General features: G+C 40.8%; 3 protein-coding genes across 18 annotated transcripts; 2 read left to right on the top strand and 1 right to left on the bottom strand.

Moving 5' to 3' along the window:
• Positions 1-53682: 53682 nt before the first annotated feature.
• On the bottom strand, positions 53683-232699 carry CYSLTR2 (cysteinyl leukotriene receptor 2). Of its 11 annotated transcripts, none has more exons than XM_073014107.1 (11): positions 232408-232699; positions 228984-229078; positions 215726-215848; positions 212652-212793; positions 209054-209253; positions 148090-148197; positions 132293-132421; positions 99542-106577; positions 66083-66172; positions 63862-63934; positions 53683-55078 (listed from the first exon to the last, which is right to left on the bottom strand). In XM_073014107.1, exons 10-11 carry the CDS (start codon positions 63876-63878, stop codon positions 54097-54099), a joined length of 999 nt encoding a protein of 332 aa, XP_072870208.1. In that variant the 5' UTR covers positions 63879-63934; positions 66083-66172; positions 99542-106577; positions 132293-132421; positions 148090-148197; positions 209054-209253; positions 212652-212793; positions 215726-215848; positions 228984-229078; positions 232408-232699; the 3' UTR covers positions 53683-54096. The 11 variants fall into 11 exon arrangements, 10 of the variants coding, with proteins under 10 accessions (XP_072870208.1, XP_072870225.1, XP_072870231.1 ...); XM_073014124.1 differs by lacking the exon at positions 215726-215848 and adding an exon at positions 60491-60591; XM_073014130.1 differs by lacking the exon at positions 215726-215848 and adding an exon at positions 60491-60591 and having other exon boundaries at positions 66106-66172.
• RCBTB2 (RCC1 and BTB domain containing protein 2) lies at positions 232112-276952 on the top strand. Of its 6 annotated transcripts, none has more exons than XM_007960386.3 (15): positions 232112-232250; positions 240723-240821; positions 243079-243174; positions 243520-243584; positions 249772-249927; positions 250183-250333; positions 252618-252784; positions 253650-253808; positions 253945-254052; positions 255077-255219; positions 262905-263095; positions 263950-264076; positions 266061-266200; positions 269392-269522; positions 275669-276952. In XM_007960386.3, exons 4-15 carry the CDS (start codon positions 243543-243545, stop codon positions 275807-275809), a joined length of 1656 nt encoding a protein of 551 aa, XP_007958577.1. In that variant the 5' UTR covers positions 232112-232250; positions 240723-240821; positions 243079-243174; positions 243520-243542; the 3' UTR covers positions 275810-276952. The 6 variants fall into 6 exon arrangements, with proteins under 6 accessions (XP_007958577.1, XP_072870170.1, XP_072870181.1 ...); XM_073014069.1 differs by lacking the exon at positions 243520-243584 and adding an exon at positions 238764-238874; XM_073014080.1 differs by lacking the exon at positions 243520-243584 and adding an exon at positions 238759-238874.
• LOC103214410 (uncharacterized) lies at positions 255226-262898 on the top strand. Its single transcript, XM_073014148.1, is given in 2 exon segments — positions 255226-259720; positions 259722-262898. Coding segments are annotated over 2 exon segments (690 nt in total). The 5' UTR covers positions 255226-259081; the 3' UTR covers positions 259773-262898.
• Positions 276953-283429: the final 6477 nt, after the last annotated feature.

Below are 283429 nucleotides of genomic sequence, written 5' to 3'. Positions count from 1 at the left end.
GACTCATCCCATCCACAGAAGCACCAAAGGGAATGGGCAGGAAGGATGAACAGAAACAAGATTCTGTTTTACATAATTCTTATTTTTATGCAAAAAGGTGCTCAAATAGCACATGAAATTGGCCAGCAATGTACCTCACTATTTACCTCACTATTTACAATGTCAGACAAAGTGCAGGAGAGTTTGCTAGATAAGAATTATGACAGTTTGTCAATTAAAAGACTGTCATATATCATATCCTACCATCCAGAACACCACAGTGTAAGGTTCTTGTATCGGTTTGAACCCCAACAGGCTGCCAACAGATAACAGGAAGCAGTGTGGAGTGACATGCTGTTTTAAGGAGCACCTGGGTGCAGGGGGGTTGAGACCTAAGATGGCATCAGCCCCAAGTGAGGACAGGGCAAAGGTTTTAGAGTCTCTTGTAAACGGGAAGTGTCCTAGTCTGACGTAACTGCTACGTTGTAATCGAATGGCCTCTTTTTCTATCTTCAGGAGTACATGTCTTCCGGCCAGGGTAGGTGTCTTCTGGCAGTTCTTTTCCTGCTTCTGCTATCTTGCTGGGGCACGCTACTGGTACAAGTAGCCTTGCAGCTTGGGACTGGGCGTGAGAAGGGAGGAGTTATTTATCTCTTTAAGCTGTCAGGCTCATGGGAAAATCTTACACACGAGCCTGTATCAAAGTCCCTTTGGGAAGAGTGATGCATAAGCATCTACTAGTTGCAGCAGAGACCTGCTCAAATGACTTCCAAAAAGGGGGAAAGGACTATCAGTGATTTTCAAACTTGGTGATACATTGACCTCACCTGAGAATTTTTTAAAAAACTACTGAGATCCAGTTGTCACCCCAGAGATTCTGAATTAACTGTCTGGAATGTGACTTGGAAATCAAGACTTTTGAAAACATTCCATGCAATTCTAATGCCCAGCAAAGTTTAGCCACTGATAGAGATATATAGCAATTGGAACTGGAACAGAAAGATGCCAGGAAGCAAGCCAGTCAGGGCTACTGCATTGCACTGCTTCAGAGAATGCCAGTCACAGGTGTCCTATGTGAATGGTGCCCCCCTGCAGCACGACTCCAGATGTGCAACCCTGTGGCACTGTTGATGACTGCTATTCTCTCCAACTCCTTCCACTGGGGCAACTCACAGATTGTTACTTAAATCTTAAATGCTGCCGTGTACCCTTTCATTATAGCTACATTCCTAACCATCCAAGTGTCTTGATTTCCCAAGTTCAAATTCTCGAGAGAAGAATTTAATAGATCCAGCTCATCTTTTTGAGAGATATGACAAAAATCATCTGTAGATGATTATGAATGGGTATACCTGAGGTCGGTGGCCATTGGTTTGGGGGACTTAAGGTCCTGGCCATCAAGGGATAATAGCACTCAGCATGGCATATCTCCTCAGGAAGTGTGAGTAGGAAGGTGATATGGTTTGGATTTGTGTCCCTGCCCAAATCTCATGTTGAATTGTAATCCCCAGTGTTGGGGGAAGGGCCTGGTAGAAGGTGATTGGATCATGGGGGCAGACATCCCTCTTGCTGTTCTCATGGTAGTGAGTGAGTTCTCATGAGATGTGGTTGTTTAAAAGTGTGTAGCACTTCCCCCAACTCACTCTCTTTTTCCCCTTCTCCAGCCATGTAAGAAGTGCCTGCCTCCTCTTTGCCTTCCGCCATGGTTGTAAGCTTCCTGAGGCCTCCCCAGTCATGCCTCCTATACAGCCTGCAAAACGGTCAGCCAATTAAACCACTTTTCTTTAAAAATTTACCCAGTCTCAGGTATTTCTTTATAGCAGTACAAGAACAAACTAACACAGAAGGTGATGACTGACATCTTAAACACAATGAGTTTGGCAAAAGGCTGACCAAATTCATTAACTGAAGTGACCGTAGAATTAATTGTCCAAATCAGGACATTTATGAGAGTGAGAAGTGGACTATTAATAAGAGCATTAGGACAGAAGGTGCAAACTGGAACAGTCCCAGGCCAAGCGGCACATATGACCACCCTGGTTCAGCTTGAAATTTGATAGAAAAAGAGAAAAAAGGGCCTAGGTGAATTTCATAACCTGATGACATGAAAATTAATCATGTGTTACAGATATGGACAGAAGAACCATAGTGAAAAGGGGCTTTGAAGAAATGCACTCAGGTAACTTCTCCTACATAGGATAGAAGTCCATGGAGATGAGAGTTCCCTTGTCCTGGCAGTTCTACATATGCAAATTGCCAGCCTAAGATAAGTGTATTTCTTTCCTGGGGTTTCTATAACAAATTACCACAAACTTGGTGATTTAAAACAACAGAATTTTTTCTATCACAGTTCTGGAAGCTAGAAGTCCAAAAATCAAAGTGTCCTTCAGGCCACACTCTCTCCTTCCATCTCTTGCATCTTTTGGAGGCTGCAGGCATTCCTTAGGTCATGGCTGCATAAGTATAATACCTATCTCCATTTTCATACAGACTTCCTCTCTTTTCATCCATGTCTTAACCTCTTCTGTCTCTTATAGGACATTCATCGTTGGATTTAGGGCTCATCTGGTTCATTCCACATGATTTCATCTTAATTACTTAATTAGCTCTGCAAAGACCCTTTTTTCCAAAGAAGGTCATATTCACAGGTTTTGGGTAGACATATCTTTTGGTGAATACTATTCAACCCATTTTAATAGGGAAAAACCTTAGAACCAGCTTAACTTAGAACAATATAACCTGAAGAAGAGGAGGTGCTCAAGAATCCACTTTTAGGTCCTGTGTGTTAGACTGTATGTTACAAATAACAGAAAACCTAAACTCTAAATAATAGAGGAAATGGATAGGTTCATAAGAAGTTAAGATACTGATCTAGCTTTAAGTAAGGCTTGAGCCAGCAGCTTAAGCATGTCACCAAGAATCAGATCCACTCTAGCCTCCACTGTGACCTCCATATTGTTTCACTTATGGTCCTACACTGGCAGCCTGTGGGCTGCAAATATTATTGATCATGACCTCTAGGGAAAGAGTCTACTTGCCAATGATGCAAACTGAACCAATGAAATCAAAACTATTGTCTCTCATTGGTCTGACTTGGCCATAGGGAAAGGATACTATGGTGGGTTTAAGTCAGTTGGAACTCACTTTCAGAGCTGGTGTGGAGTCAATCCAACCCAAACCACATGCCTAGGATTTAAGATACTATCAAGAAACAAAGTGATGAGTATGCTAGAGACACAACCAACATGAGAGAAACACTACAGCTATCATCCAATAATGAAAATGAGAGACAAATACTAGAAGTAATATTAAGACAGAGTGTCCATCGTGCACCTTGTACTATGCATCTTACATGTTTGCAGCAGCTATAAGTCATACTGTGATTATACCATTTTACAGATCAGGAAGCAGAGACACAAGATGTTAAATAGTTTACCAAAGACATACAGCTAGTAAGTGGAGTATCTGGGATTTAATTTGAACAATTTTTTTTTGTACTCCTAAGACTATACTAACGTGTGTGTGTGTCTGATGGAGGCGGCAGCAGTGTTTGGGGAGAAGGAGTGAGGAAGGGAGAAACATGGTTCAGGGAAATAGTGGATAGTTGAGTGTGATTAGAACAAAGAGGATGCTGAGAAACCAAGCTCAAGGCTGGAGAGGTGAGCTGCAGGGTGGGAGTCAAGAAAGACAAATATATTAACAAATCACTGTATTATTCTAAGGGTAATGAGGACTGTCACAATCAAAATTATTTTAGAAATTTCATTCTAGCAATACCATGGAGAAAGAATCAGAAGAGAACAGGAGTACTGCCCAGAGGCCAGTAATTGAGATGAGCACTGAAGAGGACCTGAGCCCAGGCATGGGCAGCAGGGATGGGGAGAAGTAACAGGAGTGAGAAATATCAAGGAAGTAGAATCAGTGGGCTTGGTGACTGCATAAGGAAGAACAATATAGAAATCAATGATGAGCCCCAGGTCTCCCACTTGAATGACTCAGCTCATTAATTGCCATTAACTAAAATTGCAGTAATAGCTTGCCTTTGCAGAGTACTTGCTTTCTACCAAGCACTTCACAGGGACGTGGTCACTTAATCTGCACAATATCTTTATAATGCTACATAGGAAACAACCACAAAAATCTCAGTAGTACTCATCAATAAGGATTTATTTAGCTAGTGTGCATGGGCAACTGGGAGGCAGAGGTCAGCTGAGGAGGGCTGGCTCTGTCCCACACGTCTCTCATACTCCTCTTGAAACCAGTAGGAAAAAGAGACCTGCCTTACGGATAACAACACTTCTTGCAAAGATGCATCTAATTTAAGAAAATGTGCTATTGGCTGAGGGATAGATAAATAAATCAGTGGAATTTTTCCCCTGAAAAGGTTGGTGAGCATATTAGTTCATTTTCATGCTGCTGAGAAAGACATACCCAAGACTGGGTAACTTATAAAGAAAAAGAGGTTTAATGGACTCACAGTTCCACATGGCTGGGAACTCATCACAATCATGGTGGAAGGTGAAAGCCACATCTCACATGGTGGCAAACAAAAGAAGAGAATGTGTGCAGGGAAACTCTCCTTTATAAAACCATCAGATCTCATGAGATTTATTCACTATCATGAGAACAGCATGGGAAAGACCTGCCCCCATGATTCAATTACCTCCCACTAGGTCCCTCCCACAACATGTGGGAATTATGGGAATTACAATTCAAGTTGAGATTTGGGTGGGGACACAGCCAAACTATATCATTCTGCTCATGGACCCTCCCAAATCTCATGTCCTCACATTTCAAAACCAATCATGCCTTCTCAACAGTCCCCAAAATCTTAACTCATTTCAGCATTAATTCAAAAATTCACAGTCCAAAGTCTCATCTGAGACAAGGCAAGTCCCTTCTGCCTATGAGCCTGTAAAATCAAAAGCAAGTTAGCTACTTCCTAGATACAATGGGGGTACAGACAGACATTGGGTAAATACAGCCATTCCAAATGGGAAAAATTGGCCAAAACAATGGGGTTACAGGTCCCATGCAAGTCCAAAATACAGAAGGGCAGTCAAATCTTAAAGGTCCAAAATGATCTCCTTTGACTCTGTGTCACATCCAGGTCACACTGATGCAAGAGGTGGGTTTCTATGGTCTTGGGCACCTCCACCCCTGTGGGTTTGCAGGGTACAGCCTCCCTCCTGGCTGCTTTCATGGGCTGTCATTGTCTGCGGCTTTTCCAGGTGCATGGTGCAAGCTGTCTGTGGAGCTACCATTCTGGGGTCTGGAGGACACTGGTCCTCTTCTCACAGCTCCACTAGGCAGTGCCTCAGTGGGGACTCTGTGTAGGGGCTTCAATCCCACATTTCCCTTCCACACTGCCTTAGCAGAGGTTCTCCATGAGTGCCCCACCCCTGCAGCACACTTCTGCCTGAACATCAAGGCATTTCCATAAATCCTCTGAAATCTACGTGGAGGTTCCCAAACCTTAATTCTTGACTTCTGTGCACCTGCAAGCTCCACACAATGTGGAAGCTGCCAAGGCTTGGGGCTTGCACCCTCTGAAGCCACAGCCTGAGCTGTACTTTGGCCCTTTTTAGTCACAGCTGGAGCAGCTGAGATGCAGGGTACCAAGTCCCTAGACTGCACATAGCAGAGGGACCCTGGGTCTGGCCCAGAAAACCATTTTTTCCTCCTGGGCCCCAGGATCTGTGATGGGAGGGGCTACTGTGAAGACTTGACATGCCCTGGGGACATTTTCCCCATCGTCTTGGGGCTTAACATTTGGCTCTTTGTTACTTATGCAAATTTCTGCAGCCAGCTTGAATTTCTCCTCAGAAAATGGGATTTTCCTTTCTATGGCATTGTCAGGCTGCAAATTTTCTGAACTTTTATGTTCTGCTTCCCTTATAAAACTGAATGCCTTTAACAGCACCCAAGTCACCTCTTGAATGCTTTGCTGCTTAGAAATTTCTTCTGCCAGATATCCTAAATCATCTCTCTCAAGTTCAAAGTTCCACAAATCTCTAAGGCAGGGGCAAAATGCCACCAGTCTCTTTGCTAAAACATAACAAGAATCACTTTTGCTTCAGTTCCCAATAAGTTCATCATTTCCATCTGAGACCACCTCAACCTGGATTTTATTGTCCATATCATTATCAGCATTTTGGTCAAAGCCATTCAACAAGTCTCTAGGGAGTTCCAAACTTTCCCACATTTTCTGTCTCCTTCTGAGCCCTCCAAACTGTTCCGACCTGTGCCTGTTACCCAGTTCTAAAGTCACTTCTGCATTTTCAGATATCTTTTCAGCAGCACCTCACTCTACTGGTACCAATTTACTGTATTAGTCCGTTTTCATGCTGTTGATAAAGACATACCCAAGACTGGATAATTTATAAGGAAAAAGAGGTTTAATGGACTCACAGTTCCACGTGGCTAGGGAGGCCTCACAAACATGGTGGAAGGTGAAAGGCACATCTTACCTGGTGACAGACAGGAGAAGAAAACTTGTGCAGGGAAACTCCCCTTTATAAAATCATCAGATCTCGTGAGACTTATTCACTATCATGAGACTAGCATGGGAAAGACCCGCCCCCATGTTTAAATTATCTCCCACTGGGTCCCTCCCACAACACATGGGAATTGTGGGAGCTACCCTTCAAGATGAGATTTGGGTGGGGACACAGCCAAACCATATCAGTGAAGGTACGAAGAAATAAAACTTTGTTATTGTTATTGGCAGTATAAATAAACACAAACACTTTTTTTTTTTTTTGAGACAGAGTCTTGCTCTGTTGCCCAGGCTGAGTTCAGTGGCGCCATCTCGTCTCACTGCAAGCTCCGCCTCCCAGGTTCATGCCATTCTCCTGCCTCAGCCTCTAGAGTAACTGGGACTACAGGTGCCTGCCACCGCGCCTGGCTAATTTTTTGTATTTTTAGTAGAGACGGGGTTTCACCATGTTAGCCAGGATGGCCTCGTGATCCGCCTGTCTCGGCCTCCCAAAGTGCTGGGATTACAGGTGTGAGCCACCACACCTGGCCAATACAAACACTTTTGAGAGCAATTTGGCAATATTTAGTGAAGTTAAAGATGTCTGTAAACTATGACCCACCAATTCCACTCTTGAGTTGAATGAGCAGAATGCTAGAATAAATAAACATAGAAACTCAATCTATAACAGAGATGGCATTACGAATCAGTGGGGAAAGAACAAACTCTTCAACAAATAGCACTAGGATATTACATACGGAAAAAACTTAACTATATCCCTATCACACACTATCACAAAAATGGATTTCAAGTATATTAAAGATTTAAATTATATTTATCTTTATGAGAATATCTTATGACCTTAGGGTGGAGAAGGATTTCTTACAAAGATTACAAATTATTAAGGGAAAATTAGATATATTTGAATATCCAATTAAACACCTCTACTGCATAGCCAAATATTATAGCTAAAATTGCCTTTAACTGGCAATTGTTTAGTATCCAGAATATAACTAGAACTTTTATATACCTATAAAAATGGTAAACAATATAATAATAAAGCAGGCAAAACATATTAAAGAGAAAATTTTTAAGAAGGAAATTTTAATTGCCAATATGCATATGAAAAACATCTCAACTTCACTAATAATCAAAGGAAAACAAATTAAAGCCACAATGAGATGTTATTTCACCCTGATCAATTTGGCAAAGATTAAAATGTCTGACATTATCAAGAGTTGGCAAAGATAACAAATGTCAATGTTATGAAACATTCTTTTAAAAGACTGGGGAATTTTCTAGATTAAAGAAGATTAGAGGAGACTAAAGATACATGACAATTAAATGCAATACAGTATTTGATCCCTGATTGAATTCTGGATGAGGAGAAAAATCTATAAAAGGCATTATTAGGTCAGTGGAAAAATTTGAAACTGGCCTGCATAATAGTAGAATTGTATCAATGTTCAATTTCTGAGTGTGATGCCTGCATTATTTTATGTAGGAGAATGTCCTTGTTTTAGGATGTATATTTAAATATATATTTTATTATATGTATACATATTGAAATATGGGATACCAAAGGCCAAGAAAATTTTGGAGAGAATAAAAAAGCAAATGTAGCAAAATGTTAATAACATTGAATTTAGATGAAGTATATACATGTGGTCATTGTACCATTCTGGTAACTTTTCTGCAAATCTGAAATGTTTCTCATAAAGAGGAGGCAAGAGCACAGAAAAATTAAAACTTTATCATTGTTGCTGATGGTATAAATTGATGCAACCATGTTAGAGAATATTTTGACAGTGTCTAGTAAATTTCAGAAGTATCTAATCCTGTAACCCACCAGGTCTACTCTTGAGACAGTTCTCAAAAGTACACAAGTGGACATGTATAATTCTCTGTGGCATTGTTTCCACAGAGAGAAATTGGAGAATAACTAAATGTCTACCAACTACAAAATAGATAAAGAAAGCATTTACTACCATAAAGTGAATGAACTAGATCTCTGTGTATCAACATTTTGAAATCTCAACAATAATACTATTGAGTGAGGAAAAACAACAGAAGGATCAGTATAGTAGGATACCATTTCTATACTATTAAAATAGTTCAAAGTGGTACCATATCTGTTTAGGAATCTATACATATGTAGTGAGTATTTTAAAATATTGGGGATGGTAGGCCAGGCGCGGGGGCTAACACCTGTAATCCCAGCACTTTGGGAGGCCAAGGCAGGCAGATTACCTGAGGTCAGGAGTTCGAGACCAGCCTGGCAAACATGGTGAAACCCTGTCTCTACTGAAAATACAAAAATTAGCCGGCATGGTGGCACACACTGTAGTACCAGCTACTCGGGAGGCTGAGGCAGGAGAATTGCTTGAGCCCAGGAGACGGAGGTTGCAGTGAACCGAGATCATGCCACTGCATTCCAGCCTGGCTGACAGAGCAAGACTCTGTCTCAAAAACAAACAAACAAACAAAAAATTGGGGATGGTAAACATCAAAATTCAATAGAGTGAAGAGAGAGAGAGAGAAATGTGATTGTGGGCCCCTCCCTGCCCCCAACTGCAGGCGTCAACTGTGCCTATGATTTACCCCTTTAAAAAAGAATCTGGGAACAATATAGCAAAATTTAACATGTGACAAATCTGGGTGGAGAAGAACAGATGTTTGTGATATTATTCTCTCTGCTTCACTGTAAGCATAAAGTACTGACAATATATATTTGACATTTTTGGCAAGACAAGACCTGGAAATATGCATTTCACTTTACTTTTACAGGAAGCATGGTCTAAAGTGAGGGACTGCAGCTCTCAGCAGAGGCTCACTGCAGAAGGTATTTCTTGCAAGACAGCAAGAGCACTGCTGTGGTTTTGTGCCCAGGGAGGGCACTAAATTGACACTGTGAACATCGAGTTGACGAGAAAATGCTACAGCTCTATGGTTTGAAAAATGTGTGCATCTGTATCTGCAAGGGACTTAGGACAGTGAATGCAAGCTCTAGCTTTGTAGCTGCACAGCTAAAGGAAAGCAGCCCAAAAGTTCATTGTGAAAAAAAATCAAACCTGCTGTGGCCTGGTGTCATCTTGGGAAGAACCCCTTGCTATTAGGTTTTGCTATTAAAAGTAATGGCAAAACCCACAATTACTTAGAACCAGAGGAAGCACCAAGGCAGGGGCTGGAGGGACTGCTCCCCTGGCTCCTTGCTATAAACAGGGATCTCCAGTCGGGCACCCGCCTGCTCTTGAGGAAGCCCCATGGGTGATGTTTGAAGACTTCCTTTTATTTTCTATTTATTTATTTTTGAAGAGACAGGGTCTTACTCTGTTATCCAAGCTGGAGTGCAGTGGTGCAATCATGGCTCACTGTAACCCCAAACTCCTGGGCTCAAGTGATCCTCCTGCCTTGGCCCCTGGAGCAGCTAGAACTACAGGCCTGCCTGATTAAAAAAAATTTTAGAGACGGTGTCTCGCTTTGTTGCCTAGGCTGGTCTCAAACTCCTGGCCTCAAACGATTCTCCTGCCTCAGCCTCCCAAAACACTGGGATCCCAGGCAAGCGTCACCACGCTGGGCCAGGGCCATAGACTTCCTTTTAACGGCCTCAGCAGTAGCGTGTTTCAGACTCTTGTCTAGCCTTGGAACATAGCTGCTCAGATTCTGGCTTTAACTGGCAGTGCATAGAGCCTGCTCCTGCTTTTAAGCAGGAACCAATTTTATAGCTTAAGGTGTTGCACTGCCTAACCTGAGAGCAGACAGGGTATTTCAGAATCCATTCATTTGGTAAACACGCAATGGACCTTTCTTTTGTTCCAGGCACTGGGCTGGACTGAGCAGCTAAAGGTGAACAAGAGCGAGTCTGGCCCTCAGGAAGCTCATAGTCTAATGCTGAAATCTGACAAATAGGGGAACAACAGTAAGAGGAGTGCTCGGTGCTGGCTTTTACAGAGTCCTCTGAGGGTGGCCAGTGTGGTTCTGCAAAGGAAGCAATGTCTGAGCTAAGTTTAAAAGGCATATCTGCCATGATAACACTGTCGAGAAGACATGTGCCAAGCCTCAGAGTAAGAGAGAGTGTGGGGAACGCAGGGCCCTGGCTTTGAAAGAAGAAAGCTGGAGAAGAGAGATTCCCAAAGCTTTCAAGGCAAGCAGGACTGCATTTTATTAATAATAACCATGGGCTGAAGCTTGTTTAGGCTGGGAATTTCTAAATCTGGGGAGGCTTCTATCTTGGAATAGTGAAAGTCTTGGCTGGTACTCAGCCATGGAGGGCCCAGGGACGAATGCCTGTTTGATGGTGCTGTTTATCTTCTGGTCTCTTCTTGATTCAGTGGAACCTCTCAGCTTCAGGAATGTTCAGCTCAACCCAGAAAGCTGCTTTTCTGCAGCTCTTTAGGTCACCAAGAGTCTAGCTGGGAGGAGAGAAGGCAAAAAGGAAGGGACGTACCCAAGCACTCAGGAGTCCTGCCAAGCTCCTCGGATGTCCTCCTGATTGCTCCAATGTCAGACTGCTGAGGTCTGAATCCTGTCTCTGGATTCTAGCTGTGTGCCTTTAGACAAATCATTTAATCTCTCTGAGCCTCAGTTTCCCTAGTTGTCACGTGGGAATATTAATAATTCCTACCTCATGTGGTGATTGTGAGGACTAAATGAGATAAAGCCTGTAAGGTAGATGGCATAGCGCACATCAGGTACTTAATACATGTGAATTAACATTATTGTTATTATGATGCCCATGTTTCTGATGCCTTTTTGAAAATCCACGTCCTTTCCATGCCTTTTCACTCTATCATCTGCATATTAGCACCAGATAGAGTCCATCAAGCTTTACTCTCTGCAGTTTGTATTATGAAAATAGGAGGAGTATTGAATGTTTCTTTTTTCTATGCTCCCCTGGAGAATCTGACACCAGTCTTAACTCCCCCTGCAACCCACACACACAGTGATTGAGAAACCCTGTGGGGCCAGTGAAGGCTTTTAAGCAGGAGACACACACGACTGGATGAGGCTGCTCGCAATATCATTTAATTATCTTGGGATCAAATTTATTACAAGCACCTAAAATGGTTTAGAAGCTTTTGTCTTCATTTGTCAACCGCTCTAATTCTTTTATTTCTGGGGAGATTACTCTTGGGCTTACTGGGTCTATTGTACTCCTCTGGGCATGGGGATGTGATATTTTACACGCTGTTGAATTAAGCCCTTGTCATTTTCTGGGCTAACACTCCCCAGATGAGTCAGATGTTCGCTTCTCAGCGGTGTGGCCTCTGGTAGCGTCTCTGCCTTCAAAGGTCAGTTCGCTGTTTTCTCTGAGGGCCCCCGGCTCGGCTGCCACCTAATGGTGAGTTTTGCGATGAGTAAGAAATGACTCAAGAAACAGTTTGAATGCGCCCTTGGACATGAGACCTTCTGCTGCTGTGCGTCATTCTGGATGACAGCGTGAGAGATATTACTCATCGTCGTGAAAGATGATTGTCTTAAGTGTTTCTGCTGGATGGGAATTTGCCTTTGAAAAACAATTCCATTTTATGTTCATCAAATCTAATAATTTTTTCTCTTCAAAATGGACTCTAGCAGAAGAACCTGGCACTGGGGGAGGAGAGGTGTATTGCTAATATCTGCCCAGCCTTTGGAATGTGCTAAGGTCTATTTTTAGCAGTTAGAATATCTCAATCCTTATTTCAATCCTGAGGTAGGTATTGTAATCATAACAAAATTAATAATTATTATCATTGTTGTGATTGTTATTTTACGAATGAGAGAATTCAGCTTTGGGTTGGTCTAACAACACTTAGCTACTAAGTGGCAGAATTGGAATTGTAGCCCAGGCCTGTCTGACGTCAGTAACTGTGCTTGAGCACACTGCTCCTGAATGATGCACGAGTCTGCACACCTGCTAGGCTCCAGCATGAGCTCATCCCACAAGGCATTTTTTGAGGCCCAGAACTGGGCACTGGTTATCAGCCATGATCTAGACACAGGCCCTTTCCTCTGGACTGTACAGTCTAGTGGGAGAGAAAATAGAAATAAACAAGAAATTGCAATACAGCTTGATAAATCCTATGGTGAAGTGAACAGGAGGTGCTGAGGGACCGTATATGTATAAATGGCCCATCCTGTAATCTTGAGGCAGGCAGACAGACTTCCTGAAGAAGGTCACAAGGTAATTCCTATGGGATGAATGGAAATCAGGTAGGTCCAAGGAAGGAGGGGATTAGAGCAGAGAGCAGGACATGTCCCACAGAATGAGCAGCAGGTGTGAGGGGCCAGAGGTCCCAGGTGGGTGCTGAGTCCTGGGAAAACACTCTCATAACTGAATGGTGTCATGAAGGGACCGTGGAGTTGACTCATTTGGCTCTGACTTTTGCCCTCTATCCCTGGCAGGGCGCTGGCTATTCCATTTTGGAAAAAACACTGCTTTGCAGAGAAAAGGTTCTGAGAGGGAGGAGAGAAGACAGATTTTTTTTTCATCCTTTCCGTGGCCTGAAATGGGCATGTGACAGCTGTCCTGGGCCCTGGGGGGAAGCCTGGGAATGCAATCCATTTTAGCTCCAGGCTCAGCCCTGCCTGGCCTGGTGGATTGGCCGGGGTGGCATGGTCAGGACATCACAGCACCACATGTTAGATCCTGGTGCAATCTCAAAGCTAAAATTTCAGAGGATACATCGCATTTTCCTATTAAACATAACAGCAGAGAAGAAGGAAACCACTGTAACGGAACAGACTGAAGAGAAGGCTACCAGTTGTGTGCTTGCTAGTACTTTCCACAGGTGGTATGAAGGAATTAGGGGCTCTTCTCTAACCTCTGTGACCTTGGGAGGGCCTCCTTTCCCTTTGCTTCTCTGAGACATTGCCCCTCTAATGGTCTTCAATACAACGCTGTTAGTTGGGTGCTTAATGGGCAAAGCCATTTTACCAAAGGAGTAAACCATGAAGAAGGTAACTCACAGGTATGCAGCATACTTTTGTTAACTGGACTTGGCTTCATACCATGATTGGGCTATGGCCTGATCGTTTTTGTTTCTTCTGTTCACTACCAGCCTAACAGGGTCACTTCACCTGGGCCCTTGGAGACACTGTGGGCAGTCTCGTTAGACTTTTCAGACCTAACCCTTTGGTTCAGGTTGAAACGATTGTTCCAGAGCTTCCTGAATCCCAGCCTGTTGTTTCTTCAGCATTTTGTTGTGCCTCTTAATCAAGTCTCCACTCCCAGGCTCTTTCTCTCCTCAGAGAAATTCTCCCTCAGTGATTGCATGCCTTTCTTTAGGTCTTTGTGACAAATTAATACCATGGGAGTCTTCTAGTCTTGATGGCAGTGACAAGGACCATCTTGCAAGTCTAAAACATGGGACATTGTTGTGGCACTTGCTATGGAAAGTGGAAGGACTTAGCACCGATTTTTCTATTCCCTGCCTGATATGTAGCATTCTATTAGACCTCTTTCATAGTGTGTTAGTTGCCACCTGTAATCCCAGCACCTTGGGAGGCCAAGGCGGGTGGATAACGAAGTCAGGAGCTCCAGACTAACCTGACCAACATGGTAAAACCCCGTCTCTACTAAAAATACAAAAATTAGCTGGGCGTGGTGGCATGTGCCTGTAATCCCAGCTACTCAGGAGGCTGAGGCAGGAGAATTGCTTGAACCCGGGAGGCGGAGGTTGCAGCAAGATGAGATCGCACCACTGCACTCCAGCCTGGCAACAGAGCTAGACTCCATCTCAGAAAAAAAACAAAAAACAAAAAAAACAAAAACAAAAAACACCACAACCAACCAGTAAGAACCTGGACTCCAATTCTACCACTGGCTAATTCGAATAATATTAGATAATTTATCTCACCTCTTTGTGCCTCGTTTTCTTCTTGTATAAAATGACATCATGATAATAATTAGTTCATGGGATTGTCCTCAGGGTTAATGAGTTGGCACCTGTACAGCACTGAGACCTGTGACTGGCCCAGAGCAAGTACTATCGAGCATTTGCTTTCTGCGGTCAGTGGCTGTTCTCTTTGCGGACCACTTCCTGTGGTCCCTCCAACCATGATCAAATCACCATTCATTTCTCCCATGTCTTACTTAGATAAGACTTGCTTCAGAAATGAATTGCCAAGACGTTCACAATGTTCATTTGGGAAGTGGCATTTCTTCACAGTGACTTCCCCAAGACTTGAGAAAGCCCATATGGAATAGGAAAGACTCTGGATACACCAGATCCCAGCTCACTCCTTTTACTCAACAAAAATCACAACTTTTTCCTGCTGCCTCATTCCAAAAGCCCAACTGTGGACTGTTCTGGCTGTTGTGCCCATTTCTTCCTCTAATGTTAGTTCTGAATCCTCTTGAGTAGTCTCAAGTAATAGGTTTAGTAAATTTATTTTCAACAACTTTCCATTAAAATTTGTAATTTATGCTTATGGAGACCAATGTTCTATTGTGTGTTATGTTATACTTTTTAGTCTTGGAGTCTGCTCCATCTATTTGAATGAGGTTTGGATGGATGTTTACTTTGGTGTTTCTCAGTATATTCCTTAAGCCTGAACAAAAGCCTGACATGACAATGCCCACTCATTATTTTCTTCTCTTCAGGAATTGTTTTGCACAATAATAAAATGCTATTGCTTCTTAGTGATTTGTTTGTGGCAAAAGAGCCAAAAATTATATCTGCTGGATCTTGTTTGCCTTAGAAACAAAATTCTGTTTCTTTCAGATATAATATAATTTGATTTGTCTTATTCTTCATGGATATTACATTTTTGTCTGTGTTTTTCTGAATTCTGATATAGTTGTCTCTGTTGCATCATGAGAAAGGTGAGAACTTAAAACAAAAACTCTTACCATTTGAGTTCAGTTTTATCTTCGCAAACATTACAAGACATAAAATGACCTTTGCTGATACTGGCTCCTATGGCTCAGTGCCCCATGGAAGGGACCACAATAGATTTAACTCGGAGACATGCCCTACTGACTTTGCAGTTGGAAAAATGGTAAATAATGAAATTCTCTCTTTGTCTTTGTTCACCATCATGACTTTCTGGTAGCAAGGAGAAGTACTCTGAGATGGTGAAGAAGAATATATTAACACAGTGGATGTGATAGCTGAACAGATTGGCATGAGCACACTTTCTATGATTGAATTTCTTTCTAGTTGTTGGATAATTTTAAATTTACCTGCATCACCTTTTCATAGTTGAGTGGGAAACTGGGATCTCATGTAGGGCCTTCTTGGTTAAAGGATTTATGGGTTTCCTGCTTAGGAGATCACAAGTCTCTATTCCTCCCCTGAGCTGTTTCTGGCCCTGGGTGCTCCTTGACAATACTATGAGGTAGGGGAAGAACATATGGGATATCCCCCCTACATCCCTTTCACGGACCCTTCACCCCCTTCTGGGCTCCCTTCTCTGTGGAGTCTCTGGCTGCCCAGAGCCCTGTGTAAAACCTCACCCTTGGCAGCTCTCACTTCTTTCCCTTCTTATTGCCCTGGGGCAGGGGGAAAGATAAAATGTGTCGCGTTTGCATTCGGTACTTAGTTCCATTTCAAATCATTTGTTTTTGGTGCCTGGTTCCATTTAAAAATGTACAGATGTGTCTCTATACTTATCACCTATATCAATGACTTAAAATTACTTTATTAGATTTTTCAAGTAAAACATGTACAAGATTTGTACACTGAAAACTGCAAAGTGCTGATGAAAGAAATCAAAGAAGCTTTAAATAAATGGAAAGACATACCATATTCACAGATTGAAAGACTCAACATAATAAAGATGTCAGTTTCCCCCATACTGAGTTATAGATTTAATGCAGTTCCTATCAAAATCCCAGTGAGAAATTTTATAGTTATAGACAAGTTTATTCTAAAATTCATATGGAAAAACAAATGAATTAGCATAGCTAAAACAATTTTGAAAAAGAATTAACCATTTTTAAGTGTACAGTTTAGCTGTATTAAATATATTCATAATGTTGTGCAATTATCACCACCATTCATCTCCATAACTATTTTCATAGTGTAAAACTGAAACCCTGTACCCATTAAATAATTAATACTTATTTAATAATAATTAGTTATTAAATAATAACTCTCCTCAGCCCATAGCAACCACCCTTTTACTTTCTGTCTCTATGATTTTGACTACTCTAATTCCTTCATATAAGTTGAATCATATAGTACTTGTGTTTTTGTGACTGACTTATTTCATTTAACATAAGGTTCATCCATGTTGTAGCATATTGCAGAATTTCTATCCTTTTAAAGGGCAATATTCCATCGGATAGTGTTTCAGTCAAATTTATGCTACTATCACTAAGTTAATTATAATGAACTGAAATTTATTTGACTTACAGTTATGGAGGCTGGGAAGTCCAAGAACATGGCACTGGCATTTGGTGAAGGCCTTTGTATTGTTTCATTCCATCACAGAAGGCAGAAGAATAAGAGAGGGTGAGAGTGAGGGAAAGAGGGTTCATATTTTACCTGTGAACCCTAATTGGATAGTTTTGCAATTACTCAATTGGTTATTGGATAATCCTGCAATAAGCCAATCCTTATGATAACAGCATATATCTATTTATGATGGCAGAGTCTTACTGATCTAATCATCTCTTTAAAAGTCCCACCTTTCAACACTGTTGCATTGGGGATTAAATTCCCAATACACGAACTTCGGGGGACAGAGTCAAACCACAGCATATGGGTATCCCACATTTGGCTTTTCCATTCATTCATTGATGTACATTTGGGTAACTTCAACATTTTAGCTACTGTAAATAATGCTGCTATGAACATGGGTGTACAAATACCTCTTTGAGACCCTGCTTTCAATTCTTTTTGGTATATTCCAAGAAGTGGAATTGCTGGATCATACAGCAATCTTATTTTTCACTTTTTGAGGAAATACTACACTGTTTTTCATAGTGGCTGTGCCATTTTATATTCCCATAAACAGTGCACAAGTGTTTCTATTTTTCCACATCCTCACCAACCCTTGCTATTTTTGATATTTTTGATAGGAGTCATCCTAATGTGTGTGAGGTGGTATCTTATTGTGGTTTGATTTGCATCTCATATTGACCATTTGTACATGTACTTTGGAGAAATGTCCATTCAAGTCCTTTGCCCAGTTTTGAATCAGTTTGTGTTATTGTTGCTGAATTTTAGGAGTTCTTTATATATTCTGGATTTTTATCCCTTGTAAGCTATGTGATTTCCAAATGCTTTCTCTCATTCTGTGGTGTATTAAGCCGTTCTTGTATTGCTATAAAGAAATACCTGAGGCTGTGTAATTTATAAGGTAAAGAGGTTTAATTGGCTCATAGTTCTGCAGGCTGTACAGGAAGCATGACATCAGCAACTGGTCAGCTTCTCGGGAGGTCTCAGGAGGCTTACAATCATGGCAGAAGGTGACAGGGGAAGAAGACAGTCACATGGTGAGAGTATAAGCAAGAGGTGGGGAGGGAGGGGGTGCCACACACTTAAACAACCAGATCTTATAAGTACTTGCTATCTTGAGGACACTTCCAAACCAGAGAGGATCTGTCCCCATGACCGAAACACCCAGCCCCATTTCCAACAGGGAATTATAATTAGACATGAGATTTAGAGGAGACAACATGAAAATTTTATCATGTAGGCTGCCTATTTATTCTGTTGGTAGTGTCTTTTGATGCACAAATTAACTGATTTTTGACAGATGCAAAAGCAATTCAATGGAGGAAGAATAATCTTTTCAGCAAATGGTACTGAAGTAGTTGACACCCAAAGGTCAATAAAAAGAACTTTAAACTAAACCTCACATTTGTAAATGAAAAATAACTCAGAATGGATTATATACTTAAATATAAAACACAAAATTATTCAAAAGAAAACATAGGAGAAAATCTTTAGGACCTAGGGTTCATGAAAAGTTCTCAAATGTGATATGAAAAAACATGATTTCTGGAAGAAAATCAATAAGTTGGACGTCATCAAAATGAAAAACTTTTGCTCTACAATGAACTTTATTAAAAAGATGAAAAGACAAGATCTGGACTGGAAGAAAGTATTTTCAAACCAAATATCTGACAAAAGAGTTATATCTAAAATATATAAAGGACTCACAAAACTCAACAATAAAAAATATCAAAGATTGAATTAGAAAATGGGCAAAAGATATAAATAGACATCTCACGAAAGGGTATACAGATGGCAAAAAAAAAGAACATGAAAATTTGTTCGGCCGGGCGCGGTGGCTCAAGCCTGTAATCCCAGCACTTTGGGAGGCCGAGACAGGCGGATCACGAGGTCAGGAGATCGAGACCATCCTGGCTAACACAGTGAAACCCCGTCTCTACTAAAAACACAAAAAACTAGCCGGCGAGGTGGCGGGCGCCTGTAGTCCCCGCTACTCGGGAGGCTGAGGCAGGAGAATGGTGTAAACCCGGGAGGCGGAGCTTGCAGTGAGCTGAGATCCGGCCACTACACTCCAGCCCGGGTGACAGAGCAAGACTCCGTCTCAAAAAAAAAAAAAAAAAAAAAAAAAGAAAATTTGTTCAACATCATTAGCCATCAGGGAAATGCAAATTAAGCATCACTATACAGATATTAAAATAGCTACCATTTAAAAAATAGGAATAATATCAAATGTCCACAAGAACTAAGGAATTGGCACATCCATACATTGCTGATAGGAATGTAAAATGGTATTATCTTCCTGGAAAATAGTCTGGTAGTTTCTTTAAAAAAACTAAACATACACTTACCTTATAAGCCAGCAGTTGAACTCCTGGACATTTATACCAGAGAAATGAAAGGCTATGTCCACACAGAAATGTCTACACAAATGTTCACAGCAGCTTTACTTTTAATGGCCCAGAATTGGAAACAACCCACATATCCTTCAATGGGTAAATGGTTAAACAAACAGTGGTACCTCTGTGCCATGAAATACCACTCAGTAATAAAAAGAAACGAACTATTGACACACACAAGAACTTGAATGGATCTCAAGGAAATTATGCTAAATGAAAAGAAAGCCAATTTCAAGAGATTACATGCTATATACTTTCATTTATGTAACATTCTTGAAATACAAAATTTTAGGAATGAAGAACAGATTACTGGTTGCCAGGGAACAGGAAGTAGGAGTGGGGAGGGATATGACTATAAAGGGGTAGCATGAGGGATCTCTGTGGTAATAGAACCATTGTGTATCTTGATAGTGGTGGAGGTTACATAAATCTACACATGTGATAGTTTTGCATTGAACTATATACTCACACAGGCACACACACGAGTGGATATAAAACAAGAGAGATCTGAACAATGTATATTAATTATACCAATGTTAATTTCCTAGCTTTTATCATCAAGTTAGATGTTACCACTGAGGAAAGTGGATGAATGGAACACAGGATTCTCTATACTATTTTTGCAACTTCTGGTGAATCTATACTTACTCGTAATTAAAAAGTATAAAAGAAAAATACAGGCTCATAGTAACCACTTACGCAATACAAAAGTCTGTCTTTAAAAATGTGGTAATTATCTACTCTCTTTTAATTCCTGTGCCTGAAGAAGCCAAAGTCTGGTGTGGAGCCCTTCTTGTCTTTATCTTTCATATCAACACATATGAAAATTCATAGGTTTCTTTTTCCTTTTTTTGTTTCACAAATATATGTATCATCTACATTATCCTGAAACTTGCTTCTGCCCTTTCCCAATATGACACAGACATCCTCTGATGTTAACTCAACTGACACGCATAGATCTTGCTGATCATGTTTGCCAGCTGCGCCGTTCACAGCAGCTATGCCGTGTTCCTTTATGGATGGGCTGTTGCCAATAATAGTGCCTCTGCTTTTATTTCCAGTAGGCCAAATCTGCCACTCATTTTCAAACTTTACTTTAGTAGTGGAACCCTTTCTTCAAATTCAATCCTATCACATCACAAAGTTCAATAAGTAAAAAGCCTGTTAGGTTGAATGGCAGTGAGGGAGCGTGGAGCTCCCCTGCCCCTTCAGCAGCCCTAGATGCATCTTGGCGAACCATTAGGGTTTAGAGAACAACAAAACCATCGCCCTCTACCTTCTGATGCCTGCTCTTCTCCCGGCCTGAACTCTGATCCTGTCTGCTCCCTCTAGTTCTTTCTGGGATCCTGGTTTAGATGGACAGACACTCAGAAGCCAAGATTCTTGAAGTCCAGCCTTCTGACTACATGAGTTCTGCCCCAGATCACCTGCTTAGACACCTCCATGTCAGTATTAATGTGAACCAGTCTTACATTTGCCACAACACTAGCAGGCCAGCCTTAAGCCAAAATAGTTACCTAGCCTGTCCATTCCTGGCTTACTGCCCTTTCTCCCTCACCCCCACCCCGTCCTGCTACCAAGGGCCCAGCGTACCTTGTTATGGAGCCCTCCTTTCCGAGATTAAAACCCCAGCCTCTTCTCTTCATTCCATCGCTCCTGGCTGTTCAACCTTGCTCTTTCCATTCTCCTTAATCTCTCTTAGGAGTGCAGTATCTCCTGCAGTCTTCCCCTCTGTTTTAAATCTCACACAGGCACTCACACCTGGAGAAAAGCCATCACACCTGCAGCTATCCTCTCCAATCAAATCACACCCAGATCACGTTTGCAGCCTGGAATTCAGTCCAGCGCTCCGCCTCAAATCTCAAGCAATTTACCAGCCATTTTGGCCTTTCACTTGCTGATGGTCTCCACAGACCTCAGATTTTACTTGTTTAAGCAGACAGTACACTGTCCGGCCAACAAGCCCCAGATTTTCTGCCTTTGACCTATGATGTCGTTGCTTCTCCTCTCATTCCTTCAAGTCCATTATCTGCTTGCTCTTCAATTTGTGTTGAACCCATCCCTTATTTCCCTTTCCCTCTATTGTCATCCTAGTTCGAGTCCTAATGATTTCATATCAGTTCTTTGCAAGCCCTCTAACGATTCCCACTACCTGAAGTCTCTTCTTTTGCTCCTTAATGTCACCCCCTCAAACACCACTGCTGATAAAATTTTTCTGAAACACCACTTTCAGTGTGCCATTTGTCTTCTCAAAAACTTTCAGCGACTTCACTACCTAAAGGAGTAAGACCAAGCTCTTTAGCTTAGAAGTTGGCCTCCTCAGTTATCTTTACAAACTTGACTCCTACTATTCTCCTAAAATAAACAGATTGAGTAGGCTGATAGCCTTTCAGTGCCTTAAAGACGCCAGGCCAATTTCCACCTCTGTCTTTGCTCGAGCCGTTTCTTTCACCGAGAATGCTTCCCCATGTTTCCTTAAGAATTCTTAACCATGTTAAGAATGCTTACCCTGTTTTCTTAATCCCTGTAGATTCTTGAACAACCCTCACTTCATTCTCAGCTCTGAGAAACCTTCCACAGACTGCACTCACGCTGATCGATCTCTCATTTGCCACATTGCAAACACTGACCAGGTTTACTGTCTCCATTTCAGGGCGTTACGTCATTGTGTGTAGCACTCCTGCAGGCTCCCTGCAGGCAGGGTCCGTGCCATGCATACACTGCACGTATTTGCTACCTTACTTAGCCTGGGCTTGTGCATGTAGCCAGAACTCAGGATTTGGCTCAGGCTCACTTATGTGCCTGAATGATAGACATTATCTAGGGGCCAATTGCTTTATCATGTTTCCTTCTTTCTCTAACTTTGGGTCCATAGAGACTGTAACAGCACCACAGAAAGTTGGAGATAAAGTGATGAACACTTATGCCGATGAGCTGGTGCTTTCAGGGAATTATTTAAACAGGAAGTACCGTGGTTTGGCCAAATAGGGCCTGTATCCATCCAGACTGAGAAGGCAGCAACCCGTGTTTCCAGAGCATTGGCAAGAGAAGAAAAGCTTTTGGCAGAAATCAATCTGATAATGATGCAGGACTTAAAAGCTGCACTTTCAGCAATTGCATAAGCAAGGACTAAGAAGTCAGCATTCTCAGCTCTGAAACAACGAGTGGACATTTCAGAAGAAGCAATGAGGGAAAATCGAACACAAGATGTAAGAGGGCCTGGAGGACTTGGCAGACATCATGGTGTGGGCCTCTATACAGCTTCTGCCACACCAGGGCAACCTCTGGTCCTTAGTGAGGAGAGACAGGAGTTTGATACCAGAATCTTGCAGGGGTCACCAGACAGAAGTGTCTGAACGTTGTTCTCTTTCACGTATGCAGGTTCAGCCATTTTTATCAAGTCGCTTTGTCGTCTTCATGAGTTCCTGAGCTGAAGAACACGTGCGGGTGAGATTTCGGAACTGGGCGAACCCAGGGGCCTCTTCTAGAGCAGGCAGAGCCCCTTGTTCTTGACAGAGCCTTTTTGACAGAATGCACCTCTGCCTGCGTGTCTGCTGCAAATGAACACCTCTAAACGTGGGCCTGAGGGAGAGAGGGCGGAAGAGAAACAGGAGAACTAACACTCACTGAATGCCCACTTTAGACCAGGTCCTTCGTTAGGCATTTCATTAACATTATCTGCAATCTTTATAGGAGCCCTGAAATATGGACATTGGTAACTGCATTATACAAATAAGGACATGGAGACTTAGGGAGGTAAGGCCAACCTGGCCAATATCACAGCCGGGAAAGTATGAAGCTGGACTCCATCCACACCAGGTAGCACCCTGTAACTCCTATACAAGGAGCCCCAGAACCTGCAGTGACGCCCTGGCTTCCTTCCACGGGTGCTATGGGGCTGTAGAGCAGGAGCTGTTTCTGTGATTAGCAGAGTTGTTTCTTAATACAATGGTCTTTTCATTTAAGTCAGCTTCTCCATGAAGAGCCTTGGAAGCGCCTGCAGGAAATGACAGGTTCATCTCTCTTGCAGCCAAAGACCTTCAGAACAGCAGGGCAGCACAGTAAAGCTGCTTGCTATGCACGTGCCCTGGCGGTCATTTGTGTGCTCCTCCGAGCTGTGGGGCTGAGAAGGGGGAAGCAGGGGACTGACTCTCTGGAAGAGAACACAAAAGTGTACCTTCTTTTTCTTGGCCTTGCAATCCACACACACATTATTTAATTTAATCCCTGTTTTTCAAGGAAGATAGCAGAGTCCCTAAGAGGGTCAGGAAGCTGTCAAGGTCACACAGCTCCTAAAGAGCAGGGCTGCTCAGACTCAGGTGTTTTCCCTCCAGAACTGATGGTTTCCCTGCTGTGTTGCCAATGCAGCACTCCCCAGATGAACCTGTTCAATTCTCCAGAGGGTTGAAGTTGTGCTACCAGCAGCTCTATAGGCTGATTTTCAGAGACACTGAGGGGTCTGCCCATTGCCCTCTAGACTCTCTCTCCCTCTTATTTCCTGATGCTTGGAACTATTTTAAGACCAGGGAACAAATCCTTTTATTCTATAATTAGAGACATAGTAAAATGCAAATGCTATACAAAAGGTGGCAGCATTGACTTCAATTTTCACTAAAGTGAAAATGACTTATAGGTAGCCTAGGCAAATGAAAAGAACATGTGTTCAGGATTCAGAGACAACTGAGTCCAAAATTGGCTTCACCAGATGTGAGGATTTGTGGCCTGGGCTTGTTTCACCTTGCCGAACCTCAGACTCCTCGTCTACAAACTGGGAATTAAGCTACTTACCTCTAAGAATAAGCATAAAGATTACACAGAAGTGCACATAAGCATTTCAAACAGTGCTTGGTGTAAGGTATATGCTGAATAAATGATAATTATTATTTTTATAACTATTAAGATTTCTAGTATTTTTGAGCTACCAAGAGATGTAGTCATACAAAGGAAATAGCAAATGTGGGATTTTTCAACTTTTATTTTAAGTTCCAGGGTACATGTGCAGGATGCGCAGGTTTGTTACATAGGTAAATGTGTGCCATGGTGGTTTGCTGCACAGATCAACCCATCACCTTGGTGTTAAGCCCAGCATCCATTAGCTATTCTTCCTGATGCTATCCCTCCCTACCTCCCCCCACCAATAGGCCCCAGTGTGTGTTGTACTCCCTCTGCCATGTGTCCATGTAGTTCTCATCATTTAGCTCCCGCTTCTAAGTGAGAACATGTGGTGTTTGGTTTTCTGTTCCTGTGTTAGTTTGCTGAGGATAACAGTTTCCAGCTCCATCCCTGTCCCCACAAAGGACATGATCTTTTTCTTCTTTATAGCTGCATAGTATTCCATGGTGTATATGCACCACATTTGCTTTATCCAGTCTATCAGTGATGGGTATTTAGGTTGATTCCATGTCTTTGCTATTGTGAATAGTGCCGCAATGAACATACACATGCATGCATCTTTATAATAGAATGATTTATGTTCCTTTGGATATATACCCCAGTAATGGGATTGCTGGGTCAAATGATATTTCTGCCTCTAGATCTTTGAGGAATCACCACGCTCTTCCACAACAGTTGAACTAATTTACACTCCCATCAACTTTGTAAAAGCATTCTTTTTTCTCTGCAACCTCGCCAACATCTGTTTTTTTAAAAAAATGTTTAATAATCACCATTCTAACTGGCGTGACATGGTATCTCATTGTGGTTTTGATTTGCAAGAAATAGCAAATGTTGATTGGGAAGACCTGGCTAACGCCACCTCCACCCAGTTGGGAACTCCCTAATCTTGGACACATCACACTCTTAGCCTTAGACTTTTCACTTTAAAACCAGGTGTTGTGAAGGTCAAGTGAAATAATGCATGTGAAAAGTGCTGTGTAACCTGTGAAGGTATATATCAGTATCCAGTTATGGTGGATGTCGAAAAACATAGGGTGAATACAAAGGTATTAGTCTCCAATTATAACCTCCAGAGTACTGATGACAGGTTATAAAGTGTTGACAGTACAATCTTGCTGGCGCTGCAAAGAAATTGCACCTTAATGCTATGTCTTTATGGGTGTATATATATGTAAATAGACACAAATTTTATAGACACTTATGATCATATGTTGTATGATAGATATCACTCTAATTATGTATCACATAAATCCAACAATATGCTTGTCCTTTTATTTTGAAGCACTTTCTAGAACAACCCTTGGACCAATCTGGGCATACATGCTCCTGTACATGTCAGTGCATAAAAATAAAATGTCAGACCCCCAAGCACCCTGATGGGGGTCTAAGGAAGTTAAGCCTGAAGGCAGCATTCAGGAGATCTGAAATGGTCAGGGTTGGCATGAAAGCATCCTCAGACATGGGCTTCCTCTAGGGCAATGGGGAAAGAAATATGGAAAGCCATGTGCAAAGTTCCCCACACAAATAAGGCCAGACGTGGGCTCCGCAGAGTGGATAGCACCTTTGAAGTTGTTTGCGGGCAGATGCTGTGTGCAACTGTTTCTGCTCTGGAGTCTGGCAGCCCAGAACACTTTTCACGATCTTAAGAGAAAGGCACTGTCTCCTTCATAGATGCCTTCTCCCTTCCATTCTCTCCCATCAGTTAAAACAACATTCTGAGTGTGCATCTGTTTGCCACTAATTCTTGAGCTGAGCTTTACTAGCGGGTTCTCTTCTCTCCAGTGAATTTGCCAGTATGACCGGGCACACAGAGCAGTTTCATTCTGGAGATGTAAATGTAGCCTTTTAGGATGCAAATAAATGCAAGAGGGAAAAACAGATTGTTTCGCAGAACTATTGGCCAAGTGTATATAGTTCGCAGCTATGAAGCTCTTGAATTATGAAAATTAATTAAATTCAATTTGATGAATGAGAATAATCACTTCAAATAGGATCATGTGATAAATAGCCCCTTCCATAAGGAAAACAATAATTTCAATGCCACAGGTGCTTCATTTTGAGGACTGCTAAAATGCAAAATTCCAAGTTTATGAAGCAAACAGTGCTAATGATCATGAAAAGCTGGTTTCTGGCTCTGTCGCACTCTGGTGAGGGACAGGGGCCAAGATCTTCAGTTTGTCTTGGCACCTCTGCCCAAAATTACTGGGTCCAAAAATGGATGAGAAGCCTGGGGTTCCCACACAGCTCCCTGTACTGTTGGCTTCTGGCACGTGATCCCAGCCTCAGCCCTTTTGGAACAGTGGCTTCTGATTCTCTTTGTGACCCTCAGAGACCCTGCTGTCCCTTCCAAGTCATCTAACTGCACCCTCTCACCCCTAAAACACACAGACATTTTCCCACCCCAAAGGCCAGGACTTCAGTTTGTCCTCTTGTTGGGGCTGCTTCCTGCCTACCACGGATAAAAACAACAGCAAGCACAGACTGAACGCCTCCCATGTCCCGGGATTACTCCAGGCCATTTCTATTCCCAACTTTGTCTTCTCAGCCCTACTCTAAGTAGTACCCATTGGGAGCTCCCTGTGAACCAGGTACTGCGCAAAGAGCTTTAGATACTATGCCATTTGACCCTTATTCAGATAATAAAACAACTCCATTCAGATAATAAAACACGATCCTCATTATACAGATGAATAAACTGAAGTACAGAGAGATTAAATATGTAGCTTCATGTCATACAGCTTATAAGAGGCTGAACCAGGATTCAAATACAGGGTAGTTATCCTCCCAAATGCTCACTTTCAATTACCACTCTATTTCTTCTAAAGAGATAGACACATGAGACACATGAGAGACAAAGGCCTACACGGGTTAAATTACCAGGCTGAGGGTATGGAGTAGTAGGACTGGATCTAAACACAAGTCTTGCTCTCATCAAACCTCGTGTTCTTTCGACAACAGTTGATTTAAAAAAAAAATGGGGGAGGAAGAGGCATTGAGCAGACAGAAGTCAAGATCTTTTACTTGCTGGTTTTTGCTCTTGGTCAAAATTAACCATGGAAAGTCTCAGGGTCTTCACCAGTAAGATTGGAATAATAATAGTGTCTACCTTTTAGAATCATTGTGAAGATTCTATGGGACAGGGTGGGCACTGCTAGCACAGTTCGCAGCACACAGAGATACTCAGCAAATGTTGGCCACCATTCCTGTCAGTACCCTGTGTGGCCTCCATTGCACTCCTTTGGTAATGGCCTGTCTTCTCCTGAATCTTCACCCTGACCCTCTCTGTCACCTCTGAGAACTCCAGGGTCTCAGAACAGCAAAGCTATTCCTCTGGCTTTATCGCCACATTGCTGCAGCATTCATTGCACCATCGCTCATGTGGGAGTCTTTATGAGGCCCAAAGTTGCTGACAGCGTGGTTCCTCACTTGTGGTCATCACAGCTAATCAAACTGGCAGTAGCCATGAGTCACCTCACAGCCCAAGTGACCACACTAAGGCTCCCAACGACCCTCACAGAGCTCAGCCAACATCTGCTGCTGCTGCCCTAAGGTCCCCAGCTTCTCTCTTCTGGGTTTGCTCTCACATTCCAGTCAACCAGGAATGCTGTGAGCCCCAGAGGTGCATGCCTCTCTGAGCCTGTATTAGCTTCTTATTGCTGCTGTAATAAATCACCACAAACTCAGTAGCTTAAAATAAAGCAAATTCATTCTCTTACATTTCTGGAGGCCAGAAGTCCAAGCTGCATCTCACTGGGCTAAAATCAACATTTTGACAGGACTGTGTTCCTTTGGGAGGCTCTCAAGGAGAATCCAATTTCCCTCCCTTTCCCAGCTGCTAGAGGCCACCTACCTTCCTGACTCATGGTCCCTTTCTCCATTTTCAAAGCCAGCAGCCTGATAGCTTCAGATTTGTCTTTGACTCTGACCCTTGCTTCTGTCATCATAGACCCTTTTCAGACCCGCCTGTATCCTAATGTCACTTATAAGGACCCAGGTGATGGCATTGCCTGCCCCCACCCCAAATAATCCAAGATTATCTCTGCATGACAAACTCCTTCACTTCATCACATCTACAAAGTCTCTCTTGCCATGTAATGTTCTGGAGATTAGGACATGAACATCCTTTTTGGGGGCTGGATTATTTTGCTTATGGCAGAGTCTCTCCATGAAAGAGCTCCATGTAACCCACTTCCTGTACCAGAAATACACGAAGCTGAGAAGCGGGAGCCACCATAAGGCCCACCAAAAGCAGGTTTTCTGCCAGGGAGTCCCTGGGATGAATCACTGCCTAGATGGCACCATCAGACTGAAGTGAGATTACCCACCCTCCATCCCCATTGTCTGGGCCAGACTAATGGGTGCACCTCCAAGGAAAGACATACAATTTAGCATGTTCAATAGTCTTTTAATGGTGGACACATGTCGTTATATATTTGTCCAAACCCATAATATAAACAACACCAAGACTGACCCTGAATGTAAACTATGGACTCTGGATGATAAGGAGGTTTCAGTGGAGGCGCATCTGTTGGCTTGGGGATGTTGAGAGTGGCTGTGTGGAGGGAGGGGATAAATGCGAAATCTCTGTACTTTCCATTCAATTTTGCTATGAACCTAAAAGTGCTCTAAAAATAATATTGGTTAAAAAGTCTTTTAAGGGAAAATTGATCTGAGAAATGTTCTAGCAAAGTTTGGGTACCAGTACATTAAACTGTAAGCCCCTTGAGAGAAGAGACCGTAAATCCTTTAACATTATGTCCTGAGAGTCTCAAAAGCACCTGCCCTGTAGCGAGAGCTGGATGGCTGACAACCGGAAGGAAACCAGGCTTCTGGTGAGAATTTGTGCAGCTTAAGTGGCCCTCAGTGACAGTGACTCCATTTGCAGTGGAATGACGGTTCCTCCCGCATCCCACAGCAGACATGAGGAACTGGAAACCAGCACCATTCATTCCCGTGCCAAGTGCTTTAGGCACCCGATAACCCTACAAGGTAAATACTAGCATTTCCATTCTAAAACTGAGAAGAGTAGGGTTCAGAAAGGTTAAGTCATTTGCACGGCAGAGGGCATGGATTCAAATCTAGATTTGTGTAGGTCTGAAGCTCACGCCAGGCTTCCTTCCTAATGACAAGAGTGGAGAGGACGGTTCTCTGTATGTCTTCTAAGTTCTGGATGTGAAAAATAATGCAGAAAAGATGGAGTTGCACACCAGAGGAGGTCCCCAGGGAGGGTTAGCTGTTGAAAGCAACCTTGTATATTTGTATAAAAGCCCAGTTGCCCCCGGAGGAATGCCCAAGCCCTTGTAAGATGCTATGGAGCCCCGGTACCCAGGGCTGAGCCACGGACAGAGATGTCTCTCTCTTTTTGAACTAAATTAGTCTCCTTTCCTGGAGACCAAGGAGCACAGAGAATATTTTTCAGGAAGTATTAGAGAGTGAAGCTTGCCTCTTGCAAAATCTCTAATGGTTGTGGTTTGCTTTCTCTTCCATAAAACTTCCTTTTGCCACAATGGATACTAAGAGACAGTGCAGGAAAATGGGTAGAGCAGAGAAAGTGATGTCCAATCCCAGCTTTATCCCTTATTAGAGGTGCGGCTTTACTCTGGGCCTCCTTTTTGCTTTCCGTACGCTGGAAATCTAGGCTCTTACAGGTCTGCTCTGAAGGCTAAAGAGAATGAACAGAAAAGGTGAGTACGTGATCTTGCCCAAAGGAGGTCAGCAGTTTGCGATCATTCTGGTCTTAAAAATGACTGAGAACTCAAAGAGCTTCTGTTCATGTAGTTCTATCTAACAATAGTTACCACACTTGAAGCTAAAATTCATTTCTCAATTAAATTTCTGATTCAAATACTTGGTTAGTAAAAAAATCTGTATGTCATGCTAACACACACAAAAAGGTTCTTAAGAAAGATAACTATTTTCAAACTAGAAACTATTTAGTTAGAGTGACAGTGACAGTGTTTTCCATTTTTGCAAATCTCTTTAATGTCTGGCTTAAGAAAAGACAGTTGGGTTTATGTATCTGTCTCTGCATTCAGCCTGTTGTGATATCACACATCATGTAGCCTCTAGAAAACTCTGCTGTACACTGTAAAAAAATGGGAGTGAAAAATGCCAATAACATCTTAGCAGATTATCTAAATATTTTCATGTAGGCACTCCATAGACTGTAGTGATTATGTTGTTTCCTGTGGACTTTTAAGTGGGAAGTTGGGGCCAGGCTATAGCAGCATCTCATCCCAAATTTCTGGGTGACAAGTACAGCCTGAACCCAGGACACTCTAAGAGTTACCCTGGTCCTTGAGGAAAGGGTCTCACATGAGGGTATGAGAGGTTTTACTCAGCTTTCAAATAACCTGATGACAAATTGTGTAATTGATGAAGTGAATCAAACATGAAGTGAATCACAGCTGGAACAAGCCTAAGATCACAGGCCCCCTAATGTACGTCAGGGTGATGTCTGCCTCCAAATACCAAATAAAGAAGTCTTCAGAGAGCAGTTGGTTAAGCAAACATTTTATTTCAAATTAACATAAAACCTGCCTTTCAATGACTTTCAAAATGTTCCATTTCCTTCCTGTTTTTGATGAGGAGATGCACTGACTGTGTTTCCAATCTCCTCCCCAGCAGGTGCCCGAGCCTGATGAATTCCCGTGCTAACAAACTGCTGCCTCCTGCAGAGACCTGTGTGTCTCCCTGGGGCTGAATTGCCCCGTGTCTGCCCAGCACAGCTCTGGGCACCCAGGTGGCTCCTCCCTGGGCCTCAGCAGCAGCACAAGATGGGCTGTATCCCTGCATCTCTGTCAAGGGTCTATATTACATTGGTTGTTAGATTCGTCGTCTTCTTCCTACACTGCCCATCCTTGATTCTTTACAAAGCTCCCTCTCCTTGATGCTTTGAACTCCCTCAGACCTCTTTTTAATCCTTGTTTTTTCTCCACTAGCTTCCTCTGTCCATTCACCCTGCATCCTCCTGTCCACTGACTCAGTGCTTAATCCTGGTCTAAACGTACCTCTCCACTTAGGTCCTTCTTCCTTCCGTCTCTCTTCTCCATATGGTTTGTCATGTGTCAGGGCCATGATGCTAAATTGGTATATAATTAAGATATAATCTATAAAGTAAGTACCATTACACCCATTTTTTAGGTAAGAAAAATAAGGCACAAAAGAGTTAAGTTACTTGCCCAGGTTCCCCTAGCCAGTGATAGATGGAACCAGGGTGTGACCCCACTGTTGCCTGACTTTCCACCTCATCCCTGATGTCTCTTTTAAGTAGCTTTAAGCACCTTCCTTACTTGTCACTGTCCAAGTTCACTTGCTTTCCAATGTGCCTCCTTTGCTGGTCTCAACCGCACATCCCCCTACAATGTGCCTCCCCATGGCCTGAGCACCTGCCCTGGGTGCTGGGCAAGAGCAGTGAGCAAGCCTTACTTCACGGGGCTTTCCATCTTGTCCTTTCTGCATTGATATTTGGGCTGGTTGGGGCTCTGCTGCTTCGTCTGTAGAGGCATCTGCCTTTTTCCCAGAAACAGTTTCGTCTTGGGCAGATACGGCCTGGATAGAATTTCACTTAGTGTTTTGTCTTTGGCAACCCCTTCCTACCCTGTTCCCCTTCAAGGCCACGTTGCCTGCCATACCCCATTGTGTTCCGAGCCTTTAAGAAGTGAGCTGGCCATGAGCCACTCTGTTTTTCCTCATCCATACTCTCCAGGCTATTACATGAGGAAGCCACATCTCTTCAGAGAAGCTGACCTCTCTGGCATCGCTCACATACCCACACAGCCTCGCCCCTCACTATCTGCTGAACGCAGAGAACTGGCAAGGGTGTGCAAACAGCAGGGTGGGTGGCACCTCGGGGCTCTGCCTGAGATGCCGGGGCCCATTGAGGCCAAGAGCAGGCCAGGGGCCCCTGAGGGATGGACCTGAGCAAGAAAGAGCCAAGCTGTAGAAGGGGAAACTGAGACCAAGTGCCCCGTTCATTCATAGTCATTCCTTCAGTTCAATCAAAATATTTATTGAGTGCTTTCTTCGTTTCAGGGACTATTCTAAGCATGGGATGCAGCAATGAATGAAACTAATAAACCTGCCCTGAAGAAGCCTGCAATATACTGGGAAAGACAAACTATGACCAAATAAATATATAAATGGTCCCCAAGTTAACATAGTTCAGCTTACGACTTTTTCACCTTACAATGGTGTGAAAGCAATTAGCGTTCAGTAGAAACTATACTTCAAGTACCCATACTGCCATTCTGCTTTTCACTTTCGGTAAAGTGATGAACAAATATATGAGATATTCAGCATGTTACCGTAGAATAGGCTTTGTGTTAGATGATTGTGCCCAACTGTACGGCAAGTTTCTGAGCACATTTAAGATAGGCCAGGCTGAGCTGTGAGGTTCAGGGGGTTAGATGTATTCAATGTATTTTTGACTTATGATATTTTCAACTTACAATAGGTTTATTGGGATGTAACCCCATCATAAATTGAGGAGCATCTGTATGCAGTAATGTCAGATAGTGATAAATACTGTAAAGAAAAATAAAGCACTGTCTGGGATGTTGAGGTGTCTGATGGAGATGGAGGGTGAGAACTGCTGTAGATAGCATGGTCAGAGAAGAACTTTCTAGAGAGGTGGCATTTAATTAAAATATTAAATGCAATAAGGAAGTAGTCCTAGTGTATATTTAAAGGAAAGCATTCTGGGCAGAGGTAATAGCCCTTGCCAAGTCCCTGGGATGGGAGCATGCTTTCTGGTTTCGAGTAGAGGCAGGAAACCAGTATTGCTGGAGGGAGTAAGAGATATCATGGGGTTGGGGAACAGTGTCCTAGTCACATAGGAATGTATGAGCCATGGAAAACAGTTAGGATTTGAATCCAGGACTTCTGACTCCACGTATAGTGCTCTTTTCATTGTACCATGCTGTCTCTTCAATAGGTTATCATACAAGAGAGTCCAATTTTGAAGGTGGGAAAAAATGGTGGCTTAGACTCTCGATGTTTGTGTTCACTTCCATTTACTTGCAACCAACAAGCAGAGCAAAAATTATAATATCAAGAATAGAGACAAAGTGAAGTTTGAGTCAGTGTAACCCATGGGGAGTGAGGGATCATCCTGCCATCAAGAGGAGCTCCAAACCATGGGCAGAGGAGGGTCCTGTTGCCCTCCAGGACTCAGCCTCCCAGGTATTGGTGCACTCTCTTTTGGGCTGAGTTGCGTTCCCCCAATTCACGTTAAAACCCTTATTCCCAGTGTGACTGTATTTGGATATAGAGCCTTTAGGGGGGTAATTAAGGTCAAATGAAGTCACAGGGGTGAAGCCCTAAAGTGATAGGACTGATGTCCTTATAAGAAGAGGAAGAGATACCAGAGAATGCTCTCTGTTGCCAAGTGTGTCCACAGAGAAAAGATCATGTGACGACACAGCGAGAAGCTGCCATCTAACAGTCAGACTGAGGCCTCACCAGAAACCAACCCTGTCAGCACCTTGATCTTGGACTTCTAGCCACCAAAACTGTGAGAAAATAAACTTCTGCTGTTTAAGCCACCTAGTCATGTTATGATGTTGTAGCAACCTGAGAAAAGTGATATATGCTCCAGTGAGTCCCTTCTGAGGTCCATTTCTTATTGCATCCTTGGGCCTCTAGCAAGCCTGGCCTTGGCCTACCTCACCATCGAATTGGGGAGGGGATTCCCTCTGACTTCTAAGAGGGGTAGTCTTGTCTGCAGCAATGCTGGGTGGGGGTTGGTTTGGAATCCAAGATGCCTTAAATTGTTTATGCCTGAGCTTTTCATCTGCAATGCAGGAAATATAATATCAGTGCTCTTGAAGAAAGTTCTAAATATACAATTATATGCAATAAATAATTGCTGACATCATCTATGCACAAAATATTGTACTGGGAAGGATGCAATACAATTTATCCCTCAAGATAAATTTTTCTCAGTAATAACGTATGTGTGCAAAATAGTTGTGAAAGCATTTTAGGCATGTGCCATTTTAAACTGAGTTTTAAAAATAATATTAACTGCTTCCCAGAACCCTTAGCCTTACATACTTTATGTTAAAGTGATCACAGACTTGTCCTCACAATTCCGTGACTTTCTCTTTCCTGCAGCTTTGTGGTGCAATGGAAACAAACAACATAAAATAAAATTCCAAACTTTTCATTTAAGGAAAGTGGATTTCAACCATCCCTAAAGAGCAGGAGGTCAGGACTGAATTCAACCAAGTTTGAGTTACTCATTATTTCTAGCACACAGTTTTGACAGTCTAATCATTCTCTTTTGAGATTATGGCTTTATTCCCGTATTTCTAAAAGTGCAAATATATTTATGGAAGAAGTTGTTTATAAATGTCTGCATTTGAGAGCAGATTACGGAGACCCAGAGTTGCTTTGACTCTGGGTCTCCTTAACCTGCTTTGAGTCATAACAAGTTTGGTTTCCATGACACCACTTTTTAAGCAGAGAGGATTAAAGTCATTTGTTGCATGAACCCCAAGGCGCCATCTGGAGGAGTTTCAGGAGGCCTGCTTCTCCCTTATCACAAGGGCAGGTCTGACTTCTGAGCTTCCTTCTGTCCAGGGCTGCATTACGCTCAGCATAATTAGTGCAAATCTTTTAAATAGGGACATGAATATGCCTTATTTTCAGAACACACAAAATAGCAAAATTCAAACACAAAGAACAGACAAATTAGAGAACGACTTTAAACACAAAATAATAATTTGCTTAAAATAATGATTCACTGATTACTTCATTTGTGTGGCAAACTCCCCAAGGGCATTTAAAATGTAGTTTGAATAATAAAAATCTTATTTGTATAACATGTCAAGTAGCATATGATAGTTTGCATTTCTGTAGAGTTTTATTGATGTGTTTCATAATTTATTTTGTCCTCATGACACTTTGCAAGATGGGGCCTGTAGTGTTATGGCTATGTGACATGGTTGAGAGGCTAAGTCAAGTCCTTTGCCCAAGGTCACACAACTGGAAAACCTCAGAGGCAAGGCTAGACTTCAGTCCCTCGACTCCTTGTCAAATTGCACTTTCCTCTAGACGCATACTTCTTTTTCAGATGTATGTTTTCCCTTGAAACAGAAGTCAGATATTTGAAAACTATTTTGGAGTATATTCAAATTTGAAATGGAAAACTATGTATAAATATAATTTGACTTCCAAAGAGAGTAGTTGGAGATCTGTAATGTTCTAAGAAGAAGATATAAAAATATACTTCATCAGAATCACCAGTGATGTCTTTTGTATCAGTCAGGATTCTCTAGAAAAGCAGAATCAATAGGATATACATCTGTTTCAGTATTTATGTCTATATTTATCTATGCATATAAAGAGATTAATTATGAGGAATTGGTTCATGCAATTATGGGGGCAGAGAAGTCCCACAGTACACTGTTTGCAAGCTAGAGATCCAGAAAAGCTGGCAGGATAGTTTTAGTGTGAGTCTGATGGCCTGAGAACCAGGAGAAATGGTGGTATAAGTTCCAGTCTGAGGGCAGGACAAGACCAGCATTCCAGCTCAAGTAGTCAGATAAAGAGAGAGGGAATTCTCCCTTCCTCTGTCTTTTTGTTCTGTTCAGGACGCCGACAGTTTGGATGAAGCCCACTTACTTTGAAGTGGACCATGGGTTTTACTCAGTCCACTGATACAGATGTTAGTCTCTTCCAGAAAAAACCTCATAGATACACTCAGAAATAATATTTAACCAGACATCTGGGCATCCTGTGGCCTAGGGTCCAGTCAAGTTGACACACACAAAATCAACCATAACACTTAAAAAAACAAAACAAGACAAAACAAAAGCCCCAAAACAGATGGCCAGGCCAGACTACAAATATATTCAATAAGAATTTCCAGGTGTAGCTTTTGTTGTTTGCTTAAAATTTTTTAAAAAATTTTTTATTTTTCCATAGGTTGTTGGGGTACAGGTGGTATTTAGTTATATGAGTAAGTTCTTTAGTGGTGATTTGTGAGATTTTAGTGCACCCATCACCCGGGCAGTATACACTGCACCCTATTTGTAGCCTTTTATCCCTTGCTCCCCCACTCTTCCCCTGAAGTCCTCAAAGTTCACTATATCATTCTTATACCTTTGCATCCTCATAGCTTAGCTCCCACATATCAGTGAGAACATATGATGTTTGATTTTCCATTCCTGAGTTACTTCACTTAGAATAATAGTCTCCAATCTCTTCCAGGCCACTGCAAATGCTGTTAATTCATTCCTTTTTATGGCTGAGTGTATTCCATGTGTGTGTGTATATATATATACACACACCACAGTTTCTTTATCCACTCATTGATTGATGGGTATTTGGGTTGGTTCCACTATTTTGTGTTGTTTTCTTTTTGCAAAACTAGAGAGTTGACAGCCCAAACTGAAAAGCATGAGCCCAAATGTGGCCAGACTGAGGCATGCTGAGAGAGTTGTAGATTTTCAAAGTGATTGTCTTCTGTGCTCAAACATTGTTCCATTTCCTTGCAGGCAAACCTTATAAAATCAACGTGTGCTCATCTCCTCTAACAGAGAAGAAAAAATGAATTATATGCAATTAAAGACAGTCAAGAATAAATTATGTTTAGCTTGAGGGCATGGTCATATATTTTTATTGAAAATATGGTCCATATGTTCCTTCCAGAGTCATGTTCCTTATACACAGCTCTAGTCATTATACTATTCCCCTAAGAAATCTCCCATGGCTCCCCATTGCCCCCTGAATTACAGTGTGTTCCTTAGCATGGCATCCACATCCTCCATGACCCCACCTAACCTACTCTTACAGCATCTTTGTGCTATGACTCTCCCTCTAGGGTCCTGCATGTCTGCCAGTCCACATCAGTGTGCTTACAACTTAAACAAAGTGCTAGATTTTATTTGTGTCTTTATGTATGTCCCTCAACTTAAATATCTTTCTCTCTCTCTTTTTTCCCTCATTCCTTAATTTCTGTCTGCTAACTTCTACCTATTCTTTAGGGGTTAAGCCAAATAGCCCGTTTTTTCACAAAGCCATCACTTGAGTGAGAATTATTCCTTTTCCACACTCTGCTTGTACTTTGTCTTCACTTCCTGAGTTACATCTTGGTGTTTTATGTACATATTTTAAGTAGTTTGCTAGGCCATATGTTAGCCATCCTTATATCCCTAAGGTGGCCAGCACAGTGCCTGACACATAATTGGCAGGTACACAGCAAAATACCTTGTGGAATTGAATTGAAAGGTAGTTCTTGTATTTTGGAAGTTAATTTCAAATAAAATTATGAAGGCTTTCCCTGGAAGTATGACTTGGGAGAAGATGAAATTCTTTTCAATTTCTCTATTTTGTAGTCAAAAGAAGGCTGTGTCTAAATAGACAAATGTGACATATAGACTACTGTGGGTGACTTGGTAAACTGACTGAGCTGCTAAGGTTGGCAAAGAAAGAGGCAGCAGGGGAGACACAATCTTTATTGTAACAACAGATCAGTTGATACCTAGATATTCAAGTTTGCAGAGAGGACAAACCAGTGGTGGTGAAATTCTAAGAAAATATGTTCCTATCACTAGGATCCTTGGTTACTTGATGAGTGAAATTAGGCAGAATTGAGCTGCCAAAATGGGACTTAGCAAAAAGTAAGCAAGGTATGGGATCTCAAAGAATAGACTCCAAACCAGCTTATGGTCCTCACTGATAGATGGACTGAACACACACACAGAAACACACACACATGCAGAGATGTATCAGAGCCTGTTTGAAGGAGTAGATGAGGAAATAGGAGAAAAAACAAGAGATTGTTGTGTCACAAAGCCCAAGAAGAAAATGTGTTATAAGAATAATTAGTGGACAACTGTGTCTAATGCAATACAGATTGTGTAAATTGAGACTAGGGAAAAGACCATTAGATTTGACAACATGGCGATCATTGGTGACTTTAGCAAGGCCACTTTGAGCACAGTGTTAGAAACAAAATCTGGATTGGGGGGATCAAAGAGTGAATGGAGCTAGGCATTCTCACTAGGAAAGCATGCCACAGATTCATACGAAATTCATATTAAAATCCCAAATAATTCAGAACCTTACTTCCTTTTGTACAAAGAAGCTAAAAAGCTTTAATTTATGATCATATGGAGTACAATATCCTCTAAATTTCTGACCTTATAAAAGCTATGTAATCTTAATTTTTAAGTGCACTACAGAGTGCGAAATGAAAAAAATATAGAGAGGTGGAAAAGCAACATAAAAGTTTGAACCCTGAGAAATAGTGGAGGGCCAACAAATGCTTTCTTTATGAAATTACTTTCTAAACCCTAGTGAACTTAGGTGTTGTTATTTTTGATGACCTCATAGGATGAGGGAAACTGGACATAAAGTTTAGATCCCACCCCAAATGGAAAGGCTAACAGAAGAGCTCTTGTTGTGTAACACACCACCCCAATACTTAGTAACCTAAATCAACAATGTGTTATTACATTATATGGGTTCACTAGGCTCAGCTGGTAAGTTCTCACTTGGGGAGTATCATGGAATTACAACCAGTGGAGGCTGAGGCAAGAGTCATCTGAAGACTTGGCTGTCTACTCAGGAGGGCTCATTTACAGTTGAGCAGTTGATGGTGGCTGTTGGCTGGGAGCTCAGCAGGGGCTGCCAACCTAATCATCTTTACATTACTTATCCAGATAGCTTGATCTTCTTGCAGAATGATTGTTGAATTTCAAGAAGAAACATCTCAAGAGTTACTTTGAAGAGGCCCAGGCAGAAACCACAAGTCTCGATATGACCTAGCCATGGAAGTCCCAGAATGTCACTTCTGCTGTATCCCATTGACTAAACATACCATTAAGCCCAGCCCACATTCAAGAGGAGGGAAATCAGATTCTACTTCTTGATGTGATAACTGGCATGCACTTACAGGTAGGGGAGGAATCAATGGTAGCCGTTTTTGGACAAGATCTTCTATACCCCCTAAGTAAACTAGAATACTATAGACTTCACTCTTAGTATAAGGGCATATGAGAAACAAACCTATTATACAGAAGAAAGCAACAATGCACCTTGCCTGTCTGGACCCCTTTGTTAGGTAAGGGGAGAAAAATACCTGTCTTGAAAATTTTGAATCACAATCTGATTATTGGAAAAGTTATGGCCAGAATTTACAATTCCTATGTGATATTAAAAAATCAAGTGGTGAATTTAATTTAATGTAGCCCCAGGATTTTAATGCATCCCAAAACCTGGCAGAAATAAATGCAAAACCTCTCTGGAGGAAAGTCAAGATAAACCTTAAAAATTCCACTGATAGAGTTCCAAAGAACAGGGACTCATAGTTTAAAATGGCAAAATATACCAAGTCAGCATGGGCGAGAGACAGCAAAAATGATATACAGCAGGATCAGATTGACAAAGACTTTAAGATGAAATTATTAGACATGATCATAAAGTAAGCATGTTTCGATAAATAAAGATGAGACATGAAGAGATTAACAAGTACAGGAAATGATGAATTACAACCATTCCATTTGGAAAAAATTTATTTCTAGAAATGAAAAGTAAAATTATTGAAATTTAAAATGCAAAACATGGGTTTAACATTGGATTAGACACAGCTAAATCTAACTCAGGTTAATGGAAAAGAAATCTATACCTCCACATGTCACAGAAATCTTTTAGAACACAAAAGACAAAGAGAAAATCTTAAGACCAATCAGAACAAGAAGCATCTCATCTATGAGGCAGCGTTGCACTAAAGTTTAGTGTAGTAGATAAGAGGATAAGGGAGTTTAGTGTTAGGTGTGGTTGGTGAGAATTTGAGCTGTGGAACTGTACTGACTGGGTTTCCATTCTATTATTTACAAGTTCATCTTGGCAAATTACTTCACTGCTATATGACTCAGTTTCCTCATATGCAAAATTTTGATTTCTTTTATTAATGAAAAAGGCACACATATTTTTGGAAGAGTGTCTAGCATTAATAAATGCTAGCTACTATTATGGAAGTAATGGTACTTGAATAGCTGACATCTTATCAGCAACAACAAAAAGTGGAAGATGGTTAATCTAGTTATCAACCCCAATCCTACATTTACACATATATTTATGCATATCTTTGTTCACTGTTTCTTCTTGCATTTCAGACTGTTAATCTCTGAACATTTTTCTTTTGCCAAAAATACAACCTTTGTTATTTTCTTTTGTGAGGATTTATTTGTGTTTAATTCCTTAAATTTTATTTATATGAAGACCACAGTGAAGTCACTTGAAACCCGCCAGGTTTCAACAGGCTAAATGTCTGGCCATCTCAAATGTTTCCAAAAAGGTGGATCTGTAGGATTTTACATACATTGCTGGTAGAAGTATGAATTGGTGAAACCAATTTGAGAAAGACCTAGAAATGCTGATTGTGAACACATTCCTAACTGTATAGTATGGAAAAGGTTTTACATGTGTGCATTGAGAGACATGTGTGAAAATATTCATGGCAGCATTGTTCCTAATAGCAAAAAGGGAAAATAACCTAAGTCATCATGAACAGATATATGGATAATTAAGCTGTTACCATCACACAGGCTGCAGTATCATGATGAAATCTCAAAAAGATAAAGCGAATAGAAATAGTTATATTATTCCATTTATGGAAAGTGCAAAAGCAGGCAAAGCTGAATAATACTTAGCTTGCAAATACATTTTTGTAGCAAAATTATAAATAAAAACAAAAGAATAACATAAAATTCAGAATAATACCTATCTCTAAGATCAAGAACACATAAATGATTGTGGCATGTGAGACAACGTAATAAGCACAAGAAGCCATGTTTGCTCATTTCTGCTTGCCAGCAGAATTTCACAAAGCCCCTGACTGTGATGACATGCAGCTCCCCAGAGGGATGTTTTGAAGACAAAACAGGATAGAGCACATTCCCCCCTCGCATGTCTCTTGCCTGAGTCACTATATTCCTTAAGGAATAAATGACCCTAATCCTTGCCTTTTCCTACACATAAGATAACATCTGACAGGGATAGGAATTATGACTGTAATCTATAACTAGATGTACTCTTACACTCAAACCTTGATGGGATTCTGCTTTAATGTAACATCGGGCAAGTCTGATGTGATTTTGCATGCACTAAACCTCCACAACCCATATGTAAACTGTGAGCTAAAAACACTGTTCTGGAGCACTCTGTCAAAACCTTTCTGAAAGACTTCTCCCAGGCTCTAATTCTCAGGCTATAGTTCTCAGCAAGATCTCTGAATGAAACAAAGTTTAATTCCTTAAATGCTTGATTTTTTTAAAGTCAATAATCATGGCAACCATGAAAGAACTCAGAGAGTAGACTTTCCAGGGTCCATTGAAAGGACCTGGCACCTCAGTACCAGCATGAACACTCTGAGCCCCTCCAGCTCCTCCATGGTTGCAAATAACTGAGTGAGCCTCTCCTAAGTCTCAGAACTTTGATTTGATTGGTGGTTCTAAGTTTTATTCAGCAAGTTGCTTTTACCCCTTGAGGAAGGGGCAAATTCTTCCTTGAGACTTTTTATTTCTCAACAAGGGGAATTCTTCCAGTTAAAATATACTAGGAATAAATGGATATGTGAGTCTGTCTGATAGGCTAGGTTAAGCCAGTGTTTTCCCTTTCAATTTGATTCTATAAACAAGGCTCAGCAGGGAAGAAACTACTAAAAAATCTGTGAAGGTTTGACCCGAGTTAACTCCAAAGGCAAGGAACGCTTGCTCCTTCTAGCCGGGTTCTGATTTGGCATCTCTGGGTGACTGGAGATCTCATGGAAATGTCAGAGTACAGTCTTCATGACATGCAGTGTTCCCATAGGAAATTCTTCATTACAAGTAATTAAAAATTGGCTCATTCAGGGACACAGACATAAGAGTCTGTCACCCAGTGCTCCTAGCCCCCACAATTGCTTTAGGCAACCAGAAGAAACAACCAAGATATATAAGACAAGTAACAGCACTGGCAATGCTTGAAGCACCACACTTGACTCATTACACTTATCACTAGTGTTTCTGCTTTGCTGAGCTCTCACAATGGAACGTAAATCATCCCAGACTGAAAGAACAGGGAACTAAGCACCCAAGATCCAGCAGACTTCGTGACTTCATGTTTAATACATACAGAGCCTATATTTTCAAGCATCCCCCTAGATGGGAGACTTTACTAAAGGGAATTTAACATTGAGACTTTTACACACAAAGGTATAGTATAGTAGGTTTTCTGGGACTCCAGTTAGCTCCATATTAGGGCTCGTTCTTATGCACATTTTAAATGGATGGGCAAATTACATCAAGAAAAATTCAGAACTCAAATGTTAATTATCTCTGCAACTATAGAGTTAACATGTAAAGCCTTCTAAATTCTCTATGTTTTTCCTGTCTACTTTGAATCTGCAGACTTTTCTACTGATGTTGAGATAAAACACACTGTTTATGGTATTACTAATTCAAAGTTACTTGTAGATTTTGTTTTTCTTATACAATTCAGCCATGGGAACGTTGAAAATTTAACCATAAACTCATTTGAAACTGGAAAAAAAAAGGTTCAAAGAGGTTTTAAAAATCAAACTACCATGAAAATTGTTTTACCCAAAATTTTGTTCACTGCCCTCATCAGATTACCCATTGGGGCAAATAAAGTTTAGCCATATGAAGAGGTCCCAAATGTAATTTGGACCCAACCATCTTTTATAATCCAGTGAGTTTGTATTACTACCTCATGGCTCAAATTCTAAAACGAAAGCAATGATCTTTATTTGTGTGTGTGTATGTTTAGATGTGTTTATGTATGCATACATGTATTATGTTATAGGTTGTTGTCTAAATGGTACCAAATTGATTTGTAAACAAATGAGCTAATAAATTAGCCCAAATATTTTCCAAGTTCATTGATTTAAGTAAAACTTTAATAAATAAGCTTGTTTTAAAATTATTGAGTAAAGTAAAACAGAAATGTCTTCAAAATCTTTAGCATACTTTTTGCTTGGGTTTCCTGATGAGACAATTTTATATTTGTTCTTCTATAGATTTTAAAGTGCCATGGTTTGGCATGAAGTTTATAAACCCAGCCAAAACCAGAATGACATTCGTTTGTGTAATTTTTTTTATAATTAAAGAACTAGTATAATATTGTTGGTTTTGTGGAACCAGAAAAGAGTACGAATAGCTGAAGCAACCCTAAGCAAAAGGACAAAGCTGGAGGCATCACATTACCTGACCTCAAATTATAAGGCTACAATAACCAAAACAGCATGGTACTGGTATAAAAATAGACACATAGATCAATGGAACAGAAAAGAGAACCCAGAAATAAAGCCACATATTTGCAGCCAATGGATCTCTAACAAAGCTAGCAAGAACATACATTGGGAAAAGGATGCCCTTTTCAGTAAATGGTGCTGGGATAATTGGATTGTCATATACAGAAGAATGAAACTGGATTCGTATCTCTCATCATATACAAAAATAAACTCAAGATGGAGTAAAAACTTAAACATAAAACCCCAAACTATACAAATACCAGAAAAAAAACTAGGGAAAACTCTTCTGAACATTGGTCTAGGCAAAAAATTTATGACTAAGACCTCAAAAGCACAGGCAACAAAAACAAAAATAGACAAATGAGACTTAAACTAAAAAGCTTCAGTACAGTACAAGAAATAATAAACAGAGTGAACAGACAACCTGTAGAATGGGAGAAAATGTTTGCAAACTATGCATCCAACAGGGGACTAGTATCCAAACTATACAAGAATTCAACTCAACAACAACAACAAAAGATCAAATAATTTTACTAAAAAGTAGTCAAAGATCATGAATAGACATTTTTCCAAAGAAGATGTAGAAATGGCCAAGTATATGAAAAAGTGCTCAACATCACTAATCATCATCAACTGCAAATTAAAACCACAATTAGGTCGGGTGTGGTGGCTGATACCTGTAATCCCAGCACTTTGGGAGGCGGATGGAAAAAGATTGCTTGAGCACAGGAGTTCAAGACCAGCTTGGGCCACACAGCAATACCTCATTGTCACAAAAAAGAAAAATAGAAATTTGAGCTTCCCTCATTGCTACCTGCCCCTTAAAAAAAAAAGCACACACAACAAAGATATCATCTTATCCCAGTCAGAATTGCTATTATTAAAAAAAACAAAAAATAACAAATGTTGGCAAGGATGTGGAGAAAAGAAAACTCTTATATACTGTTGGTGGGAATTTAAATTAGTACAATGTCTATGGAAAACAGTATGAAGGTTCTGCAAAGAACTAAAATAGAATTATCATTCAATCTAACAATCCCACTACTGGGTATCTACCAAAAGGAAAATAAATCAGTATATAAAAAAGATATCCACATTCATATGTTTATGACAGTGCTATTTACAATAGCAAAAATATGGAATCAACCTGTGTCTACCAATGGATGATTAGATAAAGAAGATGTGGTATATGTATACAATGGAATACTATTCAGTCATAAAAAGAATGAAATCATGTCTTTTGCACAACATGGATAGAACTAGATATCACTATCTTAAGTGAAACAAGGTAGACACAGGAAGTCAAATACTGCTTGTTCTCAGTCGTAAGTGGGTGCTAAAAATGGACAGAAGAGAGTAGAGATAGACAATGGACACTCAGAAGGGTGAGAGGGTGGAGTGGAATGGATGATTAGAAATTACTTAATAAGTACAATGCATGTTATTTGGATGATGGATAACCTAAAAGCCCTGACTTGACCACTATGCAATCTATGTATGCAAGAAAATTGCACATGTACCCCATATAGTTATATAAATTAATAATAATAAAAATATTGTTTAGTGAAAACAGCCAAATCTTCTGAGTTACAAAGAAAATGCCCATATATTTCACTTTAAGGTTCTTACTTAGGTAAATATCTGATGTTCACAGACTATAAAATGATTAACAGGGGAATATCTTGTAATGATGACTAGCTTTGTCTAATATTTCAGTTTTTATAAGTAATCTAGATAAACTCTTGAAAACTAAGTAAATTAAATAAATGTAAATGAGATAAATGCTTGTAATGACCTTTTCATGTAGTTTAAAATCTTAATGTTATGCTAAATTAAATAGTAGATACTCATTAAATGTTTGGGTCATTTCCAATTAAGAAAAACTTATAAAGAAAGGTGTTTCTAAAAAATTATAAAATGTTTCTCATCTATAAAATACTGACATTAGGTTACTAAGAATAAAAATTATAATATATATAATTCTATTCATAAAATGTACCCCCAAAATACGATATGTTTTTAAGAACAAAGGTTATAAGAAAGGCATAAAAATGTGCACTTTATTAAGAAAAATAATAATTTTGTCTAATTTGTAGATTATTTATGAAGCAAGATAAAAAGGAAGCAGTCACTAGGGGAGAGATATGGGAAGAAAGTTATGGATATGAAAGATGTAATTTTGGTAAGGAAGGTAAAAAATAAGAGAATAATTTTGTATGAGAAAGGATCTTGTATGGTAAATTTTTGTTCTAAAACAAAATGACTGGTTATTTAAGAAAGAGAAAGGATTAGACAAAGCAGAAAGTCCAAGCATGTTATAAATGGTTTGTGTAAGTCATAATAAAGTTTGTGAAAAGAGAATTTATAAAAGGAATTTTGTATGTGATTAACTTGGCTCTAATTTAAAAAATAACAGTTTTTCTAAAGATTGAGCTTTAATATTAAAAATACATTAATACAAAACTAACAATTTTGACCTTATATGTTAGAACAAGGTTTTCTTAAAGCATTGATTTGCTCTTTGTAAAATTACATGAGGTTTTGATTTTTAATCCTGAAATTTGTTTCTTTTTGAAACTTCTCAAACTTGTACCACAGAAGTTTTAACTTTTATTGTACCTCACTGCACATGATTTGCAGGTCATATATAATTGCCTCCTATTTTTGTACCCCCTTGAGAAGGTATGTCTTTTTGCTTGGCTGGAATAACTCTCTCTTTTAACCTTTTCATCAACTCCTGTAACATTTTTTTCTCCCATTCTACCTCTGCTGCTGTGGCCTGATGCTAAAATGTTTATCTTGAAGGTCTAGAAAAACAAGGTTTTCCTCCATTTTAACTTGATTTTGGGCTTTTGACTTTTTTTGATATGTCTAAATTGTTCCATATAACCAGGGAACTTCCCATGCAGTTACTAAGAGCATGTATTCCCTTGCTCAAGATACTAGTTTACTTGTTTACATTCTTCTAAAATATAGTGTTTACTCATTACCCTGGACACACTCTTCCTGTGTCTCATTAAATTCAAGTACTCTTTTCATCAGATTTGACTTCCAGGTTTTCTAAATGGGCTTCCCATAAGGAGAAGCAATCACACTGCAGGAGGTTTTTCTTTACCTTTTTGGGAACTGGCCTAAAAACAAAGATTTTATATTCTATCAAGATAATTCCTACATTGTTTTTACTAGGTTTTTGGTTACATAAGAAAACACAGCTTTAAAAGGATTAAGGTTTTTACATCCATGAAACTTTATGTATTACTTTTGAAGCCTTTGATTATTTCTCTGGTTAAAAGAATAACTTATTTTACAATGCCTCGTGATTCTGTTTTGATTAAATGTTTTAAATCTTATGACCTCTGAGTCAGGTTCCCCAGGATGAAAATCATAAATTAAATCTTTTTAGGATGAAATGATTAGAATTATTTGGTAAATTGTATGAGAGGCATTATCAAATGATGATACTAGATTTTCTTTCAATTATATTTATAAGTGTGTTATAGATATAAATGTTCCAACAATTATATAAATTCATAAAAGTCTGTTTTCAGTCATAAGTTTGGTTATCATGTTAAATCTTTTCTAAAGTTATATTTGTATGAATATGTTATTAATGTGATAAGCTCTATTCCAAAATTGTTTTTTTTGTGTGTGAAAAAAAGACTTTAATAAAGATGGGTACAAAAAGAGAAAATAGTACAATTAAAAAAATTCAAATGTATGTTCCAGTTTTGTTAATTGGTTATCATATTTTTTTCTGTCTGTACCTCACTTTAATGCTATTAAGTATACACTGCTATGCATAATCTGTAGTGTTCTTGTAATAGTTCTTTTGAGGTGTTGTGTTAGGCACAGGAAAAGGCAATGCCAGAAAAAAACAAGGATCATATTAATTAGAAAAATAGATGCAACCCAAAGTGTTTTCCAATAAATAGGCAAGTATGCATGTTGGGCCTAATGCTCATTTCTTACAACTGCAACTGAGGGATTAGTGACCTTCTCAGGAAAGAGGCTTTCTAGCTATGTGGGACAACTGATGTTGGTCCTGTAAATGTAACTAGACAGTTGATTTATGAACAAAAGCAGAAATTTGTGGGATTGTGGGATCAAGTAGCAAATGTAAGAAGCCATGTTTGCTCATTTCTGCTTGCTAGCATAATTTCATAAAGCCCATGGCCCTGTGACAACATGCAGGTCTCTGGATGGATGCTTTGAAGACAAAACAGCTTACAGCACACAACCTCCCATGTCTCCTGCCTGCCTACATTCCTTAAAAAATAAATGACCCTAGTCCTTGCCTTTTCCCACATGTAAGATAATGTCTAACAGGGTGATATGGTTTGGCTGTGTCCCCACCAAAATTTCATCTTGAATTGAAACTCCCACAATTCCCACATGTTGTGGGAGGAATCTGGTGGAAAGTAATTGAATCATGGGTCGGGTCTCTCCAGTGCTGTTCTCGTGACAGTGAATAGGTCTCAGGAGATCTGATGGTTTTAAAAATGGAAGTTTCCCTGCACAAGCTCTCTTCTCCTGTCTGCTGCCATGTGAGACATGCCTTTCACCTTTCACCATGATTGTGAGGCCTCCCCAGTCATGTGGAACTGTAAGTCCCATAAACCTTTTTCTTTTGTAAATTGGCCAGTCTTGGGTATGTCTTTATTAGCAGCATGAAAATGGACTGGCCAGGCACGGTGCCTCATGCCTGTAGTCCCAGCACTTTGGAAGCCCAAGTCGGGTAGATCATCTAAGGTCAGGAGTTTAAGACCAGCCTGGCCAATGTGGTGAAACCCTGTCTCTACTAAAAGTACAAAAACTATCCGGGCATAGTGGCAGGCACCTGCAATCCCAACTACTCGGGAGGCTGAGGCAGGAGAATCACTTGAACCTGGGAAGTGGATGCTGCAGTGAGTTGTGATCATGCCATTGCACTCCAGTCTGGGTGACAATAGTGAAACTCTGTCTCAAAAAATAAAAAAATAAATAAAAGAAAATGGACTAATACACAGGGTTAATGATTATGACTCTGTAATCTATAACCAGGTGCTCTTATACATAAACATTCATGTGATTCTGCTTTGATATAACTTCTGAGCAAGTTTGATGTGATTTTCTGCATACTAAATCTCCATAGTCCACATATGAACTGTGAGCTGAAACACTGTGCTGGAGCAGTCAGACAGAATCTCTCTGAAAAACTTCTCCAGGGTCATAGGCCCAGAATAAATAGAAACTTCTCATCCAGGCATCATACTTAATATTAAGAACATTAGTTTACATCAATTTATATAAAATTTTAAGCACCTGTCCCATTAAGCTAACGGGGAAATTCAGTCTTGGTTGTTACAATGGCTTTCCAATTTGTGAGCAATATGATGGTTTGTTTTTCCCTAACTTGAAGGTTATGCAAAGATCCTGAGGCCATACATGAGCCAGCTCATTAGGGAGACTCCTCTGATAGGCAACCACCAGTACACACTGGTCCACTGACCTAAGCTGCAGGTTCTCCCTGCTGTCACCCCACACTTGGGATGTAGGGGTCTTCAGGGGTTGGGGATGGAGGTTCTTGGGCTTAGAATTTAGCCTCCTCAGCACATCACGCAGCTACCTCTTCTGAGGCTTTTCAAACTCCCCAGATAAATTAGCATCTGTGTCCAAGCTATTTATTTAATCTCTCTGTGGATTCTTATGCCAATGCTATACTTTAAGGAAACTTATTAGAGCTTTAAAATACATAATAACATTCTAACAAGTCTTTTTCTCATTATATTTCTCTTGGTGGCTTTTATTAGCCCCAAGCAGGTGCCTTCATCTGCTTGGGGATGAGATGTCTTCAGAGTAAGGATCTTCCATCAACCCATCCCTAGAGTTACCCCTGTGCCCACTCCCCACTCTCATTTTCCCCTGATTGGTCTCTATTTTCAAATTCTTTTCAAAACAGAAAAATAAATTATCTATAGAAAGCCATGTCCTCTCCTAACCCATCTTCGGCCAGTTTGACATAATCTCTACTTCAGAAAAAACTGAAAATCAGCTTAATCAAATCCAAAATAAAGAATTTAACACAGTTACAAAATATAATGGCATTTGCTTCTTAGGTCCCCATTGAGAAAGCAGTTTCAGTCTCATAATTCCACCAAAGTTTACACGACAAAAATCCTTTCTCCCAGTTGAACAATGTATGTATTTGCTTGAGGAAATACCCACTCTCTTAAACAAAAAGAGCTGTGTCCAAAACCCCAGGACACTTTTGGCTTTTGCTATGGTAAATAAAGACTTCCATTTTGTTTCCTCTCCAAGGACATATCTCAACAAATAGGAGGCTTCACTCTGGCTGGAAAAAGGAAAAGTAAGTCATTACATCTCTCTCTGTCTCTCTCACACACACACACACCTTAGACACTAATAATTCACAACCCCTCCCTTATTGCTCATCCTAAGGACCTTGTTTGCTCTGTTACTCCCAGCTTTATTTGGGCCATTTTGCCCTTGAAAAATTGTTAAGGTTTCTCATTGATAATTGAACATCCCTATGACTTCACAATCGAAATTCAAAATTTAACTTTTGCCCTTCTTCCTAGAGCCCACATTTACCCCCACCCTCCAAAGCTGCCCGGCTGCCTGCTCAGGTATAGGCCACACCCGGCATGGATGCCTGGCTGGTTGGCAGCTCTATCTCCACCTCATTTGCAGTACATATGTGGCCACTGCAAGCCCCATTTTACCCCTTTCCCAGCTGAGATTTCAGTGGGTTTCACCCCAACTACTTTAGGTGTGTACTGTCATCATCCTCATTCAGAGTAATCCATTCTTCATTAGTTTGTTTTAGAAACAAATAAGGAAGTAGCCTCAGGCTGCTTGCAGTCAGCTTGTTTCCATGAGGGGATTCACCCACATGGCAGAGCCAACATCTGGGGAGGAAGGCCCACAGAGGCCCTGGTTGAACAGGGCCTGAAGTCCAACTTCCCTTAGTATATTTCAGTTATATGAGATAATCAAATTCCTTTATTATGTAAGCCACTTGGGGTTGGGTTTTCTGTTACTTGCAACTGAAAATATCCCAAGTAACATATCAGATCTCCTCTAATCCCAGAAAGTGACTTTCCTCACCCCAAGAAAGGACTTGTCTCCCATGGCAGGACTAGATGGGCTTCTCTCAAGAATCGAAATCCAACTCTAGTCCTTTCTTGCTTTCCTTTTTTCTGCCAATGTTCAGTTTCCATTTCTGATGGCCTTTCCTGTCTTTTTTGTTTTTAAAAAACAACTCAGAATTAGTTTTAATTTTAAAATTTAATTTTAACTTAATTTTTATTTTACTTCAGAAATACATATTCACAAGTTAGGCAATTACACAGTTTTCAAAATGAGAAGTCCCCACCCTATCCTCCCACCCCCAACTTCTCCATAGAGGTAATCCCTGCCTATTCTTTCTTCTGCTTCTACCTGTATTTACCTCCTATTGCTAAATAATATGGTTGTACAGCTATTCATCATTTTCCAGCTTAGTTATTATGCATTTTCTGTGATGGAATATGGCAACTTAGGTTTCTTATGCTTCTCCCACACATGTGCACATCTTGTCCCTTCATTTCCTGAAAAACAGGTTATATCACAGTATTTCACTCCAACAGCGCCCCCTTATCTGTGGGAGTTGCATTCCAAGACCCCCAATAGATTCCTGAAATCACGAATAGTACCAAACCCAACTGCTGTCAATTGGAACACATTTCTCTTCATGTCTTCCATCCATAAATGTAATACTTTTTCATCTTAACTAAGCATTTATTACACACCGTGGGGTGTAATAAATAATTTTTGCAACTTGAGGTACAACAGCAAAACTAGCACAAATTTCTTTTGCCTTCTTCACAATTTTACAGATGGATTTGTTCTTATTGTAGATCTTAGCAACTTCAGCATGTATGTTTTTTTTAGTCATGCTAAAAAAAGCATGACTTTTATTAAGTCAAGAACTTTCACCTTTTCTGTTAGAGGAAGCACTTTACAGCTTCTCTTTGGTGTATCTTATTTGCCAGCATCACTACTCTTATGCTTTGGGGACATTATTAAGTAAAATAAGAGTGACTTTGACACAAGCACTGCTATACCACAATAGTTGGTCTGATCAACTGGACAATGACTAAGTGACTCATGGGTGGGTAGCATATACATTGTAGATCCACTGGAGAAATCTCACACCATCCCACTTTGCCATGCCCAGAACATGGGTGGAGTGGGATAGTGTGAGATTTCAACATGCTACTCAAAACAGTACATGTTTTAAAACTTAAGAATTATTTCTGGAATTTTCCATTTAATATTTTCAGACTGGTTGGCTGTAACTGAACTGCAGAAAGCAAAACCACAGATAATGGGGAACTACTATATTCACATTATCCTCTATGTAAATATTATTCACAGCTGAGCCATGTAGTGTACTATGGTTATATTTCCTCTCTAATACAAAAGTTTCTTTTCCTCTATCATTTAAAAACTGTATTGTGTTTTCACTTGCTTATTTTTCTATGTATTTGTCACTAGTTTATCTCAATCTCTGCAAGAGAAATCTAAATCCCTCTCAATGTGCATGAATCAATTAATTTCTTTTTTTTCTGGGAGACATCTCTCCTAGAGTCCCTTAAGAGCCCTGCTCCAACATGAATGAGTTGCTTTCTAAGCCTGCTACACACCAACATCCTGGGAATTCCCTTCACTCTCACCTGTGTTGGATTCCTTATTTCCTACTTACTGTGTTTTTCTCTATCTTGGTTTAATCTCTTATTTCGGAGGACCTGTTATACTCAAAAGGTCTCTATCTACTTTCACATTTATTTGTTGGTGCCTTTTGTGTTAGGGCCTTTCCCTCTAATGTATTGTGTTCATTGACTGTTGTTCATAATTGAGAATGAGGCTCTGACAGGTTGACCAAATGCTGTGAGTGGAAGGGATTCGTTGCATTGTGGGCTTCATTGTCAGGTGAGTAATAGGGCAGATACCCAGTTTTTGTGTTGAAGGATCCTCAACTGTTTGTATCTGTCAGCCATTTTTTCAGATAATGCAGTTTCCCCATAGGTGGATCCTCCAGGGTCCTGTCTTGACAGGGTTTGAGTCTGTCATCATTCTGGTAGCTAAATAAGGAAAAGGTACTGGGATTTGTGCTCAGTATGAAGACTGACTTAGTCCCTCCCTACCTTCAGAATGCCATATCCCCTCCACCCTTTACTGCACTATGAGTCAACAACTCTAAAGAGAAACGCTTGGTTTTCTTGTGAGAGTGAGGAGGGGGAGGAAACTGGTAGGAGAGGAGAGACTTTATTCAGACTTTCAACCAATCTTCCTGGAAGTTTACAAGGATAGCAGTGAGGAGAGCACCCAGCCTACACTTCTGCACAGAGATTTTTAAAACTCTTACTAGCTGTGTAAACTTAAAAAAGCTTCTTAATTTCTCTGAGCTTCAATTTCTTCAGCTGTAACATGGAACTCAGAGCTTTGGTGTGAACGTCAAATGGGATCAATGAATGTAAAGTGCCTGGCATAATCTGCCCTGCAGGGGGACTGCATTCAATTGTTGGCAGTACAGTGGTCATGGTGGTAGTAGTTGGTAGTACCCTTAGTCTTGTTTCAGTGGACAGAAAGGAACCTCTCACACTATCTAGTGTTTTTCTATACTATCTCAAAAGGTAAGGCAGCATCACCCTGCTCATCTTCTGCCAAAATGTTAATAGAATTTCAGGAGTGCAACCACTTTTGCAATTTGCCCTCTACTCTATCCTTCCCTTGAGTGCCCAATCCTAACCCTCAGAGGCACCTCTTTTATTTTTGGCTTCCATCCCAATGAATTAATGGGAAGGAGAACTGCAGCAAGGACAGAAAGAAAATTTGAGATACATGTCCTTGATGCTCCCCCTTCCATTCTATACACAATTTCATTTCCCAGGGCAATGCCCCAGATCCTCCTCCTACTTTTCCTGTCCTTCCTAATACCCCGGCAAGAGAGAAACAATAGAAATAGTGTTGCCTTCAGTGTGTTAGAACCTCTCTCCCAGTGCAAAATGAAATTATTCCTTCCCCCACTTATCGCCAGTTCTCTTTTGCTCCAATCCTTCTCCCCTCTTTTCTCTCACTGTCCTTACTTGGGACTTGAAGTTGCTTTGTTATAGGACAGCCTTCCTCTTCTTTCCCTGAATCTTAGGATGTGCTTCTTGTCTGCTCTGGGGCTTCCAGTAGCTTCGTTAGTTGGCTATATCTCAGGGAATTGAAGAGGGCAGGGGAGCTGGGGAAGCTGGGGAAGTTGTGGCTGTTTTGAAGAATTTAGAAAGCCTGATGGGCCAGATATCTGGTTCAATATCTGGAGAAAAGTAGGATCCAATGTGCTTTGCATTTTTTCCCAGTCTGATATTTCAGCCCACAGGACTCTAGTAGGGATTTTTCCTCCTGTATCCCTCATTAAGACTCAACAACTGAAAATACACTGAATAAAATTTTTGAAGTCGTTCTTATTAACAAAAGTCATGGTCAACTAAATATTAAGAATCAACATTTGTTGGGAATGATGTAAATACAAAGTCATTTGGAGACTATGCGTGAATGAAGATGGACACAATGATACAAGAACAGGTCTCATCTAAGAACTCCTTATACTTTTGTTTCCTTTCTCAATCACACACTAACAGGGAAACCACGCTTTGTCTTTGCCTTCTATGGATGGCCTTTTCGGAGTGCAGACCTTAGTCTGTCCTTAAAATTCTCCCCAGCAAAGTAATAGAGCAGAGGATTGAAGCATGTATTGGCTGCCGCCAAGGCCAGTGTGATAACCACAGCTTTATGCAGCCTGTCTTTGCATATATCCACTTTCCATGTCACCAAGTGGAGGGTCCTCAGTGTGTGATAGGGCAGGAAACACAAGAAGAAGATGATCAAGGTGATGATGATGGTGGTCAGTGCCTTCTTGTGAGAAACCCGCAGCCCCGATTCTGGGACCTCCACTTTTAACAGAGCCCGAATGATCAGCAGATAACAGATGCTGAGTGTGAAAAACGGCAGCAGGAAGCCCACCACTAAGGCAATATAGTTCATGGTCTGCAGCTTAGTAATTTTGTAGTGATTCAGCTCTAAGCATGATATGACACTGCCCTTCTGCTCAGAGCCATTGTTGAGGAGTATTACTGAGGAAGCCATGGTAAGGATCCATATGATCCCACATAGGATCCAGGCACTCCTGATGCTGGTGACATGCAGAAGCCGAAAGGGGTGAACAGTTGCCAGGAAACGCACAACACTCAGCACGGTCAGGAAATAAATACTGCTGTACATGTTGACATACAAGGAATAAGACATAATCCTGCAGGCCAGGTCTCCAAATATCCAGTCGGAGCCTCTAAGATAATAGTCAGCCCTGAAGGGAAGCGTGCTTATGAACAGGAGATCTGAAATGGCCAGATTTAGCATGAAAACATTCACAGATGTGGACTTCTTATAAGGCTGCAGGAAAACATATATGGACAAGCCATTTCCCAAGACTCCCCAGACAAATATTATCAGATATACAACTGGGAAAAATTCTCTCTTAAAGTTTTCAATTGTGCAGTTTCTGCTGTTGTTGTTACTGCTGAAGGTGTCATTTGGTTCCATTTCTGATACGGAGATGGATGGATGCAAGGACATAAATTTTCTTTCCATGCTGGGTTAAAAAGAAACAGACATAAAAAGTTACTTTGTGAATTTCCCTTTTTCCTTCTTGCTTACCGATTACATCTCTCTAGGTTTTAATGAAACAGGGAGCAATACTATCTTTTCTTTGAAAGTTGGGTTTTAAAATGCTGGTTAAGTCTTTAATATATGCTGCATTACACTTCATAATAAATTTAAATTTCCTGATTTTTGAATATAGAATAGCCATTAATTTGTTTAGTCGAAGTTGACACTTCAAACTTAGGGAACTTGTGACCTGGTGCCCATGTTGACATGAATACCTCCCTGTGATATTGCAGCCTAAAACTACTGAATAGCAGATTTCTCATCAGAAACTGTGGAGGACAGAAGGAAATGGCACATTTCTCAAATGCTGAAAGAAAAGACCTGCCAACCTAGCATTCTATGTCCAGCAAAAATATCCTTCAAGTACAAAGAGAAAATCAAGACTTTTTCAGACAGAAAACTGATACTTTGTTGCCAGCAGACCTATCTTAAAAGAATGACCAGGCTGGGCACAGTAGCTCACATCTGTAATTCCAGCACTTTGGGAGGCTGAGGCTGGTGGATCACTTGAGGTCAGGAGTTCAAGACCGGTCTGGCCAACATTGTGAAACTCCATCTCTACTAAAAATACAAAAATTAGCTGGGCCTAGTGGCAGGTGCCTGTAATCCCAGCTACCTGGGAGGCTGAGGCAGGAGAATCGCTTGAATCTGGGAGGCAGAAGTTGCAATGAGCTGAGATCATACCATTGCACTCCAGCTTGGGCAACTAGAGTGAAACTCCATCTAAAAACAACAACAACAACAACAACAAATAATGACTAAAGGAAGTTATCTAAGCAGAAAGGAATTCATAAAAGAAGGAATCTTAGAATATTAGAAAATAAGAAAAAACATGGTAAGCCAAAATATGTGTAAATACAATAGGCTGTCCTTCTCTTTTAGAGTCTAAGTTACATTTAATGTTTTGAAATAAAAACGTTAATGCTGCCTGAAGTGGTTTTAAATGGATGTAGAGGAATTATTAAGACAATTATATTATAAATGAGGGAAGGTAAAGAGACGTAAGAGGAAATAAGTTTTCTATACTTCACTTGAATTGGTAGAATGATGATGCTAATAGACTATCATAAGATATATATACACATATATATCTTTTTATATATATATCTTTATATATACATATATATCTTTATATATATATACACATATATATCTTTATATATTATATATAGAGAAAATATCTAGAGCATCCACTAAAATGATATACAAAGGGATACACTCAAAAACATTACAGATAAATAAAAATGGAATTCTAAAAAGCATTCAGATAACCAACAACAAGGCAGGAAAAAGAAGAGAAACAATAAAAACAGAAAACAAAAAATAAAATGGCAGACATCCCTGATTCATCAATAATTACATTAAATATAAGTAATCTAAATTTATTACAATTAAAAGATAGAGGAATGGAATATATTTTTTAACTGACCCAATTATGTACTGCCTACAACAAACACTTCAAATAGCAGTATTGGCTGGTTGAAAGTAAAAGGATGGAAAAATACTTGCTATTCAAATCAAAGGAAATAAGGGATAGCTCTTTTAGTATCAAATAAAATGGACTTCAAAGCAAAGGACATTGCCAGAGACAGTGAGGGACACTATATAATAACAATAGGGTTTAACCACTAAGAAGACATACCAATTCTAAATGGGTATGCACCAAACAACAGAGTGGCAAAACTGAAGCAAAACTGATAAAACTGAACGGAGACATACTTGGTGACTTCAAGGACCTCTTTCAGTAATTGATGAAGCAAATAGACAAAAACTCAACAAAGGTATAGAAAAACTAAAAACACCATCAACAAACAGGATCAAATTGACATGTATAAAGCACTTCACCCAACAAGAGCAAAATACTTAAGCTTTTAAGTGTTCACAAAATGTATACCAAGATAAACCACATCCTGGGACATAAAACAAGCCTCGATAGATTTCAAATAATTGAAATAATATAGAATGTGTTTTCTAACCACAAGGGAATCAAACTAGAAATCAGCAGCAGAAAGATAACAGGAAACCCTCAAAACACTTGAAAACTAAAAAACACACTTCTAAATAATCCATGGGTCAAAGAGGAGGTCTCAAGGGAAACAAAAAATATATTGAACTGAATAAAAGTGAAAATATAAATTTGTGAGATGTAGCAAATGCAGTATTAGGACAAAACTGTATAACACTAAATGCATACATTACAAAAAGGAAAAGTCATGAAATAAGAATATAAGCTCCATCCTCAAGGAAAAAAAAAGCAAGCAAAAGGAAGGAAATAGTAAAGAGCAGAAATCAAGAAATTGAAAACAGAAAAAAATAGGGAAAAAAATGAAATGAAAAACTGGTTATTTGAAAACAATCAATACAATTGATTACAGGTGCATGCCACCATGCCCAGCTATTTTTCTTTTTTGTAGAGATGCTGTCTCTCCATGTTGCACAGGTTGGTCCTGAACTCCTGAGCTCAAGTGATCCTACCACCTTGGCCTTCAAAGTGTGAGATTACAGGCGTGAGCCACCATGCCTGGCCAGGTAACTTTCTTATAGTAGCAGAACAGATGAAGACAATAATGAACTAAAAATTGCATATATTAAATAAAACATTACATCTCCTGACAAATCTTTAGCAAGAGGTACAAAAAAAAAAAAAATAGAACAGACATAAATTTCCATCGTCAGGAATAAAACAGGAGATAACACTATCGATAGATACCTGAGGCATCAAAAGAATAATGAGAAAAACTTTGAATAACCCTACAAACATAAATTTCACAACTTAGAGGAACTAGACTAATTCCTCATAAAATGAAAAATAACTCACTCAACATTAAGTAGATAATTTGAATATCCCCATAACTATTAAGGAAATTAAATTCTTAATTGAAAAACTCTAAAAAAAGAAACCTCCAGATTCAGATGGCTTCACTGGAGAATTCTATCAACTATTTAAATAAGAATTAACATCAATTCCATGCAGTGTCTTCCAGAAAATAGAAGAGAAAGGTGTTTCTCAATTTATTTTATTGAAGCTAAGTATTACCCTGATACCAAAATGAGGCAAAGATAATACAGAACAAAACAAAAGACTATGGATGAATATCCCCTGTGAATATAGGTGCAAAATATCCTTAGCAAAATACCATCAAATACAATTTAGTAATATATGAAAAGAATTATACACCATGACCAAGTAATCATATCAATTAATATTTTAAAAAGTGCATGACAAAATTCAATATCCATTCACAATCAAAACTCTCAGAAATATAGGAGTAAAGAGGAACTTCCTCAACCTGATAAAGAGCATATACAAAAAAACCTATAGATAACATTATACTTCATAGTAAAAGACTGAGTGTCTCCCCCATAAGATCAGGAGCAATGCAAGGATGTCCATTCTCACTGATCTTATTCAACATAGTGCTATAAGTTCTAACCAGTGGAATGAGGCAAAAACACAAAAAGGAAATAAATATCATATAGATTAGAAAGGAAGAAATAAAATACTTCCTATTTGTAGATGACATAATTACATAGAAAACCCCAAGAGAGCTACAAACATACACATACATGCACACACACAAAGAAAACGAAAATCTCATAGAGCTAATAAGTGAATTTTGCAAAGTGGCAGAATACAAAATAAACATAGGAAATCAATTATATTTTATATACTAGTAACACACATATGAACACACTGAAGTTAACAATGCAATACTGTTTATATTCATTCAAAATTAAAATGAAAGACAGGTGCAAATCTCACAAGACATGTACAGGACTTGAATGCTGAAAACTACAAATTACTGGTGAAAGAAATTAAAGTTGTAAAGAAACATGCCATGTCATAGATTAGAAGGCAATGGAATAAAGATATCAATTCTCCCCAGATTTATACACAAAATTATGCAATTCCCAGTAAAATCCTTGTAAGTTTTTATTGTAGATATTGATAGGATTATTCTAAATCTTAAATGAAAAGGCAGAGGAACTAGAATAGCTAAAACACTTTGAAAAAGAAGATTGAAGTGGGAAGAATCAATCCACCTAATTTCAAGACTTATTTTATAGGTAAAGTAATTAAGATTCTATGGTATTGGCTGAAGGACAAACACATAGATCAACAGAAAAGAATACAAACCCAGAAACAAACTCACATAACTATGCTCAACTAATTGTTTACAAAAGTGCAAAAACAATACAGTGCAGGAAAGACAGGCTTTTCAGAGGCGCTGGAACAATTGGATAGCCATAGGCAAAAAAACAAACCTTGAACCAAATCTCACACCTTATACAAAAATTAACTAAAGTGCAGCACAGACTTCATGTAGAATGCAAATTTTTAAAAATTATTATTATACTTTAAGTTCTAGGGTACATGTGCACAACGTGCAGGTTTGTTACATATGTATACATGTGCCATGTTTGTGTGTGCACCCATTAACTCATCATTTACATTAGGTATATCTCCTAATGCTATCCCTCCCCTCTCCCCCCACCCCATGACAGGCCCCAGTGTGTGATGTTCCCCATCCTGTGTCCAAGTGTTCTCATTGTTCAGTTCCCACCTATGAGTGAGAACAAGTGGTGTTTGGTTTTCTGTTCTTGTGATAGTTTGCTGAGAATGATCGTTTCCAGCTTCATCCATGTCCCTACAAAGGACATGAACTCATCCTTTTTGATGGCTGCATAGTATTTCATGGTGCATACGTGCCACATTTTCTTAATCTAGTCTGTCATTGATGGACATTTGGGTGTTTCCAAGTCTTTGCTATTGTGAATAGTGCCACAATAAACATATGTGTGCATGTGTCTTTATAGTAGCATGATTTATAAACCTTTGGGTATATACCCAGTAATGGGATGGCTGGGTCAAATGGTATTTCTAGTTCTAGATCCTTGAGGAATCGCCACACTGTCTTCCACAATGGTTGAACTAGTTTACACCAAGAGTATAAGCATTCGTATTTCTCCACATCCTCTCCAGCACCTGTTGTTTCCTGACTTTTTAAAGATTGCCATTCTAACTAGTGTGAGATGGTACCTCATTGTGGTTTTGATTTGCCACCTCGCAGTTCAATCTCAGACTGTTGTGCTAGCAGTGAGCCAGGTGGGTCAGAGGGATATAATCTCCTGGTGTGCCATTTGCTAAGGCCATTGGAAAAGCGCAGTATTAGGGTGGGAGTGTCCCGATTTTCCAGGTACCGTCTGTCTGGCCTCCCTTTGCTAGGAAAGGGAATTCCCCAACCCCTTGTGCTTCCCAGGTGAGGCGATGCCCTGCTCTGCTCCGTGGGCTGCACCTACTGTCTGACAAGCCCCAGTGAGATGAACCTGGTACCTCAGTTGGAAATGCAGAAATCGCCCATCTTCTTCATTGCTCACACTGGGAGCTGCAGACTGGAGCTGTTCCTATTCAGCCATCTTAGAACCTAGTTTTCCCTAGAATGTAAAATTATAAAATTTTTAGGAAAAAAATTTTGGGATCTAGGACTGGCAAAGAGTTCTTTGACTTGACACCAAAAACATGATCCATAAAAGAAAAAGCTGATAAATTGGAGCTCATCAAGATGATAAATTTTTGCTCCACAAAATACTCTGCTAAGAGGATGAAAATATAAGCTACAGACTGGGACAGAATATTTGCAAATCACTTATCAAAACAGAATTATTTAGAATATATAAAGAACTCTTGAAAATCAACAGTAAAACAAGCAAACAAATAAAAAAACCAATTAGAAAATGGGCAAAAGATAGAAACAAACATTTCAGGAGATATACAGGTAGCATATAAGCACATAAAAAATTGTTCAACCTTATTGGCCATTAGGGAAATGCAAATTAAAACCACAATGAGATATTACTACATACTTATTAGAATGGCTAAATAAAAAATAGTGACTACACCAAATATAGAGAAACTGGATCACTCAGACATTGCTGGTGAGAGTGTAAAACGATATGGTCATTCTGGAAAACAATTTGGCTGTTTCCTAAAAAACTAAACATGCAATTACCATGCATTCCAGTAATTATACTCCTGGGCACTTATCCCAGGGAAATGAAAACTTATGGTAACATAAAAACCTATAAGTCAGTGATTACTGCAGTTTTATTTGTGATAGCCCCAAACTGGAAATAACTCAGTTAGCCTTCAGTAGTTAAACAGTGGTACACGCATACCACGGAGTTCTACTTGGCAGCGAAAGGAGTGAACCATTAATACATTTGGTAACTTGAATAAATCTCTAGGGAGCTATGCTATATGAAAATAAAAACTAATCATACAGTGTGATCCCATTTATATAACATCCTTCAAATTGACAAAATTATAGAAATGGAGAACACAGATTTGTAATTGCCAGGGATTAAGAAGGCAGTGGGTGTGGGAGGGAAGTAGAGGTAGCTAAAAAGTGAAGTTTGAGGCACCTTTGTGGTGACAGAAATGTTCTACATCATAACTGTATTAACGTCAATATTTGGGCTGTGCAGGAGTTTGAGATGAGCCTAGGCAACATAGTGAGACCCTATCTCTATGAGAGAGAGAGAGAGAGAGAGAGAGAGAGAGAGAGAGAGAAAGAGAAAGAAAGAAAAGAAAGAAAGAAGAAAGAAAAAGAAAGAAAGAAGAAAGAGAAAGAAAGAAAAAAGAAAGAGAAAAAAGAAAGAAAAGAAAGAGAAAGAAAAAGAAAGAAGAAAAAGAAAGAAAGAAGAAAAAGGAAAGAAAGAAAGAAGGAAAGAAAGAAAGAAGGAAGGAAGGAAGGAAGGAAGGAAGGAAGGAAGGAAGGAAGGAAAGAAAGAAAGAAAGAAAGAAAGAAAGAAAGAAAGAAAGAAAGAAAGAAAGAAAGAAAGAAAGAGAAAGAAAAAGAGAAAGAAAGAAAGAAAGAGAGAGAGAAAGAAAGAAAGAAAGAAAGAAAGAAAGAAAGAAAGAAAGAAAGAAAGAAAGAAAGAAAGAAAGAAAGAAAGAAAGAAAGAAAAGAAAGAAAAGAAAGGAAAGAAAATGAAAAAGATTAGCCAGGTGTGACGGTGCATGCCTGTAGTCCCAGCTCCTCAGGAGGCTGAGATGAGAAGATCACTTGAGCCCAGGAGATCAAGGCTAAGTGAACTGTGATCACACAGTTGCATTCCAGCCTGGTTGATGGAGTGAGACTCTGACACACACACACACACACACACACACACACACACACACACACACACACACACAAAGCCGAGTTCTGATATACCATGGTCTTGCAAGATGTTACGATTGGGGGAAAGGATACAAGAGATTTTTCTATTTTTTTTTTTTCATCTGCATGGGAATTTTTAATTATCTCAAAATGGAGGAAAAAAAAGGTGTGGCTTGAACAGAATACCCTGCAATTTTGATTGCAAAATTCCATCTACAAACTGCTCAGTGGTACTTGTGGTTAGGAAAACACTTAGGTTTTCACTTAGGGGAGCTCTCCTTCCTCTCCCTTTCCTGACAACCTACCCACACTGTCTCTGTACACCTGGAGAGGTGATTCCTCAGGAAGATGAGAGAAGACTTTCAAAAGCTTTGTTGCTATTAGTAATAAAGCCAACTTGTTCCATTACAGGAGTGTTTTTGGTGGTCTTGGGCTCTGAAGGACTGACAAAAATGGAGTGTCATGAGATTCTTCTGAAGTCCTTGCTACCTTAAGCAAGTATCCTTGACTCAGTAATGATGCATACATGTGGGACCCTGTTCATGGCCAGGCTCTGATATTTTGTTGAGAACTGTCAGCAATGTGTTTATTTTGTTTTCCTAGGAATAGATCCTCAGAGTCTTTCTAGTCTGTAAAACTTGTTGCAAATCTAGTCAGTCGGAAATATTGTTTTCTAGCCTCTAACATCTGTTCTATGATTTGTCTATTGTCCTGAGTGTTGTTCGTTTATACAAGGAAAAGCCCATAAGGCAAGGACAAGCCAAGTCCCCATAAGTCTGTCCTCTGGCTCCAGGGACTGAGAATTCAGGACTCACATGCTTTGGACAAACTTTGGCGTTTGGATAAACTTTGTGTCAGGTCACCATTTAAAAACTTGTAAGGACTTCCTCTGTCTTATCTTTTTTTCATTTCTCAGCCCTCATTGTAGACAATTGACTTTTGCCCAAATTCTGGAGACTCAAGATCGGAGAATCAAGGTCAGACAAGTTCACATCTGATGGGCTCCACTCAATCTAAAACTGCACTTCTTCCAGATACCTGTTTCTTTCAGATTTCTGCACTGTAACACAAATGTGCATGTTTATCTCTACAGCGGGCACAGTTTCACCAAGGACAATCTGGAATCGCCATGGCCACGCTGAGGAACTTTTAATACAAACACGATGGTTTACTTTAGAGGCACTTTAGAAAAGTGAAGAAATCTTCAAGAGAAGATTGTTCTGTTTGACTAACAATGATTCTTTTGTTCAAAGTTGGTGATAGCCCCTTCTTTTATTTCCATACTTTAGGAATTAATAAGTGCTGGTTAATTGATAAAATCGCCAAGGGCTTAAACCAATCTTAATGTCACTCTTTTTTTATTTCAAAATCTAGTCTTTTACATATAAACCTTCCTCCCTCTCTTTTCAGAGGGAACATCATTAGCCTTTTTTTTGGTGTTGATTTCATATTCATCTGCAGCAGGTTCCCTTTTCTTTCTTTTTTTCCCTCTATTCCCCCTCCTCTCTTTCTCTTTTCCCCCTCTTCAGAAATTAATCTTTACCTTATCAAATGAGCCATTCACTTTTTGTGTGCACATTCAAGGGATATCTAGTTCAGATAAATAGTCAAAATGTCTGGAAAAAAAAGGGAAAAAATGTTATTAAACTGCATTTCTTTCTGTGGACACTAACAGTATATTTACATAGTAACCTTTATTATAATTATGAGAAAAGAAGAACAGGCATTATATAATAAGTTAAAAGATTACATGTTTGACATGATTCAGAGTCTTCAAAAAATTACTTTAATACAAAAACTAGTGTCAGTGCAATATTTTGGTTTCTACAAGGCCTGAGTTAAATTTTTTTTATTAAACTGAATTTTCTACATTGGTTGTATGAGTTCAACAAGATTCCACTATTTCTATAACTTGTCTAAATTTAGAATTTTAGTTTAATATATATAAAATTGTATTAAACTAAAGTGAATGATAATAATAAATGCCTTTATAATTTTTATAAAATTCTTACAATGCTACAAATCATAAGATTTAATTTGTTAACTAAAATTGTAATTTCCTGATCCTTAACAAACTTTAAGGACTTAGACAAATGGTTAATTGATAATAATCCTTTGGATGCCTAGACAATTTCTAAATAAGAAACATAAAAACACTAGTCATTAAATACAATTACCTTTACTTCTTAAAATGACAATAGATTAACAAAATATGCAAATTCCTTTGAATGACATCATATATTTACATATTGAAACTGTTTAAATTGTATGCAATAAATACTAGTAGACCAAAAAAATATCTAAGTAAGTTATGTTTTCTCTCCTTTTTCTTTTGTGCCTAAAGAAAAGGAAGGTTGATTACTTTGGTTAAAGATGATAATTAATATAAATGCTTAATACAGAGAAACACAAATATGTATACAGGATAATAAATAATAATAAATATCCTGCTGATTTTCTGTTTATTAGGAAAGTTGAAACCATTTATTCAGAGGGTAAATTTTATTTTAACATATATATTATTTTATCTAATAGATTTAATTTTAAAACTATAGTTAAAATGTAAAATTTAAAACGTATTATCTATTTGCATATTTACGTATCTGTGTATGCCTAAATGTATACATGTAAAGGCACATTAATAAATTCTCTACTGTAGAATGTTACATGAATGATGTATAAAAAGAGTAAAGTTAGAATTGGAGTCTTTTTAATATACAAAAATTAAGTTATGCTATGCCCATATTAGTAAATATTTCTTTATGTTAATAAAATATTCTGTTAACTTTCAGTGCTTTTTGACACTTTTAAATCATTTTTAAAAAGACTCCTTGCTTTAATAAAATGTTGTTTCTAATGACTATTGTTAATTGCTATGTGTTTTTACAATGTCGTCTATTATTTATGGACCCTAGATACTTATGACTTACATCTTGTCTCCTGGAACAACTATTCTTGATTCCTTCCAAAATTCAGGCCCCAAATTCAGAATAATCAAGCTATTAATATGTCTTTTGTGCCTACACTATCTTTGGTTTTACTGTAATGGCTATTAGGTAACACAAGATTTGTTTTGTCATTCTATGAAAGGAAAGACAATGGGAATAATTAGATTTTCAAATATCCTTTGAATTTAAATTAATTTAAAATTATTACGAGAGCTCTTTTATTTACCAAACTTACTAATAAAAGCTGATAAAAATATTTTTATTTTTTCTAAGTTAATTATATTTAAGTAAAATATGCTAATATAAATATCTTTTAAGGACTGTACCCTTTTTTTGAGTTAAAAAAAGAATGCTCATGTTTAAGCACAAAGATTACTGTAATAACTGTGTATCAAAATATCTTTTTCCAAGATTCTCAATTAGCAACCCCACTTTACTTTTTTGTCATGAGAAGTCTGAAAAAACACTAGGGGCTTTGACTCAATGACATGGGACTCATCAAAAATCTATTATTTATTTCAGTCTTTCATTAGCTCCAGTAGTCACAGCATGGTTGTCTTGTCTAAGAGTTCTAGCAGCTGCAGCAAAGCTTGTGGAAGCTGGAGTGACTCAGTCAAACTAGTTCTAGGGTCTACACTAAACCTAATAATTCCCCTGTTTTATTGATAGATATAACTCAAGATTTTTCAGCTAGTCACTTAATCTCTGAGGAAATTGTTGGTTTCCCTTCAAATATCACTGTTCATCACTGTAACACTCTAAATCCAGTGACCCTCTCTCCTTCATCTGTAGAAAAAGAAGCTGATGATTGATTACCTCTTTTGAGGAATTCTCCATACCTTGCATGGACCTTCTATAGACTCTCTTGGATATCCATAATTTAACTTTGCTTGTTGTTGGTTCAGACTGAAAAAACAAACAAACAAACAAAAAGTAAAAATTGACTAGTAGGATATGCTGTCACTGACTTTGTGATAGCAAGTCTAGGTAAAGCTAGACTTAAATAAGTTCAGATGGCAAAGTAAATTGCCCTCATTCAGACCTGCAAGCTGACAAAAGAAAAAAGAATACTTATACACTGATATTGGCATTTGATTTGGGATTAGTCCTGAATTCAAAATGCATTGAAAAAGAAGAGGTCTCCAATAACAAGTTCTGAAATTGAGGCAGTAATTAATAACCTACCAACCAAAAAAAAAGCCCAGGAGCAGATGGATTCACAGCCGAATTCTACCAGAGGTACAAAGAGGAGCTGGTACTATTTCTTCTGAACCTATTCCAAACAATAGAAAAAGAGGGACTCCTCTCTAACTCATTTTATGAGGCCAGCATCATCCTGATGCCAAAACCTGACAGAGGCAAAACAAAAAAAAAAAAAAAAGAAAATTTCAGGCCAATTTCCCTGATGAGCATCAGTGTAAAAATCCTCAGTAAAATACTGGCAAACTGAATCCAGCAGCACATCAAAAAGCTTATACACTACAATCCAGTTGGCTTCATCCCTGGGATGCAAGGCTGGTTCAACACACAAAAATCAATAAATGTAATCTACCACAGAAACAGAACCAATGACAAAAACCACATGATTATCTCAATAGATGCAGAAAAGGCCTTTGATATAATTCAACACCCTTTTATGCTAAAAACTCTCAATAAACTAGATATTGATGAAACATAATTTCAAAATAATAAGAGCTATTTATGACAAAACCACAGCCAATATCATACTGAATGGGCAAAAGCTGGAAGCATTCCCTTTGAAAATACACAGAAGACAAGGATGCCCTCTCTCACCACTCCTATTCAACATAGCATTGGAAGTTCTGGCCAGGGCAATCAGGCAAGAGAAAGAAATAAAGCATATTCGAATAGGAAAAGAGGAAGTCAAATTGTCTCTGTTTGCAGATGACATGATTGTATATTTACAAAATCCCATAATCTCAGCCTAAAACCTCCTTCAGCAAACAACTTCAGTAAAGTCTCAGGATACAAAATCAATGTGCAAAAATTACAAGCATTCCTATACACCAATAATAGACAAGAAGAGAACTAAATCATGAGTGAACTCCCATTCACAATTGTTACAAAGAGAATAAAATACCTAGGAATACAACTTACAAGGGATATGAAGGACCTCTTCAAGGAGAACTACAAATCACTGCTTAAGGAAATAAGAGAGGACACAAACAAATGGAAAAACATTCCATGTTCATGGATAGGAAGAATCAATATCATGAAAATGGCCATACTGCCTAAAGTAATTTATACATTCAATGCTATCCCCATCTAGCTACCATTGAGTTTCTTCACAGAATTAGAAAAAAAACTACTTTAAATTTCATATGGAACCAAAAAAGATGCCATATAGCCAAGACAATCCTAAGCAAAAAGAACAAAGCTGGAGGCATCATGCTACCTGACTTCAAACTATACTACAAGGCTACAGTAACCAAAACAGTGTGGTACTGGTACCAAAACAGATATATAGACCAATGGAACAGAACCAAGGCTGCAGAAATAACACCACACATCTGCAACCATCTGATCTTTGACAACCTGACAAAAACAAGAAATGGGGAAAGGATTCCCTATTTAATAAATGGTGCTGGGGAAACTGGCTAGCCATATACAGAAAACTGAACCTGGACTCCTTCCTTACACATTATGCAAAAATTAACTTAAGATAGGTTAAAGACTTAAACATAAAACGTAAAATAATAAAAACCCTAGAAGAAAACCTAGGCAATACCATTCAGAACATAGGCATGGACAACGATTTCATGACTGAAACACAAAAGCAATGGCAACAAAAGCCAAAATTGACAAATGGGATCTAATTAAACTAAAGAGCTTCTGCACAGCAAAAGAAACTATCATCAGAGTGAACAGGCAACCTACAGAATGGGAGAAAATTTTTGCAATTTATCCATCTGACAAAGGGCTAATATCCAGAATCTACAAGGAACTTAAACAAATTTACGAGAATAAGCAAACAACCCCATCAAAAGTGGGCAAAGGATATGAACAGACACTTCTCAAAAGAAGACATTTACGTGGCCAAGAAACATATGAAGAAAAGCTCATCATCACTGGTCATTAGAACAATGTAAATCAAAACCACAGTGAGGTATCATCTCATGCCAGTTAGAATGGCAATCATTAAAAAGTCAGGAAACAACAGATGCTGGAGAGGACGTGGAGAAATAGGAATGCTTTTACATTGTTGGTGGGAATGTAAATTAGTTCAGCCATTGTGGAAGGCAGTGTGGTGATTCCTCAAGTATTTAGAACCAGAAATACCTTTTGACCCAGCAATCCCATCACTGGGTATATACCCAAGGGATTATAAATCATTGTACTATAAAGACACATTCACAAGTATGTTTATTGCAGCACTACTCAAAATAGCAAAGACTTGGAACCAACCCAAATGTCCGTCAATGATAGACTGGATAAAGAAAATGTGACACATATACACCATGGAATACTATGCAGCCATAAAAAAGGATGAGTTCATATCCTTTGCAGGGATATGGATAAAGCTGGAAACCATAATTCTCAGCAAACTGACACAGGAACAGAAAAGTAAACACCATAGGTTCTCACTTACAAGTGGGAATTGAACAATGAGAACACATGGACACAGGGAGGGGAATATCACACACCAGAGCCTATTGGCAGGTGGGCAGCTAGAGGACAGATAGCATTAGAAGAAATACCTAATGTAGATGATGGTTTGTTGGGTGTAGCAAACCACCATGGCCCTTGCATACCTATGTAACAAACCTGCACATTCTGCACATGTATCCCATAACTTAAAGTATAACCAAAAAAAAAAAAAAAAAGAAGAAGAAGAGGTCTCCTGACACTACAAGAACACCTATAAAATAGATGAAGTCTCAGATACTTGGGAAGCTGAGGCAGGAGGATTGCTTGAACTCAGGAAGTCGAGGCTACAGTGAGCCGTGATTGCACCACTGCACTCCAGAAAAATACATCTGCTGAGGTCCTTACAAGCCTATCAACAAACTCTAATCCTTGAGGAGTGAGAACAAAGATTGGGCCTATCCTGGGTAAAAACAGTTACTTCAGAGACACTCCAGCCTGCTTAGCAGGACTTGTTTGACTTCACTGAAGGAATTTTCCCATCTCTAGTGACACTGCCTCCACCACGACCAAATATAGAAAATGGTGAATTCCTGTTGTAATTAACGATTTTTAAATTGCCAATATTAATACAGTTTCTGCTTCACCAGGACAGTCCTTCTTATGTGGACATAAGGCTTACGGTCACCTGCCACACACTAACTTTCCTGTGTATTCAGGAAAATTGTTAGAGAATTTCAGTTGTTTAAAACTACCACCCCTCCAGTGGATGTTGTTTCCCTAAAAAGAATGCAAAGAAATCTCCAAAAAACTCAAGCACAGTCTACTTGAGATAACTCTTCAGACAGAGGGCTGCATTCTTGTGTTGCATACTATGTGTTTTGGTCAGGGTTCTTCAGACAGACAGAACCAATAGGATATTATAGAATTATAGATGATAGATAGATGATAGATAATTGATAGATAATCGATAGATAATAGATGATTGATAGATAAATGATAGATTATAGATAACTGATAGATGATAGATAGATGATAGATATTTGATAGATGATGGGTAATTGATAGATGATAATCGATAGATAATAGATGATTGATAGATGATTGACAGATGATAGATAATTGGTAGATACATAATAAGTAGATAGATAGATAGATAGATAGATAGATAGATATTTAGATGAGAGGAGATTTATTAGGGGAATTGGCTCACACAATTACGGAGGCTAAGAAGTCCCACAACAGGCAATCTGCAAGCTAGAGACCCTGGAATGCTAACAGCGTGCCTCAGTTGGCCTCAGAACCAGGTGTAATTCTCAGGCTGAGTTTGAAGGCCTGAGAACCCGGGGACCCACTGGTGAAAGTCCTGGAGTCCTAAGGCCAGAGAGCCTGGAGTTCTAATGTCTAAGGGCAGAAGGAGAAGAATGTCCCAGCTCCAGGAGCAAGAGAGCAAATCCCTTTTTCTTATTTTTTGCTCTATTCTGGCCCCAAGCCAATTAGACAGTGCCCACCGATTGAGAGCAGAGGTTCCCCACACAGTCCACTGATTTTATACAATAATCTCCTCTGGAAACACCCTCACAGACATACGCAGAAGTCATGCTTTACAAGTTATTCAGGTATTCCTTAATCCAGTCAAGTTGACACTTAAAAATGACACTATACAAGCAATGACAGCTACAGCTGGAAAGTATCACCTAAAACTTGTCTCTGAGCCTGAAAAAAAGTCATAAATTATACTACTACTGCTCTGGAAGCCTAGGTTTAAATTTAAATTTGTAAGGCAGAGTTGTCATGGATTATCACGTAGCCTTAAATCTCTTCTTAGCTAGCTAAAGAGAAATTTGTGCTAACCACTTCTTGCTGCACATGTATAAATACTATGGAGCAGCCCATGACTGTGGGAGGAAAGCCTATTGGACAGCTAGAAAAGAACACACAAATTTGGGGGGACATATTTTCATTGCTTGGGTACGATAATCTGGGTCCCTGTTTTCAGAGTCTGTTAGAAGAACTAAAAACCACATTTGTTTCTGCAAAGCCCTACTTCCTGGAATATTATCCTCAAATTACCTAACATGAGCACAAATCTTATAGTATATATAATTCCTGACTAACAACCTTTCCTGAGACACCGCAGTTTCCAATAGTGTGCATTTTCTCTGGATACAAGAAGTCCATGAACCCAATTTTGTTAACGACAGCCATGTCCCTAATGGCCTTTGACTAGAAGACCTTGACCCTGAGAATCCATATAATGATCTAAAGAATAAAGGAGGTATGGTAAAGCAGTAGTTAATTTAACCTATCCCAAAAGGTGGTTTGTCAACATATTTCTGATGCAGCAAGAATATTTTTCAATTCTTCTTTAGACATCTATGTGAAGATAATACTCAAAAAACATGGTTGGCATGTAAATGATGTCAAAAAAAGAAAAGAAAAGAGTTATTAATCCTTCAAGTTAGCACTTCCCACAGTATCTCCCACTAAACACGAATCCACGAGATGCTCTGTAAAGAAAAGACTTTCTTGGTCAAATCAGCCTGAGAAACATGGCAAGCTCTAATATGCCCCTTTTGGAGATTCACAGTACATTTTGAAGTTTCTATGAGGTCCTACAGAAAACAAACAAACAAAAAAAGCCTGATTTACACAGAATTTCGCTGTCTCTTTTTTTTAACCTTGAAAACTTTTTTTTTGCATGCTAACACAGTCTAACATCTCATAGAACTAATGTTCTGCACAATCAGACTTGGGAGAATGCTGATGTTGTTATGTAATTTATCTTGAAGATGTTGTCATTTATCTAGAATATGATGTTAACAGAAGAGAAAGGGAACCAGCACCTAATAGGCTAGATCAACCAGCAAGGGAGTAAAGGAGTATGTGGTTCAAGAGTTTGCAGTCAGGGAGCTCTAAGAAATTGCAATTGGGTAAAGCAGCATTTCCGAGCATACCTTACTTCATTTGGAAAATGGAGGTTGTACTAGTTTCCTAGGGCTATCTTAACAAAGTATCACAAACAGGGTAGCTTAAAACAACAGAAATTTATTCTCTCTCACACAATTCTGGAGGCCAGAAGTCTGCAATCAAGGTGTCAGCAGGGGATATGGTTTGGATCTGTGTTCACCCAAATCTTATGTTCCATTGTAATCTCCAGTGTTGGAGGTGAGGCCTGGTGGGAGGTAATTGGATCATGGGAACAATTTCACATGATTGGTTTAGCACCATCCCCTCGGTGCTGTTCTCGTGATAGTGAGTGAGTTCTCGTGAGTGTTTAAAAGTGTGTAGCACCGGCCGGGCAAAGTGGCTCAAGCCTGTAATCCCAGCACTTTGGGAGGCCAAGAGGGGCGGATCACGAGGTCAGGAGATCGAGACCATCCTGGCTAACACGGTGAAACCCCGTCTCTACTCAAAAATACAAAAAAACTAGCCGGGCGAGGTGGCGGGCATCTGTAGTCCCAGCTACTCGGGAGGCTGAGGCAGGAGAATGGCGTAAACCTGGGAGGCAGAGCTTGCAGTGAGCCGAGATCTGGCCACTGCACTCTAGCCTGGGTGACTCCGTCTCAAAAAAAAAAAAAAAAAAGTGTGTAGCACCTCCCCCTTCTCTCTTCCTCGTGTTCCTGCCATGTAAGACAACTGCTCCTGCTTCACCTTAGGCCACGAGTTAAAGTTCCCCGAGGCCTCCCCAGAAGCAGAAGCCGCCATGCTTCTTGTATAGCCTATGTAACCATGAGCCCATTAAAGCCTCTTTTCTTTATAAATTACCCAGTCTCAGGTCTTTCTTTATAGCAGTGTGACAGTGTACTAATACAGCAGGGCTGTGCTTCCTTAGAAGGCTCTGGGGAAGAATCCATCCTTGTCTCTTCTAGCTTCGGGTGGTTACCAGCAACCCTTGGCATTTCTTGCCTAACAGACATGTGATTCCAATCTCTTGACTCTGTCATTATTGGCATTTTCCTTGTGTCTCTTCACATTGTCTTTTCTCTGTGTCTCTGTGTCGTTTCCTTTTCTTATAAGGACACCAGTCATATTGGACTTAGGGTCCACCATATTCAGTATGACTTCATCTTAACATTACATCTACAAGGACCTTATTTCCAAATAAGGCCACTTTCACAGGTACCTGGGGTTAGGACTTGGACATACCAATTGGGAGTGCATAACTCAACCACCGCAAGGATATGTAAGATCTATTTCATAGAGTTGTTATATTATATGAGAGGTAGAGAGACAGTGTGTGCTTCTCAGGGTACTTGGCACTAAGTGCTCCCTCATTGTTCCACCTTTGTGAATGAATGTAGGGATGATCTAACTTCAACCTGTCTTCTCATTAGCTACCAAGGATGAGTTGATGACATAAACTCTCACATTCACATAAGGTATAAAAAGTAAACTCCTCTTGATGCTTGCTAGAAAGACATCAAGAGGAGTTTACTTTTTATACCTTATGTGAATGTGAGAGTTGATGCCATCTCTCTATAGAAACACGGATTACTTTGATTATTCTGACATGCTCATAATGAGAATCTCTCAAGATTACTCCACTCCTTTACTCAAAGCTTATTTCTTCCATGGAACCCTCTGACAACTCATCTGCTCAGTGAAGTTTCTCTGGAAGAGGGACTATGGACCTGTCATCCCAACATTTTGGGAGGCCAAGGTGGGAGGATCACTTGAGACCCAGAGTTCAAGATCAGCCTGGTCAACATAGTGAGACCCCCCCATCTCTACAAAAAGTAATTTTAAAAAATTAGCCAGGCTTGGTGGTGTGCTACTCAGGAGACTGAGGCAAGAGGATTGCTTGAGCCCAGGAGTTTGAGGTTGCAGTGAGTTATGATCATGCCACTGTACTCCAGTCTGGATGACAGAGTGAGACTCTCTGTCTGTAAAATAAATTTTTTAAAAAAGTGACTATGGATTGTGAACTGGAAGAATGCAATAAAAGGAAAGTTGGATACCCCATTATAATCCCCATTCTAAATTTACCAAACAGAGTTCTGTGTTAAAAATTAGTTCCCTGTCTGGCAAAGATTTCATGATGAAGATGCCAAAAGCAATTACAACAAAAGCAAAAATTGATAAACGGGATGTAATTAAAAGCTTCTGCACAGCAAAAGAAACTATCAACAGAGTAACAGACAACCTACGAATAGGAGAAAATTTTTGCAAACTATGCATCTGACAAAGGTCTAATATCCAGCATTTATAAAGAACTTAAACCAATCTATAAGAAAGAAAACTCCATTAAAAAGTAGACAAAGGACATGAACAGAAACTTTTAAAAAGAAGACATATTATTCATGTGGCCAATAAGCATATGAAAAAAGCTCAATATCACTGATCATTAGATAAATGCAAATCAAAAACACAATGAGATAACATTTCACACCAGTCAGAATGGCTATGACTAAAAAGTCAAAGAAAAACAGATGCTGGCGAGGTTGCAGAAAAAAGAAAATGCTTATACATTATTTGTGAGAGTGTAAATTAGTTCTGACACTGTGGAAAATTGAGGATTCTTCAAAGAGCTAAAAATAGAACTACCATTTGACCCAGCAATTCCACTACTGGTATATACCCAAAGGAATATAAATCATTCTATCATAAAGACACATGCACGCATATGTTCATTGCAGCACTATTCACAATAGCAAAGACATGGAATCAACCTACATGTCCATCAATGGTAGACTGGATAAAGAAAATGTGGTACATATACACCATGGAATACTGTATAACCAAAGAATGAGATCTTGCCCTTTGCAGGAACATGGATGGAGCTGGGGGCCATCATCCTTAGCAAACTTACGTAGGAAGAGAAAACCAAATACCACAAGTTCTAACTTATAAGTGGGAGCTAAATTATGAGAACAGATGGACACAAAGAGAAGAACAACAAACGCTGGGATCTACTTGAGATCTGGATGGAGGAGAAGGGAGAGAATCAGAAAAAATAGTTATTGGGTACTAAGCTAGGTACTTGAGTGACAAAATAATCCATACAAGAAATCCCTGTGACACGAATACACCTATATAACAAAACTGCACATGTACCCCTGAATCTACAATAAAAGTTAAAAAAAAAAATTAGTTCCCTATTAGTTCTGTGGGTGTAGTTCCCTATGGGTTCTACGGGTGTAAGTTGATTTCTTGAGAACTGATATGTTGCAATTTCTCATGTGCAGAGCTAAGCATCCAATCCTATTTCTGAGTTGACTGCTGGGGCCTTAGTTCTGATTACATGGATAATGGCTCTTTTGTTTTGATGTATCTCAACAGCAAGTCTGAGGTTCCTAGCTTAGATTATAAGGTGAATGGTGAGGCCATTAGCTGGAATGGGGAGCACATCCTTTAGAGCTCAGGAGACAGGTCAGGGTGGCAGATACAATTCAGGGAAATAGTCACATAGAGGCTGGAACTCTGTGAGCCTGACTCAGGAAAGTGAATACAACAAAACTAGAAGCTTGGAGATAGTGTCTTAACTCAATCTTACAGTGAATTATACTTTCTGTCAGTTGGCAGGGCCAGGACAGCAGGACTAAATGCACAATCAGAAGGTACTCCGTTGGAATACTAGAGGTGGTACAGGCAGCTTGCAAAAGCCAGGTCAATAAAGAAAATGTGGAGCCGGATTAATGTCATAATGATGTGTCAGCTCTGGATGGGTAGGGCACTAGAACCAGAGTTAACACACAGAGCCTAGGGGACAAGGAGACAAGGCATGAGAACTAAGACTGATATGAAATCAGTCAGAGGAATTTTTACATAAAGATTTCATTACAAATGGCCTTTTATTGAAAAGGACATTCTTGTCCATCCACATGGCCATATAGAACCTACTTTAGTCTTAAAGAACCTGACTTTAGAGCCAAGATTCTGTTAGAATCTTAGGGAAAGCTTACTGTTTAAGAAGTTAGAGAAGGGGCTGAAAAAGTAGAAATAGATATGAAAGCTTTGATTTAACTCTTTGACCATGAAGACCACCACTTGTTCTATCTCAAGATCAATAGGGCTGTGAATTGCAGTGAAAAGGGCAGCTCGAGAGAGGCAGGACCAAGCCCTGGACTTCTCCCTTGCTGGAATATAGCAGGCCCTCAGGGACACTGTAAGATACAGATGCTGGGGTAAGTTCCTTGTCAAAGGCAGGGCATGAAATCCAGCAGGCATGACCACAGACAAGAGGTCACCGAAAACAATAGTAATTGGTCGTCCACCAAGGATTTGAGGGGAGCAGGTGGACCAAAAACAGACCCCAGCAATAAGGACTTCTTAAGCAGCTGGGGAGGAAGGCAGACCTCATTGGGGAAGTCCGTTTGTAAGCAGCAAGGCCCTTACTACCAGGCCACAGTGCAAGGAGAGAACTTCAGACTTAGGAGGAGGCATGGCTAGTGCAGGTGGACCCTGAGTCCCGAGTTCTGAGTTAGACAAAGCCTTGAGCGCAGAGACTCAGACCAAGAATGCCAAAACAAGGGTCCATTTCCCCTAATGAACTGGGAACAACATCTCATGAACAAAAGAGAAGTTTAATGTTAGAATTGAGGCACAAGATCAAGATCAGAGCAACACCAAGGGCAACACTGAGTTCTAGAATTGTTTCAGTTCCTCTGCTTGAGGTTGGGGTTGGTTCTAGGCCCCACAGTGGGCTGGATGGGAATGGGAAATAAGAGTGATAGATGGTTGTCAAACAGCCGCAGTTGTAGGGAGAGTATAATCACAGCAGCCAGAGGTGTTGATACTAAGAGCATCTTATTCCCCAGAAAGCTAAAGGAAAAAAAAACACAAACATCCTTCCTAGAAACCTCATGTAGCTAAAGGCTACCAACAAAAAGCAGGGCCAGCCCACATTCAAAATTCCATTTAGCTCAACACTTTCTCTTGAGATATCTTTAAAATATTTTGATTGTACTTTCCTGCCAATATAAAATACATTTGACTACACCACACTGCAACATTTCACTAGCCTGAAAAAGAAAAAGAAAGGAAGAAAAAGAAAAAAGAAACAAAAGAAAAGAAAATTGTCTGCTAGATGTGACTGTAAAAATTAGCCAGACCAATGAAGTATGTGACAGGAAGCTGAGAAATATATGAAGAGGTAAATTCAAGGGAAACTGGGAAATAATTTGGCAGCATAATTTCCACGGCCTTAATGGGAAGGGAGTAAGCATGTGCACAGCTTACTGTACTGAAAGGGAATTCAGAACAAAGACAGAATTAAGACTTCATCTCCTGCAGCTTTGCTGGTAATTAAACAACAAAGAAGAGACAGGGAGCAGCAGCAGCAGATGGAGATTCCATATTTGAGTTAGGAAGAAAACCAAACATGCTGCGTGACCAGTTAAAGTCTGATGAGGGTGAATAGCTTACGTCGATGCTTAGAATGTTGTCACAGTGATAGCAAAGCTGCAACTGTTCCAGATCTCACAGATGTTATTTTTATTTGTACTTAGAAAAATGTATCTTTTGATACATTCTTATGGGATCATTAGATATTGGCACAGACTCCTCCCACACTAACCCCTCTCCGTCAACACTGACTATGAGCAGAGGGGTTTGCTCACCTGTGGTTCCCAGATTTGAATCTGTGTCCCGCCCGCAGAGTCTGAAGACGCACTGACACAAACCCAGAATAGCCACAAGCAGTGTGCAATTAGACAACGAGCTACCCTGACCTTGTGGCAAATTGCTACAGTGCAAATAACCTGGAGAACAGAGGTTGGTGCACTTTGCATCATCTTAACAAGGAAATAATGATAGGCTTCTGTGTAGAGCAGCCCTGAGACAGAGGGGGAAAACTGGTAGACCTGCCATGCGGAAGCCTCCCTAGTTGCTCCTCAGTGACCTTCTGAGTATACTGTTTGCCCACTGTCTCTGCCATCTGTAACTCCCACATTGGAAACCCTTCTGGTAAACTGGCATCAAGATTCTTGACTTTCTGATTGCTACCCTCAAGGCTCCTCACTTCAAGCTATCTGTCTTGGTCAAACCTGCCCAAAGGCTCTGGGGAAAGGCATTTCCTTTATCAGCCCACCCCACCTCAAGCCACAGATGCTCCTTCACCCAACAAGGGGCAGCAACAGCGAGTTGTACTCTGTTACTCTGTGCCGGGCACTCTGCCATGCTCCTTATGTTACTAACTCAATTAGTCCTCAAACAATCCTTGCTACTTTTACTTGATAACAGCTCTAAGTACTCTGATTTGATCATTTTATAGATGAGAAGACCAAAGTGCACAGGCATGGAATAACTTGTGTGCCCAAATTCCCTCGCAGGTTAGTGGTAGGATGTGGCTTGAATCCAGTTGTCTGCTCAATCAAAACACTGTCCTGCTTCTCTGTGCCACATATATTCAGCCCTGTGTATATGACAGTGAAGAAAACATGATCTCGGACCAAAAGGAACCTCTGGGGTGGTGACTGGGTCAAACAAGTCAACAGGACAAAGCTTTATGAGGAAGAAGGGAACACAGATAGAAACCTCGAGAATGCTATGAGAATGCAGGGGAGGGACCACACCAGCCTTGGGGAATGGGGGGGAGATTTTTTAAGGTTCTGAGGGAGACGAATTGACTAAGGAGAGAGGGACAGGGACTTTGGGCAGTGGAAAACCATGTACAAAGGCCCGAAGTTGAGAGCACATGGCAAGTTGGGGAAGTGTAAGTAATATAGTGGAGACTAGGTGAGGCATGCAAGGAGGATGGGTGGGCAGAGAGCGGTTCCTGCGAGGCCTTTCTCCATACCAAGGCATTGGGGTTTCATCCTGAGGGCAGTGAGAGCCTCTGAAAGGTGGAGAGCAGACCTGCACTTTAGAGAGGTGACGCTGGCAGCAGATGAGGACAGTTTGAGAGGCAAGCCCAAGTACAGAGAGGTGAGTGGGGTGCTCTTGTGATTGTGCAGGACAGAGAGGCTGCACAGACCTGGATGGGACTGAGAGCTATGGAGTGAGAACTGACCAGACTGTGGGTGGACTAAATATAGAAGGTCAGGGAAAAGGGAAGTCAAGGTTCATCTCAGGTATTAGGGGAAGGAAGTGGTGCCTTTCATGAATAAAAGGAACCTATGGAGAAAATGCTGATTGGGCTGAAGAAATGGGGAGTTTAATTTGGGGCATTTTGGATTTGAGGCATTCAAGAAATAGGCAAATGGAGCTATCCTGTTGCTCTATATAGCTGGGGAGGAGGAACTAGGTGAACCTGAACCTGATAAATGTAAGGCTGTCAACACTTGATAGTAACTGAAGCCAGAGGAGTGGAGAGGCTCACACAGGGGGGTGTGAGAACAAAGGAGGATAGAACCTTGGGGAACACCAACAATTAAGGGACAGGCAGAGAGAAGAGGCTGGAACGATGATTGAGAAAGACTGGCCAAATGATACAAGGAGAGTCAAGAGCACAATGCCAAGAAGGCTGAGAAAAAGACTCCTTTAAGGAGAAGTGAGTGTTCAATGGGAATAAAAAGTAACAGGTGGACCCAGTGCGGTGGCTCATGCCTGTAATCCCAGCACTCTGGGAGGCCGAGGTGGGCAGATCACTTGAGGCCAGGAGTTCAAGACCAGCCTTGCCAACATGGTGAAACTTCATCTCTACTAAAAATACAAAAACTACCCTCTCTGTACTTGGGCTTGCTTCCACCAAACTGTCCTCATCTGCTGCCAGTGTCACCTCTCTAGAACACAGATCTGCTCTCCACCTTTCAGAGGCTCTCACTGCCCTCAGGATGAAACCCCAATTCCTTGGTACGGAGAAATGTGGTGGTGCTTGCCTATAAATCCCAGATACTCAGGAGGCTGAGGCACAAGAATAACTTGAACCCTGAAGGCGGAGGTTGCAGCAGTGAGCCAAGATTGCGCCACTGCCCTCCAGCCTGGGTGATGGAGTGAGACTCTGTCTCAAAAAAAAAAAAAAAAAAAAAAAAAAAAAAAAAAAAAAAAAAGTACCAGGTGATTCAGTAACAGGAAAGTTATCAGTGATCAGAGGGGTTGTGTAGAAAGCTGAAGGCAGGAAGCTAATTTAAAAAAAAAAAAAGCAGCAGTTGAGACAGTGACCTCAGGAAGGAGAGAGGATGCCTTTGAGTTCTGCAGTTACTGCAAAAGGTTTGTTGCTGGAGAAAGACTTTGAGTCAGGGAGGGAGGATGTGTACTTTTTCTCCCTGGGTCACCGTGACTCTTACTGGCAGTGCATCTTTCTCATGTAACTTCAGTTTCTTCCTCTGTTCATCTCTCCTCCTCTCTGAACATCATACACCTGAGCCATAGTGTGGTAGAATGTACAGTCTACCAGAAATCCAGGAGACCAGGCTTGACTCTCAACCTTCCCACTCTATAGCTGTGTAACCTTTGCTCTCTGAGCACCAAATGCTAGTGATTCCTCCTACCAAACTCTGTGACCAACTGAAATTCTGTACCATTTCTTCCTGTTGTCTTACATCTAGACACCCTGAACCAGAGGACTCTGGTGTTGTTTCTTTGTGATTATCTTCTTCCTAATCTACAGCAATACACCTTCCCTGCCCCATGCCCTCCACCTCAGAGGAGACCCTCCTCAGAGTTTTACATGACTAAGATTAAGATCATTTGTCCCTGCTCAGCAGCCAGTTCTACTGGTCTTTTCTCAAACTCCTTTTTCAGTCACTCTGTAGACTTCAATTCTCACATCTTCGAAACCTCCACTCATCTGACTTCTGTAGCCCTGAGGCCTCATGGTTTTCCATTTCCTGACTGCTTGCCCTTCTGACCCCCAGTCATTTCATCTTTACCCTATTGTGGACACCCACTGGAGCCCCATCTTTGTACTCGGCTCACCTCTGTCTATATTTCCTCAAAGGATTTACCCACCATGGAAACTTTGTACTGTTTCTTTGCCTCTGCCTCCCAGATACGCCTTCCCATATTTTTGTTTTACAGTTTGCAAAGAATTTTCTTTTCAGATATCTCATTTGCTCCACTGGCTATCCTTGAGAAGGCTAAATTGGCATTTTTATCCCTATTTTACAAGTAAAGAAAAAAATCTGGGACTAGGAGAACTCAAATGGCTTTTCCTAAATTCTAACTTGAGCTGTAGTTCCAATATTTTCAGTTGCCTACAGAATAGTCTTATTTGGAGATTCTGCCTCTACCTCAAACTCTATCTGAATTTATCCATCTCCTCAAACTGATCTCACTCAGTTGGTAGCCACTATTGGGATGTTTTCTTTAATTCTTCTCTCTTTTATACTTCACAATCAATTGGCTGAGTTATCTCCATTGTTTTTATATCATATTTCTTATACTTTATCCCTACTCTATATGTACAATATCGCCATCCTAACCTCAGACTTTTTAGCTGATGCCTAGAAACCATAGCATCATCTGTTTGTAGAGATTTAACTAGTAAAATCCGTGCACCATTGCTAGATGTTACCAATTAAAATGCAACTTTCATTTCACTCGGAGAGTGTAATTACCTATCAGACCAAATGGAAATTCCTCAACCACAAATATAAGACTTTCCACTACTTGATCCCAATCATATCTGTATTCTCATATATGAGAGTCAGCACCAACTAGTGGAGCTGTATAATAAGGGAACAGATGGCAGAAAGAGCACAGAGGCCTGGGTTCTGGTCTGCCTTTTCTAACTAGGTAACTTTGGATAGAACAAATTACTTAACTTCTTTGAGGGAAGCTTATCTATAAAATGAGGATAGGGTGACTGGCAAGATGGCTGAATAGGGAGAGTTCCGGTCTGCAGCTCCCAATGAGACCAATGCAGAAAGTGGGTGATTTCTGCATTTCCAACTGAGGTGCCAAGCTCATCTCACTGGGACTGGTTAGACAGTGGGCGCAGCCCATGGAGGGCAAGCAGAAGCAGAGTGGGGCATCACCTCACCTGGGAAGTGCAAGGGGTTGGGGAACTCCCTCCCCTAGCCAAGGGAAGCCTTGAGGGACTATGCCATGGGGGATGATGCTATCTAGCCCAGATACTACGCTTTTTCCATGGTTTTTTGCAACCTGCAAACCAGGAGAATCCCTCAGGTGCCTATACCACCAGGGCCCTGGGTTTCAAGCACAAAACTTGGCTGCTGTTTGGGCAGACACTGAGCTAGCTGCAGGAGTTTTTTTCTGTAAAAACTGGCACCTGGAAAACCAGTGAGACAGAACCATTCACTCCTCTGGAAAGGGGGCTAAAGCCAGGGAGCCAAGTGGTCTTTCTCAGCAGATGCCACCCCCACAGAGCCCAGCAAGCTAAGATCCACTGGCTTGAGTTCTTGCTGCCAGCACAGCAGCCGTCTGAAGTCGACCTGAGATACCTAAGCTTGGTGGGGGAGGGGTATCTGCCATTACTGAGGCTTGGGTAGGTGGTTTTCCCCTCACAGTGTAAACAAAGCTGCCAGGAAGTTCGAACTGGGCAGAGCCCAGCACAGCACAGCAAAGTTGCTGTAGTCAGACTGCCTCTCTAGATTCCTCATCACTGGGCAGGGCATCTCTGAAGGAAAGGCAGAAGCCCCAGACAGGGATTCATAGATAAAGCTTCCATCTCCCTGGGACAGAGCACCTGGGGGAAGGGGCGGCTGTGGGCACAGCTTCAACAGACTTAAAAATTCCTGAATGCCGGCTCTGAAGAGAGTGGCGGATCTTTCAGGACAGCACTCGAGCTCTGCTAAGGGACAGACTGCCTCCTCATGTGGGTCCCTGAACCCTGTGGGTCCCTGAACCCCATGCTTCCTGACTGGGAGACACCTCCCAGCAGGGGTCAACAGACACCTCATACAGGAGAGCTCTGGCTGGCATCTGGCAGGTGCCCCTCTGAGACAAGGCTTCCAGAGGAAGGAGCAGGCAGCAATCTTTGTTGTTCTGCAGCCTCTGCTGGTGATATCCAGGCAAACAGGTCTGGAGTCAACCTCCAGCAAACTCCTCTGTTAGAAGGAAAACTAACAAACAGAAAGTAATAACATTAACATCAACAAAAAGGACACCCACACAAAAATCCCATCCAAAGGTTATCAGCATCAAAGATCAAAGGTACACAAATCCATGAAGATAAGGAAAAACCAGTGCAAAAATATCAAAAATTCCAAAAACCAGAATGACTCTTCCCTCCAAAGGATCACAGCTCCTCACCAACAAGGGAACAAAACTGGATAGTGAATGGGTTTGACAAATTGACAGAAGTAGGCTTCAGAAGGTGCGTAATAATAAACTCCTCCTAGCTAAAGGATCATGTTTTAGCCCAATGCAAGGAAGCTAAGAACCTTGATAAAAGGTTACAGGGATTGCTAACTAGAATAACCAGTTTAGAGAAGAACATAAATAACCTGATGGAGCTGAAGAACATAGCATGAGAACTTTATGAAGCATACACAAGTATCAATAGCCAAATCGATCAAATGGAAGAAAGAATATCAGAGATTGAAGATCAATTTAATGAAATAAAGCATGAAGACAAGATTAAAAAAAAGAGAATGAAAAGGAACAAACAAAGCCTCCAAATATGGGACTATATGAAAAGACCAAAGCTACGTCTGATTGGTGTACCTGAAAGTGACAGGGAGAATAGATCTAAGTTGGAAAACACACTTCCAGATATTATCCAAGAGAACTTCCCTAACCTAGCAAGACAGGCCAACATTCAAATTCAGGAAATACAGAGAACACCACTAAGATACTCCTCAATAAGGGCAACCCCAAGACACATAATCATCAGATTCACCAAGGTTGAAATGAAGGAAAAAATGTTAAGGGCAGTTAGAGAGAAGGGTCGGGTTACCCACAAAGGGAAACCCATCAGACTAACAGCGGATCTCTCTGCAGAATCTCTACTAGCCAGAAGAGAGTGGGGGCCAATATTCAACATTCTTAAAGAAAAGAATTTTCAACCCAGAATTTCATAGCCAGCCAAACTAAGCTTCATAAGTGAAGGAGAAATGAAATCCTTTACAGACAAGTAAATGGTGAGAGATTTTGTCACCACCAGGCCTGCCTTACAAGAGCTCCAAAGGAAGCACTAAATATAGAAAAGAAAAACCAGTACCAGCCACTGCAAAAACATACCAAAATGTAAAAACCATCGACAATGTAAAGAAACTGCATCAACTAATGTGCAAAATAACCAGCTGGCATCATAATAACAGGATCAAATTCACACATAACAATATTAACCTTACATGTAAATGGGCTAAATGCCCCAATTAAAAGACAAAGACTAGCAAATTGGATAAAGAGTCAAAACCCATTGGTGTACTGTATTCAGGTAACCAATTCCACATGCAAAGACACACATAGGCTCAAAATAAAGGGATGAAGGAATATTTACCAAGCAAATGGAAAGCAAAAAAAAAAAAAAAAAAAAAAAAAAAAAAAAAAAGCAGGGGTTGCAATCCTAGTCTCTGATAAAACAGACTTTAAACCAACAAAGATCAAAAAAGAAAAGAAGGGAATCACATAATGATAAAGCGATCAATTCAACAAGAATAGCTAACTATCCTAAATATACATGCACCCAATACAAGAGCACCCGGATTCATAAAGCAAGTTCTTAGAGGCCTACAAAGAGACTTAGACTCCCACACAATAATAGTGGGATACTTTAACACCCCACTGTCAATATTTGACAGATCAATGAGACAGAAAATTAACAAGGATATTCAGGACTTGAACTCAGCTATGGACCAAGTGGACCTAATAGACATCTACAGAACTCTCCACCCCAAATCAACAGAATAGACATTCTTCTCAGCACCACATTGCACTTATTCTAAAATTGACCACATAATTAGAAGTAAAACACTCCTCAGCAAATGCAAAAGAACAGAAAACATAACAAACTGTCTCTCAGACCACAGGGCAATCTAACTAGAACTCAGGATTAAGAAACTCACTCAAGTCTGGGTGCGGTGGCTCACGCCTGTAATCCCAGCACTTTGGGAGGCTAAGGTGGGCAGATCACGAGGTCAGAAGATCGAGACCATCCTGGCTAACACAGTGAAATCCCGCCTGTACTAAAAATACAAAAAATTAGCCAGGTGTGGTGGTAGGCGCCTGTAGTTCCAACTACTTGGGAGGCTGAGGCAGGAGAATGGCATGAACCCAGGAGACAGAGCTTGCAGTGAGCCGCAATTGTGCCACTGCACTCCAGCCTGAGTGACGGAGCAAGACTCTGTCAAAAAAACAAAAAACAAAAAACAAAAACTCACTCAAAACCACACCACTACATGGAAACTGAACAATCTGCTCCTAAATGACTATTGGGTAAATAATGAAATTAAGGCAGAAATAAAGAAATTCTTTGAAACCAATGAGAACAAAGACGCAATGTACCAGAACCTCTGGGACACAGCTAAAGCAGTGTTTAGAAGGAAATTTATAGCACTAAATGCACACAGGAGAAAGCAGGAAAGACCTAAAATTGAAATCCTAACATCACATTTATAAAAACTAGAGAAGCAAGAGCAAACAAATTCAAAAGCTAGCAGAAAACAATAAATAAGATCAGAGCAGAACTGAAAGAGATAGAGACATGAAAAACCCTTCAAAAAATCAATGAATTCAAAAACTGTTTTCTGTGAAAAGATTAACAAAATGGATTGATTGCTAGGCAAACAAATAAAGAAGAAAAAAGAGAAGAATCAAATAGACACAATAAAAAATGATAAAGAGGATATCACCACTCATCCCACAGAAATACAAACTACAATCAGAGAATATTATAAAAACCTCTATGCAAATAAACTAGAAAATCTAGAAGAAATGGATAAATTTCTGGACACATACACCCTTCCAAGACTAAACCAGGAAGAAGTGGAATCCCTGAATAGATGAATAACAAGTTCTGAAACTGAGGCAGTATAATTAATAGCTTACCAATAAAAAACAAAAGCCCAGGACTAGATGGATTCACAGCTGAATTCTACCAGAGGTACAAAGAGGAGCTGGTACCATTCCTTCTGAAACTATTTCAAAGGATAGAAAAAGAGGGACTCCTCCCTAACTCATTTTATGAGTCCAGCAACATCTTGATACTAAAACCTGGCAGAGACACAACAAAATAAGAAAATTTCAGGCCGATACTCCTGATGAACATCGATGTGAAAATCCTCAATAAAACACTGGCAAACCAACTTCAGCAGCACATTAAAAAGCTTATCCACCACGATCAAGTTGGCTTCACCTCTGGAATACAAGGCTGGTTCAATTTATGCAAATCAATAAACATAATTCATCATATAAACAGAACCAATGACAAAAACCACATGAATATCTCAATAGATGTGGAAAAGTGCTTTGATAAAATTCAACATCATTTCATGCTAAAAACACTCAATAAACTAGATGTTGAAGGAACATATCTCAAAATAGTAAGCGTTATTTATGACAAACTCACAGCCAATACCATACTGAATGGGCAAAAGCTGGAAGCATTCCCTTTGAAAATACACACAAGACAAGGATGCCCTCTCTCACCACTCCTATTCAACACAATATTGGAAGTTCTGACCAGGGCAATCAGGCAAGAGAAAGAAATAAAGTGTATTCAAATAGGAAGAGAGGAAATCAAATTGTTTCTGTTTGCAGATGACATGATTGTATATTTACAAAACCCCATAATCTCAGCCAAAAACTCCTTAAGCTGATAAGCAACTTGAGCAAAGTCTTAGGAAACAAATCAATGTGCAAAAATCACAAGCATTCCTATACCCAAATAATAGACAGAGAGCCAAATCATGAGTGAATTCCCATTCACAATTGCTACAAAGAGAATAAGATACCTAGGAATACAACTTACAAGGGATGTGAAGGACCTTCTCAAGAAGAACTACAAACCACTGCTCAAGGAAATAAGAAAGGATACAACCAAATGGAAGAACATTTCATGCTCATGGATAGGAAGAATTAATATCATGAAAATGGCCATTCTGCCTAAAGTAATTTATACATTCAATGCTATTTCCATCAAGTCCCATTGACTTTCTTCAAATAGTTAGAAAAAACTACTTTAAATTTCAGATGGAGCCATAAAGGAGCCCATGTAGCCAAGAGAATCCTAAACAAAAAGAACGAAGCTGGAGGCATCACACTACCTGACTTCAAACTATACTACAAGGCTACAGTAAGCAAAAGAGCACAGTACTGGTACCAAGACAGATGTATAGACCAATGGAACAGAACATAGGCCTCAGAAATAACACCACACATTTAAAACCATCTGATCTTTGACAAGCCTGACATAAACAATCAATGGGGAAAGGATTTCCTGTTTAATAAATGGTATTGGGAAAAGTGGCTAGCCATATGCAGAAAACTGAAACTGAACCCCTTCCTTACACCTTACACAAAAATTAACTCAAGATAGATTTAAAACTTAAACATAAGACCTAAAACCATAAAAACCCTAAAAGAAAACCTAGGCAATATCATTCAGGACATAGGCATGGGCAGAGACTTCATGACTAAAACACCAAAAGCAATGGCAACAAAAGCCAAAATTGACAAATGGGATCTAATTAAACTAAAGAACTTCTGCACAGAGAAAGAAACTATCATCAGAGTGAGCAGGCAACCTACAGAATGGGAGAAAATTTTTGCAATTTATTCATCTGACAAAGGGCTAATATCCAGAATCTACAAGGAACTTAAACAAATTTACAAGAAAAAAAACCAAACAACCCCATCAAAAAGTGGGCAAAGGATATGAACAGACACTTCTCAAAAGAAGACATTTATGCGGCCAACAAACATGAAGAAAAGCTCATCATCACCAGTCATCAGAGAAACGTAAATCAAAACCACAATGAGATACCATCTCATGCCAGTTAGAATGCCAATCGTTAAATAGTCAGGAAACAACAGATGCTGGAGAGGATGTGGAGAAATAGGAATGCTTTTACACTATTGGTGGGAGTGTATATTAGTTCAACCATTGTGGAAGACAATGGTTTATTATTATATAATGTCCTTCTGTGTCTCTTTTCACAGCTTAACCTGAAGTCTGTTTTGTCTGATACAAGCATAGCTCCTCACTTTTGATTTCCATTTGCATGGAATATCTTTTTTCATCTCTTCACTTTCAGTCTATGTATGCCTTTACAGTTTAGGTGATTTTCTTACAGGCAGCATACAGTTGGGTCTTGTGTTTTTAAAATCTGTTAGGCTAGTCTCTATCTTTTACATGGGGAATTTAATCTACTTATATTCAAAGTTATTATTTCTTGGGAGGTGAGGACTTCTATCATTTTATTGATTCTTTTCTGGTTGTTTTGTGTATCTTTTGTTCGTTACTTCTTCTCTTATTGTTTATCCTTGCAATTGAATGGTTTTCTGTGGTGATAAGTCTTGATTCCTTTCTGATTCTCCTTTGTGTATCAGCTCTACTAGTAAGTTTTATAGTTTCGCATGTTTTCATGAAAATGTTTATCATCTTTTCACTTCCAGATATGACTCCCTTGAGCATTTCTTTTAAGGCTGGTCTAGTGGTGATACATTGTCTTAATTTTTGCTTGTCTGGGAGAGATTTTATTACTTCTTCATTTCTGAAGGATAGCTTTGCTTGGTATAATATTCTTCATGGACAGGTTGTCTTTTTGTATGTTGAATTTATCATCCCAACTCTCTCTTGGCCTCTAAGGTTTCTGCTGAGAAATCCACCCTTAGACCAATGAAGATTCCCTTATATGTGACTTGATGCTTTTCTCCTGCTGCTTTTAAAATTTTTTCTTTGACTTTTTACAGTTTAAGTATAATGTGACTTGGGGAGAATCTTTTTGGGTTGAATCTATTTGGAATTCTTTTAGCTTCCTGGACCTGAATGCCCATCTCTCTCTCAAGACTTGAGAAGTTCTCTGCTATTATTTTATTAAACATGTTTTCCCACCCTTTTCTCTTCTCCTTGCCTTCTAAAACACCCATAATATGAGCCTTTCTTTCCTGAATGGTGTCCCATAAATCCTGTAAGCTTTTTTCATTCTCTTTTATGTCTTTTTTTTCTTCTTTGTCTGCCTGTGTTATTTCAAAAGACCTGTCTTCGTGTTTAGAAATTTTTTCTTCTTGGCCAGTCTGTTGTTGAAACAGACTATTGTATTTTTATTTCATTCATTGAATTCTTCACGGCTAGGATTTCCTTTTGGTTCTTTTTTATGATAACTATCTTTTTTGTTGAACTTCTCATTCAATTATGAATCATTTTCCTGATTTCATTGAATTGTCTATCTGTATTATCTTGTATCTCACTGAGTCACCTTCAGATTATTATTTTGAATTCCTTTATTTACATTTCATATATTTTCTTATGATCTGGGTCTGTTACTAGAATTATTATTTTCCTTATGAGGTGTCATGTTGCCATGCTTTTAAATATTTGATGTGTTCCTATGTTGATTTCTACACATCTGGTGGAAAAGTTGTCTCTTTCAATTTTATGGAGTAGGTTTCACAGGACAAAGCTTATTCATATAAACGTGTCCTGGAGTATCAGCTCAGTGACGTAAGTAGACCTTGGTTCTAGGTAGACATTTTAGTGTAGTCTTCATGTGGTTTCTTTGGCTGTAATCCACAGTAGCAGCATTTGCAAGTCTCTCAGTGGCCTAGGCTGTAAGAACTTGTAGTGATAGCCAGATATGGGCTTCCTGGGCTGCTTCTCAGGTAAAGGGCATGTGTGTACACATGACGGGCCAATGAACTATGGGTTAAGTTTGCTTAACTATGGGGTTAAGTATGGGGTTAAGGCCATGGGACTGTTACCCTGGCTGGGAGTATATGAATGCAGTTCACATGTAGTAAAGGGTACAAAATTACCATTAGATGGGAGGAATAAGTTCTAGTGTTCCATACCACTGTAAGATGGCTCTAATTAAAAATAATGTATTAAATAGTTTCAACTAGTTTGAAGGAGGATATTGAACAATCCCAACAAAAGGAAATGATAAATATTTGAGATGATGGATATGCTAATTACCCTATGATCAGTATACATTATATGTATAGAAACATCAATATATACTCCATGAATATGCAGTTATTATTTGTCAATTTAACAAATAAGTTAAAATAAATAGAAATGTTCACAGGAGACAGTTGGTGTAAGGTAGCAGGCCACATCTGCCACTAACTGGCTGTGAGATCTTCTCTGAGATCTGTTATTGCAAAGGCTGACAGAATAAGCTCTCTGAAGTCGTGCAGAAGTGACCTATCTTCTCTGAGCCTCAGTTATGCCATCTATAAATGGCATAATGAATGTGAGTTGTCTCATACAGGGCGAGTGCTCAGTGATGTTAACTACTATTATTAAACCTCAGAACTGGGACTTAGAACAAGTATTAAGGAGGCAAAATTTTCCCAGGGGACTAGTAAACATGTAAAAGCAAGGCTGAGAAATGATTTAGTGATAAAAAATGGTGAGAAGCACGACAGGTGTTGCTCTCAGCTGCAGGGAAGCAGTAGTAGAGCAGCAACCTCAGGATTTAAATCCTGATTCGTTCACGGACTACCTCTATGACCATGGAAAAATGACTTTATCTCCCTGGGCATCAGCTCCTTATCAGTAAAACGGGATAATGCAGCCTGGCAAAGTGGCTCACGCCTGTAATCCTAGCACTTTGGGAGGCTGAAGCTGGCAGATCACTTGAGCCCAGGAGTTCAAGACCAGCCTGGGCAATAGAGCAAGACACTGTCTCAATAAAAAAGAAAAAGAAAAAAAAGATTAATTTAAATCAATAAATAAAAGAAAGGGGATAATGCTAATAATAGCTCTTACTTCATAGGGTTGTAAGGGTGAAGTGAGATAATACATGAATGGCACTTAGGTCAGGGCCTGGACCAGAGAAAGTGCCATATAAAGTGTTAGCTGTTGTTATTGCAAAGGCTGACAGAATAAGCTCTCTGAAGTTGTGCAGAGAAGATTCTGCAACACATTTGTTCCTCAAAATCCCAGAGGCCCCAGAGTGCTGAATTAACATGGCCCTCCAGAACAGGGAAGAATCATTGAGAGTCTATTCTTGAGATCCAAGCTGACAACTCAGAGTTTATTTGTAACAGGCTCCAAATGTCATGTCAGAAATGCCAAGCTTTCTAGACCTTTCTGGCCTTCCAGGAATGGTCTTGTGCTTTCAGAATTTTTTTTTTTTTTCAAAACGATAAGGTGAATTAAGTTCTTGGAGATCAAAACAAAAACACAGATAAAAGGAACTGAAATTGTGATGTATTTTGAATGTGAAACGGAGCTGGTCTCTGAGCTTCCAGAGGAAGTGGGGTGGAGGGGAATCAATCTCACAGGGCCCTGTTTTCATGGACTCAGTGTCTTGGAAAATTTTGCTGCACTGATTTTTTCCTCCACCCTGTCATCCACGAAGTGCCTCAAGGAGCCCCCAAAGTATGAGCCACTTCATTGGCCACCAGACTAGTGACACTTTGCTTTCTGAATGCCATTATTTCCATAGGCCACTTAACTGTGAAGTCAGCACCTTGGGCCATTGGTGAAGAGTTTGCTGGCAGATCTGCTGCAAACTGGTACAGTTAATAAGGATTTATGGCTCTGGAAGTTCCCTGGGGAGGAAATTCTCCAATTCACTTTCTCTCTATTGCAGAGGTTCTCTTCAACAACTCTGGGACAGGGAAGGACTTTTCAGCCAGAGTCCAGCGGCCTGATAATTCACCCTGCAGGGAGACGAAAGTTTCCCCTCTGGGGCCTGTGCAGCTTTAATTGCCTAATTTTTACCCTCCTCTTAGCAGTTCCTTTAGTTAAGATGCCACATTTGGAAGTCTCAAAGCTCACAGGGTCTTCTCCCCTTGAATCCCAGCTAAACAGAGCCTGACTTGCCCTGAAGCTCAGCAGACAGAAAATTTGGTGAGTTGCTCATAGGATTCTGCAGATTCCTAAGAACAGCTTGAAGTCCCTGAGGAGCAGTCTCTGAAACTGTTCCGCTCTCCACTGGGGGAAGATCTGGGTCAACCCTTGTGGCAAGAGTGTTGGCTTTAATATGCAATTGCCACAACAGGGAAGGGTCCCCATGGGGAAGTTAATGCATTGAGCAGTTACTCCCTTGTAGTCGCCTTGTCAAATTGGCTTCTTATATAAGCAAATGTTCCAGCCTCCCTTCTCCATCTCTCCTCAGATTCTCAGGAATCCACCAGGATTTGTGTGTGGGTGAAGAGGATATCAGGGATGTTGGGAAATGTTGGCTATCAGTTCATCTCTCTAACCTGCCTCCTGACTAAATCCCAGAATGCACAGAGAAAGTTGAGAAACCCCCCAAATAACTTCTGAATTTTAAAATATTGGTTTCTTATTTTAATTCTAAAGTCCAGATACGCTGTGTTGTATGATATTTAGTTTTCTACTTAGAACGTTTTTTTTTGAAATCATATTAGTTGGGTGCCAACTTTTCAGTACTTCTCCCCAGCTCCTGATCCACCCTTCAGCTTGTGTCTGCCTCTTACTCTTTCTAGAATGTTCTTTGGCTGTTGAGATCTTATAGGAACCACCTTCCTTGCCTGAATGCTCCCTGGGGCTGCTGGTCTTGTTGAAGCACTGACTCTTGGGCCTAGTTTGGAGTGGGTGGACGTGCAGTGTGAACTGGCTGTGGCCTTCTTCCACTGAAAGGAGAACTTTGCCCAGACCACCAAATGTGTGGTAATAATATCCTCTGCCACAAATGCACACAGACAGATGGAGGAAGAGACACCTCAAAAAGCTGTGTACTGTCAGAGCGCCATTAGGACAAAGATTTGCATGGCTGAAAAATGACAGCTTGGAAAGTGTCTGCATGGCCAAAATGTCAGATCCTATAAGTTTCAGCATTGTCTTGACAGTATAGCAATAGATGCTTTTTTCTCTATCTTGCTGATAAGTTTTTTTCCCGCTGTCATTTTGATTGGTCAATTTGTACATTATCCAATGAAGTTTCTTTCTTTCTCTCTCTCTCTCTCTCTCTCTCTCCCCCCCGCCTGCCTGCCTGCCTGCCTCCTGCCTTCCTGCCTTCCTTCCTGCCTTCCTTCCTTTCTTCCTTTCTTCCTTCCTTCCTTCCTTCCTTCCTTCTCTCTCTCTCTCTTTCTTTCTTTTTATTTATTTTTTGACAAGATCTCACTCTATTACCCAGGCTAGAGTGCAGTGGTGCGATCATGGCTCACTGCAGCCTCGACCTCCCAGGCTCAACGATCCTCCCATCTCAGCCTCCCAAGTAACTGGGACTACACGTACATGCCACCATGCCTAGCTAACTTTTTGTACTTGAGACAGGGCTTTGCTATGTCGCCCAGGCTGGTCTCAAACTCCTGGGCACCACCCACCTGGCTGCCTGGGTCTCCCAAAGTGCTGAGATTACAGGTATGAACCACCGTAACCAGCCTCACTGAAGTTTCTTTCTTGAGAATTTCCTTGTGCAGAAAAGGTGCCTATTGATTATGAACACATTCCCTTAAAATGGGAGTTCTTGTACAATTTCATTCTTTCTTGTTTTATTTTGAAGAGATAATGCTCCCAGAGAACAACTTATCCCCGGGGATGTAGCAGGGATTGAAACCTAGCAGAAGTTTGGCATCCAAGCATGCCAGGGGACACCTCCGCCCTCAAGAACAAGATGCATGGAATTACCTCAGACCGCCTTCTTCCCATCTCTGTCTTTACTAACTCTCCTTGTTTCCTTCTTTAATAGACTCCAAAAACTAGCTTCTCTTGCACATCCATCCTACCACTAACATTCAGCCACCAAATAAACAAACAAATAAAAATTCAACTCAACAAAACAACATATATGAAGAGCTCTGAGTTCCTTAGAGACACGGCTTCATTTTGTTTAAAAACACTATTTTGACTAAATGTTGCCCTCTCTCTGGCTGTCAAAACTTTCCTCAGCTCTCCTTGGTTAATATAACACATGAGTCTGATGCCTATTATGAATTTAATTTTGCGTAAAAATCTCAACATATGTTTTTCATTTTCTAATGCACTTCATCCTTGTATTTAGAAAGGTTGGAGTTATCTGTTATTAACCAAATGTCTGATCTAAGGAAACCACAGAATCACAGAATTGTTTTCTATCTGAGTCTCTGATTTCCAAATCTTCTGATTTCCAAGACAGAAGAACAGCAAGTGTTATCATAGAGACATTGTCCTGCTTATTCCAATAAATCCCTACGAATTGGTCAACGTTAGGGTCCTCCCTGTCCATAATCAAGGTGACTAAATGACATAACTCAGGGGCTCCACACAAGCCCATTTATTCAAATTCAAACTCCCACTTGTTCTCATTTCTCCTAGACAGCATTTCATATTCCACTATTAAATTCACTTCTTAGAGAAAAGAAATTATTTACAAAGGTAGTTTGTTAAACATCATGTGTATTTCCTAAAATGATAAAGAGATATTGGGATATCATGGAAAACAACTGGAATAAATCCCAACTGAACCCAAATCCTAGCTCTTCCTTGTGCAAACTGTGTGATCATCAGCAAGTACTCAACCTCTCGGAGTTATTGAGAGGACCCCAGGAGGCAGCACAGGTGACAGCCAGGGATGCAGCTGCGCTGTGCCTGGCACCATGCATTGTCATTACTGTTGCCACCCCACCTGCTGCCAGTGGCACGAGGGCAGTGGGTATCTGGAACCTAAAGAAGAGAGGGCCAGAAGCAAAAGTAAACCATGGGCTTTCCTCCTCCCCTGCTTGTCCTGCTGCCCAGTGTCTCCTCTGTGGCAGACCTGGCCTGTTTACCCAGCAGGCTCCACCAACTCCTTCCTTTCATCTCAGGGGTCAGCTCAAGACCGGCCTAGTGCAGGCTGTCATCTTTCACCTGGACAGTGGGCACAGCCTCCTCAATGCCTCCCTATCTCCACGCTGGCTGTTCTCAATTCATTCTTCACACAGTGGCCAGAGTGACCTTTCCAAAATGCATGTCTGACCACATTACTCTTCCACTTAAAACCCATTAGCATCTCAGAATCAAGTTCATCTCCAGGCTTGTCACAGTATCGATCTTGTTGTCCAGCATATTCTCTCCCCACCATCCCCTCAGTTAAGAATACTCAGTCTCATGAAACTTATTTCAAGGCCCCGAACACAGCAAGCTCTCTCTTGCCCATTTCTTCTGAGCTCAAGCTCATGTCCTGGCTATTGCTTACCCAATCTCAGGTTTCTTTCTAAACATCGCTTCCTTCAGAAGACGGCTTCTCTGACCCCTCCACGTCTTGGCTGTTCGCCGACCCTTGGGCTTCCCATCCAGCATTTACCTGAGGGGCAGCAGTTGTCTCCTGTCTATCCCTACCTACCAGACTGTTTGCCCATGGAAGGCAAGAACGTGTCTACTGCTGTACCCCAGGCCCCAGCACAGCATGAGGCACATGAATATGCTCAGATCAATAAATGAGCTAATGAAGCTGTTATCCAACGCCCTCATTTTATGCCTTACAATTAATATCTTCTGGGGGCAGGGAGGAAATAACTCACGTGGTCTTTTACAATGAAATGATGTTAATGTGTTTTTCCTTGAAAATTTCCTTTTCCTGAAATTCAAATCTAAAGTCTGGGAACAGGAATATAGGGTCAATGGTCAATGGCATGGCATGGGAGCAGAAGGCAGCCACAAAGGGTACGCAAAAGGTGCTCTGTTCTAAACACTGTAGGAAGCAGCACCCTTTATATCTTGGAGGGTAGCAAACTGTCTGTCTGACTCTCTGCCAACAAGTTCCCAATAGGGATTTGTGCCTCTTACAACTAACAAAGGGAGTCACCTTCATGTCTCTCAGTGAATTTACAAGATAACAGAATTATTTTTAAGGTAAGACTCAAAATAAAAAGAAACCAACTTACCTAAAAGAATCTGGGATACAATGTTATTCAGGTGATGGTTACCCTAAAAGCCTTGACTTGACCTCTACACAATCTATGCACGTAATAAAATTGCATGTGTAATCCATAAATTTACACAAATTTAAAATACTTTAAAAATAATAATTTGACAAAAGAGGAAAAAGAATCTAGGATGCCTTCAAATACTCTTTAGATGATTGTTTTTCTGTACTAGAGGTACAAACAAGGTAAGATGCTGTTTCTACAGCCTCATGGGAGGAGACTTATATGGGAAATTATCTTTTTTACAATAAAAAAATTCTTATTTATGTAATGTACAATATAGGTGATAATGGTGGACTAAATTATTTTAAATTATCCCAGCTTACTATTTAAACTTCCAGAGTAAACCGGCTCCCTTCCCCTCTGTTCCTCTCTCCTTTTCCACCTCTTTCCCTCCTCTCCTCTCTCCTCTACTCCCTTCCTTTCTCTCCTTCCTTCTTGTTCTTCCTATAGTCAGTTTCCTATACTTTTTCGTAACCTCTCCCTTAAGGATTTCACACTAAAGAAGCAAATAAAGTCTGCCTCTGGTCCCAGCTCTTCCTAAGGACCCTTCCAACTTTGGAATTTCTTGACTCCAACTCACTGCTTAGACCCTTATCCTGGGCCTCTCAAATAATAACTAGATTTCTTCGTCAAAAGACTCTGACTATACTGCCACAAAGTCATCAATCCATTGGAAGAGGTTTTCCTTTAAATTCTGTCAAGATTATATTTTCTTCATGGGTCAATTAATATAAAGAGGTTAATAAAGTTCCACAGAGATAAACATTAGCTGTAACTAAAGTCTGCATTCACTGGTGAATCGATTTATTTACACAATGCCTTATTCTCAATGGAGTTTATGTGCTAGGTTCTATGCAAGGACTCCAATGTCCGAGTCTTAGTCCAATAGAACATACTGTACATAAGTAACTGCAGTACAAAGGAGGCAGTGGCCAATACCCTGATAAATAAATACAGTGCTAGGGCTTTCTGACACAGATTTCAAAAAGCTCTCTAGCAAAGCTAAGCACCCACAGCAAAATACTTGCCTGCCTTTGTATTATCCAGTTTGGCTGCCGCATTAGCCAGAGTTCATTGGGTAATTGCACAATCCCTTGTGAGGCTTTTATCTTAAAGCCTTACCCTTGGGAAACTAGAGTGCCTCAGATATCTGGTGCATAGAGCAAACTATAGAAAAGCAGAAAGGATCCTTGATTCTGGAGTACACAGGAAATCCTAATGATGCCCAAAGTAACCATCATGTATTCATGTACACAGCAATGAGTACACTAAAAAAATATATCATCTTTCCTCCAAAACGGAGGCTGCTCATGTGATCCCAGGTAGATGGGAGGCAGAGTGATATAATGAATGAAACCATGTGCTTTTGAGTTAAACGGGTCCTGGGTTTAAGTTTCAACTCTGCCTTTTAGTCTCTTTTATTACTGCAGCCCTCTGAGCTTCAAACTCTCCTCTGCCAAAGGAGCACTGGAGTGAGTACTGATGAAAAAAAAATGGATGTGAAGTGATTAACTTGGTGCCCAACACACGCGAAGAATTCAGTCAGTACTAGCTGACAATCACAATAAAATTTGTGACAATAATGTACAAAACTCAGAGAATTAAATAGCAGCCTTCTTTACAGCCAAGTGAAAGAAGATGGGGCCATTTCATCCGGAGAAGAGCCAACCAGAAAGACATGAACAATTCTATTTACTTTCCTTTATTTTTATTACACAAGTAGTACATGTTCGTGGTAAAAAAAAAAAAAAAATTACAATGTAATACAAGCTGAAATAAACTTAAATTATGAACTTTACCACCAACCAGACATATCTAAAATTTCACATATATGCTTTTTTCATCTTTCTTGAAATATATGTTTTTAAACAAAAATGAGCGCAGTTATAATGCTGTTTTATATCTTGCTTTTTTCTTATTTCCATGCCATGATCACCTTTCTTTGCCAAATAACAACATCAATGTCATCATCTAACTGGCTACAGAATAACCAATTATATAAACATTATGAAATATGTTTAACCAATTTCCCACAATAGCTATTATTTAAGTTGTAAGAATGGACCATGTGCCCTGGGCTAAACCAGATTGGACCAGTTCTGGTTCCACCTGGAAAAGATCCTATGTTCTCTCAGTCTCATCTTTACTATCTTTAAAATAAGAATTACTCCAGTTCTTAAGGCCAGTATGTGGATCAAATGAACTGATGCATGTAAACGTGTTTTGTAAAGTACTATGTGAATATTTACATTCATTAATGAAGATACTAAACAGGTGTTCTCCACTGAGTCAAAACAAGAAGAAATTTGATTAACATGCTGTTGGTCTCGTTGGGATGATTCCTGGCCTGCAGCAGGCTAGGAGTGCAACAGCAAATGCTTCAATGTGGTTTAGGGGCTCTGGCTCTGTTTTCAGTCCCCGATGGGAGAAACCATCCTGGCATAAACTCTGTCCACTTTCCTCCTGAGGACATGAGGTCCAGAGAAGATAAGTGCCATGTCTATGGGGCTCCTGAAAGCCAGAGTGAGCCACCTTCTGCCTCCAAATCCAATGCCATTGATCTTCACTGTGCCCACAGTGTGTTAGTGACTGGCCAGCTATTAAATGCCCACCTTGTGTTTAATCTTGAAGATTGCAAAAGAAAGGAAGCCTGGCTGCCTTGGCAGATTCTAGCAGATATGGGCGTGATTCAGGTACATTCAGAACATACTACAGCCTCAACTTCTCTAACTTTTAACCATCGAAGCACTGGAAACAAATCCACCTCTTTAAAACATTAATAAATCGAAACACAAGTAGATTCTCATCTCAAGAGTTTATGTGGCTGAGGTAGATGATAGAAATTTCTAGAAGTCTTATGTTTCCCCGCAAATTATTCTATAATTTGCATTATGTATGTAGTGTTGAAAGGGAGATTTGATTGGCTTGCCTGAAATTATACCTCCCTTTCTCCTAATACATATTACTCTCAGGTATATGTCGGAGACAGAAAAATATTTTGAATGACGTAGGTCATCTGTTTTTATGCCGACCACCTATTAGAATCACCTGAGAAGTTTCTGGAAAACAAGACAAAATACTGCAGATGACTTGCTGATCTCTAAAAGTTAAGCTTCAATTATTCTAGGGGTAATTTTCTAATCTCCTCAGAGTCAGGTGATTCTGGCTTGATGTGCAGCCAGAGTTGAGAAACACTTGTTAGGGTCCCAGGGGGGTAAGGAACAGATTATATGCTCATGATCTCACATACTCTTTCACTCTCATTGTGCCTCTGAGCAAAACCATTGAAATATATGTGCTCAGATTCAACTTCTACCCCTAAAACAAGACCCTGAATGAAAAAAATACATCTTATAGAATAAAAGGACCCAAACTATGAAAAATAGGATAACTGCTATACAGCTAAAAATGGAGGAAGTATAGTAAAGTTCCTCAATGCAACACTATGCAGCAGCTTTAATTTATGATTACAAAGAATTCACAGCAACATGGAAAAACCATAGACTGAAATGCAGGAAATGAATATAAACGTGTCCATAGTGCAGGGACGCAACTATGAAAACTAAAGTTATATGTGCATATACATTCACAAACACACACGCGTGCGCGCACACACACACACACACACAGAAAACCCCCAAAATATCAATAGAAGCTATCTTGGTGGAGAATTTGGCTTCCTTTAACATTTTTGTACTTTCACAGTATTTTTTAAACTACCATGTACATGATAGGAAAATAATATTTATAGTAGAACAAAACAAATTTACTTTTCAAAAATTACTCCTCTATTACGTGATCATCAAGTCATGATTCTCAACACTGAATTAACAAAACAAAGATTAAAATGCCCACCTGAAGGTCTCTGTCTTTCAGCTGCCCTGGCTTCTGCTGCCTCTATCTCTTCTGCCTTTCTCCTCCAAGTAATTCAGATTGCTCATTTGAAAGAAAAGGGAAACAGCAAATTATATTTATGAACAGTGCCAACCAATAGCAAGAAAGTCAGGAAGTGTAGCAGGTCATCTGTGCTTTTTAGAAGCCAGTGTAGATGTCAGTGCAAGATCTCTTCTCAAGAAGGGGGAAGATTTCCAGTTAACGGCTACATCTAAAAAGAAGAAACCTAAAATTGCCCTGCCCCTCTAATGACTGGTTTTTGTCATTATCTCTCTCAAGAGATCCAGCGGATAGGATGGGTTAGAGTCAGGGATTTTAAGTGGCTTTTAGTTCTCCTGAAAGGTTTCTGTTTCCATGGCAACAGAAATAGCAACACTGCCTTACACACACAGCACTTTAGACTTGTTTAAAGCACTTCCCTCACTCACTTATATTTTCAACTCACTCGCACTCCGGCAGAGACCTTATCCACTCTGCTGAAAATGTTCTGTCAGAGGTTACCAATAACCTCCTCGTTGATCACATAAAAAATCCTTTCTCAGTCCTCACCTTCCTTCCCGTCTTGCTTGCATAGTTGACCACTACCACTTTCCTGAAACTTCTTCCTTGTTTCTCTGACTTTCCTGGTTCTTTTTCTCCCCCTCAGATTGCTCTTCTTTGCCTCTCTTTCTGATGCCTCTTCTTCCATCCCTTTTCTACATGTGAGCTTTCCCCAGAGGTCTGTGTTCTGACTTCTTCCCTCCTTCTCTTGGCTTTTATCTATCTGATGCACAATCATGGCCAAATTTAATGCGACCCAGATGGACCTTTTCTCTTCCCCTCTTAGTCCTGCATCCCCCCATCTACCCTGTCTAAACAGTGGCACCACAATAATTTAGACCATCCATAAACCTAGAAGTCACTTTTAACTTCTCTCTTTCTTCCACCACCCACTTCTAAGCCAACAAGTTCCATTTGTTCTGCCCATAAAATATGTCCCAAATCCAACCATTGCTCACCTCCCCATCACTGTTCAAATCCTCATTTCCTGGATAGAAAGCTGCAGTAACATTAAGCAAGAAAAATACATAAAAGGGATCCAAATTGGAAATAAATAAGTAAAATTATATCTGTCTGCAAATGATAAAATTTGATACGTAGGAAAACCTGAAGATTCCATACACACACATACACACAAAACCCCAATAGAACTAATAAGCAAATTCAGCAAAGTTGCAGGATAGGAAATCAATACACAAAAATCAGTTGCATTTATATATACTAACAATAAACAACCAAAAATGGAAACTAAGGAAACTATTCCATTTAGAATAGCATCAAAACGAATAAAATACTTTGGATATATACTCAGTAGTAGGGTTACTGAATCTTGTTGAGATCTCTGCACTCTCATGTTTACTGTAGCACTATTCACAATAGCCAAAATATGGATCACCCTAAATGCTCATCAACAGAAAGATGGATGAAAAATGTATATATTCACAATTGAATACTATTTATTGATTTAAAAAGAACAAAATTTTGTCATTTGTGGCAACATGGATGAGCTTGGAAGACATTATGTTAAGTGAAGTAAGCCAGGCATAGTAAGATAAATACTGCACGTTCTCATATGTGGAAGCTAAAAAAGTTGACCTGATAGAAGTAGAGAGTAGAATAGTGGTTACTAGAGGCTGGGAAGCGGAGGAGGCAGGGAGAGATGTCTATCTCTGTCTAGAGGTTGATTAATGGACACAAAAGTTGATCAGTGGACATCTAGATAAGAGGAATGTGTTCTAGTGTTCTACAGCACTATAGAGTGACTGAAATAAACAACAATTTATTGTATATTTTCAAATAGCTAGAAGAGCAAATTGTGAATGTTTTCAAAAATAAATGCCCAATGTTTAAGGTGGGGAATATGCTAATTACCCTAATTATACAGAAGAGTTGGCAAAGCCTGCAGCTGCCCTTGTCCTCTTCCCACTCCCAGCTCCCTCCCACATATGAAGAGCTCCACACTTAGGCATGGGGAATTCTAGCCCTCACGTCCATGTCCCATCTCCCCTCAAAACAGCTGCTCTTGGCCACCTGTAGGATGTAGGGCTACACAAACTGTATGCTCTGATGCAACTAGGGAAAAGGCCATAACCTTTGAGGACACTTGGCTGGGGAATTCTCAAGTATCTAGAGCACAATACAGACAAGGAAGTGTCCCTTAGCCCCAGAGATTCTCAGCCCCCTTGGGACAAGAAAGGGCTTGGATGAGGATCAGGGAGGACTCTAACCTGTCTCTGGTCCTCATTCAGCCCTTTCCTGTCCCAAGGGGTTGGGACCCCTCTGGTCCTCTCTGATCTAAAGAATGGCACCAGGACAGTGTGTTCTTATGCCTAAGGCTAGGAGTACTTAGGCCTTTATGCTCCAATCCCAGATCCCTTTCAGGTTCTACTCCTCTTGGTTGCCCTCCTGCTTTCTTCCCATGCTGCAGTCAAACTGAACTATTTGCTTATCCCTAAAAATAAAAAGCACTATTTTGGGGCCTGAGAGGAGCCCAGGATGGTAAACAAGGAGACTGACTGCATTGGAAAGAGATTAGCAAATGCTTTCTTGAAAATAAACAAGGCAGGCTTTGTTTGTTTTGCTTGTTTGCAGTTTGTTTGCTGGAACTGGAACAGACCTTAACAATCATGGAGTCCAATCCCTTCATAACACCCATGAAGAAACAGAGGCGCAGACTTGTTGAGCAGCTTGGTCATGGCACACAACTAGTCAGTGTCATGCCAGGCCTGGAACCCAGAGCAGGGAGGGCCGAGAGAGTTCCCTAACCATCTCCAACTCTGCCCTACCTACCCTATTCACCCTGTGCCTTCTTCTGCCTCATGGCCATGGGAACGACAGGCCCTGGCTCTTGCTATCCCCTCACCCAAGGCCTCCTTCAACCCTGGAAACCACTGATTCTAGCACCCGTCCCCATCCCTTCCATGCCCCGATGCTAGCCTGGTGCCAAGAGCCAAACCTCACCCTATCTATAGCTCCCACAAGTGCCCAAATTCTTGAAACTTAGGGGAAATGAAAAGTAGGTCTTTCTGGAAAGCTCTGAACTGCTGCTGCGTGACAATGAAGAGGAAGAGGCTCTGGAGCCATTTCCTGCATGTCCCAGAGCTCTCCAGCAATGACCATCACCAAAACACTGTAGATCTTACCTTCACATTCCAGAACTGGGGGTGAGGGTGAGTGGTTTTCTGCAGCTTCTTCATGCAGCTGTGGAGAAGGGGCTGGGACCAAGGCTGCTCCTCTGAAGACAAGGTTCTTCCTGGGTCTGGGATTCTATTTCTAATATTTTATTTATCCCAATCGAAACTCACAGAATACAAATATTATATTACCATTCTCATTTTTAGGGGGCAAAAAGCTTGAAACAACATTTAATTCTACAAGCAATCACTATAGATATTCATTCTCCTCCAATAAAAGCCCAGTGGTGGCTCATGCCTGTAATCCCAGCACTTTGGGAGGCCAAGGCGGGCAGATCATGAGGTCAGGAGTTCGAGACCAGCCTAACCAATATGGTAAAACCCTGTCTCTACTAAAAATACAAAAATTAGCCAGGCATGGTGGCACACACCAGTAGTCCCAGCTACTCGGGAGGCTGAGGCAGGAAAATAGCTTGAACCCAGAAGGCGGAGGTTGCAGTGAGCCAAGATTAAGCCATTGTACTCCAACCTGGGCGACAGAGCGAGACTCTGTCTCACAAAAAAGAAAGAAAGAAAAAAAAAGCCTAATTAATTGACTGATGTTCATCTCAATAAAATAAATACAGTGGGCTGGATGCAGTGGCTCACCCCTATAATCCTAGCACTTTGGGAAGCTGAGGCAGGAAGATCTCTTGAGTCCAGGACAGACTGAAAACAGTCTGAGTGACACAGGGAGACCCCATCTCTAAAAAAAAAATACAAAAATTAGCTGGGCATGGTGGCATGTGCCTATAGTCTCAGCTGCTCAGGAAGCTGAAGTGGAAGAATTGCTTGAGCTGGGGATGTTGTGGCTGCAGTGAGCTCGGATCACACCACTGCACTCCAGCCTGGGTGACAGAGCAAGACTGCCTCAGGAAAAAAAACAAGGCTGGGCGTGGTGGCTTACACCTAATCCCAGCACTTTGGTGGGCTGAGGCAGGCGGATCACAAGGTCAGGAGTTCAAGACCAGCCTGGCCAAGACAGTGAAACCTCATCTCTACTAAAAATACAAAAATTAGCTGGGCGTGGTGGCAGGGGCCTGTAATCCCAGCTATTTGGGAGGCTGAGGCAGGGAATTGCTTGAACTCGGGAGGCAGAGGTTGCAGTGAACTGAGATCATGCCACTGCACTCCAGCCTGGGCGACAGAGTGAGACTCTGTCTCAAAAAAAAAAAAAAAATTAAAATTAAATAAACAGTGAAAAAAAAAAAAAACAAACCGATCCTACACTCCCAGAGCTAACTTTTGAATATCAGGTTTTCAAGGAGCAGAATATGTTTCAAGAGTATTGGAAAGATAATGAGGGAAATGCTTTCTCCCTACCCCCCTACTTCTGAATCTGTAAATCTCAGAGAAAGGAGAAACTTATTCAATACTTTCTTTGATTTTTAGGACAGCCTGGGATCTCTAAGCACTCCATAGGCAGTAACTTTGTTAGAGAGTGCCCATTAGACACTCTTTCTTTGTACAATTTGGACAGATGATATAAAGAGATGCAATGTCATTTTAACCAGATTTTCAGGATGGAGCATGAAATCATTCATTTAGAGTAGATAGGGAAAGGGTCGATGACTTTAAAAAGAAGATAATCCTAGGGAGCAGAGAAAGGAATAAACACATTATCCTATGTGCTGCTCTTGATGATTTAAAGGAAAACATGGAAGCATGTTTAACATATATAGCACACGGAGAACTTCTCTGGAACTTTCAAAGGCCTGCAGAAGTAATCAAGAGATGAGAATCAACTCCAGTTTTGTAGGAGACTTCCAAGTTTGTTCTCAGTTGAACAAAGTGAGTTTAAGAGAATCAGGACCAGTTTCTTGCTGATTATAGTAATGTACCAGCCACAAGGCCTTTAGTTAGACTTTGAGAGACATAAGCTTGAGTCTAGAGGATATGTTCTTATAAACACAAACCTGTGATTTTCAAAAGATCAGAAGCACTATTAAGTTGCTAAGGCATCAGAGACAGTAGTTTGTTTTCATAGCGCAAGATTAAATGCAAAGGAAGAAGTCAACGTGAATCATGTTTCTATTTAGGTCATTAAGGAAGTGGAAGAACAGGCTGGGCACAGAGGCTCATGCCTCTAATCCTAGCACTTTGGGAGGCCAAAGTGGACTGATCACGAGGTCAGGAGTTCAAGACCAGCCTGGCCAACATGGTGAAACCCTATCCCTACTAAAAATACAAAACTTAGCTGGGCGTGGTGGTGAGTGCCTGTCATCCCAGCTACTTGGAAGGCTGAGGTGGGAGAATCGTTTGAACCTGGGAGGTGGAAGTTGCGGCGAGCTGAGATTGCACCATTAAACTCCAGCCTGAGCAACAAGAGTGAAACTCCATCTCAAAAAAAAAAAAGAAAGAAAGAAAGGGGAAGAATAGAAACAAACCTGAAAACTCATGGGATTTAGAAAGCAACCAACTTTATGTATAGGAGAGCCTGTTCTGTGACAAGACAAACAGAGAAAAGAATTACCTAATGCAGTGGGCTAAACATTGGCACCAAAGACATGCCCATATTCAAATCATGGATTCTGTAAATGTGATCTTATGTGGCACAAATGGTGGTTAATTAAGGATCTTGAGGCAAAGAGTTTATTTTTCATTACCCAGGTGAGCCGAAAACGCAGTTACGTGTATCCTTGTAAGAGAGACGACAAAGGAGTGTCAACAAGCTCACACAGGGGAGAAGGCCATGTATTAGATGTAATGATTAGAGTGATGCAGCCACAAGCCAAGGAACACCTGGAGCCATTAGAACTAGTAAAGCCATGAAAGACTCCACCTAGAGCCTTCAGAGGGAGCGTGACCCTGCTGGCATCCTGATTTCTGACTTCTGCCTCCAGAACTGTGAGAGAATGAATTTCTGTTGCTTTAATTTCAGCCATCAACTTTGCAGTACTTTGTTATGGTAGCCCTAGGGAACTCATCCATATCTACCTTCCCCAACCAAGGGAACCCAAAATTCAGGGAGAAAGTTATAAACTTGATGTAAAACATGCAATAGGCTTAACTAATTCATAGTGAGCTTGTATCCTTTTTAGTTTGTTTCGATTTTCAGTCTGTCATATGTAATTCTCCCTTCAAAAAGAACAACTTAGCTTCCCCAGCAGTATCAGCTCTCTGGAGAGGTGCTGAAGCTGGAGTGAGCATTAACATCTACTCAGAATAAACCTCTTTGAAATGTTTTGCAGAGTTTGGTTTTTCTGCTGACAGCATAAACATGGAGAAGGGAGCCAAAGTTACGTTGACAGTCTTCACTCCGCTATCAGAGCCTTCCCTTTGTTTCAGCCCACCTTTTTCCAGACCCCTAAAATTTCCTCCTGCTCGTGTAAGGCCTTTCCCATCCTGAGGGTGCTAATTGGTCAAGTCACGTAAGGCAAATTAGTGACAAAGAACGTAGCATTCTGGAAAAACACCACAGAATTAGAGCCTCCGCAGAACTCATGGTACAGAAGAGACTCTACACTCTCCAGCTTAGTTTCAAATCTGCAATTCCTCATCATCCCCTTCTGCTTTCTTCTAAATTTCCTGGCAGTGAGTCTGAGCACTGCTTGACTAGACTTTGAGGCTGGCTCCCTGGATTCTGTGGTTTCTCCAGTCTGGGCAGGTGAGTCCTTCTTCACTCCTGCCTCTGTAGCCCTAGCTCCAGGAAGCAGGTGGACAACAAGAACTTAAGATGGAGATTTGAGAGATGATCTGGTCCTGTTTCAGCCAGGCTGGTGTAGGGTCTTGGAAACACACCGTGGGCACTTCTAGTGCTTCTTCCATATTGAGTGTACAAGGCTCTGGGGATGAGGAAGGAAGAAACAAAGATAAGTAAGACCAGTTCTAGAACTCAAGGGATCTCTGGAGTAAACTTAATCTCTTCGCATGAAAATCAATCGTAGTACCATCTCTCAAAAAGACAAGTTTTTGGTGCATTCTCTTCCAGACAGTTTTCTAAGCCATTGCTTGCTCATTTGTTACTTCATTTGACATAAATTTGCGTGCTGCATTTTTCCCATTTACACTGTAACACAACGTTTTGCCACAGAGGCATGAATGTTTTAATGATTGAATTATATTCCTATATTCCACTGACAGGATGCGCCGTAGTGGGGAGAATAAACTACATTTGTCGTTACTTTTTCCCCTTATGCATGCAGCTTTTCCCTAATCTAGGCTCTGGGTTAGTTTCACTAATAGAATGTGAGAAGGAGTTTGCAAACAGTAAGTTTCACACAGCAGGTCAGGGAAGAAGGATTTCTCGAAAAAAATGGCAAGTGAGCTATCAAAAAATCCTAAAGAAAGTTCTATTCTCCACCTACCCTGGGTTGAGACTGAGTTTGAAGCCAGAGCTTTAAGCACTAATGTAGGTGATTCAAGGAGAGGGTCTTCCCTGATAATACATGTGGTGGCCAGGCTCAGGGCCGGAGCACTGCGGCACAGCTACAGCGCCTGCCAGGGAGGTCTGCCAAGCACTGGGCAGAGCACATGCTAGGCAGGAGCAACATCATCACCTGGCTGCCCTCTGGGCATGGCTCAGTGCAGGCACATGCTCTGCCATCTAGCAATGTGGATAGTGGCTGCAGTGGGGCTGGTGTCTTTCCTTCTTTCCCACCTGTGGACAGGAAATGACCCAGCGGGAGCAGAAGACTCAAGAGAATTTGGAAAATAGGCATGAGGAAGGTTGGGGACAAGGATGGGAGGAGAGGAGATAGGTTGGAAACAAAATGTCACCCCAGATGAAGACCTCCAAGCCAGATAATTTCATCTGGTACCTTGACTGCCTAGGCTCACGGGCCCACTGGGTGGGCCCAGTTCCCTCCCTCACCTCTCCCCTGCTCTACTGTCTCTAGGGTTCGGTGAGGGCTCACCCTTAAAGCTCAGACTCCCATATCAGCCTAGCTTCTGGCTGGATTTGGCACTGGTGGGAGGTAGGAAGCTGGAAAAAAAAGGAGAAAAAAGCCAGAGCATTTCTCCCTGTATTAGTCCATTCTCACACTGCTATAAAGAACTTCCTGAGACTGGGTAATTTACAATGGAAAGGGGTTTAACTAACTTATAGTTCTGTATGGTTGGGGAAGTTTCAGGAAACGTACAATCATGGTGGAAGGCGAAGGGTAAGCAGGTACCTTTTTCACAAGGCGGCAGAAGAGAGAAGTGAGGGAAAGAGCCCCTTATAAGAAAGAGGGAAGAGCCTCTTATAAAACCATCAGATCTCATGAAAACTCACTCACTATCATGAGAACAGCATGGGGGAACCATTCCTATGATTCAATTACCTCCACCTGGTCTCTCCCTTGACACATGGGGATTATGGAGATTGTAATTCAAGATGAGATTTGGGTGGGGACACAAAGCCTAACCATATCACTCCCCATCTGTTCTGCAGGTGGCGTTTCTGATGGCAACCGTGTGTTCTGTGTGGCCCCAGCTTCTGCTGTGTGACTTCCAGGCTTGGGGAAAGCTGTCTCCTCCCTGTATCTCTGCAGCCCAGGCATGGTGATAGCTTCTTGCTGTGTTAAACTCTGTGTTATCTCAGTCCCCTGCTTGTCTCTCAGCCCTTCTATCACCTAAGTAAACCTTCCCTGCTTTAAATATTCAGAACAAATTCCCAGGTCCCTGTGATCTGAAGGGTGGGTTACTCTAATGAGCTTCTAGCTCTATGAGGAGCACATGTTCACTATGTTCAGATACTCCAACAGCCAGGTCCTGGGCTTAATCCAGGTGCCAGTCCTGTGCTAGAAACCTCACACAGATCTCATGTAGCCATTGCAATGACCCTTTGCATTTGTTATTGTCCTATTTGAAAATACCTGAATGATGAGAAACTTGCATTTCCAAGATGCTAAATAACTATGCACCCTTTTTACCATTAGCCAATACTAGGGATACCAACAGTAGATCCCTTTGACATGATAAATATATCTTCCTCATATTAGGGACTTTCTATTACTAGCAGAAACTATGGGCTCCTCTTGGCATTGATGAGTATTTACATGATGCTCACATTAATTTGGTGCCACTATTGCCTTACTTTATCTGGCTTTTCTCCATTTAACAGAGCTGAAGATAGAGGCCGCAAGTGCTTCTTAAAGCAAGCATGAGCAATCAAATACGCACAAGCTGATGGCCCGAGAAAACAACATCATGAAATGTACCATGCATTTAGTATCTAAGAGTACTTTGCAGTGGTTTTAATAGCTGGAGATTCCAGAATTCCACAGAACCCAGGAAATTGCATTATTTCTTCCAGGTCATTAGGAACCAAGGGTTATTAGTCATTCATCCACTTAGGAACTGCCCAGACCAGACAATTCACTTTGCTTCTCAGAGATGCTCCTCTGGATGCCAGTCCCAGGTGCAGTTAGCACTGCCCTCTGCTCTGCTGGGGAGGGGCAGATGCTGTGGAAAAGAGCCCTGCCTGGAGGCCAGCCTGAGCTGCATCCTGCTGGGGTGCAATGGGTGCTTCGGAAAAACAAACAAACAGGAAGCATGTGGCAGTGGAGAAGACATTGTGAAATCTGGATTCCCCACTTTTCAGGGATGTTAGTGTTTTTCAGTTTCTTCTCCTGGTGCATATAAAAAGATTCTTCTGTTTTGAATGTGTTAAGTAATCAGGAGCCTAGAAGCATGAAACCCCAGGAAACCTAGTAGGGTATTTTAAAGAACCAGCTTGATACAAGACTGTTGCTTTCCTCACTGTATAACATGGTAGAAAAATAATAAATCAGCTTCTCATGTGCCAGAACCAGAACAATTTAAGTATCAGAAACCCCATTGTCTAAATTGTGACTGCCACATAGTAAGTGCTCAATAAATATTTGTTGTATGGATGAAGAAAGGAATTGAATCACCTTGCCAACTTTAAGAAAGACACCTGGTTTTCCCCTTTCCTTCATTCTTCCCTCTATCCATTTGCTAACAAGCCCCAAGCAGAAGTGTGCTAGTCCCTGCCCTGGACAAGAAGTATACAACGACACCTAAGACATGGCTCCTGCACTTCAGAGCATCACCACTGGTAGAGAGAGGCAGGAGGTGAATGTTCCTGAGCACTTGTGCTGGCAGGGCATGGAGGAGGGAATGGCCAGTCCCAGGGCCCAGCCACCACCTACAAGTGCCTCTTTGTGAAGGCTGACCCTTCTGGGTGTTAGGATTACAGTAAGGTTTTCCTTTCATGGTTAGCCACAGCCTGGGGCAAGGACTCACCAGCTGCCAGGAACAGTAGCTGAATTTCCATCCCACTCCTTTCTTGGTCCAGGGCACAACTAGCACTGCTGTCTTGGCTTGCCCTGGTCAGCTCTTCCCAAGGGAGAGCACATCAGAAAACGCTTGTGAGGGACAGTGGGGCAGGAACTGACTCTGGAAGAGAAGCAGGTGCCCCAGGTGAAGGGAGGGCCTTTGTGGCAGAGGGAACCATGGAAAAAATGCTAAGGCATTCTGCAGAGGGCCACATGGGCATGAGCTACAGGCCAACCTGGGCTCTAATGTATGTCATCATTCCCAGCTCCGTGTCCACACATACATGACTTGCCCTCTCTGCTGTAGACTGAATGTTTGTGTGCCCCAATGATTCATCTGTTGAAATCCTCACCCAGAAAGTGATGGTATTAGGAGGTGGGGCTTTGGGAAGTGATCAGGTCATGAGAGCAGAGCACTTGTGAAAGGGATTAGTGCTCTAATAAAAATGACCGCAGAGAACTCCCATAGGATTTCAGACTTCTAGCCTCTACATCTGTGCGAAATAAATTTCTGCTGTTTCTATTCCACCCAGTCTATGGTATTTTGTTACAGCAGCCCAATTGGACTAAGAGATGCTCTGAGCCCCTTTGCTCCCCATGAAATTGTGGTGTAGTGCACAGCGGGGTTGTTCTGAAGGCTGAGTGAGTTCCTGTGCACGAAGAGCTTAGCACAGGACCTGCTAACACACAGCAAATTCTGCTGTTTTGGGGGAGGATAGAAAATGAATTATAAATAGAGCCTCTCCTTCCAACAAATCTATAATCCTATATATATATGTGTGTGTGTGTGTGTATTATATATATATATATATGATTGTTCTCATTTTATATTTGAGGACGCAGGGCTGGAACACTTAATAAACTGCTTAAAATTACTTTGATTTCAAGACTATCTGGTTCCGGAGCCTGTACTCTTATTTTTATCCTCACTCCCTTCTCACTTACTGGCACTTGGGGACTGGCGTAAGGCACTGCAATGGATATAAAAGCAATGTAAACTGCCTTAAAGAAACTCCAGAAAGGAGCCTAAAGTCTAGTACTTCATAAAAGGCATGGACACAAAAATTAGACTCTAGATAGAATGAAAATTTCGCAGAGGAAGCTGATGAGTTTAGACTTCTATAATGTTGATTATCTTATAGGCAGGTGTGATGGTTAATTGTATGTGTCACTTTGTCTAGGCCCAATTGTTTGGTCAAACACCAGCGTAGATGTTGCTATGAAGGTATTTTTAAGATGAGATTAATATTTAAATCAGTAAACTTTGAGTAAAGCAGATTAGACTTCATAATCCTTGATTAAGAGCAAAGACTGAGGTTCCCCAAAAGTAGAAAAAATTCTCAAGACTCAACATGGAAACCCTGCCTGAGTTTCAAATCTGTTGCCTGCAGAATTTCGACTCAGGACTACAACATCAACTTGTCAATCAAAGAAAATGATGAGACAAGTCTCAATCATTTTTGGAGATTTATTTGCCAAAGTTAAGGACGTGCCTGGAAGACAGGTCTATGCCTTTCTCTGAAGATGATTTTGAGAGCTCCAGATTTAAAGAGGAAAGGACAAAGGGCGGGGATATTGAGAAGCACAGTTTTCACATAAACAAAAGGGGCAGAGGAAAAATGGGGGGAATCTGCATTCTATATAAGATAACACAGACAAAATGGGGTAGGGGAAAAATCAGATATACATTTGTGTCTGGCAAGCCAGCATGACTGCATCTGTAAGCTATCAATTTGCATTGCCATGGTGAAGTTTTAACAGCTCACTAGCAATTTCCTTGTGGGCAAAATATGGGGCAGGTGAGTAGCTTTTCATCTTGTAGCCATCTTATTTGGGAACCAATAGGTGGAGGCAGGTTTGCAAGACCCACTTCCCAGCTTGGCTTTTCCCTTTGGCTAAATGAGTTTGGGGTCCCCAAATTTAATTTCCTTTCACAAACTCTTCCTGGAATTTCCAGCTTACCAGCCTGCCCTGTGGTTTTTTAACCTGCCAGCCCCCACCACATGAGCAATTTATTAAATTAAACAGATCAGGCCCCAAGTGCATGTGTGTGTGCGTGTGCATGTGTCCTTTCAGTTTAGTTTCTCTGGAAAACACTAATACTGCATGGTCTGGGGAACATTTCAGGAAAACATTGTGGGGGAGAAGGGCACAAAGGATAATTACCAAATAAATGATCCAACTCTCTCACTTTGCAAGTTTCTAATTTGTGGCCTCCTCAGTCTCTGTTCCACATCGTATTAAAAAAACCACATAATTATCTCAATAGATGCAGAAAAGGCCTTTGACAAAATTCAACAGCCCTTCATGCTAAAAACTCTCAATAAATTTGGTATTGATGGAACGTATCTCAAAATAATAAGAGCTATTTATGACAAACCCACAGCCAATATCATACTGAATGGGCAAAAACGGGAAGCATTTCCTTTGAAAACTGGCACAAGACAGGGATGCCCTCTCTCACCACTCCTATTCAACATAGTGTTGGAAGTTCTGGCTAGGGCAATCAGGCAAGAGAAAGAAATCAAGGGTATTCAGTTAGGAAAAGAAGAAGTCAAATTGTCCCTGTTTGCAGATGACATGATTGTACATTTAGAAAACCCCATTGTCTCAGCCCAAAATCTCCTTAAGCTGATAAGCAACTTCAGCAAAGTCTCAGGATACAAAAATCAATGTGCAAAAATCACAAGCATTCTTATACACCAGTAACAGACAAACAGAGAGCCAAATTATGAATGAACTCCCATTCACAATAGCTTCAAAGAGAATAAAATACCTAGGAATCCAACTTACAAGGGATATAAAGGACCTCTTCAAGGAGAACTACAAACCACTGCTCAGTGAAATAAAAGAGGACACAAACAAATGGAAGAACATACCATGCTCATGGATAGAAAGAATCAATATTGTGAAAATGACCATACTTCCCAAGGTAATTTACAGATTCAATGCCATCCCCATGAAGCTACCAATGACTTTCTTCACAGAATTGGAAAAAATTGCTTTAAAGTTCATATGGAACCAAAAAAGACCCCTCATTGCCAAGACAATCCTAAGCCAAAAGAACAAAGCTGAAGGCATCATGCTACCTGTCTTCAAACTATACTACAAGGCTACAGTAACCAAAACAGTGTGGTACTGCTACTAAAACAGATATATAGACCAATGGAACAGAACAGAGCCCCCAGAAATAATACCACACATCTACAACCATCTTATCTTTGACAAACCTGACAAAAACAAGAAATGGGGAAAGGATTCCCTATTTAATAAATGGTGCTGGCAAAATTGGCTAGCCATAAGTAGAAAGCTGAAACTGGATCCTTTCCTTACTACTTATACAAAAATTAATTCAAGATGGATTAGAGACTTAAATGTTAGACCTAAAACCATAAAAACCCTAGAAGAAAACTTTGGTAATACCATTCAGGACATAGGCATGGGCAAGGACTTCATGTCTAAAACACCAAAAGCAATGGCAACAAAAGCCAAAATTGACAAATGGGATCTAATTAAACTAAAGAGCTTCTGCACAGCAAAAGAAACTACCATCAGAGTGAGCAGGCAACCTACAGAATGGGAGAAAATTTTTGCAATCTACTCGTCTGACAAAGTGCTAATATCCAGAACCTATAAAGAACTCAATCAAATTTATGAGAAACAAACAAACAACCCCATCAAAAAGTGGGCAAAGGATATGAACAGACACTTTTCAAAAGAAGACATTCATACAGCCAACAGACACATGAAAAAATGCTCATCATCACTTGCCATCAGAGAAATGCAAATCAAAACCACAATGAGATATCATCTCACACTAGTTAGAATGGCAATCATTAAAACATCAGGAAACAACAGGTTCTGGAGAGGATGTGGAGAAATAGGAACACTTTTACACTGTTGGTGGGACTGTAAACTAGGTCAACCATTGTGGAAAACAGTGTGGCGATTCCTCAAGGATCTAGAACTAGAAATACCATTCGACCCAGCCATCCCATTACTAGGGATATACCCAAAGGATTATAAGTCATGCTGCTATAAAGACACATGCACACGTATGTTTATTGTGGCACTATTCACAATAGCAAAGACTTGGAATCAACCCAAATGTCCATCAGTGACAGACTGGATTAAGAAAATGTGGCACATATACACCATGGAATACTATGCAGCCATAAAAAAGGATGAGTTTGTGTCCTTTACAGGCACATGGATGCAGCTGGAAACCATCATTCTCAGCAAACTATTGCAAGAACAGAAAACCAAATACCGCATGTTCTCACTCATAGGTGGGAATTGAACAATGAGATCACTTGGACACAGGAAGGGGAACATCACACACCGGGCCTATTGTGGGGAGGGGGGAGGGGCGAGGGATAGCATTGGGAGATATACCTAATGTAAAAGACAAGTTAATGGGTGCAGCACACCAACATGGCTCATGTATACATATGTAACAAACCTGCACGTTGTGCACATGTACCCTAGAACTTAAAGTATTAAAAAACAAAAACAACAACAACAACAAAAAACCAGGCCTTCCTGAGAGTCCACAATTTCAAACAAACCTTTCAAGGGATTTGATTCACTGATCCAGAGGAGGCAAAGCGAATTATTTACTATTTGACTTGTAGCAGAAGCTACCTGACATTTTTAGGCATGCTTTATGACCTCTATCCAACTAGACTATAGCTTCCCTAGGGACTCTTAGCACCTAGCCTGCCATTCTAAACGTAATGCTCAATAAATGGTCAAATTGAATTGAGTCAAACATGTCGTTCTCAGATTGTGCCATTACAGTATGTCAACCTCCACAAATGGGAGCATTCTAGGCAGACCCAAGGGGATCGGAGATCATTTAAAGATAGCTCTTATCTCTTACTTCTCCTCTCCCTCCCCTCCACACACATTCCTAAATCTCATTTCTGCTCCCTGTTCTTTCTGTGCCTGGCCTCGTGCCCAAAATTTAGTCAGCAATTCTCAAGAACCAATTGGAGGTAGAGCCCTGCGCTTGATACCTGGTGGGGGAAAAACGGAACAGAACTGCAGCTTCTTCGTTTCTTGGCCTCTTACTCTAGTGATCACTTTTCTCCACCCACTTCAGCCATCTGTCCCCATGGGCACAGCCTGCCTGGACTGTCTTCACCAATAAATCACAGTATCTTTAAAGTCTCTATTCCAAACATCCTGCTTATTCTTTTTTTTTTTTTTTTTTTTTTTTTTTTTTCAGACAGTGTCTCACTATGTTGCTCAGGCTGGTCTCGATCTCCTGAGTTCAAGCAATCCTCCTGCCTTGGTCCCCTAAAGTTCTGGGATTATAGGCGTGAGCCACTCTACCTAGCCAGTCCTTCTCATTCCTGGCCACCATCTCCTCACCTCCTGATTCCCTCACTCAATTCCCCCACCCAGCAACACTGCAAACAAACTCACCATGTCCTCTACTCCACGCCATACAAACAGCTGCTCACTCGGTTCTCTCTTCCCTTGCTTAGAGCCCGTGGTCCTTTAGCCCCTTTCCTACAATCTGCCTCTTCTCTCCCTCCACTAGATTCACCTGGTAAAACTCCACCCCCGATTAAATGCAACTGTCTGCCTCCTTCACACCTGCCCGGCGCTTCAGCGGAGCAAACCGGATGATGTCAATCAAACAATCTTACTGCTTGTTTTTCTCTTTGAATTCATGACAATTCCTAATGCATGCTACATTTCCCTGGTAGATCCAGTTCCCTCTCTTCCAGGAGACTATTTGGCACCTTCTGCTCCCTTCTCAAACCCCTGAAAACCTTCTTTGTTTGCTCTTAGCTTGTGACCACATTTCACACTTCACTGAGAAAATACAATCAGGTGAGAACTACCTCATCTTCCCACCACCAAACTCCAGAAACCTGTGTCCAGACCCACATATTTTGTCCTCTCACCTGATACAGAGGAAGAAAGACCCTGATCCTCTGCAAGACCAGCCCCTGTCCTAGTGCTGTCCATCCAATGAGCTCTCCCTACTCAAGATCTTGCTGCCACAGCATCAATTTCCTCCTTGCTGCCTCACCGCAATCAACATACTTCTATGCCTTAATGTGACTTATTTAAATAAATTCCTTGACTCCATGCCCCTCTGTGGCTGTCTCTCAATTTCTCTGTTCTCCTCTAAAGCAGAAAAGTCATCTATCTTTCCCCTTCTACTCCCTCACTGTCCATTCTTTATACAACTCCCTCCTACCAGGCTTTGTCCTCATCAGTCCACTGAAGGACTCTTAGCAAGATCATCAATGACAACTGCTTTGTCAAATCCAATGGTCAATTCTCTGTCCAAATCCTGCTTGCCCTCAGCAGCACTAGACATCGACCACTGTCTCCTCTGGGAAACATATTCTTCACTAGGTTTCATGACACTACAATATCCTGGAGGTCATCCTACTTGAGTGGTTACACATTTCTTTTTCTATTTTACTTTTATATCATGGAATATTTTTAATGTAATAAAAGCATTCAGAAAAGTATAATAAATTCCCACATTCCTATGACCTAGCTTCAACTCATGACCCTTTTTGTTTTCTCTAGCCCTTATCTACTTTCCCTCCCAAATTATTTATAAGTCCCAAACATATTTCATCTATAAATATTTCAGTATGTGTCTCTAAATAAGGACTCTTTTACAAGAGATGTAAGCACACTATCATTATAACATCTCAAAAAATAATAATCTTTGATATCATCATCAAATACCAATGGCCACTTTCTCTTACCCTTTTTGCTGGCTCTCTCTTCTATCTGCCTTCTAAATGTTGGAGCCTCAGACTGTGTCCTCTGTTTTTTTCTCTTTTTGTACTCTTTCTCTAGGTGACCTTATCCAATTATAGCACTTTAAATGCAACATGTATGCTGATGACTCCCCCTGAGTTCCAGTTTTCTATGATTGATGGCTTAGCTCAAATTTCTAATGAGAACATCAATTTCAATATGGCAAAACAACTCCTCCCCCCTCCCTGATTTTTCTCCATCCACCTCTATTCCAAAACCTGCTCAGATCCCAGTTTTACTCATCATAGTAAATGGCACCATCATTTACTTTTTGCTTATGCAAAAATCTGGCAGTTATCCTTGATTCCTTGATTTCACTTCTAACTCACATGGTAGGGACTACAGTTTGTCTCCAGAGTTCATTGCTGTCTTCTTCCACAGTACGATCATTTTATTGGGCACATGTTCACCCACAGTAAAGATTATATTTCTCAGCCTTCCTTGCAGCTACATGTGTCCTTGTGGCTTGGTTGGCCAATTGGATGTAAACAAAAGTGTCAAGGGACCACTTTTTTTTGGTCTCTTCTTCATCCCTTCTTCTATCTATTATTATTGTTTTTTTTTTTTTTTTTTTTTTTTTTTTTTTTTTTTTTTTTTTTTTTGAGGCGGAGTCTCGCTCTGTCGCCCAGGCTGGAGTGCAGTGGCCGGATCTCAGCTCACTGCAAGCTCCACCTCCCGGGTTCACGCCATTCTCCTGCCTCAAGACTCCCGAGTAGCTGGGACTACAGGCGCCCGCCACCTTGCCCGGCTAGATTTTTGTATTTTTTAGTAGAGACGGGGTTTCACCGGGTTAGCCAGGATGGTCTTGATCTCCTGACCTCGTGATCCACCCGTCTCGGCCTCCCAAAGTGCTGGGATTACAGGCTTGAGCCACCGCGCCCGGCCTATTATTATTGTTAATATTACTGTGATTGTTATTTTAGACAGATTCTCACTCTGTCACCCAGGCTGGAGTGCAATGGCCTAATCTCAGGTCACTGCAACCTCTGCCACCTGGGTTCAAATGATTCTCATGACTCAGTCTTCCTGGTACCTGGGATTATAGCCATGCACCGCCACGCCTCACTACTTTTTTTGTATTTTTAGTAGAGACACGGTTTCACAATGTTGGCCAGGCTGGTCTTGATCTCCTGACCTCAAGTGGTGTGCCAGCCTCGGCCTCCCAAAGTGCTGGGATTACAGGCATGAGCCACTGGACCCAGCCCCTTCTTCTTTGTGCAGATACTACCTTGAACTCCAGGGATGAGGGTCACATCCTATTAAGCCTAATAGTGAGCTGTTAGCATGTGTACCAAACAGGATCCAGTCAGGAGACAGAATTTGAATAGGCAAAGTGTAATATAAATAATTACTATTTATAGGGGATTCAGTACTATGAGGGGATAAAAAATAATTCTAAAGAATACCTTAGGGCTGAACTAGGGTTCCCAAGAAAGGAATAAACTTGAAAGAGGGGGTCTAGAACTTATTGGAGAGGGTGTGGCTTGTGGCTGCAGCCACTGAGGCAGAAAAGTTGAGTGAGTTATCTTATAGGAACAAGAGGAAAAGAAAGAGTCCTGTAACTAAGAAGGAAAACTCCTTATTCCTGCAGTATCGTCCTACACCATCTACTGATGAAACTAATACCATTCCAACTGGCAAAGAAGAAACGCCAACAGGGTCTAGCTCCAGTGCCACAAACAAGACAATAAATGGCTGATTTGAGGATGAGAGGCAAAATCTGCGTTCATTTCCTAGGGTTGTCATAACAAAATGCCACAGACTGGAAGGCTTAAACAACATAAATTTATTTTCTCACAGTTCTGAAGTCTGGACGGCTGAGATCAAGGTGTCAACTGGTTTGGTTTGTCCTCAAGCCTCTCTCCTTGGTTTGCAGATGGCCACCTTTTTTGCTGTGTCTTCACATGACCTTTTCCTTCTGCATGGACACATCACATGGCTCTCTCCCTCGTTTTATAAGGACACCAGTTATATGGGACTAGAACCCCACCCTTACAATCTCATTTAACCTTAATTTCCTCCTTACAGGGCCTGTCTCCAAGTACAGTTATATTTGGGTTTAGGGCTCCAACATAAGAATTTGGGGGAACATAATTCAGTCCATAACATTCTGCCTTCTGGACCCCCAAAATTCAAGTCCTTCTCATATGTAGTATACATTCACTCCATCTCAGCAGCTCCAAAAGCCTTAACCTATTCCAGCATCAACTCTAAGCCCAAAAACGGATCTAAATATTAGCTAACTTAGATATGGGTGAGACTCAAGGTATGATTCATTCTGAGGCAAAAATTCTCTCCAGCTGTGAACCCGTGAAACAAGACAAGTTATTTGCTCCCAAAGTACAATGGTGGGAAAGGCATAGGATAGACATTCCTTTTCCAAAATGAAGAAATTGGAAAGAAGAAAGGCAAAATTGATAATAGTACAGTGTGCCCCACTAGCCCCGGACCTCCTACACAGATGCTGACTTAAGAGAGAAATTAACATCTATCTCATTCTTTTGGGTACAGTCAAATACAATTTTAACTAAACTAAACTAAACGTACAATTTATCAGCAATTTTCTTGCCTCTACTTCTAAAATATTACCCATATCTGATGCCTTCCCACCTTCATCACTGCTCCAACAGTGGTTTGAGATACCACTGTCTCTGAGTAGGTGTCTGCTGGATATGGTTTATTTTCCCACCAAATCTCATGTTGAAATCAGATCCCCAGTGTGGTGGTGTTGGGAGGTGGGGCCTACTGGGAGGTGTTTGGGTCATGAGGATGGATTCCTCATGGATGGCTTGGTGCTGTTCTTGTTCTTGTGAGACTGGATTGGGTCTTGGGTGAATGGATAAGTTCCCACAAGAGTGGATTGTTATAAAACCAGGACACTTCAGGTTTGGTTCCTCTTCACATGTGCCTACTTTCCCTTTGACCTTTTATGTCATGTTTTGATGCAGCAGAAAAGCCCTCATCAGAAGCCCAGCAGATGGTACAGCCTGCAGAAATGTGAGCTAAATAAACCTCTTTATAAATTACCTGGCCTTGCGTATTTCTCTACAGCAACACAAAACGAACCAAGACAGTGTCAGTACACTCCTGCTGCTCTAACAAAATACCTTACACCGAGTAACTTATAAACTTATTTCTCACAGTTCTGGAGGCTGGAAAGTCCAAGATCAAGGTGCTGGCAGATTTAGTGACTGGCAAGGGCTGCTCTCTGCTTCATAGATGACGCCTTGTTGCTGTCTCCTCACATAGTGAAAAGGATGAACGTTGTGTTCTCACATGGCAGGAGGGCAAAAGAAGGCCAAATAGACTCCCTCAAGCCTCTTCAGAAGGGCACAGGTCTCATTCATGAGGACAGAACCCTCAAGACATAATCATCTCCTAAAGCCCCGCCTCTTGTGGGTTGAAACTCCCATGCCACAGGATTAAGAGGTGGGGCTTTAGGAGATAATTAAGTTCAACAGGAATTTTAGAGAAACTCACACATTCAAACCATAGCAGGTGAGTAACTGCAACTACATCTGGATCTGTCCGCGGCTGCAGCTCTTGCTCCCTACAATCTATTCTCCACTTGGCAGCAAGAGTGATCTTTTTATTGAGTAAGTCTGGTGTACTTCCTTACATAACCCCCCTCATACATTATGATTAGAATTACATTATGATTAGCATGAAGTCCAAAGTCCTTTAAGACCCTACAGAATCCAACCTGTGTTTGCAGCCCCAGGTCTATCTCCTTCAACCCTCCCCTTGTTTCCCCAGCCTCCAGTCCCACTGGATGCTTTCTGGCCCCTGGATACTTCAAGCTTATTCTCAGCACAGGGCTTCCTCACCTGGAATCATTTCCCTGGATTTCACATGGTTGTCTCATCGCTTTCTCATCACTCAGGTGTCTCTTCTTCAGAGAAGCTTTCCCTGACCAGTCTAGCTAAAGTAGCAACACACAGGTACTCTCTCATGACCTTTATCTTAAATTATATTATTGTATTTATTTGTGTATATGGGTAGAATCTGTCTTCCTTCATTGTTATGCAAACTTCAACAGAGTAGAGATTTTGTCTTACTCATCACTGTATCTCTAGAGAGTGCCTGGGACACAATAGGGCTTAATAAATATTTGTTGAATGAATTCACTGAAGAATGTTTAACCCCTGTTCTTTTTTTTTTTTTTTTTTTAAGAGATGAGGTCTTACTCTGTCACCCAGGATGGAGTGCAGTGGCACAATCATATCTCACTGCTATGGATTCTCCCACCTCAACCTCCCAAGTAGCTGAGATCAAAGGCAGTGCATCACCATGCTGGGATTTTTTTTTTTTTTTTTTTTGGTAGAGGCAGGGTCTCATTTTGTTGCCCAGGCTGGTCTCAAACTCCTGTCCTCAAGTTATCTTTCTGCATCAGGCTCTCAAAGCACTGAGATTACAGGCATGAGCCACCAGGCCCAGCCTAACCTCAGTTCTGGATAAGAAACTTTATTCTCTAGTAGAGGCACTGGACATGAAATGGCTAAAGAACATTTACTAAGCTACATACCAGCAAGAACAATCAAGCTAGAGGTTGCACTGTGGGGCTTTTTTTTTTTTTCCTACTAAAAAAATTCTTGTGGGTTCCAGTTCTTCCTACTGAAGAACATACAGACTCTCTTGGTATGCAAGGTCACCATGATGGAGCTCCCTTATAACCCAACCAAACTGGCCTACTTACTGCTTTGAGAACCTGCCTCACCCTTCCCTGCATCTGTGCCTCTATTTGGAGGTATTCCAACCTCCTAGACTCCCTTTTCTTCCTACTCCAGCCCCACAGCCTGGAGGCCAACATCAGTCAGCAATACCTCATCTTCTGGCAATAACTGACCCTGGTTACAATTGCACAATAAGGAAACTCATTCACTTATTTATTTATGCAAATGAGCTACCCAGGCACTGCTAAATACAGGGAACCAAGCAAGATAATAAACAGCTACAAAAATGAGTTAAGATCGGTCACTGACCTAAAGGAGGGGCCAGCAAAGCAAAGGGGAAGAGGAAGAGAACTAAAACTACTGAAGCATTTTGCTAGTTGCTTAACAAACACTCTCTTGCTTTATTCTCACAATAACCCTATGAGATATTTTTACTCCCATTTTACAAATAAGAAAACTGAGACAGAGAGAGGTTCAGCAACTTGGCCAAGGTCACACAGATGGAAAGTGGAAGAGATGGGTTTTAAAGCAGGTCTATCTGATTCCAAAGGTCAATAGAGCTGTGGGAATTTACAAAGTAGCTGAGAAGATAATACATGTAAAGCATTTAGCATAGTTGTCTGGCACCTAATAAGAGCTTAGTAAGTGTTTGTTGCAGCAGCAACAACAATAGCACAACTACCCAACACGCTTAGAACAAAACCCAAAGTTCTTATCAAGGCTTTCAAGGCCCTTTGTGACCTGGCTTCTTGCTAGCTCTCTGACCTTGTCTTCTCCATACCTACCCCTGCTATGCCAGCCTGCTTTCTTGTTTCAAATTTACCAAGTCTTTTCCTGTTCCTAGACCTCTGTTCTGGTTTTCACCTTGACTGGAGGCTCTTCTCTCACATTTACCAGTGGTTCACTCACCCATCTATCCCTCACTTATACCTATTATTTTCCATACCACTTTTCAGTCTTGGTACCATATGCTAGACTGCTGAGTTACTTATTCATATATTTTTCTGTGCATGGGTTTATGTTCTATTAGAATGTAAACTCCATGAGGGCAAAAGCTTTCTTTGTGTTATTACTCTGTTTTCCCAAGTGTTAGGTCGTTCTTACATTCCTATATAGAAATACCTGAGACTGGGTAATTTACAGTGAAAAGAGGTTTGATTGGCTCATGGTTCTGCAGGCTGCACAAGCATGGTGCTGGCTGGCATCTGCCTAGCTTCTCAGGAGGCCTCAGGAAGTTTACAATCATGGCAGAAGATGAAGGGGGAGCAGTCATCTCACATGGAGAGAGAGTGGAGGGAGATGCCACATATTTTTAAACAACCAGATCTCATGAGAACTCACTCACTACCACAAGGGTAGCACCAAGCCATGAGGGATCCAGCCCCATGATCCAATCCGCTCCCACTAGGCCCCACCTCTAACATTGGGGATTACATTTCAGCATGAGATTTAGAGGAGACAACACCCAAACTATATCACCCAGGCACCTAGTACACTGCTTGGCTCATAGTAAGCATTTCATAAATATTTGTTGAGTAAATAGATGAAATAAATGAATTACAATGTAATACTTAACAGCTTTGAGATAAGTATCACCCTACTGTGAGAAAATGTATTATGTAGTGTTATAATCATGAAGAGGAGAACTGTTTTGTCTGGAGCAATCATGAAGGTATTTCTGCTACTAGAGCTTTGAGAAATGGGTATCGTTAGAGAAAAGAGGGACAGTGCCTCACCATTGACTGGGAAGGTCACGAGGGGGAACAAGATGAGGGGAGGACACCAAAGGGAGTAATCAGTCTTTGTAGGTGCTTACAGCTAGAATGTATCTGGAGATCATCTGGTATATGGATATCATCATTTTACAGGTGAGGAAAGTGCCACTTAGGTTGGCTCAGTGATTCCCCCCAAGGGGCAGCTCTGAAACCAGAGCCTGAGTCTCCACATTTTCACTCATAATGTGCCTCTATTTGCAAAATGCTTTTTAAATTACGGAACTCAGTTTTACATCACTGGCTCTAGTTGGTCTAAAATTAATTCCATGCTTCTTGCCAGAGATTGGTTCAGAAACTTGTGCTGAAGAAAATTAGCACAAGACATTCAATTTGTCACAGCTATTGGTTCCCACCTGAGCAGGTGATAAAATCTCAGGTCAGTGAAGTGTGAGACGAAGTGTGCTGAAGGATTCTGGGAAGGTTTCCTTATTCCTCACAGAGTACCACAAGGAAAGATATTGAATATCATCTTATGTGGTTGAGAGCCACAATTTTTGCAGCTGCCTTGACAGCAGCCTGAGGATGAATCTGACATATAGAACAGGGCAAAGTCAAGAGAATCTCAGAAAAATGGAGTGAGAGTTCTGATGGAATCATGCCTGGTCCCCAGTAACCTCTAGACTTTTTTAATAACATGAGTTACTAAATCTCTATATTGTTCAAGCCACTTTGAGTTGGGTTTTCTGACTGAAGCTGAAGTATTTTATCTGATAGAGAAGTTCAGTTGCCTCATCTGTAAAATCGGCATAATAATATCTACTGCATAAGCTTGTTACAAATATTAAGGTAAATAATGTATATAAAGAGCTTAGTACAATGTCTGCTATATCATAAACTCAAATCAAATGTTTTTGTTTCTCTCATTGCCAGGTATTTTTACAAAATAAGAAAATCAATTATGGAATTATACTTGATAGTCTAACAATGGAATGTTCATTTTCTAAATTATGAAATTATATGGAGGCATTGAGAGAGGAAATATAATGTCTAATAATTCCTGATTAAAATGTAAATGGTTACTTTCCTTTCTTAATAAATTACATGCTAAGGAAAAAGACAAGAAAGAGTATAGGGTGGAGGTAAGAATAAAGAAGGGATCTCCACCACTTCCATCAAGCCCCTGAAATCATTGAAATATTATATCTTGCCAATAGTGGTTGAACCTGCCTCTTCCAGCTCTGCCCTTTCCCAGCTCCTTGTTCTTCCCTACCCTCCTTACCTCCAAATTGCTGTCAGGTTCCCTAGCTTAATCCCTCAATAGTGGGCAGTGCATACAGGCTTCTCTTACAGGATTCTTAACATCTTAAACCATAGATTGAACTCAATTTGAGCACCAAAACCTTGAGTGTGTGTGCGTGTGCACAGAGAGGTTTATCTAAACACTAAAGCAACAAAAATTATCATGATTATAGAAAGTTGAGATAGATGGAAAAATTAGAGTGTCTCACCTTCCTCAGCAGGACTATTTCCTTTAACACATCCTCACATGTGTTGATCAATCTAGTAATGAATACTTCAAATTGTAGCATTTCAGTCTTTTTTAGGACCCCAAGAATAGCACGTACAGCCCACAAATATGTTTCTAATATTTACTCTTATTTTTTTTCCTCAACTTTATGTTCCTAATCCAGAAGTTCTTAGACATTTTTATGTATCCCAGGATCTCACAGGGCCTCAAGGGTCCCTGGCTCCACTGCCAAGCAAATAAACAAACACTTAAAATGGTCAGCACACATGGGTTTGGTGTTTCCCATGAATCACTTCTTGGCCTGCGGCACAAGACATGAGGGACAATACTTGACCCTTTTCACATCCTACCCTATTCATAGTCTTTATGGTCTCGGACCTGAAGACCCTGGACCCCAGACCCCACTCAGGAGTCCATTAAGGTAGAAACCAGAGTCCTGGAATAATTTGCAATGTTTCCAAAAAGTTAATGGAAACTTAACACTCAACTCAGCCTCACAAGGTGATATCATTAAACAAGGAAGGTAAACTAGGTTAACAAGTAAGGTGACTAACGAGTCACTGTTTCTGTGGATATTCTCTGAGTTAGTATCTTCCATAAGTTAAACACCTACTACTATATGGCCAGCCCCATGCTCAAAGTTATTCCTGTGTTGCTCCTATTCCTTGAGATCCAAGTTTCACTGAATCCTGATCCCACTGTTAGTGCAGGACCACAATCCTGAGTACAGGTGCCCCCAGATATTTCTGGGAGTCCCAGGGGATGTCTCACAGGTGGTCAAGTCCCATCAACTCTGCCATTTCTTTTCTTCTGTTCTAGCTTCCTCTGCTGGTCACTACCTCACGCTCCAGCCTGTCTGCCCAGTGGACACCTCTGCTACTTTCCACTTCCCCCCAGGAACAGCCAACAGGCACTGGAGGCTTTGGGGTGCCGAGCAGTCAAATAGGCTTTGACAAAGATATGGAGAACACATGTATCTCTATACTCTATCAGTGGGATACCCAATACTGCTGTTGCTGCCTATCTGAAAGTTTTCAGTGAAGCAGTTCTTTCTGCTGGCATTTAGTGTCCACTTTCCCTCCACCTCTCCCTTCATCTCTATGACTTGATCAGACCTGGCCATGGAAGGCAAAGCCATGGGACAAACACAACACAACACCACACCACACTGGGAATTACGCCTCCTTCACCAGGACCAAGTCTTTGTGACTGCAGCAGATTTGTCTCACCTGGTCCTGAGGGAGGAGGGGTTCTAGCTGAGGAGGCTTGTAAGCCTCATTGCCTACCAAACTTTCAGTGTTTGAAGGCCTATCCTATCAGGCCTTCAAACACATGTGCTTGACATTTTCTGATCCCTAGGGATGAACAAGACTTAGGATCCTGCTATAACTAAATTACCCAGTAAGGTTGATCCTATTGCTCTCTTCTCATAAATAATGACACTAAGGCTTATGGAGATTAAGAGATTTAGTCAAAGCTCCATAGCAGTGCCTTGATCAATATTAAAGATAAATTTGTTAATTAATGAATATTTCAAAACTGGCGACATGAAGCATTGGAATAAGGGGTAAGAATTAATGAAAGAGGTGTGAGTGTCAAAATAATTGGGAAGATCCACTCTAAGTCCAAGTTCCCCAAATCATGCAGGCATGCCTCTAGGGCTCTCTGGGATATAAACCACCATCAAACCCCAAGATACAAGCCTCTGCATAACTCCACTGAAGAAATCTAGTTTGTTTTTGTCTTCATTTTCACTACAACACAATGCTGTAAGGGACAGCAGTGAGACATTTGACTTAAGGCTGAAATTTATGATAGAGACTGTCAAGTAAAGAAAAGAATCAAGCTTTTAAAAAATAAAGTGAGTTTTATTCAGAAGTCCCACTGACGACTATAGGCAGAGGCCTATGGCTTAGAAGGGGTTTTTCAGAGAGGTTCTGTCAGACTTCTCCAATGCAGTGTTTCAGTTCACAGTTAACATACAGATGGTGAAGATTCAGTACATGCAAAACCCTATCAAAGTTTGTGTGCAAGAGTACCTCTGGTTATAGACTATAGAGGAAAAATCATTAACTCCATCAGATATATAGGAAAAGGCAAAGATTAGGGTCACTTATCATTTAAGAAACATAATCACCTGTCAGACAACCAAACACCGCATGTTCTCACTCATAGGTGGGAATTGAACAATGAGAACACTTGGACACAGGGTGGGGAACATCACACACTGGGGCCTGTGGGGTGGGAGGTTGGGGGAGGGACAGCATTAGGAGAAATACCTAATGTAAATGACGAGTTAATGGGTACAGCAAACCAACACAGCACATGTATACCTATGTAACAAATCTGCACGTTGTACACATGTACCCTAGAACTTAAAGTATGAAAAAAAAAAGAAAGGAAATATAATGACTCGGGCAAGCAACAAGTGCAGCCATGAGTTCTATCCTGTTTTGTCTTCAAAGCGTTATTCAGAGGAGCTACATTTCATCACAAAGTCAGGGGTTCAAAGAGAAATGAGCAAACAAGGCTTCTTATGTTTGTGACTAAGTTCTCATCAACCATTCAGTTACTTTGACAAGTCCAACGTCAATTGTTCCACATAGCTAGGAAGGCTCTTTCCTATGAAGGTTGCTAATCTTCAGTTGTAGTCGCAATGTATAAGCATCGGGTCCAGCATAATACTTTCCTAATCATTGGAAAACATGCTTCAGATCACATCTATTTTTCTCGGTAGCATGATCCAGGTTTTTTTTTTTTTTTTTTTCCTGCCGTTATCCTTTTCTGCACCTAACACAACATCTCATTATTACAAGGATACTACAGATTATACATATGAGTACATACTTAATAGCATCATTGCGAGTTACACAGATTGAGGAAAATGATAGTCATTTAACAAAACCAGAACATACATTTGCATTTTTACTTTTTAAGGCAGAGTCTCACACTGTCACCCAGGCTGGAGTGCAGTGGCACTATCTCAACTCACTGCAACCTCTGCCTCCCAGGTTCAAGTGATTCTCATGCCTCAGCCTCTCAAGTAGCAGGGATTACAGGCGTTTGCCACCACACTCGGCTAATTTTTTCTTTGTAGTTTTAGTAGAGACAGAGTTTCACTATCTTGGCCAGGCTGGTCTTGAACTCCTTGCCTCAAATGATCTGCTCACCTCAGCTTCCCAAAGTGCTAGGATTACAGGCATGAACTACCACACCCAAATTCTACTTTTTTTTTTCCTTTTTGTACCCATACTTATTAGAAACTTTCCCATGAAAAGCAATTTTGTGCTAATTGCAAATGTTTGGAGAGAAGAATTCATAACAATAACTATGCATGGCAAAATTTAGTCATGGTTAAAACCTGATGAAAGTTTTCAATTGACAAGAAAATCTAGTTATTTTTATCATATGTAGCATTTTAAGATAAGAACCAGAATCATGACTGACAGTGTTACATCAGGACCACTGAACTTGTATAAGTTTCATGTAATCTTTAGAATACTCACATTAACAATATATTCATATATATATAACTTTAGAAAAGATTTAACTTAGCAAAATGTGACTAAAATAACATATTAGATTTTATGAATTTATATAATTTTTATAACATTTGTATCAATAACATACTCATACATAAATGTAACTGAAAGAAAATCTAGTATCACTTATTATTTGAAAATGCCTCCCAAAATTTACCAAATAAGTCTAATCATTTAATCCAAAAAGACTTACTTTAGGATTTTTCCTGGGGAAACCTACAAAAGATGTCAAAAGTTTTAATACATTTGATCAAAACAGAATTACAGTTAGTTGTAAAATAATAGTTATTTATTTAGACAGAGTGATAACCAAAAGACTTCAAAGGCAATACAGAAAGTTACATGAATGTGGCCGGGCACAGTGGCTCACATCTGTAATCTCAGCACTTTGGGAGGCTGAGGTGGTTGGATCACCTGAGGTCAGGAGTTCGAGACCAGCCTAACCAACATAGATAAACCCCGTCTCTACTAAAAAAAAAAATACAAAATTAGCCAGGTGTGGTGGTGCATGCCTGTAATTCCAGCAACTCGGGAGGCTGAGGCAGGAGAATCGCTTGAACCTGGGAGGCAGAGGTTGTGGTGAGCCAAGGTCATGCCATCGCACTCCAGCCTGGGCAACAAGATAGAAACTCCGTCTCAAAAACAAAAACCAAAACAAAACAACAACAAAAAATGTAAAAACTTTAGCCCCTTTAGAATTCAGTTTTGCTAAGTAATCAAAAACCTAATAAGATAGTATAGGAATTATCTTGGTAAAATGTAACACCTTTGTTATTTAAGCCAGTTACTAAATAGGTTAAAAAATAAATAAATAAACAAACAAACAAACCAAAAATCATCCTGCAGTGTGATTGCTTCTCCTTATGAGAAACCCATTTAAATTACTTGGAAGCTAAATCTGATGAAAAGGGACTTAAATTTAATCAGACACAGAGTGTGTCCAGGGTTGTGAGTGAACACTATACTATAGAAGAATGTAAATAAGGAAACTAGTACCTTAAGAAGGAGAGCACAAGGCTTTTAGACGTATTTAGACATATCAAGAAAAGCCAATAGCAAAGAATCAGCTTATACTGAACAAAAATGCTTTTCTAGACCTTCAAGATAAATGTTTCAGTATCAGGCCACAACAGCAGAGATGGAACAAGAGGGAAAAAAGTTACAGGAGTTGGCAAAAAAAAAAAACCTAAAGGAGAGAGTTATCATAATTAAAAATTGAAAACTTTTGTAATTTTACTAACAGCAAATCAATACTTTTAAAAAGCATCGTTCTATCATAGAGAACCAAAATATTTAGTTTTATATTAGTGTATTTTTAATATCAAAGCTCAATCTTTAGAAATACTGGTATAAGTAATTTTCCTTTAATTAGAGCCAACTTAATAATATATTAAATTACTTTCATAAATTATCATTTTACAAACCTTATGACTTATTTAAAAATGCTTATAGAACTTTCTGCTTTGTCCTATACTTCTTTCTTAAATAATCAATCATTTTACTTTAGGACAAAAAATTTACCAAACAACATTCTTGTCTCAGACAAAAATTATTCTCTTTATTCTTTAATCTTCCTTACAAACAAATATATCTTCATATCCATAACTTTTTTCACATCTCTCTCTCCTACTTACTGGTTCCTTTCTATCTTGTTTAATAAATACTTTTAATAACCTCTGAATTAGACAAAATTATTCCTTTTCTTAATAAAGATCACATTTGTATGCCATTTCAAATAATTTTTCTCATAAAAAACACATTTCACTTTTTGGCATATACTATATATAGTACTATACATATTAATTAGAATTTCTAACTCTCAGTAACCTTAAATTTTAGTGAAAACTTTGGAGACAAGAAATCTTGAATTGTCTGTCACATATTAGTATTTTATAATGAGAACCATTTTTAGAATTTTTTTTTTTTTTTTTTTTTGAGCAGAGTCTCGCTCTGTCACCCAGGAGTGCAGTGGCACAATCTCAGCTCACTGCAAGCTCCACCTCCCAGGTTCATTCCATTCTCCTGTCTCAGCCTCCCAAGTAGCTGGGACTACAGGTGCCCGCCACCATGCCCGGCTAATTTTTTTTGTATTTTCAGTAGAGATAGGGTTTCACTGTGTTAAGCAGGATGGTCTCAATCTCCTGACCTTGTGATCCACCCACCTTGGCCTCCCAGAGTGCTGGGATTATAGACATGAGCCACCACGCCTGGCCTAGAAACATAATTTTTAAAATATGTAACATATGTAACATAATTTTAAATATGTAAACATATGTAACATAATTTTTTAAATTAAAAATGATCCTGGCATTTAATGAATATTTATTATTTAACATAACTTTAAGATTTCAAATCACATGAAAAGTTTATTTATAATATTTACCCCATTTACGTTTATTTAACTGATTTATTTTTTGACAGTTCACCTAGATTACTTATGAGAACTGAGGTATTAGACTAAGCTAGTCATCATTTTATGTTATCTCCTTGTTAACCACTTTTATAGCTTGTGAATATCAGGTGTTCACCTAAGTAAAAACCGTGAAGTAAAAAACATAGATATTTTTCTCAAAAGATTTAGCTGTTTTAATTAAATCAAAAATATTCAACTAGTCTTATTTATCAAAAATTACACTAAGATCATTCTCTTTTGGGCTGAGTTTATAGTCTTCATGTCAAACCCTGACATCTTAAAACATTTAGCAGAGACATATATAAAACTGTCTGACCAGTAAACCTAGGAAAGAAAATGTATGTTGACAATTTTGAAGACATTTCTATTATTATTTTACCAATAATTTTAACCAGCACATTTATTAAATATTTACTTAAGTCATATGAACTTGGAAAATATTTGGGCTTGCTAATTTACAAGCTAATTCATTTATAAGTCAATTTGATACCATGTATACAACCTATAACATAATATGTGTACATGTACATAAACACATATGCACACATAGAAATGAAGATCTCATAGCATTCATTCTTAGAATTTTGGTCATGAGACAGTAACACAGACTCACTGGTTTATAAAAGATGTCTGGATTTAAATTATATTTCTGACAAAATAAGGACCTGTTCACATGGCTGAACTTTATTTGTCCTGATGGGTAACGTAATGAAGGATGTCAGCCAAAATTGTGGGCAAAGCATTTTCGTGGCAGTTTGGTTTAAAAACCTCTTTACCACCTTTTTCCTTTCAGTTTCAAATGAGTTTATGGTTAAATTTTCAATGTTTACATTTTAGCTTAAAATGGCTGAATTGTATAAGAAAAACAAAATCTCCAGGTAGCTTGAATTAGTACCATCTTAAAGAGCGTGTTTTTATCTGAGCATCAGTAAAAAAGTCATCAGATTCAAAGTAGGCATGAGATAGAAGACTTAGAAGACTCTGCATTTTAACTTTACAATTAAAATGAATTTTTGAATAATGATAATTTGAGTTCCAAATTTTCCTTGATGTAATTTGCCCATTGGTTTAAAATATGCACAAGAACGGGCCATTATATGTAGCCATCTGGAGTCCTGGAAAACCTGGCATGCCTTAATGTTTGAGAATTCCATTTTTGACCATTTCAATATTGAATTTCCTTTAGTAAACCTCTCCCATCAAGGGAGATATTTGCAAGCATAGGCTCACTATGTGTTATACATTAAGTCACTCATTTTTTTATCTTTCAACTAAAAGAATTTTCTTTCTCGAAGAAATGAAAAGCCTCAAGATGCCTTTGTCAAGGAGTGAGAGTGGGAGGGATTGCATTGGGAGTTATACCTGATGTAAATGACGAGTTGATGGGTGCTGACGAGTTGATGGGTGTAGCACACCAACATGGCACAAGTATACATATGTAACAAACCTGCACGTTATGCACATGTACCGTAGAACTTAAAGTATAATAATAATAATAAATAAAAATAAATAAATTTAAAAAAAAAAAGGAGAGCAACTAGCTGAATAAAAGCAAGAATCATCCATCAAGTGGGAGGTCTGAGACTTAGGAGAAACTCATCTGCTCACCTGCAACTGTGGAAGAGCCAGAGGGGCTCAAAGAGTTTAAGCTGGTAGCAAGGCACCAGGTCCCACAATGTTTCAGATGATCCTGGGCAGTCTATTCTTGAGTCCCTTTGTGGTCACCATTATTTTCTACTAAAGAAAAATAATCACACTTTTAGAGGATTAAAGTTAGTTTTATTCAGAAATCTTACTGAGAATTATAGACCAAGGCCTAAAGCTCAGGAGAAGTCTTTCAGAGATGTTCTGTCAGACTTCTCCAATGTATTTCAGTTAACGGTTTATATATAGGTGGTGAAGATTAAGTACATGTAAAATCACATCAAAGTTTGGGTAAAAGAGTACATCTAGTTATAGACTACAGAGGAATAATCACTAACCCTGTCAGATGTTATCTTTTTTTTTTTTTTGAGATGGAGTCTTGCGCTGTGTCACTCAGGCTGGAGTGCAGTGGCATGATCTTGGCTCACAGCAACCTCCGCCTCCTGGGTTCATGCCTCAGCTTCCTAAGTAGGTGGGATTACAGGCTTGCACTACCATGCCTAGCTAATTTTTGTATTTTTAGTAGAGGCAGGGTTTCACCATGTTGGCCGGGCTGGTCTCTAACTCCTGACCTCAAGTGATCCACCTGCCTCCACCTCCCAAAGTGTTGGAATTACAGGTGTGAGCCACTGAGTCCGGCCCAGATGTTATCTTATGTGTAGGAAAAGGCAAGGACTAGGATCCTTTATTTTTTAATGAATATAGTGACTTAGACAAGAGATGTGGGAGCCATGTGCTCTATTCCGTTTTGTCTTCAAGACATTTTCCTGGAAAGCTGCATGTCATCAGGGTCACGAGTTCAAGCAGAAATGAGTGAATATAGCTTCTTATATTTACTACTTTGTCTTTCAAGACTTACCATCTAAGTATACCTCAGTACACCCCAGATAGAAGGATGAACATGATTACCCTAGGCAGGATGTGAGAGACAAAGCAGCCACAGTGTCAGTCTCTATTTGAATATAGTAAAGATGGAAAACAGAGAAAACAATATTACTCTGCTTTTTATGGGGCAACAATTGAACACAGATGAGTAAAAAGAATTTCAGATGAAGAATGTTTAAGCAGGAAAACAAGGTCGATTATCCCAAATTTTCATGACCATATAAGCCAGAGTTCTTGGTTTCAAAAGAATAGAAATCAACTCCAGCTAGCTTACCAGAAGAGAAATTTATTGGAAAGCCTTTGGGAACAGAGAGATTTGTTAGGAAGCCTGGAGAACCAGGCTTGGAAGAGGCAAAAAAACAAAGGGAATCAAGGCACTAACCCCTTCTAGGTCATGCCTTAGGACAGGCTTGTTGGCACATGGTTGCCCCTGAACAAGGTTGCCCCTGAACATTCCACGTTGCCCTGGCACTCGGCAGTGGCCTTACCACCACTGGATACTGGCTTCCCTCACTGCTATATCACCAAGGTCCCTGGACAAAGGGAACCATACTGCCGCCAGAACATATCTGAGCTACTCTGGCTTGTTTGTGCACCTCACTCTAGATTCACAGTTCCTGGAAGAGCCCACAATGGGTCAAGCTTTGATCACATGGTCCCTCTGTAGCTGCTAAGGGACAGAAAAAGCAATCATGGTCTTTTCAGCTTTCCTGGTAGAAGATAGAGCCTGGCTTTATGGCCACACTTACACAGCACCAGGTTCCTCAGACATGGGAGGGAGGTTTAGATCATAGGTACCCTCTGCCTTAGTCTGCTCAGGCTGCCGTAACTAAATTCCAAAGACAAGGTGGCTTAAATAATAGAAATTTATTTCTCATAGTTCTGGAGGTTGGAAGGCCGAGATCATGGTGTCAGCAGGGTTGTTTCCTCCTGCGTTCTCTCTCCTCAACTTGTAGATGGCTGTCTTCTCCCTGTGTCCTCACATGGCCATCTCTCTGTGCATGTACATTCCTGGTGTCTAGATGTAAGTGCAGATTTCCTCTTCTTTTAAGGACTGCAGTCAGATTGGATTAGGTTCCACTCCCATAACCCCACTGTAATTAATTTAAAGGCCTTATATCCACATATAGTCAGATTCTGAGGTACTGAAAGCTAGGGCTTCAACACACAAATTATGAGGTGACGCACTTCACCCAGAACATTCTCACAAATGGAAAATGTCTTCTACTCCAGTAACTAAAAGTGAAACAGTAAGTGGGAACTAGATCCAATATGTGCTTAAATATAGAATACCTAACTTGGTAGAAAAGTTCCTTGTAGCTGAAACATTGAAGCCAACAAGTATACTCAAGAAGCAATTATTCTAGGTCATTCCCTCTCATTCTGGTGGGCCAGCAGCAGTAGTGGCACCTGGGAGCCCATCAGACAAGCAGAACCTCAGGCTCCACCACAACCCCACCCAGTCAGAACTGGTGCTTTACCTGCCTCCCAGGTGATGTTTCTGCACCTCACGGTTGGAGAAGCTCTGCTCCAGGCACTTCTTGAAGAAAAAAGATTTGCTTTCTGCAGATAAGAGTGTGTGGGTTCACATGCCCCTGGGGTTCTGCCTGAATCCTGATGCAGAAAAGGGACCTAATCCCAAAAGCTATTCCAATGGGCCCCCTGTCTTAAGACCTGGTCACTAGCAGGAACAGGCCCAGAAAGCCTTCATTCAAGGCCACCATGACAAGAGCATGGCAGAAACTGTTTCCTGGTTTGAGAGGGTAACCTTTATAACATTTTGATATTTATTTTTAAATGTTTGTAGTAGACTGTGGGCCACTCTCTGAGTTTCCACCATTTCCTTAGGCAAGGTTCTTAAGCTCCTCGTAGCTCAGTTTTCTCATCTGAAAATAGGGATAATAGCCCCTATCTCATAAGGCTGTCAGGATTCAATGGGGGTAATCCTTGTAGTCTCAGAATAATGCCTGGCACATAGTAAGTGCTACAGATATGAGCTATTACTATGATTATATTTACTTCAGAAAAGGCAAAAGGAGTATTGTGACCTCTTTTTTAGATTTATTATACCCTAGGAGTCAACATCCAACCACAGAATATATTCCCTGTGATCCATCTGGATGCCTGAACTGTTTGCCAGAATTTAAACTATTCATGCAAATATTTTCAAACCATACAAACTCCTCTGGCTTTAGGGCCAGTTTCTGGCTCTGTTATTAAATATAATCTGGCTGTTGAATAGATTTACATGTGAAAGTTGAGTTAATGGAATCTAATCGTCAACCCCTAGCCTAAGGAAAGAGAGGAAGACAGAGACGTACTTCTTCTAAAGAGAACGCTAAAGAAACCCAGTCAGATTGGGGGAAAACAATACAGAGCATTTTATACTTCTTTCACAGAGATGTTTTGTGTCTCCCTTGACAGGGAGCAAGAAGAAAGGAAAATTCTTAGAGCAGGGAGTCAAAGGAAGAAGGCACACATTTTCACTATATACACGTACCAGAAAGGCAAATCATTACCCTGTTTTGGTTAGCCCCAAAGCTGTCAGTCAGCTTCTTACTTGAGGGAGAAGGAAACTTTAACATTACAAAACACAAAATCAATCAAAGAGAAGCCAGCACGTCGGAGCTGAAGCTTAAAGAGTCAGCTGAGGACAGCCAGTATGCCCTGGTCCCTGGTCACTACCAGACAGGGAAAGAACTGTGCATATTCAAACCCAGAGGTACATGGAAGAAGGAAGTGTGTTTGGTAGGATTTTGTTTTGTTCTGTTTCCCTTGAGCTCTGAAACCTTAACAGAACAGAGTAAGGCAAATCTGTGATCCAGTATGTCTGAAGCAGAGGCTTCAGGAGCTGTAGAGGATGAACCAAAAGCCAGGGTGAGGAATCATCCTGCCTGCTCAGTGCAAATGGGTCTGCATCTGGGGACTCCTCATGTGACAACAGGCACTGCCTTTTTGGAAATAGTTTGGATCCCTGTCAAGTATAGTCTATAATTTTAGACTTCCAGGAAATAATTGGGTGAGTTCTCAAGGTCTTAATTATATTCTGTGGAATTCGTGAGATTTGCCATTTTCCCATTGCTTTCCTTAGAAACCTGCCTTGGTGTCCAACTTGGCAAAAGCCTATATTCTGAATAGAAAAGGAACTGACCCACTGCCACTTGACGCCACAAACTTGATTCCACCAAAGAGCAGCTGTCATTACCTTTTGCTTTTTGTTGACCTTGAAGACAGGTGATAGCAGGAAGGGAAATCTAGCTTGAGAGAAGGTGTGACACAAGCCAATGTGCTCTACCGGGAATGTTGTCCCTTCAATTTGCATGACTAATTTCTGTTCACCCATTAGATCTGAGTGTACATATCAGCTGCGCAGAGTAGCCTTCCTAGTCACCCGCTCTACTGGACAAACCCCTGCAGTGATTAATTTTATGTGTCCAGTTGGCTGGACCACAGCGCGCCAAGATATTTGGTCACTTTATTCTGGATGTCTTTGATAGATTGTTGTTGGGTGAGGTTTATATTTAAATCACTGGTCTTTAAGTAGAGTAGTTTGCCTTCCCTAGTGTGGCTGGGCTTCATCCAATCAGTTGAAGGCCTAAACAAAACAAAAGGTCAATCTCCCCTGAACAAAGAGGAGTTCCCCAGCAGACAGCCTTCAACTTCATACGAAATGTGGGCTCTTCCTGGTTCCACTGCAGACTGTCTTTGGACTGTAAACCAAAAATAAGGTTCTGAGGTTCCCAGACCATCTGAATGGACTTCCTCCTCAGTCAGGGCTCTTTTAAAATTTAACATGAGAGACTGTTTCAGGCCATGATGGGAAGTGGGGGTCAGACATGCCTCCTCATACCTCTCTGGCATTAACATCAACACAAGACTTTAAGTCTGATAAGAAACATTTTACAACCTGTTCTCTCTGAAGCCTACTACCTGAAGGCTTCCTCTACAAATTAGAACTTGGGTCTCCACTGTCCTTTATCGTAACCCAGACATTCCTTTCTATTGATTCCAGGTCTTTAGGTAAACTCAACCAATTGTCAACCAGAAAAATTTACCTATAAGCTGGAAGCTCACCCCCACCTCCCACCAGCCCCCACTGCTTCAAGATGTCCCACCTTTCTGGAACATAGCAATATATTTCTTCAATGTATTTGATTGATGTCTTATGCCTCCCTAAAATGTATTTAACCAAGCTGCACCCTGACCACCTTGGGCACATATTCTCAGGACCTCCTGACGGCTGTGTCACACAGGCCAATGGTTACGCATATTTGGCTCAGAATAAATCTTTTCAAACAGTACTCAAACTGCAATTCTTTCCTGATTCTCCGACCTGCCAGCCTCTCCCATGAGGCTTTGGACTCACCAAACCTCCACAATCACATGACCCAGTTCTTTAAAACAAATGTCTTTTTATATCTATACATATCTTATTGATTCTGTTTTTCAGTAGAACCCTAATACACCACCCACCCCACACACATTCTTAACCTCAGCCCTTGTTCATGCCCTTCAGAGGTTCATTCCAATATGCAGCCATTTTATTCATTGTTCCATCTGTTTCTTTAACGTCTTTACAGAATGTAAGTTCATAAAGGCTGGGTACGTCTGCCTTGTTCTTTCTGTTTGTGTTCCTAGTTCTTTTCAGAATGCTGGGCACGTAGACAAAGCTAGTAAATCGGGGCTGAATGAGCGAATGCCTAAAGTTCTCCAATAGACTATGTACTGGGGAGGCCTCTATATGCAAACAGTTCTTGTTTTTTTTTTTTTTTTTTTTTTTTGTTGTTTTTTGAGACGGAGTCTTGCTTTGTCACCAGGCTGGAGTGCAGTGGCAGGATCTCGGCTCACTGCAACCTCTGCCTCCCAGGTTCAAGCAATTCTCCTGCCTCAGCCTCCCAAGTAGCTGGTACTACAGGGGCGTGCCACCATACCCAGCTAATTTTTATATTTTTAGTAGAAATGGGGTTTCACCATGTTGTCCAAGATGGTCTCAATCTCTTGACCTTGTGATCTGCCCACCTCGGCACTCCAAAGTGCTGGGATTACAGGCGTGAGCCACTGTACCCAGCCGCAAACAGTTCTAATACAAGCGAGAACACTGTGTTAAAAGTACTCATGGCCAGGCAAGGTAACTCACACCTGTAATCCCAGCACTTTGGGAGGCCAAGATGAGAGGATGGCTTGAGCCCAAGAGGTTGAGGCTGCAGTGAACTGTGATTGAGCCACTGCACTCCAACTGGATGGCTTTTTTTTTTTTTTTTTTTTTTTTTGAGCCTGTTTCAAAAACCAAACTTGATATGGTTTGGCTGTGTCCCCATCCAAATCTTGAATTCTAGCTCCCATCTTTCTCGTGTGTCGTGGGAGACAGCTGGTGGGAGGTAACTGAATCATGAGGGTGGGTCTTTCCAATGCTGTCTCATGGTAGTTAATAAGTCTCATGAGACCTGATGGTTTTATAAAGGGGAGTTCCCCTGCACATGCTCTCTCTCTTGCCTGCTGCCATGTAGGACATCCCTTTGCTCTTCCTTTATCTTCTATCATGATTGTAAGCCCTCCCTAGCCATGTGGAACTGTCAGTCCATTAAACTTCTTTCCTTTATAAATTTCCCAGTCTTGGACTGGGTGCGGTGGCTCATGCCTGTAATCCCAGCACTTTGGGAGGTCAAGACTGGTGGATCACTTGAGGTTAGAAGTTTGAGACCAGCCTGGCCAACATGGTGAAACCCCATCTCTACTAAAAAAAAAAAACAAACATTAGCCAGGCACTGTGGCATGTGCCTGTAGTCCCAGCTACTCAGAAGGCTGAGGCACTAGAATCACTTGAACCCAGATGGTGGAGGTTGCAGTTAGCCGAGATGGCGCCACTGCACTCCACCCTGGGCAACAGAGTGAGACTCAGTCTCGAAATAAATAAATAAATTACCCAGTCTCAAGTATGTCTTTATTCACAACCTGAGAACAGACTAATACAAGACCCAAGAGTGAACCTGTTAAAGGTGATATTGATCATGTCACTCCTCCAGTCTAAAGCCTCCAGTGCCCTCCATGTGAAGGTCTTATGGCTGTGGCTCAGGCCCTTTCTGATGTCCCCTTCCTATCCTTACCTCTCTCACCTTCCCCTGGTCACTCTCCCCCTTGTTCACTCCATGCCAAGTCATGTTGACCTCTGTGTTGTCCCTTGAACAAATCAAGCAATCCCTGACAGTAGGGCCTTTGCCTCTGCCTGGAAGGCTCTTCCCCAGCTACCTACCTGGCTTCTCCCTCACCTGCCTCGAGTCTTTCCTCAGGTGTCACTGTCTCAGTGAGGGATATCTCGACTACTGTATGTCAAATTGCAACCAACCCACCCCTCACTCCCAAACCTCTTTACTAATTTCTATTTTTTTTCATCTCACTTAGCACCTCCTCACATGTCATATGACTTGTCAATCTGTTATGCCTTCTCACAATGCTAAGATACGAGCTCCATAGGGTAGGGACTTCTGTTTTGCCCACTAAAGCTGACACACAGAAGGCATTCAGTCAATGTTTGTTGAGTGAATGCATGAATGAATGAATGAAATGAATGATTATGCTGGGACAAAACTGTCATTTCTTAACAAAAAGCATTTTTTTTTAAGGGCAGACAGCTATCCTCCCAATGGCTTGTGAAGACTGAATTCCCTGGTTAATTTATTTCCAGGCCACATTCCTTATATCCAATTTAAGCTGGGATTTTTCCAAGTCAATTAAATCAGGATTAAATTTTTAAAAAAATGTTGGTGAATGCACCTAACACAGTTCCTGGCACAGTATAGGTACCTTATAGATTGTTTCCCATCCCCTTTCTGATAAGTATGGGATTTTATTATCCTGAAGGAGTGGGATGGAGGCTTGTTTAATAGGAGTCCTTTTGGTAAGAGGGACAAATGATCTGGTACAACAGCAGAGACTGCTCTTCCAGACTTGTGGATAGCAATGACACATCAACACACTGACATCATGGAAAGGCACCTCCATAGAGGTAAGCTATAGAATTTCTGGGCTCCTGAACAAGAAGACTACCACAAGCCTGCTCTCTGTATTTGGGTGCCATTTTTCCTGTTGATGGCCTTGCCCTTGCTCCTCAGTGACCCCTAGCATTTTGCTTATTTAAAAAAATTTTTTTAGATTTATTTATGTTTAAACTCCTCTTACTATAATTCCCAAGCCTTCTGACATTTTGTTTCAAAGCACAGTATCAACATCAGAATGATCTGAAGTACAAAACAGTGGTTTGTGTTCATCAAGATGTGCTGGCACCATGAGTTGCAGTTTGACATAGTCTCCCACTCTGGGAACCCCAGCCCTTAAGACTGAACTTTCTAAGAGGCAGTAAAATCACTTAGCAATGGCTCTTTTTAGTGTAAGTGTTGCAGGATTTTTAAGGAATTAGAGAGATCGATGGGGTTTAGGAGAATATTTATTAATCATTCAGGTGCACCGGCCCAGTTGGATTAGCATCCAAAGGACTGGGCCCTGAACAAAGAGTTAAGTTACCTTTTAAGCATTTCGTGGGGCAGGGAGAGATCTGTGCAGGGGGAAGCATACTACGGAAGTGAGCAACAAAGGCAGTTATTCAATCAATTGAGACATGCATTACATCATTTCTTACTTTTCAAGGAAGAACATGTTTTGCAACTTGAGTTTATCTGTCTAGTGACCTTGCAGCTGCATAGCTAGGGCAACAGGATTTTCACAATGCCTAGGAAAGGAGGAGAGATAAGGCTCACTAGCCACAAAAAAACAGGCAGTTAATTTTTAAAGGACTCCAGCTCTTTCTCTTTCTCAGGGGGAATTGGGTTTTCTTATATGCAACTGAGTTTTTGCTTACACACTCCTTAATTTCTTTTAATTCCTGTTCCATAAAGAGGCACATCTCTCTCCAAGGAGAGCCTGGGTAACTGACACTTGCTCCAGTTGACTGTTCCACAATAAGCAACTCTATGCAAACCTACCCCCAAAGGCTGAGTTTGCTGAGAAGCTGAAGAAAAAGGCTCACAAATCCAGTTTCTCAGAAAGAAACATTTAACAGGGACTTATGGAAAGAAGCCATGTCTTGGGAAGCTGAGAGATGGTGGATCCCTGTACCCACTCTCCAGAAAGTATTTTTTACATAGCAATTTGTTTTAGTGAAATGTGTAACTGGTCATGTCTCAGACCCTCTGCAAAACTCATGACTAGTGGAAAAGCTAGGTAAGCGTCTTTATGAGGGGTTATCTATGCTGCAGGCCTTGTTTCTTGACCTTGCTGCAGAACACCTTGGTCTATAGGAGTCAAACATTGGTCATTATGACAGTTTCGCTTCAAGGTGGTATCACTCTTGCCATACAACAGGCTATTCTCTTATACTCCACCCCTGAAAACCAGCCCTTACAATCTCACGTGCCCTCCTCCTCTGGCATGGTCCCTGCACCTAGATGGAGGATGCTTGATATTGTATAGCTTTAGCGATAGTGCATTGGCTCCATTGGAGCTGCCACTACAACAGTAAAGGCAAAGCAAGGCAGTAAACAACATATGCATATAATACCTAAGCCAAGAACTAGCTTCATCCAAACCAGCCCAAAACCAATCATTGAAAAGAGGAGTTTGGTCTGAAAGAGTGGTTATTTTGGGTTTTCATATTGGTCATTAATTTAGTGATATTATCCAATTCATCAGGAATATAAACATAGCATTCAGTTTTTGATTGCACAAGTCCCCCTTGTGTATCAGTGAGCATGTCTAAAGCCATGAGATTTTGGAGAACAGACTTTCTCATGAGAGTTACTTCTGTGTTTCAGAGAGAGATTCTCATGTGGCTATTATTAAAAGCTTTATTTGTATAATTTGTTGGAGCTTCCACATGCTGAATAACATCTTTAATGTCCAGTTGAGGAAGGAAAATAGAGACTAAGTTGTCATACCAATATAAAGCAGATTGGGCCCAATCGGATTCTAAATGAGGGAAATTCCTCAGAGTGTGAACCATCTGACTTTGCACCCACGTGTAACCGTAAGAACATATTAATTTGTGCCATGCATCCAGGAAGTTCCATGTGGGCCAACCAAGAGATGCCTGGATATATTACCCATTCTGTAGCATGCCAATCCATACTTTTAATATTATAATATATAAACATCTGTCTCTTGGTGGCCATCCTATATCCCTTGTTCTATTTGGACAGATAGCTTTAGAATTACTCTTTTGTTTCCAACATGGGGGTCAAGTTGACTAGGCTGGCCAAAAGATAGTTAACCAAATAAATTCATCCTATATTTGGGTTATATTATTGCAGTATCAGGTCATTTCATTCTTTAACTGAAGTGTTACAGGTGGAGACTGAGTTATTTTCATTGACAGAAAAACTCCTCCCATGTCCCTTCTCAGAAAGAATAGTATTAATGGGGCATTAGGTTATTTTATCTCTAGTCACATTGTATTCAATACCATCATGTAAATGTCGAAAGCCGTAACATATTCCTGATATTCTCTCATCCTTGGAAGGGAACTACCCAACACTGTAGGCCAGAAACAATAGAGAGTGGCACGAGACTGCATACCTAAAAGGTGTTTTTCTGTGAGCCACCAGCATAGTTTTGGCCCTTTGTAGGAAAAGGTTTGCTTCATAGGCGACAGCTGGTAATAGTGGTGACAGAACATAACAACTAAAGATGAAAAGAAACAAACAGTGGGTACTGGCAGGGAAGGTCTCCATCTGTTAGGATTACATTAGTTGCTTTATTGAGGGTCATTAACAAAGATGCAGCTCTTGTGTTTTTCAAAGGAGCAGTGTACCATACATGCTGCTTAGAGGATAAAATGTTAGCAACTGTAGTTGGAGTAATTTAGTTGGGAGTTCACCATACCAAGGAACCCACCACCATGCCATAGGGTGTGAGTATTTCTTCTGAACATTTACAGCACGTGACCATAGGTCTGGTGCTCAGTAAGGTCAGTGGTGACCACTCTAACTGTCCAAGGTACTGTCTACTCTCTGGTAGGAAATAGTCTCTCCAGACTGGGGGTATTTGCTATTCTAAGCCCCAGTAGAGTGTCCCCTCCCTTGTACTATGTCCGTTGGCATCTTCATGTGCAAAGCAGGCTGGTTATCAATGAGGTCTGGGAGCAAAGCTGTTGTGTCAGTTATCCATATCTGCACAGTGGTAGGCTTTGGGGGTCAGTTGTCCCAACTGGTCATTAGGGGCACATGTCCTCCCTCTGGCTGAATTGAAAGAGATAAGGGCTGCAGATAACACATTCATCTACCCATGCAAGACAGGATTCCCCAGTAAAGTTTGAATTTGTGCTTTTAACAGGCCACTTTTTTCCTCTCAATTGACCCTGCTGCTTGGGGTTTATATGGGAGGTGAAAATGCCCTGCTATATCATGCTCCCTGGCCCAATCCTGAGGGTCATGTCCAGTAAAATGGGTCCCTGAGTCACTGTCAATGTGCCAGGGATATCCATACATAGTACCAAGAGCCCCTAATCCTTTAATAGTACTGGCTTGATTTGCTTGCTTACAAGGAAAACCTTGCGCAGTCCAGTAGCAGCATCTATACAGGTCAATACATACTTTTTACCTTGACTTACAGGGAGAGATCCTGTCTATCCACTTGCCAATCTTTGACAGGGTGGACAGCCTTATAAATGTGTCCTGCTTGATGGGGTCTATCAAGCAGGACACATATATGGACACAATCGCAAACATGGTAAATAGTTTGTTACAACTGTTGGGAGGTTACTATATTTTAAGGGTAGTCTGCCCCCTTGACTATCTCCCAGGCTACTCTTGCACTTCTGTGACCACTTGTTATATACCTACGTCACTTGTTCAGTGGCCTGGGCCAACATGATGTTAGGGTGTCAGCTTCTATATTTCCCAGAACTGAGACTTTTGGGTTTGGGGCCACTTTAAACGCATTTAAATAGGCCATAGGGTGTTGCAACTTCTCCCATATGTCTTGCCACATGTTCATGCCCCATATGAGTCTGTGCATAATTATCCATTTTTCTCATTCCCTTTAGGCTAACCACATAGGTAAACCTTAAAAGACAATCCGACGATCAGTACAGGTGGCAAGGGGCCAAGACTCATGTGTCACTAATAACCAAGCAGTCTGCAATTCAGCCCATTGATTACTCTGTTTGTACCCGTATCAAGCCAGATAGTGTCAGTTTGTGGTTGTATTGCCACAGCAGTTCAAATACAGGGATTTCCCCTGCTAGAGCCATCTGTATACCAAGCACCATCCAGATGAGTAACGCTCCTTCTGTTATGGTGTCAGGCACTGGAGAAGCACCTGAGTAGCAGTTGCTCATATGTAACAGAGCCTAACATAGCATGCAATTCTGGGTTTAATGAGCTCATTACCAGAACCCTTCATCGTTGCAAATAGGCATGCCATTTATTCAAGGTAGGTGTCTGGGTTCCAGCAGAGGTGGGTCTTTTAAACAATCCTTCTATCCATCCCTTGATTGGTAGGCCCGTTCTCACAGATGCAAGAAGGGTCCTTGTTAATGGTTCCACCTGCAGTAAAGCATTAAATACTGCTGGCACTTGTTCAGTGGGAGAGCATCTGGTTTCAGCCCCTTTCCATAATTGTGACCAAAATTCTAGGCCCAATTCATACCCTCAGGAGGAGCAGTAACATCCAAAGTCCTAGCTGAACCCTCTAAAGAGGTACCTAAGGCTTGTGCATGCTGTATTAGCACTTTAGCCTGTTCACAGACTTCCTGCTGAGGTATGTCCCAATCCCAATGTGTCCCATTTCTAATAATTCTATAGTCCCATTTCAAAGAAGTGGTCTTAAACATTGGGGCTAAGTGTGGAATAAGTTCTCTCCAATAGCCCAAAAGACCCACGCATGTGTGGATTTCTTTTACTGTTTTCTGAATTGGAAGTTGTTGGATTTTGATATGGTTTGGCTGTATCCTCAGCCAAATTTCATCTTGAATTATAGTTTCCATAATCCCCATGTGTCATGGGAGGGACCAGGTGGAGATCAATGAACCACGGGGGCAGTTTCTACCATGCTGTTCTCATGACAGTGAGTGAGTCCTCACGAGAGCTGATGGTTTTATAAGGGACTTCCCACTTCATTTGGCACTTCTCCTTCCTGCTGCCATGTGAAGAAGGACATGTTTGCTTCCCCTTCTGCCATGATTGTAAGTTTCCTGAGGCCTCCCAGGCATGCTGAACTGTGAGTCAGTTAAACCTCTTTCCTTTATAAATTACCAAGTCTCAGGTATGTCTTTATTAGCAGCATGAGAACAAACTAATATAGACTTTGTCAATTACTGTACCCGGTATGAAACCAGTCTTCTCCTGAGAACTTCACTGCAGGTCCTGGGCCCTGGATGTTCTGAGGATTGATTACCCATCCTTGTTCCCATAGATGAACACACAATGCTGTAAGGCTTTTCTGTGTTAACCAAAAAAGTTAGGCAGATGTCTCAATCAGTAGATGTTTATTGAGCCAATGTTTGAGGAAGCACTGGGAAAAACACAAGTCACAGGAACATCTGTGTCCTGTGCTTTCCAAAGAGGGCTTGGGAACTCAGTGTTTAAGGGACAAAGAGCAAGCAGGAGGGAAAAAGAAAGGGAAAGTACGCAGTGAGACAAATGTTTACATTCTTGTGAAGCTCTAATTAACACTAAGTAAATCTACGTTTTACATAAGATAAGGTAAACATTTGAAAAGAGGGAGTAGGCCAGGTGCAGTGGCTTATGCCTGTAATCCCAGCACTTTAAGATGGCAAAGTGGGCAGATTACTTGAGCCCAAGAGTTCAACACCAACCTGGGCAACATAACAAAACTCCATCTCTACTGAAAACACAAAAATTAGCCAGGCATGGTGATATGTACTTGTGGTCTCAGTTACTCAGGAGGATGAGGTGGGAAAAATCACCTTAGCCCAGGAAGTTGAGGCTGCAGTGAGCTGTGATCATGCCACTGCACTTCAGCCTGGGTGTTGCAGTGCGACCATTAAAAAAAAAACAAAAAACAAAAAAAAACAAGAAGGAAAGAATGAAAGAAAAGAAGGAGTAGAGGAAAAAGAAGTTAATTATGCATCCATTTCAATGTAGGCAGAGGAGTGATTTATTGTCTTGCCCTTGGTCTGTGCCTGGGAAGATAAGCTAGATAAGTTTGTTATCAATACTGTCAGTGTGAGATTTAACAGAAATCAGCTTCAGGAGTTAAACTTCGGTTGCAGACCCATGGTTAGAATTGGCATGTGCTGATTTTGTAGGGGGACATGTATCTTGAATGATTTCAGGGCTAACAAGAAATTTTCTTGTGAGCAATTTGTGAGGCAGACTATCTGGACATTGTTGGAACCTGGCTTAGGTATAATGCTGTGACAGAGGGTTGTGAAGTTACACCTCTCTGGTTAGGGGAAGAAAAGAAGGCAGTGTTGCATGACTTAGTTCCCAGGCCTAACTTTCTCCTTGGCATAGTGAGTTTGGGGTCCCAAGGTTTCATTTTCTTTTACACCTGTCACACATTAAAATCTTCAGAGGCTAACAAAATGTCATCAATATAATGAAACGAAGAAAGAAAGGATAGGAATGAGAAAAAAGACAAGTCTCTAGCCACTATTCCTTGACAAATGGTAGGACTTCGAATACATCCCTGGGGCAACAGGTGAAAAGTCCACTAGTAGACTTGCCAGGGAAAAGCAAATTGGTCTTGTGATTGTTCAATGGAGGAGTGTTAAAAAGGGCATTAGCTAAATCTGAGACAGTGTGATGTGTCCTCAGTGCAGATACTATGTTGTCAACTATTTAACTAATATTAAGAACTGCAGGCCAGGGCTGGATGTGGTGGCTCATGCCTGTAATCCCAGCACTTTTGGAGGCCAAGGTGGGCAAATCACCTGAGGTCAGGAGTTCGAGATCAGCCTGGCCAACATGATGAAACCCTGTCTCTACTAAAAATACAAAAATTAACCAGGTATGGTAGTGCATGCCTGAAATCCCAGCTATTCAGGAGGCTGAAACAGGAGAATCACTTGAACTCAGGAGGTGAAGTTTGCAGTGAGCCGAGATCATGCCACTGTACTCTAGCCTGGGTGACAAAGCAAGACTCCATCTCAAAAAGGAAAGGAAAGGAAAGGAAAGGAAAGGAAAGGAAAGGAAAGAGAAGGGAAGGGGGAAGGGAAGGGGGAAGGGAAGGGGGAAGGGAAGGGGGAAGGGAAGGGGGAAGGGAAGGGGGAAGGGAAGGTGGAAGGGAAGGGGAAAGGAAAGGAAAGGAAAGGGGAAAGGAAAGGAAAGGAAAGGAAGAAAAAAGAACTGCAGGCCAGGAACAGTGGTTCACACCTGTAATCCCAGCACTTTGGAAGGCTGAGGTGTTAAGGTTTCACCAATGCACCACAATGTAGCAGTTTCTCTTTGTGAGGTATTACCTAGAGTTCTTTGTCTCACCGCCAAGAGAATTAAGGAGCGTGCACACAAAGAATGAGGTTGGAGCAAAAGTTTAAAAAGCGAAAGAAGAAAATTTTCTGCCATGGAGAGAGGGCCCAGAAAAGGGTTGCCATTTTTACAGTTGAATACAAAGGCTTTTATAAGAAACCAATGAGGGCTGGGCATCTTATTTGCATATGATACAAATTTCTGGTAGCTCCACCCCATCCTCCTAATGCACATGTGGGCCTTTAGCTTGAGTTACTCTATATTGCTTTGTTCCCCATACTGCGCATGTGTTGGGGTACAGAATTTCCCATTGTGGGCAAGTCTGGGCAAGTCACCTGTGTAGCCTTTCTTATCTGTGTGGCCGTGGGCATGTCTTAGGCAAGTCCCCTGTGCAAGTTCCCTTACCTGTGCCTGCAGGCTCTTCTTTTACTTGAAATAATTCAACCGAGGACTCACCATAACTGCCTGCCTGACCTGTTTCTTCCTTTTTCCTCTCTCAGAGGTGAGCAGATTACTTGAGTCGAGGAGTTCAAGACCACGCTGGGCGACATGATGAAATCCAGTCTGTACAAAAAATACAAAAATTAGCCAGACATGCTGGCACATGCCTGTAGTTCCAGCTGCTTGGGAGGCTGAGGCAGGATGATCATTTGTGCCCAAGATGCAGAGGTTGCAGTGAGTCAAGATTGCACCAATGCACTCCAACCAAAAAAAAAAAAGCAAAAAAACAAAGAACTGTAACATTATTCAATTCCCAGGTCTACCACCATTTGCCAGGTATCCTCTGGTTCATGTACAGGTCAGATGGGGCTGTGAAACAGGCTTTGAGCTGGACAGATAATATGCACCTTTTTCAGTTCCTCAATAGTTGCACTTATTTCAGCATGACTCCTAAGCAGTTTGTATTATTTAATGTTGACAACTTGGACTAGGGGCAGGGAGTAGTATGGGTTCCCATTTTGCCTCTCTCCTGAGAATGCTTTTACTACACATACCTTCAGTCTGAATTATCCCACTGGAGTTTGCAAAGTGCTTCCTAACAGAATATCCATGCCCAAAATGTTTTCTGGAATAGAGGAAATAAATACCATATATGGGGCAAGGGGAGCTTTTCCAATACCTAGATGTATTAAAGTTCTTTTCATTGGGATCCTAAGGCCCTCATAACCATCAGTGGTGGCCCGCTGACAGCATGTCTTTCTGGATTTCCATGGATTAAAGTACATTCTGTCCTATTGCTGGAACATGGGGTTGACCTTGGCCCCACTCCTAATCTTGGGGCCAGGGCGAGATCCACCCTTGATAAGCCAGGGCATTAGAATAAGGGGTTGAGTCATCTTCTTTGTCTAATGGAGGGGAAGAAGGGAAGAGACAAAACTGCAGTTCAGGCTTTAATTCCCTCTATAAGACTACTAATGCAGCATTAGTTTGTTTGTCTATTTTTTTCTCAGGGTGTTCCAGCTCCCAATAAATTATGCCACATTTGCTTATGTTTGACTTGTCAGTCTCCTTCCTCCTTCATTCGTCTTCTCTTAGTGGGGCTTTCTTTTTCCCCTTTGTTAGTCCTTGTCAGATTACCAAGCATACTCTGTCCCTGGCTTTCTTGTTTTCTTCCAAAACTGTGATGGCTTCTCCCACATTATATATGTCTTGTCCCACTATAGAACTCAAAAAAGACAGCAAAGGGCCATGCCATTCTCTTCATGTACCCCGCGGCAATCTATTTTTCATCCAGGCAGTAAAATTTGCCTTATCTGGCCCATGGAAACCTGAGCATAGATGGTTTGCCTCAGTCCCAATTATCAAAGAAGCCTCTGAGGTCTCTTTGATTGACTGTGAAGAGGTCATCCCTCTTGGTAAATCTCCTTCATTAGGCCCAACCTCTCTTATATCTAGAATGATCCAGTCCATGAAGCTATGATTCCCTTGTGTTTGCCTTTCATTAGCAAGGTGTTGCTGCAGGGCTGGGTGGCTGGTGATGTTTCTCATTTTTTCTGCTTTATTCTTGACTAAGAAAATACCATCAACCACTATGTCCCACTATTGGACCATCCAAGTGTTGAAGGGTTCCCTAGGTAGTTTTGTAAAGGTCTTTGCAATCTCTAAGATTTCTACAGCAGTATATTCCCTGGTAGTGAGTGTCTCCTGTATCAGTTGATCCCATTTTGCTGCAGGTATTGAGCTTTAGCTTTCCTCTGCATGAGAAGGCAAGCTTGCCAATGCCCTTCATCCCCTCATCATTATCAGGGACCTCTATATCACCAAAATCTTCCTATTTGTAATATTTCCAAAGATTCCATATTTTTTATATTCCAATCAGGCTTAGTTATGATAGCTCTGATTTTTTGTCACTTCCAGTTCTTCCCCTAAATAGACAAATCTACATGCTAATATTTCAAACTTTGTTTCTTACTCCTTGGTTTTGTCTACCAGATTTGAGGCAAGGAGAGAAGTGTAAAGGCTCATGTTCTCCTCTAGCCATTTAATTTCACTTTCACTGCTGACTGGGCCTCTGTTGCCAAACAAGTGGCCCAAAGAACCAGCTAACCCACTGCAGTGGCTGCTCGCATCCCTTCCTAACCACAGTGTGACGTATGGCTCTCAGTTTGGTTAACAATCACTCTAAACTTTTGTCATTTTCAGAGCACACTCACCCTTCAGATGTTTGTGGACTCACACAGTAGTCTACAAGCATCTAAACGGTGAGCCACACCATTCCAAATAGAAGTGGCTGTCCACCCTGGAATTTCCCCCACGGTTGCCTTATTCCCTTTACCCATTTCTTGATCTCTCAGCTACTGGCAGGCTCACACATCTCTTAAAGGAGATCCCAGGTAACTGGCCCTTGCTCCAATTTACTGTTTGGCAGTGAGCAACTGGGTCTATGCAAACCTACCCTCAAAGGCTAAGAGCTGAGAGACCATTTCTTTGGCAAATCCAGTTTCTCAGAAAGAAACATTTAGTAAGGACTTAAGAACAGAAGCCATGTCTTGGGTGGATGGGAGACGGTGGACCGCTATGCCCACCCTCCAGAAAGTGTCCTTTACATAGCAAGTTGAGAGAGCTGTTTGAAGAGACAGCCACAATGCCCTCTACAACAGAGCTTCCAGGAATAGCATCCAGATGAGCATTGCCTTTATAAAGATACTACTGACATGGGAAGTCATGCTTTAGATCTATCTATAGTGTCTATTTTTTTTTTTTTAACAATAAGAATGCTTTGGGGCAGTGTATAGTAAAGGATTGTCTCAGTAAGTCTGAGTCGTTCAAACCCTATACATTTCAAAGAAAGATTTGGCCCCTACTTGGCTCCTGGAGAATAACCTCTAAGCCTTTGGAATATCCTGCCTGATAAGAGTGTCACCTGGGAGCCTTGGGCCACACAAGATACTTCATGCTAACAATGTGACTTATGACGGGGTCCTTAGGCCTGTTTCATAGGCCTGTTTCACAGCCCCATCTGACCTGTACATGAACCAGAGGATACCTGGCAAATGGCAGTAGACCTAGGGCCTTAGGCCCCCATCATATCAACTTGATCTCTGGAGAGGCTAGAGTAAGGTTAACCATATTGGCAGTCTGCCATGCCTAGATGACAACTCCTTCTCAAATAAACCCTGGACACCAAGGCTCAGGTGAGTTTCCTTTGTTGGCAATACTTTGTGAACATGTTATCACACATTACTGCTGGGAGAATTAAGCATTGTCCATCTGTCCCCACTGGGAAAGAACAAGTAAAAACTCATGCTTGGTCTCTCCTGTATTTTATCCTATGTACCTTTTTCTGTTATTGATTTTAATTTATATCCTTTCACTGTAATAAATCATCATCAAGGTTATAAAAGTTTTGCTGAGTTTTATGAGTCCTCCCAGTGAACCACTGAATCCAACCATTGTCTTGCAGACCCCAAACGTAGGATAATAAAAGTCCATAGTTTTGTTCAGTTCCTTCAACATTCAGTTCTGGCAAAGCCCAGAATTATAAACTTCATTACAGTGAGAATTGTGCCTTTCTATACTCATCTTTGTATACCTCTCCTCCCCACAATACACATAACAAAGCTTTGCATATACTGATGTTCAATGAGAATCAAATGAAAATAAAATTGAACTCTGAGACTGCACTGAAGAAGTAGCTTCTATAATCAAAGTGGACTTGCCCTTTCTCCCAGTCATTGGTAAGCATTGCTGTAAATGTTCTTGTGAACAAGATTCAGCCTTGGCTTTATATCAGTCACACAATGAAAGCCAGTCTGGCCAAGGCTGGTGTGTCTGAATTAATCCTGTGTTGTAAGGGAACATGCATTTCCTCTTTTCTTTCTTATTGACAAGAGATCTCTGGCTATTTGCAAAGGACAGTCTTTGAGTTACAGCTTCTGCAATTTCTGACACATGTTGTGATGCTATCCCATTGTAAGTGGACTATCTTGCTCAATGGAGAGGTTTAGTGAAAGGCTATCTTGGGACTGAGCAACTCCTTAAGTTGCAGCCCTGAAACAGATGCCATGACCCTGCAAGAAAAAATGCAGTGTCCTCAACAGATTATTTATTTTATAACTACAATTTTAATAGACTTCTCAAGTTTGATAAAAGTCTTAGTCTTAGAAGTAATAAAGCTGATGAATGGTTGAATTGTGGCAAATATTAGGATCTTCCAATTGTCCAGAGCTAGCATACTTCTCAGGGGTCTCTATTTTATTTGCTTTAAGACAGAATTAAATATTTAAAGCACATGACGCCAAGCAATAATCTAAGAGACTAATTGCCCAGTGTACACTAAAATGGACAATGTAAGCATTGAACAAAATGGAGACTATATTCTGTTGCCATTCAGAAATAGTTGGATATTTTGCACTGCTTGCTTTTTTTTGTTGTTTCTCTGTTTTTTTCCCCTCATATCAATATCTCCCCCAGCAAAGTTGTTTCAGTAAAAAACAAAACAAAATGGGTAGGTTAGTTGATTTTCAACAAGAGTACCAAGACAGTTACATGGGAGCAAGAACAGTCTTTTCAACAAATGGTTCTGGGACAACAGAATATCTGCAAACAAAAGAGTAAATTTGGACCCCTACCTCACACCATCATTAACAAAAACTAACTCAAAGAATCAAAGACCTAAACGTAAGACTTAAAACTATAAAATGCTTAGTAGAAAAAGTGTTTATCTTCATGACCCTGGATTATGCAATATTTGTTAAATATAACACCAAAAACACCAGAAAGAATAGTTTTTTTTTGGTTTTTTTTTTGTTTTTTTTTTTTTTTGTTTTTTGTTTTGGCCAGGCATGGTGGCTCACACCTATAATCTCAGCACTTGGGGAGGCTGAGGCAGGCAGATCACCTGAGGTGGGGAGTTCGAAACCAGCCTGACCAACATGGAGAAATCCCATCTCTACTAAAAGTACAAAATTAGCCAGGTGTGGTGGCCCATGCCTGTAATCCCAGCTACTCAGGAGGCTGAGGCAGGAGAACTGCTTGAACCCAGGAGGTGGAAGTTGTGGTGAGCTGAGATCGTGCCATTGCACTTTAGCCTGGGCAACAAGAGCAAAACTCCATCTGAAAAAAAAAAAAAAAAAAAGAATAGATTCTTTAAAAAAGACATTATGAAAATTTCAAACTTTGTACATCAAAGAACACCATGAAAGAAAGTGAAAAGACGACTCACAGAACGGAAGAAGGTATTTGTGAACCATGCATCTGATAAGGGACTTGTATGTTAAAATTCAATAATAAAAATATAACATTTTTAAATGGGCAGAGAACCGGAACAGATATTTCTGCAAAGATAAACAAATGGCAAATAAACACATAAAAAGTGCTCAACATTGTAAGCCATAAGGGAAATGTAAATCAAAGCCATAATGAAATACATCACAACCACTAGGATGGCTAGAATCAAAAGTCAAAGAGTAGGTGCTGGCAGGTATATGGAAAAACTGAAATCTTCATATACTCCTGATGGGAATGTAAAATGATGCAGCCACTTTGGAAAAAAAGCTGGCTGTTCCTCAAATGGTTTAATGTACAGTTACTATATGACCCAGCATATACTTAAGAGTTTCTTTCTAGTATATACCTAAGAGCAACTAAAACATATTTTCACGCAAAAACCTTTACACAAATGTTTACAATGCCATTATTCATAATGGCCAAAAAGTGGTGTGGGCTATCAGAAAAAAATACTCCAAAATGAATGTATCAGAAGCAACTCTCTCTGTTCTCCTGCCCTCCTCCTGTTTCTGACTCTTCCTTCTCACCTGAGGTTAGCCATAGAAACTAGAATTCCTCTTCCCCAAGACAGGTCATAGAAACCAGAAACCCCCTACCCCTATAAAAAGCTAAAAGCCAGACATAAAACCTAAAAACATTACAGTAGCTTTACTCCCATCTCCACATTTCTGCATAAAACCTGGTCATAAAGAAATGATCTGATCTACTTTGTTTGATTGTAGGTCATAACGCCACAAAAGAGGATCTTGCCCCATACCCAGAAGAGAAAAATGCACGCTCATAGATACCAAGAAGAATCTACACAGACAGGCCTTGCTGGATTTCCACACTTGGTCTATTAGCATTAGACTACACCCTTTTCGTCCAATCATATTTCTATATGGCTTTCCATACTTTGTTGAATAAAAATAAAACAGTTTCCCTTGCATCACTGGGTCTTCATTCTAAAGGATCCCATGTCTCATAAAACCATGATTTAATAAATTTGCATGCCTTTTCTCCTGTTAATCTGTATTTTATTTTATTTTATTTCTTAAGAACAGGGGTCTTGCTATGTTGCCAAGGCTAGACTTGAATTCCTGGCAAGCAATCTTCTCACCTCAGCCTCCCGAGTAGCTGGGACTTGGCCAATAAACACACAAAAACATGTTCAACATTACTAGCCATAAGGGAAATGCAAATCAAAGCCATAATGAAGTATTTCACAACTACCAGGATGGCTAGAATCAAAAAGTCAAATAGTAAGTGCTGGCAGGTCTGTGGAGAAATTAAAACCGTCATATACCCCGATAGAAATATAAAATGGTGCAGCTACACCCTGATCTGCTTTTTTTTTTTTTTTCTCTCAGTGATTTTCAGCAAACTTTCAGTGAGCAAAGGGGAGGTTTCTTTTGGCTCCCGCAGTGGAAACAACCCAATTGTCCATGAACTGATGAATGAATAAATAAAATGTGGTATATCTACACAATGGAATATTGTGTGGCAATAAAAATAAATGAAGTGGAGGAGGGCGTAGAGCAAGATAGGCAAATCGAAGACTCCACCAATAGTCCCCCACTACAAGGACACCAATTTAACAACTATCTGCAAAAAAAAAAAAAAAAAAAAAATTTATTCATAAGAATAAAAAATCAAGTGAGCACAGTACCTGGTTTTAACATCTACCATTGAAAGAGGCATTGAAGAGGGTAGGAAAGAGTCTTGAATTGCCAATGTCACCCCTCCCCCTATCCCCCAGTAGAGGCTCTGTGGTGCCAAGAAAGAATCTGAGTGCTTGGGAGAGGGTGTGCCCAACTGTGACACGTTGCATTGAACTCAGTGTTGCCCCATCTTAATGGAAAGCAAAACCAGACTGAACTCAGCTGACACCTTCCCATGGAGGGAGTATTTAAACCAGCCCTAACTAGAGGAGAATTGCCCATCCTGTCAGTCAGAACTTCAGTTCCAGCAAGCCTCACCACCATGGGCTAAACTGCTCTAGGGCCCTAAGTAGCTGGCCCGGCTGGTGTCTCAGCAGGCTGAGGCAGCTAAGGGAATATTTGTGCCATACCTCCCTTAACCCCAGGCTGCAGAGCTCATGGCTCCAAAAGAGACTCCTTCCTTTTGCTTGAGGAGATAAAGGAAAAGTAAAGAAGACTTTGTCTTGCATCTCAGATACCAGCTCAACTACATCAGAATAGGGCACCAGTTAGAGTCATGAAGCCCCCTTTCCAGGCCGTAGCTCCTGGAAAACATTTCTAGATACACCCTGGGCCAGAAAAGAACTACTGCTTTGAAGGGAAGGACCCAGTCCTAGTAGGACCCATCAGCTGCTTACCAAAAAGTCTTTGGGCCCTCAATACCAAGCAGCAATACCTAGGTAGTACGCCATGGGCCTTGGGTGACACTCTGTGACTTGCTGGCTTCAGATGAGACTCAGTACATTCCCAGCTGTAGTGGCTAAGAGGAGAGACTCCTTCTGCTTGAGAAACGTGGAGGAAAAAGTAAAGGGGACTTTGTTTTGCACCTTAAGTACCAGCTAGGCCACAGAAGAGTAGAGCACCAAGTGGGCTCTTAGGCACATTCCAGGTCTTGGCTCTTAGATGGCATTTCTGGACTTGCCCTGAGCCAGAGGGAAGCTCACTGCCCTGAAAGGTGAATCCCAGGCCAGGGAGCATTCATCACAAACTGACTGAAGAACTCTTGGGCATTAAGGGAATATTAGCAGTAACTTGGCAGTACTCATCGTTTGCCTGTGGGGGTGGTCGCCAGAAAGTGAGGCTTCTCTACCTCTGGAAGAGGGAGGGAAGAGTGGGAAGGACTACATCTCATGGTTAGCTGCAGTACAACAGAACACCAGGTAAATGTCTAAGGTTTTTGACTCTAGTTCCTGACTCTTGCATGGTACCTGTGAACCCATCCAGGGCCTAGGGAAACTCACTACCCTGAAGGGAAGAACACATACCTGGCTGGCCTTGCCACCTGCTGATTGTAGAGTCCCTGGGGCTTGAGTGAACATAGATCATAGCCAGGTTGTAATTACAGTGGGCCATGGGTGAGATTCAGTGTTGTGCTGGCTTCAGGTCTGACCCAGCACAGTTCCAGTGGTGGGGGCCACCACCCCCACTGAGATCCTACCACTAGTTCCAGATGGCTCAGAACAGAGAGAGAGAAAGATTCTGTTTGTCTGGGAGAAAGTAAGGGAAGAAAACAAGAGTCTATGCCTGGTAATCAAGAGAATTCTCCCAGATCTTATCCAAGACCAACAAGGCAGTACCTGTATGAATCTGAAAGAACCACAGCGCTACTGAGTTTGGGTTGCCCCCTAATGCAGATACAGCTTAGAGCACAACACCCAGGTCCTTTCAAATACCTGGAAAACCTTCCCAAGAAGGATGGGTACAAATAAGCCCAGACACGAAGACTACGATCAATGCCTAACTTTTCAATGCCTAGACACAGACTATCCATAAGCATCAAGACCATCCAGGAAAACATAACTTCACCAAATAAACTAAATAAGGCACCAGGGACCAATCCTGGAGAAAGAGAGATATGTGACCTTTCAGACAGAGAATTTAAAATAGCTGTTTTGAGGAAATTCAAAGAAATTCAAGATAATGTAGAGAAAGAATTCAGAATTCTATTAGATAAATTTAACAAAAAATTTGAAATAATTAAAAAGAATCAAGCAGAAATTCTGGAGTTGTAAAAATGCAATTGGCATACTGAACAATGCATCAGAGTATTTTAATAGCAGAATTGGTCAAGTGGAAGAAAAAATTAGTTCGCTTGAAGACAGAGGAGACAAAAAAAAAAAAAAAAAGAACAAAAAACAATGAAGCATGGCTACAGGATCTAGAAAATAGTCACAAAAAAGAAAATCTGAGTTACTGGCCTTAAAGAGGAAGATGAGAAACAGAGAGGAGTAGAAAGTTTATTCAAAAGGAGAATAACAGAGAACTTCCCAAACCTCTATTGATGATAGAAAGATATCAATAGCCAAGTACAAGAAAGTTATAGAACATCAAGCTGATTTAACCCAAATAAGTCTACCTTAAGGCATTTAGTCAAATTCCCAAAGATCAGGTATAAAGAAAGGATCCTAAAATCAGCAAGAAAAAAGAAAGAAATTACATACAATGGAGCTCCAATATGTGGGGCAGCAGACTTTATAGTGGAAATTTTACAGGCCAGGAGTGAGTGGCATGACAAATTTAAAGTGCTGAAGGAAAATAACTTTTACCCTAGAATAGTATATCCAGTGAAAATATCCTTCAGCCATGAAGGAGAAATAAAGACTTTCCCAGACAAACAAAAGTTGAGGGATTTTATTATCAACACCAGACCTGTCCTACAAGAAATGCCAAAGGGAGTACTTCAATTGGAAAGAAAAAGACATTAGTGAGCAATAAGAAATCATCTGAAGGTACAAAACTCACTACTAATAGTAAGTAAACAGAAAAACAATATTATAACTCTGTAACTGTAGTGTTTAAACTCCTCGTATCTTAAGAAGAAAGACTAAATGATGAACGAATCAAAAACAATAACTTCAACAACTTTTCAAGACATAGACAATAAAATAATATATAAGCAGAAAAAACCAAAAAATTAAACAGTGGGAGGAGGGGGATGAAATTAAGATATAGAATTTTTATTAGCTTTCTTTTTGCTTGCTTGTTTATACAAAAGTGTTAAGTTGTTATTAATTTAAAATAATGGGTTATAAGATAGTATTTGGAAGCTTCATAGTCACCTCAAATTAAAAAACATACAACAGATACACAAAAGAATAAAAAGCAAGAAATTAAATCATACCACCAGAGAAAATCAACCTAGCTTCCAGAAAGACAGGAGAGAAAGAAAGAAAAAGAAGAATGCCACAAAACAACCAGAAAACAAATAACAAAATGGCAGGAATACATTCTCACTTATTAATAATGACATTGAATGTAGATGGACTAACTCTCCAATAAAAAGACATAGAGTGTCTCAATGGTTTTTTAAAAAAAAGACACAATGATCTGTTGCCTACAAGAAACATACTTCACCTATGAAGATACACACAGACTGAAAATAAAGGGATGGAAAAAGCTATTCCATTCCAATGGAAACCAAAAGAGAGCAGGAGTAGCTATACTTTTATATCAAACAAAATAGATTTCTAGACGAATACTATAAAAAGAGACAAACAAAGTCACTATACAATCACAAGGAGTTAATTCAGCAAGAGGATATAACAATTGCAAATATACATGCACCCAATCCTGGAACACCCAGACATATAAAGCAAATATTATTAGAGCTAAAGAGAGAGACAGACCCCTATACAATAATAACTGGAGACTTCACAACCCCACTTTCAGCATTAGACAGAATTAGTCCATACAGAAAATCAACAAAGAAATGTGAGACTTAATCTGCACTATAGACCAAATGGACCTAATAGATATTTACAGAACATTTATCCAACAGCTGCATAATACACATTATTTTCCTCAGCACATGGATCATTCTCAAAGATAGACCATATGTTGGGTCACAAAACAAGTCTTAAAACATTCAAAAAATTGAAACAATATCAAACATCTTCTCTAATAACAATGGAATAAAAGTAGAAATAAGAAACAAGAGGAATTTTGGAAACTATACAGACACATAGAAATTAAACAGTATGCTCCTGAATGACCAGTAGGTCAATGAAGAAACTAATAAGGAAATTGAAAAATTTCTTGAAACAAATGATATGGAAACACAATATACCAAAATCTAGAGGATACAACAAAGGAAAGACTAAGAGGGAAGTTTACAGCTGTAAATGCTTACATCAAGAAAAGGAAAAACTTCAAATAAACAATCTAATGATGCATCTTAAAGAACCAGAAAATCAAGAGCAAACCAAACCCAAAATTAGTAGAGGAAAAAAATAATCAAGATCAGAGCAGAAATAAATGAATTTGAATAAATGAAACCTAAAATTAGTAGAAGAAAAAAAATAAAGATCAGAACAGAAATAAATAGATGAATAAATATTGAAAATAAATAAACAATACAAAAGATAAATCAAATAAAAGTATTTTTTTAAAAAGCCACACTAACTAAAGAAAAATGAAAGAAGACCCTAAAAAATAAAATCAGAGAGGAGAAGGAGACATAACAACTGATACTGCAGAAATTCAAAGGATCATTAGTGGCTACTATGAGCAACTATATGCCAATAAATTGGAAAATCTAGAAGAAATTGATAAATCCTAGACACACACAACCTACCAAGATTGAAACATGAAGAAATCCAAAACCTGAACAGACTGATAGTAAGTAATGAGATCAAGGCCATAATAAAAAATCTTCTAGTTAAGAAAAGCCCAGGACCCAATGGTGTTGCTGCTGGATTCTACCAAACATTTAAAGAAGAAAGAATACCAATCCTACTCAAATTGTTCTAAAAAACAAAGGAGAGGAGAATACTTCCAAACTCATTCTACAATACCGGTATTACTCTGATACCAAAATGCAGCAAAGTCAAATTTTAAAAAAGAAAACTACAGGCCAATATCACTGATGAATATTGAGGCAAAACCTTTCAACAAAATACTAGCAAACCAAATTCAACAACACAATAAAATAAAGAACATTTATCATGACCAAGTGGGCTTTATCTCAGGGATGTAAGGATGGTTCAACACATGCAAATCAATCAGTGTGATACATCATATCAACAGAATGAAGGACAAAAACAATATGATTATTTCAATTGATGCTGAAAAAGTATTTGACACAATTCAACATCCTGACATGATTTTTTAAAAAACCCTCAAAAAACTGGATATAGAAAGAATATACCTCAACCTAATAAAAGCTATATTTGACAGACCCAAAGCTAGTATCATATTGCATGGGGAAAAATGGAAACCCTTTCCTCTAAGATTGGGAACATGACAAGAATGCCCACTGTCACCAATGTTATTCAACATAGTACTGGAAGTCCTAGCTAGAGCAACCAGACAGAAAAAAATAAAGGGCATCCGGCCAGGCATGGTGGCTCATGCCTGTAATCCCAGCACTTTGGGAGGTCGAGTCAGGCAGATCACCTGAGGTCAGTAGTTTGAAGCCAGCCCGGCCAACATGGTGAAACCTCATCTCTACTTAAAATACAAAAATTAGCTGGCTGTGTTGTCAGGTGCTTGTAATGTCAGCTACTTGGGAGGCTTAGGCAGGAGAATTGCTTGAACCTAGGAGATGGAGGCTCCAGTGAGTTGATACCACACCACTGCACTCCAGCCTGGGTGACAGAGTGAAACTCTATCTCAAAAAAAAAAAAAAAAGTAGAAATAAAGGGCATCCAAATTAGAAGGGAAGAAGTCAAATGATCCTTGTTTTAAGATGACATGATCTTATATTTGGAAAAACCTAAAGACTCCACCAAAAAACCATTAAAACCGATAAGCAAATTCAGTAAATTTGCAAGACACAAAATGAATATACAAAAATCAGTAGCATTTCTATCTATCAAGAGCAAACAATCTGAAAAAGAACCAAGAAAGTAATCCCATTTACAGTAGCCACAAATAAAGTAAAATACCTAGCAATTAACTTAAAGAAGTAAAAAATCTCTACATTGAAAACTATAAAACATTGATGCAAGAAATCGAAGAGGACACACAAAAAAATGGAAAAATATTCCATGTTCATGGATTGGAAGAATTCATATTGTTAAAATGTCCATACTACCCAAAGCAATCTATAGATTTCATACAATTTCTATCAAAATACCAATAACATTCTGCACAGAAATAGAAAAACCAATCCTAAAATTTATATGGAACCACAAAAGACCTAGAATAGGCAAAGTTATCCTACACAAAAAGAATGAAACTGGAGGAATCACATTACCTGACTTTAAACTATACTACAGAGCTACAGTAATCAAAATGGTATGGTACTGGCATAAAAATAGACACACTGACCAGAGAAACAGAATAGAGAACCCAGAAATAAATCCATACATCTACAGTGAACTCATTTTTGACAAAGTTGCCAAAAACATACATTGGGGAAAAGACAGTCTCTTCAATAAATGATGCTGGACAAACCAGATATCCATATGAAGAAGAATGAAACTAGACCCCATCTCTCACTATATACAAAAATTAAAGACTTAAATCAAAGACCTCAAACTATGACAACCAAAGAAAAAAACTGAACAAATGGGATCACATCAAGTGAAAAAGCTTCCACACAGCAAAGAAAACAATCAATAAAGTGAAGAGACAATCCACAGAATAGGAGGAAATATTTGCAAACTACCCATCTGACAAGGGATTAATAGCCAGAATGTATAAGGAACTCAAACGACTCTATAGGAAAAATCTAATAATTTGACTTAAAATGGACAAAAGATGTGAATAGACATTTCTCAAAAAAAAGACTTATATATTGCAAACAGGTGTATGAAAATGTGCTCAACATCACTGATCATCAAAGAAATGCAAACCAAAACTACAATGAGATATCTCACTCCAGTTAAAATGGCTTTTATTCAAAAGTCAGGCAATCACAAATGCTGGAGAGGATGTGGAGAAATGGGAACCCTCGTGCACTGTTGGGAATGTAAATTAGTTCAACCACTATGAAGATATGAAGAACAGTTTGGAGATTTCTTGAAAAACTAAAAATAGAGCTACCTTACCATCCAGCAATCTCACTCCTAGGTATATACCCAAAAGAAAGGAAATCAGTATATCAAAGAGATATCTGCACTTTTGTTTTGTTTTGTTTTTTTGAGACGGAGTTTCGCTCTTGTTGCCCAGGCTGGAGTACAATGGCGTGGTCTTGGCTCACTGTAACCTCTGCCTCTTAGGTTCAAGCGATTCTCCTGCCCCAACCTCCTGAGTAGCTGGGGTTACAGGTGCCCACCACCATACCAGGCTAATTTTTGTATTTTTAATAGGGATAGGGTTTCACCATGTTGGTCAGGCTGGTATCAAACTCCTGACCTCAATTGATCCACCCACCTCAGCCTCCCAAAGTGCTGGGATTACAGGCGTGAGCTACCACGCCCAGCCTAGATATCTGCACTTCTATGTTTGCTGCAGCATTGTTTACAATAGCTAAAATTTGGAAGCAACCTAAGTGTCCATAACAGATGAACAGATGAAGAAAATATGGTATATATACACAATGGAGTACTATTCAGCCACAATAAAGAATGAGATCTTGTCATCTGCACAACATGGTTGGAACTGGAGGTTGGAATTTCATTATGTTAAGTGAAATAAGCCAGGCACAGCAAGACGAACTTCACATGTTCTCACTTTTTGTGGGAGGTAAAAAGTAAAACAATTGAACTTATGGCAATATAGAGTAGAAAAATGGTTACCAGAGGCTGGGAAGAGTAGTTGGAGTTGGAGGGTTGGGGAGTGTGGGGGAGAAGTGAGGAAGGTTAATGGGTAGAAAAAATAGAAAGAATGAATAAAACCCTAGTATTTGCTAGCACAATAGGATGACTATAGTAAAAAAAAATTTAATTATACATTTTAAAATAACTAAGAGTATAATTGGCTTTTATACCTTGGCAATTATAAATTGGCATTTATCAAGGATAAATGCTTGAGGTAATGGATACCTATTTACCCTGATGTGACTATTATGCATTGCATGCTTGTATCATAATATCTTATGTAACCCATATATATACCTATTATATACCCACAAAAATTAAAAATAAAAATTTTTAAGAAAGAAATGAAATACTGATGCTGTATAACATGAATGAACCTTGAAGACATTATGCTAAGTGGAAAAAGGCTATCACAAAGGATCACATATTGGATAATTCCATTTATATGAGATGTCCAGAATAGTCAAATCTATAGAGTAAAAACATAGATTAGTGGTTACCTAGGACAAGGGGGGAATAGGAGGATTACAGAGTGGGGATCATGCCTAAGGGATGTGAAGTTACTTTTTAGGATAATAAAATGTTCTAAAATTGATTGCGGTGATGGTCATTAAATTGTAGTCTTTAAATGAATGAATTGTGTGATATGTGATTATATCTCAAATATATTTAAAACTGTTTTTTTAATAAATAAAGGTAAATATTTAGAGATTTTTCTAAATAGCAATTATTCATGCAAAAAATCATATAGGTTAATTATCCCCTTCCCCCATCATTCTCCCACCCCAGAAGAAAAGAACTAGCACTTGTTGAGCACCTCATTGGTGCCAGGCAATTCTGGTTCCAACTCTGCCAAGGTCATACAAGCAATAAAAGGGGAGACCAGGTCCCCTTGAGGAAGGACTCTGCTACATTGCCAAAAATGTATACTGTTTATCTTTCTCCCATTTGTCCCCAAAGGGACCTGCAGCCTTTTATCAGAGGAACTGTGCACTGGGGAAAAGGAAACAATCAGATGTTTTCAAGGACAACTGGACACTGGCTTTGAACTGATACTAATTTCAAGAGACCCAAAATATTACTGTGGTCTGCCAGTCACAGGAGATTATGGCTGCTCGGTGAGGGGATGCTTAATTTTATGTGCTAGCTTCACTGGGCTGCAGGGTGCCCAGATAAACATTATTTCTGCGTGTGTCTATGAGATTTTCCTGGATGAGACTAGCATTGCAATCGGTTAACTCAATATAGATGGCCCTCTCCAATGCAGGTGGGCATTAACCAATCTGTTGAGGGACTGAGTAAAGCAAAATGTGGAGGAAGGAGGAATTTGCCCCTTTTTTTTCTGCCTCATTGGAACATCTCATCTCATCTTCTGCCCTTGAACTGGGATTTACACCATCGGTACCTCTGATTCTCAGGCCTTCAAACATGGACTGAATAATAACACCAGCTTTCCTGGGTCTCCAGCTTATAGAGGACAGATTGTGGGACTTCTCAGCCTCCATTATTGTGTGAGCCAATTCCTCATAATAAATTCCTCGTTTCTCTCTCTCTCTCTCTCTCTCTGTCTCTCTCTCACTCTGTCTCTCTCTCTCTCAGTCTTTTTCTCTGCAAATCCCTGACTAATATAGGTGATCAATGGAGTTTAACTACATCCACCTCATAGTAGACCCAGTGGGTCCCAGAATCCATCCTGTGGTTATTTCCCCATTTCTAGAATGCATAATTGGAATAGACTTACTCAGCAGCCTGCAGAATCCCCACATTGGTGGAATTCTAGACTGAAATTCAAATCTGTTCTTTCCACCATGCTGAATGTCTTGAGGGCAAAAGACTGAAGTACTAACATGCGTGCCAGCAGCCTGGAATTTATTCCTACTTTCTACATAATGAATTTATGGCTGGGGATCTGATTTCTCAGAGGCGATTAGAAGCAGCAAATTAGGAGACACAAATTAGACAGAGACATACTAATGTCAGCAGTGAGAGATAAACACTGACAACCCACAGTGAGGCAGAACCCACAGGAAGTAGGCAGGAGCTCAGGGAGCAAAGCAGCCTGCCGAGGATGGGCAGAGATGCTACCTACCTCCACTGCCCTCAAGGGCACACCTCAGAGCAGAGTGGCCCTTCTCAAACTTGAGCACACATGAGAAGCACCTGGAGGGCTTGTTAAAGCACAGATTGCAGGGCTCCACCCCCAGAGTTTCAGCTGCAGCAGGTCTGGGGTGAAGTCTGCACTTACATTTCTGAGAATTTGCGTTTCTAACAAGTCCCCAGGTTGAGGGGTTGCTGATGCTGCTGGTCTAGGGGCCACACTTTGAGAACCCCTGGCATATATTGGTGTTCCCAATAATGATCCTGAATCTTTAAAACAGGATTCGATTATTCTGGGTTGCTATGTACGATGAATTTAAAGTAATTTGCGGCAAAATTAGTAAGAATAAACTTTTTGGCATTTAAAGAGTTAAGGTTGGAAAACTGGAAAAATTTATTCAAAAAGACCCAGCCCCTGCATCACCAAAGGAGGCAGAAGGCCTTCCCTGATCACCTAATCTAGTGGCCTCCTACACTATCACGCCCCCATCCTCCTGCCCACTTATATCATTTTATAGCACATATTGCAACCAGATATTATAGGTTTATTTGTTTATGGTCTTTCTCCCACAAATAAGGAAGCTCCATGACGACAGGGCTTGTTATCTTTTGTTCACCACAGAATCCCAAAATCTGGAACTTGGCCCTTAATACGGTCCTAATAAATAATTATTGAATGAATAAATGAATAAACCAAATAAAACATTTATTTTACTAAAATGCTTGGAGGAGGCCAGAGTCCAGGAAGGGGGCTGATTGCTGGGAGGTTACTCTTCAAGCAAAAGGATCCTCCCCATTCTACGTGTCCTTTAAGAAAATGGAATTTAAGGGGAGCAGTAAATGAACAAAAGAAAATTCTGTTTTTGAAGAGGCTGTTCTCCTTCTCCATCTAGATGCTAAGAATGCAATTTCAGGCTGTCCTCATGCCTCTAATCCCAACACTTTAGGAGGCTGAGGTGGGAGAATCACTTGAGGACAGGAGTTTGAGACCAGCCATGGCAACATATCCAGATACTCTGAAGGCTGAGATAGGAGGACTGCTTGAACTGCACTCCAGCCTAGGTGGCAGAGCAACCCCCTGTCTCAAAAAAAAAAAAAAAAAAAAAAAAGCAATTCCAGCCTCAAGAAAGGGCCAGAAAGGCGCCACACAGCTCAGCACTCATACAAATTCCAGGTGACTTCTGCCCAGGGACCTCCAGCTGAGCTCATGATGCTCCTTGGAAACCGGCTGCCCGGGCTTGAAAGACTGGCTCAGCTTCTCTACGTTTATCTGCCATTCCGTGAGCTCAGTGTTGCTGGAGAAAGGGGCAGTGCTCTGTGGCAAATCCCCTGCACTGTGACTCGCCTGTGCTGCTGGAAAAGATTAAGGTTTCTGCTGGTGAAAAAATACAGAAAGAGCAAAACCACACATCATCCTTCCTCCTCTCCCCTTCTCTGCCAAACTATGTATTCTTTTCCCTCTTAGTCACTCTTCCAAGAGGCCCACCACATACCTTCCTGACACAGAAATATTAAACCAGGAAGCCAGGAGTTCAGCTGGGCTCGTTTCTTCATTACAGATGATGTCTTTAAGTAGCACAGCCAGGACTGAAATTCAACTCCATCCCACAACAGAGTTTTCTAGCACCCCCATCCCCCTTCTGCAGACTGTGAGCTCCTATGGGGAGACAGCTGCTGCGTTCTCATGAACATGGTGTCTGGCACCTTGACAGGTCTCAAGAAACAGTTGAGGAATGAATTTGTCAATGGCTCACTCTTGTCTATTCCTACAAATGCTTTGCAAGAGGTAGTGTGATTGTTGATGACACCTCTGTTGAGGTAGAAAGAGAGAAGGATGCAATAGAGAAGTTATAGAAGGATATGTAGGTGTAGTGTGTCTCAGGAAAATTAACTTCATGATGTCAGCACTTTCCAGGCTCTAGTTTAGTTGTTTGGGTCTAGAAACCCAACATTTACAGCGCATTCATAGTTGAGTGTTGAAAACTGCCTCAAGCTAACTAAATTCACAAAAGACCAGAATGCAATTAATTCATTCACAATATACCAAAGGGACTGAGTATCTGAACTGGCTAATTCAACCATTCTCTCCCTAAGGAAAAAAAAACTTGGGAAGCCACCTCCTTTAACTGTGAATCCGTAGAGGGCCCTTATTATGTCACTCCAACCCCTAGCACAGTGAATAATCACATGAAAAGTTATTTTTTCATAGAAGATAGGCTCCATGAGGGCAGACATTGCCTGTCTTGTTCACTGCAATACCCCAAGCTCCTAAAAGAGTGCCTGTCACAGGCTGAGGCAGGAGAATGGTGTGAACCCGGGAGACGGAGCTTACAGTGAGCCAAGATGGTGCCACTGCACTCCAGCCTGGGTGACAGAGCGAGACTCAAAAAAAAAAAAAAAAAAAAAAAGAGTGCCTGACACATAGTTAGTAGGTTCTCAATAGTGTTTGCTGGATGAATGAATGCTTGAAGAGTTCTTTAATCAGCGCAAAGTTAGGACAAATACATTTTGTTTTATTGCCCTGTTGCTGTTGAAAAGCTTATGTGAAGTGATACAATCATCTTTCTTAAGAGAATGCTTATGCCAAGCAGATGTTAAGGCCATGCCCCCCACTCCTGACTGGCATCTTCTTCATTGGGTGGTATTGAAAACACTGACATTTTGCTCTTTGACCTCCTTTTCACTCTGGAGATCTGCCGTCTGGTTGGCACATTCTTTCTTGAGACTAAGTGCCAGCCAGTTGTAACTTTCTCAGCTGTACTTACCTTCTGATCACTCCTCCTCGTGACTACACCTTGGCATCCTGGTCACCCTGCTTGAAAGAGGTGAGCTGAAGACTTCCCAGCTGCACATCTGTACTTCCTGGAGGGAGTCCTATTCTGCACATGTTGATTCGTCCTTTCTTCCTCCACAAAGGGCAACTGAGTGTCCTGGTAGCCTAACCATAGTCTGTAGCAAGCGTAGGGGTGAAAGGGTAATGCCTGTCCTCACACTCATTGCAACGTTCCCAGCTAACACCCCTATAACGAAGGACAGATTCACAAGAGAAAAGTATAACAAATTTATTTAAGTTTTATGTAATACGGGAGCTTTCAGAAATGAAGACCCAAAGACCCAGAGAAAGCTTTTTTTTAATGCTTAGGTTTGATGAAGAATGTACAGCCACGTAGAAATGTGATTCGACAGAAAGGGCATGTCCTAATGGTAATAAGCTGAAATGGGAACCCAGCAAGGCTTGTTTGTTTAGCTTCTTCTTGGCCTCTTGTGTAACATTTCTTGCTCCAGGATAAGGCAGGATCACCTGTCAAATGACGGTTTTAAAGGGAGAAGGAGCGTCAGGCAGTGACATTTTTAGGTTTACAGTTTGCTTTGGGAAAGAGGGGTTCTAGTTTCTATGACCTGCCATGGGAAAGAAATGAAAGAAAGAGAAAGGAGAGTGGGAGAAGGTCGGAAAGAACATCTTGCTTCTGAGGTCCTTTCAATCTCCCTCAGGGCAAAGTATTCAGCATACCAAAGTGCTATACTTGAGGTTCTCATGTTCTGATTCCCAACACAAACATTCAGAGGGAGTTGTGGGAAGAGTAGGCAACTGGAAGTACAAATGAAACGGGGGAGTTCCCTGACCTCTCCTGCAGGACATGTAATGGGCGTGGCTCATCCATTTGGCCATCTTGCTCTCAAACCCCTTATGGGAGGGGGAGCATGCAGACGGGCAAGTGTAGGAGCTGGGGCAAGTGCTTTTGGGCTCCAGCCCCACTATTGCGTCTAGGGATGGGTGCCTGTGACTCTCGAAGCCCAAGTGGGCATGTGTTACAGTGCGCTTTTTCAGCCTTGCTGTCCATGGGTGGCTTAAATGTTAAACATCTCAGTGGACCGTCTGCCTTTTTGCAAGAGCAGAGGGCCAGCATGACAGTTTTCTGTATCCGAGCTCTTGTCCAGCGTCCAGGAAAAATCAGGTCACACACGGACTTAAAGGATGGTAAACGTGGGAGTTTTATTGAGTGGTGGAGGTGGCTCTCAGTTAGATGGATGGGGCTGGAAAGGGGATGGAATGGGAAGATGATCTTCACCTGGAGTTTGACCATGCAGTGGCCAATCTCCTCTCCTACTGTCCCCAGCTGAGCTCCTCTCAACATTAAGAAGCTCCTTCTCTTCTCTCCTTCTCTGCCCTTCTGTTTGTCTGCTTGTGGACCCTGGGGTTTAGGGTTTATAAGGGCACAGGATAGGTGGGTGTGGTGAGCCAAAAGGCAACTTTTGGGTGCAAAAACAGGAATACCTGTTCCCATTTAGGACTGTGGGTTTCCAGGATTGAGGGTGGGGCTTTTGCCAGGGAACCACCCTCTTCTACCTAGTATTTCCCTGTTTGCTGTCTGCATCATTTATCCTTGCACTCCATCTCCAAATATGGGGCCCTCCTGAGCCACTAGCTCTCAGATCTACCCATTCACCCCAAATTCCAATTAACATGTGCAAAATGCCTTAGAGTTTATTAACACTGTACACACTTTCCCTATTGCAATTTCCCTGTCATAATAAATTGGCTCTAACTGGGTAGTGGGCAAGAACTCATGGGGTGGTTACAAATACAAATTTAATAAAAAATTGTGATATAACTCTATTAGTAGCTGGCGGAGGGAGGAGAAATAAGGTGGAGATTATTAAGACAGCTAAATCTTCATCTGCCATAATAGAACAACAATAGCTACTGTCTGAAACTGACAAGTTGGGAAATAGCAGTATGTGTATATTCCTTAGAAATAAGGAGTTAAATACCAGAAAAAAGATAGAAAGGGTTTAGAAGGTTAAAAGTGGTTGCCTTTAAGGACCAGAAATAAGGAGGCAGAAAGACAGAAATGTGAAGCAAGAAACCACCCTTATTTGTGTAGGGGAGGAGAAAATAATTTTTTCTCTACCTTTCCTAAGTTTTTTGTTACGACAGACCCCTGTACCGAAAGAGAAATTAACAAAAGAAAAAAAACCAAGTTTATTAATATGTATATTTCATGTATACATGGGAGATACTCAGGGAACGAGTAATTCTTGAGAGCAGATCTCAAATAGGTGGCTTTAACTTCAAGCTTAAAAACCATCCTTTGCTAAAACTGAGAGGGAGCGGAAGGCCATTTATGGGGAGACAGCCAGGAAAGCACCTGAAACCAGGGTGAGGTTTGCGATGCAGATTTAAATTCATGCCTTTTTCATTGATAAGAGTTTCTAGTGATTTCGAGTCATTCTTCTCTTCTTCTTGCAGACAGAAAGACACCCTTATGTATGGAGATCTCCTTTATAGACATAAACTTTCCTTACAAAAGGGTAACTTCTACTTTTGTTTTCAGAGATTCTCCTCTGCTGCAGTGTCTCAAAATAATCCTCATGCTAAAGAGGCATATTTGGGGGTGGCATGTTTGTGGTCTCCTAAAGTCATATTTGGGGGCGACATGTGCTGAATCACATCTTTTGCTACTATTTGACACATATATGGCAAATGTGTGTATATATATATATATATGCTGGAAAGGCATCCAGATCCAGACCCCAATAGAGGGTTCTTGGATCTTGAGCAAGAAAGAATTCAGGGCAAGTCCACAGAGTAAAGTGAAAGCAAGTGTATTAAGAAAGTAAAGAAATAAGGAAAGGTTACTCCAGAGGCAGAGCAGCCCTGATGGCTGCTGGTTGCCCATTTTTATGGTTATTTCTTGATTACATGCTAAACAAGGGGTGGATTATTCATGCCTCCCCTTTTTAGACTATATAGGATAACTTCCTGATGTTGCCATGGCATTTGTAAACTGTCATGGCGCTGGTGGAAGTGTAGCAGTGAGGATGACCAGGGGTCACTTTCATCACCATCTTGGTTTTGGTGGGTTTTGGCCGGATTCTTTACTGCAACCAGTTTTTTTGTTTGTTTTTTGTATACTTTAAGTTCTAGGGTACATGTGCACAACGTGCAGGTTTGTTACATGTGTATACATGTGCCATGTTGGTGTGCTGCACCCATTAACTCATCATTTACATTAGGTATATTTCCTAATGCTATCCCTCCCCCCTCCCCACACCCCACAATAGGCCCTGGTGTGTGATGTTCCCCTTCCTGTGTCCAAGTATGATCTCACTGTTCAATTCCCACCTATGAGTGAGAAGAAGCCATGTTTGGTTTTCTGTTCTTGCAATAGTTTGCTGAGAATGATGGTTTCCAGCTGCATCCATGTCCCTACAAAGGACAGGAACTCATCCTTTTTTATGGCTTACTGCAACCAGTTTTATCAGCAAAGTCTTTATGACGTCCTATCTCATCTGTGACTGAGAACGCCTGACCTCCTGGGAATTCAGCCCAGTAGGTCTCAGTCGTATTTTACCCACTCCTATTCAAGATGGAGTTACTCTGGTTCGAATGCTTCTAACACACACACAAATGTACACACACACACACGTGTATTTGTGCTTACATATATGTATATGTGTTTGTATACACATATATCTATACCTTTTCTTGATAAAAGTTAAAAATGAACAAAGAAGGCTAGGGTATGCAATGCATGATAAGGACATTTTCATCAAAAATAGCTAGTGTCAACAAGCAACCACTTTAGATTTAAGATGCAACCTTCAGCTCTCTGAAAAATGCTCTGACATGGTCCTCTTCACTCCCACACTGAAGTCAGTGTGGCTTACCATACTCACTACACAGATCTCCTTTCAGGCTCTGCCTGTTCCATTACCTGAGCAAACAGGAGCAAGCAGCAGCCCAGGCTACCAACTCACTCTCTGAGGTGAGTTCCAGAACCTACAGGGTGGCATTATCACATTCTTGGGCTGACAGCACTTTTGCCTCCGTGGCTCCCTCTTCATTAAAAAAAAAATTAAAAATTGTATTTGAAACAACTGTGTTGGTATAAAAAATTGACATGATATAGTCTAGATTCATTATTAGGTATTCATTAATATATTTTTTCTCCTGATTTTGAAAGTAATTAAAACACTTTCATGGGTCCCTAAAAGTCTCATGGGCTCTAGGCATAGTGCCTGCTCCACCTAACGGGGAAATTGGCCCTGAGAACCTGAGGCAGGAAGAAGGGACAGATCAGCGAAGCACTCTGCCACCCTCTGCAGGTCCTGGTAGAAAAGCATCAAAAGCAAAGAAATAATAAAACCCTCCTGGGGGAAAGTCATCCGTACATCAGCTGGTATTTGTTAGGGAGTTGTCAGGTGCAACTTGCAAAAACATCTTGTCAAATGTCCACAACTTTCCTGTGAGGTGACTCTTACGTCCACAGACATCCAGTGGCCCCAGAGGTTAGGTTTCATGTCTCAGTTCACCCACACCATTCATGGCAGCCCAGGAATGTGTAACCACTCGGCCTGGCTCTTCCCTGCCTGTCAAGGAGGTGAGGCCGTAGGGTGTGGGGTAGGTGGGACATCTGTTCCCTGTCACCCTCCGAGTCCTCCCTTTCACACCCACGCTCTGCCTTGCACGGAAAATAAACATCAGTAACTAATAAATTTGAAGTCAAAATCTAATGTACTTTTTTTTTAACTCGCAGCCGTGTGAAGAGACCACCAAACAGGCTTTGTGTGAGCAATAACGCTGTTTATTTCACCTGGGTGCAGGCGGGCTGAGTCCGAAAAAGAGAGTCAGCGAAGGGGAGATAGGAGTGGGGCCGTTTTATAAGATTTGGGTAGGTAAAGGAAAATTACAGTCAAAGGGGGTTGTTCTCTGGCGGGCAGGAGTGGGGGTCACAAGGTGCTCAGTGGGGGAGTTTTTTGAGCCAGGATGAACCAGGAGAAGGAATTTCACAAGGTAATGTCATCAGTTAAGGCAAGGACCAGCCATTTTCACTTCTTTTGTAGTGGAATGTCATCAGTTAAGGCAGGAACAGGCCATTTTCGCTTCTTTTGTGATTCTTCAGTTACTTCAGGCCATCTGGGCATATACGTGCAGGTCACAGGGGATGCGATGGCTTATCTTGGGCTCAGAGGCCTGACACTTTTACAATTCCATAAATACACTTTCCTTTGCCTCTACGAAGATCAGAGTTTTTGTGACATTTTCCCCCTTCTATTTTAGTTCTTTCAGGCTGTGCATTCTGTTTAGTTCATTACAAAAATATCATAAATTGGGTTGTTTATAAACAACAGAAGTTTATTTCTCATGGTTCTGGAGCTAGGAAGTCTAAGGTCAAGGTGCCATCTGATTCAGTGTCTGCTGAGAGCCTGTTTCCTGGTTCACAGACGGACGTTTTCTCACTGTGTCCTCACATGGAGGAAGTGGGGAGGGAGCTCTCTGGAGCCTCTTTTATAAGGGTGCTAATCCCATCTGCGAGGACTCCTCCCTCATCACCTAATCACCTCCCAAGGGCCCTACCTCCAAATACCATCACCTTGGGGGTTAGGATTTAAACATATGAATTTGGAGGGGGGACACATTTAGTCCACTGCACATTCAAATCTGCAAGATTCCTTAGTGGCATCCCTGTGTATCTGTCCCATTAGTGTTGTGCTGCTGACCTGGGTGGCAAAGGCTGAGTCTCCGCTCCGGCTGGTCCATTTTGCAAATGCTGTACTGTGAGTATTGCATTTGCACATCCAGGGTCCCCCTTCCCCTGAAAATTCAAACGAGGCCACAGACAGCTGGCAATTTCAACTCCATCTCATTTTCCTCAGCTCTTCCTCATTTCTGTGCCTGAGAGGGACTAAATGGGTGGGGGACGGTGACAATTTGCATTTATATAGAATCCCAGCTTTAAGTTAATTAATCAAAACACTAAGCTACCCTGACAAATCCTTCAGGGAAAGCAGAAAGCTAAACCCTGCTGCACCTTGTTTGAAATAATGATTCAGGCTGCGGCAAAATCTCACAACAGGCCCCCTGAAGCTCGCAACCTACCACCTGTGGAGAATCTTTCTACAGGAGGATTTCATTCACTTATCCCAACAGGATGATTTTCCTTTCCACTTTTCGTATCTCCACTCACCTCTGTACCCACTCCCCAGGCAAAAACACTCTGTGATTAAAGAGAGAAAACATGCTCAAGAGGAAGAGAGATGTTTCCTGAAGTAAATAAGAAAAGTAAAACAATCCATGAAGGGCTGGGTTGCATGCCTGCCCTCAGGTGGATTGAGGCAGAGTGCCAGGCCCTAGGCAGTGGACACACACCAAGCAGCCATGACACCAGCAATCACACCCTTTGGGTTCCTCACATGAGACACACTGTGGGAGGCTGTGAGGAAACCACTGACCAGCATTAACATTAAAAGAGAATTTTAAAATTCCAACCTGACTCTAGTATAACATAACATGACAGATAAAGAGGGAAATCAAAATATTTTGCTCCAAAATGTTTCTTTGCCATATTTTGAAATGGTCCTGCATAGCCATCTTTTATGGGGGAAAATTTGTGTCCGTAAAGAATCTCTGTTAACATAGATTCTTTCCCCTTTCAGGCCCTCCTGATCCTGAAAAGATTAACTCAGAGTCTAGCACCTTTTAAAGGCCTAAACAAGAAACATTTGCCAAATATTGTCTCTAAGAAGTCTCAACTATGAGACTTCACCTATATAACAAGAACCTTGGTCTCCACAACCTCTTATCTTAACCCGGACACTCCTTTCTATTGATTTCAGGTCTTTAGATAATAATTCTTTTAACCAATTGCCAGTCAGAAAATCTTTGAATGCACCTATGACCTGTAAACCCTCCCCACTTCAAATTGTCCTGCCTTTCCAGACCAAACCAATGCATACCTCACATGTATCAATTAATGTCTTATGTCTCCCTAAAAGGTGTAACACCAAGCTATAGCCTGACCACCTTGGACACATGTTTTCAAAACCTGTGAGACTGTGCCTCAGGCTATGGTTGCTCATTTTTTGGCTCAGAGTAAACCTCTTTAAATATTTTACAGAGTCTGACTCTTCATTGACACTCCCAAACAAAATTTTCCAAGGGACTTTCCTTCAGGTTGTGTCTTAGGCAGTTTGAGGGCCACCAGCCCTGAGGAGCTGCCCAAGGAGATATGGTGACCTCTCAGCCAGGTGGCCAGGACAAAGCCATCAGACTCACAGACGTGTGCACACACACTCATAGGTAAAGGCAAACAGAAGTAACATTCACCAAAATGAGGCAACAGAGAGGCCAAAACAGGTGTCACAGCCCAGGCACTGAGGGGACATGACACTCAGGCTGAAGGGAACGGACATTTGCCCCTAAGCAAAATTCAGCTGCCCAAACCAACATCCCGCTGAGGAATGAATGGTACTCTCTGAATTCCAGGGTCAAGTCAAGCTGCCACTAAAGTCTGATTTTGCTTCTTCTCTCTTTACTCATTCCTCAGCAGCCTCTCATCCCCCACAGACTAAGAATCAACACACACACTGGCCACCTCACCAGCTGAGGGCAAGAGATGAGGCAGAGAACGTCTACAGTGGCGGTATGGTTTGACTGTGGACCCCAGTCAAATCACATCTTGAATTGTAATCCCTATAATCCCCATGTGTCAAGGGAGGGCCCAGTGGGAGGTGATTGGATTATGGGGGCAGTTTTCCCTATGCTGTTCTCATGATAGTGAGTTCTCACGAGATCTGAGGGTTTTATAAAGGGCTCTTCCCCCTTTGCTTCCTTCACACATGCTCACTCTCTCCTGCGGCCATGTGAGAAGGTCCAAGCTTGCTTACCCTTTGCCTTCTGCCATGATTGTAAGTTTCCTGAGGCCTCCCTTGCCATGCAGAACTGTGAGTCAATTAAACCTCTTTCCTTTATAAATTACCCAGTCTCGAGTAGTATATTTATAGCAGTCTAAGAACAGGCTAATACAAGTAGGGTGGGGTGTGGGCGTGTCTTAGCTCAGGCTGCTGTGATAAAAATACCATAGCCTGGGTGGATTAAACAACAAACATTTCTTTCTCAGTTCTGGAGCTGAAAGTCCAGGATCAGGGTGCCAACATGGCCAGGTTCTTGGTAAGGGCATTCTTTCTGCCTTCTTGTGTCTTCACCTGGCAGAGAGAGGAAGAAAGCTCTCTCCTGTGTCTTATAAGGGGACAAATCCCATCATTAGCTCTCCACCCTCAAGAACTAATTACCTCCCAGGTTTCAATATATAAATTTGCAGGGCAGGGAGTGGGACACAAACACGGAGTTCCTAACAGGACAGTCTCCAGAGTTGGACCCAGAACACTGCAGGAAGCAGAAACCAACTGTAGAGAAATAATATGCACCATCCCTACTCTAAAGTATAATTTACCCACAATAGTCACCCCAAGAACATTAAATGATACGCTAGTGGGAAAAAGTGCAGAAAAAATATCTGCACAGGGTTGACAAGAATGGCATGCTGGGTTCTGGACAGAAGTGTAGTTATAATTAATCATTAATCAGGCCGCACTTTGGCCCAATTCCTTGTTGCTAAATGTCACTAGATCCTTACTATTTGCATCCCCATTGTTCCTAGAGATAGAATTTCTGATGTTAGGTCAGAAGACTATTTAAAAATTGATTTGCATCCACATTGTTACTATAAATAGGATCCCAGACATTAGAATCATTAGACTTTTATTTAAGGATTGCTTAAGATGTTTTTCAGACTCTAAATTCCAGCAACCAGTTTGAAAGCCCCCACAGAGAAACAGGATGAGCATGAGAGCACAGCTGCTTCACCTCCCTGTCCCGTGACTACACCCCGTACTCTTCAACCAATAACACTCGCCACCCTTTGACCCCCTCCAAAACCCTTAAAAACTCTAACCCCGAATTCCTTAGGGAGTTTTTTTTTTTTTTTTTTTTTTTTTTTTTTTTTTTTTTTTGAGACAGAGTCTCGCGCTGTCGCCAGGCTGGAGTGCAGTGGTGCAATCTCGGCTCACTGCAACCTCTGACTGCTTGGTTCAAGCAATTCTCCTGCCTCAGCCTCCTGAGTAGCTGAGATTACCGGCACGTACCACCATGCCCAGCTGATTTTTGTATTTTTAGTAGAGACGGGGTTTCACCATGTTGGCCAGGATGGTCTCAATCTCCTGACCTCATGATCTGCCCACTTCAGCCTCCCAAAGTGCTGGGATTACAGGCATGAGCCACCGCACCTGGCCAGGGGATAAATTTGAATTTCCCTCCCATCTCCTCTTTCGGTGACCCTGTGATTAAACCTCTTTCTCAGCTGCAACCCAGTGTCTCAGTGTAATGACTTGCTGTGTGCATCGGGCAATGAGCCTATTAAAGTTACACGAGTTCAAAGCTCATTGGGGAAGTGCCCCTCCATACTGACCCATCTACCCACTGGAGCTGACAAGAACAGAGGCTTGGGTGCCAGCAGACCAGACAGGGTGAAGAGGGGTTACGTAGAGAGAACTGGAAAGGAGGGGCCTTTCCAACTAGAGGGGTGGAAGGAAAGCATCACAGGTGGTCTGGTGACACAAAGAGGCCAGGCTGCCTGGCTGGATGTGTTCTACAGAAGGTGGCCGGTGTAACAGAAGAGGCACCAGCAAAAAGTCAGGTTCTATGCCCCTGCCTCTCCTAACTGACACCACCCCTCAGCAAGTAAGAGAGGCTGAGGGACAGACTAGGGAGATGTGGCTCGGGCCTGACGATGGGTACTTCAAATGTTGGAGTGGGTAGTTCAGACTTGATCCTGCCAGGAGCATCCTCTCTCTTGTGCCTAAGCAATGTAACCACCCAATGGGCTCATCTTGCCCACTGCCCAGATACAGCTGATTTATCAAAACAGGGGAATTGCAATAGAGAAAGAGGAGTTAGCTAAATGAAAGACCAGAGTTTTATTATTATTCAAATCAGCCTCTCTGAAAATCCAGAGGCTATAGTTTTTTAACAATAGTTTGGTGGGCAGGGGGACTAGGAAAGGGGTGCTGCTGATTTGTTGGGGATGCAATCATAGGGTCATGGAAAATAGTCCTCATGCACTGAGTCAGCTTCTGGGTAAGGGCCATGGGTCCGGGTGGAGTCCTCTGGTTGTCAGAAATGCAAAACTCTGAAAAGACATCTCAAAAGGCCAATTTTAGGTTCTATAATAGTGATGCTACTTACAGGAGTAATGGAGGAAATTACAAATCTTGTAACCTCCAGATCAATGGCTGGTAATCATTTAACTATGCCTGCATCCTAGCAGAATTCAGGCCCCTCTAATAATCCTAACCTTTCTAACCTGTGGCCTTTCATTAGTTTTACAAAAGTAATTTAGTTCTGGGAAGGGCTATTATCATCCTTGCCTTAAGGTTAAACCAGAAACTACATTTCTCCAAAAGCTAGCTTGGTCCATGCTCCAGAAAGACCAAGGTTAATTTGAAGGTTAAAAGCAGGATGGAATTTGTTAGATCAGGTCTCTTTGACTGTCATAATTTTCTCACTGCTATAATTTTTGCAAAAGTGGTTTCAACAATCCAGGGTGATTTGTATAACAGACATCCTGTTTTTAAAATTTAATTTAATTTAATTTAATTTTTGAGGTTGAGTTTCACTCTTGTTGCCTAGGCTGGAGTGCAATGTCATGATCTTTGCTCACTGCAACCTCTGCCTCTCACGTTCAAGTGATTCTCCTGCCTCAGCCTCCTGTGTAGCTGGGATTACAGGTGTAATCCCACCACACCCAGTCTTTTTTTCTTTTTTTAAGACAAAGTCTTATTCTGTCACTCAGGGCAAGTGCAGTGGCACAATCATGGCTCACTGCAGCCTCAGCCTTCCGGGCTCAAGCAATCTTCCCACCTTAGCCTCCCAAGTAGCTGGGACTACAGGCACATACCACCATGCCAGGCTAATTTTTCACTTTTTAGTTTTTTAGGGATGGGGTGGTCTCACTCACTATAATGTCCAGACTGGTCTTGAATTTCTGGACTCAAAAGATCCTCCCACCTCAGCCTCTCAAAGTGCTGGGATTACAGATGGGAACCACTATGCCTGGCCTACAGATTAGCCTGTCCTTAAGTGTTTCTCAAATGTTCCTCCTGCCTAGCCTGCTTCCAGGACTTCCGGGTGTCTCTGCTTCTTCCATCCTTTGTTAGTGCTCAAAATGTCTACCAATTTTCACTTCCTAGTTGGCTTCCTGTGATTGTTTCTATATCTTGTGGCCAAGTTATTAGCACCTCATTTCATTTAAAAAGTCAAAACATGCTTACCTGCTTCACCCCAAATATGCTAATCTCTGATGGTACACATGGTCCCCTGTGATTAGACCTTCCTGTTGTGTCTCCCCTGCAGCTAATCAGGAAAGCATCCACTTTTGACAATCACTCATCCTGGCAGCTCTGTTTCCTCTGTATCATTCATTCCCTGTTGCTTCCCTGAGGATAGCATCAGCTCATGTTAGACCAGATAACCCGGAGCCCATTAGCAGGCTCCAACACAGACCGCTGTAGACAGAGGCTGGACGCTGGCCCAACTCCAAGGAGGGACTGCAGCCTTTCTGCGGTTGCAAGCATTTGGGAGGAACACTTGGTTGTGGCAGCAGCCAAGACGGGAGCCTCCAGAAGTGAACACTGAAGCCTTCCCTTGTTGCTGTTGTGCTCCCTTGCGCGCCATCAGATGACTATGTTAATTTTCAAAAGTAAAATCAGGGGTTTCCTCCAAAAGTTTAACCCAAAATTTAAGTATCATCTTTAATTCATAAAAGCACTATTTAGTAACTGAAAGAGTAGGTGTAAGGTGATTGTTCTATTACTAGATTCAGAACTTGTGGGATTCCCTAACCCATATAACCAACGGATTTGAGAACTTCTGGTCCTCCTGCATGTTCCATGGTTGAAATAAAGCGATTTTTGTTTTCTTATTTAAGAAAGTGAGACAAGTGGTGACAGAGATGGAAATAAAAAGGTAAAAGCTGAAAGGCAATAGTTATAAGCATCAAAAAAAAAAAAAAAAAAAAAGAGAGAGAAAACAGACAAACCTTAGCCATTAAGGAAAAGTGTACCTTGTATGTATAACTGATAAATTCACTTTTGGTAGAGAAAGAGTGTGTGTTCTTTTTAGATGAGTAAGGTAGTTCAAGGTTGTGTAGCAGTATTTCCTGAGATGAGGGATAAACAGATGAAACAAACATTTCAGTAAGGTATGAAAATTAGGACATTTGAATCCATGTATAGAGTTGCCAGGTGAAACACAGGACACTCAGTCATATTTCAATTTTGGGTAAATAATTAATAATTTTTAAACCCAAGTATGTTCCAAGTCTTACATATTAAAGATTATTCATTATTTATATGAAATTCAAATTTAACTGAGCATCTTATATTTTCATTTGCTAAGTCTCATAACCCTAATAATGCAGGAAAAAAAAATGGAAAACAAAAACTCTCATGGAGTTTGGCATGAGAATGGCATTTAGAATACAAGAGAAAGGTCACTGAGAGGTTATCCAATGAACACCACAAAGGGTTTTTTTAATAGAGGATGTTGAAAAAAACATGTGGTAAAGAGTCAGCGTCTTGGCTCTATGAAAAGCTGGCTTTGTTTCTTAGCAGGATGGAGGCTGCCCTCGCTAACCCCAATTTACAGCCAGATTGGAAAACTCTCTCAGAGTAGAACTGGTCTCCATGAGAACATGCTGGCTGCCAAATACCCAGAGGCTTTTTCAAGTGCCAGGTGTGCAGAGCCCAGAGAAGGTGCTCAATGGAAAACGGCAGGTTGAATGAGAGGCAGTGGAGGAATTCTCTAAACTTTAGCATTTAAAGAATGGGCAACTATTTCATAAAATGAATTAACAATCCAAAGTGTTCCTATCTGGACTCTGGCCCATGTTCAATTTTTAAGTATAAAAATGAACAGATTGGCCAGGCGCAGTGGCTCACGCCTATAATCCCAGCACTTTGGGAGGCCAAGGTGGGTGGATCACTTGAGGCCAGGAGTTTGAGACCAGCCTGGCCATCATGGTGAAACTCCGTCTCTACTAAAAATTACAAAAATTAGCTGGGCATGGTGGCACGTACCTGTAATCCCACCTACTTGGGAGGCTGAGGCATGAGAATTGCTGGAACCCGGGAGACAGAGGTTGCAGTGAGCCAAGATTGCATCACTGCATTCCAGCCTGAATGATGGAGAGAGACTTGGTCTCAAAAAAAAAAAAAAAAATTATCCTGTGTGGTGGCAAGCGCCTATAATCCAAATGTCTCAGGACGCTGAGTTGGGAGAGTTGCTTGTGCCAAGGAGGTAGAGGCTACAGTGAACTGAGACTGCACCACTGTACTCCAGCCTGGGCAACAGAGCAAGCCTCTATCTCTGGAAAAAAAGAAAAGGAACAGATCTTCAACCAAAGTCACTCAGCTGTTTACAGCAGCACGAGGAACACGAAGCTTTCAGGCAAGAAATTATCATGTTGGGCCATCTACCTTAGCGCATATTTCCATTCAAGAACTTGCTTTCCCACTTGATGACCAAGATTTTCATCTTTACAGTACACAATGAAACCACACTTTTCCAGAGGCATAATTCTTTATGCATTGAGTAATAAAGCAATTTACACAGTTCCTGTTTTCTCAGTTCTTTGGTCCAGCTCAGTTGGTTTGCTTTGGAAAACCCTCACACTGCAGAATCCTTCCAACTACCCTCCTATTTATTTGCGGATTTATGGTTATCCAAATGAACTTGGTCCCTGTCAATTTAGATATGCCTTAGGTAGAACTTTTTTTCATCTCTTGTCCTGTTAGGTTGATGGAAAAGTAATTGCAGTTTTTTTTTTTTTTTTCCATGAAAAGTAATGGCAAGAACCGCAATCACTTTTGCACCAAAATACTTCTCATTTATCCTGTCCCCATTAAGTGATGGTTCGTAACCCATCCTTTAAATCTAAGCTGCACATTTAGTTGGGAGTCATATACTTTGGAGGTTAGGATAAAGTTTAATTTCTGTTTGTTTTATTATGCATCTGTGTCTTTGATAAAGTTTGGAAAGATTCCCAAAGACCTGTGGGCACTTGGCATGTTTTTAAAGCTATGGGAACCAACAAATGAATCTGGATCTTGAGCACAGTCTCTCCTATGAAAGGGAAAACAATCCATGAACTCAGGCTGGGCTTCCTGTTTTCCCTTGGATGCCCAGTACACAAACGTCAAGACTGAACTCGGGTCTACTGACCTTGAAGCACCAGGCAGCACCTTCGAAATGCTATCTGAAGGTACGCCATTGTGGTATTGTAAAACGTATGTTTGGGCTTCCAACCCATTTCCTGACATACAACTCCAAAAATTCTTGGAATCTTCAGTGATATGTGTCTTTCTGTGTGCCAATGAGCTGACTGGTGGCCGGCAGCCCCTAGATAGTATCTTCAGGATGGGGGCTGGTCACCAGAAAGACCAAGGCAGGACTAGAAGATGGGGACTTTCAGCCCCAACCTCACCTCCAGGGAGAGGAGAGGGGCCGAAGTTTAAGTTGATCACCAATAGCCATTGGTTTTATGCATCAGGCCCACATAATAAAGCCTCTATAAAAACTCAAAAGGACAGTGTTGTGAGGGCTTCCAGATAGCTAAACTCATGGAGGTTCCTGAAGGGTGGTGCTCCTGGGGAGCTCATGGAAGCTTCACACCTCTTCTCCCATACCTTGCCCTATGCGTCTCTTCATCGGTATCCTTTGTAATGTCCTTTATCATAAACCAGTAAACATGTTTCTCTGAGCTGCTCTAGCAAACTGATTGAAGCCAAGGAAAGGGTTGTGAGAACCCCAATTTGTAGCCAGTAGGTCAGAAACACTGGCAAAATAACCTGGAGCTTGCAATTAGCATCAGAAGTTAGAGGTGAAGGCAATCTTGGGGACTGAGCCCTCAGCCTGTGGGATCTGATGTTATCTCCAGGTAGATAGGTTGGAGTCAAACTGGGCCAGAGGATACCCAGCTGGTGTCCCCTCCAGAACTGATTGATTGCTTGCTTGTTGGTGGGGAGACATCCCACACTTGTGGTCACAGGAGTCTTCTGTGTTGATTGTTGTGGTACGAGAGCAGAGGACAAACAGTTTGAGTTTTTCCACATTCAGTCATCATCCATGACAAATTCCCTGATCACAATCACAATTCCTTCACCTTCACGGATGCTTTTTGCTGGAGCTCCAGAAGAAGCTACCAGGTTTTAGACCCCAACCTGTTGTTCTTTAGACGTGTGGTGAGAAGAAGTGCCTGCTTTGATCTGAAGAAACAGAATAGCAATTTCTGAGTACCTGCCCTAGACCAGATATTGAGCTAGACAGTTGGGAAGTATAGAGATGGAATTGACTCTCTCTCTTCAAAGGACCTTGAGACATACAGTTAAAGAATTATAACACACGGCAAACCACAAGACATGCCCTTAAAAAGTACAGAATGTTGGCTAGGTGTGGTGGCTCTCAGCTGTAATCCCAGCACTTTCGGAGGCTAAGGTGAGTGGATCACTTGAGGTCAGGAGTTCAAGTCGAGCCTAGCCAACATGGTGAAACCCCGTCTCTACTAAAAATACAAAAAATTAGCTGAGGGGGTGGCATGAGCCTGTAATGCCAGTTACTTGGGAGGCTGAGGCAGGAGAATCGCTTGAACCCAGGAGGCAGAGGTTGCAATGAGCTGAGATCATGCCACTGCACTCCAGCCTGGGCAACAGAAGGAGACTTGGTTTCAAAAAAAAAGTACAGAATGTTAGAGGAGTGAAAAGGAAGGAGTAATCAGGAAATACTATTATAGCTTTAAAAAGATTCCCATTTGGACAAAGGTGAAAGTCAAGGCAAGTCAGATATGGTGCAAAGGGGGAAGCAGGTTCTATCAACAGGCAGTGGTCAGGTGGTACAGGACCTAAAATATCCTGGTCTGACTTTCAAGGTGCTCCTCAGCAGACACTGAGTCACCTTAGCATCTCCCTGTCACCCAGGCCCTATGGTGTAACTATCTTCATCCACCCTAGGCACTTTGTGCAGCCACCCACCAGACAGGAAACTTCTTGATCTGTCTGTATGAACAGACAGCTGCTATAAACTGGCATTCAACTTTTGCTAAACAGCTCCTGGGGGCCAAAGTCATCTTCCAGACCTAGAGAAGGAAGAGTTATTTTCCCGGAGGACTACTCTTTAAAAAGCATGACACAGGCATGTCACAGCAGTGCCCTTTACATGCCCCTGAAGGAAAGCTGTTAAAGACCAGAGCAAGAGTGGAGAGATAAGAAGAGCTACCTGAATATAAACGACCTCTTGCACCCCGGTCTGTGGCCAGAGCATGGCCCCAGGGGAGCTGTGTTCCTCCTCCAGTGAATTAGGCCAGCTGTCCATAAACTGAAGAATGTCACCCTTAGACGGGATGTGTGTTCCACATCCTCAACCTCTGCATGTCCTCCTTAAAACTGATTGTCAGGGAAGTTCCTGGGGTAGCTCAGTGGGCTGCTCCCCTGCCTCTTGTACCTTTCACAATCTCCCTTCTCTCTGTTTACAAGAGAAGACATACACCTTTTACCATCCTGAAACTTATTATCATACACTGTCCTGGTAATCTCAGCACTTTGGGAGGCTGAGGTGGGTAGATCACCTGAGGTCGGGAGTTCAAGACCAGCCTGACCAACATGGAGGAACCCATTCTCTACTAAAAGTACAAAGTTAGCTAGGCGTGATGGCACATGCCTGTAATCCCAGCTACTCGGGAGGCTGAGGCAGGGGAATCACTTGAACCTGGGAGGTGGAGGTTGTGGTGGGCCAACATCATGCCATTGCACTCCAGCCTGGGCAACAAGAGCAAAACTTCGTCTCAAAAAAAAAAAAAAAAAAAAAAAAGAACTTGCACTAAACAATGGGACAATAAGAAAATTTAGAGCTAAAACAGGAGAGTCTCATGAAAGTAAAACTCCTTTTGCTTTCTCAGAAGGCACCCCTAAAGGGGCAATGACTGGGTCACCTGCACCAGCTCTATCTAGTCACCTGCCTCAGTGTTAGAAGTCAGCAGTGCAACATGTCCTCCAAAGCACAGTTCTGTGGAATTTCAGTCAGTCAGTGATATGGTTTGGCTGTGTCTCCACCCAAATCTCATCTTGAATTGTAGCTTCCATAATTCCCACGTGTTGTGGGAGGGTGCCAGTGGGAGATCATTGAATCAGGGGGGCGGTTTCCCACATACTGTTCTCATGGTAATGAATAAGTCTCACAACATGATGGTTTTATATGGAGTTTCCCCTTTCGCTTGACTCTGTTTCTCTCTTGTCTGCTGCCATGTAAGACGTCCCATTGCTCTTCCTTCATCTTCCACCATGATTACAAGGCCTCTCCAGCCACGTGGAACTGTGAGTCCATCAAACCTCCTTTTCTTTATAAATTACCCAGTCTCAGATAAGTCTTTATTAGCAGCGTGATTAATACAGTCAAGTAAACTATTTTTCTGTCAGAAAGCAATTCAAAGTTAGCTGATTGGTTTGACAATGAGGGCTGGCTTTGTCCACCAGGTGATACAGATGGTGTTTTTCATAAACTAAACTGGATACACTCAATCTGCAACTATTTAAAGCTCAGAAAATGTGTGGGAAAGAACATCCTTTGCAACTATTAACCTGATGAGGCAAATTTAGATGTCAACTTAAAAACATGCAAGAAGGCACATGATTATTCACAATTTTTTTGTGGGAGGATGTGAGAAAATCTAGAAGACCGCTGAATCTTCCAGTTCTCTTCAAATTAACCAGTGTTGGGAAGTTCGTTTAACCACCTAGAGTTGTGATCCTAGTTGTGCTCTGCAGAGGGCAGCATTGCTAAAATATTATTCGACTGTAAAGAAAGGATTTTTTGTTTTTAAAACAAGCTCTTTTTAGGCTAACTTATCTCTCCTGTCTTGTGACAATTTTTTTTTTTAATTTTTAATTTTTGTGGGTACATAGTAGGTCTATATATTTGTAGGGTACATGAGATATTTGGGTACAAGCATGTAATGCATAATAATCACATCATGGAAAGTAGGGTATCCATCCCCTCAAGCATGTATCCTTTGTGTTACAAACCATCCAACTATACTGTTTTAGTTATTTTTAAATGTACAATTAAATTATTATTGACTATAGTCACCCTGTTGTGCTATCACACAGCTAATGCTAAGCTTCAGCATTTGTGGCCTCAAGGAGAGAGTTACTATTTGACCAGAACAGAAACACAAAAGGCCTCTGTGTCAGGCACATTTTTCCAGGGCAGAAACAGCATTTTTTTCCTTTTCTAAACAATTATCTTTCTTTCCAGAGTCTAACACTGGGCCTAGCACCAACAAGCGAGTGCCCAAAAAGTGTATGATGAATGGAAAGTAGAGCAGTCTCCAACTCCAGGGAAGCTTTGGGTTAAACATGCAAGACATGGCTCACTAGCATTCCTGAAACCCTAAAACCCCGCTTGATCAGACTGCTCCAAGTTCAAACAGTCCTTAGAAAGAGCAGCCACCACCTGGAAGGACTTTGGCACTGGCTGACACAAAATGGCCTGACTCCAGCTACACCTGGTTACGGTGCTCTTTGGCCCCCGGAAATCTTCTGATGCCATTTCACTAAGAAAGTCACATGATTTTCTTATAGTTAGTAAATTCCTGCCAGGCCTTAAATAAATGGCCAAAATTCTACACTTAAAGCGCAGGTTAAGTACGGAGACAAATTACCCATACTTCCAGGTGAATTCAGCTGTATCAAGAATTGAAACTTGCTCTCCAAATAAGAAAGGAAAGGGAGATCAGGTTGAAAGAAAAAGCATGAAGTAATGAATTTTGACTCTGAGGCTCTCAATTCCTCTTTTCCAACCTTGTGTCTCCTCCCTGTAGTGTTCAGCTCCTACCCCCAGCTAAGTGTCTGCAAGTTATTTCTGGCTGCAGAAATTGTCTTCAGGCAAGTTGTAACTTGTGGGTGTTAACTGCTGCCACCAGGGCATTTGAGTATTTGTTTCATTTGAACTAAAATAAAGGCTTATGCTTCCTGTAAAGAGATCCCGGCATCAGGAACAAGTGCGGCAGGCAGCGTTTCCAGAGAACAGGCTCTGTGGCTGCTGCTAAGCCTGGAGACAGGCAGGGGAGGAATACAGAGGCCTCCACCCAGTATCCTCCCATGGAGATGCAAAGGTCCCACCACGAATAAGACAGGATGGGATTGAGTCAAGGTCTGTTGAACTAGAAACCTGTGTTCTTAACCCACCAACTCTGCTATTCTCACTCTCTGGACTGGCCCAGACTAGCCCTGGACAGGCTCAATACACGTTTGTTGAGTTAAAAACAAACAAACAAAATATCATTGAGAAAGAAAAGAAACTTTACCTGAAGAATGTGAGCCATTTTTAATTATCAGGCCCAAAGAGGCATTGAAATGTGACAGCAATTATGCCTCACTCCCCGCCTTGAGCTAAGTAATCACCTCTTGAAGGCACTTCCTATGTGGGCTCAAGACTGACTGACACCAAGTGGCCATACATGAACCTAACAATGACATATGCTAGATACCATAACTCTTACCCTATAGCTCAACAAGGTATAGCCAATCACGTATCAATACTATGTCTGTAAGCCTGTGAGAATTCCTGTCAAACAACTTTGTATCAGACTAATCCTTGTTTCCTTTTGCCTTTAGAAATCTGCTTGTGGTCAGGTGTCCGGGCTCATGCCTATAATCCCAGTATTTTGGGAGGCTGAGGCAAAAGGATCACTTGAGCCTGGAAGTTCAAGACCAGCCTGGGCAATATAGGGAGACCTTGTCTCTATGAAAAATTTAAAAATTAGCCAGGCATGGTGGCATGTACCTGTAATCCCAGCTACTTGGGAGGCTGAGATGGGAGGGTTGCTTGAGGCCAGCAGGCCAAGGCTGCAGTTAGCCATGATTGTGCCACGGCACACCAGCCTGGGTGATGGCGTGAGACCCTGTCTTAAAAAACAAACCAAAAAAAAAAAAAAAAAGACCCTGCCTGTAACAAATACATAAGGGAGCACTTCCAAGACAACTTAGAAGTGTTTCCCAGGCCACTGTCCTCACTGTGACTCAAGTTAACTCCTTAAAATTGTATTTTGTGTCTCAGCTTCTTCCTTTAGGTTAACTCCCATGCAGGGCTTTGAAAGAAATAAAAGGATATTACATCCTCTTGTATCAGTCTTGTAAGTAAAAATCACTAGTAAATACAATATTCATGGTCATAGCTAATATACTATTTCCGTTTGTGTCTTAGGAGGAGGAAGGGAAGGGAGAAGGAAAGGTGAGAGGAGAGGACATGATATCTTTGACCTGTGTCCACCTCTCTTTCCCAATAGGCAAATGGAGAACCTGCTCTCTGGGAGAACAGTCAAATCAGTCCCACGGCCCTCTTCTCCCCACAAGAACAACTGGTTCCTTCCTTCAGAGGAAGATGTGTTATCCCCACCAGAAGTGGTGAGCGCCTGGATTCCAAAAGGGTTAAGAATTCGTAGACGTGACCTGCCTCATTCTGAAGAACCTCGGCCCAGCAGGTGTATGAGGCAATTAATTGCTCCACAAACCCTGAAAATTTCATCACAGGCTAGAGTAATGCTGAGGAGCTGTCCTCTCTTCTGCTCGAGTGTCTTCACTCTGGGGATTCTGGCAGGCTGGTTTCCTGGACAGATGTTTCTCATCCACACCTGTGGACCTCAGGAAACCAAGGGGGACCTCCGCAGGCATGGCCTTGATTTCCTTTCCATCAATGCCCATGAGATGTGGAAATTGAAGGAACATCCACACCAGGACCATACACTGAAACAAGCAGGTCGGGGCAGGGAAACTCCATCATATCATCATGAGGCAGAGATGCTGCGGCCCCCCAGACCATTGTGTAGTAGAGGCGGCGTCATTTTACTTTGCCTCCTCCCTGCCCTCCGTGAAGTCTGTAAAGGGAGGGGTCAGTGCAGCAAGGAGCTTGCTCTGCCCCAGAGGAGAGGGTGGAATGTTCAAGGACACATGAAGGCAGTTACTCTGCCTACCTTTTAAAACCCTTTCCTCCTAGGGAATGGGTTTATTATGTACTCCTAAACAGACTATATCCATTTATTCACTCCTTCTATAAATATTTGAGAAAAACCTACTATATGCCAAGTACTTTTCTAGGCAAAGGAAATGCAATAGCCCTTTCTTCCCATAACTTCCAGCCTGGTGGGGAATAAAGGAATTAAATAAGCAATTACAATAAAAGGTGCTCAGTGTCATAACAGGAGGGGTACAAGTGCCACAGAGCAGGTGCACCTAACGTAATTCAGGCTGTTTCTGCCAGCTGTGGGATTTCATTTCATCCTACTTGTAAGCTAATTCGTTAGCCTGTTACTGTATCATGGATGTTGTCAGACGACATGAGACTCCTGGGTCAGAGACAAGAGGCCTTATTACTCACAGTCACAAAGCAGCATAAGCATTATGTTTGAGTTGTTTTCCTTCCTTCCAAGTCCCAGATGACAACATGGGGCTCAGATAAATGCTGTCATGCAGTAGGTTGTATTACAGGAGAAGAACCTAGGCTTGGGAAATCCACCTCTTTCGTAGCCGGTGGTAAGGAAACCTGCTGTTTGTTGCAGGGAGATATTATCTCATCCCTCAAGGTTATTCACAGCAAATAACTGGAGAAAGGGTCCAAGTGAAAAACAGTCAAGCCCTTGCATTCTTGGAAAAACCAGCAAGAACATTCCGAGCTCGAGTACACGGATGCTCAGGGCCTCTCAGAATAGTTCTCCAGGAATTCAAATTTTGAATCCCCCTTCAAGCTCCCACTGCTTGAAGCCTTCTCAGACCCACAGCTCTCTCTTTCATCCAGAATTCTTTTTACCTTTACCTTCCATTTTGATATTTAATTATGTGCTGCTTTTTGTCATCATCTTTTGTAGTCCCACAGTGTCATCCACACATAATGGCTCCAAAACAACTTCTGAAGAAATAAAAAGAAAGCCCTTCTGTAGCTACCTGTAGGTGACAGGTGGACAGAGAAGAGGCAGGAACTCTTCATTTGTGATATTCACTCTGAAATTACCTTGGGTAAAGGCTTAATTTCTTCCTGGCTTGTAAATTGAAGATAATGATATTTGCCTACCTGGCCTTTTGAATTAATTAGTGGTTGTGTTGCATTTTGAGTCTACAGATGAAAGCCTTTTTGTAAGTACAGGGCACCATCATGGTCATCATTATCACCATCATCATCATCTTCATCATCATTGCTATCATTGCCTTGGGTTCTGAAGATAAAAGTGATGGAATTCCCACACAAAGCTTCCAAGAAACTTGACCTTTCTAGCCCTTTCAACCTTCTCCTCTATGCTTTTTAGAAAGACTAACTCACTTTCCCCTTTTCTGAGACCTCACTGTTAGGAACTGAGAACAAGCCATAATTTCTGAGACACCTATGTTTTGTGCACCCTAACTTGATTGTGCATTTCTCTTGGCAATCAAGCCTAGACCTTTCAACCATACTTCAAATCCAGAATATAAAAGAGCTCTATTAGAAGCAGAGGTAAGGAGACGCTTTTAGGAAAATTTTCCAAAAAAAAACTCGGCCTGGTGCGGTGGCTCACGCCTGTAATCCCAGTACTTTGGGAGGCTAAAGCAGGTGGATCACAAGGTCAGGAGATTGAGACCATCCTGGCCAACACGGTGAAACCCCATCTCTACTAAAAATACAAAAAGTTAGGCAGGAGTGGTGGCGCATGCCTGTAATCCCAGCTACTTGGGAAGCTGAGGCAGGAGAATAGCTTGAACCCGGGAGGCAGAGGTTGCAGTGAGCCAAGATCGCCCCACTGCACTCCAGCCTGGGCGACAGAGCGAGACTCCATCTCAGAAACAACAACAGCAACAAAAAAACAACCTCAGAACTTTTCAAAAAAAAACTATTTTATTTTTTTCCAGAATTTCCCACTAAATAAATATACCCTTTCTACTTGCTAGATGGTGGCATTCTAAAGAGGAATATTATTTCTTTACAACTTAATACTCTGGACTGGATACCATATTCTTGGGAGCTTGTCAGTCTCTGAATTCAATAGAAGTTCAAATTCTGATTGTGAAAACTAGAGTCTTTTCCCGGGGAGATTGGCAGTGATATGGGTGACATCATGCTTTTGAAAGTTGGGAGCTGGGACCACAGGTAGTGTGGGTTTTGAATTGATAGAGCAGAGCCAAGCAAGTAGGGTCAGGTCATCACAAAAGAACCTGAGGTTGCCCTGGTACATAGAGTTAGTGTTCCAGGCCCAGTAATGAGGACAGTAAAATGCAATGGTTACTTTCTAAGCAGCCCTAGTCCCTTTGATTAGTATAACTGAAGTCTTGATTCTTCTGGAAAACCATTAAAATGGAATGGTTTGCTAAGCCAGGATCAGCCTTTTCACTTATCACTGATGCAGGTACCTCCTCTTTCTAAATTGGCGTTGAAATGCGAAAGCTGGTGAGGGTTGGAAGACCTAGAATAACTCAGCTACTCCTGAGATGCCAGCCCCCGCTTGTCTTTGAGTGAGCAATGACAAGTTGCATAAGGAGACTGAAGTTTTAATTTTGAGTTTTTGGTGACTCACATGCTTAGGCAGGCAATAATGATAACAGCAAACACATTTACAGTTCTTGCTGTGTGCTAGGCATTGCTCTATTCCTTTTGTATAACATAAGTCATTTAATCCTCAAACAAGGAAGCAGTTTCTTTCTTTCTTTCTTTTTTTTTTTTTTAGATGGAGTCTTGCTCTGTCACCCAGGCTGGAGTGCAGTGGCACAATCTCAGTTCACTACAACCTACATCTCCCAGGTTCAAGCAATTCTCCTGCCTCAGTCGCCTTAGTAGCTGAGACTATAGGCATGCAGCACCATACCCGGCTAATTTTTGTATTTTTAGTAGAGACTGGGTTTCACCATGCTGGTCTCCATCTCTGTGCTTCATCCCTGACAATCATTGGTAAGCTTGGAAAATGCTTTCAATAACACATTAGCACCAGGGATGGATCCTAAGACCTAAACTATTTGGGGGACCCTCTCTAAGAAAAACAATACAAAAGAAGGTATCCAAACGTAGTTGCAAAAGTGAATGTTTATTTAGAATGAAAAAATAGATTGCAATAAATTATAATTTTTAAAAAGCTGCTAAGAACCAGAAACCTACAAAACCCCTCAAATGACAAAATGTTTTATTAATTTACTGCCTGACACATCTCTATAATATTTTCTTCTATATCCTTTTGGCTGCAAAACCTTTGATCACTTCTCGATATGACAAATTTTGTCATATTTTCCATAGAGAAAAATAGAAAAAATAATACCTAGTCTTTCCTCTAGTTGATTTAATTCTATGTCCTCCAATCAGTTGTGTAGAAAAGCTTCTCTCTGGTTTGCAACTGATTACTGGTAAAGTCATGTACATTTTTAAGATTGCTATCCTAAATTTTGAAGCACCTCTATCAAGTTTTTGCTTTTTTCATTCATAAACTGCTATAGACACCTTGCTTTTGTAGTACTGCTTCAGACTTGCCTACAAACTCAGAGATAGATGTTGTGGCATGTGATTCTCATCAATACAGGAAAGAAAAATACATATAGTATATTAAAATCATCTATGCTGTGTTTTCCAGTGTATTCCTGACAGGAAAGAACTTGTATTTTGACTAGTCTTCTTTAACAACGGAATTTTCTGCTTACTGATAATTGCAAGTATGCTCCGTAGACTATCTTCCAGCTCCAAACATTTCAAACCTTGTTTATCCTTCACTCTCCTTATACTTAAGGACATGGTTATGTCATGACATGGCCTCTGTCTCCTGTACCTTCCTGTCATGGCTCCCACTGAGTCAGCACAGTGAGCAATAGGAGTATCCCCAGCAACAGCTTAACTCTACCTGGAAGAGGCTTCAACACACACAGACACATCCCACTAAACCCAAACTAAATGAATCTCCTGTGCAACTCCTTAGAAATGCAAGGACACACCATGCCACTGACAAATGAGGAAGAAATGGGGGGAAATCAGAAATGGGTGGAAGAGAACAGGGTCTTAACTGATGGTGGTTCAAATATTTCTTACAGATTTTACAGAAATCATACAACCATAAGAACCTAGTTCTAGGGCCTTAAAAGGGCTGGTGCAAGTGAGGGCCCTGCCATGTAAGTTTCATTCCCTCTAGTTGGTGCTCAGGTAGGAAACAGGCCAATGTCCCAGGCCCTTCACTACGATGGAAAACCATTATACACCTCTGTCCTGAGGATCCCAGGAGCTTGAGAACAGTGAAGGGACAGGGCTGGCACCTGGCTCCCCAAAGCTGACCTTAGCTATGTGACTTGAGCAGGGTGAGTCGGGGACAAGGAAGGAACATTCATATCAGCATCACCCTGAGAGTGCTTTCCCTGCCTGCTGGCAAAGGATGTGGTGTGAGTGTGTATGTGTGTGTGATGGGAGAGGGCAAGAAAGAAAGGAAAAGTCATTTAACTTTTCTCATCCTCAACAGCTACTAGTAGTCATCAAAGAAGGTCTCTTCTGACATTGAATCTTAGTTTCCCATCACCAAGATAATCAACTTATTTATGTATGACCATTTTTTCTAAACACAACCATTTCTCCTTTATGGGCATGTATGTATGCATTCTGTGAATTGTAACCACAACAGACTACCACAAAGAGCCCTTTGGATCTGCCTCTCCTATCATCAGTTGTATGTTCAAAAGAAATAAAAATTAGTATTACTGGTAGACCAAGTAAAATGCAGATCAACTGGTGGATCAGTTTAAGGCAGAAAGGTAACATAATATATCCCATAGCCAAACAGAAATTATTCTTGAAAATCCCCTGTTTGCTTCGGGCTCTTGGAGGAAGAAACATTTTTAGAGGCCTACTTTGTGCCATTCTTATTGTCTCCTCTAATCCTCACAATACTCCTGGGAGGAAGTATTTTTATTCGTATTTTGCAGATGATGACACAAGACCATAGTGGAGAAGAATAGCAGGAAGTGTTGGGCCTGACCAAGACCACACAGATAACAAGGGTCGTGTAACCCTCAAGCTTGTTTTTTTGCTACTCTAGATAGATAACTGAAAACTCCATAGCCTCAAGTTCCCCTGATGGCCAGAGTCCTCCTCACCTAAGTGCTCAGCATGCAGAACTGTCACACTGGGCACCTGGGCCCTGACTGGAAGCAAAGAGAGGCTTTTCTTCAGAACCCAGCAAAACACCTTCCTTGGACTTTATAGGCTCCTCAATGTTTGCTGACTGAGCAGGCAACTGATCAACATATTTCATTATTTTCCTGAAGAATTACCACTACCCTTAGAGGTGAACCCCTAAGCTGGGATGGTTAGTGGAAAACTTATTTTAGAAGTACCTTAAAGGTCCAGTTTGCAAACTCTACATTAGGGATCATGGAAGGTCAATTGTGCCAAGTATGGGGCGCACTAAATCTCAGAAATCACCTCTGTATAATTTATCCATATAACCAAAAACCACTTGTACCCCAAAAGCTACTGAAATATGTATATATAACATAATACACATACACTTTTTTTTTTTTTTTTTTTGACCCCGGGTCTCACTGTGTCACCCAGGCTGGAGTGAAGTGCCATGATCACAGCTCACTGCAGCCTTGACCTCCCAGGCTCAAGCGATCTTCCCACCTCAGCCTTCTGAGTGGCTGAGACTACAGGCGCATGCTACCATGCCTGGCAAATTTTAGTACTCTTTTTGTAGACACAGGGCTCTGCCATGTTGCCCAGGCTGGCCTCCAATTCCTGGGATCAAGCGATCCTCCTGCCTCGGCCCTCTGAATTTCTGTGAGTGTGGGAAAAAAATATTAAAGAAAAAAAGAAATACAGGCCAGATGTAGTGGCTGATGCCTGTAATTCCAGTACTTTGGGAGGCCAAGGTGGGCAGATCACCTGAGGTCAGGAGTTCAAGACCAGCCTGGCCAACATGGTAAAACCCTGTCTCTACTAAAAATACAAAAATTAGTTGTGTATGGTTATGGGCACCTGTAATCCCAGCTACTTGGGAGGCTGAAACAGGGAGAATTGCTTGAACCCAGGAGGCAAACGTTGCAGTGAGCTGAGATCACGCCACTGCACTCCAGCCTGGGTGACAGAGCAAGACTCTGTCTTACAAAAGAAAAAAAAAAAGAAAAAAAAACCTGCTCTAAATTCTGTCATCCAGAGACAAATACTGTTAACATTTTGATGAGTATCCTTCTGGCTATTTCTCTATGTGTCTACATTATTATCTATCTAAAAAAGTAAGAATGAATGTTCCACTTTCTCCAACATCTTTGGAGTCCTTTAAAATGTTCAAAAGGCCTACTGAGCATTTTCCATATTGACCTAATGAAATAATGAAAAAGAGGATTTGTCTAACTATTTATCAATCTACATATTATTCCCTATAAAAACTGCCGTTGTATTTAAAAGAATAGTGCCAAGTATGATGATTTTTTAAAAAACGTTCTCATTTTTTGGCCATTTTAAATAAATACAAGCAATGTTTTCACTTTGTACTCCTAGGAACCAGTCAGCCAAACATTGGCTTCCTCTCTGAGTTCACATATGTGAAAGGAAAGTTGATACTTCTTACTTGCGTGCCTGGGAGTTGTTTCAAAATGAAACCAGAACACTCGTAGTCTGCAGGCAGCTGCAGTAGCCATAGACAACTGGAAATTATTAAGTTGCAGTGAAGTAGGTTAGGGAATCTCCCGGCACCCCACACACAAACAGAGGGGTGCATGGATTCTTTTAAAATGAAGACTCAGGGGTCCATGACCACAGTTATAGAGGAGCAACCCTCCTGGGGCTGTTTGCTGTCTATGGAGTGGGCAGTGTTGGGCCTGAGGAGAGGAAGGGGCCTGAGGTCCTAGCCTTTTGATTCAGCCAAAACTTTAGAGACATTTCTAGAAGAAGAAGCACACTACCTCTTTCTCTCTCTCTCAAAAACAAAAAATAAAATAAAAGAATTACATAAAACACATGGCAGGAAATGAAGACTGTTGGGTTTTCTCCCACAATCTCATATAGATATTTTAGGCTCTGCGGCAGAGAGAATGTCCTCCACCTGTCTGTGCTATTCACCATGCCCGACCCATGCCTGCAAGCTTCAAGCTTTGGATAACTTTTCTTTTTTCTTTTTCTTTCTTTTCTTTCTTTATTTTCTTTTCTTTCTTTCTTTCTTTCTTTCTTTCTTTCTTTCTTTTCTTTCTTTCTTTCTTTCTTTCTTTCTTTCTTTCTTTCTTTTTTCTGAATTACGGTCTCACTTTGTCACTCAGGCTGGAGCGCAGTAGCACAATCATAGTTCACTGTAGCCTCCATCTCCCCAGGCTCAAATGATCCTCCTGCCTCAGCCTCTAGAGTAGGTGGGATTATAGGCATGCACCCGCATGCCCAGCTAATTTTTTAAATTTTTAATAGAGATGAGGTATCACTATGTTGCCCAGGCTGGTCTTATACTTCTGAGCTCAAGCGATCCTGCTGCCTTGGGCTCCCAAACCACTGGAATTACATGTGAGTGTTTTTGATGACTTTTTAAATGGAAAAAATAATCATCACTTTTGAGTGACATCTTTCTCTCCGGCAGCACAAAGAGTTATTATCGTTCTGGTTAGCCCTGGCCTTTCCCTATAAAACCCTAAATTTCATTCCACACAGGATTGTTGCGTGGCCATCGGTGCCTGTGTCTCCCCGTCTCCAAGCATCCTCTCTCCCTCCCAGTGCCCCATCATCCTCATCCCACTGGAAGCCCAAGCCTCTTCTAATGACCCTAGATTCTCAGACCCCCAAAGCAGAGAACAGGAGCTGCTACTACAGCCTTGCTGCTCCAGACCCAGAGGCTGGACCTCAGTTGTGAGCTGTTCACAAACACAGGGTCCTAGAGTCCAGCTCAGACAGACCTGCTAAATTGGAACCTGCATTCTGATGAGACTTCAGGTTTGTGAAGCACTAGTCTACACCATTCTCCTGGGGGCATAGTTTGAGCTTTGTCTCCTCAAACTTGCATGTGACCTGGGGCAGGTCAGGACAATTCTCTCCGGCCTCATTTTCTCATTTGTCGGGAGGAGGAAGTAAAGCCACTCCAGGGGACAGTGTGATAAACAGAGCGGGCTGTGGAGTCAGGTCACCTGCTGCAGCACTAGGTCAAGCGATCCAACCTCTCTGTGCCTCATTCTACTCATCTGGAAAATGCCAACAGTAAGTACCCAACTGTTAGGCCTGTCACATGAAGGTGGAGTGAGAACATCTGTATTCATTTCCTATGGCTGCTGTAAAAAATAATTACCATAACTGTAGTAGCTGAAAACAACACACATTATTTAATCTTACAATTCTGGAGGTCAGAAGTCTGAACTGGGTTTTGCTGGGCTAAGATCAAGGTATCAGCAGGAGGCTCTAGGGGGGAATCTATTTCCTTGCTTTTCTAGCTCCTAGACGCTGCCTGCATTGCTTTGGTCTGTGGCCCTCTTCCATCTCAAAAACAGCAGTGAGCAGTCAAGTCCTCAAATCACATCACATCACATCACTCTAACATGTGCTCCTGTCCTTACAGCTCCTTCTCTGACTCGCCTGCCTGCCACCGTCACTTGCAAGGATGCTGTGATGACATGGGGCCCACCTGGATAATCCAGGACACTCTCCCCACCTCATGGTCAGCTGGTTAGCAAGCTTAGTTTCTCCATTGCCGCGTAACATCGAATATTTATCGGCTACAGAGATTGAGGTATAGACGTCTCTACAGGGCCATGATTCTACCCACCATACATAAAAGGACTGCTTCTGTGCCTGGCAAGTAGCACACGATAAATGTCAGCTGTCTTTCTTGTGTTCTGTGATTCTGAAGACAGCCTGCCCCACCACACGGGAGCAGAGCACTGGACTGGTTGTGTTTTTGCAATGAAGTGACCGAGACATTGTCACTAGAAGCTTTCTCTTGTACTGTCTTGTCTTATGCTCTCTAACTTTGGCTGCCATGGCTGGACACACACGGATGTGTCTCCCTCGGCCTCTGACAAGCCAGTCACAGTGACCCACCCACCATTCCATGTCTGAAGATTGAGAAACCTTTATGTATTAACTATTCATGGTTGCTAAGTTATAGCCTCACTATGCAGTTATGGAATCCATTGCATCCATTTATCTAAATTCTTTCCTACAGACCACTCACTCTCTATTTTGTGCATTCATTCATGCATACATGCACTTATTTATGCAGGAAATATTAACGCTTATCATGTGCTAGGCGCTGGAGTTAATGTGGATGAGTGGTACTATCTCTGTCTCTCAGTAGAGGCCTCACTCCCTGCAGAGATGTTTTGGGAGCTACCAACGGGATCTAGAGGAAAGCTGAATGGCCCTGAGTCCCCCAGGCCTTGCTTCAACAGTGCAGCGTCAAATTTTTCTATTTTACATATTCTTGCTCTTGTAAGATTTTGTTTGAAAACAGAGTCTTCTTTCTAGTGCCTGGCACACAGTAGGCACTCATAAATGCGAACGAGTGTCTGGAGACCGCTGGCTCAGGACATCAGCTGCTGACACCCTGGGATCCCCATTTCAGGCTCCTTTGTCACTAAGCCTGGAAATTCCTTTCCCCCCAGGCTCTCCCTATATGTGTAGCCTTCTCCTCTGACCTTTATCGGCCTTGATTTCTGATTTATTTACTTATGTTTTTATTGCTATTTCTGAGCCACATCTTTTGCTCTACTTCTGCTATTTCTGGAGCACATTTGACTATTCCTACCATCTTTCTCTCTCCTGTTAGCTAAACCCCATCTCATCATCATAATTCCATTCTACAAACTGCTGTGACGACGTCTCCTGCCTTCCCCAACTTCAATATCTCCCTCCCCAACCCCAGCCCACCTTTACCAGGGAAGAGGAGTCATGCTACCTTCCCCACCTCAGCCCGCTCTCTCTTCTCTTATTACCACAGGGCAGTGCAAATATCTAACACTCCCACGCAGCTCTTTTTACCCTGAGGCATTTGAAATTACTTGAATTAAGCTGCCTCATTATTTACTTTCAACAGCTTCTAATAACACCTTATATTTATAGTTCTTTAGAGTTGGCAAAGCTCTTTGACATTATCACATTTAATTTGAGCCTCAAACGCCCTTATGAGGTAAGCAAGACGGTGACTTTTATTTTTGCTTTACAGGGAAGGAAACAGGCTCAAAGAGAACCAATACTTTGCCCAAGGCCACTTGGCACTAAAGCAGAAAAACTGGTCCCAAACCCAGATTTTCTGAAGTCCGGCACTTTCTGCACCGTGTGTTGGGCCTCAATTTCAAAGATGACAAAGCTTCAGGACCTGTTTCAGTTTTGTTTTACGAATGGATTTGGCAAAGGAAGAAAGCAATGCAGTTAATCCGGGCTGCAGCTGCTGGAAAATTTGCTACACCCTCCTCAGTGCTAGCTGTGTATTGAATTTGCAACCTCAAACAAAGCTTGGTAGAAGAAAGACAAAAAAGGCTTCCGTTTACATTCCATTTTGGTTCCCCATTTGACTTCAAAGAAAGGAAAGAGAAGGAGGAAATTCACATTTTTGTCACTGTTACAGTCACGTTAGTTATGCCATGCTTTGTTATGAAACACAGTTCTTTTTTTATGAAATAGTGCAGCCCTTTGGAACCAGTGAAAATACTAAGTTCAGCAAAATTTTACACAGCACACCATTGAACTGCATGATGATAGGATAATTAAGATGTTGTATCTTAATTATCTGGTAGCAGAAATATGAGTAATATGAGTCTCCTAGTCTTAACACTTCAAACAGTAAGCAGTGAACTGTACAAGATCACGAGGCAGTCACCCCCTCTCTGCTCTGTTCCCTCTCCTCCACAATCCTTGGAGAAAGCTGTATAGGTTGGGTTGTCCTCAAAACCTTAGACATATGTGAAATACATAGGATTTTGGAAAGTGGTGTTTTTATTTGTTTGTTTTTTAAGGTACTAAAAGAAATGAGAGATTGTACCTTCTGAGTCAGGCAAAATGAATGAAAACTGTTGAAAGCTCCTTAGAAAAAGGGATCACAGTAAAAGCTAATCAGCCTTCACATCAGTTTTCCCTTACTGAGTCACTTTAGGGGCAAAATAAGAAATAAATGATTACAAACTTGAATATGAGACAAGAAGCACTCCTGACTAGGGATCACTGATTTGAGTTAAAGAATGCAGAATGCCTTTCCATTAAAGGAAAAATCCCGTGGTTTTGAATTGGGAACAGGGGATTCAGTGTGATTCAGTCACAATTTAGATAAATATGTATTCTAACTGTCTCTACTAAAGGGGCTAAGCAGCAATAATATCTCAGTAGCAATGAATACATCTGATGCCCTGATTTTGGTTTCTAAATATCATTGCACTGGGCTTCTTCGAGAAACTGAATAGGTTCAGGGCTAGGAGAGGGAAAGTACAAGGTAAGCCTGTTCCGTACCAGAAAGTAGGAAAACATTCAAAGACTTATAGGTTTATGTAAAAAAAAAAAAAGACATAAGATCATGCAGGCCGAAACAGGGATAAGTGGCTCCCCTGAGGAAGGAATCTAATGGACAGAAACAACTCTACGCACCAGTCATGTGATTAATGATATGTAAATGACACTTTTGAAGCCACTTAAACTATATAAAGTTTTTTTGTTTTTGTTTTTGTTTTTTTTTTAAGAGTTTCGCTCTTGTTGCCAAGGCTGGAGTGCAATGGCGTGATCTTGGCTCACCACAACCTCTGCCTTCCGGGTTCAAGCGACTCTCCTGCCTCGGCCTCCTGAGTAGCTGAGATTATAGGCATGTGCCACCACACCTGGCTAATTTTTTGCGTTTTTAGTAGAGACGGGGTTTCGCTGTGTTAGCCAGGATAGTCTCGATCTCCCAACCTCAGGTGATCCACCCTCCTTGGCCTCCCAAAGTGCTGGGATTACAGGCTGAGAGCCACCACACCCAGCCTATAAAATCTTAAAGACCCAAAATTAATCTTGGTCTTCTTTGTATATTCATTCCCTCCTGTCTTGCTCATAAGATTAGGTACTTAATTTATATTTATGGATTTGATTTGGTTTTTTATTCTATTTTGTTTTTTATCATTGAAAGGGACTTTTGGAAAGTAACCAATTATTTGATCATATAAATAATCACCTTGAGGGTTATCTGTTTTCCAACTTTAGATTTTCTTATACTGAATTTCCTAAAAGCAAATAATGCACACTGTACTCATATACGTACGCATATGTTACAGAACTAAAAACTACAAGTAGTGGTGTATGAAGTTTATAAATGAATTTAGGTAATTACTTCAATGGGAAAATTAGAATAAAGTTCCAAAATATATTGCAATTTGTTTAATAGATAGTTTGATTCAGACATCACCTTGTTTTATATTGTACTGTAAATATATTGAGTAAGCTTTAATAACGAGTACAACTGAATTAAACACATAAAGTTTCTCTCCATCATCCCCGAACACACTCCCCACAGAAGACTTAAAGGCCTCATAATAACTAAGGGCCTGTGTGTCACAGACCCTAGGACACAAAAGGCAGGAATATCTTTGATGAGATTATTACTCTCTAGTACCTCCTCTGAAATCTGGAGAATCCACCTGCGGTACCTCTGAGATGAAGGACATTTTGATTTGATGTGGCAAAGTCAGATGAGCCACATGAAATTTTAAGAACACATTTCTCACGTTCCCATTTGCAAGCATACCTGTGAAATATAGCCTAATAGATGGAATGTCACCTGAAGTCTACAGAAATTAAAGGCTGATGCCTCACGCTGTCCCTGGGCTAAATCTGTGGTCCTTAGAAGACTGACCTCACCAGCATGCCTCATCAGGGGCACATGCACACGCAGACTCACACTCGTGCTAACACACTCACACATACCTATGTTTACCCCTTCCTGCTCTGGCTGATCAAGTTGCTTATGTGCAGACTGTTTCATCATTGCAACTACTACTCGTTTTCCGGTCTGTACCTTGGCTAACTTGAGGAGAGCCACAGTTTTCTATGTGCAGATATGAGAAGAAGCCTGAATTCTTCCTTCTGGTTGAATTAGGGACTACAAGGGTTTCTTACACTCTACCTAAGATCGGTGACATAATCCAAGAATTCCCCAACTCAGGTGCAGTTTGGTGGCCTCTGGCCATGCACATTGGATTGGGTACCTTAAATCATGGCCTACCAGCCCTGTCTCAGCCAGGGAGTTTCCTGACACCAGGCTTGGCATATTGGAGGCCTTATCTATCTGGTCAATCTTCCAACTATCTAGGAATAGAGTTGTTCCTTCCCTAAAAAGGCATACCACGGAAGTCATCGGTCTATACCAAATGTTTATTAATTTTATCCTTATAATGCTCATCAGGGTTTCTCAGCTTCAGCACTATTGGCATGCCGGACTGGGTAACTGTTGTCGGGGACTTTCCCGTGCATTGAAAGATGATTAGCGGCACCCCTGACATCTACCCACTGAATGCCAGCAGACCTTCCAAAGTTGTGACAACCAAAAATGTCTCCAGGAATTGCCAATGTCTCCTGAGAGAAAACTCACCCCTGAATGAGACACACTGATATACACAAATAATATTGTTCAAATTGGCTAACCATCTCGGATTACAATCACCTGAAATCTGTACAACCGTCTTACCATTTCATACTTAGCAATTACCTACATTATCAGAATGCAGGTTTCAACTACATTTTAAAAAGCAGAAAATATTGAGTGGTCATAACAGTTTGAGCTATCATAGTCTTGGCTTTAAGCTATATTCCTACTTCCTCTAGTCAAATATATCTGTGACTTTTTAGGCCCCCTTTTCCCCTCACAATACTCAATTCTAAGATAAACTGCAGTGCACGTTTATTTTTATTTTCTTTTGCCTAAAGAAAGGACACGGGACAAAGTTACTGATAACTCCAAGTTGCAGAGTCAGTATTTGTAAACCTACTCAAAATGTCTCTTATCACTGTTATAATACAGCAGCTCAGCAGTCAAAAGAGGAAAGGAAACAGGGAAAGATGATCTTTTTAAACTGGCGTAAACATCCTTCTTTATTTGCCATGGCCCCTTATTATCATCACTTTTTCTTTGCTGGGATAGCATAAGTATTTTTTTCATGCGACATTATCGCCAATTACTCCAGAGATAAGATAGCATTTATTTATCATTATTTCTACATAAGAAACTTCAGGACATTGTGTTTTTCTGCCTTTGAAGTAGCAATTTCATTTTCAATCTCTCTCCAAGATGCTGACGGGCAACTGTATATCCTATCTTCCCTTGGGCGCTTTTACCAACAAACAGTCTAAAACACTAGGAGAATCTATTGCTCTGTCTTCCGGGTGAGTCACACAGCTTATTAAAAGCTCATCAAGGCCAGAGCAAGCTCAGATGACTTGATAGTTGATGAAATCGAGAGGTTTTTTTTATTTTTTAATTTAGTGAAGTCTCACATGGCCTAATTAATGCTAAGGTTCCTACGGCCATGGTCCCTTATAGTTTAAACACTTATGTTTAAATATGATAATTACCCTTAAATAATTATAGTAATCCAGGCTTGAATACAAAGCAACCAGAAGAATGGGATTGATAATTAGAAACTTTATAGAATAATTAGGGAAGAAATTACTTTCTCTTGGTCCTCTGTAGAATTGGGAATTTTTAGAGCAGGGAGAGACTTTGGGGGTTACCTAGATCAGTCCCTTTGTATTACAGATGAGGAAGCTGGGAGTCAGGGTGGTCTGGTGATTTATCTGAGGTCAGCAGACAGCTGGTGACAAAAAAAAAAAAGAGAGAGAGAGAGAAATTTTCCCATGTTTTTCCATTAGACCATTGATTTATATTATTTTTGGACATTTGGACAGTAAAGAAATCTATTTGTTAATTAAATTGAGTTTTTTTATAGCTAACCATGACAACAATAAGGGGCCATGATGATAATAAGGGGCCATGGCAAATAAAGAAGGATTTTTACACCAGTAGCACCTGTAGCGCTAGACGTTATATGTATCTTTTAGAAAGAGGTTTGTAGTACAAAGATCTGGGCATAGAGCAAAGTGTATTATTTATGGCTTCAATACAGATTTCTAGGAACATTTAGATATGGGTACATTTAAGTTCAGTGAAGAGGAAAGAAAATCAAGTTCAACATTTTCTGATTTTTTTTTTTTTTTTTTTTTTTTTCTTGAGACAGAGTGTTGTTCTGTCGCCCAGGCTGGAGTGCGGTGGTGTAATCTAGTCCCGGATTCAAGTGATTCTCTTGCCTCAGACTCCCAAGTACCTGGGACTATGGGCATGCACCACCACACCTGACTAATTTTTGTATTTGAGTAGAGACGGGGTTTTGCCATGTTGGCCAGGCTGGTCTCGGACTCCTGACCTCAGGTGATCCACCTGCCTTGGCCTCCCAAAGTGCTGGGATTATAGGTGTGAGCCACCGTCCCCAGCCTGATTTTAATGAAGAACAGATTGTATTTGAAACCATTTTGACCAACAGAAGAGATAATCAAGTATTGCTGGAAATAAAATATTTTCTGCCAGTTGCTTCTGGTTTTAGCAAACTTGAGTAGAGATACCATTGAAAAAGAAATCTGATAGGAAGAATTCAAGGCAAAGAGACCATTGTGGTTGAAGAGGCCTATTGTTCTAGACAGAGATGGGAAATGCCATTGCCGAATATCTAAGTTAATCTAGACAGCAACAATGGTCAGGAGCCTTTGTTCTGCAGCCTCCACTGCCCAGTTTCAAGCCACACCTGCTATATCATATTAACCTTGTCCACCTTTACCCTCCATGACACTACTATCATTAGGTTCCTTCTCCCTTCAGGTAAGAAATCATTAAAAAAATTTTTTTTTTTTGGTGTTCCCCCAGACTTTGTCCAAGCTTAGGTGTATTATTTAGTTGGTCTGAGGAAATTATACCAAGTTTGAGTTTGTAATTTCGGGCAGAGAGGTGTTTACTCCATGGCAGAACAGAAACCCACACCTGAATCTCCCTGGTTCAAATATGAAGCCACACTTCGCATGAGTAAGTACTTCTGTGGTTCAGATCCAGCTCTCACTGCCTCTATGGGAGCTAGCTCTCATGTGAGTGGTCTGAGGTTTCCTTCTCTAACGTGAGTGGTGCTTCCTGTAGATAGATAAGGGACTAAACATCTCAAATCAGGGTGTATCACATTTTCTATGAAGGTTGATATTCAGCAACGACGACACCGGTCCACATAAATTCTATTTGCAGGAGACTTGTTTTTTTGATTTATTATCGTCATCCTCAGAGAATAGCTTTCAACAGCAGGTTTGTGTATACTTTGGTCTGTGAGTCCGTTTCAGTGAACATTTTCTAAACACTGTCATTGGGTTCACTGTTTTGACAGGTCCAGTAGAGAAAATGGTCCTTTCAAGGAGCAACGTCTAGTTTATTTATCCTGTCACTTTACTGTAGTTTAGATACATTTGCTGCAAGTTGCATGGGTTGTTTTGTGTATCTCAGTCACTTACTTCCTTTTTCAAAAGCATCAGAGCAGTAGATGGTGCAACTGCTGCTTAGTTAATTTTTTTGTGCACTTTATTCCCCCAGTTAAGAGTGTGTAAATTCACTGATTCAGATGCTACATAACAATAAACCTGAAAATAGTAGTATCAACATTTATCAATGTTTACTTGATAAATGTCAAATTTATCATGACCTTAAATATTTTAAAAATTAAATATTACTGCAAATAGAGTCAAAAAGTGACTGAGCATTTTGGGTTGGATTTTCAAAGTCTTAATGGAATGAATAAGTCTGGTTTCTTAGCACTAATCTCTCAAAAAATCAAGGTGTTTGGGAAAGAGCCAATATTATAATGAGCTTTAAGAATATTATCAAATTAGTCCTGGTTGATGCAGTGACTGTCCTAACTTGTGAAGCCATCAGTCTCCATTTGAAGATGTCAACATCAAAAGAGAAACAGTGTCCACAGTGCTCCAGGCAGTGAAGAGGAAACCAAAATGAAAAAGCCTCACCCCCATGAGCTTCTAATTACAGGGAAATAATAGGTAGGAGATTGTAAGGGACAAATGAACAGAAATAACAAGATAATATTGAGCAAGAAGAAATTTTAGAATGAGCTCAGGAAAGTAATTCCATCAATCACTGAGCCATTATACTGCATAATATTGTTGGGGCTATTAGTATTAATAATAGTAATCATCATTATTACAAATGCAGTGGAGAGAACAATTTTGCAGCTGTAGAAAGATAGTACAGATAGACTTCAAGAGAAATGTCCCTTCAGTCATATGATGCCATGTACAATCTGAATTCTAAGAAAAAAAGGTCCTAACCATTTCATTATCAAAAAAATACTGCCTGATCACATTCAAGGGAAGTGTCTTCTTTACAACCGTACTCTGTTAATTATAGAAGATTTTTTTTTTTTTTTTTTTTTAGTTCGGGTCTCGTTCTGTCTGCTATGGCACAATCATGGCTCATTGCAGCCTCTACCTCATGGGCTCAAGCGATGCTCCCATCTCAGCCTCCTGAGTAGCTGGGACTACAGGTGAGCCCCACCCCACCTGGCTAGTTTTTGTTGTTGTTGCAGGTCTTGCTGTGTTGCGTAGGCTGAGCTTGAACTCCTGAGCTCAAGCAATCTCTCGCCTTGGCCTCCCAACGTGTTGTGATTATAGGAGTGAGCCCGGCAGAGAAGATGATTCTTAATATAACTGACTCAGCTGAAAAAACACCGGAACCAAGAAGGGTCGTTTTACTGCTTGTTAGTTAATAGCACATTTATCCATCTTACTATTTTCTTTCCCCTTTCAGAAGTAACCCACAAAATAAGTGTATCCTGTTTTTAACTTTGAGCCTTATAAGAAATTACCAAACTGTTAAGGATTTTTATGTTTAAATTCATGAGAGATATTGGTCTGTAGATTTCTTTTCCTTTCTTCTTTATTTTTAAATACTGTCTATGTCATATTTTAGCGTCAAGGTAATACTGGGCTCATAAAATGAGTTGGGAAGTACTTCCGCTGTTTCTATTTTCTGGAAGAGTTTATTTAAAATTAGTGCTAATTTTTTTTAGATGTTTGGATAAATTCACCTGTGAAAACATCTGTGACTGAAGATTTATTTTTCACGAGATTTTAAACTATGAATTTAATTTCTCTAATGGTTATAGCTACTCAGATTGTCTATTTCGTCTTAGTTGAGAGTGGGTAGTTTTAGGTTTTTAAAAAATTGACCCACTTCTTTAAGTGATCAAATATATAAGCATAAAGTTGTTTGTAGCATTCTTTTGTTAACTTTTTAATAGCTATAAGATCTGTAGTGATATCTCCTATTTTATTTTTGATTTTGGTGATTTATGTCTTCTTTTTTATTTTGGTCAGTCTTGCTAGAGGTTTATCAATTTTATTAGTTTTTTCAAAGAACTAGCTTTTGTTTTAATTAATTTATCTCTGTTGTTTTCCTGTTTCTACTGCATTGACTTCTGTTTTTACTTTGTTTTCCTTCTTCTGCTTACTTTGGATTTATTTTGATCTTTTTTTTTAAAGTTTCTCAAGTTATGAACTTAAATTATTGATTTGAATCCTTTCCTCATTTCTAATTAAGCATTTACTGCTATAAATTCCTTCTCAGGACTGCATTAGTTGCATCCCACATGTATTGATATGTTGTATTTCATTTCACTCAGTTCTATGTATTTTCTTTCCTTTGAGAATTCCCCATTGACCCATGGATTAGTTAAAAGTATATTATTTAATTTCCATATGTTTAGAGATTTTTCTATCATTTTTCTGTTATTAATGTCTAGTTTAATTTCATTATGGTCAGAGAACATACTCTGAAGATTTCAATTCTTCTGTTGAGAGTTTTTTCTTTAATGGCCTATGATATGATCTATTGGAAATGTTCTATGTAGCCTGAAAAAAAAACTGTGTCTTCTGTTCTCATTTGGTGGGGGTGTTCCATATATGTCAATTAGAACCTGTTGTTTGATTGGTTTGTTTAGATCCCTCTTAATCCTTGCTGTTTCTTAGTCTGTCAGTTCCCAAGAGAGGGTAGAAAAACATTTTGAACAGAAAACCTAGGCTAGTTGTTTACTTTCTTTCACATATTCGTTTACTAATTCAATATGCACAGAACATTAGGAAAGATATTTAGCATTTTATGAAAAAATAAACAATGATTACTGAAACAGTTTCCACCTTTTTAATTTCAAAGAAATCTAAAAGTGAATGCTTCAAAACCTAGAAGCTGTTTTTCCAACCTAAACAAGCCTTCTTTCCTCATTAAATCTTAAAGAGACCCTTCATATTTTGCTAAGTTTGCACCAGTTTCATATCTGATGATCAAACATTTTATTGTACCTAAATTCACTTTGTAAAGTAATCCATGCTGTTGTTTTCTACTAAGATTTCTCTGTGTGAGGTAAGGATTAGTCTTGACTTACATGCATTTTGAATAATGCAAAATCTTCACAACTACATGCCTTCCATAGTGTGACTGCTGTATAATAAAAAGCTAGTCAACTGAAAAGAATATGGCCTTAGAGTGAAAAGGTCTAACCTGATGAAAGAATCTTCAGATTGTGGAAGTATGAGTTATTAGCAAAAAAAAAAAAAAAAAGTAAATTTATTTTGGCTATTTCATAGTGATTCTGCATAATAAGTAATGAGGAAAAATGTTATAGCAACCTGAGGAAAACACATATATTAAGAAGAAATGAAATTTAGACTCAAACAGCACATGACTCAATAGCAACAACAAAAACCAGATGGTAATAGTCTATTACCTTCAAATTGCTAAGAGAAAATAAATGTCAATCTAAAATTTCATATCAAGCTAAACTATGATTTAAATGTAAGGACAAAATGAAGACTTTTCAGCTAATAAAAACTGAGCTTACCATTTTTTATCACTCAGTTGTTGCTGAGTAATCAACAAAGGAATATAATTAAGTAAACAAGAAACAGGACACAAAATGAATATGGGGATATAAGAAGCAACATTAAGCAAAAAAACTGGATAACATGTGGGTATACCCAATGAATTATTAACTACAAACTGATTTAAACAATTAATTTGGAGATGTTTAAAGGGAAAATAGAACCACAAAAAGACTATAATGTGGAATATTGGCAAGCATGGGAGAAACTGGAATTAAAAAATAAGAATGATATGTAATTTAGTATGAGGGACAAGATTTCATTAACATTTCATTTACCTGTTATCATGTAGAAATAGATCCCAAGTATCAGAGGCTCAAAACAACAACCACTTTATTGGCTCACAATTCTGTGGGTAAATGGTTTCTTTTCACTCCCTTAATACTTGTATTAATTACTTTATTACTAGTTTTAATTTACTTGTATTAATTAATTACCTGTTTACTAGTATAGAGATGGTTCAAACAGCTAGAAGCTGACTGGAACACACAACTGGGACCATGTGCTGGGACCTCAGTTCTCATTGTCAGCTCAATTCCTCAGTTCTCTTCCATGTGGTCTAAAGGCTTCTCCCTCTCCGTGTGGTTTTTCCATACAGTCTCTCCATGTGGCTCTCCAGCAAGTTAGCCCATGGCACCTAAGAGTGCAAAAGCAGAAGCCATTAGGCCTTTTAAAATGTTATATTCAGATCTGATGTCACTTCTGCCACATACTATTGGTTAAAGACAAGCCCAGATTCAAGAGGAGCAGACTACACAAGCACCTGAATACTGAGAGACACATTTCAATGTAACAGAATATTACAATTAACTTTAGAGTTTTTTATATCAGTTATGCATGCTAAAAATTTAAGGTAACTAGTAAAGTAATTAAAATAAAGTGTTGAGGGCCCAAGAAAACTCAATAAATCGAATACACTAGAGAAAACTGATGGTAATAGGGAAAAGTAAAAACAAAGCATAGTAAATGCAAAACACAATAAAAGATAGCAGACATCAAACTAAACATGTCAGAACTTACAATAAATAAAAATGGGTTAAACCAGCTTTTTTTTTTTTTTTTTTTTGGAAACAGTCTCACTCTGTCGCCCAGGCTGGAGTGCAATGGCGCAATCTCGGCTCATTGCAACTTCCGCCTCCCGGATTCATGCCATTCTCCTGCCTCAGCCTCCCAGGTAGCTGGGATTACAGGCGCCTGCCACCATGCCCGTCTAATTTTCTTTTGTATTTTTAGTAGAGACGGAGTTTCACCATGATAGCCAGGATGGTCTCCATCTCCTGACCTCGTGATCCACCAGTCTTGGCCTCCCAAAGTGCTGGGATTACAGGCACAAGCCACCACGCCCGGCCTAAACTAGCTTTTTAAAAATCAGAGATTCACTGAGAAAATGTTTAAATCTAGTCTATGCTTTGTGTAAGAAAACACTCAAATTATAATGACCCAGAAAGATTGAAAAAAAAAATAAAAAGAAAAATATATTAGGCAAATACTATAAATAATGAAGATGATGTAGTTAAAGTAATATCAGATAATAGATACTTTAAGAAAAACCTTGGTTTTAGTGATAAAGAGGATTAGGACTTAGTGACAGAAAAGAAAAGTTGATCAGAAACAATCTTGAACCCATATGCAATGAACAATATAGTCTTATGTATATATAAAGCAAAAACATAGGAGAAATTATCAAAATATCATTATAATGTGTGAAAGACAGAAGACAGAAAAAATAAGTCAATATATAGAAAAGTTTAATGCAATGATATTAACAAGTTTAATATAAGAATACATGAGGAACTGTTACCAACAATTAAAGTTCTGAGCACCTATAGAGAATTTATTAAAATTGAGCACTCTTCTAGGCCACAAAGGAAATCTTAAAATACAAATTATCAATAGCATACATAATAAACTGGTCACAAGGCAATAAAATTAGAAACTGCAATTTCAAAGTAGCCTGAAAGAAACAATTATAATTAAATTTGAGATGTGTTTAAACCTGAATGACATTATATGAGTATTATATTTTAAAACTTATGAATTACAGATAGTGATACAAGAGGAAAAATTATAGCTTTAAATGTCTACATTTTTAAGATAGAATATAGATGAGTTAAATGTTCAATTAAAAGTTAGAAAAAAAGAACAGAGTAAACACCCCAAAATTAGAATTATATAAAGTTTAAGAAAGTCTAAATAATTCTCTGACAAGATTGATCAAGAAAAGAAGGCACAAATAAACACTATGAAAAATAAAAGAGTTTAACATAAAGATCATTAAAACTTAACTAAATACCATGAACAACTTCATGATAAAAAAGGGCATTTTTGGTTTAATGTGAATTATGTAAATTGACTCAAGAAGAAATAAAAAACTTAAATAGGTCTATATCCAAGAGTAATATTTTAAAATATTGAACTGATACAGGATAGACAATGATGAAACCAAAGAACAACTAACTAATCCAAACAGACAATTGCTGAAAAAAATCTGGTATTGACTTATCATGGGTACTAGATGATTATCAACCCACTCATAACTTTAGGAAAAATTAGTTCAAAGGTTTAAAGAATAGACATACCAAGAAAGCACTATGCCCAGAAGAGTCTACAAACAAGTTTTATCAAAACTTTAAGGGGCAGGTAACTCTTTTTAATACTAGAAATGTTTATAATAGAGGCCAGGTGCAGTGGCTCACGCCTGTAATCCCAACACTTTGGTAGGTCAAAACAGGCAGATCACCTGAGGTCACGAGTTCAAGACTAGCCTGGCCAACACGGTGAAACCTCTCTACTAAAAATACAAAAATTAGGTGGGTATGGTGGTGCATGCCTGTAGTCCCAGCTACTTGGGAGGCTGCGGCAGGAGAACCGCTTGAACCCAGGAGGCAGTGTTTGCAGTTAGCTGAGATCGTGCCACTGCACCCCAGCCTGGGCAACAGAGTGAGCCTCTATCTCAAAAAAGAAAAAAGAAATAAATGTTTCTAATGGAAAAGAAGACTCATTTCCCCACCTAGACCAGGCAAGAAAATATAAAAAGGAAAAATTGAATGTAAGCTTATGTATAAACATAGATGCAAATACTATAAAAAAAAATTTTAGCAAACTGAATTCAGCAATGTAGGCAAAAATGTTATCATGACTTAGAAGCAGAGAGTAGAATGATGGTACTAGATCCTGGGAAGGATAGCAGGAAGAAGGGATGCCAGAGGTTGGTTAAGAAATCAAAAGTACAGTTAGATAGGAGAAATAAGTTCTAGCATATTCTATAGCACTATAGGATGACTATAGTCAACAATAATTTATTGTATAGTTTCAAACAGCTAGAAAAGAAGATTTTGAATGTTCCCAACATGAAGAAATAATAAATGTTTGAGGTAATGGAGATGATAATTACCTTGATTTGATCATCACACATTGTATGCATGTATCAAAATATCACTCTGTACCCCATAAATATGTATAATTGTAATGAGTCAATTCAAAATAATAATTTAAAAAATTATCATAACTAACCAGTTTATCACAGGAATATAAAGATAGTTTAAGGCATAAAAATCTATTAATATAATTTGCCATATTAAAAATTTTAAATATATGATCATCACAATATATGCCCAATAAAAGTATTTAATAAAATTCAACATTTATTCATGATGTTAAACAAAAAGAATATTTAATTGAGGAACAGAAGGAAACTTTCTTAAACCATCAAGATCATTTATTAAAAACTTACTACAAATGTCACACTTGGTGGTGAAATGAACTTTAAGAAATTGTACTCTTAGTTCTTAGTGATGTAAAGGGAAAATGCAACATTATTGCAAATGTGAATGAATTTTATTCCTCTGACATTTCTCTTCATATCTAAACATTTATTATTTGCTCCCATGATATACACCAAAAATATCTAAATTTCATAGCATAGAGTTCAAAGGTTTCTTGATTATTGCCACATAAAGTAGATAGCATCCCCACTGGTATCAGTTAAGATAGGTTCAGTAATAGTGTACAGAGACCATAATAACAGTGACTTACAGAAGACAAAAGTATGGTATGGCAACTCTACAGTCATCAGAGACCCAGGCTCTTTTTCAATTGTTGCTCTATCATCTTCAATGTATGGCTTCCATCCTGTGGTCCAAGAAGCTACTTTAGGTCCAGCCATCACATGCACATTCTGGCCAAGCAGATGGAAAAAGTGAAAAAGAATGAATATCCCCTATCTCTAAGGACATTTTCAGCATGTTGTACACATCACCTTATGCTTATATCCCATTGTCTGGAACTTAGCTATATGCCATACCTAGCTGCAAGCGTTGCTGGAAATGTAGTTTTTATTCCGAGTTGCTAGCACCCAGCTAAATTCTGGGGCTTCTATTGCGGGGAAAGAAAAGAACTGCTATTGTGAGAATAATCAATAGTTTCTGACACACCATCCTTCTCCCTTTCTTTTCTCCTCCAAATGGGAGAATACTAATTTGATTCCAGAATATTGACTGGGTCATGTTGTCACAGAATCCTTGGGATATCACTTCACCATCTAGAAACCTCTGTGGCATGGATGCCTTCTGCCTGAGTATTGCTCACACCCACTGGGCTCATTCTGCCCACTTGGCCCAGCAGGCTGCACTTAGCTCACACTACTGGCCCAGATCACACATCTGCCAAGTGCCAGCCAGGCACAGAGTGATGAGGGGTGTGTGGGTGGGTGAGTGCAGGGTCCAGACCCTGCACACAGCCAGGCACACTGGTAGGGCAGGCAGCTCCAGGTACAGGCATAGGTGCCAGCTCCATGCAAGGCTGCAGCTAGACCAAAGATACTGCACGCAGCTTCCACTGTGGGCACCTGCATCTGGACAAGAGGAATGTGGTGGCACCTGGAAGTTTGGAGATGCCAGAAACTGCAGAACCCCAAAGAGGTTGCCACAGCCTTGGTTCAGGGAGCCCCTAGGTCTGGGACCCCCAAAGGGCCATAGCTCTTCTCTCCTTGTCACCTACAACATGATGAGAGGGTGGCTGGGGCATGTATTTCAGCCCGGTTTGTGTTGCAGCTAGCTCTTTTAGTCCTGCCATTTGGCAGGTCCTGAGTTCTTGTCCCATGTGCAGGAAGAATGAGGTACACAAATAAGTGAACGGTGAGCAAGGCAGAAAGGAGCTTCATTGAGCAGCAGAACAGTTCTCAGGAGACCCTAAGTGAGTAACTCCTTTCTGCAGGCAGGTTGACCAGTGAGTGTCCAGCCCTCAGCAGAGAGGAGACCCAGAGTGGATAGCTCCTATCTGCAAGCAGGAAGGTTGTCCCATCATCAGCCTGAGTCTGGCTGAGTCTGGGGTTTTTATGGGCTTCAGAGGGGAGGGAGTGCATGCTGATTCATCCGTGAGTGGCCATGGATGGGCCAGGAAAAAGCGCCATAAATTCTCACCCCATTTGCAGAACTGGCAGCCTGGCCCCCTGGCTTCACATCATCCCTGGCTTGAAGGTGGGGCTTCACTGGGGACATGTCCCTTTCCACCCAGAAGCCTGTCTGCCTCCTGCCACCATCAACCTGCTCTCTATGGCACCCATGGCACCCAAGCTATTTGTGCTCAGGGATGTCTGCAGGCCCCTGCAGTGTTGCCCTCAGCACCCCCTCATCCTCCCTCCAGTGCTCATGTCCGAGCCCAAAGTCTGGAGGGAGCTGAGGTGGCAGGGGGCTGGCATGTTAGTGCTGCTCCGAGCGTGTGCACATTTGGTCAGGTTGCAACAATGCTTGGGCTTGGCCTCAATTTTGCTTCAAAATTGGAGCAGGCACTAGGAGCAGGGAGAGGCCAAGCAGTGGGAGCAGGCACTTTCAAGCCTGCAGGGGCAGGGGTGCTTCCTGGTTCCCCAAGAGCACAGGGATGTCTGGGTCCTCAGCCACAGCTGGGTGGCTGCTGCTGTGCCCAGGAGGTCAGGGGCCTACCCCTCCAACTCAGAAGCCCCCACCTGTTCCCTGCTCCTGTCAACTTCATGGAGCCTGCAGTCCCCACTGCACCTTTCCCACTGCAGCTGGCATCATGACTGCTGCTGCCATTGATGTTTACTCTTGAACAGAGCCACTGCATAATAAAAGGTCTCATGCACAGATGCATTGATATAACCCTTCTGGGATGCTGTGCTCCATTTCTTCCCTCCATGAAGCTGAACTGGTAAACTGATCAAGACTTAGTCTGAGGGATGATCTAACCATCTTTATTTCTGGTCTCTTTTTCTTGATTTATAATTGTCTGGTTGTTCTCACGATAGCAGTTTGCTAGTGACTTGCTTGGGCATGCATGGGATGTGAATCTCATGCTTCCTTCTACTTTACCCAACAGTCATGTCATAAGGGTTATGGGCTTGAGACCAGCTAACAAGTAAAATAAAATGGATACGATCATTTTAGTTTTAAAGAAAAAGTACTTGGAATCAAAGTCAAAATCTCAAGGGACTGCTTGGTAATAAAAGATGGTAGCTAAATTGTTTTACATATAGAAGGAACCAAAGAGGCTGGAGGCTGTGAGGTGGAAGGATCAGAAGGAAAAACACCTGTAGCAGGATAGGGCAAGGAGAGATGAGAAATGACAGTGGGGATCTGCAGACTGTATTCTGTGCAAATAGCTTGCCAACCTTCTCTTTTTTCTTATCTGTGAAATATTCAGTAAAGTGTACATTGTTCACTAAGGCATTATATGAGTAGATTCTTGATGGAATTCAAAGAAAAGGAGGAGACAGGTGAAAGTCTGGATTCTACCACTTGCAAGTTCAGAAACTCAAGACAAACTAACTTAAGGAAGAGAAAAGGAAAGTAAGTTGGCTTATAAAACAGGGAAGTCTGGGAATGAATTTAGATTTAGGCATAGTAAATAACATTGTTTTCTCTCTCATTTCCCTTCTCTCTCCCTGCCCTTCAATCTCTCTCTCTCTCTCTTTCTTTCTCTCTCTCTCTCTCTCTATCCATGGCTGCTTCTGTTTTCCTCTTTCTGTTGGCCTCACTCTTTTCCTTTCCACTGAAGACAGGGTTCCTCCATGCAACCAGGGAAGGCACCCACTGGTAGCCCCAGATTCACATTCTCCCAGCTCAACCATCCCAGCAGAAAAGCAATTCACTCACCACATTTGTGTATTAATTCAAAGGAAAGCTGTTTCTGCTGAATCATGTGGCCATTCTTAAACCAATCAGTGTATCAAGCATATAACGAACCATGAGTGACCCAGTCTGGATCACATGACCGTCCTGTGGCCAGAAAGTAATTGACATCCTGTCAGTCCATTTGTGGTACTATAACAAAATACCTGAGACTGGGTAATTTAGAAAGAACAGAAATTCACTTCTTACATCCCTAGAGACTGGCAAATCCAAAATCAGGGCACAAGCATCTGCAATCTGGTAAAGGTCTTCTTGCTGTGTCCTCTGATGGCAGACGACAGAAGGACAAAAGGGCTCAAACTCCTTCCATCGAGCCCTTTTATAATGGCATGAATCCATTCATGAGGGCAGAGCCTATATGACCTGAACACCTCCCAAAAGTCACCATCTTCCAACATTGGGGATTAAGTTTCCAACACATGCATTTGGGAGGACACATTCAGACCATAGCTCAACCCCATCCAGACCATATGGAGTTAGGAAAATGTTCCCCAAGACAAATGGCATACTGGGACCAAATGTGCTGGGCAGGAAACAAGAACAACAATAACAAGACCAAATAACCCAATAGCTTCCCCAGTCCACTATACTATGTTCTGTTTTCTATCTTTAAACTAAGATTAAATCACCACCCCAGAACTGGGCAATTCATATTCTCCTACCACTGTGAAAGTGTTGAATGGATGGTGTGGAGAAATAAAAATGGGCCTAACAATGACTGAGAATACCATTTTTGAGTCAGAAGAAAATTATGGAAAAAACTGGGTTTGGCTTGGCAGCTTTTGCAGGGATGCCAAGTTCATGACAGAATGAATTCCTAGAAATAAGATTAAGATGTAAAAGTATGTTCATATTAAATATTGACAGATTTTACCAAACTGCACTACAAAGAAGGGATTTCAGTGTACACTCCCACCAGCAATGCCTGTTTCCCACACCCTCACCAAGACTATATTATAGAACTATTGAACCTCTTCCCTCTGAATAGTTTATATGATGGCTTTGTAAGGCAGGGTAGCTTACAGTTAATCGTGAGAGAAAATACACGTTTTTTTTTCCCCCTAGATTTCTTAACTGAGGATGAATTATTTCTTTTGTGTATGTGATAATCTATGCCTATAATGCCTATTTTATTTCCTTTTTTATAATGAAAGTGTGTTTTAAAATAGAGTTAGTAATGTACATTTACTCAATATAGAGAACATGTGTATTTCTTAGACCAATTCCATCAGTGTAGAATGTGATTTCATTTCAGGAGTTTAAGTGAACAGACTGAGACAAATATTAAAAAATATAAAAAATTAAAACGCCTGAGAGATAAAACAGTTTTCATAGGAAAGAGAAAATCTTCTGGAGAAATAAGCTAATTTTAAATTAAACAGACTGCATTCCCAAATTCACGTGGTGTATTTATGAAGCACTGTTGGAGAGAATCTGTGCTTCATGACCTGACACTGCTGAATGGCACAATCCTCCCACGAACACCAGGGCTGGCCTATACCTGTGGTTTTGCCCCCAGAAGGCAAGGGCAAAGGTTACACTCAGCCTGAGTCTTAAATGCCTGGCTAAAAAAGGTTTGAAACAAAAAAGCAAATATGAGTAGGTTTTCATTTATTCTTTTTCCAAAATGCCAAAAGCAGATATTTATTTATTTATTTGAGATAGGGTTTGTTTTGTCACCCAGGCTGAAGGGCAGTGGGAGGGTCATAGCTCACTGCAGCCTTAAACTCGTGGGCTCAGGTGACTCCCTGACCTCCACCTCCCTAGTAGCTAGGACTACAGATGTGCACCACCACACCCAGTTATGACCAGGCCCATTCCAGAAATTATAAGAACGCTCCAAGGTGCTAGAGATGGGGGTCTCACTATGTTGCCCAGATGGTCTCGAACTCCTGGCCTCAATGGATTGCCAAAGTGCTGGAATTATAGGCAAGAGTCACTGCGCTTAGCCTTAATTTTTTTTTTTTTTTCTTTGAGACAGAGTCTTGCTCTGTCATCCAGCCTGGAGTGCAGTGGCATAATCTCGGCTCACTGCAACCTTCACCTCCCAGGTTCAAGCGATTCTCCTGCCTCAGCCTCCCGAGCAGCTGGGATTACAGGCACACACTACCATGCCTGGCTAATTTTTTTGTATTTTAATAGAGATGCGTTTTCTCTGTGTTGGCCAACCTGGTCTCGAACTCCTGGCCTCAAGCAATCCACCTGCCTCAGCCTCCCAAAGTGCTGGGATTACAAGCATGAGCACCTACACCCAGCCTGGCCTTAATTTTTTAAATAAGAGGTTGTATATGTGTTTTACCTACTGGATTTAAATAGAAATTTTCTATTAAGACTAGTTATATATTAAGATAGAATTAGCCATGTAAGCCTTCTGATATTGTAGCAACAAACACAGATGAAATGAAAGGATGCAATTTATACATTCTCATGAAATGGTCACTTGAGTTCCATTGAAATCTGTGTTCATAGCCTAAATGTAGTAAATTGAGATAATATGGATAATCTCAGTCAAAACTCATTTATCTCATCATTATCTAACTATAGCAGGTCCAAGTTATGCCACGTGACTCAGCTCTTCATTTTCTAAAACTTTGAAGTTTTAAATCCATAGGAAGTTTCATCCATTTTAAAAATATACTGTAAAAACATGCTGGATTCAGACAGACCTGGGCTTGGTACTCAGTTCATCTTGAACAAGTTACTCAACCTCTTTAAGTCCCTCTTTTATAAAATGAGGACAGTGACACAGTGCTCATCTCATGGAGTTATTGTGAGGCTTAAAATGGGTCATATGTAAGGGCTTAGAGCAATGCCTACACATAATATGCATGCTTCAATATTGTCATTATCACTATGGTTAATGGCACATGGTACCTAGTACATAGCGCTCAATAAATGTTAGTTCCTTTTCTCCTTAACAGAAGCTCTTGTTGCCATGGTTCTGCATATCTAATCACTTGCCATATACATGTCTTACCACTAATTTATACCCTAAAGCCAAATCAGTTGAGGGTAAAGGAGATACACTGAGACAGGAGTTTGGGGGACAATGCTAAAAACATCAACTTTGTATCTAAAAAATAGTTTTGATCATATTCTGTGAACAGAAGAGAATTATATGACTTAGTGGTGTCAGCTTTCTAGCATTATCTTCAAAACACGATTCTCCATTTCACGGTGGATGCATTCATAGGGATCCATAGGCCTGTATCCTCTGACGAGCCTAGAAAGCATCAGAATAATCCTCTTCAAGTCCCAAACACTGAAAGAAAAAGGGAGGGGACCAGCAGGCTTCCTGAGGATTGTCTCTTTGGGGCAGAAAATCCTCTGAGCTTTTTGGAAGATGTGGGAGACATATCTGATCCATGAGGTGGTTCAAGTGGTCCTAGTGGGGAAGGAAAGGGAACAGGGAACTAGGAAGACTGGTTAAATGAGGGCCTGGACATTCCCATGAATGAAGTAGGTGGCAGTGCTGGGTCATAGGTGACGAGGAAAGACAGACTGCTATGGAAAATGCTGAGATACAGGGGTGTGCTGGGAAAGCATTCTAGGACATTGAAACCCCGAGTGAGCCAAGGAAAAGCTAAATCCTAATCGAAGAGAAGTCCGAAAGAAAGACCTGTCAATCTTGTGGAAAGAGATCAGAAATAGAAGTGGGTTGAGGTGAAAAGTAAATAGAAGAGAGCATGGGGCATAGCCACAGAGCCCGGAGCATTGCATTGCGTCTTCCCGGTTTCTCAATAGTGTAGGTCCTGCCTACTTGGCAGCCCAGTTGTAAACTATTGACTGATAATCGCCTCCAAATTTGCCTGTCTTACTCTTCATTTCTCCTTCTACAAATGACTTGAGAAGTCCCCTGGGAATAGAATCAACAGCCGTTTGGGTGGTGATGTTGGGACAGGGTTTCAGTCCCATGGGCCATACCCCAGGCTGCATAGCTCCAGGGGATAGGGCCAGAAATTCTCTATAGACCTCTCTCTCAATTTTAATTTTGGAAATCCTGAAGCTGAGTTTACCTCAAACCCATCACAAGGGTAATTATCTCAAAGTACAAAAAAATTTAAAATGTTCATGTTGTTTCTTACTCCACTGTCATGTATATGAGATCATCAGTTTAGACTATACTACTGAGCTTTAGAAACATTATACCAGGTCTTGCAAAATGAGACGATACATCCGTTTCCAAGGTTTCTCTAGTGACTTGTGTCTGAGGCCCCAAACCCTAGCTAGGAACTAGCATACCAGCTAGGAATCTCAGGAGAGAGGATTAAATGGACACTGGTTCTAAATAATACAGACTCAATACCGTTTCTTCTAGGTGGGGCTCTTAAACTTTCTCACTGACCTATGCATTGTGATTATTTCACAGCTGGGATGGCATTCATGAGCCAAAGCTGACGTGAGATTCTGGATTTTGAACAGCTTGGTGGGGAGACAGCCCCAAACTTCCTTCCAGGTTGCAGTTTTGCTACAGTATCTCCAGACCCACGTTGACTCAGACTGGAATGGCAAGATCAGGTTTGAGCTTCTGCTGTTCCATAGAAAACTTAAGAAGGACTCAACTGACCTCCAACTAGATTTCAGAACAGTCTGTTCCCTAAAGTGAAATTTGGGTGAAGAGCCAGTTTTGTAGGAAGGCTGCAAATGATCAGGCCCATTCCAGAAGTTACAAGAACACTCCAAGGTGAGGGTGTGAGGAACACCACCCCACTGAAGACCCTAAAAGGAGAACAGAGAGAGGATATCAAGTCTCCAATATGGACCTGGGATTGATGTTTTTGTACTGGGGTCAGGATCACATCTTTATCTGCATGTATGGGGAGGTGATTCCTACTGTCAGTCATCAAGTGAAGAGGTGGATCTGTGCAACCAAAACACAATCTGCAGATGTCTTGGCTTAGTTTTACAAGTTCCATGCTGGTTGCCAGGAGCCAGCTTTTCCTCCTTTAGAGCTCTGACCCAAGGATGGATAGAAAAATCTTGTTTTCGGTTTAACCCTTCTGAAGACTCCAATGATGCTAAGCGAAAACAAGAGAGAAACGACCAAAGAGACTATACAATGTAAGTATTTGCCTAAATCCTGCTTTCTCCTCTCCTCTCCATCTCAAAACCACCACTCAAATTCCTCTGGATTCCTTCAACCATGTCTATTTGTTTCCCTACATCCAACTTGTCCCCCTCATGTCATCTTCCAGAGCATATCTGCTCTCTGTTTAATATTTATCAACGCCCTTAAGGAACTGCCTTTCTAGATTCATCTCCAGCCTCGGCTCCGCACGTTTCTTTCTGGCATTTTTGACTTGACTTTATGAGATCCAGAAAGTAAGTTTATAGCTTACGTTAAATTTGTCACAACAGCTTTCATAATGCACGGCACGCAGCACTGAGCCTATTTCCTTTGTCTACTGTGATAGCCTGGCCTTGACCCCCTGTGCAGGACCAGCCATTTGAAGAGTTACTAACAAAAGAAAGAAGACCTTTTTTCAATTTTATTCTGGAAGCCTAGAGATTTTTTAAAAATATCCTTTTGGTTTTAAGAATATGCAGTGTCTTAGGAGAATTAAATGGATCCAAGAAATTGAAATTTCTTAAAGGTAGGCTAAAGGGAGACTGCTTATCATTTTTACCACTAAGTGAAAAATGTACTAATTTCATTTTTCTAGTGAGTAGAAAATGTCTCTCTATAAAACTTTCAGAAAGTGTTTTTTCCGACAAGATGACTGTGTTCCACTGGACTAGAAAGCATTATTAAGTATAACAATAAACTACACAAAGAAAAAAATCAAAAAAATTTTCAGATCAGGAAATGCTTAAATGTTTCCAAAAATATTTGTCAGTAAATGCTATTCTAGAATTAAAACATTTCCTGTTGATGATCACGCCATGGAAAAAATCATGTAATGCCAGTTATGAGATCTTATATATTTGGGAAAAAAAAACCATTATAAGTAACATGAGATAAATAGGAATCATACTTTTTAAAAAAGATTATTATTCATGTAAAAATTTAAACCTTAAACAATTATAAAAATACAAGAGAGAAATAAATTAGTCAATATTTCAACTCTCAGAAATGATCACTCAGTATTTAAGTATTTCCAAGCAGGTCTCAGTGTGAATAGACACACTCGTGTTCAATTTTACATATATAGTTTTTATGACTTGTATTTCTATCAGCAACACATCCTAGACAGCTTTCCCTGTCAAAAACGCTGCAGTATTAGTGTTCACAATTGTGCATTTGTGTCACATGTATCCATTGGGATGTTCCAATCAGCAGCACCTCTCCAAACAAGTCCTCATGTGACAACATGAAAAAAGCAGGAAGGGAAAGAGGGGAAGCTGGGTAGGTAGGTGGGCGTGTGTTTTCAGAAGCTTCCTAGTGGACTTCCTTGTATGAAATTGAAGCATGGTATTTACCTGACCCCTTCGTGGGACTCGCAAAGGGGCTGTCTTGTTTACTCAGTCCACAAGCTCTCAACCCCTTGAGGGAGGCAGCATGCGAGCAAACGGGGCAGGAACTGGAGTGCACGGGTGCTGGAACTAGCCAGCTGCTTCTGTGCCAGCAGGAGTGAACTTCACTCACCTGGATTTGCTGCACTCCACTCCTCATGGGAGGGAGCAAATAGGTGAGCCGGAGCCAGGGCGAGTGCTTTTTGGTGCTGGCGGGAGTGAACTCTGTGCAGGCCCTGTGGCAGCATCTGGGGGGCTGGTGGGGGTGCCTGCAACCCCTGAAACCCAAGAGGCAGTGCTACAGTGCCCTTTTAGCTTTGCCTGCTATATACAGACAACTTGAGTGTTAACAGTTCAGTGGGCCCTCTGCCTTTTCATATGAGGCGACTGCCTTCTGCCAGTGAGGGCAAAGGGCAAGTGTGACAGCTTTTTTGTATCCTCACTCATGGCTCCCGAGCTCTAGTCCAGCATCCAGGAGAAATTAGGTCTCATGAATTAATTGAAGGATGGTAAATGCATGGATTTTATTGCCAATGAAAGTGATCATCACCAAGAGAGGGAGCTGAAAAGGCGACAAGACAGGAAGGTAATCTTCCCCTAAAGTCTGGCAGTCTCCAGTCAGATTCTTCTCCAAAGTTACGCCATCAAGCTGTCCTTCTGAAGTCAGGCCACTTCTCTCTGATGTCCAGTCATAGTCCCTGACATTCAGCTGCTTCTCCTCTCTCTGCCAGCTGAGCCTAGGGTTTTTATAGGCACAGGATGGGGGGCAGGGTGGGGCCATAGATGCTTTGGAAAAGGCAACATTCGAGCGGGGAAACAGTGGTGTAAGTTCTAACTTTGGGCTGCAGTCTCAGGCTTTTCAGCTTGAGATGGGGCTTCACCAGAGACCTGCCCTTCTTTGCTTAGAATTTCTCTGTCCCCGTCCCTATCAAAATGTCTATGGCTAGGACCAGTCACATGGCCACCCCAGACACTGTGAAGTGAGAATGAATTGATATGACTGTCTCAGACAAGCCAGACTTACTCCTCTGTGATTGTCACAAAAAGCAGAGTCCTGTGGGCAATAAAATAAGCTTAAATTCATGAATTCACAACCAAACCAACAAACAAACTCAATTAGTGGCCATTGCAGACTGCTAATGTCCAACCCATTATTATAAAATTATTATAAAAACTGACAAATTAGGAGACAGAATCAAATGCTTATCATGCTTTTCCTATGTCATTAGGAAATCAAATCATTGAGGAAGGAGGTTTCCCTTTATAAAAGTATGTCAGCTAATAAATGAAGATGAAAATGATAGGGTTAGGACCATTTCCAATATCTGCTGAGTTAATGGATCTAGGTATTGAGCACTAACAACTACCAATATCACAGAAAGAAACAACCCAACATTATATGCCTCCTGGTGGAAGGACACAATACCATCTAGGAATTCATCTTGCCAAAAAAATAGAACCTGAATCTAACCAAGACTCTAGATCCAATCACACCAATTTGAGGGAACTATGAAGGGTACATTCAAGGAAATCAGATTTTGGAAAACTCAGTGATTGGCACAATTGTAGGCTACAGTTTCTTTACACCTCTACTTGTTTTTTTTTTTCTTTTTTTAAATTTATTTTTTATTATTATACTTTAAGTTTTGGGGTACATGTGCACAACGTGCAGGTTTGTTACATAGGTATATATGTGCTATGTTGGTTTGCTGCACCCGTCAACTTGTCATTTACATTAGGTAGTTCTCCTAATGTTAGCCCTCCCCCAGTCCCCCAATCCCCAACAGGCCCCAGTGTGTGATGTTCCCCTCCCTGTGTCTATGTGTTCTTATTGTTCAACTTCCACTTATGAGTGAGAACATGAGGTGTTTGGTTTTCTTTTCTTGTGTTACTTTGCTGAGAATGATGGTTTCCAGTTTCATCCATGTCCCTGCAAAGGACATGAGCTCATCCTTTTTTATGGCTGCATAGTATTCCATATACACCTCTACTTGTTATAATTCATGATGCACAGAAAAACCTTTAGGCCAAACTTAAAATATGTAAGAAGGCAGCTTTAAGCTAAACTTGATTTAACAATTATAAATGTTTCTTATCAGAGTTAAGGTATGTGTTAATGTTAATTCTGGCTAGCTTTTCCTGAATTCCAAAAGGGAGGAGGGTATAAGGAGGCATGTCTGACTCCTCCTTCCCATCATGGCCTGAACTAGGTTTTCAGGTTAACTTGGAGTGCACTTGGCCAACAGTAGGGGTCCATTCAGATGGTTGAGGGGCTTAGAATTTTATTTTTGATTTATAACCATTAAGCACGAACCTAGCTTTCAGCATATGTAGCCACTTACTAAAGATTTCTTTGATCAAAAATGACTACAGACTATTAATCGAACATTTTTCTCATCAATTAAAACATTTCTATTCCTTTGACCTATTATTATGGAGGAATATATTAATCAATTTCTTAACACTGAATCGTATTTACATCACTGAAAGGAACCCAATCTTGGTAATCATACAATATATTTTTAAAATTATTGCTAGTTTCTATTTGTTACATTTTATTTAGTATATTTTTCCTACTCAATATGCAAAAAATGTGCAATCTTTATCATGCTTTGGTATTAGTTGGCTTTGCAAAAATCTTAAAATATTAAGGAAACACTAAGTCTAATCCTCCATTTTTAAAGGTAAAGATTTTTGCGGCCCCGAGAATATTAAGTGACTTACTAAGTTCACATTATTTTTTATTCTTTTTTTATTCCCTGCAAGTGTTGCACATCTACTTTTTTTTTTTTTTTTTTTTTTTTTGAGTTGTGGGGTCTCGAAAACTCTGTCACTCTGGCTGGAATACAGTGGCACAATCAAGGTTCTGCAGCCTTGAACTCCTGGGCTCAAGTGATCCTCCCACCTCAGCCTCTCTAGTGGCTGAGACTACAGACATGAGACCACATCCCATCAAGTTCTTTTATCTCTCTGTGTGTGTGTGTGTGTGTAGAGACAGGATCTCAGTGTGTTGCCCAGGCTGGTCTTGAACTCCTGGCCTCAAATCATCCTCCTGTCTCAGCCCCACAAAGTGCTGGGATTACAAGTGTGAGCCACCACACCTGGCCCTTTTCTACTCTTTATATCTAGTCTTGCTAATTTCAACTCCTAAAATTTTCTCAAATCCATGTTCTCCTCTCTCTTTAAGCCCATGCCACTGTCACATTGAGTTCAAGGAGAGCTGGTTTCCTGCCAGGGTTGATGCAATAGTGTCTTCAAGTGGTTTCCGTGGCTCCCAGATCACCTTTCTCCCCATTGGCATGACGGTGAGCCATCATGTTGTCCTCCTGCTTAAAATCCTTTGTTAGATCCTATGATACATCTTGCTGTTACATTGACAAGGCCTTCTATTATTTGGCCCATTTACCTTTACCTCTAATTTGGAAAGAGGCCACAAGGTCCAGTGGAAAAGCTCCAGATGGGAATCGAAGATGGATTTGAGTCCTAGTTCCACCTCTTACTACTTATGTGACCTTAGGCAAGTTACCTAATCTAAGTCTTCACTATCTCACCTGTAGGATGGGGCAAAAATGACTTAAGTTGTCAATAATTGTAATGTTGACAAAAAGAGTCAAACTCTGTAAAATATTTGAAGGGATTTATTCTGATCCAAATATGAGTGACAGATTGCTCATGACGCAGCCCTCAGAAGATTGTGCGAATATGTGCCCAAGGTGGTCAGGATACAGGATACAGCTAGGTTTTATGCATTTTAGGGAGAAATAAAACATCAATCAATACATGTAAGGGGTATATTGGTTTCGTCCAGAAAGATGGGACAACTGGAAGGAGTGGCTTCCATGTTATAGGTAGATTCAAAGTTTTTCTAATTGGCAATAGGTTGAAAGAGTTAAATTGTTGTCTAAAGCCCTAGAATCAATAGACAGGAATGTCTGGGTTAAGATAAGGGGTTGTGGAGACCAGGGTTTCCATTATGCAAATAGAACTAATGGAAGGGGATGTCTGGGTTAAGATGAGGGGTTGTAGAGACCAAGGTTCTCATTATGCAGATGAAGTCTCCAGGTAGCAGGCATCAGAGAGAATAGATTATAAAAGTTTCTTATCAGAGGTAATTCTCTCCTGAAACAAGAAAAAGGAGAGAGAAGGAAGGGGATTCTCTTTAGAATATTGGTTTTCCATTTGCAGGACTACTTCAAGATATGGCAAAGAAAATATATTTAGGGTTAAAATATTTTGATTTCCTTCCTTATCTATCATGTGATATTATGCCAGAGTCAGGTTGGAAAGTAGGTCACGTTATATAGCACTAAATAAAACCCGTCTGATGAGACTATGGTTTGGAGGGCGTGACTCCCAAGGCCCCAACATGGTGAAACCTGATCTCCACTAAAAATACAAACATTAGCTGGGTATGGTGGTGCGCCTGTAGTCCCAGATACTTGGGAGGCTGAGGCAGGAGAAGCACTGGAACCTGAAAGGCAGATGTTGCAGTGAGCTGAGATCATGAAACTACACTCAAGCCTGGGCAACAGAAGGAGACTCTATCTCAAAAAAAAAAAAAAAAAAGCTATTTTAAACTATTAATTTTTAAAAATTTATTTTTTAATTAACAAAATTCTATATATTTATGGTATATAACATGATCTTTTGATATATGGATACATTATGGAATGGCTGAATCAAGCTAAGTAATAAATGCATTACCTCATATACTTATCATTGTGTGTGTCTGCTGAGCACATTTAACATCTACTTTCTTGGCAATTTGTAAATATACAAAACATTGTTATTAACTACAATCACCCTATTGTACTATAGGTATCTTGAACTTATTCTTCCTACCTAACTGAAATTTTTTATTCTTTGACCAATATCTCCCTGATCCTCCCCAGTCCCAGTGCCTAATAACCACCATTGTGCTGTCAACTTCTATGAGTTCAACACTTTAAGGTTCCATATGTGAATGAGATCATGTGGCATTTTACTTAATGAACTCCATGTTCATCCATGTTGTCACCAATGACAGAATTGTCTTTTTTTTTTTTAAGGTTGGTTGATTTTTGACAAGGCTGTGAACACAATGGGGAAAGAACAGTCTCTTTAAAAAAAATGGTGTAGGGAAAATTGGATATCCCTATGCAGAAGAATGAAATGAAACCTTTTTCTCACACCAAATACAAAAATCAACTAAAAATGAATTAAAGACTTAAAACTTAAGGACTGAAACTATAAAACTACTATAACATAGGGGAAAACTCCATGACATTTTTCTGGGCAATGATTTCTTTGAAGATGACCCCAAAGCACAGGCAACTAAAGCAAAAATAGACAAACAGAATTACATCAAACTATAAATCTTCTGTACAGCAAAGAAAACAATCAACAGAGTGAAGACAAAAGCTAGCACGTTGGAGAAAATATTTGCAAACCATACATTTGTTAGGGCATTAATATCCAAAATATGTAAGGAATTCAAACAATTCAATAGCAAGAAAACAACCCAATTTAAAAATGGGCAGAGCATCTGAATAAACATTTCTCAAAGAAGAGATACAAATGGCCAAGTAGATGAAAAAAAGTTCAGCATCATTAATCATCAGGGAAATGCAAATTAAAGCCACGACGAGATACCATCCCACACCTGTCAAGATGGCTATTATAAAAAAGATGAAAAATAACAAGTGTTGGCAATGATGTGGAGAAAAGGGAACCTTTGTTGATGGGAATGTAAATTAGTACAGTCATTACGAAAACCAGTGCAGAAGTCCTCAAAAAATTAAAAATAGGACTATTTTTAGCAGTCTCACTACTGAGTATATGTCCAACGAAAATGAAATCTGTACGTTGAAGAGATATCTGCACTCCCATGTTCACTGCAGCATTATTCACAATTGTCGAGATACAGAATCATCCCTAGTGTCCATTCATGAATGAATGGTTAATCTCCTCCCGTTGCCCTATTCCCTCCATATAGCCTTTGTTTCAGCCTTACTGAGCAATTTATAATTCTCAAACACATCACATTTCTTATTCTACTTAGAATACTTCCCTTCCCTAACACTTCCATCCCTGACCTTTGTTCTCTTAGCTAACTTATATACACACTGACTCAGCCTCCCGAGTGGCTGGGATTACAGGCACCCACCACCATGCCTGGCTAATTTTTGTATTTTTAGCAGAGATGGAGTTTCACCATGTTGGCCAGGCTGATCAAGAACTCCTGACCTCAAGTGATCCGCCCATCTCTGCCTCCCAAAGTGTTGGGATTACAGGCATGAGCTACTGCACCCAGCCCACACTGAAAACTTAATGCTAAAGTTATCTGTTTTGGAAAGCCTTCTTTGATCACTTCTTGGTATTTTGTCATTCTTTCAGTATTGCCACAGTAAGTGTATATGTGCCTATTACCATCTTTATCAGTTTTGTATTCTAACGCCAATTCTAATACCATGCTGAGATGCACAATGCTATACAGCATGGTAATAGCATGTATCAGTAAAGGTGCAGTGTGACTGATATCTCTACGAAACGCAGAGCTGGGCAGTGCACCAATTTAATGAAGTCTCAAGGAATTTAAGTTCTAGAAAACTAAGGTGCTACCCAAGGTCATTTACCTAATCAATGGCACATACGGCACCAAAGTGCAGGCTGCTTGCAGTCATTCATTCATGCATTCAATCTGTAACAAGCAGACTGATGTAGAAATTTACTGGTGCTAAATTTTTGTTCTAGAGACTCAAAGAAGAAAGAAAGAACATTTTCCTCTTACCTGAAACATCACTAGACTTTCTGAATTTCCAAGAAAAAGTCAAAAGATGGCCCCATCCAACTTTTCTTGTGATTAGGGCCTTGGTGCCTGTATACCTGAAAAGAAAAAAGTAAGATGAATTCCTCTGATTTTGGATAACTAAAGAAGGCTTAAAGATACCCCAAAGCAGAAGTAACTGGAGGGGTTAAAAAGGGAAGAAAGGGAAGATCTTTATTGCAGCTGGGTCCCCATTGTGGGCTGGAAAAGGACAAGGGCTCCCAGTTTCACAAAAGTAATGTCATGAACTTGTTAGGACATAAGAAGTGGCAGGACATGGAGGGTTGGGTGGAGAAGGAACGGCCCCAGGCTGAATACAAAAAAACATGTCTTGAAATAAAACTGCGAAGGGAATGAGAAGATAGAGAAGTCCAAGAACCAAACTCTAGGCATGCCAATGGCTGGAGAAGTGGAGGATGAGCCAATGAAGCTGCTAGTGAGGTGGACGAACCAAGAGACAGGGGCCACCTGAAGGCCACGGGAAGAAGGTGAATGCTTCAAGATGGCAGCTGTAAGCAACTGTTTCTAATGCTGCTGATAGTTCAAGTGAGATGATGGAAAAGTAACCACTGATTTAGCAATTCTGAGGTCATTGGTGACTTTGCGAAGAGGAGTTTCAACGGAGGGGTAGGGGCAAAAGCCTGGCTGAAATAGATTTAAGAATGAATAGGAGGGCCAGGCATGGTAGCTCACATCTATAATCTCAGCACTTTGGGAGGCTGAGGCGGACAGGTCAGCTGAGGTCAGGAGCTCAAGACTGTCCTGGCCAACATGGTGAAACATCATCTCTATTAAGAATACACAAATTAGCTGGGCATGGTGGCACACACCTGTCGTCCCAACTACTTCGGAGGCTTAGGCATGAGAATCACTTGAACCCGGGAGGCAGAGGTTGCAGTGAGCTGAGACTGAGCCACTTCACTCCAGCCTGGGCAACAGAGCAAGATTCTATCTCCAAAAAAAAAAAAAAAAAAAAAAAACAAAAGAAAGAAAAAGAAAAATTGGAGGAGGGGATGAGGATACAGTGAGCATAAATGACTCTTTTAAGACATTTTGGAAGAGACCAGATAATACGTTGGAAGAAACATGTAATCAAGGAACTTTTTAAAAGATAGGCAAATGTTGCACAATATGAATATGCTTATGGGAAAGATCCAGCATAGAGATAAAAATTAATAATGTAGGATTGAGAGCTGACAACTACCCGAGTGAAAAAGTTGAGACTGTAAGGAAGACAGGATCTAATACAAAGGTGGAAGAGTTGAACTTAAATAAGAGCATGCACAGCTCATTCCCAGTAACGGAAGGGAATACAGAGTGCACAGGTCCAGACATAGGTAAACTTGGGAGATGTGGTGAGGGGAACTTTAACTCCTGAAATACTAACCTGTACTCTCTCAGAGTCCAATTTTTTAGTCTACTGAATTCAGCAATACAGTGAAGTTTAGTAGACCAAATTATCCAAAAATTTTGAAGGAAACTTATATGTGATTGCGACATTTTTACCTCTTACTCTAAACTTTGACCGCCCTGGAAAAAACTGTTGGACCCACATAAAATTGAAATCTTTAGTGAAACACATTCTTTTATAGGTATATTTAAAAGTTTTAACTTCTGAGATAATATCAGTTTTCAAAACACTAAGACATGTTTTTATTGTTAGCTAATTGTCAGGCTTCACTTGAAGCACAGTGTAAGGCCTGCATGAACTTCAGCTGTCCATAATGTGGAAAAGACCAAGTGTGCAAGGCAAACAGATCTTGCCATGGCTGCTGATGACAGAAACTTAATCTCTTGGGGCCTGAGTTGCTTTATCTGTAAAGTAAGGATAATCCTTGCTTTATGAGATTATTGTGAGCTCCAAATAAGATAAAGCTCCCGGCACACAATAGGTGCTTAAAAAAAAAAAAAAAAAAAAAAAAAAAAGCCAGCTATCATCACTGAAGTGAGCTTTTTCTGAGAGCAAACGTTTAACTCATAAATTTCTTTCATTGATAAGATGTAACCAATGGGAAACTTGGGGCAGGCACACGATGCCTCTCTGTACTATCTCTGCAACGTCCTGTGAATGTATACTTACTTTTTCTTCTATTTAGAGCTCTAGGAGAAATACCTGTATACCATCTTGCGCGCCTCCTTGTGAGGCTCAGTGGGCTATGCTCAGAGAGTGGAGATCAATGTCTGCCGTCTGTAGCAGAAAGGCAGTTACACATTTCAGAATGATGTTTTTCCGAAGAAATGACAAAAGCCAGACGAAACAGACTGACACGGTCACTGTGGTTTGCAATCTCAGTTTTTCTATCTGGCTTTACTACTTTTGGCTCTACACTGGAGAGGAACCAGTGTCCTCATGAAACAGCCAGTATAAGAGCAAGCAGCTTACTTCATAGGAGTAGCTAATAACAGTTAACTGTTGAGCATTTTACCAAAACCCACTCACGTCAATTTAAGTGTAGTGCAGTGGAAGAAATTATTGCACATTGCAAAGTTGTGTTGCATTTTACTTAAACCTACAAAGGCCAACAGAAGTGCAGTGTGATATAATAAATTACTGCAAAATATTATAATAATAAGGGGAGAAGGTGGCTGTTACTGAAGCCCTTGGCCCCAAGGTAACTGAGGTCACCCCCACCGAACCCCCCAGCACACATCCCTCATTATTTCAGCATTTGTACTATAGGGGGTTACAGGACTTCCGCCCCAAAGCAATGGGGTGAAAACGTCGGAGTTCCCAGATGGAGGGGCCACCACTAGAAGAAAAGCTGGGGCAGGCTGGAGGAGAGGGGCTGTGGAAAAGGTTGCTCTCAGCATCACACACGCCTCATTCTTCTAGAACGGGTATCCACAAATTCCAGAGATTTGCGAGAATATAACCCTTGAGAAGGTGGGGGTGACCCACGGAGGAATTCCCTGGAAAAGCTGAGACGGCCCCAGTTGGAGATTGCGGCGTCCACTCCCGGGGGTCAACTACGAGGGGAGGGGGCGTCTGCGAGAAAGGGGAGGGGCGGCGGTGGGCAGCCCAGGGAGGAGAGGAGGGGCGAGGCGCCGTCGCCAGCCCCCTCCCCTCGTCTGCGCTCCCTTCCTTTCCCTGTCGGTCGGGCACCCGAGCGCATCCCGCCGAGGCCGGGCCGTTTCAGGGGGAGGCGCCAACTCGTCGCGGCGCAGGGCCCCTGACCGTGCAGTAACCGCTACCCAGGAGGCGGAGCGGACGAGGCTCCGGCCTGCGCGGAGGTAAGAGGGTGGAGGAGTCGTGTGGGAGGCCGAGGGGGATCGCGGCCGTGACGTGGGATGCTGTCAGGTACCCCTGGGGCAGGCCATCCCTCCCCGCCCTGCGGCCCGACCTCCCCGCCAGAAAACGCTGAGGGGCCCAGGGGAGTAGAGCCACTACCGTGCCACAGGCCTAGGCGTCGCCGCGCATGCGTAAACCTGCTGGCGGGAGCTGGGGGCTAGGTTCTGGAGCTACACCCCAGCCCAGGCCGCGGGCAGAGATTGCCCTGCGCATGTGCAATTCCGCTGGCGTGGGGCCGGCGCGCTGCTCTGGGACTACATCCTGCCCCAGCGCCGGCCCAGGCTGCGCTGCGCATGCGCGAGTCCTCTGGTAGGGGTCCCGTTTGGCGTCATTCCAGGGTGATCACCTGCCGAGAGGCCGCTCTCAACTTAAGCTCCCGCGTCCGGTGCGACTGGGGCGGGGGAGGGGGCCGTCACGGGTCCCGGGGGATCGTCCTGCCTGGAGTTTCGCCTACATAACCAACTCGCAGCACTGCATAGGTTGCTGATGTTTTCATTTCTGTCGCCTCGACCCTTAGGCTCCAGTCCCATAAATCTAGTACCACAGGTCCCGGGCCCCAGACCGGCTCGTTAACTCAGTGGCAGTATATGCTTTCGACATTTGGTCCTGATGTCCAGGAATAGCGCGGAAAGTTTGACTTTGTTAGGCGAAGCTGTTTTGGAACTGTGGAGGGAGGGGAAGAAATCGCCGAGCGTCTTAAGCCGCAACATGACTGATCTGCTCAGCCCTGGAAATAGAGGTTTTCAGACATTGAAAACTTTCCAAGCGCTCCGTCTTGGCGGAGAAAGAACTGAGTTGGAAGGCGAATTTAGAATGAACTTTTTGCTTTTGTTCTTTGCAAAAATGACATAAAATGTTGCAACAGTTCGAGGCCAGGACTATAACAAAATGCATTTCGTGGAGCTACTTTGTACCGCGCTTGGCGACTTACCTTGTTAGAGCTGAATAAAAGTGGTTGAGTTCACAAACAGTGCTCTGGATCATTGCTCTTTCCCCCACACTCGAAAGTGACAGTCACTGTTTAACGTTTATTTAGCCTCCTGGCTTTGCACCTTCCTAGTATTGTGTTCCTGCTGGGCTTTATACCTTACTAGACGGGGGGTCCTAGTTAAGTCAGTTTCGTGACTGCTGAGGCTACTGTGAAGAGTTTCTAACAGTGTCATTACTGTGTGCCTTGTAATCTTATATGATGTGCTGATACAGATTTGGGGGCTGGAAGAGCCATTTAGGCTCAGAGAATGAGTACTCTGGCTAAAATGTAATCTCTTTATTTCCTGCTAGACAGTACATGCATGTTATTAAGCAGCAGGTAAAAGCAACAAGAATGATAGGTTCTTGCATGCCCCACTTCCACCACTCAGGCCTTATTGTTCTTGCTGGGCTCACCAAGCAGACCCTCACCCCAGGGCTTCTGCATTTGATATTTCCAGTATGTTCAATGCTCACTTTCCCTCTCCTCCCAAACCTGCATGGCACAGAACTTCGTTTAAGTCTTGAAACAATTGCCATCATTTCAGAGAGGTGACTACCTCACCTAAAATGGCTGGCTCTCCAAACTCTTGTACTGCTAGTTTGGCTTTGTAGCACTTAATCACCATCTGATATTATGTATTTGTAAGGGTATGATCAATCTACCTCCACCATAATTGAAGCTCAGAAGGTATTTGTTAATTGTGGAAGTAAAATGGGAAACTAACTTACTCCAGAGATATTTTTGTACTGAACTCAACATAGATTCATTCATTTATTCAACAAAAGTTTATTTTCTGTCAGGTCCTGTCCTTGGTGCTTGGGATGTATCAGTGAACAAAAGAGACAAAGATTCCTTCCCTCTGGAGCTTACATTCTAGCAAAGAATATTAAAAACCATATCTGCTTATTCGGTTAGAAAATTACAAACGCTATGAAAAAGGAGAACAGAGAAAGGGAATTGGGAGTGCAGGTATGGGTTGCAATTTTAAACATCATGGATATGGTGAGTCTGAAGGATAAACCAAAGGTGATGTTTAACATGGAGAACTGGGTTTTGGAGATAAATGTTCTTCTGGGAGAAAACGTTCTTTATCACGCTCTACAATGTCTTTTGTGGGAACCCACAGCATGACCCTTGTGATAAATGTCACCATTTTTTATAGTATATAGGTGAAAAAACATTTTTTTCCCAAATAAGAGTTCAGATTATTCAGGAGTTTACAGTTTAACTTAGCGCATCAAATGAAGACACTGGACTTTTACAAGGAAGAGACTAGCCAGACAACTATGTAAATTGTGCTGAGAAAAACTGTATGTTGTCTCCACCGTTTTTTGCGATTGCTTCCAAATGTCCCTCTGACTGTGAATGACTAGTGAAGATCTTTTTTGCGAATGTTCATTGCTTTTCTGTTTTTGAAACTGTGTAGGAGAGGAGCTTAAATCACCCGGTGTGATATTATGCTATAAGGTATTAAATGACCTCTCTTAGAGGTATCGGAATGAACCGGATAAACCTAACTAAATTTCAATCCATAATTAAAGAAGGCTTAGAGAAAGAGGGTGATGGAGAGGAATAATTTTAGAAAGTAAAGTGTGTTTCCCCTCATGTTCTTTACTTACATAGATCACAAATATTTGGTGTTCAAACACCAAAATATTATTAATCTAGGACCATAAATGTAAGGAATCCATGGAATTTGCTTATGCCCTACAAAATTGTCATATTCAAGTTTGGTTTTATCAGTTGATTAAAGTGAAATTTAAATGCCCCAAGATACTGCTACTGTTGAGGTTTACTTGGATTTAAATTACTACAAATCAAGCTGGGCGTGGTGGCTCACCTGTAATCTCAGCACTTTGAGAGACCGAGGCAGTCAAATCTTCTTGAGCCTAGGAGTTGGAGACCAGCCTGGACAACATGGCAGAACTTTGTCTCTACAGAAAAACAAACGAACAAACAAAAAGTAGCCAGGTGTGGTGGCACACACCTGTAGTTTCAGCTACTTGGGAGGCTGTAGTGAGAGGATCACTTGAGCTGGGAAGGTTGAGGCTGCAGTGAGTCCTGATCACACCACTGCACTCCAGCTTGGGCAATTGAGTAAAACCCCATCTAATAAATAAATAAATATTGCTACAGGTTAAAATTGTCCAGGAAAAGGGAGATTGGAGACCAGGAATTATTGGGGTTACAGAGTGACATTAAGGACTCTTGTTAAAGACTGAAAGAGAGGTCCACATGAAGATTTTACTTCAAAGGAGTGGATAGCTTGCCTCCTGGTAAGGGATATTGATACTGTCCATCAATGGAAGGTTGAAATGATACTTCCAGCTTTCATTGTCTGGAAGGAGCATGTGTCCAGTTCACATGGTGATCACATTCTAGCAACGTGAAGGTTTCCAGGAAACTTAAACCATAATAATTTTTCAGCATTAATCTGACGTTAGAGTGAGTTTCTTTTACGTCTTCAGCCTTGCTAATTGGCCTGAGCTAATATCTCTTATGTATATTTCCCTATGGAAGATGTTTAGAACTAACAAGTACCGGTAGGAGACAGTATGTGAATAAAACAAATTTTGAGTGCATTATAATATTTCCTGTATTATGCTGCATGTGTACCTGTATATAATACTGAACAAAACCAATCTCAAGTGGAAATGAGCCAAGGCCAAGAGGGCCTGCCATGTTGAAGGGATAGGTATGCTGTGGGCCAAAGATCTTTAACAATTAGGATCTCTGTAACAGGCGTGTTAAGATTTTTTTTTGAAAAATTGGATTAAATCTATAAGGACCTAGATTTCAAATGGATTTACAAATGAGATCTCAAGTCTCAACTCACATTAGTTAATATAACAACTTAAAAATATTTTTATCATTTGTGTTGATTATTTTTCATATTTGAAAATGACACTTTCACTGTGTGTGGCTGAAAAGACTGAAGTTGTCAAGCTCAGTAATCTTTTCAATTAAATACTGCTTTGCTTTGTACTGAAGATCTGACTCATCACTCTTGTTGAAATTTGGAAAACTTTTTAAAAAAACAAATAATTAAAATAGCAACAGTGTTTCTGTATTCTACACAACAGTTTTCTGTTTTTCATGAACATATGGCAATATCATTTCCTCTGAGGTTGTGTGCTAGTTTTAGTTATGCTTTTAGTGTTTTAGTTTTGTCCATACTGTTTATAATTGTTCCATTTTAATTAGCCATGTAGGTATTTTACTGTTATTTGTCATTGATTTTAGACATCTCATTTAAGTGGAGCTAACATTGCAGCCAACATTATCCTTTTTGGCAAGTGAAAATTGGGATCATGTTTTATTATTGTATATGTATTTATATTATTTATAACTTGAAGATGACCCTTAAAAAGCTATTAAAGATACTATCTAATGACTCACCTAAGCATATATTTGGGAACCATCATTATCCTGTTGAAATTTATGTGGTCTGCAGCTCATTAACACACTGATGCTGTAAACTGCATGCTGGTACCCTAAAAGACATAGATATTATTTAATTTCCTGTTTCTTTTGATTATAAAAGCATCATCAAATGTGTTGCCCACCCAGATGGGATAATTTTAAGCATAGAGTTCTATATTGAGAGAATTCTAAAAAATATTAATGTGTTTCTCATGCTCGCTTCGGCAGCACATACACTAAAAAATATTAATGTGTTTCTCAAGCATAGCTTTAGAGTTGATCTCATTAAGTTGAATTTTAAAATATGTAACACTGGGACTTCTCTGCAGGAATTACCATTTCTTTTTCACCCCTTCTTCTGGAATCACTGCTAAAGAAGAATTATTAGCATTTAGAAGCCCGTGATTAACTGCAAAATATCAGCGCTTAAAACCTACGATTGGGTTGGGGTAATGTGGACACAAGCCCCTAAGAGCTGGATATTGTTTTGCTCTACATTATTCTGTTTTCTGTCATGTATTTGCTTTCAATTCAGTGCCTACTGCAGGCACTGAATTAATATTTGTTGAATGAATTAGGCAAATGAACCTATGTCCCGTAAGCAGCTTAACTCATTTTTTAGGTCAGAGGTATTACCAAGTAATATAACACATTGTGTAGCAGATACACTGATTAATACTGATTACTTTACCAAAAATAATATGTACAACCTGCCTGTTTTATGTTTTACACAGGGAAATGAATTATTTGACTTTATGTGAAGATTAAGAATGAACGTGTTTATCACATTATCAAAAGAGTGTCCCCTTGTTCAGTAGTCTTCAACTGCATAGTTTTTAAGAGTGTAGAGAAAACTCTCAGCATAGAATATATGGAAATAAGGAGTTATCTGCCCCAAACAGGGTTACTTTAAAAATAAATTATTGAGCCATACAATTAGGAAAACAGCTGAAATAGGAAATGTCATGTGACAGATTACCTTACTTGATATATATTTGGCTTTGAAACATTACTTTTGTGCACACTTGAAATACTGGCCCCTGAGTGTCCCATTTGGAACCTTTAAAGACAGAGATCAGTGGTGGGAGCTTCTGCTGGGAGAGGGTACTTATCATTCTGTTTTCTATTTATATTGCAAGGCAGATATTAGTACAGTAAGATTCTGTAAAAATAGTTTTAGGTTACATTTTAATAAAATGAGGAAATACATAAGAGATTGTTTTGCAAAGAACAAAGCACCTTTTAATATAAATAACTATATATCATATATATATGAGCCAAGTCATATATCCCAAAACAAACATATAAGGGAAAAACTAATAAAGTAATACATAGTAAGATAATCTTACTGTCATCCCATAATAAGATCGTGTGAGATGATCTTATGCTGTAACACTGTCACTGTGAAGAAAATCTTCCCAATACTGTTGCCAGCTTTTGCCCTGGTTCTACAAGAAACATTGCCCTCCTATGCAGAAAAGGGGACGTTTGTAAGCAGATTTAGACCCTAAGCACATTTTTGCCATTTTAATACACTGATATTAAACATTATTTTTCCTATTTTGGATTTTTCTTACAGGGACAATAGTATAAATACTACTCATTGGAATGTTATTTAATCCTCCTATTTAAAAAAAATCTATTTATTATTATTATTTTTTGAGATGGAGTCTCACTCTGTCACCCAGGCTGGAGTGCAGTGGTGTAATCTTGGATCACTGTAACCTCTGCCTCCTCGGTTCAAGTGACTCTCCTGCCTCAGTCTCCCAAGTAGCTGGGATTACAGGCACACACCCTTACTCCTGGCTAATTTTTGTATTTTTAGTAGAGATGGGGTTTCACCATGTTGGCCAGGCTGGCCTCAAACTCCTGACCTCAATTAATCTTCCCGCCTCTGCTTCCCAAAGTGTTGGGATTACACATGAGCCACCGTGCCCAGCCTATTTTTATTTTTTTAGAGACGAAGTCTTGCTTTGTTGCTTAGGCTGATGTGCAGTGGTGTGATCATAGCTCATTTAAAAATTTATTTATTTTTTTATTTTTTATTTTTCGAGATAAGATCTTTGGCACCTGGGCCAAGTGCAGTGGTGCAATCATGGTTCACTGAAGCCTTGACATCCGGGCTCAAGCGATCCACCGATCTTAGCCTCCCGAGTAGCTGAGACTACAGGTGTGTACTACCACATGTAGCTAATTTTTAAGTTTTCTGTAGAGATGAGGTCTTCCTATGTTGCCCAGGCTAGTCTCAAACTTTTGGGGACCTCAAGTGATCCTCAAAGTGCTGGGATTACAGGTGTGAGCCACTATGCCTGGCCTTCCTAGGGTATTGATTCAATTTTATTTTATAGATGGCTAAAGAAATTACAGTTTATGAGTTTTCATTACCAAACATTTATTGAATTTCCATGTCCTTGGTAAAGGCAAAATTAGAATGATAGAATTCTCATTTTAAGAGTTTATTTTCTTTAACATGGGGTAACCTTAATCTCTCCATCCTGAGATGATTAATTTAAGCTCAAAGTCTTGAAAGCCATCTTGTCAGACGGAAAAGCTGTAGCACACCAGTTTATTGACAGTTACATGGGACCTTTTATCTTTGGTATTCCCTCCACCAAAACTTACCCATGAAAAAATTCCCATCAAAGGCTAGCCAGGCATATGTTGGTATCCATAACATGTTAAAATGGTATTGTCTTCTGCATGTTTTAAAATTGTATCAAATAGTATACCATATGTATCATTTTGTGACTTAGTGATTTTGGTGAACACTATTTTGTAGATATACCTGTTTTGATTCTAGATAATTTGTTTTAATAGCTGCATAGTATGCATATGCCACAGTTCATTGGTTCTGTTGACCAATTCGCTTGCTCTTTCTTGCTTTTTGCTATTGGGAATATTTGTGTGTATGCTCTAGAGTTTATCTAGGGCAGTGTTGCTAAAATTGCAGGACTTGTTAGTGATCTGGAAATTAGTGGGCTGAGATCAGCATTTTCTTTTAAAATGAAATTGAACAGGATAAAATAGGATAGAGTAGGGTAGAATAAAATAGCATGAAGTAGAAAAAATAGAAAAGATATCAAGCATCTCATGTAGGAGGAGTACGAATTATTTTGTGAAATTTTTGTTTCAGTTATGTATACATATCAAAAAAAGAAAGACTGTTGTGGTCTAAATATTGTTGAACTGTTCTGTAGAGTGATTGTACCAATTTACATTCCTTCTAGCAGTGTATATGAGTGTGACTTCTCATCTACATCCTTGCCAGCACTGGGGAATTTTCCCCCTTGAACTTTTGCTGATCTGATAAAAGAGATCTATCTCATTGTGGTTGCATTTCTATGATAAATAATGTGGTGAACTTGAGTATCTTTTAATATGTTTATTAATTCTGTGAATTGCATGGATCCTTTGTTCACTTTTGAATTGTGTCGTTTGTTTTAGTCTTATTGATTTACAGGCATTGTTTATATATTTTGTATATGAATCCTTTCCAAGCTGTCCATTATGTATGTTACAAATACCGACCCCCATTCTGTGGCATATTTTTCCCTTTGTTCATATTTACTGCTCTTTTCTTTGTGGTTTATGCTTTCTTGTCGTATTTATGAAATCTTTAACTGCTCTGAGGTCATGAAGATATTTCTATACTTCTAAAAGTTCGAAAGTTTTGCTTTTTTTTTTACATTTCCACATGGATTCTCTTTTATTTTCTGTATAGAAATACTATAGATTAAATTCTCCTTAGTGTACATTTTTTCATATGTCTCAGTGTCCAGCTTGTTTAAACCCTCTCCTGAAGCTTATAAAGTATGATATTCAAAAGTTACCTTTTATAACTTTAACATTTTTATAATAGAGCATCTCTGCTGCTGACTTTTTAATAGTAGATAGCACGATACAATTTTTAAACTGTATTTTTCACAGATAAAGAATGGATTGTTAAATGTGCAAGATAGTGTATTCTTTTCCTTCTGTTTTTCTCTAATAGAATTTATTTGTGTATTTATATTTCCAGTCACATTAACTTTGCTCTAGAAGACAACTTTACAAGGATCAAAAAGGAACAGGATTAAAGATGACTGAATACTGGGTTCCAGAAATTTAAAACAATCAGGTACAAAAGTGTTTGGAGGGAATGCTCCCAGCCAGTCAGTATAAAATAAAACTGTTGAGAATGTACACAAGAAAATCTTAAAGTATCTAGCCCTGAAATACAGTGGAGGGTCCCAAAACAAGGGCTTTGGGATAGTCCTGGTTCTAATACTGGCTCTGACACTGATTGGTTGGTGACTGTTGGTCACATTACTGAAATGAGTGAATAAAATGGAGGCAATGATTAACCTGTTTCATTTGGGTATTATAAAGATTAAATGAGATAAGGTGAGGCACTTAGTGCCTGGCACAGAATAACTTTATTTTTACTGTTATTATTGCTGTTGTCATTTAGAATACATTTTATCACATCATGGGTATGGCTTTCTGTATGTATATTGTGAATTGTTATTTTAAGTATATATATCAACCTATTGTTAATAGCCTGGTGAAATCACATGGATAACAGGGTAAGGTAATCTCCACATGTATTGCACAAACTATACATGCAAATTGGGGATGCTAGTTTTCTCTGTTATGTATGCATCACATTGAAATAATGTAAGAAAAAAAAGCCAACCATCTCCTACAATGCTAAAAAATTCAAAAGACTTTTTAGTAGTAGTATACAATAGTAATTAATCTTGATTTATTTTTAAATCTTGAAGGACTTTCTGATTGACTAATATGATATTATGTTAATCTTATATTTCATCCAAATTGAATCCTGCACGTCATTTCTTTGAATGTGGTAATTTCCATGACATACATGCAATTATGTCTTAACCTGATGTCAGATAAACAGAATGGCCTGTGTTCCCACCATTCTAATTTTAAAGAGTTTCATTATACTTGAAATTGATGAAAGACACTGAAAAGAGGTTTTGTCCTACTCAAAAGCCCAGGATGACTTTTTCATGATTTTGCACATTAACAAGATTTCCCTTCTGCTAGGAACGAAAGGGGCCTAGAGTAGTGCAGTGAGGGGCAGTCACATCTGTACTTGGTCCCTTTTCGTTTTTTCTCTTCTATCCCTCTTTCTTCTCCTCTCCTTTTATTTTTTATTCCAGGAAACTTGGGGCAAATATGGAAAAGGTGTTTCCTGGTAGGATGAAGGAGAAAGAGAGGGATCTTTGGTACAGGCCAGTTCTAATATACACAAAGCTGGGTTCTAAGGATGCTTTCTATAAATACGTTGTGTTTTACTCTGATCCATGGGCTGTGGCAATGAAGGAATCATCGTCTGCCCTTTTGAAGAGCTTACCAATTAATAGAGAAGATACATCATACAAGAATAACTGTCATATGAGGCAGAATTTGAAAAGTGCCATCAATGTAGTTAAAAACAAAACAAAAAACTGCTGTGGAAATACAGAGAAGAGGTCCCAGCCCATTTGGGTAATCAGAATCCACATTGATGTAAATCTCAGTGGCAGTCATGCTGGGTCTTAGAGAAAATTAGGATTTTAACAGATCTGCTAAGATGCCATAGATAATATGTAGTAAGTATTAATTAAAATGGCAAAATATCTTTCCATATCATCAATCAGATTGGTTTATACATTTTTAAGTGAGAAACTTCTAATTGATCTTCTTAAAAGCAAGCGTATCTTTTTTACTTTTTTCCAAACGTTATAAATAATAATTTGCTATTAATTTTCATAATTTTAAGTTATAATAATTCTGAATAAATTATGATTCCTCATATTCTGCGAGATCTTTTTATAGCTGAGGAAAAAAATTACTAATATCTTCAAGGGCATAGAAAACATTGATAAGGAACACTGTTTAGATTTGGCCATATTTTGATTATTGTTTTTAATCTATTATTATGTCTATCACTCTACTGTAGAAAATATCAGATAAAATGTTCCAATGTTAGTACCTGAAATAAAAGATTGTATTTAAGAAAATTGACCCCACCTCATGAATTAGAAAAAGCAACATCATTAAATACAGCGTTATTAAATTGCTTTTTGGAGGAGAGAGATTATTTTATTTTTATTTATTTTTAGTGATGAAATAGTTGACCTCATAATTATTGAACCACAGTCCAGACATATTGCATAGCTTCTGCTAGAGCTGCTCCTGCTGTTACTTCTACCTGGTAGAAAGTAGGTGATGTTAGCATGGTTATTAAGGCAAGAACATTCAATGCATTGCTACATATTGGGTGGCTGTTGTTTCAGATTTTTCATTAAGTCCAGAATAACAAAGCCGCATTCATTCATTCATTTTTTTCATCATTTTCATTCATTTCTCCTTTTTTTTTTTTCCAGCTTAGCAAATCACATATTCTTCTGTGGAGCTGAGAATTGATGTCTGCTCTTCCCAGTGATTTGGAACTTTCCAATCCCAGAGAAAAGTTGACCAAGGTCTAAAATTTATTTTTCCTTATCATAGGAAGTCAACTCTGAAATGAAAATTTTCTACTCATTTCCTTTATAGTCTTAAGGACCCATGTATATTTTGAGACTACTTTTTCAGACCTCAGCAGAAAGATTCCCGTAAGAGGCCATCCAGTAGTTCCAGATCAATTCAAACATTTTTGGAGTTTTGTAGCTGGTAATTTTCATGCCTAAAGTTTAATTCCTTTATCTTCCCTTCACAACATTTGAGCTTAGCTTATTTTCTCTGCTAATTAGCAGTAAAGTAATTTTAACCTGCCTAGTTCCATCAAACATAAGGGATCCTGATTTTACCACATACTTTTTCCTCAGGGACTGCCCAGGACTGAGTCCATATGGAAGAAGAACTTCCTCTTTTCTCTGGAGACAGTGGCAAGGTTAGAAAAATCATGCCCTTGGAGCATGTGTGTTCTGTCGCATGAAATATACTTCATGAAGCATCTATTGGTCACCGATAGGAAGATCAATGAGATACTATCTATCTTTGAGGGGCTCACAGTGTAATCACTGAGATGCCAGCAGATAATTATTGTCGGTATGGAGAATGCTGAAGGGGCCAGCAGGGAACTGATACGCCTGGGGTGCAGAGAAAGGGCTCCCAGAGATGGTGACAGTGATGGATGAGGCAGGAAGGCCATCCCCTACCTTCAGACATTGCTGGCCTGCAAGAGGCTATGAGTTGACCAATGTTTATCCCATTCCCAGAGATTTTTAAAATTATAAACTGTCTGATCTTAGATGATATGTTCTCAATTCATCGTAGACATTCTTTAATTTCTTTCTTCATCACATCTGAACATGACAGTCAACCAGCGTAAGTCCACTCAGTGTCCAGTTGATGTTAAAAGCCTCACATCTTCCTACATGCATATTGATTTCCATGTTGTGTTATTTTGTTAAATTTACAAAATATCTGCTTATTGCTATTAACAGCTTAATATTAACTGTCACTATTAACTTTTGTCAGTTTCCCATACTTATTTAATAAAATCACGTCAAAATTCAAACTGTAAAGAATTATGCAAAGCCAGCATCGTGTACAAAGATGGCAAAGCTTTTGAAACTAAACCGTAGCATTACCATGTGCAGACTTAAGTGTTCATTTGTGAGCCCTTGTAGGAAAGTCCAAAAGTAGCTTACAAAAGTAATGTATAGAACTTAAGAGTCTCACAAAATGTTAGCAGAAAAATTCCTAATTTTTCCTAGGAACAAGTTTCATGAAATAAAGAATAGATTCACAGAATCAGCAATGAAATTACAGTATTGTAACTACATAGTGATTGAACATATACAAATATATATACAAAGTATTATAATGAATGAATGTTTATAATATAATGAATACTATATAGTGAATATATTTATAAGATATAATGAATATATACAAATTGTTCTAATGCTAGGAAGTACTCAGAAGGTGAAGTGTTGGCATTTTTTCTTAACTCTTTTTTGCTAGGTATGCCTAACATGTAATTTTGATTTTCTTTAAATATACTGTATTTTAAATTGAATTGCAACAACTCGATAGTTATCTGTAATTAAGTGAAGTATGATTATACACTCGATTCTTCATGTTGCTGGAGAAACATAGTTACACAGGTATCACTTTCTCAAAGGAAGAAGAAGGTGCAATTTGGCCTCTAATTTTGTGGCAGATGTATTTCCTTAATTATGTTTTCCTTGAGCTAATATTAAAATTTCAGGACTTGACATTTCCCAAACAGACGCCAGATCTTGAAGGAAGGGGAGGTGGACTAGATGTGAGAAAAGTAGTAAGAGAAAGCCGGCCTGGGTTAATCATCACCTGCGGCAGTGTTATTTGCAGTAAAGAGGGTTACCTGTGCCAAACCAGGACTGAATGCTAGGGACACCATATTGCCATGCTCTCATTCTTTAGTAGTGCTTTTTTCCCCATACAGATTTTTCTATAGACCACACTTGGCTCTTGCTCAGCCAGTTTCTTACTTGACAGTGGGGCACGGAGTTGATTGGGTCATTCTGCAGAGACAGCTGCTGTCATGCAGAATGACTGCAGATAGATTGAGGTTCCTATGGGGGACTATTGTGTGCATCCTACATTGTCTCATGAGTGTGCTGGACAGAAGAATGTATATTGCTTCTCTGAACAAAGATACTGTAATTCCTTGAGACTGACACAGGTAGAGTATCCCTTATCCAAAATGCTTGGTACCAGAAGCGTTTGGATTTCAGATTTTTTTTTTAATTTTGGAATATTTGCTTTATATTTACCAGTTGAGTATCTTTAATCTGAAAACCTGAAATCTGAAATGCTCCAATGAACATTTCCTTTGAGCAGGACCTTTGAGCATTAAAATTGGTGCTGAAAAAGTTTTGGGTTTTGGATTCAGATTTTTGAATTAGGGATGCTCGGCCTGTATTAAATATGTACTTCAAAAAATGCAAATACATGCATTTTATAAATTTAGTCATCAGTTCCCTATGTAATAGCTGCCCTAACAAACTTAAAAATTGAGTCTTTGATGACTAACTTCCAGCAGCCAGCCTTCTGCCAGAGATTAAAAGCAATGTATTCACATCTCTGTTGTATTCAGGTTATATTGTAATTATTTGTTTTCTATTAAATTGTGACCTCCTTGAAGGGAATGATCATGTCTTATTTTTGTATCTTTGTCAATGATAATATCAGATCCCACATTCTACTGACTTGTAGCATCATTTCATAAAACTTACAGACTGGAGGTTTCATTAAAGAAAACACATATTATAGAATCCCAGTAGCAAGTAGAGTTACGGGCTGGGTACCATAGGTTTTTATACACGTGGGCCAGGAAGAAAGCCTAGAACTAATCATTTGTAGACAGGTGTGTAAGAGCTGACTGGAATTCACAGCCTGATTCTAGACATCCAGAAAACCACTTGATTTAATAGCAGAGCAGGATGAAATATAAAACTCTGTTTGCAAGGGAAAAATGAAATAGTCATTGTGTCTTTCCGTCTGTGCTGTTCGTGGAAGACAACCCACAGTAGGCATTATTGCCTGTTCCTTACGGAGTCTGAGAATAGCCAAAGCCCTGCAAATGCAAGCAAACACTAGGTCTACCAGCGGTATCACAGTTTATGTCAACTTTTTACTCAGCAATCGGATGATATGTGGAAAGAACTCTGGGCTTTAATCTGGCTCGTCCACTGAGAAGCTAGTGATCTTGGATGATTACTTAGTCTCCCTGTGCCCCAGTTTCCCCATAGGTAACATGAGGATAATAGTATCTATGTCCTACAATTGTTGTGAAGATGAGAAATAAGATATAAACATTATTAGATTATTAATACATCTACATTAAATACTTGTTCTACTTCCACTTCCTAAACCTTGTTCTTTTGGAAATTTACAGGCTTAGAATAGGAAAAAAATTAAAAATGAAGACTTCATAGAAAATAAGATTTCTTCATGATGTTGGATGGTGGGGTAATTTAAAGTAGAAGCTTAACCAAAAACTAACATAACAAAATTCCATCCTTAGCTCTATCGTGGCCTTGGGCAAGTTGCTCTTTTTTCAGTAAACCAGGTGTCACAGAGAAGAAATAACAATTTTAAATAAAGATTCTTGGATTCCTAGATTAATGTCACGTCACCATAGAACACTGTGTGTTCCTAAAATATATATATAATAAAATTGGGGACGTAGTTTTACACTTGCATATAAATGTAACCTCTTACATATGTGAGATTTTATTTTGAATTCCAAATTCCAAATTAAGGTTGTCCTGTAGGGAATGCCTGTGGATTTTCCTACCTCATATATATATATATATATATATATATATATATATATTTTTTTTTTTTTTTTTTTTTTTTTTTTTTTTTTTTTGCAAAGTACTCTGTAACTAAAGTAAATGCAGAAACAGTAAGCACTGTTTCAAAAGTGAATGGGAGAACCAACTGTTGGTGTTGCCCAAAAGATAACAGAAGGTGTTCTTCCTAGGGCAAGGTCTTGTGATCCAAGTGGCCTGTGAGGGAACGTGACTGGATTTAGCATCAGCAGAGCTTGGCCCTGGTACAGGCTCTGCCGTTAACTCACAGGGCGATGCTGATAGCAGGGACAAGCTGCTTGGCTTCTCTGTTAGTTTCTTGGGGCTGCTGTAACAAATGACTACAATTCAAACAACAGCAGTGTCTTTTCTCTCAGTTCTGGAGGCTAGAAGTCTGAAATCAAGGCATCATCAGGGCGATGCTCTCTCGATATCTCTCAGGAAGAATCTTCTCAGCTTCTGGTGGTGGCCCCCAGCCATCCTTGCTGCTCCTTGATTTCCAGATGTATCACTGCAGTCCCTGTCTCTGTTGTCACCTGGCCTTTTTCCCTGTGTGTCACTGTGTGCCCTCTCGTCTTCTTATAGACATTAGTCATTGGACGTAGGGCCCACTCTAATCCACTATGACTCCATCATAACTCATTACATCTGCAAAGACCCTATTTCCAAACAAAGTCACCTTCTGAGGTTCTTGGTGGATCTGGACTTCGAGGGGAAGCCATTCAACCCACTGCAGCTCCTCTCTGGGGTTTCTTCGGGTTTCTCAGAAAATTATCTTTTGAGTTCTTTTTAGCCACAGCATTCAATAGTGCCATGAAGATTATTCAGAAAAGATAGAAACCTGAAAACAAAGCTTTATTTACAAGAAAAAAGCTGGTGGCTCTGCCTGTTTTTGCTCTAGGTCCAGTGGCCATTGGGACAGCTGCTCCATGCATCTTAGCTTCCCTTCACTGACTGCAGACTTCACTTGGGCTACAAGTTAATACTGTTGGCTGTGATCAGAAGGAAGCTTAAAAGTCTGAGAACTTAGTAACAAAGCTGTGTTTGATGATATGGCTCAGGTGCAGTAGAAATGGAAAGCTCTGGAGCCAGGAGCAGGGATTTGGGGCCCAGTTTTCGGAATGGCTTCCATGTGAAGGAGTTTCAGAGGATGGGATGGAAAGGAGGGCTGTGAATCCAGAAATGAGTCACAGCCATTCAAACATTCACTTGTTCATTTCACCAACACAAAGGTATGTATTGCATTGTTAGCTCCATTCAAGGGATGGATGACATGGTGGTAAAAGACTCGGTCTCTGTCCTCCTGAAGTATACTCAGGAGTCTGTGAAGGTGGCCCCAGAGAAATTCGTGGTAATGAGGACAGGGGAGGCTTGCTAAGTTAGTAGTGTGGACTTGAGAAGAGCAGAGTTGCTGACTTGTGCTCTCCTAAGGTGGAAGGGACAAGTAGGTGTTCAGTTCTGTAGAAGGTAAGTGGATAGTCCACTCAGTTGTACACCAGAACGCATTCCCGGTAAGGTTGGTTTAATAACTGATGGTAAAGAGAGGAGGCCTTAGAAAATCTTTGCTGCTTTAAATCATGTATAAGTTTGTTGATGTTGTGGGAAATAGCAGACATGCCATTTGATAGGCATATTGGCTGTTTATGTATCTTACTATAACCTTCAAAATGTTGGCAAGTTGAAAAGTATATCAATAAAAATGCCTCCAAAGTAGCAAATAGGCAAAACTCTTTCAAACAAATTTATAACATGCTCTTTTAGGAGTGCAGGTGCTCGTGATCTTAATGTATGCTATTAGGGGGTTAATTGTGACCCTGCAACATTTGTGTGTTGAAGTCCTAACAGCCAGTACCTCACAGTGCAACTTATTTGGAAATGGGGCAATGCAGATGTAGTTAGTTAAGATGAGGTCATTAGGGTGGACCTTAATCCAATATAATTGGTGTCCTTAGGAAAAGGGGGAATTTAGATGCAGAGATATGCAGGGCATGGGGGGAGATGATGTGAACAGACATAGGGAGAAGACAGCCATCCACAAGCTGAGAAGTGCAGCCTGGAAGGAGATCCTTCCCTCACAGCCCTCAAAAGGAGCTAGCTAGCTGATACCTTGAGTTTGGACTTCCAGTTTCCAGAACCATAACACAGTAAATTTCTGTTGGTTAAGCCACCTCGCTTGTCACTACTTTGTTACGGCCGCCTTAACAAACAAGTACACGTGTTTTCTGGGTGTTTCTTGTGCCGACCCCCAAACTTGCTTGAGGGATGAGGAAACCCACCAATTCCTCAAACTGAAGGCCAGGTAAAGCTTGCCCATGAACTAAAACTTTGGACCATTTCCTTGGTGTCACTTTCAGCATTGTTCTTTACTAAGTATTGTTCTTGGCTTAGGCAGCAGATGACATGGCAGCTCTCTCTCTCTCCCTCTTGTTTTTACAACCAGCCTAGTTTCCACAGCTACATTTAAGACATAGCCAGTATTTAAAGTATCTGCTGAACATTCAGTTCCCAGAAGCCCAGCTGTGGATGACTCCTGTGTCCTTGAGGACAATGAGTAGGGGAGACCTGGTTCCATCTGGGCCTCCGGTGCTCGGTAGCTGTGAGCCGCCCAGAAGCAGCTGGCAGAGGCAATCCCTGCAGCTGCGAGAGGCCTCTCAAAAACAGATGCAGTGTGTTCCTCCCAAAACCAGTGTTCATCCTCTTCTACAGAACTGAAGGGGCAGAGAAAATTCACTTTTTAATTTGTTGTTTCAACATATATTTTTTCCTTTTCAGCCAGTACAGGCTACTCTGTCATCTTTGAAGATGTTAGATGTGGGAAAGTGGCCAATTTTTTCCCTTTGTTCTGAGGAAGAACTACAGTTAATTCGTCAGGCTTGTGTCTTTGGCAGTGCTGGCAATGAAGTTTTATACACTACAGTAAATGATGAGGTAATTTTGAAGAAAATAATTCAGCTACTCACATTTTTAGAAATGAATTTGCCAAATTGAAGATCTTGGGGGAACTAAGGAATAAAAGGTAAAAAAAAAAAAAAAAAAAAAAAAGTAAATTAAAAAAAAAAGGAAATTAGATTTTATTTATTATATAAAGAAGCAGTTTGCTTAAGGAAGATGATGCCTGTTTGGATGTAATTTATAGTTTGTTAGAAATAGAACTGCTTGAACTAACAGTGGTTTTTCCCATAGATTTTTGTGCTTGGCACAAACTGTTGTGGCTGTTTGGGGTTAGGTGACGACCGGAGCACCATTGAACCTCGGAGACTGGATTCTTTAAGTGGCAAGAAAATAGCCAGCCTCAGCTATGGGAGTGGTCCACACATTGTCCTTGCAACAACAGGTAACCTAGGAACCCCATGTAGAATTTCAGGTTTACTTGTCAGCTGCCCTTGAGAACATTGTTTAATTGGTTGAGAGTTGCTGGTTCTTCCTGTGAAATTGACTATGTTTTGGATACCATGAAACACGAATGTATCTGAATGCCAGCATAAGGTAATGTGGCAGATGGAATCTAGTAATCATTGCATTTTAGATGTATGAATGACAATGCTATAAGCCCAGTAAACACTGCCGAACTCACTGTGGACTTTGGCAAGTCTGTCTGAACTTTGAATTCCTGATCTATGAATTGAAAGACTAAACCTTGTGTCCAACATCCCCCCGCCAACTCTTAGCATTCTGTGATTCTTACGCTAAAGAGTGACTGATGGCTGTAGTTGGCGTTAGTAGTAGGGATTAGCCACTTCATAAGGGATTGAGTAGAAAAATTCCTTGCTCTGAGTGAAGCAAGGAGGAAGAAAGAAAGAAAATAAATAAAACTTCTCCCCTAAAAGGTTGTAACCATGGATTTGTAGTTTAATTCACATCAAGACTGAATGGTACAGGAAATCTCAACCCTTGAATTTATTCAAGTCACTGGATGGCAAGTGCCTTAAGGGCATGATAGATGTTAGTGCAGATTCTTTCTAGGGGAAGGCACCTTTATCCTAGGCCTGAGAGAATTAACTGAAATAATTGTTCAATGGCAATAGCACATAGTCAAGAGATAGCCAGATATACAGTAGTCTCCCCTTACCCATGGTTTTACTTTCTCAGGTTTCAGTTCCCTGCAGTTGACTGTGGTCTGAAAGTATAAATGTAAAATTTCCAAAATAAGCAATTCATAAGTTTTAAATTGTGTGCCATTCTGAGTAGGGTGCTATTTCACCGTCTTGCTCCATCCCACCTGGGACATGAATCATCCCTTTGTCCAGCGTCTCTGCTGTTGACACTCCCACCCGTTAGTTACTCAGTAGCTGTCTTAGTTATTAGATTGACTGTCTTGGTTTCATAGTGCTTGTGTTCAAGTCACCCTTATTTTACTTAATAATAGCCCTAAAGTGCAAGAGTAGTGATGCTTGCAATTTGGATATGCCGAAGAGAAAACATACAGTTCTTGCTTTAAATGAAAAATGGAGAGTTTTCATGCTGAGGTTGTTAAGATTTATGGTAAGAACAAATCTTCCTTCTGTGACATTGTGAACAGTACATTTTGTAGTTGTTCTATTTCATTATTAGTTATTATTGTTAGTCTTTTACTATGCCTAACTTACAAATTAAACTTTATCATAAGTATGTATGTATAGGGAAAATCATAGTATATACAGGTTCAGTACAAGAGTCTTAGAATGTATCTCCTGCAGATAAGGGGGGCTTGCTATGCAAAGAAACAAGGTACCATGAATGGGAACCAGAGGAAATAACAGATAGTAAGAACTGATTACTAAATATCAGGTGTTAAAATTATCAGACACCAATTATAAGACAGCTATATTTATTGTTTGAAGAAATTAAAATGAGCTTGAAGATAATCTGCAGGGATTATAGAAGATTTGAAAAGATCCAAATGAGCAATATGATTATCAAATGAAAATTCAGTGGACAAATTTTGTAGCAGTTTGAACACAGCAAATTAGTAAAATTAGTAAACTGGAAGATAGATCAGAAGTCATTATTCAGAATATAGCACAAAGAGACAACATGCTGGAAAATACAGATGAAATGAGTACATACTGTATGATTCCATTTATTTAAATTTCAAAAACAGGAAAAACTAAAAATTTGTATGCAAGATGCATACATGAGGGCCTTTTGGGGGGTGATTATAAGGTTATATTTCTTGACTTAAGTAGCAGTGCATGACTGTACATACATGTTTTATGAACTTTTCTGTGTATTATGCTATGTAATAAATAATAACAAAGATTTTTAAAAATCAACTTGGTGATTATTTTAAAGATAAGGAAATTAAGACCCAGAGGAGTTAAGTGGCCTTACAATCTTTTGACTTCATTCTAATGTTTTTGCTATTACTCCCAGCAGCCTTTTCTCTGCCGTTTATTAAAAACTTATTTTCCAGTTATTATAACTGTGTACATTTAAGTTTCACCTTGTTGCTTTGAGGTAGAATGCAGTTTATACTTTCCAAATAGATTCTTTTGTAGAATGACTCTGGTGGAATGGGGAAGTTGATTAGTTTTTTGCACCTGAATTTTTAGATTTCATTTGTGGAAGCTGTGCTACATATATTTTTGTATAATGAAGTAGATGTCGTAAAAGCTGGTTGTCTTTCTTTTTATTTTCAGAAGGAGAAGTCTTTACCTGGGGTCATAATGCTTATAGCCAGCTGGGCAATGGGACAATTAATCATGGTTTAGTGCCCTGTCAAATCTCTACTAATTTGTCAAACAAACAAGTCATTGAAGTTGCCTGTGGGTCTTACCATTCTTTGGTGCTAACATCTGATGGAGAGGTGAGAATAGTCAGCTTAAAGCTCATTGATTTTTTTCAATAAGATTATGTAGACTTCTATAGTAGTCCTGGAAATACAGTCATTTGATTAAAATAACCTCCCTCAAATTCAGCCTTATTTTTGGTAGCAATTCACAGTCAGGGTATTTTTTTTTTTTTTTTTTTTTTGAGACAGAGTCTCGCTCTGTCGCCCAGGCTGGAGTGCAGTGGCCGGATCTCAGCTCACTGCAAGCTCCGCCTCCCGGGTTCACGCCATTCTCCTGCCTCAGCCTCCCGAGTAGCTGGGACTACAGGCGCCCACCACCTCGCCCGGCTAGTTTTTTGTATTTTTTTAGTAGAGATGGGGTTTCACCGTGTTAGCCAGGATGGTCTCGATCTCCTGACCTCGTGATCCGCCCGTCTCGGCCTCCCAAAGTGCTGGGATTACAGGCTTGAGCCACCGCGCCCGGCAGTCAGGGTATTGATGTTGTGACATTTATCTGTACGTAGTAAGGTCTTCCATAATTGCAAAATTTAAAAGAAGGTGTTGTTCCTTCTCTGTTGCTGTAGTAAAGAGGTTATTTGCAATAAGAAAATTCCCCAAATGCTGAAAAAGATGGCTAGGGCAAAGTAGATACTTTTGTGTTACGTGTTATTTAATAGTAATTATTACTGTTCATATAGATAACACCAATAACCTAATTTTATAAAATCATGTACATTGTGTAAGAATGAATTTTGTAAACACTTCTCTGCCTGTGTTGTAAGGATTTATAGATCTGAAGCACTTTGAGAGGGAAGACTCGGTGCCACAAGTACATGTCAGTGTCCAGTTGAGACACTTTATAAATTAATGTGTTTCATTTACTGATCTTTCCTTTAAACAGGTATTTGCCTGGGGTTATAATAACTCTGGGCAGGTAGGATCTGGATCAACAGTTAATCAGCCAATCCCTCGAAGAGTCACTGGCTGCCTACAGAATAAAGTAGTTGTGACCATAGCCTGTGGGCAGATGTGCTGCATGGCAGTAGTGGACACAGGGGAGGTAAGGAAGTTATTTTACATCTTGCTTAAAACCCTGTTTGCCACATCAGTCTCATTCTAGTATGGTATGTCCCACATAACAGACAACTTGCTGGCTGTTTATCTCTTGAGAGGATTGAGGGTGTCATTTTTCTTAGGTCTATGTCTGGGGTTACAATGGAAACGGGCAGCTCGGACTTGGCAGCAGTGGCAACCAGCCAACCCCTTGCAGAGTGGCAGCTTTGCAAGGCATCCGTGTCCAGCGGGTACGTCCACTGTCAGTTTGTGTGCGTGTGTTTTTAAGTCTTCACTGGCAAAGATATCAATATATTAAAAACATAGATTTCTTGGCAGGATGAAAAGTTTAGCTGCTTGTATGTCTTCATTAAAATAAAGGTTAAATCTCTTTTTCCTTGAATTAAATTGCAGCTGTTCAGAAAATTTCTGTTCCAGGGCACTGTCACATACCTTTTGGAATATAAATTGTTATAAGCTTTCCTGAGGAAGCTTGGCAGGGTGTACAAGAGCCTTAAAAGCCTTTCTATCCTTTGACCTGTAGTTCTACTCCTAGGGAATTTCCCTGAGGAACCAACAGTTCCTGTAACTCTCTTACAGAATTAGTTAAGAAGATATATATATATATATATATATATGTATATATGATAACTTTAATAAAAACAATAGGTGTAACAGAATTTATTAATCAAATTGTAAGTTAATGATTAGCTAAATTATGCCAAGTGTATGTGCTGGAGATGATGTATACAAAGAATTTTTAATGATATGGGAAACTGCTATGTGTAATGTCTAATAAAATGAAGCAAGATACAGAACTGCTTATACAACATGGTCAGTAAAAAAAAATGCTATAGGTGCATATCTCTATGTCTATATAGAAATAGAAAAAAAAAGCCTCTGATCTTCAGAGAACTTTTATAATTATATTTTTCTATATTTTTCAAATTGAACCTGGTTTACTTTTATAATCACAAAAGAAAATAATTATTTAAAAAATACAAGTGTCATTTCTGACATTCCCCTCGTACCCCTTGATTTCTGTGAGCATTAAAGCTCCAGTGAACCGAGGCAGGTGCTCACGCCAGGGGACTCATGGCAGTCTTACTGCAGTTCTGGCCCACATGTTCTGGAAGAATGTTGGTTACCTTAATGCTTGCCTCTACGGGTAGGCTGCCTCTTTCTTTTTTTCATTTTTGTTTCTTAACCTACTTTGTGGAAGCAGTGAAATAATGACTTCTGTTTGCAGTCCTGAGTGGATTTTTTTCCTTCTAGGTCGCCTGTGGCTACGCACACACATTAGTATTAACAGATGAAGGCCAAGTGTATGCTTGGGGCGCCAATTCTTATGGGCAGTTGGGCACTGGCAATAAAAGCAACCAGTCCTATCCTACTCCCGTCACTGTGGAAAAGGACAGGTAACATGGCCATTTTCACAGTCCCCACACTGGTCTTTGGTGATTGTGATTAAACAGGACTTAGACATAGAGAGAATGGTGGGGAATGTACTGCTAGTGTTAGAATATTATTTAACAAGAGTATTTATTCCTTTATAAAAATTGGCTTTGGAATTGTTGGGGAGATTGATTGTATGTTAAATATGCTATTTTCACTTACCCATGTTTCCTCTATACCTCCAACAGCTATTCTAAGCAAACTGCAATGACTAAACTTGCAACAGCTACTCTGTTACTCTTCTCCCTTACAAATCACCCTTTTGCCCTCCTCCTTTCCCTGTTTTACATTCTTAAGGTGATATCGATAACATTTGAGGTCGCTCTTCCCTGGCTTAGGAAAAGGTACCTTGCATGGGGTATAAAGCTGGTCACTCAGCTACATAGAAAATTTGCCGGTTGAAAAGGATGAGGTTATTTCATTACTTTTAACTCCCAAGCTGTCACTATGAGGAAGAGTAAAATGGTTAGGAAATTAAGATTTAGTTTTGTGCACTTGTTTGCAAGGTTGTATTATGTAATTAGCACATCCAGAATTAGTTTCCATGTTATTCTGTTATTTTTGAAAGCCTTTGGAATTTCTCAAGCATGGTCAGATCGCTGCCTTTTCGCTTTCCATTTCTTAACAGTAGTATAGAGCAAAAACGTTTCATTATCTTTTCTTTTAAACCAGGGTTGCAGTCATCGTAGAAATGAATGCTGCTATTTTTACTGCATATATCTTTATTACATTTGATTTTAAAAGAAATATATAGACAAACAGATTAGCTCGCACTTATATGCAGTGTTTTTCTAATTTTCTGTTGGAATACTTAACAATGTAAATGAGGAATGAAATTGCCATTTTTCAGCTGCCTCAGTTTTCATTTGAGTATTGTGAACTTGGCTGACTTTCTTTAACCTACGTTTTAAAAGTTTTATTTAACCAATTTAACATAGGTTATTTTAATAGGTTAAATAAAACTTTTTTTGTCAAAACCCTTAAAATTTAAGACCCCTGACCCCTTCAGAATAGGGAGGAGGGACAATAATGGAGGCAGGAGGTGGTTCAGGCAGATGCCTGCAACTGTTCATTCACACATCTTGTAAGGTAGCTTAGAGCTCCTCAGAAGAGAAGGGACAGTCCTGAGGCTTTGAATAACCACAAAAGTACCTCAGTTGATAGGGACACTTAATATTTAAACTGAAAAAACAGAGTTAAAGGATCAAATAAAGATGGCATGGAAATAAAAACGATGGATTTGTATGGCCTGTTTTTATTTTTTTATTTTTTTATTTTTTGAGACACAGTCTCCCTGTTGTCCAGGTTAGAGTACAGTGGTGCAATCACGGTTCATGTAGTCTTGACTTCCCAAGCTCAGGCGATCCTCCCACCTCAGCCTCTGGAGTAGCTGGGACTCCAGGAGTGTGCCACTATGCCTAGCTAATTTTTTTGTGTGTTTTTTTGTAGGGCCAGGGTTTTGCTACGTTGCCCAGGCTGGTAGCTCCTGGGTTCAAGCAATCCTCTTGCCTTGGCCTCCCAAAGTGCTGGGATTACAGGTGTGAGCCACCGGCCCATTACTTTTTATGGTGCTCCCACACTTACCCAAAACTTTAGCACATCTGTCCCTGGTCTCATGGAGTCTGCCATCATTGCCCACCAGTGACTTGCTGCATTGCACTGCTGGTCCCTGATCTGGAATGATCGCCCAAGGCCTCTGACTCACATTCTCACTGGGGCAGATGGATTGTGGGGTATCAAGGTAGGAGAAAGACAAAGCAGCAGAGAAGCAGGTAATGGGAATGGAAGCTGTGTGAGTGCCAAGTTGCGTAACTGGATGTTGGGAGTTATCTATTGCATTTCTGTCTTTCTTAAACTGCAGTTATTTTTGAATTATAATTTGGCTATAAAAATCATGGATGGGCTAGGCGCTCACGCCTGTAATCCCAGCACTTTGGGAGGCCGAGGCGGGCGGATCACCTTAGGTCAGGAGTTTAAGACCAGCCTGGCCAACATGGTAAAACCCTGTCTGTACTAAAAAGGCAAAAATTCGTTGGGCGTGGTGATGCATACCTGTAATCCCAGCTGCTTGGGAGTCTGAGGCATGAGAATCCCTTGCCCGTGGAAAGCGGAGGTTGCAGTGAGATCATGACACTGCACTCTAGCCTGGGCAGTAGAGTGGGACTCTGTCTCAAAAAAAAAAAAAAAAGGATGGATGAATGTTTTAAACGAGATGTTCCTGATTTTCTGTTTTCTGTACTTGAATTTCAAGTGGTGATTTCTGAACTTGCACAGTTTCAACCGGGCACTCAATCACAGGCGTATTGCAAGGGAGGGGTTTATAGGTCTGTGCTGGGACTTGTTCTGCACTTCTCCACCCTTTCCAGGAATGGAAAGTCAAGTATATGTCATAACTTATCCCTCAGGAACCCGGGAGCCTTACTTCTGACTCTTCTGGGGCCCATTACAGGAAAGCCTGACTAATTAGGAACTGGATTGAGTATGGGGTGGGGTGGGGTTCAGTGCTTAGTTATCTGTTCACAGAAGTGGGAAGGAGAAATCTGTCTACATTGTTTTCTTTGCTGGAACAACCATCCAAGGGAAATCTTTTAAAATCTTTCCCAGAAAAAGATTTTATGTATGATGGAGAATACTGGTATTTGTCAGCAATTTATGTTTACATAAATATAAATTCAATGATTAAAATGATTGTCTTCTCCTAATCCAGTCATTCCCAATCTTTCTGAAGTTTCAGTACCTTGGCCACAGATTGACCAACGTTTGTATCTTTGTTCTTAATGTTTCCTAACAGCATATTTTAAACTAAACTGATGTAAAGCTATCTTTTCCTTGAATTTCTGAGAATTCTTTGACTTCTGAGGTAGTTGGTATAATACTTGGGCTCTGACAAAACCAGGATTGGGAATCCCTGCTGTGGATCTGTCATCTTTGCCGTTTCTTCTCCAATATTCTTGTCCCTCACAGATGACCTTTCACCCCTCCTTGAGGTTTTCTGGTTTCTATTCTTTCTCACTTTCTGCTTTTTCATTTCTAGTACTTCATATCCAATAAGCTCAGTGCTTGTAGTGGATCATTCCCTTGAGGTGACACAAAACCTGTTTATTATCAACATGTAGTGAATTTTTTTTCCCATTAGATTGGCTACGAAATAAAGTGTGAAATATGCCAGACATCCTGACAGTAAAGGTTAGCTCAGTTGCTAGTCATTGTCTGTTGCATGTCTGACTGGAAAATTGGAACATCAGCACTTACTGCTTGGTATGAGTCCAGTTTAAAAACCGATGATGACTTAGGCAATGGCAGGGTTCCTTAGCAGTTGCTTGGATCACAAGCTTAGACCTGAAGGTACCCTCTAAACTTTCTCCACTCTCATTCCTGTAGCAGCTACTGCAGCCAACCAAATCCGCGTCCCACCCCTGACTTCCCACGTGGAGCCGGGTGTGCCGGGTATACGTCACAAGGCCATGCCCGGGGTCGGGCGGCATCATGTGGCCTTCCCCGACCCACCCTTTGGCTGTCTGTCCCAGCCCTTCTCTAGAAAGTAGTGTCCCACTTCAGGTCACCAGCTGCTCTAGGGACAGAGGCTACGCCCTTTCATGGACGCTAATAACAAATAACGTATCTCAGAAGGGAACATAGGAACTGCATTATTTGGCTTTTCTGATGTTGGGCAGATCAGTGAAGGATGCTGTTGTGCTCCAGTCACTGACATTTTTCATAGAACGTTACCCCAGAGTACACAGAAATGATTCCAAAAAATATAGAAGTCTTTGCCTAGTAAGTCACTGCAGAAGTGCTGAAATCTGAAGAAAGGAAGAGCAGCTCATGAATGCCCATCTCCACGTTGTTCACTGGGCTGTCCTAACCTCCCCTGCTCCCAGAGAATACCAGATGGCTTTACAATTGAGGTGGTTCAAACGCAGAAGGCCCTTTTTCCTTTTATTAATTGCTCAGTTATCTGAACATGGGCCCCCACCCCTGCCACCTGGCCAGCGTGGCTTCTGCCTCCCTCGGCACTGCCAGGTGGGTGTTTTCTTAGACTCATCCTCTGGGCCACCTTCAACTCCTCTCCCTCCCTCTGCATTAACATCCAGGCCACCCTCATTAGTCCTTGGCAACCTAGCTTGGGTTGGCCTCCCCAGCCAGCCTTCCAGGCTGTTCTTTCTCTCCCTTGCAGCCTGTCTTGCACACCACTGTGACCAGGTCCATCTTTCTGAGAATACCATTTCCTCACATCATGGCCCTGTTTACAAAGCTGTTTCCCATTTGCCTATCACATCAGATCAAATCGGAACTCTTCGGCTCTGGATTGAAGCCAACGCCACTGTTCCTGGCAAGCCTCGTTGCCCTTCGATCCCGGCGTTGGCCTCCGTCCCTGCCAGGCCTCGTACGATGCTGCTCTCTGGCATCCTGCCATCTCCAGCTCTGCCTGCACGTTGCTCCTGCATTTCTCTCCACCTCATAAGACTCTTATTCCACAGCGCTGGCCAGGCCAAAGCATACATGGCCCAGTTAGCTCCCTTTTACTTGAAATATTCTCTGAGGAGCCCCTAGGTATTTTTCTTTACTCACCAGAGACTTGTAGTCAGGGCCACACTGATATCATTTGGGAATTATTTGCAAAGTCACAGCTCTGGACTTCTCTCTCCAGCTACATCATGAGTTTCTCAGCTAAATCACAGGCCCACAGTTCCTGCTGCAGCTGGTAAACACTTTCAGTCACGGAAGGAAGCCTTTTTCGGTTCTCAGCTCTGCCAAGGAACTTATTTCATGTACACAAAACCACAAACTGTGAGAGGATTGCTGCCTGTATCCTGTTCCCCCTCATCTTTTTTTTCTTTAAAAAGATGGTAAAGCTGATTATAAGAATTTAAGTAACATGGCCCTAGAACTATACTCTGACTCTGAGCCCTGTGTCCTGCCCACAGCACCAGGCCACGAAGACGTACCACGTCGCTACCCTCACATTTGCTTGTAACTTAGGAGGCTTGCTAATAAAATCGATGGTAACAGTGGATATACTTCTCTTTTAATACATTTATTCTATTTCCTTCTCCCATTTTCTTTATTTGTTGAAAAGAATGTGCTGATTGAGAAGCCAAGTATTATTAACCATTTTCCCCATCTGTCATGGTTCTTTTGCATAGCACTGGATTAGGCCGGGGGACTGGCCTAACCCTGCAAATATCAGGAAAAAGATTCTTCTAGGGAAAGTCTTACTAATCTGAATTGATCACTAGAAATACATAGTCTCTACCTAAAGGACGCTTTGTCACTTAAAATGCCAAGTAGTTGTCATAATGTAAAGAAACCTCCATTGCCAGGCAACCATTTGCCCCCGGACATTGTGCCTGGTTGCACTTAACATTTTATCATTTGATTCTTACACCAGCCCTCCAATGTGATGAAACCATGGCTCCTAGGTGCTAAGTGACATTCCCCTAGTCATGCAGCCTAGTGGTAAAGCGGAGATTCAAATCTAGTTTTTGTTTTCCTTTGAGCTGGAGCTGCAATTAAAAAAAAGAAGAAAGAAAGAAAGAAAAAACAAACCTAGGTTTGTTTGACTCCAAATCCTGAGCTCTCCACTGTGGGCCATCGTAGCCTCTTTTCCTCTAGTATTTGTGTGTGGTTTTCAAGGGCTAAGAACGATCCTCTGATAAGTCAGTGAAATTGCCACCCGTGAGAATAGCATGTCTCAGCCTCTGAGGCGAGCCGGCACAAGCTCCAGGTTCTGTGATGACACCTCCCTCCTGGTCTGGGGGCAGCTGCCTAAAGGAGGCAGCGTGGGATCATCCTCACCCTTCAGGTGCTAGTCCATGCCAGTGGGGCCGTACACAACTCTCGTTTGCTCTGTGTTGTTGAGTCTTCCTCAGTCAGCAAAGTGACCCACAGATTATATTCAGTGACACCACGCTATGTGCTTAGAGAGAATTAAGCCAGTGATTAGGCCTGCCAGAAACTGGCCATCGCGCTGAACAGGTGAAACGGATGCATAAAGAGTAACAGGGCCAGGCTGGAGTGGTGTGGACAGGAAGTGCTGCAGGAGCTCAGGTGAGCGGGAGACCTCAAACTTGGGGTGTTTGAACTGGGCCTTAGAAGATAGGTAGGATTTGTAAGGCAGAGAGAAAGAACATTCCTGAACAACCATGGATGAAGCCATTGAAGGGCAGTGAGAAAGCCCGTTTGTTGAAGCAGGGTGTGTGCACAAAAGTGACTTGAGAGCTGGCTGTTCAGAAGTGACGCCGAAGCATGGATGGGGTTATGTCTTGTGTCAGGATTTTATCTGAGGGAAGCCGCTGCCCGTGTGAAAGTTCTGATGAGAACGGTGTTCCAGGAGGATGGTTAACCTGCCAGCACTGTGTGAGGTGGGGCAGAAGGGAGAGTCTAAGGCAAGGGAGACCTGGGAGGCTGTTACAGGGCCCAGATGCAGGGTGTGCCTGACCCCCCAGTGGTGGCTGAGGGGAGACATTACAAAGCATCTTTGTTATTTAACTGGATATTCTAAAGAAAATGGTAAATACGGAGGGAGAAGTCAAAGACGACCCTGAAGTTCTGAGCCTAAGTCTGAGGATGCTGGTACCATTGTCTGCTGTAGCAAAATCAAGATGGGGACTTCCCCTGAGTTAAAAGAGTTTACCCTTTTCCTTTAATCTGTATGGTGGCTTATTCTGATAGAAAAGAAATTACTTCCAGAACAACAATGTTTTTCCATTAAGAAGTGTTCCAAGGCCGGGTACTGTGGCTCACACTTGTAATCCCAGCACTTTGGGAGGCCAAGGTGGGCGGATCACTTGAGCTCAGGAGTTCAAGACCAACCTGGGCAACATGGCAAAACCTGGTCTCTATAAAAATTAGTCAGGTGTGGTGACTTGCATCTGTAGTCCCAGTTACTACGGAGGCCGAGGTAGGAGAATCGCTTGAGCCTGGGAGGCAGAGATTGTGGTGAGCCAAGATCTGAGATTATGCCACTGCACTCTAGCCTGGGTGACAGGACACTGCTCCTCTGTCTCAAAAAAAAAAAAAAAAATGTTCTGAGAACTACCTCCTCGTCAATCATGAACTTAGAGCAGTAGGGTGTATCACATGGTGATCCTAGAAAACTGCTCTCCTGGGTTCCAGGTCATACAATCCAGTGTGGTAGAACTACTGAATTTACTCTGTGCAATAGGAGTTGGAATAGCATGCTAGAAATCGGTGAAGTCTTCATTAAAATATTTATTTATTGGCCCTCAGTCCAGATGACCCAAATCTTTATTATTTTCTTCAGTAAGTAATGTTTTAGGGGAAAAAATTTAAACCACCCTTTTTTGGTGGGGGGACCACTACTCTCTTGGGTTATACTTGAATTTCAAAATAGGATGGTACTTATTTTTATAGGCCTACTGGCTAGAAGTGGTACAAACAGATCTTCATGAGTTATAAGTGCCATTGAAGTGTGGCTTAAATGTGAATAACGGTTTGGTGCCTGATAATTTAGGAGATGAGGTGTATGAGTCATGTGGTAGTTTTTGTTTTTTGTTTTTTTTCTTTTCCTGACCCTTTTTGTAATTTTATGATGTCCCACATCAGTTAAACCTGAGTGGGGGAGGATACAACTTGTTTCTGCCTCTGGTCACTGTGCTTATGTGGTGTGTATTTGTGAATTTAGGATTATCGAGATTGCAGCCTGTCACTCCACACACACGTCTGCAGCCAAGACGCAGGGTGGGCACGTGTACATGTGGGGCCAGTGCCGGGGTCAGTCCGTGATCCTCCCGCACCTCACCCACTTCTCCTGCACCGACGACGTGTTTGCCTGCTTTGCCACTCCCGCCGTCTCGTGGCGCCTTCTCTCCGTGGGTGAGCTAGTCACTGTCCATTTGGGGGATGGCCCGAAAATCTGGGAAAGAACTCAGGGCTTTACTTCGATAATGAGGATTTTGTTAGGTGCACTCTCATAATTTATTTCTCTCTGATGGGCTTCTGTAAAAGGGAACTAATTTTATTTTCTTCAAAGCATCAGAAACCAACACTAGTACTAAACTAAAAGTAATTTTATTTGACTGCTTTTTTTTTTTCTTTAAGAGAGAAAGATGGGTCTTGCTCTGTTGCCCGGGCTGGAGAGCAGTGGTGCAATCGTAGCTCACTGTACTCTTGAGCGCCTGGACTCAAGCAATCCTTTTGCCTTAGCCTGTTGAGAAGCTGGGAGTATGGGTACCCACTACCATGCCTGGCTAATTTAAAGAAACTTTCTGTGGAGGTGGGGTCTCGCTGTGTCACCCAGGCTGGTCTTAAACCGTGAGCCTCAAGCCATCTTTCTGTCTCCACCACCACCAAAGTGTTGGGATCACAGGTGTGAGCCATTGTGCCCTGCCCTTATTTGACTGCTTTTTAATTTTACCGAGAAACTGTGTCTTTTGCTTTTAGCTAGCATATTTGCTCAAATGTTTAAAATTTCATTCAAAATTAGTGATATGGCTTGGGACTTTTTTTTATTATTTTGCCAGATTTATAAGCCGATGTGTGTGAGATTCTTATCCTTAATGATTACAGAGATGCGTATCTGTCTTCAGGGGAAAAAACCCATTGCTCAGTTGCTCAGTTATTTTGAGGAATTCGTATTTTCATGAGCATCGGTAGAGCAGTGCCATACCCTGGCCTGCATGTTCATTATGTCTGTAGCTAACCTGGAAGCATTTGCATTATTGTCCTAGAACCCGATGACCATCTCACAGTGGCTGAGTCACTGAAGAGGGAATTTGACAACCCGGACACCGCAGACCTGAAGTTTCTGGTTGATGGAAAGTACATTTATGCACATAAAGTCCTTCTCAAGATTCGGTAAGGAATCATTTATTTTGAGAATTGAGAAAAATAATTCATTCAACAATTGTATTCTGAGTGTCCAACTCTTATTAGGCACCTCAGTAATAAAGAAAAAATACAAGGCTGTTTTTGCTCTTACAAGCATACAGTGGAGCGGGGGGAAATATACGTGAAACAAGAAATAACATAGGTTGTGTGTGGTTCAGGGGATCAGGACCGTAGGTGATCCTGAGGCCTGAAAAGTGGGGTGGTCACCTTGGCAGCAGGGAGCAGCCAGTGCACCCTGCAAATGTGTCCTGTGCTCTGAACACCGTACTGATACTTGGACGTCCATCAGTTACCCTCTCTGCCTGGGAATCAAGCTCGGCTCATAATAATCACTTTCTTTAATCACTTGTGGGGTACTTTTAGATGGTTTAAAAAAGAGAAGATCGAGGCCTTTCCAGACCAAAAAGGTCTGTAGTGAGGCTAGCACAGAGATTTTAAAAATCACATTTGTGAATGTTTGTGAGCAATGAGCTGTGTGCCTTTCAAGTGTGCAGTTTGATGGGTGCTGACACATGTCCACGCCTGTGAAACCGCTGCCCCACATCCAGATAGAGAACATTCCCACCACCCTTCAGAGAGCCCTCATGTCCTAGCCCTGGGTGACCGTGGCTCCTTCTGTCACTGTAGATGAGTTAGCATGTTCTGGAGTGTATTTAGATGGGATGATACAGGATGCATTCGTTTGTGCCTGGCTGCTTTCTCTTACATGATGATTTTGAAATTCTTTATGTTGTTGTGTAACAGATATTTAAATCCTACCGCAGTGAGTCACAAACTCAACACAGCATTTTAGTCTCAAGTTCCTCTTTAGTAAGGTCAAGCTATGCAGCATTTGTTCACTCTCTCTGCATCACATCAACCTGCATGAAGGAAGGGGGGTGGATTAGTTTGCTGTCACAAAGTACTATAGGCTGGGTGGCTTAAGCAACATAAAGTTCTGGAGGCTGGAAGTCCCAGATCGAAAGTGTCAGCCGGATGGGTTTCTTCTGCGGCTGTGAGTGAGAATCTGTTCCTGCCTCTTTCCTGGCTGCTGGGGGTTTGCTGACAGTCTTTGGCCTTCTTTGGCATGTGGCTGCCTAACTCCAGTCAGCATGTGGCATTCTCCTTTTGTGCATGTCTGTGTCCAAATTTCCCCCCACTTTTTTTCCTTTTGTTAGACGGCAGAGTCTTGCTCTATTGCCCAGGCTGGAGTGCAATGGCGTGATCTCGGCTCACTGCAACCTCCGCCTCCCAGGTTCAAGTGATTCTCCTGCCTCAGCCTCCCGAGTAGCTAGGATTACAGATGCACGCCACCATGCCTGGCTAATGTTTGTATTTTTGGTAGAGATGGGGTTTCACCATATTGGTCAGGCTGGTCTCAAATTCCTGACCTCATGATCTACCCACTGGCCTTCCAAAGTGCTGGTATTGCAGGCGTGAGCCACCGCACCCAGCCCAGATTTCCCCTTTTTATAAGGATGCCAGTCACATTGGATTAGGGCCACCCTGGTGACCTTCTTATAACTTGGTTACCTCTTTAAAGGCTCTCTCTCCCAGTAAGGTCGCATTTTGAGGTATTGGCCATTAGGACTTCAACATAGGAATTTTTAGAGGACATCATTCAACCCATGATGGAGTGAGGAAACAGAATTACTTAGATTTTATAAAAATAAACCCACTGATTTCTGTAAATGCTGACAGTGGTTGTGGTGTGAGAGGGATGCCAGGGAGTCCGGCTCTGTCCCCATTAGCACGGCCACTGGGGCTGCTTCCCGGGCCACCCTTGGCAGCAGGTTTGCATGTACAGCCTTGCCGAATAAATGACTGTTTGAAAACCCAGGCCAGCAAAGAAAGTGAGGAGCCACAGCAGGGACTTGCCAGTGTGCACCTTCGAGAGAAGGACGTGCTCCTCACAGAGGCCGTCTGTCCTGGCTGGGAAGCTAGGACCTGACTTGCTGCTTTCTTCCTTCAGATGTGAGCATTTTCGTTCGTCGTTGGAAGATAACGAGGATGATATTGTAGAAATGAGTGAATTTTCATATCCTGTTTACCGGGCCTTCCTGGAATACCTATACACAGACAGCATCAGCCTTTCTCCTGAGGAGGCAGTAGGTAATTGCCAAAGACTTCCGAAAACTTGGCAAAATGTTGAGGAACTGACAAGGTGGTTTCTATAGAACCTAAAAGAAAGTTGCTGTGAGGGTAATTATAGAAGTATTTTTTTGTGTGTGTTGAATCCAAACACATTTCCCTTTTTACTGCTTATGCAAAGGTTGACTGGATAGATAAGAGAGAGAAGGATCAAATCATCACCACTGTGGAGCACTGCAGGCAGCAGCATGGAGGAAGGGACAGAGACCGAGGACCACGCAGCAGATCCCAGTGTCTCCACCAGCAGGGCCCGGGAATTCCACTTATTTCAGACTGTGGGCCCAAGTCCATCAAGTCTGTGCCGAGCGGCTTAGGAGGCTGGGAAAGTGGGCATTTCCAGATGGCCGTAGCTCAGCTAAAAATTCTGTGGTTTCAGTAGAAAGGAAGAATGGATGTGAGAGAGAGAGAGAGAGTGTGTGTGTGTGTGTGTGTGTTGGGGTAGGGGTTGAGAGAGAGGCAGCTCGCAGCTTCTGCCGCAAGAGAGATGTGATCTGTGTTTAAAACATCAGTTATTATATTGGTTGAGGTGAGAGATGATGGTCTCCTGGGTTGGGGTTGTATAGCAGTGGAAGTGTTGAAAGAGATCAGATTCTAGATAATATTTTTAAGAGGTTGCTGATGGGATTTGTTGATAGATGGGATGAGAGGTGTGAGTTGAGAGAGAAGGATGGCTGCACTGAGGTACTTGGCCTGGGTAGCTGCCTTAATGGAAGTCCTATTCACTGAGGTGAGGAAGATGGAGAACAACAGGCTTGCTCTGGACTTTGAAAGTCAAAGAAGTTTGAGCTTCCCGTTAGATACCCAAGTGGCAATTTTTTTTTTGAGACGGAGTTTCACTCTTGTTGCCCAGGCTAGAGTGCAATGGCACAATCTCGGCTCACCACAACCTCCGCCTCCCGGGTTCAACTGATTCTTCTGCTTCAGCCTCCTGAGTAGCTGGGATTACAGGCATGTGCCACCATGCCTGGCTAATTTTGTATTTTTAGTAGAGAAAGGGTTTCTCCATGTTGGCCAGGCTGATCTCGAACTCCTGACCTCAGGTGATCCACCCGCCTTGGCCTCCCAAAGTGCTGGGATTACAGGCGTGAGCCACTGCGCCTGGCTCCAAATGGCAATTTTTTATAGGCCCACCCCTAACATTTGCAGGGCTCTGGCCAAGACTCTGAATAGAGACCTATGCTCCATATGTCTAAAAATTTAAAGTTATATGTCAAGCTAATGAACTTCAGATAAAATATGTCCAATCCTCCCTCCTTGAAAAATGTAATTTCATTAAGAACTGAAAGGACAGGTTTCAGTTTTAGTTGGCATTTAGAGTTGCTGGACTCCTTGGAGTTCTGTGCCAAAACCCAATGGCTCAGGTAGGACCGACCCCTCCTCCGGCAGAAGGGTGTGTGGGCACCCTAGCTTGCATCCCAAGCTCTATCCACCCCCAACCCAGGTTACCCTTTTGGGCCAGGGGGTCTGCACATTGGTGGTGGGGTCTAAGGGAGGAAATACCCACACATGTGGCCTCAGGGCCAATTATGCAGGCAGTCCCAGGTTCCCAGGTACCCAAAGTGTGGTCTAGAAGTGGGCATGTGGCTCCTTGGCCACCCTGTGCTGAGGGTGTGCATGGAGGAGGTGCAGAGCCGGGGCTTGGGGCAGAGTCCTCTCTTAGGGCAGTGCCGCTTGCAGGTGCGAATCTGAAGCTTGGGGCCAAAAACAATGAAGCCATTCACAACTCTCAAGATTTCAGTGTCCTCTATAACTTTGATAATATTTGTTATAAAAAAGCAAGTTTCCAACCAAAGTCTACCACATGTACAAGATTTATTAGCAGACAGACACAAAAACAATTAATATTGTAAAATAGATGAAATCCCAGCTCTCTATACTTCATACACTCTATTAAGTACCTTGCATGAAAAGTTAGCTTGAGGTGGACATGACAGTATTCTAGTAGCCGGATTCAGCTAACCTTTTGATCCTGGCTACCAAGCGTTTCACCAATGACAAACTAATTCTGACATTCTTTATGCTAATTACAAATCCTCTAATGAAGATTCAGAAAAACAAATAGTGTTTTTCAGATGCTAATTGACTGCTTCAATTAGAGTACTTCCTATCATTCCATTCCTTGGGGTAGAATAAAATTAATTTACATATATCACCTCACCCAGTCTACATTGAATTACTTGAAAAATAGGTGACAGGTAATATAACAGGACTCACCTGCATATGTAGATGATATTTAAAACCCTGGGGCTGGAGTTCTGGGAAGTAAGTGAGAGAAGTATCTGAAAATTTAACCCTGGGGCACTCAAACATTTGGAAGTCAGGAAAAATGATTCAGCCTAGAGAACTGAGGAGCAACTAATTAAAGAAAAATGCAAGCAAGTGACAAAGTGCCCTAAGGAGAGCATTATCAATCATATCAAATGCTGTGTAAGTGTCAAGTAAGAGGAAACCAGAGAATATGGCACCCTGGAATCCATTGTGACCGCCCCAGGTGTGATTGCAGTAGTGGTGGGGATGGGATTCTGCTTGTAATGGCTTGAGGTCAGAATGGGAGGTGGGAAAATGGAGACAGCAGATACAGACAGCTCTGTCTAGGAGTTTTTCTGTAGGGAGGAGCAGTGGGATAGGGTAACAGGAGGCAGACACATATCTATGAAAGGGTCACCCCTCCCCATCCCTCCCCTCCCCTCCCGTCCCCTCCCCTCTCTTCCCCTCTCTTCCCATCCCCTCCCCTCCCCTCCCTCTTCTTTTCTTCTCTTTTGTTTTCTTTCTTTTCATGGAGGGCACTCTTACAGCATGTGTGTGTGCTCCTGGGAATGGCCCAGGAGAAGCTGACATTGAGATTGCAGGGGAAGGGGTCATTCAAGGTGCACATGCTTTTTCTTTTTTTCCTAGGAAAAAATTATTAAAGCTATTTTCCCTGTGCTCCTGTTTTTCAACAGCTAATGGTTTGTGTATCGTATTTGCTCAGCTTGGCTGCCATCCTGGGTAGAGCCCCACACTGAAGTGTAAGTGTCAGTCAGCATCAGTCTATGCAGCGCTTCACTGAGGATTATATCCAAAATACTGTCAAAATCATCTCTGAGTGGCTGAGTGAGTGTAAATCAGGATGCTTGAAATCACTCCCCCTAATAAACACCTCTTTCCAACAGGACTGCTAGACTTGGCTACATTTTATAGAGAAAATCGTCTGAAAAAGCTCTGCCAACAAACTATCAAGCAAGGCATCTGCGAGGAGAACGCCATCGCTCTGCTGTCGGCTGCAGTGAAGTATGAGGCCCAGGTAAGGAAAGCCTGCTTCCAGCAGCTGGCCTGGAGAAACGGAACCGAGGTGCCTGCCTCATACCTTAAACTAAAATAAAGTCTGGGTAGAGGAAAGATTGAATATTTTTTTTAAAAAGAAATAACAAGAGTACTAGACAACATATAAGTGAATATCTATATAACGTTGGGGTGGACATCAAAGGCAGAAGCCATAAAGGAAAGGATTTATAGCTCTGATTTAAAAAGATAAGAAACTTTTATCCACGTAAAAATACCATAGAGAAAATTAGAAAGTAGTGAGACACTGGGAAAAATATTTGCAACATGTAATGAAGTCTGTTTACCAGAGTGAAAAACAAAAAGAGAATAGGAACAGTTTGGTTGAAAGAAATGGACCAAAGAACAAATGGCTCTATAAACAGACAAAAAACATAAATGAAAACCAGGTATGGCTTTTCACCTGTCAAAGCAGGAATGTATTTTTGGAGACAATGTGTAAGATCAGAATAATGGTGTTCTCCTAAACTACTGATGAGAGTACAAATTGATATGGAGAACAACGTGGTATAATATGTGTCAAGCGCCTTAAATTAAAGACACAGTTCTTCAAGGAATTCACTCATCAGTATTTCTCTTGAGGAAGTAATCATGGATTTGGAAAAAGACTTTGCTTCAAAGGTGTTTACTGCAGCAGTTTATAATTTTGAAAAATTAGAAAAAGGTTAGTGTGAATAGTGGAGGCTTGTTTATAAAATGTTAATATCAAGCAATTATGCAGCTATTCAAGATATATCACTAAGTGAAAAACTATTATCCTATTTTTATTTTTTAAAAAGGTATAACTAGCTGAATAAAAAACTAAAGTTCATTATCTACGTAGAAAAAAAGACTGAAAACTATGCTTAGTGGTTATCATTGAATGGTGGGATTGTGGATGATTTTTATTTTCTTCTCTTTGCTTATTTTTTTTGAACTTTTACAGTGACCATGTATTGTTATGATAATAAAGAAAGGAAAGAAAACCAATCTTAGAACCAAATCTTTAGGAAACAGGCCATAACATCTTCAAGTCAATTTCCTTTTGGTATAAGGATATCCTCTCCTTTGGTCAAAAAAACAGACATTTTAGTAGATGAAAGGTTATAACTTTTTTTCTGTTTATGTAAATAATACTATGCTTATTAAAGAAAATTTGTAGAAGACAAAAAGTGTGAGGAAGGTAATGACTCATCAACCAGAGAACAGTAGCACTTTCATATAGCAGCTTCTGAGTTTTTGTTTTCTGTCACATTATGTATTTGTAAATACTTGAAACCTAGATTTTTTTTCACTTAACATTTTTTTAAAAAGTACTACCTCAAAACATTGACATTTAAAAGCACAGTGAATGTTTTATATTAAGGCAATAACATATTGGGGACTTACAACACAGAATGTTTCATGGGCAAACAAAATCCATGCACTTTTCCTAGTCTGTTCTTTAGCGTCACAGTGATGAACCATGGTGGTGGAGGGCTATCTCAGATGTCAAGATGATGCCTCGTGGTGTTTGCATCTGAATCAGGCTTCATTTTTAATACTTTTTAATATTCTCTCTTTATGTGAATTATTTGTCTGGCTACCTTCCAGCTCTCTGTTTTCTAGAAAGTAACCTCGTTGAGGCATGGCAGGGACTTTGTTTTGCTCACAACCATATCCCCAGTGCCTAGGATGGTGTCTGACACATAGTAGGTACTTATTAAATACTCCTTTCATGGATGTTCAGTTTTGCCTATAGAGATGCACTGTTTTACTACAGCCTGTCCAGCTAATTGTTGTACCCTAAATTAGTATGATAGACTACAAGTAAAATAGACTGTATATATACTTAATGTAAAATACAAGCTTTTGTAAGTAAAGAACAGTGCTGTATTTGATTTGCCTAGCTCAGATAAGCAAGAAATGGGCTCTTTCCACAAATTATTATCCCTCATGCTGGACTGTCACTTAGTATATAATTCATATGAGCCAGGGATTATTCTAAGCACAGTTCATATTTCATTTACTCCTCGAAACAACCTTATAAGACATAGGCATTATTATATTAGATCCAGTTTGTAAATGAGAAAATGAAGCTTGGGGAGATTAAGTAATCTGAGTAAACTAGTAAACTGTAAAACTGGAATACAGTCCAAGATTGGGCAAATTTTAAAACCGCATGTTTAACTACAATTCTCCACTGTACTCAGTATTTTGAAATCAGGAGTATTTATGCATGGATTCCACAGATACTCACTGAGTGCCTGTTACATGCCCGGCACTGCCCTAGGCACTGGGGTACTGCAAATGAACAAAGCAAACCAAAATCTCTGCCCTTGTGGGAATTTCTGGTGAGGGGAGATGGGTGATCAGTCAATGAATAGGATATATAGTATGTCAGATGGTGACAAGTGATATGGAAAGAAGTAAGCCAGGGAAGACAACCTAGGGAATGCCATCCTGAGATGAAAGTTGAAATTTTAAATACAGTGGTCAGGGAGGCAAGACATCACTGAGCAGGGGACACAAGCAGAGACCTGAAGGAGGTGTGGGTGGTGTGTTCGGGGAAAAGCAAGCCCAGTGTGGATGGAGCACAGGGGGGAGGGAAGCAGCTGATGAGGTAGGGAGATGGTGCGGTGGAGGTGCACAGTGGCGTGTGTGGGAGGAGGCAGGGCCCGCAGAGCCCATAGGCAGGTTTCAGGAATCAGAGTTCCAAGGTGAGTGGCTATCAGAGGGTTTGGAGAGGAGCAGATACGATCGGATGGGCATTTGAAAGTAATCCTCCTGGCTGCTGTGTTGGGGGAGGGGGGAGAGAGAGGGAGTGAGAGAGTGTTTAGGGGAAGGAGAGTACTTCGGAGGCTGTATAATCCAGTAAGTGATGATGGTGGATTGGTCCACGTTATCACCTGTGGGGATGGTAAAAAGTGGTTAAGATTTTGAATGCATTTTGAAAGTAGAGCCAACAGGATGTGCGGATGGATTAGATGTGAGGAAAGAAAAAGATGACTGAGGGGGTTCTGGGCCTCAGCAGCTGTAAGGATGAAAGTGGCATTTATTGAGCTAGAGAAGATAGGGGCAACATTTTGGGGGAAATATCAGGAATTTGGTTTTGAATATGAGAAGTATGTGATGTCTATTAGACATCCAAATGGAAATGTCTATTAAGCAAATTGGATAAGCAAGCCTGAAAGTCAGAAATGTACTGAAGTCAAAGCTATGAGGCAGTGACGTGAGACAGGTTTGAGGATTAAGTCCTGAGGACTCCGTGCTTAGAGGAGATAAGGAGACACCAGCAAAGGAGACTGGAGAGGAGTGAGCAGTGACGGAAGAGAGAAACCAGCAGACCGTTTCCTGGAGGCTGGTAAAGAAAGCGAAACAGGAAGGAAGAAGTCCGAACCACACCAGATGCTGCTGGCGGGTCTGCGGGGAGAGCTGAGAACTGACCGGTGGGTTTGCCGATGAGAACGCCTGGGGGGCCTTGGCAAGCAGTTTTAGCGCAGTGAAGCGGGGAGTCTGATCGGAACCTAGAAGTAGAGGAACTGAAGATGGGGAATAGAGGCAGGTTTTCATGGTAATTTTATTATAAAGATAAAAAGGAAGAGGTTTGGGGGCATTTGAGGTAGAACATCTTTACTTTTTTAAGATGTAGGAAACGGAAGCTTGTCTAATGATGCAAATGACTCAGTGAAGGGGAACAAGCCAGTGATGCAGGGGACAGTTGCTAGAGCAGGGCGCCTGAGTAGGTGGAGCAGTGGGATCTAGTGACAGAGCAAGGGCTCTGCTTTCTATAGGGTCCTGGACCGTTGATCCAGAGAAGATTGCATCCACAGGCCTTTCTCTAATAGGCAGCGAGACGTGGTGGGGAGAGCTTGTGGAGGCTCTTTTCAAGTGATTCTGGTTCTCAGTGAAAGAGGAAGTCATGTCAGCTGAGGATGAGGATGAGAGGGGAGATGTCAGGCTTATGGGGAGAAGTATGGGAGTCCTATAGGAAAATGAGCAAACTAGAAGAGTGTGGTAGGACTTCAGGACAGAACAGAGGGCCCCATTTTGAACATGAAGCCGCATGGAGTGGTAGCATTCAAAATAGACTACAGTTCTTTAACTGAAAAATAATGGGGGCCTTGTTTTATATGGACAGCATTCCCTTATAACCAGTACCCCCCTATGCCAATTTATTGAATTCTTAGAATCACAGGCACTCTTTCCAAGTACTGTCCTTAATTTAATATTTAGGGGGAAATCTCACCCTAGAATAAAGTAAAGGAGCATGGATCCAAGTGATAACTTTTTAGGGCTTTTTCATTCTCCCATTAATTAGCAATTTTCCCGCTGCTGTCCAGATCTGTGAGGCGTCAAACTGCGCCTCCCCCTATTTCCAGACACACTCCAGTGTGTGTGGTGTAGGTATGAATTTCTCCATTCCTCTCTATAGAGTTCAGCCAAAGAGATGATACATCTCTATCTGGTTTCACTTTGGTGTGCTGTAGGCAAAAATACCATTTCTAAACATTTAAGCAACAGCACATAATTTTAAATGGATCCTTGGCTATTCAGCGTGTGTCAGTGAAGCACATTTTCATGTATAGTATGCTGTGATGACACGTGGGTGTGTGCATTTTCCCTGTGTATCACTGAGGGCTTACCTGGAACAGAGACATATCATATTGCTTGTGTGGTACCAACAGCCTGCTCGGTTATGTTCAGGCATGAAATAAGCATTTTCCTAGTATAGTTTCTTTCTTTTCTTCAAAGAAAATGTACCCGTCGGTTTATATGTACATTGGCAAGGCTATCAGCATTGCTGCTTTTTCTATTTTTTCCATCTTCAGCATTTGCTATAATTTATATGTCTAAAGAAGAAAAGGCTATCGTGTGTAATGTGCATATGTAATTGCCTAGAAAGTATTTGGGGCTTTAAAAAAATTTTTTTTTAATTTTTTATAAATGACCTACAGTAGCTTGGAGAGGAAACTTAAAAATTGACCACTGCCTAATGGCATCTTGTCCTGGGCCAAGTAGCCCAGGGTTTGAGGCATATCGGAGGTCTCAGCAGCCTGCCCTCACTTCTCCAGGGCCAAAAAGCATCTGGTCAGCCTGATTCTGATTTTCAAGTTATAGTTCTAATCAAGCGGATTATTACAACATTATTCTCTGGCCCAGAGTGCGTTACAGTAAGCCAGAAAACACCGATCTGTCGGTCTCTCTTACCAGAGCCTTAGAAGTCATGATTTCTTTAAAGCATTTTCCCAGTTGAGATTATTGAAGGCATATGTAGTGTGATCAAATCCATTCATCCCATCCTGTGTCGTCTCATAAAGGCAAAACGCAGTGACCTGTTAATGACTTCAGAGCAGCAATTTTCTGGCATTACTGCTTTTTATGGCTTACCTTTTTGTTCCACCAACTCTTTACAGACAGACATACTTAAAGACCCTGATATAAATATAAAATAGGAGTATAGGGCTTTTAACGATTATTGAAAGTGAAATCAACAGTTACAAATACTGTCACTAGACAAAGGTAGCAAAGAATTCACACACTCAGGCCGGGCGCGGTGGCTCAAGCCTGTAATCCCAGCACTTTGGGAGGCCGAGACGGGCGGATCACGAGGTCAGGAGATCAAGACCATCCTGGCTAACACGGTGAAACCCTGTCTCTACTAAAAAATACAAAAAAAAAAAATAGCCAGGCGAAGTGGCGGGCGCCTGTAGTCCCAGCTACACGGGAGGCTGAGGCAGGAGAATGGCGTGAACCCGGGAGGCGGAGCTTGCAGTGAGCCGAGATCCGGCCACTGCACTCCCGCCCGGGCGACAGAGCGAGACTCCATCTTAAAAAAAAAAAAAAAAAAAAAAGAATTCACACACTCACTTGCCCATCTCTGGAAAGAAAAAGTGAGATTCTTTACCTAGGTTAGTGCGGAGGAGCTTGAATGTTACTCTGTGCTATTTAAATTTTTACAAGCATAGATGATTCATATTTGTTACACTTTTTATGACTATTCTTTAGGTATTACCATACCATCATTTCCTCCACTTGGCTGTCAAATTCTTTTTCCTTGCCTAACTTGTTTTAGCAATGTTCATGCTACGCTGCATTGAATTAGGAAATATAAATTTATTAAATCATCTTTGTTGTTGTTGTTCCTAGGATTTAGAAGAATTCTGCTTCAGGTTTTGCATAAACCATCTGACTGTAGTAACACAAACTTCAGGTTTTGCCGAAATGGATCATGATCTCCTGAAGAACTTTATCAGCAAAGCAAGCAGAGTTGGAGCCTTTAAAAATTGATCCCATCTACAGGAAAGGAGTTTTTGAGGCTTTCCATTTCCCCTGCAAAAGCCAGAGATGAATCACTTCTCTTTAATTAATAGTATGTACGATGAACTACATTTGGCTGAGTACTTGTATCTGTTAAAAGAAGGATGGTGGTGAGTGGTCTTTGTCTGCCTAAATCCAGAGTTTATGTAGAAAGCATTGAATGTTCTGATGAGATGTGACTAAGGTCAAAGAAAAAAAATGGAAATATCTTATTTACCATTTCCACTTTTGAGTCACTTAAGTTGGACGCCTTTGGTACCCTGGTCTCAGTATATGCTATTCTGGCCCAAATGTTCCATTATTCAGCTAGCTGATACCACATAGATAGTTTGAAAAGGAGTGCTGTCCTTACCACATTTTCAGCACTCAGCACAGTGCCTTACGTATAATAGGCACTCAATGTATTGTAAATCTGAGAACAGCTTTAGTTGTGGAATACTGGGGGAAGGAATAACGTTCACAAAATAAACTTAAAACAGCCTGTAATTATTGAGGTTCATATTATTCTGGTGTATCATTCTGAGAAATTGTGGCTAATTTAAAACATTGTTTAGAATTCACAAAAGGCCTTGGCAATTAAATTGTCAGAGGCCCAAGGGCTAATTTTAATTTTCTTTTTACTTGGTGTCGTTCATTAATTTCTCACATGGGATTATGGAGTATGAAGTAATATCTTTGAATGAAATTCCTGGGCTGATCTGCCTTACATAATCTCGTAAGGTCCTTTGCTTTTCTTCGTGTTAAGAGGGATTTGCCTCTGTAAATGAAAATGACAATGTGCTTTACTTGTAGTTGACTTTCATGTCGGTATAAAATAGGTCTGTTAACCTGGCACCAGTGTAACTATAAAGCACTCACTGAGAAGCTGGGAAGGACCTGATACTTACATTTCATGGACAGCATGAACAAGAATGAGATAAATTTATACTTTTTAGATCAAAACAAATTAACTAATTGCAAAAGAGAAACTGGAATGGAACATAGTCTCAGATTCTTCTAACGTGTATCTCACAACATCATGTAACGTAAAGAAAACCCTTTTGGAATTAGAATTCTTGTTCTGATGCTGAACTATTTGATAATAAAGTGCTTATTTGCAGATAACAGAACAAATGTGTTGGGGTTTTTTTTTTTAATCCCCAAACAGCAGCAAAATTATAAAATGTCAACCTCATGTATCTTAGATGCACATAAATCAGTTGGATATATTATACTCTCATAAAACAGTTACTCAGATAAAGTCTCATAGTAAAAACCACCCTAGAGCACAGATAGCTTATAAACAACCTAATTATTATTCATATTATTGCCTTTGTCTGCTCTTTATTGGCAAGGTGACTTTTTTGAAGACTATTTTGTAGAGCGGTTTTAGGTTCACAGCAAAATTGTGAAGAAAACAGTTTTCCCTATGCCTCATGTCCCTACACATGCACAGCCTTCCCTGCTGTCAACACCCCCCACCAGAGTGGTACATTTGTTATACCTCATGAACCTGCTTGGACACATCATTATCACCCATAGTCCATAGTTTACATTAGCGTCCATTGTTGGTGGTACACATTCTGTGGATTTGGACAAATGTATAATGACCTGTGTCCATCATTATTGTATCATACAGAGTAGTTTCATTGCCCTAAAAATCCTCTGAGCTCTGCTTATTCATCCCTTCCTCCTTTGCCCCTAACTCCTGGCAGCCATGGATCTTTTTACTCTATCCATAGTTTTGCCTTTTCCAGAATGTCATATCATTGGAATCATACAGTATATAACGTTTTTGGATTGGCTTCTTTCACTTAATAATATGCAATTAAGTTTCCACAAGTCTTTTCGTGGCTTGATAGCTCATTTCTTTTTAGTGCTGAATAATACTCCATTGCCTGGATGTACCACAGTTTATCCATTCACCTCCTGAAGGACATCTTGGTTGCTTCCAAGTTTTGGCAATTATGAATAAAGCTACTATAAACATCTGTGTACAGGTTTTTGTGTGGATATAAGTTTTCAGCTACTTTGGGTAAATACCAAGGAGCATGATTACTGGATTATATGTTAAGAATATGTTTTGTTGTTTGGGTTTTGTTTTTTTTTCCTAGAAGCTGTCAAAGTGGCTGTACCATTTTTCCTGTCCGTGAGCAGTGAATGAGAGTTCTTGTTGTTCCACATCCTCGCCAGCATTAGGTGTTGTCAGTGTTCCATTCTAACAGGGTATTCTCATTTTTGTTTTTATTTGCATTTCCCTGATAATATATGATGTGGAGTATGTTTTCATGTACTTATTTGCTATCTGCATATCTTCTTTGATGAGGCGTCTGTTCAGATCGGTAGCCAATTTTTAAATCTTTTTTAAAATTGTTTTGAGTTCATTGTATATTTTGGGTAACAACAGTCCTTTATCAGATATGTCTTTTGCAAATATTTTCTCCCAGTTTGTGGCTTGTCTTTTCATTCTCTTCTTTGGGTCACATTTTGAATCCATTATTTCTGTTATGATTTGGATGTGGTTTGTCCTTTGCCAAAACTCATATTGAAATTTGTTCGCCACCGTGGTGGTGTTGGGAGGTAGGGCCTAGTGGGAAGTGTGTGTGTCCTGGGGGCAGATCCGTTGTGAACAGATTAATGCCCTCCAGCAAGAGTGGGTTCTGGTTCTCTTGGGACTGAATTAGTTCCCAAGACTGAGTTTGTTATAAAAGGGATTTCAGGCTGGGCGCAGTGGCTCACACCTGTAATCCCAGCACTTTGGGAAGCCAAGGCGGGTGAATCACGAGGTCAGGAGTTCAAGACCAGCCTGGCCAACATGGTGAAACCTCGTCTCTATTAAAAATACAAAAAATTGACCAGGCGCGGTGGCTCAAGCCTGTAACCCCAGCACTTTGGGAGGCTGAGGCAGGCAGATCACGAGGTCAGGAGATCGAGACAGTCCTGGCTAACATGGTGAAACCCCATCTCTACTAAAACTACAAAAAATTAGCCGGGTATGGTTGCAGGTGCCTGTAGTCCCAGCTACTCGGGAGGCTGAGGCAGGAGAATGGCTTGAACCCGGGAGGCGGAGCTTGCAGTGAGACGAGATTGTGCCACTGCACTCCAGCCTGGGCAACAGAGGGAGACTCTATCTCAAAAAAAAAAAAAAAAAAAATACAAAAAATTAGCCGGGCGTAGTGGCAGGCACCTATAATCCCAGCTACTCAGGAGGCTGAGGCAGGAGAATCACTTGAACCTGGGAGGTGGAGATTGCAGTGTAGCTGAGATTGGCACCACTGCACTCTAGCCCGGTGACAGAATGAGACTCTGTCTTTAAAAAAGGGGATTTCAACGACCTTGGTTTCTCACCACATGATCTCTTTGTGCACGTCTGCCCCACTTTGACTTTCCACCATGACTTGAAGCAGCCCGAGGTCCTCAGCAGATGCAGCTGCCCAATCTTGAAGCTTCCGGTCATCAGAACCATGAGCCAAATACACTCCTCCAATTTACGAATTAACCCAGCCTCAGTTACTCTGTTATAGCAACAGTAAATGGACAGAGTTTCTCTTTAACAAATTGCTTAACCATTTTCTTCAGACTTTATCTGGTAGAGGCAAAGAGTCTGAGTGTCTCTAGATCTAAATCAGAATCCTGTTTTTAAAACTATATAGTTTTATTCTGTTATTTTAAAAGTAGCATTATACCATTTGTTTTCATTTTTTGATAAGTTTGTTATTTTATCCAACAAAAAAACATGCAAACATGGCAAGTACCTATAGCATCCATTCTGGCCATTAGACAACCACAGTCTTTGTTTCTTTGGTCGCTTTCCCTCACCTTCCTGTGCTAGCTATAGCTGACTAGGCTTTTATAGCTTCACAGTGTCTTCCTTTTTCTTATTTCTGACAGGGTCTTCTCCAGCTCCTCAGTGCCTTTTTCTTTTGTGAACTCGTTTCATATAAAAATTGGAACACTCAAAGGGGAACAGATGAGTTTACTTGGGGATGAAAAATGGACTACCCTTTACACACTCCACCATGGGTCAGTAGGCATACTGCCAGAGTATAGGTTGTTACTCTGGACTCTCATCCTATTTTGCTCCCTAAGCTTTGTTTTGTGTAGATTTGCATGCGTCTTGTCTCTGCACACAACAGAATAATCTATGGATTTTTTTTTTTTTAAAGACAGAAGACAGAGTGTTGCTCTGTCACCCAGCAGGCTGGAGTTCAGTGGCGCGATCTCGGCTCGCTGCAACCTCCGCCTCCCGGGTTCAAGCAATTCTCCTGCCCCAGCCTCCCAACTAGCTGGGACTACAGGCATGTGCCACCACGCCCGGCTAATTTTTGTATTTTTAGTAGAGACAGGGTTTCACTGTGTTAGCCAGGCTGGTCTCGATCTCCTGACCTCAAGTGATGTGACCCAACGAAGAGAATGAAAAGACAAGCCACAAACTGGGAGAAAATATTTGCAAAAGACATACATGATAAAGGACTGTTATCATGCCTGGCCAATCTGTGGGACTTTCACAGGATATAGATTCGAGGATTCTAATTCACTGTGTGTGTATGTGTTTTATATATATACGTGTGTGTGTGTGTGTGTATTATATATACATTTTTTTATTTTTATTTTTTGAGACAAGGTCTTGCTCTGTCACCCATGCTGGAGTACAGTGGTGTGATCTTGGCTCACTGCAACCTCTATCTCCCAGGCTCAGGTAATTCTCCTACCTCAGCCTCCCAAGTGGCTGGAACTACAGGCACATGCCACCAAGCTCGGCTAATTTTTTTTTTTTTAAGACAGGGTTTCACCATGTTGCCCAGGCTGGTCTTGAACTCCTGGATTCACACAATCCACCCACACCAGCCTCCCAAATTTCTGGGATTACAGGCGTGAACCACCATGCCTGGCCCAAATTAAGTACTTTTTTTTTTTTTTTTTTTTGAGACCAAGTCTCGCTCTGTCACCCAGGCTGGAATGCAGTGGTGTGATATCGGCTCACTGCAACCTCTGCCTCCCAGGTTCAAGCGATTCTCTTGTCTCAGCCTCCCAAGTAGCTGAGACTACAGGCACACGCCACCATGCCCAGCTAATTTTTGTATCTTTAGTAGAGACAGGGTTTCACCATACTGGTCAGGCTGGTCTCGAATTCCTGACCTCAGGTGATCCATCCACTCTGGCATCTCAAAGTGCTGGGATTACAGCCATGAGCCACCACGCCCTGCCCAAATTCAGTACATTTTAAAAGCTCCACACGTAATTTGATGTTCAGCCAAGAATGGGAATTAGTGGTTTAGCCCTTAAAACTTCTGACGCCAAACAATAAAGAAGAGCTAGTTTTAGATCTGAGAGATGACAGATGAGTCCTGGGTGTGGGTACATCTATCTGAAAAAACATGCTTTCTTTCTGGTCTTTGAGGATAGGCTTGCCATTGACACTCCTATGGGAAGGAAAAAGATCCCCTTTTAAAATTTTCCTTCTAACAGATGAGTGTTTGAAGAACCTTAGTGATATGTGAGAGAAAAGGTACATTTTCATAAGGATACTACTTTAGAAATTAATGGATTCTTTTCTTTTTGCACAAGTTTATCTTAGATTTTCCCAAAAGTTTTGTTTCCTCTCTTGCTCACACAAGGAAGTCGATGTTTTAGTGCTTCTAAAATAATTGTACACTAATTTACACAGAGAAAGGTTAAGATTTTATAGGAATGAAGAAGTGCCCTCATCTGCTGGTAGAGGTTTGTGAAGATGCCATGGAATTCGTTTTAAAAAACAAAGGTTAAGAATGTTCAGTATGTTCTTCAGGCTATAATTCATGTAAATTGCCAGTCATTCTGGACCTTAACATGGAGAGTTTTATTTAGAGGCTGGATTCTTAACCAGGAATAATGAAAAGAGGCAATTACAAACTATATAATCTTAACTATCTTATTATGCACCCCCCCTTTATTACATCAACAGAGTTGGGAGAATCGTGAAGAGAAAGGAAAAGATCAAATCTTACTGTTGTTTTTAATTCAACCTTTGTCAAAACACATAGAAATACAAAGCTTACCAATTTTCTCAGTTAATTCAGTTAAAAAGAACATTTTGTATTTAGGAAGTAACTGAGGTTGGTCTGTGTAATAAATTTAACCTTTCATATTGTCATTATTTAAGATGACAGTTGTCATATGTCAGTACTAATATAAATAGTCCCAAGATAATGGACACACAAAAAAGTATTGAGAATGGATGACTATGCTTACTGTGTATTAAAAGAGCTTGTTTTAATCTCATGTAGACATTATACAGTGCTACCATAATATATTTCTATTTAAGAAGCTACACCTATGGTAGAAATTTAATATTTCTGGAGACAAGGTTTGAGTTGTCCTGTAAAATATCTATTTAGTCCAAAGGAAAACTCTACTGAAACTTTACCTATGCTGTGTATACTATATTGGCCCTAAAATGAGGAACAAAAATATACTTCTAAAAGCAAGTTTCTATGAAATCATCCAGATGATAATAGAAATAGTATAACCAGTTTCCTCCCAGCCATTTGTACCTTTAGAAAGCTGTAATGAAAAAGTAAATAGGCCGGGTGCGGTGGTTCACGCCTGTAATCCCAACACTTTGGGAGGCCATAGCGGGCGGATCACCTGAGGTAAGGAGTTTGAGACCAGCCTGGTCAGCGTGACGAAACCCAGTCTCTACTGAAAATACAAAAAACAGTTGGGTGTGGTCATGCGCTCCTGTAATTCCAGCTCTTCAGGAGGCTGAGGCAGGAGAATCGCTTGAGCCCGGGAGGTAGAGGTTGCAGTAAGCCAAGATCATGCCACTGCACTCCAGCCTGGGCAACAAGAGTGAGACTCCATCTCAAAAAAAAAAAAAAGTAAATATATTAATTTGAATTTGCCCCTTTTATTATAGTATTTATTCATTGGAATACTAAATTCATCTCTAGAAGTGAACAATTCTCTGCCATGCAGACAAAATTTTTTAGTGTAATTTAGGCTGCTGGATTTTGATGTGACCTAAGAGACTGCATTTCATTTAAGATCCCTGCGCAATATAAATACAGCCTACTGAGATATGCTTGCTGCTTTTCCTGCCCCGCACACTTTGCCTTTCTTCCTTCAGGAACAAACATGTCGCTGTTCCAGAAGGAAAGAATTTCATCTGCCATGTTTTTGAGAAATCATATACATTTAAGATAATCCCTTGTCTGAAACCCTTGGTGCCAGATGGGTTTCATAATTTTGAGGGAGTTTAGAATGATAATATGGTGCATATGCCAAATAATACATAACACCTAAGGCGGGTCTGGGTTAGCTCCCAATCAAACATATTAATATTTCTGCAGTGAGTATTCCAAGAGAATATTCCAAGTATGATAAAGATTATAAATAGCTCTGTGCCAGTTTACATATGGTTCTGATGCCATATGACTTTTGGCATAAAACACACAGAATCACTTGGCTTTTAAAGCTTTCTCAATTTTGGAACTACAGATAAAGGATTAAAGACTTGTAATATACACAAAGGCCTTTTATACTTTGCATTAGACGAAGAGAGATACTTGAGGCCCATTTTACTATGACCTCCTAGTTGTTCTTCAGACATACCAGACATACTCCTCCCTC

Source organism: Chlorocebus sabaeus, chromosome 3 (genome assembly GCF_047675955.1).
Source record: "Chlorocebus sabaeus isolate Y175 chromosome 3, mChlSab1.0.hap1, whole genome shotgun sequence".
In the NCBI taxonomy this organism is placed as follows: Eukaryota; Metazoa; Chordata; class Mammalia; order Primates; family Cercopithecidae; genus Chlorocebus; species Chlorocebus sabaeus.
This window is presented reverse-complemented; position numbering and strand designations above follow the sequence as displayed.

Bases quoted from the DNA above. Each gene is read 5' to 3' on its own strand.
- RCBTB2 (XM_007960384.3), top strand. From the start codon at position 243,118: ATGTCTGCTCTTCCCAGTGATTTGGAACTTTCCAATCCCAGAGAAAAG. The intron at 254,053-255,076 runs GTACGTCCACTG...TTTTCCTTCTAG, and splicing joins AAGGCATCCGTGTCCAGCGG to GTCGCCTGTGGCTACGCACA. The intron at 269,523-275,668 runs GTAAGGAAAGCC...TGTTGTTCCTAG, and splicing joins CAGTGAAGTATGAGGCCCAG to GATTTAGAAGAATTCTGCTT.